Source organism: Myotis yumanensis, unplaced genomic scaffold (genome assembly GCF_028538775.1).
Source record: "Myotis yumanensis isolate MYYU_CA2020_CCGP unplaced genomic scaffold, mMyoYum1.0.hap1 SCAF_1, whole genome shotgun sequence".
Classification (NCBI taxonomy): domain Eukaryota; kingdom Metazoa; phylum Chordata; class Mammalia; order Chiroptera; family Vespertilionidae; genus Myotis; species Myotis yumanensis.
In genome coordinates this window covers 140,715,419-140,962,296 of record NW_027223752.1, presented here as the reverse complement: position 1 = coordinate 140,962,296, position 246,878 = coordinate 140,715,419, and the positions used below count along the sequence as shown (strand labels likewise).

General features: G+C 40.7%; 1 protein-coding gene and 1 pseudogene across 1 annotated transcript; one reads left to right on the top strand and one right to left on the bottom strand.

Annotated features, from left to right (window-relative positions):
- The first annotated feature begins 72,199 nt into the window (after positions 1 to 72,199).
- Positions 72,200 to 246,416, top strand: ST8SIA6 (ST8 alpha-N-acetyl-neuraminide alpha-2,8-sialyltransferase 6). The gene is made up of 9 exons (XM_070408060.1): positions 72,200 to 72,291; positions 72,841 to 72,942; positions 137,102 to 137,188; positions 185,300 to 185,386; positions 220,173 to 220,317; positions 224,288 to 224,400; positions 229,207 to 229,299; positions 232,215 to 232,727; positions 246,346 to 246,416. The coding sequence occupies exons 1-8, from the start codon at positions 72,200 to 72,202 to the stop codon at positions 232,681 to 232,683; spliced, it is 1,188 nt and encodes a 395-aa protein (XP_070264161.1). The 3' UTR covers positions 232,684 to 232,727; positions 246,346 to 246,416.
- Positions 150,593 to 151,217, bottom strand: LOC139005832 (adenylate kinase 4, mitochondrial pseudogene; annotated as a pseudogene).
- Positions 246,417 to 246,878: the final 462 nt, after the last annotated feature.

Here is a 246,878-nt window from a genome sequence, read left to right as displayed (position 1 = left end):
GTCCCATTGCCATCTCCCTTTGCAGAAGTGGAGTCTTTTTCTTCCCCCTTTGCATCTAGACTAGCCTATTAGCTTTAACCAAAAAATTTTAAAAATTGAAATGTGGCAGTGATGATAATGTATGAGTTCTGGATCTAGGTTTAAGAGGACCTGAAGTCTCAGCCTTCATTCTTTTGAACATTACCCTGAGACATGTAATGAAATCAATTTATTGTGCAGGAAGACGAAAAGCTATATGGAAGTCCTGTGGGACATAGGACTGCTCGGGGTTAGGCTGGACTCCCTGAATTGGAGGAATTCTAGCATTCCTGATCTCTGCTCACCAAGTGTCAGTAGTGTTCCCCAACTGCTGTAATAATTTAAGCTCTCCCTCTTTGATCTCCCCCACAAAGCTTAGAGTGAGTGCATTCACTGTGGAAAACCAGTGATTAGAAAATTATTTTCTTCATTGTTGAGCTCTTTGCCTTCAAACCTGTGATAAAAAATGACATCTAATTTCTCCACATAATAACTAAAAAAAAGTGATCTTTTTCTAGTACTAAACTGTTATAAACTTAAAACAAAATTTTATATAGGAGTTGAAGTTGATTGCAAAGTGCTTTTCAGCTCTGAAAGTTTAACAGCTATTTAACTTTTAATATACCACTATGCCATAAGTCACATTAGATGAAAAAAAGGGAATTATTTTTATAATTGAATGAAGGGATAGTCTAAATTATTTATGATGTTTTTACTTTAAAATTTTGTATTTAAGTGGTAATGTGTGCTCATTACAATTCAATTGTTACGGTTCAGACAAATAGGAAGATAAATTATATAAAATAACCCAGAAGCAAATCAACAAGAGAGAGTCTTAGTTAATTTTCTTACAGGTTTCTTTTCATGTCTAATTTGTTTAGTTGGGACTTTGAATTATACAATAAACTTTGTATTTGCCTTTTAAGCTAATGAGCATTTCCCCTATTATTTCAAACAACTGATAGTCTTAAATTTTTTAAAACAAGAGCTGGTTGTTCCTCAATATATTTCTAACCCAACCCTCAGTTCTCCATGATAATAGAACTCTAGATTTGTAGCTATACACATGACCATCTAGAACAGGAATTGGCAAACTATGGTCATTGGTCCAGATCTAGCCTGTGTATGTTTTTGTACTGCCTGCAAGCTCAGAATGGTTTTACATTTGTAAGTGTATATTATTCAGGGTTCTCCAGAGAAACAGAACCAATAGGATAATATATAGACATTTATTATAGGAACTGGCTCAAGCTATTATGAAGGCTGAGAAGTCCCACATCTGCCTTCTGCAAGCTGGAATCCCAGGGAAGCTGTTGGTATAGCTCAGTCTATATCTGAAGGCCTGAGCACAAGGAGCTCTGATGTCCAAGGCAGGGGAATTACATCAATACTTTGGTGTATTTCTTTTCTTCTTTTGTTTTGTTAATCCTCACCCAAGGATATTTTTCCATAGAATTTTAAGAGAAACATCCACATGAGAGAGACACACATCGATTGGTTGCCTCCTGCACGCACCCTGACTAGGGCCAGGGATTGAGCATGCAACTGAGGTACGTGCCCTTGACCAGAATGGAACCCAGGACCCTTCAGTCCATGGGCCCATGCTCTATCCATTGAGCCAAACTGGTTAGAGTTGGTGTATTTCCTTTTAATCTTTAGAAGTATTTTTATGTATCTAGTTGCAATTACACTGAACCTGAAATTATTTATCTTGCTTTCTCATTTAATATGAGCATAATTTCATGTTATTATTTTTCAATTACAATTGACATTCCATTTTTTTAAAAAATTTTGTTTTATTGCTTAAAGTATTACAAAGAGTATTATATATGTCTCCTCCCCTCCCCCCCTTTGACATTCCCTTGGCCTCCTCTACCCCCAGTGTCTTGTGTCCATGGTTATGCTTATATGCATGCATACAAGTCCTTCGGTTGATCTCTTACCCCTCCCCCCCAACCCTCCCTGGGCTTCCAGCTGTGGTTGACAGTCTGTTCAATGCTGCTCTGCCTCTGTATCTATTTTTGTTCATCAGTTTATAATGGTCTTTATTATTCATAAATGAGTGAGATCATGTGGTATTTTTCCTTCATTGACTGGCTTATTTCACTTAGCATAATGCTCTCCAGTTCATCCATGCTGTTGCAAATGGTAAGAATTCCTTCTTTTTTACAGCAGCATAGTATTCCATCGTGTAGATGTACCACAGTTTTCTAATCCATTCATCTGCTGATGGGCACTTAAGCTGTTTCCAAATCTTTGCTGCAGTAAATTGTGCTGCTATGAACATAGGGGTGCATATATCCTTTCTGATTGGTGTTTCTGGTTTCTTGGGATATATTCCTAGAAGTGGGATCACTGGGTCAAATGGGAGTTCCATTTTTAACTTTTTGAGGAAACTCCATACTGTCTTCCATAGTGGCTGCACCAGTCTGCATTTCCACCAGCAGTTCACGAGTGTTCCCTTTTCTCCGTTGATATTCAATTTTATATTAGTTTCAGGTGAATAGCATGTTGGTTAGAAATTTATACAACACAAAGTGATCCCCCAGGTAAATCTAGTAATCCCCAACACCATGCATAGTTATTGCAATATTATTGACTATATTTTCTATATTGTGCTTTACATCCCAATGACTATTTTGTAACTGCCACTTTACCTTTTTCACCTAGATATTATTAGTTTTTATACATATTTACTATGTAATATTTACTATGTAATATTCCATTATGTGATGTCCAATAATTCACAGAGTTATCTCATTGACAATTTAGCTAACTCAATTAACAAGCCACAATGAAACTGCTTGATAATTTTAAATGGATGTGAGTCAAGTATATAGAAATGACAATTGAATAAACTATTATGCTTTCATGGTACTTTTATTTCCTAAGAAACCTTAAAGTCCCTAATAATAATTGAGAAATTTAACCTCAGCTATTAACAATAACTTTATAACAGAGAAGACTCATACTTGGTCTTTATAAAATACTAGAGGCCCAATGCACTGGTGGGGTCCCTTGGCTTGGCCTGTGGGGATCGGGCCGAAACCAGCTCTCTGACATCCCCTGAGGGGTCCCAGATTGGAGAGGGCAGTTCTCAGGTGATGCACCCTGAAATCAGGCTCCCTCCTCTCTGGTTCCAGGTGCGTCACCCGAGAACTACTGCTGCCAAGTCACCGCAGCTTGGCAGTTCCTGCATTTGAGCGTCTGTCCCCTGGTAGTCAGTGCGAGTCATAGCTACTGGTTGGACAGTTGGACAGTCAGACGGTTGCTTAGGCATATATATATATTAGTTCCTTGAGCAGCTTAATCACCAAAGGCTGCACATAACTCCCATTTATAGTGAGAATGTATTTTACTATGGAAACCATTTTATCAAAATGCCTCCCAAGAGTATTGAGAGGGGACCTTAAATGCTAAAGTTTGAGACTTAAGAAAGGTCCAAAGGGTGAAAAAGCATTAGAAGCAGAATGAAGATCTCAGGTTAGATACAGCTATCTTATTCATAGGAAAAGCTAGTGAAAGAAATTTGACTTGATTTGATAGCATGTCAATAGTGTTCTAAAGATAGAGTGAAGAATAATGGGTAAAACCAGAAAGAAAGAGAGAGAGAGAGAGAGAGAGAGAGAGAGAGCTAAAACCATTCTATTCCAGGAAAATTATTTTGTTGTTCCTTTTTTTTTTTTAATCCTCACTGGAGAATATTTTTCCATTGATCTTTCAAGAGAGAGTGGAAGGGAGGGAGGAAGGAGAGAGAGATAGAGAAAGAGAAAGAGAGAGAGAGAGAGAGAGAGAGAGAGCGCGAGAGAGAGACATTGATATGAGATATATATCAACTGGCTGCCTCCCACATATGCCCCAACTAGGGCTGGGGATTGAACCTGTAACTGAGGTATGTGCCCTTGACCAGGAATGGTACTGAGACCCTTTGGTCCATGTGCTGACGCTCTAACCACTGAGCCAAACCGACCAGGGCTGGTTGGTGTTCCTTTTTAATATAAACTTCTGGGTTATTAAAATTTGAAAACAGCCTAGACAGAGATTATTACCTGTGCAATTAAAGATTATGGCTTCCTAAAAGATTTTCATGTTTAAGAAGCACAATAGCAAGTACTGGCAGCAGGAAAGAAAAATGCAACGTTAACAGAGCAGGAAGTTCATCCTCAGTTTTTCTGAATTGCAACCCATGGGGGCCACCTACAACTATGAGATGAGGTATTATCTTTGATTTATAAGTAAGCAACAAGAAATGAGAGCATTTATTAGAAAACTCTCTCTCTCTCTCTCTCTCTCTCTCTCTCTCCCTCTCTCTCTCTTATAGATACAAAGAAATGAGAACTACAGTGCTGGTAGAACAAGTGTTTTACAGAGAGGAGTTCGACTATGTATTCAATGTCAAGATAATATTTGTCTTTGATAGTCTTGTGTTAAATAATGTTATAACAGTAACATTGGACTTTAAACAGGACAGAAAGAAATAGGAAAAATACAAATGTGAAAGGAATAATATCCAGTTTAAGTTTTCTGGTATTGTTATAATCTTGAATTAGTATGCCTAGAGAATGTTTGATTTTGAAAAATTAATAACATACTGACATAATGGGAAAATATTTGCAAATCATATAGCTAATAATGGACTTGTGTCCAGAATATATGAAGTACTCTTACAACTCAACAGTGAAAAGATTAAAAACTCAATTTATAAAAAGATTTGAATAGATATTTCTCCAAGGAGGATAGACTAATGGCCCAGAGCTACATGCAGAGATGGTCAACATCATTATGATTAGAAAAATGAAAATCAAAACCACAATGAGATACCAGTTCATACTTACTAGGATATAAATGGACACTAACTAATGTTGATGAGGATGTCTAGAAATTGAATCCCACATGCATTGCTGGTGGGGTATATTACTCAGCAATTTCACTGCTAAGTAGAAATGAAACGAAAATTGTGTCTACACTAACACTGGTACACAAATGTTCATAACACCATTATGCTTAATAGCCATTACATGGAAACATCCCAAATGTCCACCAACTGATGAATGGATAAATGAAAAGAGTTGTATTTATACAATGGAATAGTATACACTTGGGATGAAAAATAGAATGAAATATTGATCCATGTTACAATATGTATGAACCTTGAAAACATTATGCTAAGTAATGCCACTCACAGAAGGCCACATATGGTATGTAAATGTTCAGAGCAGGAAAATTTATAGATGCAGAAAGTAGATTAGTTGTTGCCAGGGGCTGGGGCAGGGGGAATAGGGAGCAACTGCTAATGGGTGTGGGGATTCTTTTTGGGGTGATGAAAATGTTCTGAAATTTGATAGTGATGATGTTTGCACAACTTTGAGAATGTGCTGAAACCCACAAATTGTATACATTCAAAGTGTGAATTTTATCATATGTGAAATGTATCTCAAAAAGCTGTTATAAAAATTAAATTTATACTATAAAAACTGAATTTCTAAAGAATTGGAACAAAGTTAAGTTTCTAGATTCACTTAACACATTTTCTTTCTCTTTTAATATTATAAATAATTATACTACCTTTGTTTACTTGACTGAACCAAGAAAGTGAAATCAAAGTCATGAAAGTGAAGATAATTACTTTTCCATCTGACCAAGCTACTTTTGGTTTTGCTTTCATTCATTTATTTATTACCTATTTTATTACCAACTAGAGGCCCATTGCAGGAAGATTCCTGCAAGAATAGGGCTTCCTGAGGCTGGAGCAAAGCCTCGCTCTCTCCCATCTCCGCTGCTTTGCTCCCTCCCATCTCCGCCACCTCACTCCCTCCCTTCTCCACCGCCTCCCTCCCTCCCTTCTTCGCTACTTCGCTCCCTCCCATCTCTACTGCCTCGCTCCCTCCCATGTCCGCCGCCTCAGCTCCGTTCCCTTCTCTGCCACTTCGCTCCCTTCTATGCTGTCTTCAGTCTTTGCTCTGTGCCTGTGTATGCAAATTAACCTCCATCTTTGTTGGGTTAATTTGCATATCGCTCTGATTGGCTGGTGGGCATAGCAGAGGGACAGTCAATTTGCATGTTTCTCTTTTATTAGTGTAGATTAGAAAGGAAAATGAGACTTGTGGTTATTTGTTGAGATAAATGAAATATATATATATATATATATGTACATATATATAGTATTTTTCAATTTTAATTACTGTCTTTCTTTGTGTGTTCTGATAAATGTCAGATAAATCTCCCCCACCCCTGTATAATATACCATCAGAGAAAATGATTGGCTAGAGGTGAAGTGGCAGGCGAAGAAAATCATCCATAATCCTGTTATTTTTGCAGAACTTTCCCACATTTAACCCTGATTTTCTATTCCATGTGTACGTTTTTATATGCCACCGAATTTCAGTTATGTATTTTGCTTCAATTCACATTCTATTGGAAATGCTGTTTGCTCTGGCTGGGTAGCTCAGTTGGTTAGAGCATCATCCCTATATGCCAAGGTTGTAAGTTCCATTCCCAGTCAGGGTACACACAAGAATCAACCAATGAATGCATAAATAAATAAGTGGAACAACAAAAATAGATCTCTCTCTCTCTCAAAGCAATCAATTTTTAAAAAGCGCTTTTCCTTGTTTCGGCATCAATTTCCTGATCATTGCAGTAGGCAGAACCATCACCTCCCTCTTCTGCAAGGTGTCCATTTCCCCATCCCTGAAACTGTCAATGTGTTACTTTATGTAACGAAAGGGACTTTGTAGACGTTGTTAGTTAGGCATTTTGAGATGGGGAGGTTATCCTGCAATATCCTGGATCATCTGGGTGGGTCTGACATAATTACAACAGCCCTTAAGCGGGAAAGGAGGTGGGAGAATCTGAGAAGGAAATGTGCCCGTAGGGTCAGAGGTCAGAGTCAGACAGGGAGCAAGGACTGAGGGACATGGCTGGTCTCTGAGAGCTGGAAAGGCACGGAAACAAATTCTTTCCTAGAGCTTCTACCAATCCATGTTGGATGCCCGACTCTCAGAACTGAAGATGAGGAATAGATTTTATTTTAAGCCGCTCATTTTGTGGTAATTTGTTACAGTAGTGACAGGAAACTAATACAATCATTTAACATTATGACCTGTTTGTTGCCATAATGGACCATAGTTTCCCAAATCATTTCCTTGTTTTGAAATGGCAAACATTCTGAAACAGCAGTTGAGTGAGTGTTGCCAGATCTGAGCGTGGGCTCGGTCCATGGCTGCGGACTGTGACCAACTTCCGTGATGCTGACTGTCGGGGGCCTGGCGCTGTGCCCACTGCCACTGTCATTCCATTCTCCTCTCCCAGGGCGGCTTCGCACTGAGCGGTACTCCGCAGCCGGTAGCTCCACCACCACTGCCGTCTCGGGTCTGGTTTGGGCACACAGTCATGGGCCCTGAGGACAGAGGCCATATTTTCTGAACCCAAACTGGAGGGCAGCATATTTGAAATTTGGACGTTTGGAAATGGGGAACCCAAGGTTGCCATACAGATGGCTCAGTGAGTGATACTTTTTAATCCCCTTAGTCGGTGGGTAATAATCTAAGCATTGCAGCGGGCAGAGCTCCTTGTTTTTGCCTTTTTGATTAATTACCAGGAAACAATGCCAAACACTTTCTTGCTGAAAGACGGGAAGTTTTCATTTTGTCTTTCGAAGTCAGCCTGGGTCCCAGCAGACGGCGGCACAGCAGCAGTTCCGTGGCTGGCCATCCAGAGAGACAATAAGGGAGGCAGGGAGCGGTGATTAAGTTCCCAGCTGTGGACGGCCCAACGCTTCTGAGAATTCACTTTTTCTGGGGAAGAAAAAGAAAAATCATGGAACAAATGTTCCACTGAATTCTTTCGCCCAGTGGGCAGATAGGCTAGGTTAGGCTACATGAGGTATAAACGGTGGTGATAGGGTACACGTTGTCCAATTACACTTAGTTAATCTGACACATACGTGCTGGTGTAGACTATTGTCAATATGCTGCATGGTGATTAGGGAAAATGGCAATTAGTTCACATGAATGACTGTAATTAGTATTATTTGTACAAAAATCCATTTTTCAACACTTGTTTTCCTCTTTTCCTTTTGAGTTCTCCAGTACTTGGAATCAGAGTCTGAGTCACTGTTTACTCCCATTCCTTTATAATATGTACCATCTGCGGGGCAAAGGTCCGGAGTTCCCCCAACATTGGTCCTGCACTGTCTGTCACACAAGGTTCCTGACACTTTATCCTTGTGGTCCTCTTCTCCCCTCAGCATTCTTCCACTCCCTGCACCCGTGTCCTGGGCCGTGAAACTTGTGGTAAGGGGCTTTGACTTGCTCTCCACATGCCCAAGTGGTTGGGAATGTCAGGGGAAACTGAGACTAAAGGATGGGGGAGGGTCCTGTAAAATGTTCTCTGAAGTTCAGTAGCATGGCAAGGGCAGGGCAGTGGAGCAACCATCCCCAGGATCGGGCAGTAAGAGGATGCATGGTCTGTAGAGAAGCGGAAAACGAAAATAAAACAGATTTTAAAAGGTTTGGTTTTTTTATTTCACCATGGAAGAACAATCCTAAACAGTGCCATTGATTCATTGGTAAAATATTCCTTCCCCCAGCAATATTTTATTGGTCTAGGTTCTAAACAATTGCCGTGGTTTACTGTTGAGTTTTAATGCTATATTGGTATGCTTGAAATAATAAAAATTTTAACTTTATATTTTTAATATACATTGGATTCTTAGAATGCCCGGTTATATCATTGCCCCAGACACAGTTGGAATCAGCTATACATGCTTGTTTTGAGGGTGTCTCATTCTTCAGAAATGCTGGGTCTCATTTCAGATGTAGTTTGTGTGTCCAAACCCTGTGATATACTACATATTCTTGTGTTTAAACAGTAAATTAAAAATAAAGAATTATAGTACACTGATTGTCAGGAGAAAGGCACAGAAATTGAATTGCTTCAATCTGCCATTCTATTTGATCAGTTGGGAGATTTAATTTTGCTTAAAATTTCTTGTCTGCAGGCACATCTGAAAGCTGTTAGGTGTATCTAGGAGTTGAATTCCTGCATCATGGAGTAACTCTATGTTTAACTTTATTAGAAATTGCTAAACTGACTTTTCAAAGAGATCGTGCATTTTGAACTGTCATCAGCAATATAATTCCACCTCTCCCCACCCCAAATCTTCTGGGATCACATTGAATCTAAAGATTTAATTTTAGGAGAACTGATATCTTAATGATATTGAGGCTTTCATTCCATGAAAATTGTATATCTCTTAATTTATTAAGTCTCATTTAATTAATTTTGGCAATGATTTATAGTTTTCAGCTTTGAGGTCTTACGTAACTTTTATTAAATGTATTCGAAAGTACTTAATGTTATTTGATGCTTTTATAAATGTTAACTTTAAATTTTTAATTGTTTGCTGCTGGTATATAGCAATACAATTGATTTTTTTTGTGTTGACCTTGTATCCCACAATCATGTTAAACTCAATCAGTCCTAGCAATTTATTGATTTCTTTGAATTTCTATGTACAAAACCATGTTATCTGTAAATAACAGTTTTAATTCTCTTTACTCAATTGTTATACCTTTTATCTTTCCTTCTGTGCCTTATTGCACTGGCCAGAACCACTAGTGCAACACTGAATAGAAGTAGAAAAAGTGGACATCATTCTTGTATTCCCAACTTAGGAAGAGAAAATTTGATAGTCTACCACAAAAATTGTAGTAGCTGCAAGTTTTGTATAGACATTTTATCAAATTATTAGAATTTCCTTCTATTACTGGTTTGCTGGTGCTTTTTATATATGACTCAGTATTGACATTTATCAAGAGGTTTCTATTCATCTACTGAGTTAATCTCATATTTTTCTCTTTTATTCTGTGATTGTGGAGAATTGCACATTTATTTGCCTTTTGAAGTTAAAACAATTTTGCATTCCTAGAATAAACTTCACTTTTTAGTATTATCATGTTCACATATTGCTGAATTTGATTCCATTAACAATTTCTGTGTTCATGTTTATGAAGAATTTAGTGTGTCATTTTCTTTTCTGGTAAAGTCATTGATAGGATTTGGTAGTGTTATACTAGCCATATAAAATGCGCTGAAGAATATTTTTTCTTCCTTTATACATTGAAATAATTTGTGCATTATTGTAATTTCTTCCTAAAAGTTTAGTAGAATTTATCAATGATTTTTGTGCCTGGAATTTTCTTTGTGGGGAGGTTTTTAATTAGGCAATTCAATTTCTTTCAGAGATATTACTCTTGAGAGTTTTTATTTCTTTTTGCACCATGCTTACCCAGCTTTATTTTTTTTTAGGGAATTTGTCATTTCTAGGGAATTTCTCAAGTTTATTGAGGAAAGTTTTAATAGTGTCCTCTTAGTATTCCTTTCATGTCATAGGATACAATGATGTCCTTTTATTCATTCCCGATCTTGGTTATGTGCTCTCTCTCTCTCGTTTATAAATTTTACTGCTTTCAAAGGATAAAATTTGCTTTGTTGATTTTCTCTATTATTTGTCTTTCTTTATATTTCATGAGTTTCTTCTTTTACCTATTAGTTTCCTTCTATAGTTTCTTCTCTGATTCTAGTTCTAAAATTGAAAGTTTACATCATTAACTTTGAATATTTTATTTCTAATATATGCATTTAAAGCTATATAATTTTGCTCCTACACATTGAATATCATGGATTTCTATATAATATTTCTATCATTTGGTTCAAAACATTTTCTAATTTCTGATGTGATTTCATCTTTGATCCATGGCTTACTTAAAAATGTGTTGCATCATTTTCAAATATTTGGGAGATTTTCTAGTTACTTTATTATTATTGAGTTCTGGCTTATTTTGAGGGAATTATAAAATATACTCTCAGTGATTTCAATCTTTTAAATTTATCAAGAAATTACTCTTTGGGAAGCAAAAAGATGTATTCTCCAGTTGTTGAATATGGTGGTCTCTGAACATTGACTAGGTTGAATTAGTTAATAGTGTTGTTCAAATCTTCTATATTCCTACCTGTTTTTTCACCTTTTTTTTCCTATCAATTTCTAGGACAGATGTTTAAAATATCCAACTGCAGTTGACCTTTGAACAATAAGGTAATGGATTAGGACTCGCTTAGTCAAAAATCTGCATGTAACTTTTGACTCTGCAATCACTCCTTGGTATTCAAGGATTGAAGCAACCATGATCAAATTATTAACAATAACAACAACAATAATAATTGTTGTTACCATGTTAAAAAAAATCAGTATTTTTCAATTCATAGTTGGGAATGTGAAAATATATTGCTCTGCAGTTGGAAATCATCAGTTGGGAATATGAAAATACTGTTTCTATCCACATCTGGGAATCTGCCATCGGGAATGTGAATATACTATTTTTTCAATTACAGTTTACATTCAATATTATTTTGTATTAATTTCAGGTGTACAGCATAGTGGTTATACAATCATATATTTTACAAAATGTCCCCTCTGATATTTCCAGTACCCACCTGGCACCATACATAGTTATTACAATATTATTGACTATGTTCCCTATGCTGTACTTTCCATCCTTATGACTATTTTGCAACTACCATTCTGTACTTCTCAATCCCTTCACCCTTTTCACGAGTTTCCCAATCTCTCTCCACTCTGGCAACCATCAGCCTGTACTCTGTATCTATGAGCCTGTTTCTATTTTTTTGTTCATTTATATTGTTCCTTAGTTTCCACATATACTAGTAAGTAAAATCATATGGTATTTGTTTTTCTTTGACTAACTTATTTCACTTAGCATAATACTCTCTAGGTCCATATATGCTGTCGCAAATGGTAACATTTTGTTCTTTTATATGGTTGAGTAATATTTTTTCTGATATATCTCCTTTGGCAAGGGAAACAAAAGAAAAAATAAGCAAATGGGACTACATCAAAATGAAAAGTTTTTGCACAGCAAAAGAAACCATCAACAAAATGAAAAGACAACCTACTGAATGGGAGAACATATTTTCCAATCATACATCTGTTGAGGGGTTAATAGCCAAAATTTATAAAGAGCTCATACAACTCAGAAAAACACACAAATAATCCAATTAAAATATGGGTAAATGACATGAATAGACACTTGTCCAAATAGGTCATACAAATAGCCAACAGACATATGAAAAGATACTCAACATCACTAATTACCAGAGAAATGCAAATTAAAACCACAAGGAGTATTACTTCACACCTGTCAGAATGGCTATCATCAATAAATCAACAAACAAGAGTTGGTAAGGACATGGAGAAAAAGGAATTCTTGTGCACTGTTGGTGGGAATACAAATTAGTGTAGCCACTGTGAAAAGCAGTATGAAGGTTAAAAGAAAAGAACTGCTTTATGGCCCAGCAATTCCACTTTTGGGTATATATATCTGAAAAACCCCCAAACACTGAAAGAGTATATATACTCCTATGTTCATTGCAGCATTATTTACATTAGCCAAGCTATGAAAGCAACCCAAATGCCCATCAACAGACAAATGGATAAAAAAGCTGTGGCATATATATATACAATGAAAATACTGTTTTTGATTTGGTTAGTTGAATCTGTGAATGCAAAACTGGCTGATGTGAAACCCAAGAATAAGAAGGGCTAGCTGTATTTGTTGAAAAAAATAAGAGTATAAGTGAACTTGCACAGTTCAACCTGTGTTGTTGAAGGATTGATTGTATGTTCATAAATATTTCTAGTTATTCTTTTATTTCTATCATTTTTTTGCTGTTATGTACATATAGATTTATGATTGTTTTGTCTTCCTGATGAATCAACCCATTTGTTACAATGAAGTCTACTTCATCTGGTATTAAAACAGGCACGTTAGCTTTCTTATGATTGATGTATGCAAGGTATTTTTTCATCCTTTTACTATGAATCTCTATTATATTTAAATTTATCTTGTAATAAGCAATGACTGGGCCTTGTTATTTTATCCAGTTTGACTATTTCTTACTTTAATTGAAACATTTAGTTCATTTACACTTAATTTAACTACTGATGTAGTTTTATCATTCTCTTATATGTTTTCTGTTTGTCCCATTTCCCTTTACTTCCTTTGTTTTTCCCTGTTTTCTTTTAGATAAATCAAGTAGTTTCTAGTATTACATTTTATCTCCCTTTTTGGCTCTTTGAATTATCTTTAGTGTTTACACAGAAGTGATATAATGCAAACTTTGCAAATTTATTATATCAAAATCAATTGGAATACCATTTACTAGACAATGTAAGAATCTTTCAAGAACTATAATTTAACTTACTCCTTTTCCTGACATTTGTGGAATTATTGTCATGTATTTTATTTTTGCATGTTATAAATCCCACATACTTTATAGTTGTGCTTGCTTTAAAGAGACTTTAAAGAAAAATTTTGAAAGCTCTTCAGTTCTTTTAGGATTTTATTCAGCATAATTTCTCTTTAACCTGAAAGACTTTCTTTAGCATTTCTTACAGTGCAGGTGATAAATTCTCTCAGATTTTGTTTGCTTGAAAATATGCTTATTTTGCCTATAGTCTTAAAGGATATTTTCAATGTGTACAGAAATTTAACAATTTACTTTCCTTCAGTGTGTTAAAATTTTATTTCACTGTCACTTAGTTTTCATTGTTTCTGAGTAGAAGCTGTTTTCTTAAATGCAGTGTTTCTTTTCTCTGCTTTTAAGTTTTTCTCTTTAAGTTTGGTTTTATCTCTATCATGGTACTCAGCAGTCTGACTATAATATGCCTAGGTGTAATTTTCTTTCTTTATCCTCTTTGAACCACTTTTATTTAGGGTTCTCGGAGACTCTTAAATCTGTAGCTTGATGTCTTCCTTTTGAAAAATGTTCTGCCATGATTTCTTCATATCTTGCTTCTGCACCATAGTTTTCTCGCTTTTCTTTCTCCAATTATATATATGTTAGACTATTTGATGTTGTTTTTAAGTTAATATATTTATAAGATTTCTCTTAAAATCCTGTTTCCTAATTTCAAAATCTGGATCATTTGTGGGTTCTCTTTCAGTGATAGTATTTTCTATTGATTTAAAGTCACATTTTCAAGCTTCTTTTCACATCTGTAACTTTTGATTGAATGTCATTATGTGATAAAGAGCATTAGAGACTGAAGTCCATAATAATTTGTTCAGAAAATTCTTACCCTTAAAAGATAGATATTGCTCTCTTTTCTCAGAATTACGTGAGCAGAGTCAGGATTGCACTGTTGCTTTACCTGCTTCCAGTTTACTTATGGTTACCATTGTCTTGAGTAGGAGATCAAGACTTTAATGTGGGTATTAACATTGCTCTCTGCAACCAGCACCATGCCAATCTTCCCCTGAGGTGCTGTTGCTAAGCATTGATGTTAAGGCTGGCAGGGTCAGCTAGTTCTGTGTCTGGAGATCCTCTAAATTCTAATCCATACACTAACCCTTGTGGTAATCCTAGTGTTTCTTCACCTTTCAGCTACCCTTGTGTCTCCCCCCCAATTCTGAGGCTGAATGTTTCTTCATTTAAAAAAATAATATGGTGTTTACAAATTTATAAATTATGCTATTTGCATTTCATTTTTCTCTTTTGATTAATTTCCAGCTTGCATAAGAATACTTGCATAATGAGGGTGTTAAAAAAGTGCTCACACTGCTAAATGTGCTTTTAAACGCATAATTGTATTAACACAGAGCTTATCTGGCTACTTTCTGAATAATATTTTAAGCGATATTAAAATCATGTCTAACCTGGCCGGTGTGCTCAATAGTTGAGCATCAGCCTATAAACAAGGATGTCAAGGTTTGATTACCAGTAGGACACATGCCAGGGTTATGGGCTCGATCCCCAGGGGGGTGTGTGCAGGAGGCAAACCCATTAGTAATTCTCTCTCATAATTGATGTGTTTATTTCTCTCTCCCTCTCCCTTCCTCTCTGAAATCAATAAAAATATATTTAAAAAATTATAAAATTGTGTCTAACCATTATTTTTGGGTGTGTCTGTGATAGTGTTTTTGAATGAGATTAGCATTTGAATCAGTAAAGCAAAATGCCCTCACCAATGCAGGTGAGCACCATCCATCCACTGAGGGCCTGAGTAGAACAGAAGGCAGAGAAAGGTTGGACTCCCCATCTCTCTGACTGCTTAAGCTGAGACATGGGTCTTTTCCTGCCTCAGCCTGGGAATTACATCATCAACTCCCCTCATTCTCAGGCCTTTGGACTTTGTGGACGAAAGGGGCCACATGCTGACCTGACAAGCTCAGGGGAGGCCTGAATGGCAGTCTTGCAAACTCAAAGACTAAAGTAACCACAAAGGATGGTCTGAAGTTAAACTTTAACTAAAAGCAGTTATGGTGGGTAGTCACCTCCTAGGCTGGTATCTTCACTGACAAGGTCAATCTTTACCTTAACTGAGCCTATCTGTCTTTTTGCACCTATGATAACATATCCTTGAAGTGTCTGGGTAACTTATGACTTCCCTTTTTCTGGACTCCTTGGGGCACAACCTACTGTGCCTGGGCACCAGGACAGATACCACAAATTCCTTCATTGTTATCATGTTAATTATTCCTGCACCCACCTAAGTATGTGTCTATCATTTTACTTCTTATCCAATCCCAGAGGCTTCCCAGCTTTGCTTTTTCCCGCCTCTCTAATCTATCACCAATGGATTTCATGTAACTCACCTAAGTCCCCTCCTTTGATTACAATGTATAAAAATAGAGAAACGGCTATTCTCTGGAGCACTATCCCAATCCATTGAGGTTCTGCTTCCCAGCAATTGTTAACAGTTTGGCTCAAATAAACTCACAAAAATTCTTTATAGATTTGAATGTTTTTATGTTAATAACTTGGACTGAACTATATCACCAGCTTCCCTAGGTCTCCAGCTTGCAGACAGCAGATTGTGGGACTTGTCAGCTGTGGGAAACTGATATAGGGTTGATCCTCAGACTGACCTGCTGGCAAAGTCACAAACAAGTCCCAGCTTAGAGGGCTCAGTCCTCTTAGCATAATTAGGCTTGACCTTATAACACTCCCCAGATCTTACCTGGGAAGCTAATGTGCTGAAGGAAGTGCAGGGAGTGTAAACATGATCAAAACAGGTGAAACTCACAAGAACTGTAACTATGGTAACCACTGCATTGTTTACCTCAGACTATAAAAGGTCGGTGCAGACTGAGCACCGGTGGAAGTCCTTCCTCCTGAGTTGGACTTACTCGCCTGGCCCCCAATATTCCCAAATTATCTTGTGTCTTTTATTTTTCATTTGTGTGCAGCTCCTTTTCCAGATACTGAACCCTGAACCACGCAGGACGTGGAGGGAAACATTTACCAACAGTCAGCCTCCATAATCACGTGAGCTAATATCTCATCATAAATCTGTCCATCTATATACATACATATTTCTCTCTCTCTCTATGTCTATCTGTCTATCTGTCTGTCTGACTCCTTTTGGTTCTGTTTCTCTGGAAAACCCTGACTAATCCATGGGGTGTTCAATTATTGGTAACTAGAAGCCTGGTGCATGAAATTCATGAGCAGGTACAGTCCCTAGGCCTGGCCTGCGATAAGGGCCATCTTCCCCAGCTGCCTGCAGCTGGCCTGCCCCCCTCTGCCACCCACCCCCGGTTCCCCGTTTGCCCCCGTTCGCCATCGGGTGATTGGTGCCAGGGGAAGGGACCAAAAGGTTGGCTGTTCCTGCCTGCTTGCCGGCCTCACCCCCGCTGTGGGTGGCCATCAGGCGATAGGAGTCTGCTGGCAGAGGAAAGGGACCAGGAGGTGGTCAGTGAGCCTCATAGTGACTGGTCCAGCAGTCGTTCTGGTCGTTCTGCCATTAGGGTCAATTTGCATATTACCCTTTTGTTATATAGGATAGAGGCCTGGTGCATGGGTGGGGGCTGGTTGGCCTGCTCTGAAGGGGTCCCCAGATTGGGGTGTGGGGGGGGTCCCCACTGGGAGGCAGGGCCAGCTGGGGCAAGGGGCTGCAGGATTTTCAGGCCGGCCCCGCCCCTGATCAGGGTGGGGGTCTCTGCTGTGGGCAGTTTGCAGGCTGGCCATGCCCCCAATTGGGGTGGGGGGTTCCAGCTTCGTCAGGAAGCTACACCTGGAACGATGTCTAGAAGACGTCCTGTCTACCTGGTCTAATTAGCATATTACCCTTTTATTAGTATAGATGAGAAGGTCCTAGAATATGATAGTGGAAGAGACAAAGCCTATGTAAGATGCACGAAACGATCAATAGATTAGAAGTGTTCAAGCAAAATGAGAGGAGAAGGAATGGTCATCGTAGCAACGTGGAACAAAGAGGGTGCTTATTCCACCTTTAGGTCTAATGGTATGAAAACTCGAGGTTGAGTAAAACTGTCCACCACTTGAAAGGGTTGGAAAAGATGTGATGTCCTCAGGGTAAAGTCAAGTTTTGGGTTGTGAGCAAGAATGTGAATGAACTACAGCCAGTTGAGCTGTAAAGCTAATTTTGAAATCTGAATTTGTTTAAACACAATTGAGATATTAGGGAACATTGTGAGGATAAGGCTAGTTTTGCATTTACTTATATGTGATTTCATTTGTGAGAAATACTAAGTGCAACACAGAAGACTACACCAGGCTGATGGGAGCCCCTCATGCAGACACAAAATGCACAACGTCAAACATCTCCCCGCTGCCTCCGTTTACCGCATGAATTATGAGCCGCACCCACCTGCATCTGGTGCTACAATCTTCCCTCTGATTTCAGTTGACCCTTCTTCCACCCTTCACAATGATTCACAAGCTGCTACCCTTCCAACATCCTCTTCCATAGGCACACTTCAGTATAAAGCGCTATATTTATTGTAATATTTCTGTCTTTCTTAACCACTTAACATGTGTACGACGGTGCCACTGTTTTTATTAGGCTCTTTTTTTTTTCTATCACTGATGAAAATTTTGATTTTATGTCCCCACACAATTTTCTCCGTAAGCTCTGTGGTTTTTATAGGGTGATTTAAAAATAGCACAGGAATTTTTGTTGCATTATAGCAGAAATGACTATATTTGGAGATAGGCTGCAGTTTAGTGGATTTTGCTGATGAATGGGCCATAAGTTCCAAAGAGCACAGTGGAAGGGGTTTCAGGAGATAAGGAGGAGCAGGAGGGGCGGCAGCAAAAGAATATGCAGACCTATAGGATTATGAGAAGGCAGGGTATAAAGTGTGACCTGAGAATCTGGAGCTCCTTGTGGATTAAGTAAGAGACAAAGGGTAGAATGGGATTACTACTGCTGTCTTGAGGCTGACAGTGGCCTCCAGGCTGTGAGAGCTGTGGTCGGGAGGCATGAAGTCCAAAGGAAGCAAAGAAGTGAGAAAGGGAGGGTGTCAGGGCAGGTAAATTTTCTCTGAGCACAATGGGCTCTCCGAGAGAGTGTATACTTGAGTGTGAATAAATTACACATAACTATGAGATAATTCTCCTCATTATGTCTGTTTGAATAGGAGTAGGGGATTTAAAATAAGAAAAGGTGAGGCCTGAAAATATGGGGTTGGGTCAGAGAACTTATACTAGTGCAAGAGTAGAAAAGTAACTAAAAAGGGGAGTTCAAAATGCCCGGTCCGTGTGGTTCAGTGGTTGAACATCCACCCAGGAACCAAGAGGTCCTGGGTTCCATTCCAGATCAGGGAACATGCCCAGGTTGCAGGCTCAATCCCCGTTAGGGGGCGTGCAGGAAGCAGCCAATTGATGTCTCTCACCGATGTTTGAATCTGTCACTCTCACTGTCTTTCTCTAAAATAAATAAAAACTTTTTTTTTTAAAGGGAGAGGTCAAAGACGCATAAACAAAAACATTTTCATGGTCTCCCAGCTTTGCCTTGGCTTATTTTCAATGTCTGAGTGGGGATGGTGATGGAGACTTGGTATTATTTTTGTCGGAATTGTCAGGTACTTTATGAAATGGCTTGAGAAGTGATGATAACTTTTTGAATAGAGAGCATCCTTATTCTATTTTAAAAATAAAGTTAATGTTCTTTCACCAAAGTAAGTGCTGAAAAGTGAAGGGAGAAAAATAATCTTCTTGTCCACCAAGAGCCGGAACCACCTTTAATATCCCAGTGTTTTTTCCTTTGAATATTTTCAATGTTTCATTTTTAATGCGAGTGAACCAAAAACTAAAAACATATGCTAAGAACAATGTAGCACAGTCTCATCATTTTTAAAGCATTGTCTTCCAATTTCAAAAGCTTGCATCTCAACCAACATACAGGTCAGGAAGTATAGAAAAGTGCAAAAGAAAATTAAAAGTGCTAAGAACTCTATCACTGAGTTTTACGTGTTTTCTGGAAGGTTATTTTACTTACAGTTGAATATCACAATATTCTATGTACGATAGTTTTAAAGTATAGTTTTCACAGGTCTATGTACAGGTTCCACATCAGTGTTTCTCAAGCTGTGGTCAGGGGGCCACCTGCATCTGAAGCTCCAGTGAGCGGGCTGCAATGCTGGTTCTTAGGCCTCACCTCGGGACCATTGAGTTAGAATCTCCAGAGGGTGGATCCAGGAGTTAGCACTTTATAATCTCCTCAGCTGTTTCTTACAACAGAGTGGAAATATTATCTAGGTCAGTGGTTCTCAACCTTGGCTGCACATTAGTATCACCTGGGAATCTTTTTAAAATACTGATTTCTGGGCCCTGTCCTCCGGAAATTCTGTTTCTTTGTTACAAATGTTGTGGCCCCACCCCATAAAAAAGAAACAGAATTTCCAGAGGATGAGACCCTGAAATCAGGATTTTAAAAGGATTCCCAGGTGATTCTCATGTGCAGCCAAAGTTGAGAACCACTGATCTAGGTGGAAGACAATAGAAAGAGAAACTTACATACAGTTATCTGTTTGTTTGTTTTTTAGCTTTTTCCAATGAAAATAATTGAACCACTGAGGTTATATTCAAAAGTGAGAAAACAAAAACTTATTACGCTATGACGTGACAGCTATTTTAATATGCAGCCCAGATTTCCCCAGGACTCTGAGTAAAATGAAGTCATATTAAAGATCTTATTTCACTAATTTGTGTGCCTCACCGGCATAATGCAGCCTGGCCCCTCCAAACCTTCCCTGTTTCCCCGAGTTCGTGTCTTCTCTGTGCTCCCTGAACCACTGGAGGAGGACACTTCACTTGTTTTACTAATATTTTTCTTATTTACTATTTTTCTTGCCTTTCTAATTTCACTGGTACCTGCATGTATTAGCGTTCTCCAGAAAAACAGAACTTATAATATGTATAAAGAAAAGAGATTTATTATGAGGAACTGGCTCATGTGATATGGAGGCTGACAAACCCCAGTATCTGCAGGGCGAGCCAGCACACTGGCGACTCAGGAGAGCAGACAGTGTACTTCCAGCCCGAGCTGAAGCCTCAGAACCAGGAGAACTGACGGTGTACTGCTAGTCTGAAGGCCGGCAGACAGGAGACCCAGGGAAAGCCCTGTGTCAGTTTACTCTGAAGGCAGAAAAAGAGCTGATGTCCTAGTTCAAAAACTGTCAGGCTGGAGGAAGTTGCCCTTACTCAGGGGAACATCAGCCTTTTGTTCTAGTCAGGCCTTCAACTTCTTGCATGAGGCCCACTCACCTCAAGAAGGGCAATCTGATTTACTGTCTCCCAATGTAAATGTTAATCTCACCAAAAAAATCCTCACAGCCCAGCTGGAGTAGCTCAGTTGGTTGAGTGTCCATCTTCCTGTGCACCAGAAGGTTGCTGGTTCAATTCCCAGTCGGGGTGTGGGTTTGATCTCTGGTCAGAGCACATATAGAAGGCAATACATTGATGTTTCTCTCTCTCTCTCTCTCTCTCTCTCTCTCTCTCTCTATGTCCCCAGGTGAGGACTAAAAAAACATACAACACATCCTCACAGAAACAACCAGAATAATTATTGACCAAATATCTGTATCTGGGCATCCTATGGCCCAGTCACACTGACACATAAAATTAATCATCCCACTGCATCTCTTATTCAATTCAGGTGGCATGCATGGTATTATATGAATAAATGAAATTGTTTTTATGTTATAACCTAAGTATTAGGGATAACATCTTATTATGTATTAAAATGCGAATTCAATAACAATTTTATTATTCTTTTTGTGTATATTTAATCTACCACCTTGATATAAAGTATCTTACATGGGAAAGTTGCTATTTTAAACTTGTCGTGGGTTAGTGCATTTGTATGACTTTATACTGTCTTTGTTTATTCTTTTATCATTTGCCTGTTGTTTACATGGGTTTCCTGAAGATAGCATATTCATTCATTTTGTTAAATGGTTGCTGAGGGCTTCCGATATGTGGCCACTGCAAGCATTGGAAATGCTTCTATGACAGGCATGGAATTGCAAGCCAGTTGTGAAATAGATCTTAAACAAATCATGGCATAAGTAACTTCTGGTAACACTTGTGGTCTGAAAGAAAAATGTAGGATTGATGTATAACAGGGCCTCTGTACAAGAATTGAGGGTTTGTGGAAATTTCCTCAAGCTGAGGCAATAAAGGATGATTTAGAGTTAGCTTTATACTGGGTGCAAATAGAACTATTTCAGGCAGAGGAAACAAAATTCACAAAGCTTCTGAAGCCAGAAAGAGCTCAGAGCATTTGGGCGGAAAGAAGTCTTAGTGGCTAAAGCCAAGTGCAGGGGCCCATGCAGACCATGCAGCCTTTGTTAATGATTTGGGATGTTTTCCTGAACTAAATAGAAAGCTTCTAAAGGTTTTCAGGCAGAGTGATGCTCTGATTGGATGTGTCCCTGAGAAGCTCACTCTGGACACTGAAAATTAGAATAGGTTGGGGTGGTTGTGGCAGGAAGGGGATGGTTCAGAGGGGACTTTAGGAAGCAACAGAGGTTGTATATGGGGTGTGGTGTTGGTGATGGACAGCAGTGGATACCTTCAAGAAATATTAAAAGTGAGAGAGAGGGAAGAATCAAAACTCACTGCCAATTTTCTAGGATAACTAACTGGGTGAGTGGGAGAGTACCACTGGAGGGTTAGCCACCTCAAGGGGGGAAGTTCTGAGTTCACTTGAGTCAGGATATTGTAGGACCTTCAAATGCTATATTACCAACTAGAGGCCTGGTGTACAAAATTCATGCACTGAAGGGGGGGTCCCCTCAGGCCAGCCTGCACCCTCTCCAATCCAGGACCCCGCAGGGGATGCCTGACTGCCAATTTAGGCCTGATCTTGGGGATCAGGGCTAAACTGGCAGTCGGACATCCCTCTCACAATCCTGGAGCACTGGCTCCTAATTGCTCACCTGCCTGTCTGCCTGGTTGTCCCTAACTGCCCCCTGCTGCCAGCCAGGTCACCCCTAACTGCACTCCCTGCTGGTCTGGTCACTCCTAACTGTCCCACCTCTGGCCTGGTCACCCCCAACTGCCCCCTTCTGCTGGCCTGATCATCCCAAACTGTCCCCCACCAACTGGCCTGATTACCCCCAACTGACCCCCCCCACCAGCCTGGTTGCCCCTAACTGCCCCCCCACGCCTGCCTGGTGCCTCTTCCTGTCCCCCCCTGCTAGCCTGGTCACCCCCAACTGCCCCCCCTGCCAACCTGGTTGCCCCAACTGCCCTCCCCATTGGCCTGGTTGCCCCAACTGCCCCCCCTTACCGGCCTGGTCGCCCCACGCAGCCTGCTGTTCAGTCATTTGGTAATCCCTCACTAACCCCCCCTGCCAGCCTGGTCACCCCACTCAGCCTGCTGTTCAGTCGTTTGGTTGTCCCTCACTAACCCCCCTGCAGGACTGGTTGTAGACAGCCATCTTGTGAGGGTGTGAGGGTTAATTTGAATATCACTTCTTTATTATATAGGATTAGACAATTTGGAGTGAGGGGAGAGGGCTGGGCTATTGCTATATAGATGCTTTGGTTTTGACTCAACCTGAGCAGACTCATATTCTAGAATGAAAAGTACCCTTCTGGAACTGCACCTTCTTTTCTGCCCAGTGAGTTCATGGTAATTTCAGTCTTCAAGTGGATTTTGGAAGAGAGGAACTGATGACACTGGGGAAAGGGGTACAATGGAGGTGAGGAAAGACCAAAAGCATCTGAGTGTCTCAAATGTATATTCAGACAGGATAGTAACAGCTGCCCAATCTTTTGGATGGTTCAGGTCCTGTATATCAGATCAGAGGCAGAAATAGGCTTTCTGTATCCTATTCAGTAGGTCAGGTCATTTTGTTTGCAATTCCATTGGACTTATATTAAGTTGAAATGATCCCCAGTACTAAGCTTCATGGCAATATTGGTTTTTGTTTTCTTCTGTTGTTGCATAGCATATTTTAAGGGAAGTTCAGCAAGCTGAATCAGTGTTTTCCAGACAGCCGTCAAATCCAGTAGTCAAATTTCTTACTTTCTGGTTAAAAAAACAATTTTTAAATTTTGTTGATTCTGCATAAATAGATTATCACCACTATCTTGTTTAGTGCATTTGCTTTTAAATCTAATCAGAAATATATGAAGAATGATACTATATTTTAAATAATTCCTCCAAAATTTTAAAGACAAAAATTAAGAGCTCAACAATAAAAAGTAAAATTAAGAACTCAACAGCCCGGCCTGGGTAGATTCATTGGTTAGAGTGTTGTCCTCTTATGCCAAGGTTTTGGGTTCAATCCCCAGTCATATCACATACAAGAATCAACTAAAGAATGCATAAATAAGTGGAACAGCAAATCAACAAATCAATGTCTCTCTCTCTCTCTCTCTCTCTCTCTCTCTCTCTCCCCTGCCTCTCTCTAATATCAATCAATAAAAAAAAACAACAACACAAAGTAAGAACTCAACAGCTCTTTAGTCTTTAAAATTTATAATTTAATGGGTGGACATTTAACATAAACTGGACTTCTCTATTATCTCATTAGATAATTTAGAACCCAAAATAATAAATCTAATTGTTATATAACAGACCATTATTGTTCTTCAAATCAGGGAATTTGGTATTATATTTTATAAACAAGGGTTTTAGTATTTATACAGGTGTCCCCCAAAAATGTATACACACACTTTAAGAGCTGATAGCTGCCTTTATAATTATTTAAAGTATGTGTATATATTTTTTGGAGACACCCTATAAAGCAACAATAGAACTATATCTTTACACAAGGATTTAAAAATAATTATTACTTAGGCACTTTTTCTTTCTGCATATCAAGAGTACTCAATATAGCTTTCAGTCTAATTCATAATTAGTTAGTGTCTAATTCAGTTGGTTGGGAGATTGCAAAAGATAACCTAAGGCAACAATGAATTGAATCAGTTTCTTTAACAAAAACACAGCAGACCCTTGTACTTTATTCATTTCCCTTGTTTCCTCACAGTGCTTGTTTTATGAACTCTTGAAAAATAGGTTTCATTATAGTATGTAAAGTATTTTGAGGCATTAACAGAACATAAGCACTACTTTGACCAAATGTCAACTTAGTCTTTTGGTACAAAAACAAAGCCATCCTTTATGGTTTTCATTTGTGTTGGTAAAATCATCCCTTCCTCTTTCCTTCTTTCACGCTCCCCCTTCCCTTTTCCGTCTCCTCTCCCTCTTTCCTGCTCTCTCTCTCTCTTCTTTCTTATTTTCTTTCTTTCTACTAAGCACCAGGCTCAAAGCATTTTGTCAAAATGTAGATATCAGATACGCATGTACATAACACAAGAAGGTGAAGGAAGAGATGGAGGGAGCTGAATGTGCACTGAATATGGAAGAAGCCAGCCCCTATATTCCAAATTGAAAAACGGAATTTATGGCACGGTTTTGGCAGGACCGGGAGCAGGAGAAGTGGCCAGATGGACAGGGCCCTTTGAAATCACCTAAGTGGCTGGATCAAGTGATTTGCTAACAAAATTCCCAATTTGGTACTAAAAATGAGGAGTTTTATGATTGAAAAATTTTATGAGTAAAATTAGAAGCCGTTAAAAGCAACATTTAGATCCAAATGACTTCACTTAACCAGAGGCCAAATGCCTTTGTGGATCACAGTTGCTAATGTAAATTGCACTCAGAGGTGAGTCAGGAGCCAGAACAGACTGGGGCCCAGTTGTTTCCTGCATGCAGCCAACACCTCCAAGTGAACCAGCTGCTGTACTCGGAACTTCCTAACACTTTGAGCTGTTTTCAAGGGTAACTGCGAGTAGAGAGAATGTGTTCTTGTCATGGTTCACTCCATGGCATTATATATTCCAGGTGAAAACATGGTATGGTCAAATAAGCTTGGGAAACACTGAGTAGAACAAAGTTAGACAAGGCTTTTTACTGCAGGCCCTCTTTAAGGATTTAACCCCTTAATGTGAATTGTGAACTTACAAGAGTATTTTCCAAGTTTATTCATCCAGTGAACCTTTTTTTCCTAGAGAACATTCTAAATGTTGTGTATAACATGGACTTTAAGGACCATTTTATTAGACTAACCTCTAATCATAAACTATAGCTGGGGTTAACCATATAATTTATTATCCAAAGTGAGAGCCTTTGAGAATATTCAGAGAGTTATTAATAATTATGCTTCACAATAAATATACTGGGACTCTCTTGGGCAAACCAGGACCTATGATTCCTCTTAGTTATAGCTAATAAAGGATGTTACAACAGCAATTAGTATTCTCTGGATGTCATAAAAGCAACAGGACTTAAAGAGGTTGGGTCAGCTCACGTCCTCTGAGAAGTAGGTCCCAACATGAGCTTAGATATGACAGATATTTCAAAATTTTATTCTTATTTTTCTATTTTTTTATTATTTTTATTAAATTTATTGGGGTAACATCGGTTAATAACATTACATAAATTTAAGGTGTACAACTTTATAATACACATATTTATATTCCTTTTTGTGCTCACCACCCAATGCCTAATCTTCCCTCATCAATATATGACCCCCTTTTAACTTTTTGTCCTTCCTTTACCCTTCTTCCCCTCTGGTTACCACCATTCTGTTGTCTGTATCTAGGAGTTTGTTTTCATTTGTTTGTTTTGTTTGTTTATCCAGTGACCCTCCTATGAAGGATGAAGGGGGAGGAAGCAGGAGGAGGTGAGAATTTGGTCAGACTAAGAGGCAGATCTGATACTTAGGAAAAAAGAGAGGGAAGAGATGGGGGAGACTGGGGAAGAAGATCCCCAGCACAGTTCTGAGAAAAACTTCACCAGGCTGATGGGGTTCCCAAGCAAAGACTGCCTGCTGGAGGAGTCCCACATGGAGTAGGAATGGGCTAGCGCTGGCACTTTCACTGTGGGAACTACACATAAGAAGCTTGACTTCAGCATGAGCATCTTGCTGGATCCTAAGGGATTGTTTGGGTCTGGAAATTGGACCTTGGCTTGGGTCTCCACAGCCCAGTAGAAGAGGACATCCTATATAATAAAAGCCCAGTGACCAAATGGAGGAATGACCAGGATGACCAGTCAACTAGTTGCTATGATACTCACTGACCACCAGGGGGCAGACGCTCAAGGCAGGAGCTGCCCTCTGGTGGTCAGTGCACTCCCACAGTAGGAGAGCCGCTCGACTGACAAGAATGAGTAGCGCTCCCACAGCGGGCCAATTCCCACAGGCCATTCTCCCTACCAGTGAACGAATCCTGTGCACCGGGCCTCTAGTCCTATATAATAAAAGCCTACTATTCAAATTGACTGAACAGTGAAACAACTAGCTGCTATGACACACACTAACCACCAGGGGGCAGATGCTAATCACAGGAGCTGCCCCCAGCCTGAAGGCCCCAGGCCAGCCAAGGTGTGTGAGCAGGGGCCCCCAGATTGCCCTGCCGGTCACCCCACAGATTGGCCACACTTAGGGACCTTACCTGTGGATGAATTTTGTGCACTGGGCCTCTAGTTTTTTGTAATTGGGAAATCTCCTGGCTATTGAAAGACTCATACCCCAATTGGGTATCCAGTGGAAGACCTGTCAGATTACTCCCAAAAGATGCAGTTTATCAAGAGAAATATATTTATGAATAAGTGGCGAGGACTCCATCCTGGGATTATTTGCAATCTTTCTTCGGATTATATTATATTAGCACAGATGTGCTGTGTTGCAATGACAGCAGAATTGTCATAGCTCTATGATTTATGGTTACATGCATGATTCCTGTTCTTGGTAAATGCCAGCAGAGAGGGGAGAAGGCAGAATTTAAGCTGTTTTGAATTCAGGACTCAAAGCTTTACATGGTCCTGAGTTGGCTGTTGAAACATGGCTCTCAGATTTCAGTGCACTCTTTATGGCAATTCCGTATTATCAGAATTGACGACCTGCACAATAAATTTCTCTGTTTCACTCTGTGGTTAGTTCTAGGTAGAGATGGATTTTGCCCCAGAGGAGCAAAATGTAGCATTTGTCTGTGACTGTATTCTAAAGCTCAAGTGATCAATTGTGATTATGCCTCTGTGATGGCTAATTTTGTGTATCAATTTGACTAGGCCATGGCACCCAGATATTTGATCAAATACCAGTTGAGTTATTGCTGTTAAGGTATTTTTTTTAGATGTGATTAACATTAAATTCGAAGACTTTGAGTAATGCAGATTACCCTCTGTAATGTGGGTGGACCTCATCCAATCAGTTGAAGGATTCCTTGGGGAAAAGGGAATTCTGTCTCCAGACTATCTTTGGAACAAGCTGTAAAATCAGTTCTTCCCTGGGTCTCGAGTCTAGTATGTTGGCTTATATGCAGAACTTGGACTTGCCAGCCCCCCCCAATCATGTAACCCATTCCTTAAAATCAATATCTATCTATCTATCTATCTATCTACCTACCTATCTATCATCAAGAGTGAGAGTGACAATGAGAGAGAGAGAGAGAGAGAGACACCATTGGTTTTGCTTCTCAGGAGAACCCTAACTAATACAGCTGCTTATAAGAGAGGAATCATGACACTCATCATCATAAATGGTGACTAATTCAAGTAGTTGGTATTTAAAAAGCATTGTATGACCTCTTACCCTTGTGTCTCATCCTAATCTACCTACCAAATCTCTGTGAGTACCTGGAAAAACTGCCTTGGCTATTCTAATATTCTTGTCATATAATCTTTTTCTTGTCATTTTATACAAAGCACATATAGCAGGAAGAGCTGGCTACTTGGAAAATTAGCTTCCTTTCCCTAGAATTTTAATGGGTGAGAAATCTAAGAAACTTACAGTTGTACTTTAGATGCTGGGACTTGAAGAATCTTGTCCTTGGGAGACCTGTCAAGCATTTCTGTCTTGTTATTTCCCAGGGTGCCTCCCTGCCCCTTCTCCTCTGAGAGTACTCCTTGAATTAAAAACAAGCATGAGATCAGTCTTTTGGTGAAAAGTATTTCTTCCTTCTTTCCTAACCTTCTTTTCTAACCTCCTTTTCTGTTATTTTTTGGTTCTATTGAAAGATTTCCGCTAAAGCCAGAAGAATTTTTGACAGGGCTTTAGAGATTAATTAAAAAGACACATTTTCTGTATCTTTAGTATTGAGTAAAATGAAATTATTTACTGTTTGCCCTTTCCTTAGCAGGGAACTCATTACTCAGGTGACTGAAAGCTATGTTCGTTCACCTTATTTTACAGATACATTGAAACCTCTTTCTGCTTATCTAAGGAGAAGTTCAAGGAGCAAAGGAATTTGCATATATAATTTCCCATTTAAAAAACTGGGAATGTTCTCATTCTCATATTACTGTCATTTCATTCCACATGATTTGCTTAACGAGAGCAAACTAGTTTCATCCACCCAATGGGGCAGATGCTGGGAAAATTTCAGGGAGAGGCAAAATGCAATGTTCAGAGGGCACATAAGCTAGACCAGTGGTTCTCAACCTTAGCTGCACATGAGAATCACCTGGGAATCTTTTTAAAATCCTGATTTCTGGGCCTCATCCTCTGGAAATTCTGTTTCTTTGTTATGGGGTGAGGCCACAACATTAGTAACAAAGAAACAGAATTTCCGGAGGATGAGGCCCAGAAATCAGGATTTTAAAAAGATTCCCAGGTGATTCTAATGTGCAGCCAAGATTGAGAACCACTGGGCTAGACATTAGGCAAGCTACTTGGGGGTGTTTGGAAAAAAGACTAGCCTGGCTTGTGTGTGTGTGTTGAATTGTACAAGTTCTTTAAAAATTTTGGATATTAACTCCTTATCACAGGTATCATTGGTGAATATCATCTCTCATTCAGTGGATTGTCTTTTCACTTTGTCGATGATTTTCTTTGCTGTACAAAAAACATTTTAATTTTCTGTAGTCTCATTTGTTTACTTTTTCTTTCTTTTTTTAAAAATATATTTTATTGATTTTTTTACAGAGAGGATGGGAGAGGAATAGAGAGTTAGAAACATCCATGAGAGAGAAACATCGATCAACTGCCTCCTGCACACCCCCTACTGGGGATGTGCCCTCAACCCAGGTACATGCCCTTGACCGGAATCGAACCTGGGACCCTTCAGTCCGCAGGCCAACGCTCTATCCACTGAGCCAAACCGGTTTGTTTCCTTTGCCCCCAGGAAATAAATATATCAGAAAAAAATATTGCTACAAGAAATGTTTGAGATTTTACTGCCTGTGTTTTCTTCTAGGATTTTTATGGTTTTGAGTCTTATATTTAAATCTTTGGTACATTTTGAGTTTATTCTTGTATATGGTGTAAGAAGGTGGTCTAGTTTCATTTTTTTTGCACGCACCTGTCCAATTTTCCCAGCGCCATTTATTGAAGAGACTGTCTTTACCCCATTGTATGTTCTAGTCTCCTTTGTCAAATAAAAATTGATCATAAAAGCTTAGGTTTATTTTTGGGCTCTCTATTCTGTCCCATTGATCTAAACATTTGTTTTTATGCCATACCATGCTGTTGTGATTACTATGGCCTTATAGTATAGTTTGATATCAGGTAGCATGATTCCTCCAACTTTATTCTTCTTTCTCAAGATTTCTGTTGCTATTCAGGGTCTTTTGTGATTCCATTGATTTTTGAAATATTTGTTTTAGTTCTTTGAAATATGCCATTGGTATCTTGACAGGAATTGTGTTGAATCTATAGATTGTTTTGGGTATTATGGACATTTTAATGATGTTAATTCTTCTTATTCACGAACACGGTATATGCTTCCACTTATTTGTATCTTCTTCAGTGTCTTTTACTTTTCTGAGTACAGGTCTTTTACTTCCTTCATTAAATTTATGCCTGGGTATTTTATTTATTTATTTTTTGATGGAACTGTAAATGGGATTGTCTTCTTAGTTTCCCTTTCTGATAGTTCATTATTGGTGTATAAAAATGCAACCTATTTCTGGATATTTATTTTGTGTTCTTATTCATATCACCCATGAGATACGATCCCTATTACCCATGTAATAAATAAATAAACATATTTATTGTGATATGTTCTGAATTAATTTATCAGTTCTTATAGTTGTTTTTATTTTTTTGTAGAATATTTAGGGCTCTCTATGTATAGTATCATGGCAGACCAAGTTGACTTTCTTAAAATTAACCCAGATTGGGAAGTATGTTAGATCGGAAAGAAGGGCAACAAGAGTATTTTCTGTTTGGAAAGAGGGGAGGGAGAAAACTCTTGAAGGTGGGAGGGAAGGGCAGGGCTTATCCAGAGGTACATTGTACAGATTTGCTTGAGTACAGGGCACGTTGGAGGCAGTCAGGGAGACAAGGCTAGACAGGTAAGAGGGCAGTATCTTGTGAAAGCCTTGAACTTTATTTTCCAGATAGTGCCATCTACGTTGTCTGAGAAAAGTAATGCATTCTGCTCTGTGTTTAAGGAAGACAAGTACAAGATGGCAGATGGATTACAGTGTCGTGAGATTGGAGATAAATCAGTAGAGGATAATTATTAGTCATGATATTATTTTACATCAGATGTAAATTTCTAAAGAGACATTAATCTTTTGTTTTCACTATCTCCTCCTAAAAAGGACTGACTTTCTGAACTGCATTCTATAACTGAAATAATTATATATATGTCGACACCCTTACTTATTCTATAAAGATCTTTATATAGTTTTAAAGCAATATAAAATTAGAGCATAATAAAAAAAATCAAGGCCAGAGAACATATATTAGCAAGATAAGACAAGTTGAAAAATATTATTAAGCAATTCAAGGCAGTACTAAATTGGGCTATAAATTTGACTCTGAGCATCCAGGAAGCCAAAGCAAAAAGGAAAATACAAACCACTACAAAATTCATATCATCCATGATACGATCCCTATGACCCATGTCATTTCCTAAGGAGCAACAGGGCAACTATGAATTTGAACGCAGTCATCACACACAAGTCAAATTAAATGAGCCATTTTATTCTGGTTTTAGTAATAGAAGGAGCACATTTGTGTAGATTTTGATGAGCAGTTCTCCGTGGAGACAGCATGGTGCTTTAAACAGTGTGAGGACAATGAGACAAATGAAATACAAAGCCAGGGAGAAGGGAGACCAAGTCTGTCTGTCACGGCTGGTCCTTTTCAGGGTGTATTGAAAGGTCAGGGAGACAGGAGTGGTCTCATTCTCATTCTCTACCTCACAGAGAGACTATATATAATATGTGAATCACCAGTTTTTAAACATTTAGTACTTCATGTGAGTCTTTTGTTATGCACATATTTAACTTTATATGTTTAATTTATAATGTCTAAAAAATTTAAGGACATGCTGGTTTATCCATTGACTTGCAGCATTTAAACTACTGATGAATTTATAGTGAAAATAATTCCGAGGCCCATAGAAAGAGACAGGATTCCTATAAAACCAAATGTGGTGCCATGCTTGTTCTGTGACCCTTTACTGGCGAATCATCAGTATTCATTCCTTCTTGCTTTTGTCTTCACTTATGTTAAGGAAGACCTTATTTTGAAATACAGCATTTTAAGACAAATGGCCAGGGATCATTTTCAAGGGAACATGCTTCAAATAAGACCTTTGACACCTTTGTACTGAGTGGCGATGATTATGCTGCGTGCAGCACTCTGAGTCTCTTGATAGACGGATTCTCCCGTCATAAAAACAACCCAAGTCAGCAGCATGCAACCCAAACTTCATGTACTCCCTCCCTTTGTAGCAAAAACAATTTGAAGCCTAAATCTGTGCCTTGTATTAAAAGCTTACTAGTCTGAGATAATTCGAAGCATATGGTGTCATTTTGAATGTCTTTTTTTCAAAGGCTTCAAAGGAATGCATTCTCGGCCTCCCCCTAGCATCATCTTTTTGGTGCATAAAGTACTTTTGGTTTGAGGTAGGGGAATTCAAATCTATGTGCATTTCTTAGATTTCTACCTTCCTTGTTCAGGAAGCCAGGGTAAGTGCTACAGGTAGGTGAGATAACATATAGTCTAGGGAGGTAAAGATGGGCATGGGTTGTGGAAGGGGTCGGGGAGTTGCTCGAGTTCTAGGAACTCGAGTCGGGTGGGGAGAATCAAGAAACGTTTTGTAAAGGTGGTGAGAAGTTTGATGTATAGACACAGGAGCGAAAACGTCAGTCAAATTATCTTGTCACACTTGTCAATACATTCAAAACGGATAGCTAACATTTGAGGAAAATCTTCAGCTGTACTACAAATTTAACACCCACGCAAATTTTAGGTGAATAACAGGAGAAATCTTTTCTAAATACCATTATTGAAACCAGTAAGTTGAATATCCCTTTTGAGTTGCTCTCAGGAAGAAAATGTCCTGTTCCTCTTCCTGGATCAATGACAAACCTTGCCCGAAGAGATCCACGCTGGGGTGATTGTCCCTGTGTAGCGAAATGCCCAGCAGCTCATAAGAGGGACTGCCATGCAATAATCTTCAAATAGTAGAGAGGTCAGCTCAGAAAGTGTTTAAAAGTTGGGAAAGCTGTTACAATATGTCCCTCAGCGCACATCTTCCTGCTGTCTTCCACTCCCCGAAACATACAGTAATGATAGCTTTTTTGATTATTGGCAATTCAAGTAAAAAATAGGCTAGGAATGACCCTACTTCTACTGAATTTTCAAGGGAAGGTAAGATCACAGCCCAAGAGACTGTGAGTTTTGATTTGAAGTATGTCATCCTGCTGAGGCAATTTCTAGTGGAAGCTTTACTCATTTCTTGAGAAATAGCTTGTACAGAAAGCTTTCGCTCACAAATCCAAAGTAATGGAAGAATGACAGAGACACGGCTATGGTACACATAAAAATCATTAAAAACACTTGCTGGTCTTCATTCCAACAGGCCTTTGACTGACACGACATTCATAACCTTAACACTCCAAAGGAAAAAAAAAAAAAAGGCTTAGCATGAGAGGAATAGCTTCTGCGTAAGATCGATCTGTTGGAGCAATAGAAAAAACCCAAAAGAAAACCTGAAATTGTGAGCGCTAAGATAAACAAATCTGTACGAGTCCTCAGTCTTTGTTAAGATTCCTTATTTATTCAAAGGGATGCTAAAATAGTCAGCAGAGTGTTATTGTGTGATGGAAAAAGAAGGCTGAACAGGAAGCCAGACCAGGTTCTCTTATTTATTTCCTATGCTACCTCTTGAGTTCAAGTTTTCTCATTTGTAAACCAGAAGTAATATACTGTCATAAATCTCTCCTGGGACTTTTGTTGGAATGAAATCAGGTAAAGATGCAGAAGCTTCTTCAAGAAGGGCAAAGTGTAAGCTAATAATCGTCATTACCATTTATATACAGAATGCTTCAAGTATATTAGACACAGGCCTTCAATATATTATTTAAGCCCAGACAGTCTTGAGGGAAGTATACTCACTATTCTATAGACTTGGACACTGAGGTTTAGAGCCACAAAGAATTTGCATATGATCATGGTGAATAAATAGTTAAAGCCAAGATTCTCTGATTCAACTGCTACCCAATTACATAAGCACTTAAAACTGAAAGGACCTAATGGGTCACGCTGTTCAATCCCACCATTTAGCAGGTACCCCTTTCTATTTTCTTACCTTCTCCCTTCGTTCTATATCAGGCTTCTCCATTATATACCGGTTCCTTTGCTCAGCACCACTGAATTTGTCATCTTTGCTCAAACACTCCTGTCCTCCACTCTTCACTCTGATAACTCTTAAATATCTTTTCCATCTCAGTGAGAACAGCACAGTAGGGATAAGATATATTGCATTTACCACTGTGTTCCTTGCTTCAGCACAGAGCCAGTTATAAATACTCAATAAAAGACTGAATGAAGGAAACTGAGGTGCAGAGAGATGAACTGAGTGGACCACTGCCAAGTGGCATGGTGCATCACCAGACATCCAAATTTACTGTTCTTTCTACTAGCCCACTGGGTGTGAAGTTTATTTTCTGTTTAAAATAATGGAATTTGAAGCTTAATACTTGAATCATAATCCATTAATTAAAATCTCAGTAATTCCCTAAATTAGTCATGCACTGACAAAAATAGAATGATATGTGATTTGGGTGAAGAAAAAAAAAATCAGCCAACAGGAACATCGAGATAGCTAAAACAAGATTTGAGATCAATTAATGACATGAGAATGAGAAACTGGAAGCAATGGGCAGATATTAGATATTAGAGGAAAGGCTCAGGGCTACTTCATATTAACTTCTGCAACATATGGAATACTTTGTGTCAATTCAGTTTGAAGAATATAAAATTCTTCCCCCTACTTAACCATGCAAAGTTCAATTTTGTCTCATTCCTGTGAGGGCACAGCCATGTTAAAATAAACTGAAAGATGAAAAAAATGCAAGAATAAAAATTACTATGTAAATATAAGTTTTAATAAATTATGTTTAGGTGAACTTATAATGCAGAGGCAGAATTATAATTTTGAAATGAAAAACATATATATTTTCATCTATTAAGAAATAGGACAACTTCAGAAAGTGGTGTCACCATGCCATAGCTTTGATAGATGGCATTGCTCATTCCAGTGAGATAATTCATTTTCTCTGTTGCCTGTTTAGTATAAAGCAATCACTGTGCCACCTAGTGTTTATTAAAATTCATTGACAAATGATATACACCAACATCAAGGGAAATGTATCACACTTATAGTCTGATTTATTCTTTCAACCTAGAGCCCATTTTCTAAAGGCTTGGAAACCTGGTAAGTTAATCTGACATGCTTATTGTAGATGGACCGGTTAAGATAAAGTTGGAATAAAAAACAAAACAAAACAAACTAAGACCCTGTGTGTGTTAAACTCTTCATGGTGGAAAATTTCAAACATATACAAAAATATAGCAACTAAAACAAAAAACCCCAAGTTTCACCACTCAATTTGAACAATTGTCAACTGAAGGCCAAACCTGGCTTATTTCTACTTTCTCCCTTGCTAAGTTATTTTGAGGCAAGTTTATTTTTTATTGAAGCAAATCTTATGATATTCTTTGGTCCAAAAATATGTTGGGATGCATCCCCAAAACATAAGGGCCCTTTTAAAATACAAACAGAACATCATTATTAAACCTTAAAGCATCAACATTAATTTCTTAAGATTGTCATTTATTTAATTAGTGTTCAAATTTGTCTGATTCCTAATTTTTACAATAGCTGCAATACCCCAAGGCTCCATTTTTTATTGTACTGTGGTGTGGTTGGCTCTCCTGTCTGACAGAAACTGTCTTTGCTCCCCTCCCACCTTCATGGCCCTTCTCTTTCTTTGTCTCCCTGTCCCTGATTTGTTCCATTTACATCCTGTGCCAGGAGTTTCCCTTCAGTCTGCGGATTTCTCCTGAAGCCTCTGCTTTATGAAAGCGGTGTTGAGGATTTGAGTGCAGGAATATTAATACCTATCGTATCCTTATGTGAAATGGTAGGTTGCAGAATTGAAAGACTTCTTTATCTTTTTAAATGCATTGTGATCTGACCAATCTGGGAGTTTGCAGGGCCTCTGGAGCTGAGAGAGGACTCTTCCCTTTGGGAGTGGTTTCTTGTTGGCAGTTCAATTTTTGGGCTGTTTGTTGGAAGTCCCTTGTCTTTCCCTTCCTCCTGCAGTTGTCACCACGCGTCTTGTTGCTGCCAGTGCTTCGAGCTCTCCTGCTTATGGGAATGTCTTTTTATTTTATTTTATTGATTTTTTACAGAGAGGAAGGGAGAGAGATAGATAGTTAGAAACATCGATGGGAGAGAAACATCGATCAGCTGCCTCCTGCACATCTCCCACTGGGGATGTGCCCGCAACCCAGGTACATGCCCTTGACCGGAATCGAACCTGGGACCTTTCAGTCCGCAGGCCGACGCTCTATCCACTGAGCCAAACCGGTTTCGGCTGGGAATGTCTTATCACTGTTGTCAGAGATGCTGTCCATGGGTTCTTGCTTTGCCTTCTCATTTGTTCTGTCTTTTTTGTGGAGGGTGATTTGGGGAGATTCCATAACTGTGCTATGGCCACACTGCTGTCTTTCTCCCCATGGGGATGGGTAATTGGGGAGCAAATGTGCTGCTGTCACTATTTCTAAACATGTAAAATCCAAGGTGGTGTTTTATTTGTTTTTCTTTGTAATGGCTTTGTCCTCTCCCCTCCCAGCCCTTTAAATATATCAGATACTGTTTGAAAATACAATGAAAAACACTGAATAGGATTTGGAAAATATCAAGGATCTTGTGAGAGAATGCTGCTTTGTCTATGTTTATAATGTTTGGAATCAGTCATTCTAATCCCCTTTAAAATAAACACTAAGAATTATGACCTTTTTTTCCTATGACAAGCTTCTCAGAAATTCAAGCTTACAGAATGTATGAATAACAAGCCCAGAAACACAAAGTAGGTGAAATAAAAGGAACTTCCACATTTTAAGATCCGCCCATAGTTATTCTGTTACTATATAATGTATGGCTGCCTAAATCTTACATTACTTATTTTCTATTCAAAATGATTATAGACAACTTATAATTTCTTATCACATGGTATAACAATAAACTTATGTAATTGATTTCTGTTTTTTTTTTTTAATCTTTCTTTGTTGAAAAGGTATCATTCTTTTTTTGGGAGTAAGTTCAACAAGCAGCATACAAAATCATTTAAGTTAAGAACTTTTATTGTATATACAGCTAGTGCCACTGTAATTAATATGCCCAATCTCCAGAAAATGACTCCATCAATCACTCAGTTGCTCAAGCCAGAAAATGAGGTCTCATATTTCATTCCTTCTTCTATAGCACTACTCCTTTAAATGAGTCACTAAATGCTGGTTATTCCATCTCTAAATGTAATTTTTTTTATCTTCTTGCTAACACTTGACACTACCTTAGTGCTGGCTATCGTCTATCTTGCCTTGGCCATTGTAGTATACACATTCTTCTTCCTTTAGTATCATCTCTAAATTTTGATTTTTCAAAACGCAAATCTTGTTATGTCCTTTCTTATCTCAAAACCCGTATATGTCGTCTCATTGCTTTGTGGTGCAAGTCCAGAACCCTAATGTGACTTTCAAATGTGACTCTACCCTCTCCCTATCTTTATAGCTTTTGTCTAACTTTTTAAATTAAGATATAACTGACAATATAACATTATATTAGTCTCAGATGTACAACATAATGATTTATATATGTCTATATAGTGCAAAATTATCACCACAATAAGTCTAGTTAACATCCATCACCATACATAGTTATGATTTTTTTCTATGTGAGAGAGAAACATAGATAGGTTGCCTCCTATTATGCGCCCCAACCGAGTATCAAACCCACAACCTAGATATGTGCCCTGACTGGGAATCCAGCCCTCAACCTTTTTGGTGCATGGGTCGATGCTCCAACCAACTGAGCCCCCTGGCCGGGCTCTTGCCTAACACTTTTTATGCCTCTCATCTGTGACTTTCCTTCATTGCTTGTACAAAGACAAGCTTCCTTGGAACTAGGCTAGTGATTCCCAAAGTGGGCGCTACCGCCCCCTGGTGGGTGCTGCAGCGATCCAGGGGGGGCGGTGATGGCCACAGGTGGATTAGTTTTAACTTTTTTTGTATTACCTTTCTATTCTGAGTTCAATAAATAGTTTCATAATTTCAAACTTCAATGTTTCTAATTTACACCTTCCTTTACTATATTTTACGAAAAAGGTAGAAACATTAATACATATATCTTTCTGTTTAATTGCTATTAAAATTTAAAAAAAAATTAATTTCCAGGGGGCGCTGAGTAATATTTTTTCTGGAAAGGGGGCGGTAGGCCAAATAAGTTTGGGAACCACTGATCTAGGCCTTTCTTTATGCTGTTCTTTCTTCCCAGAACACTCACCTGCTCTCTGCCTCCTCGTTACTCTCCAGTGGTTCTCAACCTTCCTAATGCCTCGACCCTTTAATACAGTTCCTTATGTTGTGGTGACCCCCAACCATAAAATTATTTTTTGTTGCTACTTCATAACTGTAATTTTGCTACTGTTATGAATCGTAATGTAAATATCTGATATGCTATATGTGTTTTCCGATGGTCTTAGGTGACCCCTGTGAAAGGTCGTTTAGACCCCCAAAGGGGTCAGGACCCACAGGTTGAGAACCACTGCTCTAGACACTCCCATGTATCATTCAGGACTGAGGGGAAGTGTCCTTTCTGCAGAGAGGCCTTTCCTCCCCTTTGCCTTGGGGAGGGCCTCTTGCTGCGGGTTCCCAGTGTTTCTAATCCTTCCTCTATCATAATCATCATCTTGATTGATGTACTAGTATGTTTCTCTCACCAGACAGTAAACTTCATGAGGACGTGGGTTGTCTTGTTTGTTATTTAATACTAAATTAAACCCACTTAGTAGGTATTCAGTAAATATTTCCTGAAATTTTTGAGCTGCAATAAGATCCACATATGTGATAACGCAATTATCTGTGGTCCAAGCTGGGACTAGGGTGGTCCAGGGCCTCACTCACTCCCTATGCAAAATTTAAGGGGGTGCAAAAAGACCCTCAGTAATGAATGTAAATAATATTTGTGATGATTAATTGTATGTGTCAACCTGACTGGGCCATGGACTGCCCACATATCTGATTAAGTGCTATTTCTGGTGTGTTTATGAGGGTGTGTGTAGAAGAGATTCACATTTGAATTGGTAGATGGAGTACAGCAGATGGCTCTCGCATCATCCAATCCACCGAGTAGAACAAAAAGCTGGAGGAAGGTTGGATTGATTTTCTCTACCTGATGAGCTGGGACATCGATCTTCACCTGACCTCAAAGCTCTGGTTCTCAAACCTTTAGACTCAGACTGGAATCCACACCATCAGCTCTCCTGCTGTCAGGCCTCGAAACTAGAGCACAGGCTTTCCTGTGTCTGCAGCTTGCAGATGGCAGGTCATGGGGCATCTCAGCCTCCATAATCCTGTGAGCCAATACCTAACATAAAATCTTATTCTGTTATATATATAACACATATATATTATATATACCAGGGGTCCAGTGCACGCATTCGTGCACCTTGAAAGGAACTGTGGGCCGTGAGGCTGCAGTGGCCACAGGGGCCAGTCTCAGTCCATCCTCCATGCCCCGACCCGGCCCCTCCTGCCACGGCCCCTGATCTCCTCTCTGCCAAGAGTCCTGCTCCCACTGCCTCTGCTCCCATGTGCTGATGGTGCCAGCCCCGCTCGCACCCACTGAGGGCACGAGCCAGCACCAACAGCTGGTGCAAGTGGGGCCAGTGCCATCAGTAGGGGTGAGCGGCGGCTGCTGCCCTGATTGCCCCTCAGGAGCAGGGGGAGGTGGAGAAGCCCTCAGGGGCGATTGGGGCTGACAGCCGCCACTCACACCTGCAGATGGCGCTGGCAGCAGGTGCGAGCGGGGCCGGCGCTGGCAGTGGGTGCAAGTGCCAGGTGGGACCACGGTGTGTGGGAGCAAAGAATTTTCAGTAACACCAGAGGCTCGCCCCGATGACAGCAACTGGTGTCCCACCTTGGTCTGGCACCCCAGCTCACCTGTTCCACCATCCCGCTGTGGCCGATGCCCACCATGTTCTGCACTCTGCCCCCTGCTGCTGACACCCGCCATGTTCCATGTGCACCCCCTGGTGGTCAGCACATATCATAGCAACCAGCTGTTCAGTTGTTCTGCCATTCGGTCTATTTGCATATTAGGGTTTTATATATATAGATATATATATCCTATTGATATACATATTACACTCCCCTTTTATGTCCCTCAGCTCCCCGTGTGTGTGTGTGTGTATGTGTGCGTGTGTGTGTGTATGTGTATTCTTTTGTTTTGTTTCTCTGGAGACCCCTAATACAATACTTTAACACAATATTTAAAAAAAATCAAAATCAATGTAAAAACATCCATGAAGAACAAAATGTCAACATTTTGGATAAAGTCACAATCAGTAACAAAGCCATGCTGAGCCATATTGGAGCCTGAGGAAAAGGAAAAATCAGTCATAATGATCCTGTTTTTTATTTCAAATTTTGATATTTATTCACCATGGATTTTTTGCATTAATTTTGGTTGATTGAAATATTGCATGAAAATATTGTTTCTCTAGAGTTCTGAGTGTTGTGGCTACGGCTCACACTTTGAGGTGCGTCTCCATGGCCTCACCCTCATCCAGGCCTGCTGTGGTCACTTAGACCTCTCTTCCTTCTCAGCACATGTGCCTTCCCCACAGCAGGATCTGCAGAGCAGCGGGTTCTCTTCCTTTGCTGCCTTCCAGGATCACCTGGGGGCGTGGGGTGTGCTCCAACCTGCTCCCGAGTAGCCACTGAAGCTCACATTCTGCCTGTGATCGGCCGCAGCCACACCATCATGCAGAGCTGGATGATCCAAAGAAGCAGCACTTCCTTTCGCTACTGATACGTGAAGTACCCAGGGTGCCACGAACACAAGATAAATGCTGTAGCTGACTATCAAAGAAGAGTTAAAATAACAGAAGAGGATAGCACGGAGCACAGAAAAACTGAAACCTGAATAATAGATGTCATGGCCCAAAAGTGCCCTGGCCTCCCTGCCCCTGGGAATTTCCACTGGCTGCCTTTCTGGGCCAGGCCCTGCCTCTCTAGACACCCCTTTTCTGTCCCTTTAAAGCACCTTAATGAGTCTTTTGGGTTTAGAAATGAAGGAAATTTTGTGAAGATTTACAAAATCTTGGAGAATTTAAAACAAAAGTGGTCACTCGTTTTGTGTATAAGTGCCAGGAATGGAAACCTTGTGTTTTCTGGTGGGAACTTAGCAGACAGGAGTGCAGTGCCCTGAATAGGGAGCTGAGGGGCAGAAAAGGGAAGGGGGAAAAAAATCTAAATTAAATGAGGCAACGTAGTCCAAATCTCTAATGTTCAGATTTGGAAGTTAGAACTGAATTCAGATTTTTTTCACCACTTTATTAATTATATGCTGTCAAACAAAATACTACAATTCTTTGAGCCTTAAGATTTTCATCTATAAAATGGAGATAATGTATTGCACAGTTGGGAGAATAGGAAATGAATAAAATATCTGAAATGTGTCTAGTATAGTGCCTTGCAAACTAAACATTCTTTCCTAAAAGAAAAAAAAACTACTCATTTTTCATCTTTACATATGGATCTTATATTTACTAATGATTTGCAGCTTTTTTTCTTCCGTTTCTTCCTTCCTCTCCTACCTTATTACCTTCCTACCAAAAAATGTATACACATTTAACAGCTGATAGTTCAATTGATATTTCTTTCTTTTCAGATTGAACCCACTGGAATTAATAATTATTCAAAGTCTATGTACATTTTTTGGGACACTCTGTATTTATTCTAAGTCTGGCACATTCTAGGTGCTGGGAATACAACCAGTAATAGACCCTCATAAAGCTTACATTTGAGTAAGGATTGTGTGTAGAGACAGACAATAAACAAATAAGCAAATGTATATGTGTGTGTGTGCTTAGTATGTCAGATGATGATAAGTGCTGAACCTACTCCCAAAGAAAGGAAGGCAGCAGGATGTGGAGAACGGGAAATGCTGGGGCAGAAGATTGCATCTCTGTATAGCGTACACATAACTATATGTACTAGTAGCACAAGATCCACACAGTCACTATTTACAACAATTTTTAAAATATTTTTATTGATTTCAGAGAGGAAGGGAGAGGAGGAGAGAGATAGAGAAATCAATGATGAGAGGGGATCATTGATTGGCTGCCTCTTGCAGGTTGGACTGAGCCCCCAACCAGACATGTGCCCTTGACCAGAATTGAACCTGGGACCCTTCAGTCCACAGGCTGAAGCTCTTTTCACTGAGCCAAACTGGCTAAGACTATTTACAACAATTTAAAGTTCATTCCACCATCTTCTCTTCCAGATAAATCTAAAGTAAAAAATAATGTCATGTATATCATTCTTTTTACTGTAAGTTCTATGTGCTTTTAATGGATACATAGGAATGTTATGTTATCTTCTGTCAAGGGCTCCCAAATATCACCAACACAGCCTGTTGATAACACAAAGTTTACTGCTTACCCCACAGCAAGAGGGAACACCACCTCAATAGAGTTTTACACATCTTGAGGGCAAAGACAATCCAGATTGTATTGGAAATTTGAAGAGTGTTCTTTTTTTTTTTTTTTTTTTTGAAGTGTGTACTTTTTAGGTGGGGCTTTCAAAGCAGAGGCTTGATTAGGGTTGTGTAAGGATCCCATATAATAAAGAGCTAATATGCAAATGGTTGTCATGCCCTCACACCATCATGCCATAATGGCTCAGATACTCAATACTGGGGAGAGAGGAATGGGGACCAGCCAGGCACAAATGAGCTCACGAGAGAGGAATGGGGACCAGCTAGGTACAAATGAGCTCGTGAGAGTTGAACGGGGACCAGCCAGGCACAAATTAGTTTGCGAGAGAGAAATGGGGACCAGCCAGGCTGTGGCCCAGGAGAGGGACAAGCTGCCAGCCCTGCAGTCCCAGCTGCCAGCACCTGTGGCTTGGCCCAGAAGAGAGACAAGCTGCCCACCCCACGGTCCCAGGCACCTGCAGCTGCGACCCAGCCAAAACTGCCTGCCCACGGTCCCCTGCGACTGCGTCCAGCCCAGACTAAGCTGGCCTGGGTCCTGGGTGCCTTCAGCCAGCCAGAGGGAGGGAAGCCCGGGTCCCAGGTGCCTGCAACTGGACAGAGGAGGGAATCTGGGTCCCAGGTGTGGGGTGAGGCAGAGGCGGGTAGGGGTGATCAGGCCAGAAGGAGAGCAGTTAGGGGCAATGAGGCAGGCAGGCAGGGGTGGTTAGGAGCCAGCGGTCCCGGATTGGGAGAAGCAGTTACACATCCCCTGAGGGGTCCCAGATAGGAGAGGGTGCAGGCCAGGCTGAGGCCTCCCCCACCCCCCTGCATGAATTTTGTGCACTGGGCCTCTAGTCCTGATATAACAGATTAGGATTGGGGGAAAGAGTGAAGCAAGAAATTTGAGGTAAGACATTCAAAAAGTCTCAGGGAAGTATAAACCAACTGTGAATCCTTGATGGGTCTTTTGGGAATTTCCTAAAATGATCAATCAAGGCATTCCAAGCAAGAGTGTCTGGACTAGCAGAGTTATGCTAATAAAATTACAAATACAATGGGACAGTAAAGTCATGTTAATCTAGATACTCAGATTATATAAGTAAATTGAATACATAAAATTAGAGTTTAAAATCTTCAGGTGATTCCCACAAATCATGATATAGATAAATTTTTAAATTTTTGAATGGTTAGATTTGAAAACTATATGAAATATCATGATTAGACATGATTGTCAGTTTCAGTTTCAAATTTGTTTTCTCTATTTTCTGTTCTGAAATTTCAGAAGTGTTTTGACATCCATTCTTTTTCTTCATCTTGCCCCCAGTCTATAATAGGACAAGAATTTTTTTGACCCATCTTAAATTTGTACAGGCACATTATATGAAAATATATATTTCTATTTGCTATGGTTCAAATAAGGGGAATTCTTGGGCAAACTATTTTTCTTTCAACCTTGTAATTCAGCACTTGATCTCTAGGTCTTTACTTCTCACTTTCCTCCCCTTTTAAACCTCACCCCCAATTTTATACACTGCTCTATATGGATGTGGTCCTTTTACGATGGTGGCAGTGGTTAGAATGGGGGTGAGGAGGAGGGATAGAAAACTTGCTTGGCAAGTTCCCCAAAATACTTTTAAAACGCTCTGGCCAATTAGGAGAAGTGGATCATAATTCATGTGTGTAGACTGGGTCATTCATTCTCTTTGATGCACTTTAGCTACAGCACAGCTGTCAGGCCAAGGAAGTTATAAATCTCTCTCCATGTTAACATTCAGATTTAATTAATACTAATGGGCAAAGCTGTCTCTTGGGGCAGATGATGCTACAGGGAATGAAGTCTGAGAAGCAGATAATAAAGGTAGTGTGTGAATGTATTATTTCTGGATCAATCCAGTTTGATTGCCAACAGTATTATCCTCTCTTAATATTTTCCATATTTTGCTCTTTTAGAGTGGTTTGGATTTGGGACTTTCTAATGCTTTTTTAAAAAAGGCTAGACATCTGTACTTTTTCTTTAGAAAAGGTAGGAGCACAAACTCAGACCCATCAAATTTCTCATGTGAGATTTTAGAACTTCTACTCTCATTCTGACATTCATCAGTTTAGTAGTAGACCTGGCTGGTTTCTTTTGGGCATTGGGCTAAGAGAATACCCAAAAGCTGTGATTTCTAATTGGTCCCTGGGCTCAATCAAAGTCATGTTGACTCAGCAGCAATGAGCTATGCAGGCATAAATAGTCCTTTGACTATTTTACCCTGCACTTTCACACATTAAAAGCAGCCTAAATAATGACATTTCTAAAAATCCCTACAAAAGTCCCTATTTAGATAACATACAATCCATGCAGATTTCAGAAAACAAAAACAAAATCAGGGCTCACCTAGAGCAGTCTTATTTCATTTGTGTTTAATGTGCAATGTGCTTCTGAGATATACTGAAGAGTGATGGGAAAGAAAGCTTTATTTAACCTCTTTTCTTACTTGAGTCCTGTTTACCATCAGCACCAGTCAAGGAGATGCCTGATTAGGTAACTAGTCAGGGAATTCCAAAATGTTACTTTAGGTAATGACTTCCCTCATGGATGGTTTGAATAACCTGTAGCCTCTATAGGTGTGAATTGGGTAGGCCAGCCAGATCCTATTTGGCTTAATTTATCTTCCTTTCCAGGCTCTCGTGAAGGTATTTTCCCTTTCTTTTAGGTCTAAAAGTTTCACTTTTAATACACCAACATCTTCATAAGGCCATTAAAATTAGATTCCTGTATCTGATTTTGGCTTCCCATCAGGATGGAAATTAGGATAGGTTGCTAGCTTTCTCTCTTCAAATCAACCTTAGAGAAACTAGAAGTGAAAAGAAATCATGAACTTGAGAAACCAACAAAAATGGCATGAACCTCCTGAGGAGAGTGAATGGCGTAGTGAACTCCTGGGGTTCAGGGTAGAGGGTGGATTAGAGGGAAAAGGGGTCGCTTAAGGAAGACACTGCAGTGAGAGAACAGGTTGGAGAAAAGCTTATGTGTTTTGTTCTTGCTTTTCCTTACATGGCCTTGGGTCAAGAGTTGACAGATACTTCATCACAGAAATCAACTATTGTGGTCCAGGTTTTGGGGTAACATTAGGGCAGAGCAAAAGCTTTACAGGAGTGAAGAGTTTAAAAAAATAGATGAAGAGTGCCAGCATTGTCTTCACTTCTATCCCTCTAAACCCCCAGGCTGACAGATTGCCATGAGGGAGACTACCTTAACATAATAACCAGAACAGGTACCTCATAAAGTGTCAAGTATGATGCATATATAAAAAAGTAAATTAAAAGCAAACCCTTCACACCCAGATAATATAATAAAAATTAAGAACATCAAAGACAAAGAGAGAATTAGAAAAGTTTCTAGATATAAAAAGCAGATTACAAAGAAACAAAAATCAAGCTTTTCAACAGCAACACTAGATACAAGAAAACAATGGCTTAATATTTTTAAAACATTGGAGAGAAATAAACTTTAAGCCAAGACTTTTATATCCCACTATAGTGACATTTAAACATGAAGGTAAAATTTTAATTACTTCTCCCAAGTATATGGTGGTATAATAGTAGTTCAGGGCTGATAGGCAATTTAATATTTGGAGGGCCCAGGCTCCTTCTATCATGTTAGTGTGACATCCTTACCATGTTGACCTTATCTGTATGATCTATGGTGGCTACTCTAGTCTTCACCACTATTTCTAAATTTCAGCCATCAGAAATGAGAAAGGGGAAGCCATGTCCTTTTCTTTTTAAAAGTTACAACCAAAAGATGAACACATCACTTCTACTCATATCCAGAATTTAGTCATGAGGCCATATCTAGTGGCAAGTGAGGCTAGGAAAGATAGTGTTAATTTTGGATGGATGTGAGTCCAGCCCAAAATTTAGAGGTTCTATAAGAAAGTGGAAGAGAGAAAAAGTGAGTATTTTTGCCATTATTACATATCCCAAACCAAAAATATTCCCTTTAAGAAAGGGACTAGACAAGGTGGTCCATTAGTACTATTACTGCTTAACATAATTCTAGTGAATGCTATAAGAAAAACAAATGGTGTGTGTAATGCTTGGTCAAGAAAGAGATGGCACTGCCAATATTTTAGAAAGAAACAAGTTACTAGGAAGAAACAAGTTACTAGAACAATTAGGGTTTTAGGAAGGTTTCTGGATATGTTAATTTATAAAAATGTCAATGATTTTTTAAAAAATGTACTACCTATCTAGAAAATACAATAAAAAATAAGATGTGATGCATAAAACTGGATAAAGGATGCATAAGTGATTCTGAATAAATACATTTTCAAAGTCTCTGGAATGGATGTTAATATTTATGGAAATGTCAACTCTTCTCAATTAATCTATATATTCAATGGAAATCTCAGTCAAACTCCTGGTTGAAAATACTAAAAAGTTTATGTGAAATAATAAAGGTGGTTAAATCAGTCTTTAGGATAAAGAGAAAAGAGGAGGTTCTAGCCCTACCAGATATTAAGACATGCTACAAAGCCACAGTGTTTATTTATTTATTTATTTATTAATTATTTATTTATTTGTTAATCCTCACCCAAGGACATTTTTCCATTGATTTTCGTAGGGAGTGGAAGGGAGAGGGAGAAAGAGAGAGATAGAGAGAGAGAGAGAGAAACATCCATGTGGATTGGTTGCTTCCCGCATGCACCCAGACCAGGGCTGGGGATAGAGCCTGCAACCTCACCTGTAACCAAAGTATGTACTCTTGACCAGAACCAAACCTGCGACCCTTCAGTCCACAGGCCAATGCTCTATCCACTGAGTGAAACTCGCAGTCACAGTAATTTTTAAAAGGCGGTATTAGCATAAGAACAAGAAAATAGACCACTGAAGTAGAATAAACATTTCAGTGAATTTATCTATCCTATTTAATAAAGAGTGGATATGCTAATTGACCCTCACGCCATCACAAAGATGGCAGTGCCCACTGCCAATAAGGAGGAAATATGCTAATTGACTGTCCCGCCCTCAAAAATGGCAGCGCCCACAGCCACAAGATGGTGGTGCCCAGTCCCCTCAGCCCCCCAGGGCTGGCCCAAGGCACAGGCAAGCCTCGGATGGGGGCTGCCCAGCTGCCCACGGCCGCCCGAGGCTCAGGTAACCAGGGCCGGCTGAAGCTTGTGCTGCCAGCAGTGGCAGCAGCAGAGGTGTGATAGGGGTGTCGCCTTCCCCTGAGGGCTTTATTTGCCATTATTACATATCCCAAACCAAAAATATTTCCTTTGAGAAAGGGACTAGACAAGGTGGTTCATTAGTACTATTACTGCTTAACATAATTCTAGTGAATGCTATAAGAAAAACAAATGGTGTGTGTGATGCTTAGTCAGGAAAGAGATGGCACTGCCAATATTTTAGAAAGAAACAAGTTACTAGAAAGAAACAATTTACTAGAATAATTGGACTGTGAGAGGGGGCAGGCCGAGCTGAGGGACCGCCCCCCCCCCCCCCGCCTCCAGTGCATGAATTTTCATGCACCAAGCCTCTAGTCCTATATAACAAAAGGGTAATATGCAAACTGACCCTAACAGCAGAACGACTGGGAATGACTGGTCACTATGACACACACTAACCACCAGGGGCAGACGCTCAATGCAGGAGCTGCCCCCTGGTGGTCAGTGCACTCCCACAGGGGCAGCTCTGCTCAGCCACTAGCCAGGCTGATGGCTGCCAGTACAACAGTGGTGGTAGGAGCCTCTCCCGCCTCCTCAGCAGCACTAAGTATGTCCAACTGCAGCTTAGGCCTGCTCCCCACTGGCAAGTGGACATCCCCCGAGGGCTACCGGGCTGCCAGAGGGATGTCTGATTGCCAGCTTAGGCCCAATCCCCAGGGGAGCGGGCCTAAGCCAGCAGGTGGTCATCCCCTGAGGGTCCCAGACTGCGAGAGGGCACAGGCCAGGCTGAGGGACACCCCCCTCATCCCCCAAGTGCACAAATTTTTGTGCACTGGGCCTCTAGTATATATGTAAAAGCCTAAGTGACTGTCTGACCAGTAGTTATGATGTGCACTGACCACCAGGGGGCAGACACTCAATGCAGGAGCTGCTGAGCTGCAGTGGCCTGGCAGCTGTGGTTCTCGGGTGACACAGAGAGGAGGGAGCCTGATTCTAGGGTGCTCCACCCGAGAACTGCCCTCTCGCAATCCAGGACCCCTTGGGGGATGTCGGAGGGCTGGTTTTGGCCACATCCCCGCAGGCCAGGCTGAGGGACCCCACCAGTGCACAAATCCGTGCACCAGGACTCTAATATATGATAAAGATGGCACTACAATAGATGATGTTGGGAAAACTGACTTCCCATATATAGAAAAATAAAAGTGCTACCTACCCAATACCACCTGCAAATGTGAATTCCAGGTAGATTAAAGACCTGAATGTGAAAAGTGTGCATTAAAATGTAATAAAATTAATGTAGGAGAATATCTTCTTATATGGAGGTAGAAAAGACTTCTGACACCTTCACAAACCTATACCATTAATCAAAACTAAGGAATTTCATTCAATGGAAGATACCATGGACAAAGTTAGAAGTGACAAATATGGCGAAATTATTTGACAGTGCCTAAAACTGACAAGGGACTAAAACCTAATACACAACAAATGTGGAATGTCTGCAAATTAACCTGAAGAAGTAGGAACCCCAACTTAAAAAATGGGCTAAGAACATGAATAGCCAATTTACAGAAAATTAATAAACACCAAAGAGTTACTCAAATGAATTATTCATCAGGAATATAAGCTAAAATTACAGCGAACTATTACTTCACATGCATTATCCTGGCAGAATGGGAGAATGTGGAGTTATAGGGACCCTACGCATGACTGGTGTGAGTATAGATTGGTGCAGTCATCCTTGAGAGTATATGGCAGGAAATGGTCAAATTAAATATGTGTAGATCCTACGATCTAGGAATTCTCTTCCTTGCTATTTCCCAAAGGAATTCACACACAGGCCCACAATGGAATATATACATTGATGTTCATCATAGTTTGTGGGAGTTGGAGGCAACTATTGTCCATCACTGGGGTAGAAGATAAATACAATGTTTTGTATGGAATAACATATGGAATACAGCCAGAAACAATTCACTGACTGTACACACAGCAACCTGGGTGTCTTAAATACACGGTAGTAAGTACCTAAAATAAGAAAGATTGGCCCAGCCAGTGTGGCTCAGTGGTTGAGCATCAACCTATGAACCAGGAGGTCACAATTCGATTCCCAGTTGGGGCACATGCCTGGGTTGCGGGCTTGATCCCCAGTGTGGGCATGCTGGAGGTAGCCGGTCAATGATTGTCTCTCATAATTGAAGTTTCTAGCTCTTTCTCCTCCTCCCTTCCTCTCTGAAATCAATAAAAATATATTTAAAATAAGAAATATTGATATCCATAGCTCAATACCATTTATGTCTGGCTTTAAGAGATGCACACAAACCCAAAATAAACATTTTACGAAGATAAACACAGGTAAGATAATATTCATCAAAGATATTAGAAAGGTGGTGGGGTAGGGGCAGTTAGAGGGATGAGAGTGGGGATGGAAAACAAAGGGAATCAAAAGATGAAAGGAGAGAGGAGCCCAGTGCAGACTATTGCTGGAGTGTGTCTTTTGTTCCCCTCATGAAGCATTAGAATGGATTGGTCCATCCAGGGGTCCTGGCCCTGAATGAAATATTAGGATGGATTGGTCCATCAGGAGGTTCTTGCTCAGAGCATTTCATTGAGGATGGGCAGAAGATGGTGGGGGCCATGGATTTGAGACAGGTGGATGGGTGAAGGACCACCTGAAGGGAGATCTGCTACTGAAAGGGATCCCACAGGGAGAGACCTGGAGACCAGGGAGGCCACCATCTTCTTAGTTCTGCCTGCTTTTTCCCAGAGAAGCACATAATCTTTAGATTAAAAAAAAAATTCGAGGCCCCGTATAAGCCACATGAGGGCACTTTTTCCTCATTGAAATGAAACTCCATCATGTGAGGAGAAGCCTAAAGTGGAGTCCATGGTGGGGACATGCGATCTCACTTCACCAGGGAGTTCCTGACTCCATAATTAACTGGCTGCACCTGGACTAATTTCCTCCAGTCTAATTTGTCTCCATGAGAGGGCAACCTTTAAAACCCTGCAATGTATAAAATTTGGCAGAAAAAAGTGAAATTGAAGCGGGAAAAGTCATCCCAATTTTAAAATCATCTGTGAAATAATAGTAAATGGAACAATACTGGCATAATGCTTTATCTGCTTCTTCAGATTCTCCGGAAATGCTTTGTATTTCTACATCAAAACTATTTAAAATCTTTTCTCTTAAAAATCTTCCTAAAGCCTAAATTGTCATGTTTTTAGAAAGCTCCAATTTATTTCTTCCTAAAGCTGTGTTTTGTTTTGTGTTTTGCTATTGAAAATGATTTCAAATTCAAAACCACTTACAAAGAAATGAAATAAAATAACATAATAAAATATTTGCAGTGTAGCTGTAATAAGAAGGTCAGTTTAAGAACATAATGGCTCTATAGGATAGAATCTTTTATGAAGATTTAAAAATACTAAAGTCTATATTATTTCATTTGCTATGGATAAAGCTAGTTAGGGTAGATACATTATCTTGAACCCAGAAAAAGACACATCTTTTAAGTGACAGTTTCAAGGGAAGAGTTGGTATTTGAGTTAGATTTTGAAAAATGGGTAGGTTTTCAGTGGAGAAAAGGTCATGTAAGGCAAAGGGAACAATTTGAACAAAAGATCAGGAATGATTAAAAGGAAGACATCTTTGGGAAATGGTGAGTGGTCCCATTTGTAGGTTATAAGATCATCCATAACAAGAAACACCGATAATATACATAGTAAGTGCTTGGCTCAATGTATTAATGTACATTTAATCATTATACAACCTCAAGAGGAAACTCTTCAGGTGAAAGAAACCGAGGCGAGGCATGGAGAGATGAGGTCTGAGACTGCACAGATAGTGAGTGGCAAACCCAGGATATTGAACCCTGCTGTCTAGGTCCGGATAACAACAGGGAGTACAGTCTGGGTGTCAGTCATAGAATTTCATCTCAATTGAGAGGCAGTTGAGAAACATTGAAGATTAGATTCTGGAACGGCAGCATGGCCTGGCCTATATACGACAAGTTTAAGGAAAAATATTTTGTGGTATAGATAAGAATAGGAAATAAATGAAGTGATGAAATCAAGACACCAACTCTGATATTGGCGAGGCGAGAAGGGAGGAGGAGAAATTAGAGGTAAGTCTGGGAAATCTAGCTTGAGTGGCTTGACAATGGTTTGAGACTGTCCTTATAGGAACTATGGTTTGGGAGGAGGAATGGATAAAGCTGGTGGGAAATCAAGGTGGGGATATCTAGCAGGCTTCCAGAAAGATGAGTTTTCTATTCTCTAGAGAGAAAGGACAAAGCTAGAGGTCAAGTTTAAGAATCACCCAGTTAAGGAACAACAGAGCTCACCCATGCATGTGGGTATGTTCCCAGAGGATCATAGTCGAGGGGAAAGAACTGAGGATTAAACTGTAGTGAAAAAATGCCCACATTTTTTTTCCCCTCAATGGTTTTCTTTTACTCCCCAAACCTGAGACATAATATACTCATGGGACTAACAGAGCCTTTAATTGATTATAACACCACTCACTTGTGTTTTACGATAAGGTAGCATGGCCAGAGCTGTTGTGAAGGCCACTCTCAGATGTTGATAATGAAACCCTCCCGTTTCTGTATAAGGTGTGTGTGGGTGTGAATTCAGTGGTGGGTCCGCTTCTTATAGCTGTGGGTCTTTATCAAAGTGTTTATTTAATGCTTTCTGGCTTTCCAGTTCCTGAGAGAATGCTGCTGGTATTGGCACCACCACGTCCAAAACAGAACTTGTCTCTTTTCCCAAATAAAAATGACATTTTAATCTGGCTTGCCACTGGTCTCAGAAGAAAATATTTTGCTCTGTGTGTTTGCTGCTCTAGTGAATTACACAGATGTACCATTTTTAAATTCAAGAAGTTGCTTACATTTTTTTAGAAACTCAAGATGCTGTGTAATTTATACTCAAAACACATTATACTAATGCATATGTTGAAAGTGAACTCTTACCCCGTGTTTGCCGAGGCCATCCTGTGTCATTCAGTCACTTACTCTGCAAATGTTTGCTGAGTAAACATTTAGTAAACATTAGTAAACATTACTAAACATCACCTACTAAGTAGCCCAGGACTCAGTGTGGACAAGGCAAGCGGCACTCCTGTCCTCAGGGAGCTTGGACTTACAAATGGAAAAACTACGAGTTGTTTGTATTTCCCTAAAGAAAACAAACTCTTAAAGAGGAAATAAGAAAAATGGGAAGGTTTATGTTTCTTAAATACCTAAAAATTTAAAAACCAGATAAATAAGGTCAACTGATTATTCCTAAAGGAAAACACACACAACAAAAACGTACGAGAGAACCATCGGTTACTTATGTATGGGGTTCAGGATTGAGTCAGATTACGCGCATGTCTGTATTCAAACATTACCCATTCTGAACATGTGCTTTATTAAAAATTAGCTGATGAGAAAGGGGCATGAGGAGTTCTGCTTCTGTCAGGCGTCTATTGCATGGTGCTGTTTCACAGCGGAGGAATCTGTCTTACCTGGGAATGATATCCATCTGTTCAGCTCTGCTTAATCTCGGTGACTGACGCTATAAAAAGATGTGTTCCTAAAATGAATGTCCTTAGTCTGTAATGTTAGGTTTTACAATCTCCTGTATTACATTCTAATTCTCTAGCGGTCCTTGCTTTTGATGAACTACCTAAACTTTTTTGGGGGGGGCGGGGCAGGGGGAGACACTGGCCTGTTTCTATATCTCAATATTGTATCACTGGCAAATCCTATAATTTAAACCTACTTAAAAAAAATCCAAGTAAAAATTGTTTAATTTTTAAGGTATTTACTCTGACAATGTAGGCCCCAGTCACAGTACTACTGTAATTGTATGCATTTAAACTGTTTTCTGGAACAGACTTAAAATAGGACAAAACCAGTGGTTCCAAGGTGGAATGTGATCAGTGACTACAACAGCACGCAGCTGTTCTCAGGAAGGTGCAAGGAAAAATATCTTCTTTCAATTCGGTGGCACATGGGGTGCTATTTGATGGGCACCCACAGAGACAGGAGAGATTCCTGTGTCCACAGCTGCTAATAACTTGCTTTGGGATTAGGGAAAAAGTCATTTCACTTCCTACTGGCTGGGCCTTCATAGCTGGCAGAGAAAGGGTAATTAGGCTGTTATTTGGATAAGGCAGGAAAGACAGTTTTTGCTCTGCTGATTTTACTCTAATAATCCAGACGCAAAACATGATATTGGCTCAAACCATCTAAATCAATGATTAAAACATGACATTGGCTCAAATGATCCATCAAACTTTTATTTTATGTGCCTGTTGGAAATGTGACTTAACTGAAGCCAACAAAGTAGTATTCAAAGGAAAACTCTGAGAGACAAAAGTGCCCTCAGAAGAAAAACAGTGAAGATCATTGGCTGTGAGGGATCAGCGTTAGTAATTCAGTCTTCTCAGAGAAACCACAAAGAAAAGGCCAAGTCATCTTGGTGCTATAATTTAGTTATAATATAGATTTGATTAGGTTTATATTTTAATTATATATCCATCAGATGTTAGATGTCATTGAAAAGTCTTAATAGAGCTCATGAGGTGATAAAATAGGTTACAAAATGTCAGCTAGGTCAAACATGTAAGGTCCATTTCTCAAAGTACATAAAATATAAAGGCATCCTTTCTCTAACTTAGATAATCAATTCATTAGAGTTGAGTGCTTTTGAACACAGGTGGAAAATGGGACACATTCAAATGTGCAAAACATAATTAAAGGAACATTTTCCAGGGGAAAATTAATTAAGATGGGTAAACATATGGTTATCTCCTAACTTAAAAGTGAAATTATCATTGACACATCATGTAGACTCTAAGGGAGTAGGAATTCTATCTTATGATATCTGTGAGTTGGAGGGGTGCAGTGATTAATGTGTTTGGCATTGAGCTATGCTCAGTAATTTGATGAATGGAAGAGTATAAGAAAATATTCTCTTAAAGCAGTGGTTGGCAAACTGCGGCTCGTGAGCCACATGTGGCTCTTTGGCCCCTTGAGTGTGGCTCTTCCACAAAATACCACATTTGGGCATGCACGTACAGTGCGATTGAAACTTCGTGGCCCATGCACAGAAGTCAGTATTTTGTGGAAGAGCCACACTCAAGGGGCCAAAGAGTCGCATGTGGCTCGGGAGCCGCAGTTTGCCAACCACTGTTAAGGAATAGGGACTCAGAGGTGAAATACTAAACAAAAGTACTATTTCCTTATCAATAGCTCTGGGAGAATACTATTTACACATCTGTATATAATAGAATGGAAAAGACAATGACTAAAAAGATAAGAGGTCTGAAATGAAGTATTTTATTTATCAAGGACTTTCTTAATTATCAAAATGGTTTTGATTTCAATAGAAATTCCAGTGCTGTTCATTGACTCTAAATAAAAAATGCCTCCAAACTCTTAATCTTTCATCTCCTACTCTAATAGGATACAGAAAAATGGATATTTAATTTCTGTGGTATTTCCTAATCATACTAGTGCTATTTGTTAACCCCTGAATGACTACCTTAGATTTTCCATATGGACATCCATTTTTTTCATATTTAGCTTTGTTAACAATTAAGACTCTTATGTGGGTGTTTGATTTTACTGAATTGTACTTCTCTGAAATCTCAGGATTGCTTTTTTAAAGTGTTGCTACTGGTCTAAAAAAACACTAACCTATTTTACCTGTGGAAAGAAATGGTGAAATGTACTGGACTTTGAATAATTTAAAGTATCGTTTTAGAAAAAAAAGTAAATATCCTATATAATAAAAGGGTAATATGTAAATTGACCTATATAATAAAAGGGTAATATGCAAATTGACCCTAAAGGCAGAACCACTGGGAACCACTGGTCACTATGACACTCACTGACCACCAGGAGGCAGATGCTCAATGCAGGAGCTGCTCCCTGGTGGTCAGTATGCTCCCACAGGGGAACTCTGCTTAGCCACAAGCTGGGCTGTTGGCTGCCAGCCAGCGGCGGTGGCGGGAGCCTCTCCTGCCTCCTGTGCAGCGCTAAGGATGTCTGACTGTGGCTTAGGCCTGCTCCCCTAAGCTGGCAGGTGGACATCCCCAGAGGGCTCCTGGGCTGCCAGAGGGAATTGGACTGTTAGCTTCGGCCCAATCCTCCGAGTGCATGAATTTTTGTGCACCAGGCCTCTAGTGTAATATATTTTAAGGTAAATAAAACATGTATTTAGAAGAATAATATAAATCCTTGATAAGTTCCTGGGCTTCTATTACTTTGGAATACCTTTGTGCAGTATAAGTTATATATTTAGATGCATTGTATATTTCATGTGTTTGCTTCTAATGAATATCTAACCCCGAGTGTCTTGTAGGTCACAGTGGCTTCCATATTTTATGAGTTATTCTAGTTTAATAGATTTTTTTTCTTTCCAAAAGACCCTTGCTTTCCACCCCTTGTATAGTTTCCGCTTGGAAAAATGAACAGGTGAACAGACATTCGATTGATTTAGAGACTGGGTTGGTGAAACGGCTCATGGGAGCTAAGTGTGCATAATAAATGGCAGACTTTAAGCAGGTGATGGTTATTGAGTTAGAGAACCTGTCAAAGGCAGCTGCTTCCTAATGTGTAAAAAATAAGGGGTTATTCAAAATGTACTAGGAATTTCTTACCATTTTCAAAATGATTAGCTCAGGTTGGAACACCTGCACCTTGTATATCAGTGTTCAGAAATAAAAGGAGTCAAAGTCGCTTGTTCAATGTTTAATGTTTATTTTTTTGTATCCATTAAAAATTAAACTATTACAGACTGGAGTATAAACCTAAACACCTTCATATTCATAACTTTTTCTTAAGGATGTCTTAGTGGTACAGCAGTTTCAACTTGACAGGATACCGGTTCAAGTTATCTGATTCCTACTTATGGGCATGCAGGTTCACACGCACACATGCACGCACACATTCTCACATACATGGGCTCCCTCACATAGATGAATGGGTTTGTGCTAGATTTAGAAGGTCTCTAGCTTTCATATGTTGCTCCAGATGGGCAATTTCTTTCTGCTTGCAAAGGGCAAGGGAACCCCCTTTACTAGTGTTTATTGGAAACCTATTGTATAGTGTCGTTTTTTGCAACAACATTGTGAGGCAGATATTTTTATGCAATTAATTGAGAATAGTGAAAACATGTACCTAATATTTAATTTTAAAAAATAAAGGAACATACAGCGGAATGTCAGTCTCACTCCACAAAATCATTTTGACCACATGTTTGGAAGTGCATTGTATAGTCCCTTCCTCACTGTGCAGGAGAAGAATTTTAGAAAAAAGGCAAGAAGAAGATGATCTAAGGTTTATGCCTGAACCCAAAATATTTCTAAATACTTTTCTTCAATTTTGAATTGTAAGGTCATGTTCTAGAGATACATCTTGGAGAAAGATACCTTAAAGGATTCTGACTTGCCAATGGCAACAAAAACTGAATCCTTGTGCTAATAAAGATAGAAACATTCAACTAAGCCTAAAATCTACATGCCTTTAGGGATTAAATTGTCATATAAATGAGTAGTGAAGAATATCATTCAGGTTAATTGTTACTAATTGTAAAATCAGACTTATTTTATAATTTTCTCTTCTCTAGTTTCAGAGATAACGATACATTCAATCCCAATTTTGAGTGTTAAAATGTAAAAATAGAAAAATTGATTACTTGTATTATACTGGTTCCTAAACTATGGATGAAGGTGTTGAATATTTTTACATGGCTCCATTTGGGTTTAAAGTTTAAAAAATATTTTTAGCATGCTGAAGAATCAAACGGCATGTCAAGCACCTGTTCAGGACCATGGGTACACTTCACTCAATGAATATTTTTTGAGAGCTTGTTTCGTTCCTGACAGAAATTGTTTCAATGAAATAATTAATTATGCACGAGGTTGCTTTTTGATTTGAGATGACTATTTTTCCTATTATTTATTTAAAGATGGCTGTTAAATTCTGTTTTACAAGGATTTTTTTAAAATCTAGGAAATGTTGCTACATTTTATTAAATGCCTCTTTTCTTTTGCTCGGATGATCATGGCTTTCCTGCAATGATCAAGTAATATGATAAATAAAATTAGATTTCTCATGTTGTACCATCTTTGAATCACGAGAATAAATGCTAGTGGTCCTTTTTTTTAAGGCTTTATTTATTTTTTTAAAAAACTTAAATTTTAGAGTAGTTTTAGGTTCACCGAAAAATTGATCAGAAAGTACAGAAAGCTCCCATATACCCCTGCCACCAAAACATATATCGCTTTCCCCATTATCAATATCCCACACCAAAGTAGGACATTTGTTACAACTGATGAACCCACACTGACACATAATCATCCAAAGTCCATTGTATGCACTAGTGTTCCCTCTTAGTGTTGTATATCCTATGGGTTTGGATAAGTGTATAATGACATGTATTAATCATTATAGTATCATACAGAGTATTTTCACTGCTCTAAAAATCCTCTGTACTTTGCCTATTCACCCCTCCCCCCACAACCCCTGGCAACCACTGATTGTTTTTTATATCTCCATAGTTTTGCCTCTTCCAGAATGTCATATACTTGGAATCATACAGTATTAATGGATCTTTTAATGTAGTTTTTGAGATTTGTGGTATTTTTATTGCTGAATGAGTAAGTGGCAAAATATTTATCATTCTGCTGAAGGGAAATTAGGTAGTTTCTACTTTCTTTGTATAACATTCTAGATGAAAATAATTTTGCCTTTGAATTTTGAAGCTGTTGTTCCATTATCTTCTAGCTTCCATTGTTGTTCTAAAGCAGTGGTTCTCAACCTTCCTAATGCCGCGACCCTTTAATACAGTTCCTCATTTTGTGGTGACCCCCAATTTCATTGTTACAAATTGAACATAATTAAAGCATAGTGACTAATCACAAAAACAATATGTAATTATATATGTGTTTTCCGATGGTCTTAGGTGACCCCTGTGAAAGGGTCATTCGACCCCCAAAGGGGTCGCGACCCACAGGTTGAGAATTGCTGTTCTAGAGAATGTAATGAGACATATAATGTTTATCATGTTCCTGGCACTGTCTTAATCTCTTTCTATAAAATAGTTCATTTAATATTTATAAAAGCTTTATAAAGCCGATACTGTTATTATTATTCCTATTTTAAATATAAGGAATTTGGGACACAGAATGGCTAAGTATCTTATCCAAAATTCTATAGCAGGTAAATGGGAAGGCCTCCATATGAGCCCAGGTAGTCTGCCTTGAGAGTTCCTTCTAACCTATTAGATGATATTCCCTCTCATGACAACTTCATTCCTGACCCTTTGTATAAGACCTGTTTTTTTAATCTTGTTTCCACTGATGAGAGTTCCACATTAGTGCAGATGTAACCTTCGGTTGCCATGTATATCTCCTGCTTTCTTCCTGGGGCTTCTTGGATCTCATGGTGTGATGGTCCCATTCTTGGAGAAACCCACCTGGTCCTCAACCTTGTGCAACCTTTCTACATCCCTCAGTCCTGCTTCTGGGGAATACTTCTTAAGTGTCCTACTTGCAAGATTTTGCCTCCGGCTTTGGGGGTGGGCAGGTCAAAAGTTGGTATCAAAAGTGGTCCTGAAAAGCAGAGCTTCAGCACAGGGTTCTGGAACGGAATCACTTCTGTGTCCGACAGCAGCAAGGAACCCACTGCTGGTGGTGGGTGGAGTGGTGAGAACCCTTGACACCACAATTACTGAGCTCTCACTGCAATGGACTGGGGCGAAGGGTAGGTGAAGATGGAGTGTTCAGTTAAGAGGCCAATCCTTTGAATAGGATGGGGCAGTAGTAAGGAAAAAAGACCACAGATTTGCTGGTTTTAATTAATGCTTTAGGAGCTTTACATTAAGGAAATTGATAGGCTTAGTTCAGCTAACTATCAACTCAAAGCAGGCTTTGAAAGCTAGAGGCCCTCTATAGTAGTACTTAAGGAAATATCATTTGCGGCTGCAGACCGTTTTGGCCCAGGGTTGAATGTTATGGGTGGCAGAACGACAAAGAAGATGGAGTTTACAGCCTCGATAGGTCTCTTGTGCAAATGTCAAGATTGTGATAGAAAAGGAGTAGGACTTTGAGAACTGTCATGGGGACATTTGTTTAGATAAGCCTGAGAATCTTGATAAGCCCCAGGTTCCTCTACAATCTCTGGTCTGGCAGAAGCAGCCCCCACTCCCTTGATAATAGAGAGAATCTTTACCTTGCTTAGATTCAAGCAAACGCCTCAAAGGTGGCAGATGCCTCTCATTATGATGTTTTTCCTCACGATCTACCCCCTCTTCCTCATTGCTTCCAGACTAATAACAAGGGCCAAGTCACAGCATGGCTTAGGCAAGCAAATACAGTCTGTACTCCAGGAGGAAAGCATACACATCAAACAAATTGTAGTACCTATTGGCAGAAGCCAAGGAACACATCTGGGGGTGGACCACAGAGGTGCTGGAGCAGACAAGGCAGAATATACAACTGAAGAGGGAAGAATTTATTCATAAGGAGCACTGTCCTGTGAACTGAAGTCTGATGTGGGGTCGCTGTACCACCGCAGGACGCCTGCCACTCATTCTTGTGCAACCTGAAAACGCACTGATGGAGAAATGCCAGCCTTCCTTGAGGCAGACAATACCGAGCCACTCTCTGTGAGGTGCATCAGAGAGTCCCTGGCATGAGGAAGTCCAACATCCACCGGAGTGTCCAATTTAATGATGCAGTTTTGCACTGGCTTTCTGTCCTCTGCTTTGCTTTTTCTAGTTTATCACTCCTGCACTCCTGGATTTATTTTAAAACAAACTATCTGCACAAAAGCCTCTATCTCAGTTTTGCTTTTAGAGAGTAAGCAAGAGGACCTGTTATTTGGGTAATAGGGTGTTGAATTGATCTCCCAATTTTCTTACCTTTACAATGTCGTCGTTTGGTATAGTTCATTGTCTTAGGTTTACGCAGCTCTATTTTCCCAGGATCTCAAGGAGGATGTTTCATTCATTGATTTTTAATTTTTTATTTTTAATATCTGCTATTAAGGCTATAAAATTTCCTGCTTTCATGATAGCCCACAATTTGATATGTTGTCTTTTCATTATTGGTGTTGTTGAAATATTTTCTAAATTGGATGTAGATGATCTATTTGACCTATGAATTATTTACAAATGTGTTTAAGTATAGGAACAGTGTTATGAATCTTTTTGTTTCTAATTTTCCTGCTTTCTGACTAGAAAATATAATCTCTATAATTTCCACTTTGTAGGATTTGTGGGAGCTTGCTTTGTGGAGTAGAACATGATCAGTTTTAAGAGATATTCCAGATTAGCTTGAGAAAAATGTCTTTTTTTGAATTGTGTTGTTCAATCCATGTTTTTCTCATTTCTTTTTGGTCTCTGAGAGAAAGTAGTGTTGAATCTATCAAATTTGTTTTGTAGATTATGTTGTTGGCTGTTCCATATAGATCCAGGATTTCTTTTTAATCCTCACCCAAGTATATATTTCCCATTGATCTTTAGAGAGAGAGAGTAGAAGGGAGAGAGGGAGGGAAGGAAGGAGGGAGGAGGAAAGAGAAAGAGAGAAAGAGAGAGAGAGTGAGAGAGAGAGAGAAACATTGATGTGTCACATTGACTGGTTGCATCCTGCATGTCCCCCAACCTAGATCAGGGATCAAACCTGCAAGACTTCGGGCCATGGGCTGATGCTCTAACCACTAAGCAAAACCTTCCAGGACTAGATCCAGGATTTTTATCTCTACCTAGCAAGTTGTACTTTTTATTATTATGAATGACCTTCTTTATTTCTAATACTGGTTTCCACCTCCATGCCTGTTTTGTCTGATATTGTTTTAGCATTCTTTTGGTTAGTATTTCCTTTGTATATAATTGTACATTTTGTTATTTTCATCTTTTCTGTGCCATTTTGTTTATTTTTTATATTATTACTAGAGGCCCGGTGCACAAAAAATTGTGCACTCGGAAGGGGAAAAGGGGAGGGTCCCTCAGCCCTGCCTGTGCCCCCTCGCAGTCTGGGACCCCTCGGGAGATAACGACTTGCTGGCTTAGGCCTGCTCCTGGGTGGCAGAGGGCAGGCCCAATCCCTAGGTGCAGCCCCTGGTCGGGCTCAGAGCAGAGCTGATTGGGGAGTTGGGGCGCCGCCCCCTGTCATGCACAGAGCAGGGTGGATTGGGAGGTTGCGATGCCACCCTCAGTCACTCTCAGGGTAGGGCCAATTGGGGGGTTGGGGCACCGCCCCCTGTCACACTCAAGGCAGGGTCGATGGGGAGGTTGCGGCGCCACCCCCTGTCACGCACAGAGAAGGGCCGATCAGGGGGTTGGGCGCTGCCCCCTGTCATGCACAGAGCAGGGCCCATAAGGGGGTTGGGGAGCTCCCCCCTGTCACGCACAGAGCAGGGCTGATAGGGGAGTTAGGGCACCGCCCCTTGTCACACACAGAGCAGGGCGGATCAGGGGGTTGGGGCACCGCCCTCTATCACCCGCAGAGCAGGGCCGATCAGGGGGTTGGGGCGCCGCCACTGTCACACTCAGGGCAGGGCCAATGGGGAGGTTAATGCTCTACCCTGTCACACACAGAGCAGGACCTGTGGGGGGGGAGGGGTTAGGGTGCCACACCCTGTCACAGAGCAGGGCCGATCAGGGGTTTGGGACACCGTACCCTGTCACACACAGAGTCGCAGGGCGATCAGGGGGTTTGGGCGCTGCCCCCTGTCATGCTGATCCGGTGCCAGGAGGCCTCGAGGCTCCACTGATCCCGGTGCTGGGAGGCATATTACCCTTTTACTATATAGGATAGAGGCCTGGGGGCCTGCTGGTTTGCCCTGAAGGGTGTCCTGGATCAGGGTAGGGGTCCCCACTGGGATGCCTGGCCAGCCTGGATGAGGGGATGATGGCTGTTTGCAGCTGGTCACACACCCTTCAGGGTGGGGGTCCCCACTGGGGTGCCTGGCCAGTCTGGGTGAGGGGCTGAGGGCTGCTTTCAGGCTGGCGGTTGTTGACTGAAGCTCCCAACCACTCCTTTTTTTCTCTTTTTTTTATTTTATTCTGGGCCAGCTTTAACTCTGGCTCTAGCTCTGAGGCTTCCCCTGGTTTGTTTGCGTTCTATAATCGAAACAATGTATAACTCCAGCTCTGAGATCCCGGGGTTTTGTTTAGCTTCTATATTTGTTACAAAGTTTCAAACTGCCAGCTCAGAGGCCAGCAAGGCAGGCGGGGAACATTGGAGTCCTCCTTCACTGCAGCAAGCAAGCCTCATGTTCGCTTCCAGCTGCCTGGCTGCTGGCCGCCATCTTGGCTGATAGTTAATTTGCATATACTCACTGATTAGCCAATGGGAAGGGTAGCGGCCGTATGCTAATTACCATGTTTCTCTTTTATATGAGTAGATTATTATTTTAAATATATTTTTATTGATGTCAGAGAGGAAGGAAGAAGACTAGAGAGATAGAAACATCAATGATGATGACAGAGAATCATTGATCAGCTGCACGCCCCCTACTGGGGATTGAGCCTGCAACCCGGGCATGTCCCCTTTATGGAAATCAAACCTGGAACCTGCCAGTCCGCATTCCCACGCTTTATCCATTGACCCAAACCGGCTAGGGCCATTTTGTCTATTTTTAAATCTGACCTGTGAGTTTCTGTCTTTTAACTGGTAAGTTTATTTTATTTATATTCACTATGAAAACTACTGTATTTGAATTTATTTATACCATCTTATTTTATTCTTTATTTTTGACTTGTATTTACTTTTCCCTCTTCCACTTTTCCATCTTCTAGTGAATAGGTTGGTTTTTAAGTTCTATTTTCTCTTCCACTGGCTTAAAAGTTATCATGTTTTTACTTTATAGTGAATGTCTTTTTTCAGCTTCATTGAGGTTATAATTGACAAATAAAAGTCATGATATATTTAAAGTATACAATGTGATGATTTGATATACATATACAGTGTGAAAGGATTCCCACCATTGAGTAAATTAACAGGTCCATCACCCCACATACTGTAGTGGATGTCTTAACATTTAAAAGTGCATATTTGACTTCACAATGTATAAGGGTAAGTACTGGCATCCTGAATAAGACAAGGACCTTTCCTAAGCTTTCACTCTAACTAACAACTTGTAGTTTCTGCCCAGGGCTCTTACGATATTTTTAATGGGAATTGTGAACCTCTAAGTAAGAAGTCTGGCTACTCTGAAGTCACTATGCTGGAGATTGCATGTGTTGGTGTGTTAGTTAACTGTCTTAGTTAAACTCATCTTTCAATTATCCCCATCAAAGGGCAAAGACATGTGAGTAAATCCACATTGAACTCTCCAGATTTGACTCTAAGTGAAACATCAGTATTATCCATCTGAGTACTATCTAAATTCCTGACCTACAAAATCTTTAGGTATAATAAAATATTATTGTTTTAAACCACCTTTTTACAAGTCTTTTAGCCTCTTTCTCACACTTTCTTTGTCTTTATCTTTAATATATAATTTTCTCAGATTGGTTTTCCACATTATTGATTTTCTCTTTATCAATATCACTTACCCCATCCATTGCTTATTTTTACATCAATGGCTACTTTTTTTCTCATAGTTCTATTCGTTCTTCAGGACAAATCTGCTTCTTTTGTCATACTTATTTTCCCAGTGTGTTGATTTAACCAGTTAATAATTTTAAAATTATTTCCTGTTTTCTTCATTATTGGTTAATAGTCCTTCCATTAGTTGTACCTACTGAGACACATTCATGGTGAATTCCTTAAGTCTTCTATAATTGTTAAATTTTATGGTCGTTTTTATTGAGATTTCTTTTCTTTGAGATTTTTATGGAACCAAAATAGTTCTCACACTTTTTTGTCATGCACCTCAGGACATCATTAGCCAGGGACCAAGCTCTATGTTAATTTCAGGACTATTTAGGCAGGGTAACATTGGACCTCAAAGCCAAAGGAAGCAAATTTTAGAGTAAAATTTGAGCTCAGGCAGAGACAAGCAATTGTCACTGTGCAGGTGTGTGGATTTTTGTATTTTTAGTTCTTACATTTTGTTTTTAACAACAAAAAGAAGCTTTATACAGGAATTTTAATTCTAGTTCTGTCTCACTGGGAGTTCAGTCCTCCTCTTTCATTCTCTGTATTGATGCTGAAAGCAAACTTCTAGGTAACCAGGATGATAATGTATTCCAGGTGACTGCTGCATCAGAGCACACACTGCTTTTTTTTCCAGTTCTTTCCTGGACAATAATGGGGTTCCTGAGGCTTTTCCTTTCTTTATTGAGAGCTCATCTATGAATTCCTTTATTATTATTATATTTTTAAAAATATAATAATAAAGTGTTTGTAACAGATCCACATACTAGTATTTCTTGAATAGGTATTTCTGTTTTTAACTAAAAAGTTTGACTTTTTTTTCTTCCCTCTTGTTCTTTTAAATATACTTATATTTTTTGTTTTTATTTTTTGTAAAACAATTACTGCTTTTTTGACTAACAACCTGTTATGATTTAAATATATATATATATATATATATATATATATATATATATATATATATACTATATATATACTGAGTGGCCAGATTATTATGACCACCTGATGTTTGTAGGCAAATTAGCTATAATTCCGCGCTGAAGTTGCTAGAGGGCCAGACCATTATAAATAGGGAAGCAGGTTGTTTACCATGACAGTAGAAGTGATTTTTTTTCTGGAGATATGGGTAAACAATGCGATTTAACAGCCTTTGAACGTGGGATATATTTGAACGTGAATGGCCAGATTATTATGACTATCCCATCAGTACTTTTTTGGGCCACTTTTGCCTTCAATACTGTGGCGATTCTTCTTGGCATTGACTCCACGAGATGTTAAAAGGTGATGCGAGGAATCTGACACCATGCCTGATGAATAGCACTGTCCAGTTGTGTGAGATTTGATGGTTGTGGAACCAGCTGCCTGATGGCTCTTTTAACTTCGTCCCACAAATGCTCAATTGGATTGAGATCTGGTGATTATAGGGACCATCTAAGCAAGGTAAAGTCTCCCTCATGCTTGAAACCACTCCTGCACAATACGAGCACTGTGGCATGGTGCATTGTCTTGTTGGAAGAAGCCATCTCTATTGGGATATGCCATCAACATGATAGGATGAAGTTGATCAGCAACGATACTTAGGTATGTTGTGCTATTCAGACATTGTTCCACACCAATTAAAGGGCCCAAATCATGCCAGAAAAACATGCCCCAAACCATAACACTGCCTCCACTAGCTTGAAGGGTGGTACTCATGCATGTGGGGTGCATGCCTTCATGCTGTTTCCGCCAAATTCTCACTCTGCCATCTGCATGATGCAACTGGAAACGTGATTCATCAGACCACGTGACTTTTTTCCAGTGCTTGACTGTCCAATCCTTGTGTTCCTGTGCGAAATGGAGACATTTTATCTTGGTAACTGCAGGCAGCAAAGGTGTTCGAACAGGCCTTCGGCTTCCATATCCCATACGATGCAGTGTATGGCTGATTTGCCTACAAAGGTCAGGTGGTCATAATAATCTGGCCACTCACGTTCAAATATATCCCACGTTCAAAGGCTGTTAAACCGCATTGTTTACCCATATCTTCAGAAAAAAATCACTTCTACTGTCGTGGTAAACAACCTGCTTCCCTATTTATAATGGTCTGGCCCTTTAGCAACTTCAGCGTGGAATTATAGCTAATTTGCCTACAAACGTCAGGTGGTCATAATAATCTGGCCACTCAGTGTATATTCAAAGGCAGGAAAACAATGTACATTTATTGCATCCTTCATTCTTCTTCTTATTTCATATTTTCTACTATTTACCATGAACTAGAATTTTCCTTCCCAGATTTATTGCATCAACATATTATTTTATATTTATATAGCAATTTTAAAAGAAAATAACACATAGTGGAATTTTATTATTTAGACTCAATTCTGTTTTTAAAATGATTTATTTCTCATCTGACTTCTTGAGTCTGCAGGCAGACGCTCTACCCACTGCGCCAAACCAGTTAAGGCCTCATCTGACTTCTTTATGGTCAAGCCTTCTTCATTGTGAATTCTTTATTTTGATTCATGTTTTATGATTGGGTTATGGTTGAAGGTATTTTTTTTAGGACACATACAAAAACTCATATATTCTGAGTTATTGAATATTTGAAAGTTTTATATGCAAAATATTTGCTTTTATTAGCAAAATCTATCTTAGTTGGGTATATTTTGGGGTCACATCTTTTCTGCTTAAAACTCTGTAAATATATAGTTTTGTTTTTAGTTTAATGTTGCTAAGGTATTCAGAAGCAAGATTAATTTTTACCTGTTTCTTCTGTCTGGATGCTTTCAGGAGTCTTTGTTTTTGAATGATCTCTGCAAGAAAATTAATCATGAAGTTAGCTGTTGTCTATTAAATTTCTCTGGATAACCATGAGTTCACTTAATGAGTTCAAACAATGAGAACTCAAAAACCCACAGGTTCACATATTTCTTTATTTCAGGAAAGAATTTTCTATTATATCCTTAAATGTTTTAAATATTTCATCTTTGTGCTTTTAAAAAGAGCACCTAATACCTACATGATATATATCTAATATCTGTCTTTGGTACTAATTGTTTTTCTAATCAATGTAATTTTTTTGTCCCTTTCCTTTGTGGGTTTTTTTTTTTCAATTTTCATCAGCATAACCTTTATGACACTGATTTAAATGTTTGCTATGTAATTTCTGATCTCCAGGCTTATTAGGTAGTTCCAAATTCTGTAATGTTTTTTGTGTGTTTGTTTGCTTTGTCTTGTTTTTTACTGTTGTCAGCTCACTTCATCTTGTTGCTTTGCTACCTCTTACAGTTCTTATTTCTCCTTTGGGTTCTTCTATCATTCTTATGTTTATATTATATTTCAGTTCCTGGGGAGTAGGAAGTGATTCTTGCTTAAATTTTCTACTATTTCCTGGCGTAAGTCTTGTTCCAATATATAGTCTTCATTGCCTTTTTATTGGTTTATTTCTTTTCTTTTGTCTTATATTTTACAGAATTTTCCCCCTGCTTACTCATCTTTGAAATAAGGCATACTTGTTTTTTTCTGCTACTTGCCAGAAATGTTGTGAATGGAAAATCTTTGGCAGTCCTTCCTTTTTACTTGCCCACTTGTTGAAACTTAGTTTTGCATTAAGGGTTTGCTATTGGCTATTTTTTTTGTTTGGTTGGTTGTTTATCTGCTAATGATTTAGGGTGAATGAAATGAAGGGCTGGGGAAGAAAAGCCGAAGAAAGAAATATGGCAGGTTTGGGTACATTACCTCTGGACACACAATCCCCAACCTCCACTCTGTTGAAATAATTAGAGTTATGTCAGTTCTTACAAAACCTGGAATTAGGTAGGAGATACTGGGAGAAGCCAACTCAGTATAAAAACCAATGGCTTAAGGGCCTTTTAGTTATTAAATATGTAGACCAGCTGCTTATTTCTCTTTGGTAAATTGACCTTAATCAGTAGCTACAAAATTCTTTTGTAACATCTCTCTTCAAGATCAGTACTCTCTCTAAGTCATCCTCTGGCTAGAAAGCTGAATTCACTGAAAACAGAAATATTGGTCACTATCTCTCCTTCAACTCAATGGCCCCGGCCATACACACTGATTGTTACTCATTTTTGTGGTGACATACTTCCAATCTTTGCTCTTCCAAATTGAGTGTTATAAGGGTCTTCAAAAACTTTCATTTTTCCCTCTGTAAATCTAAGGTCACAAATAGGAGATGTGTCTTGAACCTGGCATTCTTCTCCCATCGGTTCACCTATAGCTGGCATTATTGCAGGTTGTGGAATGGGGTTGTGGCCATTCTATAGTTTCAGGATAAATTGTTTCCACTTCTGTTTTTGATCTTTTAAGTAGACAGGGAGAGGTGTTTTAAAAGTTTGAATGTTGGCCTAACCGGTTTGGCTCAGTGGATAGAGCGTCAGCCTACAGACTGAAAGGTCCCAGGTTCGATTCTGGTCAAGGGCATGTACCTTGGTTGCGGGCACATCCCCAGTAGGAGGTGTGCAGGAGGCAGCAGATCAATGTTTCTTTCTCATCGATGTTTCTAACTCTCTATCTCTCTCCCTTCCTCTCTGTGAAAAATCAATAAAATATATTTTTAAAAAAGTTTGAATGATTTATACATTAAAAATCAATTTTATTATGTGAATAATAATTCTTATTTTTTTGTTTTATAATTTTAGTTCTACTACAAATCTGATTTTTTATATGCATAAAGCCTACATATAATTTATATATCATCCTAGGTATTCTATTTTTAAATTTAAAACTACTTTATACACAAAATTGATTCCATTTTCGTATTCAGTTAGCAATGGGCAAAATCTAATTTGAATAAAACATATATGAAAACATACCTCCATAGAAGGTTATTGATTCCTTGAAGTTATTTCTACTTTTACTTATATCCTACATATTTTTATTGAAAATATGTAGTCTTGGTTATACTATCTTTATGAATTTTCTCCCCAAGGAAATAATTAATATTTATAAATGTGCTATGGCTCTGCAGTCTTCACAAATCTCTAATATTACTAAAACCAATCACCCAGGCCGAAGACATCAGAAACCATTCTTTCTAGACATGGAAGTTAACATGCCAACCAAATAAAGGAAAAGATTCTTTGGTGGATCAGTTTTCTTGGTTTCTCACAGCACTCCTTCCTTGCCTTATACTGAGAGTTGCCACTGCTGCAGAGTAGATATAATAGACACTTGATTTTTTTTTTCATGAATCCCCAAATCATACATATGGAAATGTCTAGAACCAAAAATAAGAAATCCAACTTTCTGGATGTTTTTTAATTACTTAGACATTTTGTATATATCAAAACCTCCAAATTATTTTTAAAAAATTTATTTTATGAAAGTGAGAGCATTCTTGGTGATGAATGAATAATAACATAGGAAAAATGAGAAGCAAATGTTGGGCAGAGTGGATGAGCAAGGTAGGTTCATGCACCAACTTGGGCTTCTGCACATCAGCCCGAATTTCTGGGTCTATCTATTCTAAGCCAGAGTAGAATCTCAATTTACCACATGGCATAGATCTTTTTGGTATTGGTCAAACCTGCAAATGTTAAGTTACCAAATGTACAGTTTTCCAGTATTGGTTCAATGGCTGATAACATTTAGGAACTGTGTTTTTGTCAAATTCTTTTATCTCTCAAGTATAAGCAAGATAATTCATATTTTACCAACCCAAGTCTTCAATTACAAAGCTTGTGGTAAAGTTTCCTACTGTCAAATTTTAGCACCCAGTTCAGAATTCTCATTGCAAATTTATACTTCTGTTTTCCAATTAAAATGGGCTTTTGCAAGTCCCCTGCTGATAGCCATTGGCTTGAAAAAAGTTACTTCATTTTCAGCGAGGGTGTTTAGGGAGCTCAGTGCAAGACTGGCTCTTCTGCTCTTGCCTTGAGCCCAGCTGTGCTGAAATATTAAACTTCAGTAAATTAGGTAAACTTGCAGCTTCCTGGCTGATATAGTAATGCCCTTTTCTTTTTCTGCAAACAATCTTCAGTGTGAGTTTTCTGCACAATTCTTTTTTCCTCTAAGATAAATAAAATTGAGATTATCTTCCAAAGCTAAACAGCTTTTTCATTTAGACTGTCTTCCAAATCCAGACTTTTCATTTTTAAGATAGTTGTGCTATGCCCTACTTAGCTAACAGAATACGTATTTTCAAACATGTATAATTGGATTACTTTATTATGTTAACACTGAAGACAGCATTACATTATTATACTATACTCAGTTAAGCAGTTGGACACCTAAAAATGTAAGTCTTACATAAAAGTGGCAATTTTTTCTTCATTGATTAGTATATATTTTAGTAGCAATGGTGAGCTATGGATGGGAATAATATTTCTAGTCACATTTATTTTCAGTTTTTTGCTCCTTTCTCTTTAAGAATAGGTATTTTTTTTTAGTTCTGAGGTGTTTTATTTATTGAACAAACATTTATTAATCAATTACTATGTACAAAGTTCTGGTATGTTTTCAACTAAATATTTTTAATTAGAACAAATGCAGAGTTAGCAAAAAGAAACTAGGCAGCCATTCTTTTGTCTTCTTGATGTTATTTTTTCAGTGATGAACTTGCTGGTGGCAACTTTATTGAACTGTCTGGCCTACTTGCTCCCCAAAAGATTCTCACATTGCTCTTCCAGGTTAAGACCTTATGCTCCTAAGAGACTCCAGTTGAAATATGAATATTTTTTGTTGCTTGGGAAAGTTACTCACGAAAGCCTTTCAAAGGACCTTTATCAAGGTACTCACAAGACGATAGAGTCCAAAGGTTGTTTCTAGAAAAATCTCAAATTTAGACAAAAGTAGACTGAATAGTCTAATGAGTCCCCATGTAAACATTATGGATTTTTGATGTTCCTCAAGGGTCCAGAGTCAGGGGCAAAACCTGGGGATGTGGCACAATGGAAGCTTGGGAAGTCTGGTGGCTACACATGTAGAAAGATGGTTTAGGAATGAAAGATGGAAAGGCCACTCCCAAATAAGTAATTGGGGAGCCAGGCTATATCACTGTTATCGGGTTACTCTCTTGCAATAAATAGACCATTAGTAGATGAGATGCTAACCAATAGAATCTAGATCGACAGGATTTAGATCAGGACTCTACCAACTTTTTCTGAGAAGGGACAGCTAGTAAACATTTTTTAGCTTTGTGGGCCTTATGATCTTTGTCACTACTACTCAACTTGGCACTTGCGTCATAAAAGCAGCCATAGATAATCAGACACAGCCCTTGATTATACAAAGGAATGGATAGGGAAGTGTTCCAATAAAACTACAAAAACAGGCAGGGACCGAATTCGGCCCAGGGGCAGTAGTTTGCAGACCCCTAAAGATTGCCTGGCCCTAGAAACAGATTCTCTGTGCCTTGGATTCTGCGTTTAAGCCAGGAGACGTTACTCCTTCTACTGGGCACCGGAACCTATCCAATGACTGCCAAGTTCCTGGCAGCCTTCATGCGTGGGACAATCCGGCAGAGCGACTACACAATTTCCAAAGTTTTCAAAGTGGGCCCTTTGTTCCGTCCTCCTCCGCCCCGCTAAGCCCTGGCTGTCGACCACAGGGCACCGACGGAGTTGCACTGCTCCTAGGTGGGCTGCGTAGGCTTCGGGGAGCAGCCCGCGGGCCCTCGGGAGCCGGTGAAGGCGCAGAAAAGTTGGAGCCCAATCTGCACTGAGCGGAGCTCCCGCGCCCCAACCTTCAGGTGACCCCGCGCGGCGTCGGCGGCGGCGGCGGCAGCAGAGGCGGCGGCGACCAGAGCCCGGGGCCCGCAGCAGCTCGGAGCGCCTCCGGCAGGAGAGGAAGCGAGTTCGGCGAAGCGTCACCGCCTGCCGAGCGCGAGCGGGCGGGCCAGGGCAGGGGGAGAAGTGGGAGAGCGGGACGCCGTGCAGCCGGGGCCGGGTGGCCCGCGAGCGCGGACCTCGCCGAGCGCTGTGGTCCCCCCTCCCGCCGCCTGTCAACGTTGGAGGTGTGCGTGGCTGCGGTGGCTGCGGCGGCCGCGGCCAGAGCCACGAGTCGGGGCCGCCGGGGCTGCGCGTCGCTGGGGCAGCGGCGGCGGCTGCCGCGCCTGTGGCTCAGGATGCGGCCGGGGAGCGCGCTGTTCGCCCTGCTCGGCAGCCTCCTGCTGCTGCGCCTGCTCTGGGGCTCGACCACCGCACCCGCTCGCCGCAGGTAACCCCCCCGCCGCGCCCCGGTGGCCGCGGGTTCCGGGCACCCCGCCGCGCACCCTGCTGTGCGCTCCCGGGGCCCCAGCCGCCGATCCGCTTGACTTGGGCGCGCAGACTTTTGGCGGCGGCGAAGACGAGCCGAAGGGCAGCGGCGGCCTGAGGGTGGGGTGTGTTGGGGAAGTCCGGGTCGCAGGGCTGGATGAGTCGGGGGTAGCCAAGGGGCGACAGTGGAATCCCGTGGGCAACGCGTGGGCAGAGAGGCACCGGTCTGCGCGGTGAGGGCCCAAGCGTGCATCGCTCGGGGCGAGGGAGCTGCAGGGCGGGACCTGCCGTCGGGCTCTGCCTGCGTGTCCTGGGCTCTCCGCCCCGGCGCGTGCTGTCCCGCCGTCCCGCCGCAGCCTCTTCAGACGCCGGGGTTTGGGGCACTACCTGGGAGCCAGGGCGCGCAGGGGCGTCCCGGCCAGGCAGCCAGTGCGGTGCCCAGCTTGCCAGCCAACTGCTCCCCGCGAGGTGTAACAACTTAGTTTCCCCCCCGCCCCTCTTGGCTTTGCAGGCTCTTGGTGGAGAAAAGCAGAGAGGCCACCCATGGTATCCCTGTAGCGCTGAGGACGCTCAGGAGCCCGGGGACCCCGCCGCCTCGCGCCACAACTAACAGGTATTCCTGGTGCCCGCGGGGATGGGGTGCGGCTGCACTTGCAGGACTTGCTTTGAGTTATCTGGCTAGGATGGCACGATTGAGTGTGTGTGTGTGTGTGTGTGTGTGTGTGAGAGAGAGAGAGAGAGAGAGAGAGAGAGAGAGAGAGAGAGTATGCACACACCAGAATGTAACTCCTCACTCCCTCAGTCTCCTCGGTAAAGCCTGTTTCTTGGTCTAGGGGTATCCGAAAACAGCTGCACTTGAAAAAAATGGGAGCTGAATTCCCCTTTTGATCATGGTGCTTTGCACCCCCTTGGGAGAAGCCGCTCAGCCTGTCCTGATTGAGGGATTTGGTTGGGTTGCTTTCTGTCTATGCTTTAATGTGCACCGGTGTAAGAGGCACATTTGGGAGGATGGAATTCTGTGCACGATGTTAAGAATGTTTTTGTCCTTAGTAAATGGAGACTTAAAATTGTTCTCTTTCACTCATATGAGTATTTTATCCATGAGCGATAATTGTTGTTTTTTTAAAAATCATTTTTCCGATTATAAAAGTAATACATGCTTGGTGCAAAAAGTTAGATGCTAGAAATATATAAAAATTATATTCACTCAGAGTCCCACCACCCGGAGATCATATTAAGGTTTTGGTCTGTATTCTTCCAGGAGTTTTTCCTACATAAACATATTTTAAAATATACTTAATATTGTACTTTGTATTTTGTGTTCTTTCTTTTTTCCGAAACAATCAGACATATTTATATTATTAAATTTTTCCCAAAGCATTGTTTTTCATTGTTGCTTATCATCATATGAATGTGCCATAACCCATTGACTTGTTTCCAGTTTTAGACATTTAGATCATTTCCTGGTTTGTGTTGCTTTGTTTGCTATGAATAATTGTATTAAGTACATTGATGTATGTAAATTTTAATATTAAAAATTAATTCTCCAGATAGACTGATAGAAGTTGGATTAGTAGGTCCAAGAATAAGTCTACTTTAGGTTCTAAATACTTAAGGCCAGTTGCTTCCTAGAAGAGTTGAATCAAATTACATTCTCACCAGCAGAATGTACTTTGTGCCTCAGCATTGTTTTATTATTGCAATTTTATATATGGCAATATATTTTCCTTTTCCTATATTTATCTCTTGTGAATTTCTTTTCCTCTATGTAGTTTTCTGTATATTCTTTTTTGGAAAGAAATATTTTTAAAAGAGAATAAAAATAAGGCTAAATAGCTTTGGTCACAGACCTGTTGGATAAGAATATTTAAAGGTAAACATATCTGAGGAAGCAAACATGATATATAATAATCATTAATATACATACTGATATGTTGATACAGGAAATAGTATTCCCTCTGACATTACTAGTAGCATCAGTTTCTTGTTTTATATTTTTCTTTTACTTCTAAGGATAATTTAAGTGTCTTTGTAATAAGGAACTCATTGATAGCATAGTCAAGTATAGTGAATGGGAGTTAGGTAGAATACACTCTCTGTCACCGCTGTTCTTTTTGCTATGTTTTGTGGTCATATTTAAGAACAGAGATCCGTGTCAGTTCTCTCAAGAGAAAAATTATGACATCATAGACTATATACACTACTCATGTCAAAACACAATTTTACTTGCATTTTATAGCTTGCTTTAGCATTCTTTTGGAAATGAATTCTCCCAGAAGACCTAATTGCCATCTTATTAATGAGTCTGTGTTTTTGTTACCATTTACTATTCTAGTAGTTCTTTTTAAAATTTGTCTTTATTTTTGAAAGTATTACAGGTGTCCCCTTTTTCCCCATTGACCCCCCTCCCCCTTTTCTTCCTTCCCTTTAGGCCTTCACACTATGGTCTGTGTCCATGGGTTATGCACATATGCATATGTTCTTTAATCTCTTCCTGCTCTGGGGTCATCTTAATCTTCTGATTGCCTGACTCAAGGCTCCTGTGTAGCTTCTGCGTGGTCATAAGAAGGGTCTGGGGGAGGCTGGAAGAAATCTTAAGTGCTGGAACCACACTGCCTCCCACAACCCTCCTTTTGGAATTTCACAGCAGCTTAGAGGCACTAAGAAATCCTGGAGTAACAAAGCTTTGAGAAAAATGTCTGCCTATACTTTGATTTTATACAGCGTTGTGTACTTTAGGCAGCCTTGCTTTCCAATGAACTGGGGGCATTCCATCTTTTTCCAAGTCCTGGTACTGTTTGTTATACTTTCTGAGGTTGCCCCTTGGGGAAAGTTTGAAAGAATGTACTAATTATATTATCTGGTTCTAGGCCTTTTTTCAGGTAATTCTTTCGTGAAATTTTCAACATCTTTTGGCATACTTCTTTTCTGCTTGGCATACTTCTTGAGCTAATATAGGTAATTCATATTTTGTCCTGAATGTGGTCTATTTTATTAAGATTTTTCAATTTATAGCATTCTGTTGTGTTTTTTAAAAGCTGTCTTTTAACTTATTTTATATCCCTCTTATCATATATTAGAAGCCCAGTGCACGAAAATCGTGCACTCCGGGGGGGTAGGGGGGGGGGGGGCTTGGTCACGCAGCCCAGCTTTCGAGAGAGCACAGGCCAGGCCAAGGGACCCCACCAGTGCACGATCAGGGCTGGGGAGGGATGCGGGAGGTTGGCCAGCCGGGGAGGGACTGCAGGAGGGCCATAGGGCATGTCTGGCTCGTCTCATTCAGTCCTGATCAGCTAACCTACTGGTCAGAGCATCTGTCCCCTATGATCAGTGCACATCACAGCAACTGGTCGGCTGGTCGACTGTCTACCCCCTGGTGGTCAGTGCACGTCATAGCAAGCAGTTGAGTGGCCTTAGCGTGTCATTAGCATATTATGCTGTGATTTGTTGAAAGGCCGACTGGACAACTGGACACTTAGCATATTAGACTTTTATTATATAGAATGGTATTGATTATTTGTGTAGCAGGGGCGCAAAATTCATACTGCTTGGCTGTGTAAAGAAATTATAATTTAATTTGTCCTTTTCCTCTGCCCTCTGGAATAGTTTCTCAAATTTGCCCTCTATATTATTGAATTATTTTTCTGTAGTGTCAACTCTCTGTTTTGCCGTATCTATAACAGTAAATCTATGACATATTTATTTTTATAGTTTTTTAAATTTTTTCCAGCCTGTACTTTATCACATCAATTTACATCTTAGAAAACACTTAATAATCTTTTAAGCCGAAACCAGTTTGGCTCAGTGGATAGAGCGTTAGCCTGCGGACTGAAAGGTTCCAGGTTCGATTCCGGTCAAGGGCATGTACCTGGGTTGCAGGCACATCCCCAGTGGGAGATGTGCAGGAGGCAGCTGATCGATGTTTCTCTCTCATCGATGTTTCTAACTCTCTATCTCTCTCCCTTCCTCTCTGTAAAAAATCAATAAAATATATTTAAAAAAATAATCTTTTAAACCTCACCTTCCATTTCTTACTTCATATTTTCTTGAGAATGTGAAGCAAATGCTTTCCAAGCGTTTCTTCTGTTTCTTATAGTATGTATTCTCCAAAAGTAGCATTTTCTCCATATCTTAACAATATTCTCCCCTTAACCTATAGAATGTTTTTATACATTTTATGATTTTTTGGAGCTGTGTTTTTTGTTGTTGTTGTTAACCCTCACCTGAGGATATTTTTTCTGTTGATTTTTAGAGGGAATGGAAGGGAGGGAGAGAGACACCTCCATGTGAGAGAGACACATGGATTGGCTGCCTCCCCGACGCGCCTTGACTGGGACCAGGGATAGAGCCTGCAACCAAGAACCCTCGACCCTTCAATTCTGAATGCCTACACTCTATCCACAGAGCCAAACTGGCTAGGGCGGGCTTGTTTTTAATTTAGATTTCCCCAAATGGCCTGTGCTCTCAGACAGGATTTAGAACTCCTGGTGGTCACTACTTAGAAGCAGTTGTCCTTCTTGGAGAGTAAACCACATGAGAGGCTGCGCCACAGAGCCCTTAAACAAATGTCTGTTGTTGTTGTTTTTAAAACTTGAATTAAAAACATTGTGATAAAATACACATAATATAAAACTTACTAATTTGAGGTTTTTATTTTATTTATTATTATTTTTTTAAATATATATTTTTATTGATTTCAGAGAGGAAGGGAGAGGGAGAGAGAGAAACATCAGTGATAAGAGAGAATCAATGATTGGCTGCCTCCTGCACACCCCACACCAGGGATCGAGCCTGCACCCTGGGCATGTGCCTCGACCGAGAGTTGAACCGTGACCTCCTGGTTCATAGGTCGATGCTCAACCACTGAGCCATGCCAGCTGGGCAAATAATTTGAGTGTTTTATTTTAAAATATATTTTTACTAATTTCAGAGAGGAAGGAAGAGGGAGGAAGAGATAGAAACATCAACGATGAGAGAGAATCACTGATTGGCCACCTCTTGTATGCTCCCCACTGGGGATCGAGTCTACAACTCAGGCATGTACCCTTGACTGGAATGGAACCTGGGAACCTTTAGTCCGCAGGTTGATGCTCTATCCACTGAGCCAAACCGGCTAGGGTAATAATTTGAGTTTTTTAAAAATTGTGGTAAATACAGGTAACATAAAATTTATTCATTTGAGTTTATTTATTTATTGAATTTATTGGGGTGACATTTGTTAATGAAATTGTATAGGTTTTAGGTGTACAATTCTATAATACATCATCTGTATATTGTATTGTGTGTTCACCACCCCAAGTCAAGTCTCCTTCCATCACCATTTATTCACCCCTTTGCACTCTTCTACTCTTCCCAACCTTCTTCCCCTCTGGTAATCACCTTCCTGTTGTCTATGTCTACGTCATTTGAGTTTTTAAATACTGGACCTCAAAGCTATCTTCTGCTTCCATGTCTTAACCCAATGGCTGTCATAAAGTGCATATATTCATGAGTGATCCTAATCAACCCGGACTCCTGCTGCTGCCAGGAATAATGCATGAACAATGCTACCTGAAACCTGCCACCCCGTCATGTCCAGAGGTGTGATGGCTGATTTCCCTTCCATTCCTTTGGTGTCGCTTTATAATGTATCAGAGGTATAATCTCAAGAGCTTGGAGACAGAGAGCAGTGAATGAGCCTGGGGCACCCAGTCAGCCTCAGGAAGTAGATCCTTCTGTGTGGGAGCAGCCACCTGATTCTCTGGCTGGGCAGTGGGAGGAAAATCAAAGCCTCTATTTTTTTCTCCCTGGTCCTGCTCTGTTTCAGAGGTAGAATCTGACATCACCTGCTGGCAATTGCTCCATGTGTTCCGTGTGCCCTCTTGTTAGCAGTATTTCTTCCCAAAACCTGACAGATTTCTGAAGCAGTTGTGTAAGGTTTTCATTCTGTGTAGACTTGTGTACTTTCCTAAGAATGTAGTATGGAAGAGAGAGAATCAGGCACTGTTGACTCTCTACTGTCTTATAGTGAAAGTTGTAATAATGTTTTATGCGACATTTTTCTGTTGTCTATGTTCACACTGGGATCATAACTATGAACTACAGAAAATTCAAATTAAGTGTGAACCAGGCTTGAGAAAAGGGCCATACAACTCAACAGAACCCTGGAATAGCTGGCGTTCACCCAGTATCCCTTTCTTCTACCCCCACCCTCCAAATTGCTGAAGGCTATTGAATTTTACTTTTGAGAATGCTGTCATTCACTTAATATATATATAATTGATTTCAGAGAGAAAGGGAGAGGGAGAGAAAGATAGAAACATCAATGTTGACAGAGAATCATTGATCAACTGCCTCCTGCACACCCCACACTGGGGATCGAGCCCACACCCTGGGCATAGGTCGACGCTCAACCACTGAGCTATGCCGGCTGGGCTGTTACTCCCTTTTGCATCTTTACTTCATTGCTTTTAGAAGTTATTGTACTATCCGTGTTCTGTTTTAAAAAATTCAGTACACTTTAAACTTGCCTTGAGTCTGGTTTCTGAAGTAACTTGAAATGAGGCGTTAACTCTTGCAGTCTTCCTAACCGGCGCCTAATTGCAGCCCTTCTCTTTCAAGGGGCCACTTCTGCTCTGGTGTCAGTTGCCTGTCTCCTATTCCCTGTTTGGAAATGGGTTTCTCTGGGGTTTCCCAGCTTGTCATTTCCACCTCTTTGTCCTTGGTTGCGTATGCACACCTTCAGCTGCTCTGCTGTGGTAAGAGCTGTGGGGCACAATGGCCTAGGCCCGTGGTCGGCAAACTGTGGCTCTCGAGCCACATGCGGCTCTTTGGCCCCTTGAGTGTGGCTCTTCCTAAGCCTTAGGAGTACCCTAATTAAGTTAATAACAATGTACCTACCTATACAGTTTAAGTTTAAAAAATTTGGCTCTCAAAAGAAATTTCAATCGTCGTACTGTTGATATTTGGCTCTGTTGACTAATGAGTTTGCCGACCACTGGTCTAGGCCAGCTGACCAGGGAGAGGGCTTCTGAATGCGGCTGCAGTCACTCTGGGCTTCTGTGGGCACCTTGCCACGGGGGCAGGAAAGCCAGGGTGAGCTTGCCAGGCAGGAGGACATGCTGTGCTCTTTCCTTTGCTTTGTGGGGTAGGTGGGTGAAGAGATGGGAGATCATGAAGAAATGGTGTCTGATTGGCCCCACTTACTCTGGAGGTTGTTGGAGGTGGAATTTTATTTTCTGTTATGCTCATGTGACTCCACTACTTCCTTGACAGGGCCTCTCCTCACAAAGAGGCTGGGTGTTGCTTTTTATAACTTGAAAGGAAACATTCAGCAGACAACACTGTTCGCACCCGTTTGCCAAAGTGAAGGTGGGCCCACTGAAACCTAAACCAGGGTTGCCTTAATGTTGTCTGGCCTTGTGCGTTAATTCACTGTGACCTTGGTAGACGTTTTCCTTGAGCCAACAGGCATTAGAATGAATTTGAAACAAACAAAGAAAAGCCCATCTGCCTGGTGGGAGGAATTATTTTTGGGGGGAGTTACAGAGAAGCACAAATATTTTGAGAGATTACGTGCTTACAGGAAGTAGTGAGAAAAGAGGCTTGGGCACAGTGGCAGGGATATGAAGAGAAGAAAAGGAAATAAATATACCTCCTCATCTGCCAGGAACAGTGATTCTTTTTAGAGCCACTAGGCTCCTAGCTGCTCTGTGGTTTAAGAGTTCAAATGTTCTACAACCTCTCATTTGATGGGAGAAAAAGAAACTCTTTAGAGAGCCGCCGAGGCCATGAGCAAACTGGAGGAAAATGTTCTTGTGTCCTGATGTCTTATATTATAGCTTCTTTTGCCATTAAGAAGATGGTTATTGCTGTAGTATCTTTATGTGTACACACTTAAGAAGTTAAATATATCTTGTCTATACTTTCATATTTCAAAAACTTAATTTTGTTTCATGGAGTACTAAGAAGACTTTGTACATGCTATAGGTAATCAGTCATTGGGAACATTCATTTCCATGGGCATAATGATTTCTAAAGGTAATTTCATAGGCATAACCTGTGCTTTTAAAATCATTGTAAAATAATTTCCATTATCTTGTTGGTTATTGTAAAAACACTAGAACTCCCTAATACACAATTTTTAAACCACAATATTCCACAAACCCTCTAGAAGAAAACAAATTTTAATGGCTTTGGATTAGGTAAAGAAACAACACTAAAAGTATAATCAATATAGGAATAAATGATAAGTTATATTTTATCAGACTTTAAAATTTTTATGCTTCTGCATACATCATTAAAAATATAAGAAGAAGCCTGGCCAGCATGGCTCAGTGGTTGAGCATCAACCTATGAATCAGGAGGTCCCAATTTGATTCCCGGTCAGGGCACAAGCCCAGGTTGCAGGCTCGATCCCCAATGTGGGCATGCAGGAGGCAGCCAATCATTGATTCTCTCTCATCATTGATGTTTATATATCTCCCTCCCTTTCTTTCTGAAATCAATAAAAATATTTTTAAAAAGAATATAAAAAGAAAAACTATAGACTGGGAGAAAATATTTGAAAATCATATAGCAGTAAAAGAGTTGTATACAGAATATATATAGAACTCTTGTAACTAACTCAATAACAAGAAGAATACAACCCAATTTAAAAATGGGCAGACATTTTAATAGACATTTTACCAAAGAATATATACAGATAGCTAATAAGCATTTGAAAAAAAATGTTTAACATCATTAGTCACTAGGGAAAGAACACATTGAGATAGTCACTTCCTACCGTCTATGGTAGCTTTTCTAGCAACTTCACCATGTCATGGGGCAGCTCCTCACAAGGTTAGTTTCTCCTACTGAAGGTCATGACAGTAGTGTTTTGGTATAACCAAAGAAAGGTTTGTTACTCATGCAAGCGAAGAATTCCTGAGGTGGGGATAAGGAGGATGGTTCTCCAGGAAAAGACCTGGAACAGACAGAGGGTATTGAGTATAAAGCAGTTTTACAGAACCTTTATGAGTCTGTGAGTAGCCCTAAGACCTCGAGACAGAGCTTTACATTTGAGAAATTACCACAAGAATGACTAAAAATCAGTATTCCTTTGGCTCCAGGAGTTGTTGAGTAAATTCTTATTTCCTATTATTATGAGAGGCATGGGCATTCCATCCTGAGTCTTGTAGCAAATCCTTATTCAAATCACCATAATAGAGTGGAGCTGGCATCCTATTTAAGAATGTTGGTGTTAGGAACTAATTCAAGATCTTCCATTCCTCGTTAAAAGATCCACACAGTTATAGGGAGTGTTGAGTCTGTGTTAAACAATTGAAAATACTAGACATGTGTCTGTTATACCAAAGACTTTGATGTAGTTTAAAAGAAGGCACCAAGGAACAGACACCTCCAGTTGGTCAGCCTTTAAAGCCATCATATTGAGGAAGGACAGTAGGCTTTGGCAGACAGATTTCTTTTGGCATATAGGATAGTTTTTTTGGGGGGGGGGGGGCGGGGGTGGAAGGGGAAGATTAGGGCCCTCATTTTCTGTGGGTCCCACTGTGTTATCCCTTTCAATCTGAGCTCCTAGTTTGAAAAGGGACAGCAGAATGGGAGTTTGTTATTCACCGGGAAGGGTAATTCTGTTTGGGTTTTATATGCATTTACTTAAGAAATGTGAGCAAGTTGGTTGGCTGTGGCATTAAATTGAGCTTCCTCCTTGGGACCTGTAGTAGGAGCTGAGACATGGGGGACTTTAATTTTAATACATGAGGTCTGAGCAGCGATATATTCCTAATGTGGAAGGTCCCATAGTGAAGAATCCTGAATGTGAAATCTATTTTGTGTTTGATCCATAGAGCAGATCAAAGAGTAGAGCCATTAGCCACCACTCAGGAGTCTGTAAAATATGGGCAATGAACATACATTTTTTGAGGGTACCCTCCAGTGTTGAAATGACTGATGTTTGGGTCCCATCCTTTATCAAGGATGTCCTGGTCATAGAATGGAAAGAAGCAGCTCTTCACTGGTTTCCAGCACATGTGATGGTGGTGCTGTCGTCTATAAAATAAATTTATTCCCTTTCTCCTAAACGTAGGGCACCCTACAAGTAGCCAATTGGGCCAAGCAAGGTATACGCTTACTTGGATCCATGGGCAAGAAGACTCCATAGAGCATGAGAACTAGTGGCTAAGGTTTCCATAGTAAAGGAATCACCAGATGGAATTAGTGGCATTTTTACCTGGACAGCTTTTTGGGTGGCCTCAAGGGATGACTTTGTTCCGATTGGACCGATTTTCTTGTGATTGTCTAAATAAGTTTTAATTAAATGTGTAGATGGGGAATATGTTACTTCCAGAAACTAAATAGGCAAGTAGATGTTGGGCTTTCTTGAGAGTGCTAGGAGTAGGGATATTGACTGGAGATGGTACGGAGCAGCCTTCCTGGGATCAAATGAAGCCTCCAAATCTAACTGAGGTGCTGGACCTCTTAGATGTGCAGTGACGCAGCTACAGTTAGTCAAAGTCTGGACCACGGTACGAATATCTTGTGAAATACCTTTATGTGTTTCTCCCCTCAGTAGAATACAGGGGTGGGCAAAAGTAGGTTTACAGTTGTGAGTATGCAAAACAACTTATTCTTGCCTTATTATTTATTAATTATTGGACTATTTCCCATAATCACAACTGTAAACCTACTTTTGCCAACCCCTGTATTTTCAGGGTACTTAAAAATAAAACAAGCCCATGAAGATCGTGTCTGCATAAATGGTAGGGATATAGATATACTCCACAGATAATTTAGTGAAGCTATATTGGGATACCTCATAGATGAATGCAAATTGTGGCTGTGATGCTGGATAAATGGGCCAGAATAAAACATATTGGCTAGTTCAATAGCTCTGAGGATCTACCTCAGGGAATTTATCATTCCTAAGATGATACAGATGGTCCCCAACCTTATGATGGTTTGACTGAACAATTTTTTTGACTTTTCAATGGAGTGAAAGCAATATACATTCAATAAAAACTGGATATAGGTTAAGCTACAATGTTCAGTATGTAAGGTGTGGTAAATGCATTTTGACTCAACAATATTTTTAATTACAATGGGTTTATTAGGACATAAAACCATCATAAATTGAAGAGCATCTGTGTTCATAGCCTTATTGTGTAAGGAGTCTCAATCTCAATTCTTTTTTAAAATATTTTATTTCAAAGACAATGCTTTTTTAAAAAAGATATTTTTATTGATTTCAGAGAGGAAGGGAGAGGGAGAGAGAAATAGAAACATCAATGATGAGAAAACATCATTGATCAGCTGCCTCCTGCACTCCCCTTACTGGGGATCAAGCTTGCAGTTTTGGCATATGCCCTGACTTGGAATCGAACCAGTGACCTCCTGGTCCATAGGCTGAAGCTCAACCTCTGAACCACGCCGCCCGGCTGTTGCTTTTTTAACCCCCACCCAAGGATATGTTTTTGTTGATTTGAGAAAGAGAAAGGGCGGGGAGAGAGAGAGAGGGAGGGAGAGAGAGAGAAAGAGAGAGAGAGAGAGAAAGAGAGAGAAAGAGAGAGAGAGAGAGAAACATCCATGTGAGAGTAACATTGATCAGTTGCCTCCTGTATGGCCCCAACTAGGGATTGAACCTGCAGCCTTTTGGTATATGGGATGATGCTTCAACCAACTGAGCCATCTGGACAGGACTTCTGTGGGTTTTTTTTGTTGTTGTATTTTTATTGATTTTAGAGAAAGAGAGAGAAACTGAGAGATAGAGAGGCAGAGACATCAATTTGTTGTTCCACATATCTGTGCTTTTGTTGGTTGATTCTTGTATGTGCCTTGATGGGGGATCAAACCCGCAACCTTGGGATATTGGGACAACACTCTAACCAACTGAGCTACCTACAGGGCCATTGTTGGGTTTATGTTATCACTCTTGGTTATTTGTTGAAATGTGGGAGCACTAAGGAGGGTACATAATCTTTGTCAATGACCTTTACATTAGCTCAAGAGTGCATTGGTTTCCTTGGTATACTTAGAAGGTACCATTTAGGGCTGGTTAACACTTTAGTTTTAGCTCCTGGGAATATTTGGATCATTGTAGTAGAGTCAAGGGCAGGAACAGCTGTAAAGATTTTTGGTGCTCTTAGTGTTCCTGTTAACCATTTGCTCTGGAGATGAGCCTCAGCAGGCCACATAGTGATAGTTCTGCTTCATTCAGAGCCCCCCTGCTGACACCGGGGGTTGCGGCTGATGCTGGAGTAAGTTTCTTTAGGATTGTGCAGGAGGCAACAGACACAGGTGGGAGGTGAGGCTTAGGGGTTGCTGGCACTAAATCAGTCATCGGTGGAAATCCAGGTGCAACTACTTTGGAAATGGTTTGATAATTTCTTGGAAAGTTAAACATAAATTTGTCATATGCTCCAGGATTTCTTCTCCTAGATATTTACCCAAGATAAGTAAAAACATGTCCACATAAATATAAACATAGTATATGAACATTTATAGCAACATTATTCATAATCATCAAACAATGGAAACAGTCCAGATGTCCATCAACTGGTGTATAGATAAACAAAATGCGGTATATCTATACATGAAGTATTATTCAGCAATAGAAAGGAATGAAATATGAATACACACTACAACGCAGACGAACCTCAAAAACACTAAGTGAAAGAAGCCAGACACAAAATATTGTATGAAACAGGCATGCAACGCAGATCAATGGTTGCCTGTGACTGTGGGTGAGGGTACGGTAGAAATCGGGTACAAGGGATCTTTTGGGGGTAATGGAAATCTAAAGCTGGATTATAGTAAAGGCTGTGGAAATCTATAAAGTTACTAAATGTCATTGAATTGTGTACTTGAGCTTTTTATATGTAGGAAATTATGAGAGCAAATACGGGTTGGCATTCTTGGTTTTGCTGTGTGTAATTTTATGCAGTGTGTGTGTTTCAAATATTGGAGGTTGATGAATATAAGTAATGTTGTGTTGCTGGGATATGCACAAGACTTAAGTAGTTTTGAAGAGCACCACATTAAAAAAGTCTTCTTAGGTAATCTACATAGTCATCATCAATATCCTGAAGTGAAAAATAGACAAAATGAGCAAAGTTTTCCATTAGCATTTAGATTTCACTTTTTTTCATTTTTTTCTAAGCTTCCAAGTCAAGTTTAACATGCTGTTTATTTAAGATTGAGAACATCACCCACATATGAGTACCTACAAGGTGCGGGGTGTTGTGTCAAGCTCAACAAAATAAACAAGGTTTAGCAATTATTGAGCTGTTGCCATGTCCAGGTTTAGCAGCTTAATATTGTACGACTCCATTTAATTCTCACAGCAACACAGTTTGGTAGGACTATTAATATTTCCATTTTATAGAAGGAGAAACTGAGACCCAGAGGGTTTATTCACTTGTCCAGGCCACATAGGTGGAAGGGTCAACTGACTGACTTCCCAGGCTGTGTTCCAAATGGAGAAACAGGGGTAAGTCATTTAGTCCCATGTCAAATACAAGTGATCTTTCCAGATATATATAGGGAACTGTTGGAGAGAATGGCAGGGAGTGGTCAAGAATGACTGAGACTTGCAGGGATGGAGGGCCTCAGGGACATGTGGAGGTGAGACCAGGGCCATACGCTATGGTGGGAGGCAGGGGCCATCCAGAGGAGATTGTTGAATTCCTTCAGACAAAGTCAGATGTACTGAAGGCAGATGTGCAGGAGCTACAGACGCAGCATAGACCAAACACTGAGAAGGGGGCTTCAGGGGCTGGCCAGAGGCCCACGCCCTGCTGTCCAGGCTGAGGTTTAGCTAGGATAGCCAGGCCAGTCATTCAAGTAGTGGCTGAACTTCAGCTTTTTCCTTCTCCCTAGGTCACCAGAGTTGGCTATCTGGTTGAGTAGGTGCCTGCACTGTGGGTACTTTGCCTGCAGAACATCTGTTTCTGTGTTTGGCATCTGTTGTAAATATCCCCCTGTGCAGATGATGGATTGAAAAGGGAAGGAAAGAAGAGACCGAATAGGAGTCTGTCACGGTCAGGCCTGAGTTAAAATACACATGATAGGAGTAGATGGAGATTTAAGGAGAAGCGTGAGGAATTTGAATCCCTGTCTTGGTAATTCAGTGGAATTTGGGGGTGAGAGGAACCTGGTCAAGGTCTTGGGTGCGTGCAGTTATGTACTGTGTTAGTCTGCTATGGCTGCTGTAGCCAAGTACCACAGACTGGGTGGCTTTACCAAATAAATTTATTTTCTCATTAATTTTGATTTAATTTAGTTCTGGAGGCTAGACATCTGACATTAGAGTGTCGGCAGAGTTGGTTCCTTCTGAGGGTTGTGAGGGAAGGAGCCGTTCCAGGCCTTTCTCCTCGGCTTGCAGATGATCATTCCTGTTTCTTCACATGGTCTCCCCTTCTATCTGTGTCCCCATATCCTCTTTTTATAACTTAAGTACCTCTTTGTAACTTAAGTACCCCTTTAAAGGGCCCGTCTCCAAATAAGGCAACATTCTGAGGTACTGGGGGTTAGGACTCCTACAGATGAATGTTGGCGGTAGGAGAACACAAGTCAGCCCATGATGCTGAAACATGAACAGATCTAACTTTGCTCATTCTGAGGAGTCGTATAATGGGGCTGGCCTGTACTTCCTATGAGCTGGGTTAGTGTGTGTTAGTTGTAAGGTGGGAGGGTGACTTTCATGGAAAGAATCCCATGACCTAAGTCGAGGTGGCAGATCTTCACATAGTTTTGGAAATTCAGGTTTTCTTAAGGTGAGTGTAACCTCTATGAGAAGCCCAGGTTTGGGGGAACCTTGAGACGTGGAGACAGCATGGCTTAAGTAGTTTTATTTCATCTTCACTTTTCATGCCTCTGTTGAGCCAAATATGCTTAGCCGAGGGTTTGGACATCCTAGAGATGTATGACTTCATGTGCCCACTTTGTTTTCTTGAGCAAAACAATGTCTTTATTTGTAATTCTTTTCTCTTTCACATGCTATTATAACACACTCTAAAGTGATTTTTTAAGTTGTATTTTTAAAATTATATTGTTTTCTGATTATAAAAGTATTATGAATTCATTGTAAAATTATTTTTAACGAAAATGAAAATTACCTATTATCTCACCATTGAAAGATAGTTTATTAATTTTATCATAGGGGTGTATTTTCTTCAAGAATATGTGTATGTATGCACTTAATATAGGTGAGATTACATATGACACATACACACATATTATATACATATAAACACAATTTTGTTTCTTCCTTTTTTCACCAAATATTGGAAATTTAAAAATCCTTTAAAAATGTGTTTTAAGTGACTATCCTTTTGTCTGAGACTTCATAACTGACTCATTCTCTTCTATTTGTTTTTTTTCATTATTATAATACACTCCGCTTCCGTAACACTAATCAACATAAGATATATTATATATTTATTGATTGAATGATTGATTGTCTATTTTACCCTACAAAATGTAAGCTCCAAAAGGGCAAGATTTGAAGTTTCATGTTCCCTAGCCCCACTCCAACTCTTCTGCACTCAGCACCCAAAACAGTACCTGGTACATGGTAGATATTCAATAAGTGTTTGTTGAATGAATAAGTGAATGAATGAATGAACATATTTGTGCCTGTACCTTTTTTACTTTACAGATACTTTTCTCTAGGGTTGATTTTAGAAGGATAATCCCTGATAACAGATATTAACAATTATAAAGCCTTGATATATGTTGCTATTTTGTCAATTTGGGAAAGATCATATCAGTTTAGAGCTCCAATAACTAGACCATGACAACTCCAGAAATAGCCTACATAACCCACTGACACTCAACTAGTCTCCCCCAGACATCAGCTTCTCCCCTGTAGAAGCCAAAGAAGGTTACAAATATGCTTTACTACCAGTATATATCCCCAACTTTCTTTTCTTTATCCTCCATCTCAAGGGGGAAATCTATCTGACCTTCAAAACAAGAACCACAAAGACCTCCTCTAATTTATATGTCATTCTGTTAAAGTCACATGTCTTCCCTGGAACAGACTCCGAAGCCACGGGCCTGATGGTGCCAAGAGCCTTGGGCTTCCTTAGAGGGAGGTGACGTGGTGAGATGGAACAGGTGGCCTTTCTGGTTTCCCACTCTGCTTCAGTCAGAGATGCCTCTTTTCATCAATTTGATATATTAAATATTTGTATTAAATCTTATTAGTAAAACAAGGATTTCATAATAAAGAGTTTGAGAATCATTTGTTTATTCATTTTATAGCTGAGGCCCAGAGATGCTACTCACTCGGCAAGTATCTCTAACCCCCAGCCCAGGCTTCCCTTCACTAGCTCCCGGTTTTATCGCCTTTAGCAAGGATTAAAACATGCACAATTACCAACTGAGGTGCTCATTAGAAATGAAAATTCCTTACCCTGACCGGTTTGGCTCAGTGGATAGAGCGTCGGCCTGCGGACTGAAGGTCCCACGTTCGATTCCGGTCAAGGGCATGTACTTTGGTTGTGGGCACATCCCCAGTAGGGGGTGTGCAGGAGGCAGCTGATTGATGTTTCTCTCTCATCAATGTTTCTAACTCTCTATCCCTCTCCCTTCCTCTCTGTAAAAAAATAAAATATATATATATATATATATATATATATATATATATATATATATTTTTTTTTTTTTTTTTTTTTAAAAAGAAATGAAAATTCCTGGATGGACCCCACTTCAGATCTATGGCTTCAGAATCTCTGGGCTGGGACCCATGAGTCTGCATTTCTAAATGAGCCATGTTGCAACTCATCCACCCTTTTATGCCCTGGCACTTTCTCTCAACATATACCTCTCCCATCACACTTACAGGAGGCTTCCTCGTTATCAGGGCCTCAGGACTCCCCCTGCTCTTCACTGGCCACTGTTGAACCTTCTTTTCCTTTGTTTTCCATCCCTACTGCCCACTTCTCCCCTTTCAGTAATCCTGTCTTACTGGGCAGGGGAGATACCCACTTTGTAGGTGTGACCTACGCATCTTTGTACTTTTTTATGAAGGCACGTTTCTGGGTCCTTCTGTGGTTTTCATCCAGGGGTCAGGAACATCCAGAAACCTGTCAACCAGATAGCAGGGTTGTCTGACCGTGGGTCTTAGCAGTAGCTGTGGGTGCACTAGAGGCCGCGGTGCAACAAGGGCTGTTTCATTTGTGTACACTTGGAGCTGCCAGTGATGGGTCATTCGAGAGTATCATGGCAGTGGGAGAGCTCTAAGGGTTCACGAGGGGCCTCACAGAGCACCGACCAACTGTCTGCTTTTCATGCTTCCAGGGGTGGATCAAGATGCATGTACTGACAAGGGTTTATGCTTCTGCTTAGCAAGGAGTCCAGACTGCTGGATGTCCAGATTGCTGCAGCCGCTCCCCAGTGTCACCAGCGCCCCTGGTTCCTTCATCCCTCATCTCCACCAGCCTCAGTATGTGGTCCTCGTCCTCACATCTGCAAATGGTGGCTGCCCCTAGACCAGTGGTTCTCAACCTTCCTAATGCTGTGATCCTTTAATACAGTTCCTCATGTTGTGGCGACCCCCAATTTCATTGTTACAAATTGAACATAATTAGAGCATAGTGAGTAATCACAAAAACAATATGTAATGATATATGTGTTTTCCGATGGTCTTAGGCGACCCCTGTGAAAGGGTCGTTTGACCCCCAAAGGGGTCGTGACCCACAGGTTGAGAACCGCTACCCTAGACACCTGCATTGCAGTTGGGAGGAAGAGGCCAAGGGCAAAGGGCTTTTTCCTAATAAGGTTTTGTCTTTATAGTTGGGAAGGAAATCTCTACCCCAAGATGTCTGCTCAAATCTTTTGGGCCATAATTGTCACATGTCCAGTCGGACTGCAAGAATGTCTAGAAAGATGAATGTTCTAATTTTCCTGCCTCTGTGCTAAAGGAAGGATGAGGAAAGGGCTTTCAGAAATGGCATTGGAGCTGTTGATCCACTGTCTGCCACAAGGGGAGCCCTTGGTCATGTGGAGAAAGTCTTCTGTATAACCCAATTATAAAGACTGTAGACACTCAGAAGAGGTGGGGTGCTGCAGGACAAAGTACAAGATGCTAGATGAAGCCCCACACTGTAAGATGTGAGGTCCAGATCGACATGGAACAAGTTCCCAGGAGTATGCGGGGGTGTCGGTAGTGGAGTTAGTGGTGTATTCTGAAAGACAACACTACAAATGTATAAGGGAGCATGAATTGCTTTAAGGGCTATAGAAGTACTCTAAAATATGAAATATGTAGATAGAGAGACATAACTGCAAATACTAGCTGTGAGCCAACAGCAGCACACCTCTGTGCTAACATGAGGTACCAGGGTGACCGTGACTCCCCAACCCAACAGAGGTGGTGGGGATGGCGGTGCAGCAGACTGACTTCTGTCCCAGCTGCTCCCTGACTCTCTTTTTGCTGAGATCATCAGCAACGTAGCGAACAAACAATCCCTGTATTACTTGCTTCCTCAGATCCAACCACCCTTTTCTTCTCCGCATGGTTTCCTCCTTGACTCCCATGGTGCCAGCGCTGTGGCTGCCTCACTTCTCTCATTCACGTTGCCTCCCTGCCCGGCATTGTTGCCTTCCCAGCTCCTTTTCTAGCTTTCAGAGGCGTCTTACTCTGCACCCTCACACTTGCTCTTCTTCCTGCTCCTTTCCACCTGGCTGATTCCTCAGCTCTTCCCGGAAGATCTAGCTCAGCTGCCCCTTCCCTTGGGAACCCTTGCCACTGCTTTTCCTCCCCCTTTCTAACTTTCCTTCTGTGTTTCTCTGGCATCGCTCATTATCACAGTCGAGTAAATTAAATTTTTATTTGCTCCTCTCCTGGGGAGACTGAGATCTATGTGCTGGCAGTGGCTGCCCATCATTTTTGTATCTCCAACATTTACTGACTGTCACATCACAAATAAAAACAAATATGCATTGAATGAATGAGTGAGTGAATGCCTGCATGAAAATAGACTAGGATTTATAATGCACTCCAGCTCTACTCAGAGAGAGCAACTATCATGGCAACTAATGATGGGGCCAGGGTGTGGGAGGGGAGGGGTAGGAATGAAGACAGCTCACATTCAGCCACAGTGAGACAGGCCCGGGCAGACACTTCACACATATTGTTGGCTTTATTATCATGTCAACCTGTGGAATATGTGTTAGAGTATCTGTGTTATAGCATTGAAAGAAATGGACATTCAGAGAGATTTAGTCACTGGACTAGTAACTAAGGAAAACGTGTAGGGATGATGCTAAAGTTAATAGAGCTGAAAATGAAGTCAAAACAATGCCTTGAAACACTTTGACAGTAAGCAAAATGAGCTTGTTTCTTTTCTTTGTGCAAGGAGAAGGATGTTTCACAGGCATAGAGAAAACCTTCCTGCGGGTCCCATGCCTTCTTGGTCTGCCTTCCGTCCAGACTGACCTCCTACAAGGTGTCTAGCTTTGTCTCCATGGGGCAGGCAGCAGGAAGAACCCCCTCCCCCCCCCCCCCATACAGCCTCACCTTTGATTTGTACTAAGATTGTGAAATACATCATCCAGAGCCTTCCTTCCTCACCACAAGCACCCTGTGCTCCTTGGGCCACCCACCACCTTGAGGTGTTACTGTTTCCCACCAGTTTTCCAGGTTCTGCATTGAAGCACCTCACCTACTCCGGACTTCTCACTGCTTCTCCTCGTATTTTGTGCCCTGTGTTCTCCACCATCAACATTTCCTTTTCCATATCATACCCATATGGATCTGTGCTGGGCCATCCATCTCTTGGCAAACAGTATCGTATGTCTATTTCCACCAAGGTGTTTCTGCAGGATTCTAGCTCAGTGTTGGGGTCCTTGCCAGCTGTATTTCAGCTCATTGGGAGTTTCTGCAAGATCCTGTCCCTCCCTGGGAAAGAATGAATCTGAAATCACAGAATTTCAAATGGGTTGGATGGATCTACTAGAAAACATAGGCTCTTGCAAGAGCCTCTTACACCCATCAGACTGTATTCTGAATACTCTTTTTTTTTTATTTTTTTTTATTTTTCGCTAAAAGTATTACAAAGTGTATTACATAAGTGTCCTTTTTTCCCCCCCGCCCTTGACAGACCCCTGCCCTCCCTTACCCCCCAGTGTCTTATGTCCATTAGTTATGGTTATATGGATGCATACCAGTCCTTCGGTTGATCTCTTAATCCCCTCCCTCCTCCCCCCCAACCCTCCCTGGCCTTCCCACTGCAGTTTGACAATCAGTTTGAGGCAGCTCTGCCTCTGTATCTATTATTGTTCAAAAGTTTGTAATGGTCTTTATTATCCATGAATGAGTGAGATCATGTGGTATTTTTCCTTCATTGACTGGCTTATTTCACTTAGCATAATGCTCTCCAGTTCCATCCATGCTGTTGCAAATGGTAAGAATTCCTTCTTTTTTACAGCAGCATAGTATTCCATCGTGTAGATGTACCACAGCTTTCTAATCCATTCATCTACTGATGGGCACTTAGGCTGTTTCCAGATCTTAGCTATGGTGAATTGTGCTGCTATGAACATCGGGGTGCATATATCCTTTCTGATTGGTGTTTCTGGTTTCTTGGGATATATTCCTAGAAGTGGGATCACAGGGTCAAATGGGAGTTCCATTTCCAATTTTTTGAGGAACCTCCATACTGCCTTCCATAGTGGCTGCACCAGTCTGCATTCCCACCAGCAGTGCACAAGTGTTCCTTTTTCTCCACATCCTCTCCAGCACTTGTCGTTTGTTGATTTGTTGATGATGGCCATTCTGACAGGTGTGAGATGGTACCTCATTGTTGTTTTGATTTGCATCTCTCGGATGATTAGTGACTTTGAGCATGTTTTCATATGTCTCTTGGCTTTCTGAATGTCCTCTTTTGAAAGGTGTCTATTTAGATCCTTGGCCCATTTTTTGATTGGATTGTTTATCTTCTTTTTGTTAAGTTGTATGAGTTCCCTATAAATTTTGGAGATTAAGCCCTTATCAGATATGACGTTGGCAAATATGTTTTCCCACGAGGTGGGTTTTCTTGTTGTTTTGTTGATGGTTTCTTTTGCTGTGCAGAAGCTTTTTATTTTGATGTAGTCCCATTTGTTCAGTTTCTCTTTAGTTTCAACTGCCCTAGGAGCTGTATCAGTGAAGAAATTGTTTTGGCATATGTCTGAGATTTTGCTGCCTTTGTATTCTTCTAGAATTTTTATGGTTTCCTGTCGTACATTTAAGTCCTTTATCCATTTTGAGTTTATTCTTGTGTATGGTGTAAGTTGGTGGTCTAGTTTCATTTTCTTGCATATATCTGTCCAATTTTCCCAACACCATTTATTGAAGAGACTATCTTGGCTCCATTGTATGTTCATGCCTCCTTTGTCAAAAATTAATTGAGCATATTGGTTCGGGCTAATTTCTGGACTCTCTATTCTATTCCACTGATCTATATGTCTGTTCTTGTGCCAGTACCAGGCAGTTTTGAGAACAGTGGCTTTGTAATACAGCTTGATATCTGGCATTGAGATCCCACCTACTTTGTTCTTTCTCAGGATCGCTGCAGCTATTCGGGGTCTTTTTTTATTCCAGATGAATTTTTGGAGAGTTCGTTCTAGATCCTTGAAGAAGGCCATTGGTATTTTAATGGGAAGTGCGTTGAATGTATAGATTGCTTTGGGTAATATGGACATTTTAATGATGTTGATTCTACCAATCCAAGAACATGGTATGTTCTTCCATCTGTTTATGTCTTCCTCTATCTCTTTTTTCAACGTCCTATAGTTTTCTGAGTAGAGGTCTTTTACCTCTTTAGTTAAGTTTATTCCTAGGTATCTTAATTTTTGGGGTGCGATGGTAAATGGGATTGTTTTTATAATCTCTCTTTCTGAAAGTTCACTATTGGTATATAGAAATGCCTCGGATTTCTTGGGGTTAATTTTGTATCCTGCTACATTGCCAAATTCATGTATTAAGTCTAGTAGTTTTTTGATGGAGTCTCTAGGGTTCTGTATGTATAATATCATGTCATCTGCAAATAAGAACAGTTTTACTTCCTCTTTTCCAATTTGGATGCCTTTTATTTCTTCTTCTTGTCTAATTGCAATGGCTAATACTTCCAGGACTATGTTGAACAGGAGTGGAGAGAGTGGACATCCCTGTCTTGTTCCTGTTCTTAGGGGAAATGGTGTTAGTTTTTGTCCATTGAGTATGATGTTGGCTGTGGGCCTGTCATATATGGCTTTTATTATGTTGAGGTATGATCCTTCTATTCCCACCTTGCTGAGAGTTTTTATCAAAAATGGGTGTTGGATTTTGTCAAATGCTTTTTCTGCATCAATTGATATGACCATGTGGTTTTTTTCTTTCAATTTGTTTATGTGATGTATCACGTTTATTGATTTACGGATGTTGTACCATCCTTGCATCCCTGGGATAAATCCTACTTGGTCATGGTGTATGATCCTTCTGATGTACTGCTGGATCCGATTTGCTAAGATTTTGTTGAGGATTTTGGCATCTATGTTCATGAGGGATATTGGCCTGTAATTCTCTTTCATTGTGTTGTCTTTACCTGGTTTTGGTATTAGGGTGATGCTAGCTTCATAAAATGTGTTTGGAAGTGTTCCATCCTCTTGGACTTTTTGTAGTAATCTGAGGAGAATAGGTTTCAGTTCTTCCTTAAAAGTTTGGTAAAACTCCCCTGAGAAGCCGTCTGGTCCTGGGCTTTTGTTTGCTGGAAGCTTTTTGATGACTGTTTCAATTTCTTCCATCGTTATTGGCCTATTGAGATTTTTAGATTCTTCCTGATTGAGTTTTGGAATGTTGTATTTTTCTAGGAATTTGTCCATTTCCTCCAGGTTGTCTAGTTTGTTGGAGTAGAGTTGTCCGTAGTATTGTTTAACAATCATTTGTATTTCTTTGGGGTCTGTTGTTATTTCGCCTCTATCATTTCTGATTTGGTTTATTTGGGACCTCTCTCTTTGCTTCTTGGTGAGCCTGGCTAGGGGTTTGTCAATCTTGTTTATCCTTTCAAAGAACCAGCTCTTGGTTTCATTGATTTTCTGTATTGTTTTTTTGGTCTCTATTTCATTGATTTCTGCTCTAATCTTTATTATCTCCTTCCTTCTGCTCACTCTGGGGTTTTCTTGTTGCTCTCTTTCTAATTCTTTGAGTTGTAGAGTTAGATGATTAACTACCATTTTTTCTTGTTTTTTGAGGTAGGCCTGTAGAGCTATAAACTTCCCTCTCAGGACTGCTTTCATTGTGTCCCAGAGGTTTTGGATTGTTGTGTTTTCATTGTCATTAGTGTCCAGGATGTTTTTAATTTCTTCTTTGATGTCATCGGTAACCCAATCAATATTTAATAACATGCTATTCAGCTTCCAAGTGTTTGAGTATTTTGGGTTGTTTTTATTGTGGTTTATTTCTAACATTATGCCATCGTGGTCTGAGAAGATGCTTTTTATGATTTCAATCTTCTTGAATTTGTGGAGACTTTGCTTGTGACCCAATATGTGGTCTATTTTTGAATATGTCCCATGAGCACCTGAGAGGAATGTATATTCCGCAGCTGTGGGGTGAAGTGTTCTGAAGATGTCAATTAAGTCCAACTGATCTAGTGAGTCATTTAGGATTGCTGTTTCTTTGCTGAGTTTTTGTCTAGCGGATTTATCCAGTGATGTTAGTGGTGTATTAAAGTCCCCTACTATGATTGTATTGTTGTCGATCTCTCCCCTGATACCTTCCAGGAGTTTTCTTATGTATGTGGGTGCTCCTGCATTGGGTGCATATATGTTTATCAGGGTTATATCCTCTTGTTGTATTGATCCCTTTAGTATTATGAAGTGGCCTTCCTTATCTCTGGTTATGGCCTTCACTTTGAGGTCTATTTTGTCGGATATAAGTATTGCTACCCCAGCTTTTTTTTCATTTCCATTTGCCTGAAAGATATTTTTCCATCCCTTCACTTTCAGTCTGTGTGAGTCCCTTCTAATGAGGTGGGTCTCTTGTAGACAGCAAATGTATGGGTCATGTTTTTTTATCCATTCAGCCACTCGATATCTTTTGATTGGACCATTTAGTCCATTTACATTTAAAGTTATTATTGAAAGGTACTTGTTTGTAGCCATTTCTATTTTTTTGTGGCTGCTTTCTTTCTGGGCTTTTTATTTCTTCTTTTTACACCAGTCCCTTTAGCATTTCTTGCATTGCTGGCTTGGTGGTGATGAACTCCCTTAGCCTTTTTTTGTCTGTGAAGCTTCTTATTTCCCCTTCAATTTTGAATGATAGCCTTGCTGGATAGAGTATTCTTGGATTCAGTCCTTTGCTTTGCATCACTTTGTAGATTTCCGTCCATTCTTTTCTGGCCTGATGTGTTTCTGTTGAGAAATCGTTTGATAATCTGATGGGGGACCCTTTGTAGGTAACTCTCTGTTTCTCTCTTGCAGCCTTTAAGATTCTCTCTTTGTCTTGTACATTTGCCATCGTTATTATGACGTGTCTTGGTGTCGGTCTTTTGGGGTTCATCTTGCCTGGGACTCTCTGTATTTGTGTAACTTTTTTCTTCCCCATATCTGGGAAGTTTTCTGTCATTATTTCTTCAAATAGATTTTCTAATCCTTGCTGCTCTTCTTGTCCTTCTTGCAGCCCTATTATGCGTATGTTACTTCGTTTCATGTTGTCCTGAAGCTCCCTTAGGCTCTCCTCCTGTTTTTTAATTCTTTTCTCCAGTTGCTGTTCAGATTGAGCTTGTTTCTCTGCCTTATCTTCTAACTCACTAATTCGGTCTTCTGCTTCTTCTAGTCTGCTGTTGAAACTTTCCATGGTGTTTTTGATTGTAGCTATATCATTTTTCATTTCTTCCTGATTCTTGCATAGGTTGTTGATTTTCTCATCCATCCGGTGAATGAATTGTACAACCATCATTCTGAATTCTTTTTCTGTCATGTTGCACGCTTCAGCTTCATTAATTTCCTTTCTTGGTGATTCTTCATTGTCTTTCCTCTGGGTATTGTGTCGTCTCTTCATTCTGATTATCTCCTGATGGTTCAAAGGTTGAGTTGCGTGGGCCTGGGCCGTGCGCAGTGGGAGGCTCCCACCACCCTAGTGTCACTGAAGAGCTCTGACACTAAGATGTGTGGTTGTTGTTGGTTGGTGGGAACCAGGCTCGCTCTGTGTCAGTGTTGCCAACACTCAATGTGGCCTCGCGCGTGCCCTTAGAATTAGGGACCCTGCCTGCACTGTGCTGAAATAGAGGCCCCCCTGACGCGTGTTTAGCACCAGAGCAGAGCCCCCTAGCTTGCGCCAGGAGTCAGAGTTCCCCAAGAGTTCAGTATCAGAGTCTCTGTTGCTTCGCGCAACCTCACCTTGAGAATCAGGGTCCCTGTGTGCCCTTGCACCAGGAATTGGATTCACTGGCTCTTAGTATGAATGCACAGGAAATCAGGATCTCAGGCGCAGGTGATAAGAAACACAGTCAAGTCACTGGTGCTTGGTGCTGCCTCCTGCCCTGAGAAACGGGGTTTCTGGGCCTGTGCTAGGCGGACAAACTCCCGTTCGCGCGATTGCTCCCAGCCCAGGGCTCTGATGCCAGCAGTGCGCGCAGGATTAGTTCCTGGTGCTGTGCGCGTTTTTGCTCCCAGCCCAGGGCTCTGATGCCAGCAGTGCGCACAGGATTAGTTCCTGGTGCTGTGCGCGTTTTTGCTCCCAGCCCAGGGCTCTGATGCCAGCAGTGCGCACAGGATTAGTTCCTGGTGCTGTGCGCATTTTTGCTCCCAGCCCAGGGCTCTGAAGCCCGAAGTGCGCATAGGATCAGTTCTAAGGTGCTCGCGCACTTTCAGGCCAAAGTTTCTGCAGCGCTGAGGCCCCGGCAAGGGGTAGGTCTATCAGTTAGTTACTCTGGCACTGCCCGCGATCCTGGGGGAAGGGGGGATGGGCTCTTCTACTCACGGATCTGCAGCAGGGATCTCCGAACTTTCCGTGTCTGCAGGTCTGTAGCTGTGGTCACAGGTCTCTGTCCCCAGTGGCTGCAGGGTCCTGGTATGCGTCTGAGATCAGACTGGGTGGTGCTGAGGCCAGGATCCTAGTCTCAAGCAGCTCTGTTTCCCAAGATGGCGTGGTCGCTGTGCCTCTGCTGGCCGCCCAGGAGTGTCCGCCCCTCCGTGGAGGGGCGCAGGCCTCCTCTGGGCTCCCGCAGTCGCGCCGCCCGCAAGTCGCCGCCTCCGGGTTAGTAGCCGCTGGGTTAGTAGCCGATCTCTGGATGCCGGTAGGTAACCGCTTCCCAAGATGGCGTGGTCTCGCCGCTGCGCTGGCGCCCAGGGGGAAGTTTCAGCCTCAATCTCTAACCATCCGCATTTTTCAGGAGTTCTCTGTCTTTCCTGGCTGCAGACTGTCTCTCAGCTGAACCTCCCCAGCTTGATCGGGCTGGTTGTTACCCGTTTCAGCTGCTCGCCCCTATCTGCTCCGGGACGAAGGACCAACACGTCCGTCTAAGCCTCCGCCATTTTTTTCTCCTCTGAATACTCTTTATAGAAGGCACATGGCCTATCACATAAGAGCCAAGCATAGCATTTGAAAAATGAAAGCTACATGAATGATGAGACTTGCTCTTTCGATACATGGTGTGGATGATAGAGCGTCTGAAGTCAAACTCCTTTGGAGACTGAATTCTGAGTTCCAGAGATTTGGGGGAGGAAAGACTTCCTTCTGTCTTGCAACAGTATGCTCTCTCATGCCTCAGGGAGACCAGTGCGATGGGCTTTCATAAGTCACTTCATGGGGAGACTTCAAGGTTTTCTTCTTTCTCAAGCAGTAATTGATCTGGTCATAGCTTCTTGAGCACTTAAATTCAGAGGCAGAAAGATAAAGTGCTAGTCAAGGTTGTCCTCTTTTCATGAGTAAGCGGATTTCTAGGAGACCAAGACACCAGGCTATTTCCAAAGGCAAAACAGACTCTTGTTGGACTAAAGGGATAAAGGAAGAAAGGCAAGGGCAAGGCATCCCCTTTTCAATAGGTAAGTGCCCATTTGTTGCCTAGAAAGAGTGACCTGACTCCAGTTCTCAGTATCATCTTTGGAAATCCGTGGTCACTCTGTCCATGGAGGAGCGGGCCAGGTACAGGAGGACCTTGGGTGAACACAGATTCAGCTGCCATCCTTACATGCTCTTACCTGGACCACCTCCATGACCTCTGCGCATCTCCCCTCCATGACCTTGATTTATATGAAGGAAATCTCATCCAATACTGCAAGACAATGCTGCTGGTTTTTCTTCTATGATTTAACCTCATGGGCTGATAGGCCATCCCACTGTGGAAGAGGCCTGCTCTGCCATCATTTGACTCTGTCATATCCTTTTCAGCACAGATCTCAATAGCTCCACGTTTGAAGACGTTGGTGGCAGAGCTTTGACCTGGAGCCAGGTGTGGTCCCTGGCCCAGGCATCAGCATCCCTAGGAAGTTTGTTAGAAATAGAGATTCTCAGGCCTCACCCGAGACTACTCAGTGAGAGACACTGAAGTTGAGACCCAAGCCCTCCACGTGATTCTGATACATGCTGACATCTGAGAACCACCAGCCTGGAGCACCTCATTCCTAAAGGCTAGAGGTTGGAGGAAGGCATGGTCACTCTATTTTATCAAACCATAGCATTCAACATTATTCGTGCCCTCTCTCAGATATCCACTTTTCAGGCCTAGAATTTTGACTGTACTCAAAGATGAAGTCTTTTGTATGAGGATTAGTGAGTATGTGGACAAAGTTGGGAACAGGATTTTGAGTAATGGGCCATGTCTTTCTGGGTAGCAGGGCCTCTGCGCACCTCCCCTCAGGCTTTACAACTGCAGTGCTTCAGGCCAGCTTCACCTGCAGGTCTCTCCTGATCTTTGCCTGGGGGCTGCTCTGGCTGGCTGAGTCACTTCGCCCACTCACAGCATGCCCGTGCCCAGTGTGTGGGAGAATGAACGGCCCTGGGGGAAGCCATCAACTCCTGACTGACAAGAGTTGGCTTTAAAGGTCTCAGCTGTTTCCACATGGGGAGGGGCTGTCTCCAAGGCTGGTTCTCCACTCTTCTGAGGGTATGAGCTCCAGTTATCCGGTAGCCAAGGTAGTAACTTGCTTGGTAATACACATTTTTATTAGCTGTATCTCCTTCTGTATATGTTTTTATTTTTAAATTTCAAAAGACAGTTGACATTCAATATTATTTTCTCTTAGCTTTAGGACTATAGCTTGGTGGTCACACATTTATATAATTTACAAAGTGACCCTTCCTCCGGTATTTCCAGTTCCTACCTGGCGCCATACATAGTTATTACGATATTATTGACTGTATTCCCTATGCTGTACTTTACATCCCCATGACTGTAATGGCCAATTTGTATGTCTTCATTCTTTCACATTTTTCACCGATGCCCTTGACCCCCTCCTATCTGGCAACCATGAGTCTGTTCTCTGTCTCTGTTTTAATTTTCTCTTCTTCGTCCTGTTGGTGAGGGAGGGATTCCTGCTCTGGGGTTATGGAGATGACCAGACACAACACCTGACACGGGAGAGGTGAGATGGACAACAGTTTATTCCATATACTCAGAGTCTAGGGGAGGAGGACACTGCATGTCACACAGGGCTGCGCAGAGGTTGCAGTTGGGAACATTATGAACAAGCAGGGGCGGTGGGAGGCAGGCTTTGTAGTGCCAAGCAGGTGGGGTGCCCAGAGGTTCTCAAGAGAGGATGTGATTAATTTGAATAATTCCGTGGGCTGGCAGGGAATGGAAGCCCCTACACAGGGATAGACAGGAAGTGTGCCTGGTCCTGTGACAAGGATTCTTTGGCTAGGAAACCTCATCTGTGGGAGCAGGATGAGGAGGGGAGCTTATGATTGGGCCATTCGAGGTTCCCCAGAGTTTTCCCTACATGTCAAGGTACATATAATATTGGGCCCTAGTTTAGACCTTATTCTTTCGGTCTCACTCCCCTCCCATCTTACCTGGGCTCATCTCCCAAACAATCTACTTACATTTCATTCCTTGTCTCATGGTCTGCTTCTGGGAGAACCTGAACTAAGACAACCATATGTAGATATCAGACATGTCCTGCTACCAGAGCACTTACATACTGATCAGTCATTTCATAATTTCTGAAAGTCATTTAACTTTATAAAATACTCCCTAAGTTATTATTTCAGTTTTAAGTCTCAAATAACTGGTGGCAAGATGAGGTAGTTCTTTAGATCACCACTTACTTATGATAACACTGGTGATATTATATGTTACTACTGTCCCAGTGCACAGATTCATGCACATTGAAAGGAAATTAATTAGAAAAAATATTTTAATATCACTATTCACCTCTTGCTAATCAAAAGAAAACAGAATTCTACCGAGTCTCCTATCTACCTACTCCAGGACTTCTGTGAGGATCAAATGAGATGAGGCACGGGAAAACACTTCACAAACATTTGGTTAAACTGTTAAATGTTTGCACCTGGCTATAAAGCAAGTCAGATTCCTGGGCTAAAGAAACTCCAAGGAGGCTAGTCACTAGGGAGATAAAGCTGGGCGTTGCTATGTGACGTCATTACCTGGTGCCCACAGAGACCATTTCCAGGCTGGGTTGGGCTGTAGGCTGCATTTTGTGCCATGGAGTCTTGGCTATATTGGCTGCAATTTGGTGAGGTGTTGCTCTGGGGTGGTGGCGGGGCCTGTATCCCACTTGAGGGAAGCTGAGTGTTGGTTTGTCAGTGCCAGGTCCATAGTGCTGTTTATTTTTAAATGGCCAGTGCTTGTCATGACAGCTCCTGCATTGAGCATCTGCCCTCCAGTGGTCACTGAATGTCATAGCTACCGGTCGGACAGGCACTTAGCCATATATATATATATATATATATATATATATATATTTCCTATCTAATACTAGACAAAGATGGTAATTGACTGTACCTTCGCTACGCCTCCCATTGGCTAATCAGCGTGATATGCAAATTAGCCGTCGTCAAAGATGACGGCTAATTTGCATACTGCAGGCAAGGTGGGACAGCGTGAGCTGCCATCCGGGCCCTGTGTGCAATCGCGCTGCCTAAGCCCCGCCCCCAGCCGGGACCTCTGTGTGCCGCCTAAGCCCCGCCCCTAGCTGGGACCCCCATGTGCCACCTAAGCCCCGTGCCGCCTAAGCCCCACTCCCAGCTGGGACCCCCATGTGCCGCCTAAGCCCTGCCCCCATTCGGGACCCCCGTGTGCTGCCTAAGCCCCATGTGCCTAAGCCCCACCCCCAGCCGGGACCCCATGGCGATTAGAGAGCAGGAGAGTGCTGCCCACAGGCAGCACCCAGCAGGGCCTGACCCCAGGTGCCCTGGCGATCCAGCAATCGGTGAGTAGGAAAGTGTGGCCTGTAGGCAGCACCCAGCAAGGCCTGCTCCTGGGTTGCGGTGGTGATCCCAGAGCAGGAAAGCACAGCCTGCAGGCAGCACCCCACCCTGGCCACAGCTCAAGGGAGAGTACAACATGCAGTGGAGACCAAGAGCCTGAGAGATCAACAGAGAGGGGCACCTGCTCCAAGCTTCCACAGTGTGGCTGGGGGCAGGCTCGCAACAGACACACACACACATACATAGCACCTACTCTGAGCCTACAATGTGGCGGGGGGAATACCCCCAGCGGGGACACACACACACACACACACACACACGGGACGCCTGCTCTGAGCCTCTGCTGCCAGACTGTGGCTGTCAGTAGGACATCCACTGAGGGCTCCCGGACTGAGGGCTCCCGGACTGAGGGGCAGGCTGGTCTGAGGGAACCCCATCCCCCAGTGCACGAATTTCATGCACCGGGCCTCTAGTATATATAAATATATATATATATATATACATATATATATATAATTTCTAAAATAAAAACAAAAATATTAATACTTGGTATATATAAGCTGCAAGTAAAAAATGGAGATATTGAAATAACTATGAATAAATAGAATAAAAAAACTCTCCTGTTAGACCTGTCAAAATGTCTGCATAATGAAAATCCATTTTTTCATCTTCTATAATTGACAATAGGGAAAAATCTTAAAATGAATACATTAATAAATGACAGACACACACACACCATTTGGGGATTATAGGACTAATTGGAATATAGTGTCTGTTACAATGACAATCAGGCAAAAGCAGAACTTAGAAATAATGCTAAAAAGTTGTTAAGGGTACTACTATATCAGTGTAAAGCAAGAGGTAGGGGTGATGGGGGCAATGTTGTTTCAAGGCATGAGGCTGGGAGGTATAAGAATGACTAGCTAGACAAAAGAATCCAATGAAAGTTTGTTATATCTCTTAATTTTGGATAATCTTGTCATTACTGGCACAGAGTAGGAGCTCAATCAATACCTTTGATTTCTGTACCACTTATCTCTAAAGGGCCTACTACAATACATATTGTGTCATTCTGAAGATAATTTCAGACAAAGATGTGAGATTCCTTTTAAGATGATTGCTCATGTATTTTGGGATCCATTACAGGGGCCCGAATGCTCTTGAACAAGTGGTCTATTTTGGTGTGCATAGTACAAAGGGATGGGAGGGTGTCCCTTTCCTGTGAATGTCACATTGTTCTAGCGCTGCTGTTATTCTATTCTCAGCAGAAGAAAAAGGAAGAGTATCTAGAGAGTAATACAGGTAATAACCAAAGAGAAACTAGAAAATGGAGAGAGAAACTTTGATGTGCCCAGAAGATTTTTCATTCATTTTAAAAGTGTATTTAGAGCACATGTATTGTATCACACATTGCACTAAGCATTTAGGGAGCCAGACAGTCCTGGGGTCTCTGTCCTCATGCACTTGACAGTCCACTTGGGGGAGGGAAATGTTACTCACAGGACCCCTGGAATGGGAAGTCATGTGAAGGAAAGTAAAATAGGGTGCTATGAAAACATATGACAAGGGGGAATCCACCCTGGAGGATTTGAGAAGGTTCCCCCGAGAAGATTATTGGGCTTTAGGAAACAGAAATGAGCACTTGTACTTACAGTCAATTTCACAGGCTTCTGCTTCTGTTTTATGGGGCTGGGATTTGTGGGACAGTGGCTGCTTCTGGTTTAGTTTCAATATTTCTGTCTAATTACTTGCTAATTTGGCCGCATAATATATCAGGCACATATTTTTGCTACCAAACAGCCTCTGCGTCTCGTTGTCTCTGGCACTGCCAAGTGAATGGCAACAGGGTTCCACTAAGAACTGCTCCCCTGTACATTTATTTTCTGTTGTGTTGAAAGGGATTTTTATCATTTTCAGTCGGCTCTGTTCAAAGTGAAATTACCACTGTCCATCATCCTGTCTAGTCCAAATTGTTAAACAATTTCTATATTTTCTATCATTCCCTTCTCTGTCTCTTAGCATGCTTGATAAAGCTTGTGGGGTGGGTTTGTTTTTTTGGGGTTTTTTTGAAAAATTTTAGCCAAATTTAGTGGACTTTGAATCCATCAAACCTGGACATTTTAGATAATTTTTAAGTACTATTGACTGTAAAGACACAGATACAGCACTGTCATTAAAGTAGGAGAAGATAAATTGTTTCCCCTGAGAGTCAACCAAATAGTTTTCTTACAGTCCATTTCACTAAGTGTTTAAATGTGTATTACCTGATTAATCAATGTGTCTCACAGCATACCGATATCAATGCATTTTCCTTGTTCAGTCCCAGGATGGGGGTAAGGGAGGAGCAGGATTACTGAAGGTTCTGTTTGCCATGGAGCAGCACATTATCCACTGTTAATGATGAAAGTAGCTCCTGGCTACCATATGGCACAGAGAAGATCAGTACTGTGGGAAGACAGATAGAGATACCTAAATTTTGTTTTTCTGATTCACAGTAATTGTCTCTGTAAAACAATTCTACTTGTGGGTAGTTGCTTTAGGGAGAACTTAGAGCATAAATTTAACATGTTGGAAATTAAAAATCATCCTATCTAGTAATAGACAAACATGGTAATTGACTGTACCTTCGCCATGCCTCCCATTGGCTAATCAGTGTGATATGCAAATTAACCACCAACAAAGATGGCAGATAATTTGCATACTGCAGGCAGGGTGGAGCAGCGTGAGTGCGAGCCGCCATCCAGGCCCCCGTGTGCGACCCCAGAAGCCACCTGCCTGCCGCCCGTGATGGATCTGATCCCAGGCCGCAGGCTGGCCCTAGAAGCCCCAGAAGCCGCCTGATATGGCAGTAACTCTATCAGTAAGCACTCTGAAAGTCAGTGGCATAAATGCACCAATTAAAAGACAGATTATGAGGGTGAATCAAAAACAAAACCCACTTGAAATATAAAGACACATATAGATTAAAAGTAAATGAATTAAGCTGCAGCCTGTTTTGCTCAGTGGATAGAGCATTAGCCTGTGGACTGAAGGGTCCCAGGTTCGATTCCAGTCAAGGGCATGTACCTCAGTTGCTGGCTTGATCCCAGTCCCTATCAGAGCATGTGCAGGAGGCAACCAATCAATGTGTCTCTCCCTTTCCCTTCACTCTCTCTAAAATTCAATGGAAAAATATCCTTGGGTGAAGATTAACAAAAACAAAGTAAGTGGATTAAGTAACATTAAAGAGATTATAAGAAAAATATATTCCAAATTTTTTTAGTTGTATAATGGTTATGTTTAAATTATTAACACCTAAGAAATTGGGTGAAGGGTACATATAATATGCTGTAGTATTTTATAATTTTTTTTACATGTATGAGATTATTTCAAATTAAAATATTAAAAAATTAAAAATTAATAAAATATTAATTGAAATGTATCTGCATTACATGAAAAATCTCCTAATTGCTTCTAGCGTAATTTATTAAATTGTGCTAAAATTTACAAGGGTTCAATTAAAAGATATCTTAATTCTAAATGATATAATAGAAAATATATAATAGTGCAGTTATAAGCACTTATCTGAAAATAAAAATTTAAAGAAGTGAATTTAAAGAAGGGGTTAGCCAAAGAAAATATATGCACAACCCATGTAATAATGTACCCCGTGAATCACAGAAGGACGCCTCAAGAAGTCGAATTAAAGAGTCACATTTATTGCAATCCGGGACTATGAGGGGCCATTCCCAAATCTCATAGTGCTAAGATGGTGGCAAAACCAGACTTATATAGGCAAAGATCACAAAGGTATTGATTACATCTCAAGGTTTGGAATGAGGAACCTGGTTTGCAAAAAAAGCAGTTTACAGAAGCAGAATTAAGCATGTTAATTATAGTTTTGGGTCTCGGGGTCATTGAATTGACAAACACCTTATCTAGAGCCCTCGGGTCTTGAGACCACTGAGTTGCCAGGAACTCATTATCTAGAGCCATCGAGGTAATTTAGAGTAATTGCGCTGTCCTGGTCTTGGGACCACTGAGTCAACTGGAACGCATTATCTGTGGCCACTAAAACAATTTAGGATAATTGTGCTGTCCTGTTTCCCAGGTACAGAAGAATGTGCTTTCTAAAACCAGTATGACCACAACCTATGGGATATTCACATTACAATCAATAAGGCATTTAATCAAATGGGATGATTCATATAATTCAGAAAATCAAAATAACCTGTCCATTGTTAAACAAAGCAAATAGGTACCATACTTCATTCCCCACTGGTTTTATGTACATGAGTCAAATCATGGACTCATCTTCATTAGTTAGGGGATTGTACTGCCCCCTAACTACAAGGAGTTTGACCGAATTAATTTTTCTAAACTGCCAGCTTGGCACATTTAATTTTCATTTACTCACCCCACTTCTTTTAGGGGCATTCTCTATTCTGTTCCTGCTCTCCTGTCCCCTAGCACATCTAGCTCCCCTTGGCCCTGGACTTTCTCACTGGCTAGAAAAAAATGTTCTTACAGATATCAAGGCCCCTAGTACCATGGTCCCCATCAGTACTGTCCTCACTGAAGTCTAGTTCCCCTCCTGTCGGCATCTCCTCCTGGCCTGCGTGGAGCCTCAGGCTAGGGATCTCATAGGTGAGGCCACTGGCTGCCTGGATCAAGGCCGTTTTCTGGTGCAGGAGCTGGGAGTGGTGTAGCCAGGTCTGGATGCCGTCAGCAGGGCAACAGTGTATAGTCCTTTCCAAGTTGGGGTGAGTCCTTGGGTCGTGAACTTCTTTACCCACATAGAGTCCCCAGGATGGAAAGGATGTACAGGGTCCGAGGTGACACTGGCAGGGCGTCTCAAACAAGGTTATGGGTTGCTCTCTGGGTATACTGCAGAGCCTGCAAGGACTTGAGCAAGAAATGGTTATGACTTTTAGCTTTTAATTACTCCCCTAACTTTGGGTAGGATAGGGGAAGGTCTACCAAACATGATTTCAAAAGGAGAGAACCCCTCCCGGTTGGGGGTACACCTGGCCTGTAAGTAGGCAAAGGGCAGGAGGTTGGTCCAGTTTTCACCGGTTTCTGGGATAAATTTAGTTAAAATCCTTTTAGAGTCCTGTTCATACCTGCCCTGAGTTTCCAGTTTATGACTTCGAGATACCTTGGCTACAAAGGCGGGGCTGTTATCTGACCCTATGACTGCCGATAGCCCGAATCTAGGTATAATCTCCTGGAGTAATTTCTTGATCATTATAGAGGCAGTTTCTGCCCTGATGGGGTAGGCTTCAACCCATCCCGAGAAGGAGTCTATAAAAACTAGCAGGTACGTATACCCTGATGCCAGTGGCTTAATCTCTGTGAAATCCACCTCCCAGTGCTCTCCTGGGGAATTTCACTGGGCCTGAATTCCCAGTGGAACCCTCTTACCTTGCTTAGCATTTACCTGTGACCTGCCTCACAAAAGTTCAGAAGTCTTGGTGACACCTATGTGGGTAGCCTGGTGTAACTGGGCAACTAAAGTCTGACCTAGAGCCTCTGGGACCAAGAGTCTGCCATCTGGTAGAGTCCACCAAGCATTTGGTCCTCTGGTAGCTTGCTTCTGTTCTGCCAATTCCTCCTCTTGTAAAAGCCCCAATGGTTTTTTGGGCGGCTTCCTTGGCAGCTTGGCACTGGGTGACCCTGGTGTTTGACATCCATCTCTCCAGAGCACCTTGAAGGAGGGCTTCCACAGCATGGGGTGTTGTCAGGGCTAGTTCCTGGCCCAAAATCAGCTTATCTGCCTCCTTTACCAGCAATGATGTGGTGGCCACTGCCCAGAGGCACGCTGGCCACCCTGCAGCCACGGGGTCTAGTCTCTTAGACAGATAGGCCACAGGTCTCTTCCAAGGACCCAGAGTCTGGGTGAGAACCCCTTTGGCAATGCCCCTTACCTCACTCAGGTAGAGGTGGAAGGGCTTCCTGACGTCTGGCTAGGCTAGGGCAGGTGCTGAGATGAGAGCCTTCTTTAGCTTCTCAAAGGCCCGTTGCTCCACTCCGGTCTAGTTTAACGGCTGCGCCTCCCCAGCACTTGAGCACAGAGGTTCAGCAATCTCCGTGAACCCCAGTATCCACAGGCGGCAGTATCCAACTGCTCCTAAGAATTCCCGAACCCGAGCTGGAGTGGCGGTGGCTTGCAATTGGACTACTACAGGAGCTTGATGACTTGCTAACCCTGGGGGGGTTGTTTTCTGCCCAAACCATGGGAAAGAGACGTAATTTCCCCAAGTAAGCAGAGTCACATTGGCCCTTTCCTGCAAGAGATATTCATCTGAGAGAGGACAGGTTAGAAGAATGTGCCCAGGGGAGGATGGGCCCAGGCCTGGGTTCCTTGGGAAATAAACTCTTGAATATTTAAGGACCTGATTTGACTCCAATAGGTGTTTATCAGTATCTGTTCCGGGGTGACCCTCAGAGAGAGTTTTGGGGATGATCACAGTGCTACAAGTGTCCACATGACTTTCACCATAATAGAAAAGCTCATAATCTCTTCTATAAAGCATTTCACAGTTTTCAGACTTTAAGATTGTAAATTTTTAAAAATTTAACTATATTTTAGTTATCATTTTAAAACCTCATTTTTATCTGCTTGGAAAATATCTGTGTCTATTTAAGCCTTGCCAGGAGAAATACTTTAAAAATAAAAATTCTGATCATATAAATGCAAATAAAAAAATTGGGAAGCATCTTTTACAGTAGCACGACGGGATGATCTCAGATTCAGAAAAGGTGCATGGAAAGGTAAAGTAAGGATGGATAACAAAGATATACGCAAGGGAGTGGCATGTAGATGTAAGAAGGTTATGTAAAAAGCTTAAAGAACACAATGAAATGCTGATGTTTTTCAATAGTCATGTTCTAAGCAAAAAAAGCAAGAAAGGGATCAGTGCATTGCTTGGGCAGATCAGATATTGCTCTCTGAAGATGGGGAAATCCGTATTGCTCCATTCCCCTTTTGCTTTCAACTTCCTTTCAAGAACAGTGTTCCTCAAACAGGAAACATCTTGCACAGTAGAGAGAGAATGGGAACCCACCGCAGGTAAAGAGCTAGTCAGAGATCACTTTGTCAAAGAAAATTCAGTCTCCAGATAGAGACAAATGATCTGCCAGGAGCTGAGTGTTCTTTACACGTGTGATTGGATACCCACTACTGCTACTCCCAGGAATGGCAGAGAAGAGGATAGGTGATAGCAAACTAAAAATGGAACACATTATTTTGGTATTTGGAGGGCAGATAAAGATATATTCTGGAGAACATAAACTAGTGAGTTTTACTGAAATTGCTGGGAGTAATTAGAAGGGAAAAGGATAACAGGAGGTCATGTCACTTATTAGAAACAAGACGCATACAATTAACCTCATATCTTGTTCTGGAGGGAAGCAGGTGGCGTAACAATATAAGACAAGGCCCTATAGGCAGAAGCCTGGGGTTTGACTCCTCACTTCGCCACTATTAAGTGAATGACTGTGGTTATGTCACACAATCTCTCAGCATACACACACACACACACACACACACACACACACACACACACACAATGTGTATACACACACACAACTGCTATATTCAACCCCAAGCTGATATTTAAGGAAGCACAATTCGATATGCAGGAAAAAAATTTACATCCTTATTTTCCTTTCTCTTAAAATGCATAAAAAAGAATCTAATTCAGAATCTTCAGCTATGCTGTTCATATCCCATTTACTCTTCTCAGTTTTTTCTCTCCCTTCCCCTCGAGAGACTCAAATTTGCCAAATGCTGAAAGAGCTCTCGCACTTCACCGAGAACAGATAGATTTCCCTTCCTTTCCCAGTGCTCCCTTCCCCCTTCCACGCACCTACAACTCCATTCTTTATCATTTTTTACTGACAACCGATTTCTCCAAGTGTTTTCCTTTCGGAGCTTTAGGTTTTATCTTCTCCTGTTAATACCCTGCCAATTCTCTGGCTGATGTATGAAGAGCCCTGGACCAGTCTGGCTGAGACAGCTCTCCTTAAGAGATACAGGGGGTGGGGACAAATGGAGAATTGGGAAGGCAATTATGGGCTTCTGTTCTCAGCCTGGAGAATGGAAGGAGTCTGTGATCAATTTCGTTCTTTCAGGGAGCCTTCATTGTCTGCCAGATATGTGTTTGGTCCTGGAGATACGGCAGGGAGCATGACGGCCAAAAGCTCTGCCTTCTCCGGCAGATAAGTGGTGATAAGTAAGTAGTGTGGAAGAAGTAGAAAGTCAGTGCTGGTGCTGGGTGTGGGTCAGCTTCAGTTAGATCGAGAGTAGGAAAAGTGTCACTTTGACACTTGAGTTAACACCTGGAGGATGAGAAAGAAGACAGAGGGAACAGTGATTATATATACCCTGAGCTTGGTATGTTTGAGAAACAGAAACAGAGATGGCATAAAAATAGACATATAGGTCAATGGAACAGAATAGAGAGCCCAGAAATAAACATACACCTTTATGACCAATTAATATTTGACAAAGGAGGCAAGGACATACAATGGCGTAAACACAGTCCCTTCAATAAATTGTGTTGGGAAAATTGGATCGATACATGCAAAAAATGAAAGTAGGCCATCTTCTTACACCATATACAAGAATAAGCTCAAAATGAGATAAAGACTTAAGTGGAAGATTTGAAACTATAAAAACCTTAGAAGAAAACATAGGCAGTAAAATCTTGAATATTCCTTGTAGCAATATTTTTCTGATTTATTGCCTTAGGGAAGGGAAACAAATGAAAAATAAATAAATGGGACTACATCAAACTACAAATTTTTGTACAGCAAAGGAAACCACCAACAAAATGAAAAGAAAACCCACTGAATGGGAGAACATATTCACCAATGATACACCTGGTAAGTTAATATCCAAAATTTATAAAAAGCTTATAAAACTCAAAAAAACAATCCTTAAAAATGGGAAAAATACCTCAATAGACACTTTTCCAAAGAGGGCATGCAGATGGCCAATAGACATATGAAAAGATGCTCAACATCACTAATTATTAGAGAAATGCAAATTAAAACCACAAAGAGTTATCACCTCACACCTGTCAGAATGACTGTAATCAACAAATCAACAAACAACAAGTGCTGGTGAGGATATGGAGAAAAGGGAACTCCCATGCACTGTTGGTAAGAATGCTGATTGGTGCAACCACTGTGGAAAACAGTATGGAGTTTCCTAAAAAAATTAAAAATGAAACTTCCATTTGACCCAGTGATCCCACTTAGTAATATATCCTAAGAAACTTGATATAGCAGTCAGAAGGAATATATGCACCCCTATGTTCATTGCAGCATTATTTACAATAGACAAGATTTGGAAGCATCCCAAGGGCCCATCAGTAAATGAATGGATAAAAACCTGTGGTACATTTACACCATGGAATACTACTCAGCCATAAAAAAGGGAAATCTTACCTTTTTCGACAGCATGGATGGACCTGGAGATTATTATGCTAAGTGAAATCAGCCAATCAGAGGAAGATAAATACCATATGATCTCACTTATATATGGAATCTAATGAACAAAATAAACTAATAAACAAAATAGAAAGAGACTCATAGATACAGAGAACAGACTGACAGGTGTCAGTGGGGAAGGGTGTTGGGGGACTGGGTGAAATGTGAAGGATTTAAGCAAAAGAAAACCCCAAAACCAACAACAAAACTCATAGACACAAACAGCAGTATGGTGATTACCAAAGAGAAGAGGATAATGGTGATGAAAGAACACTTGACTTGGAATGGAGAACACACAATACAATACACAGATGATATGTTATAGAATTGTGCACTTGAAACCTATATAATTTTATTAACCAACTAGTGACCCAGTGCACGGATTCGTGCACATTGAAAGGAAATTAATTAGAAGGTGGCTGGCAGGGTGGGACTGGGTTAGATGGGCTGGACATGCCGTGGAGCCAACCTCCCAAGGTTCCTCCCTGGCTGGCTGCACCTGGGGCAGTGCCATGGCTCAAAGAGCGTCTGCAGAGTGAGTGGGATCCCTCCAGTATGTGGGGTTCCTTGGTCTGGCCTGTGGGGATCCGGCCGAAACTGGATCTCTGACATCCCCCGAGGGGTCCCAGATTGCGAGAAAGTGGTTCTCGGTGACACACCCCAGAATCGGGCTCCCTCCTCTCTGGTTCTGTGATGTGTCACCCGAGAACTCTGCTGCCAAGTCACTGTAGCCTGGCATTCCCGCGTTGAGTGGCTGCCCCCTGGTGGTCAGTGTGCATCATAGCTACCAGTTGTATGGTCGCTTAGCCTTTTATATATATAGATGTCACCCTAATAAATTTACAAAAAAAAAGAATGGAGCAGATGCCCTAACTGGTTTGGCTCAGTGGATAGAGCTTCAGCCTGCGGACTCAAGGGTCCCAGGTTCGATTCCAGTCAAGGGCATGTACCTTGGTTGCGGGCACAACCCCAGTAGGGAGTGTGCAGGAGGCAGCTGATCGATGTTTCTAACTCTCTATCCCTCTCCCTTCCTCTCTGTAAAAAAATCAATAAAATATATTAAAAAAAAAAGAATGGAGCAGAGAAAGAAGAATGCTAAGAGAGATCTGGGAAGTCAGATAATGTTGTGGGACACAGGCCTTGGTAATGATTTTGAGTTTCTTTCTAATAATAAGTGAAACCACTGAAAGGTTTTGAGCAAAGGCATGCCAAAACATGAGTTAAATTTTTAAAAGATTCATCTGGTATCTGCATAGAGAGTGGATGGCTGTGGTGTGAGAATGGAAGCAGAACAACTCATTAGGAGGCCAGTCTAGGCAAGAGATGATGTGGCTTGGACTAGGCAGTGGTTCTCAACCTGTGGGTCGCGACCCCTTTGGAGGTCGAACGACCCTTTCACAGGGGTCACCTAAGACCATCCTGCATATCAGATATTTACATTACGATTCATAACAGTAGCAACATTACAGTTAAGAAGTAGCAACGAAAATAATTTTATGGTTGGGTCACAACATGAGGAACTGTATTTAAAGGGCCAGAAGGTTGAGAAGCACTGGACTAGAGGGATAAAAGTAGACACAAAGAGAAGTAAATGGATTTGAGGTAGAATTCTCCAAAGGCTGGATGTAGGAGAAAAAGGAAGTGGAGAAAATCAAGGATGATACATTTTTGGCTTGAGCAGGTCATTGTCATGTACTGAGATGGGAAGACTGGAAAAGGGAGAAGGAAGTCAGGGTTATATTTTGGATGTGCTTCATTTGACAAGTGGAACTGTCAGATATGCATTTGCACTGTATAAATGAGTCTGGAGCTCAAGGGAGAGGTCAGAGCTACACATCTAAATTTGGATGTCACCACCTGAGAGACAGTATTCAAAGTAAGGAAGTGCAATGAGATCATTTAGCATTAGCAGTAGCCAGAGAAGAGAAGATGACCCAGGGGCAAGTCCTAGGGCATTCCAATATTTACAGGCTTGAAAGAGGAGTCGAAGGCAGCAAAAGGAAACCAGGAGAGTGTGATATCATGGATCCAGTAAGAGGAGGGTTTTTAAGGAAGAGAGTGGTTAGTTGGGTCAAATGTTGCTGAAAATTTGAGTCAGATCAGAATAGAGAAGTGTCCATTGACTATGAAGCACAGAGGATGTGGAGGAGTTTGAGGCAAACAGTTTTAGCCAGACTTCTTTGGTCTGATGAGTGAATAAATTGTTGAGGAAGGGAAGGCAGTGATTTTAGAAACTTCTTTAGAGAATTGTTGTTTCGAGGGAGGTAGAAAAATGAGTTGGGAGGTGGAGAAGGATTGTGGAGTCAAGGGAGGGAGGAGCATGTTTGAACACTTGTAAGAATGATCAGAGAGAGACAGGGTATGCCAAAGAAAGAAGGGATGAGTAGGTCAGTGATGTTCTGAAGAGGGTCACAAGGGCTGGAGCATGTTGGGGTCTATTGTCTTTTGATGGGAGCAGGAACATTTCTTCTGTTGTAACAATTGGTAAGATGGACAAGGTGGGCACTGTTATGAACTGATATGTGTCTTCACCAAAATTCATATGCTGAAGCCCTAACCCCAAAGTGACTATTTGGAGACAGGTTCTTTCTGAAGGAAATTAAGGTTAAAGGAAGCCTTTTGATGGGGGCTAATCCAGTAGGATTTGTTTCAATATTAAAGGTCCTTATAAAAGAGGAAGAGGCACCAGAGAGCCCTCTCTCCAAATGTACACACACAGAAAAAAGGCCATGTGAGGGCACAGGACAAGAGACCTTATCAGAAACCAGTGCTCATGGCATTTTGATCCTGGACTTCAGCCTCCAGAAAAGAAATGTTTGTTGTTTAAGCCATCCTGTCTCTGGTATTTTGTTATGGCAGCCTGAGCAGACTGGAAGCCCCCAAACAGACAGGTTTTAGGTATAGTAGAAGGCATATAAAAGTGCTGCCTCTGTGGGCCTCTGTTTTCTCAGTAAAGTATGAGGTAAAGCCATCAGCTGAACATGAATGTGGAGGTGGCGAGGCTGGAAGGTTGGAGCAGAGAAGGGAAAAAATGCAGTAATGATATTGAGAGAGAAGAGAATGAAATTTACTAGGGAAGCATGATTTTCCATAATAAAACATCAGATTTCCAGGTATTATTTCATGCCCATTTGAGGTTTGTAGAGATGAACTAAAAGTGAACTCATTCAGCAGAGTAATGTGTTTTTTCTCCAGCAGGATTTGGCTGTTCAGGGATTAGGCCCAGATGGCAAAGAGTTGGATACATTTGGGGCTCCGAATTTGCCAGGCACGGGCAAGAGAGAGAGAAGCAAGAGAACTAAAAATCACTTTGAAGGCATGAATTGGGAAGGAAAGAAATGAAGATATAAGATGTGTATTGGAGGGAGTCTCAATGAGATTAAAGAATTATTGCAAAGAGTATACTAGAATAAGTGAGCTGGACAAATAAAATGAATTAAATTAACAGTAATTATATTTACTATATGAAAGTGGTGTTAAGAAGACTCACTTCACAGGATTATTCTAAGGATCAAATGAAAATACTTGGTAAACTATAAGGTGAATTATCAGCCAGGTAAACTGAAATAATGTAGTACATATATCTTGATTTCCTTAAAACATTCCTTCCACCATAGCTATCACTCATACACTGGATTTATGAATGACTGAATAATTGCATAAAAAAATGGTTGATTCTGCTTACTTTCAGCTTTGTGCCAAGTCACTTGGCACAATGGTCAGTACTTCTGTGTCAGACAATCTTAAAGTGAGAAGTTTCAGAGTGGACACTGGATAAGTAACTTTTGTTTTTGTTTTTCTGTATGACAGCAATGATTAGATGGAAAGGTATTAAAGAGCCATAATTCTTATTTCAGAAATCTTAAGTAAAAAGTTACAGGAACTTTGAAGAAATATATTCAGTCTGCAATTTTCATATCGGAATTGCTCAGGAAGAAAGAGAATGAGATAAGACTTGTAAATTCCACATTACATGCAATTGTATTTAATAAAGAGATTTAAAACGTTGAAAAATATACATTATTACTGGGAAAGAAATAGAATTGTTGAGAAAAAAAGATAATAAGTAGTTGAATTAGATGGAAGCATCCTTTGCCTAAGGAAAAAGCCACAGTTGTAACAAAAATAATCATTCTGAATATCATATTTCTTGAATTAAAAATGCATTCAATTTTTGATAGAATGGAAAAAAAGAGGTGTGTTACATAACAATATGCTTGCACTGTGTGTGCCTTTATCTCAGCTTCTCCTTGCTTCCCTTATATTAATATGCACTTAACATTGATGACAGATCCATTCCTATAAAGCTCTTGTAGACAAAGTGCCTGAAGGCCAGTATAGCAGGAAAATGCAGGTTCCAACTGATGGAGGACACCCTGATGCAGCCGTTTTCATGTAGCAGTGGCTGGATTTCTGTTGTCCTGACTCAGGGTTATCCCTGTGCTGGCATTGTTAGGTTACACCTTGTCTGACACAATGCAAGAATGATGGCTCCCATGGGGTGACTTGAGGAGCCCATCTCTGTCCAAAATGTGGAGCCTGCTTCAGAGTTGGAATCTCTACTTCAGGCCTTTGATTGGACTACTAATTTTTCTGAGCCAGTCAAGAGGGGCTGGCTTGGCTGATGATGGGTTGATGGGATGTCATGAATTGGGAAGGCCCAATTGGGAGGCCAGAGCTGGGGGTGAGGGGGAGCAGGTGTCATCATGGGCAGTAGGAGCCAAATATTGGTGGTGAGGGTGGTCACAGTGATTGCTAATTATGACTAAGAGAGATACCTAAGATGAAAACCAGGAAAGGCAAATCTATCCAGTGGGATAGGATGGGAACTTGAGAATTGAGTAGTCACAAGCATAGATTGGGGGGGGGGGGGGCCGTGAAGGGGCCAGAGGTTCAAAGTGATTACAGTTCTTGCACTAGTAGAGGGGGGTGCCTCTCTTTGGTTCTGCTTAAAGGCAACAGGATTGGGTGTGAGGGTGGAACAAATATTCTTTAAAAGCATCTTTAAAATACAAATAATGTTCATTGTGAATTATCATAAATTAAAAACTCATTACCACATGTGATCCTACTCACAAAGACTAGTTTTTCAGATGAATAGGAAATGAGCTAGGAATTAGTTAAAGAGCAAGAAGGGATATCCTCCAAGGGGAAAGGTGCTGTAGAGAAGCTGGGATGTCCTTGGAAAGAGGTTCTGTTGCAAATGGAGACAGAGCCGAGTATGAATGGAAGACAGCAAAGCAAAAAGAAAACATCCAACCCTTTGCCTCCACCTCCTTCCCCCCCACCCACAAATCTGTAACTGGACATAGTAGCTCTGATTTAATTACATTCAAATTATCTCAACATTTAAGTGAAATGATAGGACATTTTTTCACCTGGGAAATGGTAGATACTCAGATATGAGATTAGTACACTTTAATGTAATCAAGAGCTCAATTTTGTTGAGTAGGTTTATTGCTCCTGAGTTGCGTGAGATGAGATTTGACTCATTGACTACAATGTTCAGAACTCAACACCACATGGGAGTAACTGTATTTCTTCCCCTCCAAGAGTTTCCTTGTTGAATTTCATCTGTAATTATATTGTTCCATTTTGTGATGGATAGGCCTCTTAGGGCACTCTCATAACCCTTCCTAATTACAGTTTACTTATAAACAGAGTAAATTTGGTTACCCAGTTCTCTTTTCATTCAATATTAGTAAGAATATTTGGACAACAGCTTATTAAATATGGTAAAATCTCAATTAAATAGGATGAACGGAAACTGGTTCTTCTGGTTAATTGAATCTTATAATTAGCTGGGGATTGATCAAAAGATGGCCCTTTTGGTTCTAATTCTCCCTGTTGATTTTTTTTCTAGAAGTTTAGCGTTCTTTTCTATCTGATCAGCTCCAGAATCTATCTATATTTCCCTGGATGAGGTATAATCTTAAAGTAACTCAGGTTCATTCATTTATTCATTCATCCATTTAAAAATATTTTGTTAGGTGGCTACTAATAGATGAGAAAGATGCAATCGTGTCACAGACAGACATGGAAACAATGTGACAGTGACTTAAGGGCAAATTCTAGAAGTTGTTTTTGAACAAATGCTAGTTCACAGTTACAAAACATGGGTCATAGGGAAAAAATCTTGATTGAAAAGGTAGTCTTGTGTGCTGCCTGTTAACTGAATAGTAGTTTCTATCTTATTTCAGAATTAGGAAAATCATTATTACATGTGACAGGGTCTTTTACCCCTTTTCACATTTATAAAGTTGCCACAGTAAGATGAGATGGTCCACTTGTTATTTTTATTCTCTTATTACACATTTTCTTTTGTTTAATATCTAAGGTGTCTCCAACTGTTTGGACATGATTTCTTCAAGATGTTTACAGCGCTTTTCATTCTGATACCACTCACCTGAATTTCACAACTAAACCTAAATAGCCTTTGTAAGACATACAAACATCTACCAGTTTTGAATGTTAGGTCGGTAAATTAGAATTTTGCTCACTGCTCACCGGTGATGAGCTTCTGCAGTGCTTATGTTTTTGTAGCGTATAATTTCCCTGGAGCCTTATTGATTAAGTAGCTTCTCCATGTTGGTATCCAGTGTTGGACCAGTTCTCATTGCTTCATTTTTTCCTCGCTCTGATGATCAGAAACCACAGTACTACCCTATAATTTTGTTTGTTCATTTTTTAAAGAGAAGATTCCATAAAATTATCTATCTGAGGTCCTTAGTTTTGAACCTAATGCTTTCTTGAAACTGACTGTGAAATATGAATATGGAAAAATGAACTATTGACTTACAGGTTATAAGAGAGTTTTCACTCACTCTTTGATGACTAAACTTATTTTGTAACTATTGTTATGGTTCAAAATATTTAAGCATTTTAAAATTCTTAAATGTATCCAGTGATTATATGGCTATTTCAAACACTATCATAGAGTCAACATGGAATACAGATAAAGTTATTTTCTCATTAAAGTTCTTATCCCAGAATTCACTTCTCCAAGTTTTATTGGAGAAATATTGAGTTGACAGAGAAATTTATTCACTTTTTAGTTGGGATGGAGAACTCTTTTATTGGGATTGCATAGCTAGTAACTCACAACCATTGGCCTTTTCTTGGAAAAGGCTGGTATCCGTCAACTATTATCTGGTTTGCTTGAACAACGCCCTATCGAGGGTTGTGTTTGGTGGGCCAAGTGGAGGTATTAGCAATGGTGGAGGCTACCTGTGTGTTTTCTGTAGTGGAGCTCTGGGTAGGACAAGCCCTGCACCTGGCTCAGAAAAGCAATTATGTTCAATGTTCTCAGTACCATAAATCTCTTATATTATTTCCTTTGTTGAGCTTTTCATCTGAAAAGTTAAAAAAAACCCACAAAAATAACAAACACTTATTAGCAACATGGTAATTTAGCTGTGTTTACCCTTAGAGTTTTTCAAATAGTTTCCTTATTTTCCCCTCTAATGCTTCTGGCCATAAGACACTGCTCTTGAAAGTCTAGGTCAGCGGTTCTCAACCTGTGGGTCGCGACTACTTTGACAGTCGAACGACCCTTTCACAGGGGTCGCCTAAGACCATCTTGCATATGAGATATTTACGTTACGATTCATAACAGTAGCAACATTACAGTTATGAAGTAGCAACGAATATAATTTTATGATTGGGTCACAACATGAGGAACCGTATTTAAAGGGCCAGAAGGTTGAGAACCACTGGTCTAGATTGTTATGAAAAAATTATCAGGGCAGAAGGACTTGATCCATGAGGCTTTTAAGACTTTGTTACTCAAAATATGCTCCTCAGTCCAGCAGGATTGGCATCATCTAAGGGATTGTAAGAAATACAGAATATCAGGCCCCTCTCAGATCTCCTAAACCAGAGTCTGCATGTTAGTAAATTTCCCAGGTGCCTCATGGGTGCATTGCCGTTTGAGAAGCAGTGATTCAAGAGGCCTGCCATGACAATGAGGGCTCTCTCCAATCATGGTGCTGTGCCTTTTCATACATTATTTCTTATAAACTGCATCGCATCTATCACAGAGACGGTATTATATCCATTTTGAGAATGAAACTAAAAGCATAGAGGGGTTAAATAACTTCCTTGGAGCTAAGCATCTAGTGTGTAGCAGACCAGGGATCTGAACTCTGGTCAGGTTGCCACCCAAGTTTATCCTTTTGATCAGGGTAATGAGTTTATTCACCTGGGAAATGTTTTCAGCACTCTCATCCAGAGTGTTAAAAAATATAATTCTAATAAAATCACGTCTCTCATATAGATGTGAAAATGAACACTTTTTAAAGATTTTATTTAGCTCATCAGTGAGAAAAAGGGTAAGGTGTTACAAGCAGATCAAAGGCACAGACGCATTTATAGGTCAGGGATCTTGGGATGAATTTGCAAACGGAGGCAAACTCATTTTTCCACTGTGGGGGAGAGTTGTCTCTCCACTGGACATAACTTATTTGCATGCCTATAGACAAGAATTATTTCGCATTGCTGTCAGCTAGCTACAAGTTATAGAATTGCAAAATAGCTCTGTTAAAAAATTATTCATGATGCTTGTTAAAATGGTAAGACAGACTTTATTCAGTTCTACTGTGATAGGTATAAGGATCATTGCAGTGGAGCAGTGGGGGACAGAGATTGAGCTCTATTCTAAATTCAACAAGGAAATGTGGGAATGTATAGCAAAGGAGCAGGCCAGGGGTCAGTGGATAGTCTTAAACAAGATTCAACTGAGTAAATTTTACAGATTTTATTGGCTTTGAATTATTCAGTGGTTCATGAATTGGGAAGCATCCCATCTAGCAGACAGAGAAGCGTTTCAAAGAGCTATGGAAAAGGAAAGGCTTTTAAAGGCAGAAAGAGCGTGGGAAAAGGAAGTTTTTAAATTAAGAGAGCAAAAGGTAGATTGTTTTATGCTTAGGTTACGTTCCTGTGTGGGATGGAAGGGGTTTATAAGGCCAATTACCTCACTAGTGCTGACCAGGTAATTCCAGATTGACTGCTTAAAGGTTAGAGGCTAAGACTGCAATTAGGTTAAGTATTAAGTCTTGGTTTGCTGATGTGGGACTTAGCACAAGTGACTCCATTTTGGGCCTGCTACTTGTTTTTTGTTTGTTTGTTTTGTTTTGTTGTATTTTTGTTTTGTTTTGTTTTTGTTTTTGTTTTGTTTTTTTAACAATGGCAAATTACTAAGAGAAAACATCAAGGGTAAGAAGTGATTCAACTAATCTGGCCTGACAAGATTCTTGCTGATGGCAGGCCAGGGTGATTGGATATCACCTGAGGATGGTGAGAGATGAGGAATTCTGTCAGATATTGAAGGCGATCATATGTGGAGGATGAGGAATTATGGCTAAACTGACTTTGCAAGCTCTTGCTAAAATTGGGCTCTGAAAGCCATGCCCAAGGATTGGGCCTATTTGAAAAAGAGCCCAGAGGAGCCTGCCTACATCTTGGTCAAGGAGAGAAACTTTGTCAGCAAACATGGACTCAGAATCAGTTAACCTGAAGGGGAGGGGTGCTGTAGACAATGAATAGCTTTCCTTTGAAGGATGAATTTTTCCCTATAAGAGGAGGTAGAATAGCACAACGTTAAGACCAGAGAACCATGGTGTCTAGGTTCAAACCTCCACTCCAGTTCTAACTAGTAGAGTAGGGGTAGGTATGTTCTTTATTCTTATAGTGTCTTATTTTCCTCATCAGTAAAACACACAGTACCTACCTTGTCTATTCATTGAGAGGTATTAATGAGATGACAGCTGTGTAAGGTGTTTCAAACAGCACTAGCCATCTAAGGATCATCCAGTAGATGTTTGGATTGTTATCTTCATCCTTAACCAGGAGGTATATCATAATATTTGCATCAAGGTATATGGACATTGGTATTAAAAACATAGTTTATTCAAGGTTTTCAAATTCAATGGACCTTAAAGAGAGCTCAGAACAATCTTGGCTGTGTAGAGTAAGAAAGTATTGTTGGAGGTGGATTAGAAAAGACTTAAAAAGCTGCACTGTAGATGAATTCTACCCTGATTCTGCACTACACTGAGCTTTTCTCTAGCCCCCAAAGGTCTCGCACTTAAGGACCAGTGAAACGAGACACCAGTGCCCAATGATTGTCATTTGTTTTTTTCCCAATCAGTTCCTTTAAAATTTTTATCTCTAATTGCCAAAGGCTCATTTGCTATTTAGTATCCTACTCTTGCCCACCTGGTTTAGAAAATTTTTTTTTTATTTTTATTTTTTTTTATTTTTCGCTTAAAGTATTACAAAGGGTATTACATAAGTATCCTTTCCCCCCCCCCCCCTTGACAAACCCCTACCCTCCCTTACCCCCCAGTGTCTTATGTCCATTAGTTATGCTTATATGCATGCATACAAGTCCTTCGGTTGATCTCTTACTCCCCTCCCTCCTGCCCCCCAACTCTCTCTGGCCTTCCCACTGCAGTTTGACAATCAGTTTGAGGCAGCTCTGCCTCTGTATCTATTATTGTTCAAAAGTTTGTAATGGTCTTTATTATCCATGAATGAGTGAGATCATGTGGTATTTTTCCTTCATTGACTGGCTTGTTTCACTTAGCATAATGCTCTCCAGTTCCATCCATGATGTTGCAAATGGTAGGAGTTCCTTCTTTTTAACAGCAGCATAGTATTCCATCGTGTAGATGTACCACAGTTTTCTAATCCATTCATCTACTGATGGGCACTTAGGCTGTTTCCAGATCTTAGCTATGGTGAATTGTGCTGCTATGAACATCTGGGTGCATATATCCTTTCTGATTGGTGTTTCTGGTTTCTTGGGATATATTCCTAGGAGTGGGATCACAGGGTCAAATGGGAGTTCCATTTCCAATTTTTTGAGGAACCTCCATACTGCCTTCCATAGTGGCTGCACCAGTCTGCATTCCCACCAGCAGTGCACAAGTGTTCCTTTTTCTCCACATCCTCTCCAGCACTTGTCGTTTGTTGATTTGTTGATGATGGCCATTCTGCCAGGTGTGAGATGGTACCTCATTGTTGTTTTGATTTGCATCTCTCGGATGATTAGTGACTTTGAGCATGTTTTCATATGTCTCTTGGCTTTCTGAATGTCCTCTTTTGAAAGGTGTCTATTTAGATCCTTTGCCCATTTTTTGATTGGATTGTTTATCTTCTTTTTGTTAAGTTGTATGAGTTCCCTATAAATTTTGGAGATTAAGCCCTTATCAGATATGACGTTGGCAAATATGTTTTCCCACGAGGTGGGTTTTCTTGTTGTTTTGTTGATGGTTTCTTTTGCTGTGCAGAAGCTTTTTATTTTGATGTAGTCCCATTTGTTCAGTTTCTCTTTAGTTTCAACTGCCCTAGGAGCTGTATCAGTGAAGAAATTGTTTTGGCATATGTCTGAGATTTTGTTGCCTTTGTATTCTTCTAGAATTTTTATGGTTTCCTGTCGTACATTTAAGTCCTTTATCCATTTTGAGTTTATTCTTGTGTATGGTGTAAGTTGGTGGTCTAGTTTCATTTTCTTGCATATGTCTGTCCAATTTTCCCAACACCATTTATTGAAGAGACTATCTTGGCTCCATTGTATGTTCATGCCTCCTTTGTCAAAAATTAATTGAGCATATTGGTTCGGGCTAATTTCTGGACTCTCTATTCTATTCCACTGATCTATATGCCTGTTCTTGTGCCAGTACCAGGCAGTTTTGAGAACAGTGGCTTTGTAATACAGCTTGATATCTGGCATTGAGATCCCACCTACTTTGTTCTTTCTCAGGATCGTTGCAGCTATTCGGGGTCTTTTTTTATTCCAGATGAATTTTTGGAGAGTTCGTTCTAGATCTGTGAAGAAGGCCATTGGTATTTTAATGGGAAGTGCGTTGAATGTATAGATTGCTTTGGGTAGTATGGACATTTTAATGATGTTGATTCTACCAATCCAAGAACATGGTATGTTCTTCCATCTGTTTATGTCTTCCTCTATCTCTTTTTTCAACGTCCTGTAGTTTTCTGAGTAGAGGTCTTTAACCTCTTTAGTTAAGTTTATTCCTAGGTATCTTAATTTTTTTGGTGCGATGGTAAATGGGATTGTTTTTCTGATCTCCCTTTCTGAAAGTTCACTATTGGTGTATAGAAATGCCTCAGATTTCTTGGGGTTAATTTTGTATCCTGCTACATTGCCAAATTCATGTATTAAGTCTAGAAGCTTTTTGATGGAGTCTCTAGGGTTTTGTATGTATAATATCATGTCATCTGCAAATAAGGACAGTTTTACTTCCTCTTTTCCAATTTGGATGCCTTTTATTTCTTCTTCTTGCCTAATTGCAATGGCTAATACTTCCAGGACTATGTTGAACAGGAGTGGTGAGAGTGGGCATCCCTGTCTTGTTCCTGTTCTTAGGGGAAATGGTGTTAGTTTTTGTCCATTGAGTATGATGTTGGCTGTGGGCCTGTCATATATGGCTTTTATTATGTTGAGGTATGATCCTTCTATTCCCACCTTTCTGAGAGTTTTTATCAAAAATGGGTGTTGGATTTTGTCGAATGCTTTTTCTGCATCAATTGATATGACCATGTGGTTTTTTTCTTTCAATTTGTTTATGTGATGTATCACATTTATTGATTTACGGATGTTGTACCATCCTTGCATCTCTGGGATAAATCCTACTTGGTCATGGTGTATGATCCTTCTGATGTACTGCTGGATCCGATTTGCTAAGATTTTGTTGAGGATTTTGGCATCTATGTTCATGAGGGATATTGGCCTGTAATTCTCTTTCATTGTGATGTCTTTACCTGGTTTTGGTATTAGGGTGATGCTGGCTTCATAGAATGAGCTTGGAAGCGTTCCTTCCTCTTGAATTTTTTGTAGTAGTCTGAGGAGGGTGGGTTTTAGTTCTTCCTTGAATGTTTGGTAGAACTCCCCTGTGAAGCCGTCTGGCCCTGGGCTTTTGTTTGCTGGAAGCTTTCTGATGACTGCTTCAATTTCTTCCATAGTTATTGGCCTATTGAGGTTTTTAGATTCTTCCTGATTGAGTTTTGGAATGTTGTATTTTTCTAGGAATTTGTCCATTTCCTCCAGGTTGTCCAGTTTGTTGGAGTAGAGTTGCTCGTAGTATTGTTTAACAATCATTTGTATTTCTGTGGGGTCTGTTGTTATTTCGCCTCTATCATTTCTGATTTGGTTTATTTGGGACCTCTCTCTTTGCTTCTTGGTGAGCCTGGCTAGGGGTTTGTCAATCTTGTTTATCCTTTCAAAGAACCAGCTCTTGGTTTCATTGATTTTCTGTATTGTTTTTTTGGTCTCTATTTCATTGATTTCTGCTCTAATCTTTATTATCTCCTTCCTTCTGCTCACTCTGGGGTTTTCTTGTTGCTCTCTTTCTAATTCTTTGAGTTGTAGAGTTAGATGATTGACTACCATTTTTTCTTGTTTTTTGAGATAGGCCTGTAGAGCTATAAACTTTCCTCTCAGGACTGCTTTCATTGTGTCCCAGAGGTTTTGGATTGTTGTGTTTTCATTGTCATTAGTGTCCAGGATGTTTTTAATTTCTTCTTTGATGTCATCGGTAACCCAATCAATATTTAATAACATGCTATTCAGCTTCCAAGTGTTTGAGTATTTTGGGTTGTTTTTATTGTAGTTTATTTCTAACATTATGCCATCGTGGTCTGCGAAGAAGCTTTTTATGATTTCAATCTTCTTGAATTTGTGGAGACTTTGCTTGTGACCCAATATGTGGTCTATTTTTGAATATGTCCCATGAGCACCTGAGAGGAATGTATATTCCACAGCTGTGGGGTGAAGTGTTCTGAAGATGTCAATTAAGTCCATCTGATCTAGTGAGTCATTTAGGATTGCTGTTTCTTTGCTGAGTTTTTGTCTAGCGGATTTATCCAGTGATGTCAGTGGTGTATTAAAGTCCCCTACTATGATTGTATTGTTGTCGATCTCTCCCCTGATATCTTCCAGAAGTTTTCTTATGAATGTGGGTGCTCCTGCATTGGGTGCATATATGTTTACCAGGGTTATATCTTCTTGTTGTATTGATCCCTTTAGTATTATGAAGTGACCTTCCTTATCTCTGGTTATGGCCTTCACTTTGAGATGTATTTTGTCAGATATAAGTATTGCTACCCCAGCTTCTTTTCCTTTCCATTTGCGTGAAAGATATTTTTCCATCCCTTCACTTTCAGTCTGTGTGAGTCCCTTCTAATGAGGTGGGTCTCTTGTAGACAGCAGATGTATGGGTCATGTTTTTTTATCCATTCAGCCACTCGATGTCTTTTGGTTGGAGCATTTAGTCCATTTACATTTAAAGTTATTATTGAAAGGTATTTGTTTGTAGCCATTTCTTTTTTTGTGTGTGTGTATGTGGCTGTTTTCTTTCTGAGCTTGATATTTCTTCTGTTTAGACCAGTCCCTTTAGCATTTCTTGCATGGCTGGCTTGGTGGTGATAAACTCCCTTAGCCCTTTTTTGTCTGTGAAGCTTCTTATTTCCCCTTCAATTTTGAATGATAGCCTTGCTGGATAGAGTATTCTTGGATTCAGTCCTTTGCTTTGCATCACTTTGTAGATTTCCGTCCATTCTTTTCTGGCCTGATGTGTTTCTGTTGAGAAATCATTTGATAATCTAATGGGAGATCCCTTGTATGTTACTTTCCGTCTCTCTCTTGCAGCCTGTAAGATTCTCTCTTTATCCTGAACATTTGCCATGGTAATTATGATGTGTCTTGGTGTGGGTCTTTTCGGGTTCACCTTGTTTGGAACTCTCTGGGCTTGTGTGTCTTTTTTCTTCCCCACCTCAGGGAAGTTTTCTGATATTATTTCTTCGAATAGGTTTTCTAATCCATGTTCATCTTTCTGTTGTTCTGGCACCCCTATTATTCGTATGTTGTTTCGTTTCATGTTGTCCCAAAGCTCCCTTAGGCTCTCCTCCTGTCTTTTAATTTTTTTCTCCATTTGCCGTACAGTTTGAGTGTGTTTTGCTTCCTTGTCTTCTAATTCACTAATTCGGTCCTCCGCTTCTCCCAGTCTACTGTTGATACTTTCAATGGAGTTTTTTATTGAAGCTATGTCACTCTTCATTTCTTCTTGGGACTTACTTAAGTTGTTGATTTTTTCATCTGTTTCTTCTAGCTTCTTGCATAAGTAGTTGAGTTTTTCATCTGTTTCTTCTTGCTTCTTGAACATCTGGTGCATGTACTCTAGGAACCTTATTCTGAATTCTTTTTCCGTCATGTTGCATATCTCTGTCTCACTTAGCTGCTTTTCTGGGGAGTCCTCCTTTTCTTTCCTTTGGGGGTTTCTTTGCCTACCCATGTTTGATCTCGCTGACATATGTAGATGTTGAGATGTTCAGTGGCTGCTCCCTGGGTGGCAGGGGCTCCTTGGGTTGTGGTTGCTGCTCAGATGATTGCGGTAGCAGCTGCTTTCCAGTTGGCAGCAGCTCCTCTGGTGGGTGTTGTTCACAGCTGTGTTGGCTCTTCTGGCTGGTGGGGGGAGGCTTCACGTACAGTTGCTGTTCCACAGACAGAGGGTGTGGTGATCAGGAGGCTGTGGTGATCAGGAGGCTGCGGTGCTCAGGGGGCTGCTGTTGCTTGGATCTGCTGCGTTGATTTAAAGGCACGGTCTGGGAAACGCTCCTCTCTTATGGGCACTGCATGGTCTGATCAGTTCCTCAGGATGCCCCCTTTAGTCTCAGTTCTCCGCAGTCACAAAATCCAAATCTCAAATCTCCTGGCGCCAGCAAACCCGCGGAACTCCTTACCCTGGTCAGGGTCTGTGTCTGTCCCAAGAGACGCGGCTGTCTACCATGCGGTCTCCCTCCGACCCTCTGGGCTCAGGTCTGGCAAACTTTCCTGCCCAGATCCCTGGTTTTTAACCTTTCCAGGGGAGGTCTGCCCTTCCAGGCTGCAAGCCGTCTCACCAGCTGAGTAAATTTGCCAATTCGGGGTGGGTGTTATTAGTTTCAGCTGCTTACTCCGTTTGCTCCGGGACAAGACCTGGGACGCGTCTGCCTATATCGCCGCCATCTTTCGAGCAGAAAATTTAATAAATCTCTATATTGGAATTCAACCTCCTCAAGTAAATTAATGCTTCTGGGTTTGCTCTAAAAGACTCATGCGAAGCCAGGCCCACCTGTTCCTCTTGAGGCAAACAGTAGAGTGGAGGGGACTGAAATTCAGAGGAAGTGAGAGTCTATCAGGTTCATTGCTGTGGATTCTTCCTTTAACATTATAGTGATAGGCAGTGATTCTGTTAATGGGTTAGGGAGATTTTGTGCTTCAATGGATAACTGTATTCTTCAGATCACACCCCCCTGTGTTATCTAGGTCTAATCCTTTGGGAGCAATTTTACAACACTGTAAGTAAGTTGTAGTTAACTCAGAGCAATGCAAAATAATTCTTGTCTATACATATGCAAACTACATTCTATTTGGTGAAGGTCCAATTGACTTCTGTGCAGCCTCTCCCCCACATCAATTTTGCCGCCATTTGCACATTCACCTCAGAATTCCTGTTTTATAAATGTATCTGTGTGTCTGCATAGGCTTCTCCTGCTTTCCTCATTATGTACAAAGTAAACTCTGCAGTGTGTGTTCATTCTATATTTGTGGGGTATTGATGATTTTTTATTTTTGAAAACTATCAACAATGGTAGGGGGGCTGGAATACATTATGGCAACTAATTTAGTAGTAAAAAGCTAGCTAATTATCCTATGTCAAGGGCAACTAAAGGCAGGTAAAAGTTAAGAGAAAGCCAAATTAACAGAAATGGTTTGCAGAATTTTTTGCAAGTTCAGTTGGCTTCAGCGTTCCTGTACAACAGGTGAAGTGTATGTAGACATTTTAAAAGCAGCTTCTATATTTTGAATTAAATGACATCTACCAAAACACAGATTCATGGTTTCGTTGAGGTTAATATGCTTATGGAAAATAGCCAGCATTCATTCTGCAAACTCGGCCTGGTAGGCGTGTGTTTACCTGACTGTCCTCTTCATCAAACTCTTTGTTCCACGGCCAAAGGGACACTGTCTTGTTCACTGTCCTATTTCCAGCAGCCACCATTCTCAGTGGCTCCTAGTATGGGTTCCAATGACACCTGGTGAATGACTGAAGGACGACACAGGCCAGGGTCTGCCCATCTCTGTAGGCACCAAGACTTGGTTCTGTAGTTCCTGTGTACGGTTGGTATTTCAAAGGCAGATTTGTGTTAACCAAACTCATAGGCAGGCAATTTATAAACCAAAATACCAGTCAGTTAGAGAGAGTAATCAAACTATGCAGTGGGCTGGATGCATCCTGTTCTCTCTCAGGGAAACTACGTGGAGGGGGCACATTATACCAACAGTTTTCTTGATGAGCTCGAAGTCAGAACGCAAGTGGCCACTATCGCCTCTGTGCCTGAGGCAGGCCAGCCTGTTACACTTCTTTACAGGGGGGTTTCTGCTGGTGGTCAGCAAAGGGGAAGGAGCAGGAGAAGTATATGGAAGAACTCGAATTCTATGGGCTTTCCATTTTAGGCTGCATTTCCCATCTGTTAAGAATTCTTTCTTCAGAGAGAATAACCTTAATTTGGTTTTAAGCTTTTCATTGAGATTCACAATCTAGTTTTGCCCCCGTTATGGCTACTGTAGGTAGAGTTTGGATGTTCTTGAAACTTCTTGGTTGCCTACAGGCAGATTATTTTGAGGGATGTTTCACTGGTCCAGGAGCCTGGTTGCACTAATTACAAGTAATGCTCAGAATGTGAGGCAAAATCTATGTCAGAGGTCCTTGAGGGTACCCAGTAAGTATTAACGATATTGTTTTGTAGGGATCAAATCACTTGTTTACTTGTTTTTTGAGATATTCTTTGCATTATCAGAATCTTAATTTTTATTCTTTTTCCAGGAGTCTCTTAGCTTCTTGCTGTTCTGTGAAATCTTGCCAGGTGGCTTTGTAAACCGATCACTTTCAACTCAGGACTGACCTATAAAGAGAGAATTGCTAAAAAGCAGATCAACCACACAGATGAGGATAAAAGAAATGCTTGTTTCTGTGTATATCCCCCCCCCCCCAATCCTATTAAAGATTTTTCGAAGTGATGAAAATGTGCCCGAAGGCTTAGTTGCCTAAACAAATAAATTCTATAATTAAATAATGAAAGCAGTCAGAATCCATAACATGACTTGCAAGGAATGGAGAAAGAGGAATTTGTATCATTTAATGTTTAGCAAACTGTCAATAAAAGATGAGTCATGGTCAGGGGCTCTGTATGTCAAACTAAAGAGTGTGAAGCATGTCCTGAAGCTGATGGGGGTCATGGAAGGTCTTGGAGCAGGGACACGACATGATCAAATGCACACGAGGCCACTCATCTCAGGGACGGTGAGGATGGAGCAGAAGGGAAAAGAGGTTGGTTGAGATGATTAGAGAAACAAGCAGGTTGTGAAGACAAGAGGCCTGGAGAGAGGACTGGGAAATACTGTAACCGAATACCAACCATTTGCTTTAAAGAAACAGACAGAAAAAGGAGAACCTTGGAGACACCAACACTTATAGATTGGTCCAAGAAAGAACCTACAAAAGGACCCTGATCAGCAGTCAGAGGTAGAAAAACAAAGAGAAAGGATTGCCATGGGAACAGGTGCAGAGTGAGCGGCCAGTGGTTCCAGTCCTTCTGGGGGTGAAGGAAGAGGACTGCAATGCGCCTTGAATTTGGAGATGCTTTCCAAGATGGTTTAGTGGATTTGTAGGTAAAGAAAAGGGTCAGAAGTGGTTTGTAGTTTGAAGGAGGAGCAAGGCATTAGGTAGGAGAGAATAGTGGAATGAGTTGTTTGGCTTGTTTTTTACTTTGAGATGGTAGAGAACAAGTGTGAGAAGGAGACAGTGGACAGGAAAGACTAAAGATTCAGTAAAGAGAAAAATGAAAGGATGGGCCTGGATCTTGGAGAAGACAGGCAGCGATATGATGGCAGGTGGCTTGTCCTTCTGTAAGAGGAGAGACACTATTTTCTCTGAGATAAAAGATGAGGATGGCTTATGGCTAAACATTAATTCATACCAGGCAGCATCATTTTTTTTTTCTGAAATAGGATTAAATAGGAAGACACAGAATGGTGAAGACAGCAGAACAGTGAATGTGGAAAGTAGTTGTTGAAGGAAATGGAGGGAGGAGGTGGCTAGCAATACGTAATAGGATTGTTAAGGTGAACAAAAGTCCAAGCAAATTAGACACCATGAGTTTATCAAAGCCCCAACCCACCTACTCTGTGATTTCTCTCCCCAGCAGTCCTGGGGGCTTAACTATAGGAATGTGTTATTCCAAAAGTTCTACTACTCTCTTATCACAGATTTGCCAGGCGAGTGTGATAAAATATCAAGGGAACTGGAAATTGAGTGCTGGCAAGATGCTACACATGCTACCTGTGAGCAGACAAGCAATCTTACATAGTGACAAATGGGCAGAGATTGTGGGCTTATAATGGAGAGACTGGATAGGCATCAGCGGGAGCCTTCTCAGCATCTGGTCTGGGAGACTTCAAGCGCTAACTTGGTCCACCGAGTTCTAGGGGAGCTCCAAGAAGGTGGCCATTGTTCCTTCCGTGACTTGTGTTGGGATCACTCTCCACTGTCTAGTTTGGCAGATCACACGTGGACTGATTCTTTCTCTCTTCGCCAGCTAATTCTGGTAAGATGTTGTTACAAGGGATTTTCATCAGAAGATTGAAATTTAAAAAGTATCGGAGCTGACAGAAACATCATTGTCATTTTGAACCCACAGAAGTCTGGCCCCAGGGATTTTGGTTCTCACAGCTTGTCTGGCAGCCCTCCTGACTCCTATGTGTGTTCTCTCCCCAGACCCAAGTGCTCAGATTGCCAACTTCAGTTCATTTTAGGGGGTCCAGTTTACATCCTGGACTTCTTCCACCTGAGTGTGAGCTCCCGGCACAGGCTGTGGTGTGCTCCACAGTAAGCCCTCCTGGGTCATAAGTCAGCCCACACTTGTCTTGTATAGTCTCTTCTTCCACCAGGTCACCCCTGACTCCAGGTATTGGGCATTCCTACTTTCATCTCAGTCAAGTTCTCTCTGTCCTTTTTGACTTATCTGAGAGATGTTCCCAAATCAGAAGTGAAGGAGGATTCAGTCTAATGTTTTCATCCGCAGTGGGTGCCAACCGCACAGGTCATGTCCTCTCTTCACTCAGAACTGAGGAGATTTCTTCTTTTCCTTTTCCAAGAGCAAGTAACTCCCTCATGGTTCTCCTCATGAACTCAGATTCAAGAAACATCTGGTCCTCACTTATCCACACAACAGAGAGGAGTGACTCTCTAGGCTAATTGGGTGACCTAGCCCTCTCCCTGGGAGACCTCACGCCTCCCCCTTCTCCAGGGACTCCTGACATCTCTGCAGTGTCAGGTCCTCAAGCATTTTAAAACATGGCAGTTACACTATTGATATGTGTTTCAAACACTGTTGAAAACAACACGAACTGGGAGCTCTACCTAAGGGCAGTGAGAGGGGCTATCTTGGTCAGGTGCCTAATGCAGACAACGTTTGAAGTTTATGGATTAGCGTGTGAATGCTTGGACATTTCCTAGAACATTTCCATTTATTTTTTTAAAAATTTAAGAAAATTTATTGGGGTGACATTAGTCAACATGAACATAAAGGTTACATGTGTGGATTACTAATTTACAAAATCTGTATATAGGACCATGTGCCCACCACCCAAAGTCAAATCTTCTCCTGTCACCTCATATTAGGAACCCTTTCTTCCCCCACCTCCTCCCTCTGCAGCCACCACACTGCTGTTTGTGTACATAAGTTTCAGTTTTATATTCCACATATGAGTGAAATCAAACAGTTCTTAGATTTTTCTGTTTGACTTATTTCACTAAAACAACCAGGCAGCCAACCAGATGGGAGATGGTATTTGCAAACAGTAGTTCTGACAAAGGTTTGATTTCCAAAATATATAAAGAACTTGTAAAACTCAACACCAAACAAATAAACAATCCAATCAAAATGTGGGCAGAGGACCTGAAAATACACCTCTCCCAAGAAGACATACACACAGCCAATAGATACATGAAAAGATGTTCAACCTCACTGGCAATCAGGGAAATGCAAATTAAAACTACAATGAGATACCACCTCACACCTGTTAGAGTGGCCATTACCAACAAGACAAGCAACAACAAGAGTTGGAGAGGTTTTAGGGAAAAGGGAACCCTCATTCACTGCTGGTGGGAATGTAGACCGGTACAACCACTGTGGAAAGCAGTCTGGTGATTCTTCAAAGAAAATAAAAATAGAGCTACCATATGATCCTAGGAAGGTTTTAATGACAATAGATGAAAAGGAAGAAAACTGTGAAAACTCTTTGAATGAAAAGGGGCAGGAGAGAAAGAGACAGGAGAGAGGAACTCAGTGGGCTTCCTTTTCTCTTCCTTTCACTGGGAAGTGGCTTTCCATGGGTGGGAGCAGTTGCTGACCCCTGTGGGAATAATGACCCAGGTGGTTTGAGGAAATAACACACTGATGTGTTTAGGAGAATCAGAACACAGCATTTATTTAGTGACTTCTGTATGCCAGGTGTTTTTAAACACATCCAGTATAAACCCTAGTCTCAGTCCATTTGGGTCGCTATAACAGAAACAGAACACTATAGAAAGGGTGGTTTATAAACAGCAGACATTATTTCTCACACTTCTGGAGGCTGAGAAATTCAAGATCCTGACACCTGCAGATCTGGGATCTGGTGAGGTTCTGATTCCTCATTCATGGCCATCTTTTCGCTGTCACCTCACAGGCAGAAGGGGGCAAGGACTCTCTCAGGCCGATTTTATAAGGGCACTAATCCCATTCACGAGGGCTCTCCCTTCATGAGCTTTATCACCTCCCACAGCTCCACCTCTGAATACCATCATCTTGGGGAATTTCAACAAGTGAATTTAGGGAGACACAAACATTCCATCTATAGCACCCCTATAATTACTTTATTGAGTAAAGATTTTAAAAAGGAAACCCTTAGGTTCAAAGACCACCGTCAGTGAGGGGAGCCCAGGTTCAAAGGCTGGGCCTAGTAACCCTTAAGATGCTGTTTCTTTTCCTATGATTTTATTCTCTCATTGCCACTTTATCCCTGACACTTCACTTGCCTTCCATGCGTCATCTGTGATTTAGTTGGGCAAAACTGTTTGGGCTTTTTATTAACAAAGATACTCTCCAATTTAAGGAAAGTTATATGACATTAAATCCTATGGGTGCTTGCTTGTTACAGTTTTACAATTCAATATTGTAAAGCCATCATAATTCAAAGCACTGCTGGCTTGGTAATTCACTTCATTAACGGTGCTGCCCAAATAAAATACACAGCCAATTAGAAGTAAACAAATCCTTGGAAAGTATGATTACACATTCAGGAAGCACAGAAGGTGAGGCATGTAGACAGAAGGAGGGAGATGAAGGACGGCTGTGGGGGAGGGGAGAAAAATCATATCAGGATAAAGAGGGATTTTATGAGCCCATATGTACTCCGTGAACAGTGTTTTTGGAAGGCATTTCTGAGAAATATTGGAGAATTAATTATGGAACTTTCTTGTTTATATCTCTGCCTGTACACCTCCTGCTCCCTCACCTCCCACATCCAATTTATTTTGAAGTCCTGTCAGTCTTATCTCCAGAATAGATCTTATATCTGGTGGCTGCTCTCAGGCTGCTGGGCAGTGTGGTGCCAAGGCCACGTCCGTATCCCAGGCTCCTCTCTTTCTGGGCACTCAGGAAGGGCGCGTTTGTCTGACTCCCACATTGTGACCAGGCTGGGCATGTGACTAGCTCTGGCCGGGCTAGAGCATTCAGACCCAGGGTAAGGCTGCATCCGGCATCTTCTGCTGCAGCAGTTATGGAAGCTGGCTGTTGAAATGAAGGTGCACAGCTGCCCTGGAAAGCCGCCCAGCCATGCAGTGGGCATTTCATGAGCAAGTTAACAGAGTTTTTTCATGTAAAACAACTGTGAGTTGGGTGTTTTTTATGACATCATAGTCTCAGTGGCCATCATGTCTCCCCTAGGACCCTCTTAACTTGATCACATTTTCTGTATCCTACTTCCTCCCATTTCATTCTTCTGTGTAGTGAACCTCTTAGAACATACATTGGGTCACATCACTCTCCTGCCCCAAACCTTCTATTGCTCCTTATGCAGATAAATTCACAACATAGTTCACCAGGCCTGTGTGCTCCAGCCCCTACTTACTCCAAACACCCGTTAGCCTTTAGCTGTGAGACCCACCTGCCTTCTTCCAGTTCCTCAAACATTCTGGGTTACATTCTGGGGCCTTTGCACATGCTTTCCCCTCTGCCTGAAAGTCCCCCTCCCCGTCCCCAAACACACACTTCCCAAAGTTCATCTAGCTCATTTGGATTATCCTTGAGATCATCACCTAAAGCAGTGGTCGGCAAACTGCGGCTCGCAAGCCACATGCGGCTCTTTGGCCCCTTGAGTGTGGCTCTTCCACAAAATACCGACTTCTGCGCATGGACCACGAAGTTTCAATAGCACTGTACGTGCGCGCCCGCATGTGGTATTTTGTGGAAGAGCCACACTCAAGGGGCCAAAGAGCCACACGTGGCTCATGAGCCGTGGTTTATGGACCACGGAAAAGGATACCATCTCAGGGGCCCCTCAGTATGCAGGGGTCTCCCTATTACACTCCTCCAAGGCACCCACTGCTGTTTTAATGATCCTAATCACAGCTCATAATTCTATACTATATTCACTTGTGTGGTTTTTGGTTTGATGTATCTTTCTCCCTAATCAGACTGCAAGCTCCGCTAGGGAAAGGGACCATGCCTGCTTTATCCACCACCACATCTTAAGCATCCTGTGCCTGGCCCCCAGCCCATATTAAGTTGTCTTGGGCAAATACCTTCAGGATGGTCAAATAAATGGATTGATAGTAGTCGGAGTTGTATGCACAATTTGAAGGCTAAGGAAAATGATGTTACACGTTTTTGAGCATTTACTATATCAGGCATGGTGTCAAGTGCTTTACATCCATTTCCATGTCATTGTACATATCATGACAATAACACTATGAGGGAAGAACTGGAGATGTGGAAGCTGATGGCTGGAGTGGTTAAGTAGGATGCACATGTCCACGAGTCTCTGTAGGTAGCCTGACTCCATAACCCCTTGCTTTTTTTGCTGTAGTTAGTCCTTACAGGAGGATATTTTCCCATTGATTTTTAGATAGAGTGGAAGGGAGGGAGGGAGAGAAGCACTGATGTGAGAGAGATACATTGATTGCTTGATTGATTGATTAGCTGCCTCCCACACGTACCCAACTGGGGCCAGATTGAACCTGCAACCCTAGTACGTGCCTTTGACTGGGAATCGAACCTGAGACCCTCCCGTGCTCTGGCTGACGCTCTAGCTACTGAGAAACACTGACCAGGGCCTTACTTTTGTATTTGGTTTTGTTCCAGCTCCAGTTTTTCAAGTTCATAAAGCAATAGCTATTAGGGAGTTGCTATTGCAAAAGGCCCTATTTCGTGGCTACTATAATAATCAAAGGCCAGATTTACTTTGCATTCTTTTTGGAGAGAACTGTTGATCTCCTGTGCCTGCATGTCTCCTACCAGAGACAACATCTTTTAAAAATAAAGTCTGCTCACACACACAATGGTTAAACTATTCAATAGCGCGTTCATTGCACATAATAACTTCAAAATAGGAAAACATGATAATATAACATCTTCCAAAGGCGTTCTTTCCTTTTTGACATTATAGTGTGAGATTTCTTTTTTAGACCCATCAGAAGTGAAAATATCAATTTCCTTTTCCACCAAGAAATCTAATAATGGAATACAAACCATACTTCATTTGAGCACACTTTAGCAATTAAATCTGGTTTCTGTTAACAGCATCTTGTAAGCTCTCATTTTAAATCAACCTTTCTTTAAAATCTCTTCCATGAAACAGCACCTATCTGAATAAGTTGCTCCAGCCGACGGAGAGGTGCACGAATCTGCAAGATGGCTTCCAGACGCTCTCTAACAAGACGAAAAGGTAAGTTCTACACTTTTATATTCTAAATATTTTATAGCATGCTTGAAATCATCTGGAAACTAAGACTGTATTCAGGCCTGACCTTGAGCTTGGATGCTCCCCTGGGTGAGGAGGACGGGCCAGGAGCCGGGCAGTGCGGCCCAGGGTCAGACCCCGGCGGCAGGGACTCATCCTGCCCTGGGTCACATTCAGTAAGAACTGTGCAGTTCTGCAGGCTAAACTTCATAGGCCCGCAGTCTTTTTGAGAATCCTGTAAACATTCTGGACCTGATTTTAGAAAAATGCTCACTTATATTAAAGTGCTTGCAATCCCAAAGGACTAGCAGATTTACCCCAAATCTCGGCTGTGGCACACTTCCCCACACCTGCTTACAATCCTGTATTTCTAGAGAGTTCTTGACACATCTTCTCCAAACTGGGGAAAAGGAGATCTAAAAGCTACAGAGCTTCAGACATAGAAGCGCCGCGGTGGCCTGGGGTCAGAGGGCAGCGATCCTGCCTTGCTCCTGTCATGTGGGAAGGGACAGGGGCTGACGTTGCTGGCCCAGAAGGCGCCTTTGGGGTGGGGCCTGTGGTTACACCTGTGATCTCCCTTAAAAAACTCACCGCAGTTGCATTTGGCTGTGGGCTTGACCGACAAAGGTGGAAGGTTATTGAGCAGGTTTCCTGAGGCCGGTTCATGCAAGGGGCCCAGTGACCTTCCCTCCTCCATATTGTTACATATTTTCTCTTTTTCCCCCTGAAAATCTCAATCTCTCTCTCTCTCTCTCTTTCTCTCTCTCTCTTTTTCACACACACACACACACACACACACACACACACACACACACACTTCTTCCTCTTTTAAATATAAACATAGTTTTTGTGGGAGGAAGGAGTTAAAAAGGCTGCCTGAAATCCATTCCCTCCCTTCCCTGGGGGTGTGGGAGGTTGTGTGTAGGCAACCTGGTCTAATCTCTTTTTAACTGCACCTCTGGGTTAGGGGCTAATGATATCTGCTGGGAGAAAGTGTCCTTATTGGTTGAGAGCCCCTAACAGGCTGTTCCCTGGCTTAGGGATTATTTACAGTAAATGGGACCCAGGATTTATAAGGCAGGTCTCCCTGGAGAATGGCTCCTAAGCCAGTGGTTCTCAACCTGTGGGTCGTGACCCCTTTGGCGGTTGGAACGACCCTTTCACAGGGGTCCCCTAAGACCATCCTGCATATCAGATATTTACATTATGATTCATAACAGTAGCAACATTACAGTTATGAAGTAGCAACGAAAATAATTTTATGGTTGGGTCACAACATGAGGAACTGTATTCAAAGGGCCAGAAGGTTGAGAACCACTGTCCTAAGCCATCCAAGTTCCTGGGTAGAAGGGAACTGTGTCTTAGTTTAAATGTTCCTGCTGTGCCAGGGACCCCACGGACCCACTCTGAGACCTCGCCTACTGTTCGAAGCCAAGGTGCATGCCCAGTGCAGGAAGACAGGACCACGGAGCATCCTTGCTATCCCAGGTTCCTCTCTGCTTTGTCTGAAACTCTTGACTGACTGGATCCTTGACCTGAGTAGGAAAGCCTGATACTAGGCGAGATCTCTGATATGAATTAGTCTTGTTGGACAATCCAATCTGGTATGATAGCTCAGTTTATTACAAAAGGATAGCCCTCTTCAAATTTTTGTTTCCTTTTCCTTAAATTCCAGCTGATGGGCCCTAAGCTTCTCAGAGAAATGGCCTGTGCTGAGGACCTTCCACTTGCCACACCTGACCCACTTTTCTCTCTTCACTGTGGTTTTGTTTGGGTCATTCTTTGCTCTGGGAGGCCAACCTACAAGGACTTTAATCTATAGGCTCCTTTGTGACCTGGTTTTCCTTGGATTTGACCCAGAGAGGAGCACTAGAAATTGATCAGAAAAAGAAAATAAGGAAAGAAGCTTTCTTATTGTGGTGTTCCTCCAGGTCAGCTACATCCTTGACTGAAGGAAGCTGTTGCATCCTGAATGAAAGCCTTGACTTTTTTTAGAACCCCTCCCCTCCCCTTCCCTCCTCTCCTCTTCCTTGGATTCTTTAGCTTAGGTATAGGCTATAAATAGTCCCCTGATACTGTACATGGATTTTCCTACATTTGGCCCACACCTTTAGGGAATACCCCTTCTTTAAGCTTTTCTTAAATGACACAATTTGGGCCCTCATTCCTGCCAGGACCCTCACTTACCGCAGATGGCAAGAATGAACACTTGCCAATGCTTCTCTTCTCAAACAATAAATTCATTGGATTTGGGGTGGACGTAAGGTAGCTCATGCATTATATATGGGGCTACACATCTGTTTTGATCATGTTGGAGCCATTTGTTGTTGTTTCTTGAGCTCTTTCTGAAACTTCCCCTGAGGGACTCAAATTCGAAACCTCTTGCAGATAAATGGCATCACGCCTCATGAAGAGTAGAACTTGGAAAAACTGGTCCTTGCTCTACCATCGCCTGTGACAAGCCAGTTGTACTTCCTGCCCAACATGTGAATCAGTGTGTGAAAGTTGCCTTTGACTCTTCAACTCTCTTTCTGACATGAATTATTTTTACACCTCAAAGTGACAAAAGTCCTCAACGTAAGGCTGGTCCAAAGCTGTGCCTTGGAGCAAAGCACTTGGGTCAGCATGGGGGGAGAAGGGGGAGAGAATTCTTGCATCCTGGAAGGTGTTCTTTTCTAAGGCAGAGAATTTGACAACTTTTATGTGCATCCACAAAAATGGTTAACTGTAGGATGTTAATGAAAAGGCCTGTGCATACGCTCTCATGTTTGCTCTCTCGTTTTTTTTTTATGTTGTTTTGTGTTTGGTACTAAGACCTTTTCTGGGCTATTCTTTAGGGGACGGCTTTCCAGTACACAGATAGTTTTCACCTGCTCGTGTAATTAGCCTGCACTGGCATTCTGTTCGCCAAAGGTCCAGGGAGAGCAGGCACGGATTGTCCTTTGTGGTGAATGTTATTTTGCACACAGGAGACTAATTTTTTCAGTCGTATTGTCTATTATCAGGAATTGTGCGCTCTGCGACCACTGCTATTACAGACTTACAGGGAACAATCAGGAAAGCTATTCAGTGTGTGGCGATAAAAAGTAATTTCATTTTCTTAGAAATAATTATTTAGCTCTATTTTTGTCATGGTCTGTTGAAGTCTTAGAATTTTCTCTTTCTTCAGCCAATTTGTCCTCTTCAGATTGCTAACATAGAACTTAGGGAGACAGAGTTGTGGTGGAAGAGGAACATGCTCCTTTTCTCCACTGGCCTTGACTATATTTTTGAATCAGCAGTTGCCATTCTGAGGAATAGGATACTATGTATCACAATTTTTTATTTTCTGTTTAAGGAGACTATGAACTCCAAAGGGCTTATTCACAGTTATTCTCTCCTTGGTGTCAATCACAGACACAGCATATAGTTGTTGCTCAGTAAATATTTGTTGAATAAACTAATAGATGAATAAATATACTTCTTAAGCCTTCAACACATTTTTCTCTACCATCTCTAATTTCTAGCTCTAAAAAAGTATCCTGAAATCTATAAACTTCTATTCCTTTTTTGAAACTACTTTGTAACTTCTGTCTTTCTCATACTTTGAATCTTCAGGTTTGCATTGTTTTCCTACCTTATCCTTTCCCCTGGAATGTTTCTCTGGGTTTCTTCAGCCCAATCTTTTTCACCAGTTATCTCACAGATGAAATATGATACTGTGGCCCTAACAGTTTGGCTCAGTGGATAGAGCGTCAGCCTGCAGACTCAAGGGTCCCAGGTTTGATTACCCTCAAGGGCATGTACCTTGGTTGTGGGCACATCCCCAGTAGGGAGTGTGCAGGAGGCAGCTGATCGATGTTTCTCTCTCATCGATGTTTCTAACTCTCTATCCCTCTCCCTTCCTCTCTGTAAAAAAAATCAATAAAATAAAATATGATACTGTGTTAAAAATGCTATGTAAGCCACCTTAGCACTGCTTATTTTCAACATGGCAAAGATTATTTGTAATTTTTTTCTGACTATATATTTAGCAAAATGATAATTGTCTGGATAACCAAGCTATTTATCTTAGTCCACATTGCTTCAGACCAATGAACTGATTTTTCTTTTAAAAATATTGATTTCAGAAAAGAAGGGAGAGAGAGAGATAGAAACATTAATGATGAGAGAGAATCATCTGTCAGCTGCTTTCTGCATGCCCCCTATTGGGAATTGAGCCCCCAACCCAAGCATGTGCCCTGACCAGGAATTGAACCATGACTTCCTGGTTCATAGATAGATGCTCAACCACTGAGCCACACCAGTCAGGCCAATGAACTGCTTTTTCTAAGAGCAGATATTTTTAGGGGTTGACCCAGGAAATGAACTCATTTCTCCCCTCCTGGGTTTTTCTGCTCTGTGTCTGTGCCTTTTTCTTCTTTGTGCTGCTCTTCTGTTTTCCCAGATGATCTTAGATCCTGAGAATATTTACAATTATACTTGTTTGATGTCTGCCACTTGGTCAGGGTAGATGAACTGCTCTACCAAAATCTTCTAAAACACAATGTTATAACACAAAATTTTATTCTCTCTCATACAACATTCAATATAGATATTCCTTCTCGATTAGGCAACTCTCCTAATATTGACTTAGGGATTCTGGTTCCTTCCATCTTACATGGTAGCCATCTTCAGCAGATGATCCCAGGCTTGCAAGCGAATATGCAGATGCTATGGAGAAAGCACACACAGCTTGGAGGAGACACACATCACTTCCATTGTTTGGAACGGGCCCACCTAGATGTTTATGGTCATGTGACTGGTTTTGGCCAATAGATGTGAGTGGAGTTTGTGTGTGGTTGGCATCGGGAAACATAGTGCCTGGCTGGGAAGCTGCTTAAAGCAACAACTATCCTATCAAATAAAAGAGTAATATGCAAATTAACTGTCACTCCATCACAAAGATGGCGGTGCCCAGGCCCCTCAGCTTGCCAGAGTCCCCCAGTCCTGAGGCGGCGGCCACTGAGAGAGGGCAGCATGAGCAGCCAGGGCCAGACACTTGCTTCAAGGCAAGCATCCCACCCCAGCCCCAGAGGGCCTCTGGGCAGAGCACACACATGGCCTTCTACATGGAAGCTCAGCAAGCATGTCCTTCCCGGGCATCCCTTAGGCTTGCTGCTTAGGTTGTCTTTCCTCCTGTGTTTGGAGGGAGGCTGAGTATCTGCCATTGCTGGATGTTGCTGTCCCTGGGACCACAGGCTGCAGGGCGCTGGCACCCTCCGGAGCTGGGCACTGCTGTGGGGAGCAGTGCCCACTCTCTGGGATCCACCTGCACCTGGCATGTTCAGTGGAGACGGCTGGGAGCAGACAGATCCTGGACTCGGGGAGTACGGGGTGGGGTAGGGAGCAAGCGGGAGGAGAAGAGGTCAGGGTGATTCATTCCAATGGATCTCACTCCAAGGCTTCATTCAAATGCAGAAAGCTCTCCAGTGATGTCAGAGCCTTGGACCTTGCCTCGGGCTTCTCTGACTCCCCCACCCTTAGGCCGCAGCTCACCAACTTCAGGGAGGGAGGATGTTTGAGAAACCAGCCTGTCTGGTTGGAAAAGAGTGCGGCAGCATCCCTCTGTTCACTTCTGTCTGTTTTCTCTTTGTAAATCCCATTTCCGGTTTTCTACACTCTTTCTAAAGGTGACCTGGCTTTTGACAGCAAAAACAGACTCCTCTACAGTTTCACAGCAGACTTCATGGACTGATTCTGTTGCCTCGCCCTCAGAAAGCAGCAGGTGTATACGTTGTGTTCATGTAAAAGCATTCAAACCTGTAGAGAACTTTTACGAGTTTACTTGAGCCAAACTGTCCACACTTGCCGGGAAGCAGAATCTCAAGGGGTTGGGACAATGATCCGGAGAGTGGCTGTTTTTTCGCTTTGTTTTATTCATTCTTCTTCTTCTTTTTTAAAAATTTAATATATTTTCATTGATTTCCGAGAGGAAGGGAGTGGGAGAGAGAGACAGAAACATCATCGGTGAGAGCGAATCACTGGTCGGCTGCCTTCTGCATGTCCCCAACTGGGAATCAAGCCCACAATGAGGCAAGCATCCTGCCCTGGCCGAGGAGAGCCTCTGGGCCACAGAGAGCCTCTGGGCAGTGGGCACAGAGCGGCCAGGCCCCACAGAGAGCAGAGAACCATGGGGAGTGGGCCTATGCTGTCAGGGCTCCTGGATTGGAGAGGGCTCCCTTGAGGGCTCCCAGATTGGAGAGGGTGCAGGTCGGGCTGAGGGACCCATCCCAGTGCACAAATTTCTTACACTGGGCCTCTGGTATACTATCAAATGAAGCACCAATCAGCAGTGGTGAACCAGATTCATCTGCCACATATACAGGGTGTCCAAAAAAATGTAACACACTATAACAGCTGATAGCTCAATTTTTAAAATGAAATGTATTTTTGAAAAAATATGTTTATTGATTTGAGAGAGGAAGAGAGAGGGAGAGAGATAGAAACATCAATGACGAGAGAGAATCATTGATTGGCTGCCTCCTGCACGCCCCCTACCTGGGTACTGGGCTCGCAACCTAGGCATGTGCCCTTGACTGGAATTGAACCTGGGACCCTTCAGTCCACAGGCCGATGATGCTCTATCCACTGAGCCAAACTGGCTAAGGCTGACATGAATTTTAATAAACATTGCCTTTAAAATCATTCAGTGTGTTTAATAAACACTGCCTTTATAATTATTCATTTTGAGGACACCCTATATTAAATAACTCCACCATTCTCATCATTCTATTGACTATAGGCCACCAAAATGTTTCTTAAAGGTGGGAGAAAACATTTTTTTAAATAACAGCAATCTCACATCTTTTTAAAAAATATTTATTGTTGAAAGTATTACAGATGTCCCCCTTCGTTCCCACACCAGCATTGACTCATCATAAACACTGACTTCCGGGAAAGTGGAGCTGACATTTCACAGGACAGTCAACCAGAGACAACTTGTCATGACATTAGAGAACTGATTTGAGCTTGAGAGGGATTACAGTGAAATGCCAATGGAACTCAACAAATTCCCCCAGAGATCTATTCGTCTCAAAAGCAAGAGGAAATAAAAATCAGTAGTACAAATTCTCATAAAACTAGGAAAACCCTCTCGTTGTATGACACCTTGAACTTACATAAAGATTGAGTCTTAGTCCTAACCGGTTTGACTCAGTGGATAGAGTGTCAGCCTATGGACTGAAAGGTCCCAGGTTCGATTCCGGTCAAGGGCATGTACCTTGGTTGCGGGCACATCCCTAGTGGGGGGTGTGCAGGAGGCAGCTGATCGATGTTTCTCTCTCATCGATGTTTCTAACTCTCTATCCCTCTCCCTTCCTCTCTGTAAAAAAAATCAATAAAATATATTTAAAAAATAAAAAAGATTGAGTTTTAGTTTTTCTTCCCTTTATCTCTAAATTAAATACAGTTCAGTTTGTTTTTATTTAGTACATTTCTGACTTTATAGCCAAAGCTTTAAAATAAAGAGAAGAAACGTTTAATGAAATGGAGTTAGACACATGGAGAATCTTCTAGGTGCACTACTCCTTTTAAAAGTTTAAAACAGGAAATCTTCTATTTCAAAGATCCTGAACTTCTTGGGGTAGCGTAATTATCACTAAGGAAGGAAGGAATATCCAGCCATACAAAACCTTTCTCCCTTTTGGAAATGTTTTACCATCTCTGTCTCTTTCTCATTCTCTCTCTCTCATGCACACACTAATTAAATTGGGGAATTCCCAGGAGCATACAGATAATGTTATTTATGTTGACAAGAATTTGCAGTTTGTTAAAGGAAAGATAAGATATGGCATTTATAAACAATCATAATTATAATGCATCTCAACAGATGCAGGAAGCACATTTATCTTCATGGCTGAAATATGGCCTCATGAGTTCTCCATATCTGGGTCTTGCACACCAGAATGGGTTAGTTATATACGGAAAGGGATGATAACTCATGACCAGACCACGTTCTTCTTTTTTGACACCAAATGGGCAAGGGAGTTACTGAAAATGGAGGGGAAGAGAGAAGCAATTCACACTGTGAACATGAACTGCCTTGTGAATGGCCTCTCTGGCAAAATTAAATGAGTCCAGGAAAGATGCTGTCTGTTAAATGAAAGGTGATAAACAAAATTCATCAGGTAGATGTGGATGCCTCCCGAGATGCTGTAACGCAGCAGAGTACAGGTGAGACATACGCCCTCCGCATAAACAGTGTGCCACTACCACCAGGACCCACTGAGGGCCCATTCCCTGTCTCAGCAACAGAGCATAAAAAACAAAGATTCCAGGTGGGAGCAAATACATTGTTTATCTGTTAGTGAGAATGGGGAGCTCAAACTAAAGAAAGGTACCAAAAAGGCCCTTTTGAATTTACTGATTAATCCCTAAAGGTACATGAAAACACAAGCTCACGTAAACAGGATTCAAAATACAAGGAGGCAAGATAATTGAAGTAATATCTATTTTTAAGGGTAATTGTTAAGGATTTAATTAGATAATGCATGAATGCGTTTACCATGAAGTAGCAATAACCAGTAACTGCTAAGAATGCCTATACCAGTGATGGCGAACCTAGACACGTGTGTCAGAGGTGACACGCGAACTCATTTTTTTGGTTGATTTTTCTTTGTTAAATGGCATTTAAATATATAAAATAAATACCAAAAATATAAGTCTTTGTTTTACTATGGTTGCAAATATCAAAAAATTTCTATATGTGACACGGCACCAGAGTTAAGTTAGGGTTTTTCAAAAGGTTCGCCATCACTGGCCTATACCATAGCATTTGGAAATTTGTGGTCTTTATGATTTGAGAAAAGAACCCCCTCCTTCCCCCAGCAGGCTGGTAAATTGTTTAAACAAACAGCTAAAGTCAAATACTCAACTCAGATTCCAGTGAACTAAATTTTATAAAAGTCCTATTTATGGGTTTGCACAGGCATCTTTCTGTCAAACATTATCCTGTCTCAACAACATTTTAAGTGGCAAGAAAGGCCACAGCAGCGCCTTGCTCACCACTGCTATTCTTTCCTTTTCCCTTGTCTACCAGAGGGGGCACACCCTGGCTGAAGCTGGAGCTCATCTGAGCTTGGCTCCTGGAGGTGATGGGAGTGACCCTGGGGAAAGGGGGTAAGACAGGAAGCCAAGCTCCCCTGGTTCTGCCAGAACTGTGCACGATAAGCAGCACCGCCACATCAGACAGCAGGCCAAGGTGTGAATTTGGCATTCAGGACATGTTAATGTGTAAGGTAATACACGGAGATGGTATAAAGTCAGGGTTACCCTGTGTTAGGTGCACAATCACCATTGGCTCACCTGCCAGCACTTTCGGAAGGATCAGTTTATTATCAGGGCCTTGTTTGGGGTGGCAGTGGGGGAGTGATTTGTTCTGATCTCAGGAAAGAAAAGCAAGTCGTATCTGGAGAGCTCCCAGGAGCCCAGACCTTTGCGTGACCACCATGGCTAAGGGTGACCAAAGGGTAAAGGTCCCTTTAGGGGCACAAAACCCTGGACACAAAAGGTTGGTGAGGGTCATGAGTTCGCCTTCTCCATAGATTAGCCTGGACTCAAGCCGCCTACTTTGACAGCCTTTCGTTTTATTTAGAAGCTAGTGGCCCGGTGCACGAAATTTGTGCACATTAAAAGGAAATTAATTAGCAGAAATATTTTAATATTGCTATTTGCCCTTTCTCTATAATAGAAGTGTGAGAGATGAAAGGAAATTAGTAAAATGTATATGAAAATAATATATAGATCTATTAATAATAAACAGTAACAAAAGGATATAACAACAACAGAGGCATGATATAAAAACAAGAAAAACATGATATGAAAACGACAAAAACATGATATAAAAACAAAAAAAACATGATATAAAAACAACAGTGATGCAAACAATGACTGATAAAGTGGGTAAACTTATTCTAATATCTCCCTGTACACCACATTAAGAGTGAAAACACTTTCAGAGTGTTTGACTAATTTCCCTTGTGATGAAGTATTTAGAACTTTAATGTCACATGCTCTTCAAACTCGAGAGAAAGCAACATATAACTGACCATGTGCGAAAACGGGTTCAGGTAGGAATATGCCTACTCTGTCTAGAGTTTGTCCTTGTGATTTATTAATAGTCATCACAAATGTTGGCATCATGGGAAACTGTCATCGAATCAATTTAAATGGGAGGCCAGTGTCAGATGGGGACAAATCAGTTCTTGGAATCAGATCAACCTCTCCCTCTGAAGATCCTGTTAATACTTCAGCTTCGATAATGTTAGGTCGTAATCTCTTGATAATAAATCTGGTACCATTACAAAGATCCCATTTACTATTAAGATTTCTCAATAGCATGATGATTGCACCCACTTTAAATTTTAATTTATGACATGGCATTCCCGAAGGAGTAATACTATTAAGAAATTCAATGGGAAAATTTTCCTTTTCAGCATCATCTGTTGAATCAATGGAATCATCACTCAAATATGTGTGAAAATCTCCATCGAGTATATCCAAAATTTCTTCATTTAATTTTTGAACATGCTCATTTTTTGGACAAAGAATTGCATGTTTAGATATATTTTTAATATTACCTAAAGATATAGTATTTCCAAAGGCAGCTTCAATAATAGATCCGTTACAAATCATTTCATGGGGCATTTCAATAATATCCATTCCTAAATGAAAACTGTTATCAAGTTTGCCATCTCCAAGTTTTACTAACCATTCACTATAAGCAGAATCCTCTGATCTCATATTTGTTGTAAGAGACAACTTTCTGAAACATCCCCAAACATTACAGTACTTTAAACTCGTTTGTACTATGGCCTATCACATAGCATGCGGCACAATACTGAGACATTGTCGAAAATCCCCTCCGAGAAGGAGAACTTTCCCACCAAACACAACATTCAAATTCATAATTTCTCTTAGTAATCTGTCTGTGGCGTTTATAGCATGACTGGATGCCATGATGCATTCATCAATAATGAGAAGTTGGGCCTTTTTAATAGTTTTAGCATCTTCACTGTTTATATTGAGTCTAGAAATTAAAGTTTCATTTAATGGAATCGGTAATTTATATTGGGAATGAAAGGTGCTTCCACCGAGAAGTAAATTTGCAGCAATTCCTGTAGACGCTGTGGGTAAAACAGTACCACCACGACCTCTAATATAATGTATTAAAACTTTATACAGATATGCAGGTGAATAGGATTCCTAGCTGGCAGGCCCCTGACAGCAAGCAGGCCATCTGTCGATTCCGTGAGGAATGGGGCTCCCTCGTCCCTCCTGTCAGGGTCCGGGGTGCAGGTGAATGAGGTTCCTGGCTGGCAGGCCACTGACAGCAAGCTATCCAACAGCGGATTCTGTGAGGAATGGGGCTCCCTTCTCCCTACTGTCAGGGTCTGGTTTGAAGGCCGATTGCACCCTCTGTTGGGCCAGACCCAGAGTTCTACCACGCCGTGACCTTCGCCTCAGCAACCCAGGACTGACTGCCGCTGGGCGCTCTTGGGGCTCCGAGGGTGGGTTCTTCCCTCAGGCCTCACCGGGAAACAGCTCGGGGAGGGCACAGCCCTTGGCAAGGTGACCCAGGACTCAGTGCGTCCATGCTCCGAGGGCGGGTTCCTGCCTCAAACCTTGCCCTCGTGGGAAACAGCTCGGGGAGGGCGCAGCTGTTGCCAAGACAACCCCTGCAGGACTGACTTCCTTCCGGTTTGTCCAGCCTCGGACGTGATGCGTTACACCCAGGGTTTTTATATAAATAGATGAGTAGTTACGGAGGAGGATCAAGGCTCAGACTTTCTTCTAGCAGCTTTTCTTTGCTTAAGCAAAGGGAAGAATAAGAAGAGTGTCATATAAAGCTGAATGTCACCATAGGGAACACTGCTATTTTTTATGTGAGGCCACTCTTAAATACAAGCAAAACCAAGCAGGCTCGCTCCCTAGGTTGCTTGGGACAGGAAACAGGTAGTTTACATCCAGGAGCAAACCCAGGCTGCAGAGTCCGGAAAACCTGAGTGTGAATCCTGGCTACACTGCTTATTGGCAGCAGGAGCCTGGGCAATGCACTTCACATAGCTGACCTCACCTTCTTCTATAAATGTAGGATGCTTGAGAGATGAAATACAGGGTGGGGCAAAAGTAGGCTTACAGTTGTGAGTACATGAAATAGTTTATTCTGTATTATTATTTATTAATTATTGTATTATTTTCCATATGAACAACTGTAAGCCTACTTTTGTCCCATCCTGTATTTATAAAGGCTGTAAAACTACACATATCACTCAATAGGCCTTTGATAAATGGTACTTATTTTATGTTTGCATTAAGGCTAAAGGGTATTAAACAGCAAAGTTTATAAGTTCTAAACAAGTCTGGATAATGGAGAACAAAATGAATTCAGAGCTAGTTAGAATCACAGCATGTGAGTACAGGTAGGAATCTTAGAGACCATCCGAACTATTTATGCAGAGCAGTGAAGGAACTGTGTGTGTGGCAGCAGAATCAAAACCAAGAAAAGCTGTCCCTTGAATTTTACTTTTGTGAAAATGTTTTCAGACAATTAAAGTTTTACAATATAGTTGCAGGAGTTTATTGAAGAAAACCAGTAAGTTGAGAGGCCGTGATGTAATCAAGGATGATATAATGGGAAAATCTGTGTGGATTTCCCCTTGAATTGCATCCTCATTCTCTACTCTCAGAAACAGAAAATTATCAAGAAATACAGAGAAGCAGAGATTCAATCTCTAGAAAGAACTGGGAGCAGAATCACAAATTCCAACATTTTCTCTCCCTCTGCATCTCAGCTGTGTACCCGGCATAATACAATTCGGTTAGTAAAGGTATTGAAGTTTGTCTAAATGGACAAGCATTAGACCAGTAATAGCGAACCTTTTGAGCTTGGCGTGTCAGCATTTTGAAAAACCCTAACTTAACTCTGGTGCCGTGTCACATACAGAAATTTTTTGATATTTGCAACCATAGTAAAACAAAGACTTATATTTTTGATATTTATTTTATATATTTAAATGCCATTTAACAAAGAAAAATCAACCAAAAAAATGAGTTCGCGTGTCATAGGTTCGCCATCACTGGCCGTTATACACTGTTTGAAATCCAGCCTGTCCTCATTTTCTTGTGAAGGGCTTGACGCCTGTGCAGAGGCATCTTCAATATGTGCAGCTGCCCCTTTTTTCGAAAGGCAGAGAGGAGCCTCTTCATGAACTCCTTTGACTCATTAGTTTTCATATCAGTTCACCATTTAAACTAGACAAGACACTGTAAGCTGTCTCAGCTAGCTTCTAATTGGGACACGGCACCACACTACACATACAATTGGAAGAACAACCAACCATGTCTTCCTCATTCTTCCACTGGGCCAGCTCAGTATGCTTCTTTGGACTGAATAAGGGTGATCTTGTTTGAGAAAAGCATGTAAACCTAGGGCTTTGTTGTTAGGTTCCATTCAGAAAATTGGTGGACCACTCCTCCGTTCTTGTACAGTTCAAGAGGGCTTTGCACATCCTCGTACTGTCTTAGCCTGGGAGCAGCTGCTTCTAATTTATCATCCTCCTGTTGGACCAACAGTTCAATAGTGACATCATCCACCCCAGGTACCAGAGTTGGATTGAAGTCCGGGTTGTATACCCTTCAGCTAGGAGGGTGAATCCAACGTTGACTGAGATGTTCTTTGAGTGTTTCAAACGGAATGTTCAGAGTGATCACTAGTTCCAGGTCACAGATTCTGGCTAGGGCTTCAGCCTGAACTAATGTGCTAGGAAAACCATCCAGTAGGCAGTGCTGATCCTGCCTGTTCTCCAGGCGTGTGATCACATAACCTGGCTTTGATGTTCTCCCGCAAGTAGTGGCCGCTGGAGAGATGCTGGAGGCCAAAGTTTTGGGCGGTCCTCTGGCACATGGTGCCCCTGCCCAAACCCGGCGGCCCGAGGATGAACACATGAGGGAGTTTGGAAGCCATTGCCTCCCTGAGGAGAGGGGCAGGCACTCGGGCAAGCAGATAGCAACCTTGGAGAAAACCCAGGAACTTCGTTTCTGCTGCCCCTGTTCCAGACACCCTCTACTCACGTGGGGCCGCCCCTGTGCTCAGGCACTTATAGCCAAGTGATTCCAGGATTTCAGGGCCCGGCTGTTGACACTTACAACTCTCTCATATCTTTTAAATACGACGGTAGTTAAAATAGTGTCTCCAGTGATGAGAGATTTAGAGATCGTCTAAGAAACTGAGTGCAAGCTACAGTCCTATAGCTTCCTGTGCAATCATTAAGGCATGAAAGGTTCATTTGCATTCAGATTGCTTTTTGATAAGGTCCAAATTTTCATAATTTGGAACACTGCCCTTGCATAGGCTAGGTGTGGCTTGAGCCATACATTATGCAGTCAGTGTGTATGCTTGATGACCTATTTCATGTAGTACCATTTCAAATGACCTAGAACAATAGAATTTTCTAAAAGGCAACATCCTAATGGGGTACCATAAAGATGGTAGTTAGAAGGCACCCTTTTGCAGGGTGAAAGGCAAAGTGAATGGAAGACTGGCCCTACGTGCTCTTCACTATTTATTATCTTGGAGAGTACAACATGACCCGAATTACAGCTTGAAAAGAAAAGGTATAAATTATGGAAAAACTTCAGAAAACCCAAATGTGAGCGTGGCATTTGACAGCCTGCTGACAAAGCAGGTATTCCTAAGTTTTAGCTTGTCTGTCTGTCAGGAAAAACAATTTTTGGTTATATACAAGATTTTCCAGACATAGAATGATATATGACTTGTTTCTACTCAACTTTAAATCTATGTTATTTTTCATTGTTATGAAAGTATACTCAGACTTTGTCTTCTCACCTCTTACCCTTTAACTTACTTTTTTTTTTGGTCATCTTTTAAGAGTTTCAAATCTAGCATTTCTTCCTGTCCTTGGTATAGAGGTCAGAAAGAAGATGTTAGAGTTCTGAAATGGTGGTGGATTAAGTGGAAGCTACACTGACACTATCCTAAAACCAAACTGGAATTACAGCTAAAATACTGAAAACCATCCCAAATAATCAACTGAAGACTAGATGGAAAGAACCCTGATAACCAAATGGAGAGTGGAGACTGCATAGAGACTGGTAGAAAAGGTGGAGATACAAAAGGGCTGGCAGGGCTCCCAAAGGCAACAGCTAAAGTGCTGGAGGTATATCTCACCTGTGGGGGTTACCACTGAGAACTCTGGGATCTAAACCTCAAGCTGAGCTCCCCAGTCCAAGGCACTGGAACTGAGAAAGGTGCCCACATAGCATCTGGCTGTAAAAAATCAGCAGGGTTGCTGACTGCCAGGAAGAGATGACTGGAAATGCAGGCAACCTCTTAAAGGGGCAACACATGAAATTTCACGTGTAATCACCCACTTTGGGCTCCAGCAGAGGAAGGGCAGAGTGGACTAGAGCTGTGTGAGGAGAATCTAGAGTTGAGAGCTCTGGGTTTAGAACTCAGAAGGTAGACACTCTGGTTCCCTGTGCTGAGTCATTCCCTCACATTGCAGAGGACATCTTTCTCCAGCAGACTACCATCTAGGCAGGATTTGCCTGGCCGGGGCAGCAATTGCCCCACCCTATTGTAAAAACTCTCACCCCGCCCTGTGGAGTCTATACCTTGCTTTGGTTGATAGCCTGAGGGTTATTAAGGCTGAGAATAACAATAAGACTATAGGCAGGTCTAGATCTCTAGAGGTTCTAAGTCTTTACTTGATCTATTTCTGGATCAAGGGCTAGGAAAAACAGATCTTGATGCATTTCTTGGTCCTTTTCAAAGGCACCCAGCCCCAGCAGAGGGAGCCACAAGCTGTGGATTGCTGATAGCTCCAAACAGTACTCTGGGGCAGTCACAAACAGCACCTAACATCCTGCACTAGAGACTGGAGTCATTAGAACATCTAGCTAAAACATAGACACAAACCCAAACAGGCAGCCAAAATGGGAAATCAAAAAACAAGCCCTAAATAAAAGAACAGAGAATTCTCCAGAAGAAGAGCTAAATGATATAAGTAATGTATCAGATATTGAGTTCAGAATAATGATTATAAGGATGCTCAACAGTATGAGAAAAGATATAGAAACTATGAAAAATTACCAGTTGGAAATAAAGAATGACATAGCACTAATTGAGAACACATTTGAAGGAATGAACAGCAGATTAGGGGAAGCCAAGGATTGGATCAGTGAATTGGAAGACAAAGTAGAAAAAAAATTATTCAATCAGAGAAGCAAAAAGGAAAAACAGGAGGGCAGTGTAAGGGAGCTGTGGGACAACATGAAATGTAACAATATTTGCATCATAGGATAGCCAGAAAGTGCAGAAAGTGAGCAATGGATAGAGAATGTTTGAAGAAATAATAGCAGAAAACTTACCTGACTTAGTGAAGGTAAAAGCCCCACAAGTTCAGGAGGCACAGATATTCCCAAGCAAGAAGAACCCAAACAGGCCCACCTAGATACATCATAATTAAAATGCCAAAAATTAAAGAAAAAGAGAGAAACTTAAAGGCATCAAGAGAAAAGCAATATGTTATCTACAAAGAAGCTCCCATAAGGCTGTCAGTTGATTTTCCATCAGAAACTTTATAGGCCAGAAGGAAATGGCATGAAGAATTCAAGGTAATGAAAAGCAAGGATCTGAAATGAAGATTACTATATCCAGCAAAGATATCATTCAAAATGGATGGTGAAATAAAGAGCTTCCCAGACAAAAACAGGCAAAAGTAGTTTATCACCAGCAAACCAGCACTGCAAGAAATGCAAAAGGGACTGCTGTAATGAGAAGAAATAGAGAGTGAGAAACATAGGCATAAATAAGTATCTATCCCTTATAATAAAAGGCTAATATGCAAATTGACCAAACGGCAGAATGACCGGTTGCTATGATGTGCACTGACCACCAGGGGGCAGGCGCTCAATGCAGGAGCTTCCCCCTGGTGGTCAGCGTGCTCCCACAGGAGGAGCACTGCTCAACCAGAAGCTGGGCTCATAGCTGGCGAGCGCAGCAACAATGGCAGGAGCTTCTCTCGCCCCCACAGCAGTGCTAAGGACCCCTCTGGGGATGTCTGCCTGCAGGCTTAGGCCTGCTCCCTGGGGGAAGCAGGCCTAATCCAGCAGCCAGACATCTCCCAAGGGGTTCTGGACTGCAAGAGGACATAGACCAGACTGAGGTACACCTCCCTGCCCCAGTGCACAAATGTCGTGCACCAGGCCTCTAGTCCATAATAACCTTAAATGTAAATGGAATAAATGCTCTTATCAAAAGACATAGGGGCCGAAACTGGTTTGGCTCAGTGGATAGAGAGTCAGCCTGTGGACTGAAAGGTCCCTGGTTTGATTCCGGTCAAGGGCATGTACGTGGGTTGCGGGCACATACCCAGTAGGAGATGTGCAGGAGGCAGCTGATCGATGTTTCTCTCTCATCGATGTTTCTAACTCTCTATCTCTCTCCCTTCCTCTCTGTAAAAAATCAATAAAATATATTTTTAAAAAATCATTAAAAAAGACATAGGGTAGCTGAATGGAAATAAAAACACACCCCAATTATATGCTGTCTACAAGAGAGCCACCTTAGAACAAAAAACTTACACAGGATGAGAGTGAAGGAATGGAAAAAATTTTCCATGCAAATGGAAACAAAAGAAAGCTGGGGTAGTAACACTCATATCTGACAAAATAGACTTTAAAATGAAGGCCATCACAAGAGACAGTAAAGGCCACAGCATAATACTAAAGAGATTGATCCAACAAGAAGATATAAGCCTGGTAAACATATGTGCACCCAGTAGAGGAGAAGAGCACCTGAATATATAAAAACACTTCTGGAGGACTTTAATGGAGAGATAGAGAGCAATACAGTCATAGTTGGGGACTTTAACACTCCACAGCCTCCACTGGATAGATCTTACAGATCAAAAATCGACAAGGAAACAGTAACTCTAGATGACACAATGGATCAGATGGATTTAATTGGTATTTACAGAATATTTCACCCCAAAGCTGCAGAATACACATTCTTCTCAAATACACATGGTTCATTCTCAAAGATAGACCACATGTTAGAACACAAAACAAGTCTCTACAAGTTCAAGAAGATTGAAAACATATCAAGCATCTTCTGAGATCACAATGGAATGAAATTAGAAACAAACTACATTAAAAACACTCAAAACGTTCAAACACATGGAGGGTAAGTAGCATGTTATTAAACAATGAATGGGTTACCAATGCGATCAAGAAAGAAATTAAAATCTTCCTAGAAACAAATGAAAATGAGCACACAACAACCCAAAATCTATAGGACACAACAAGAGCAGTCCTGAAAGGGAAGTTCATAGCACTACATGCCTACCTCAAAAAACAAGAAAAATTAACAATTAACTATTTAACTCTACAACTAAAAGAATAAAAAAGAGAATGACAAGAAAAACCCAGAGTAAGTAGAAGGAAGGAAATAAAGATCAGAGCAGAAATAAATGACATAGAGACTAAAAAACAACAACAATAACATAAAACAAAAGATAATGAAATCTAGAGCTGGTTCTTTGAAAAGATAAACAAGATTGATGAACCTTTAGCAAGACTCATCAAGAAATAGAGAGAACCCAAATAAATAAAATCAGAAACAGAAGCATTGAAGTGACAACTGATACCACAGAATACAAAATATTGTAAAAAAAAATACTATGAACAGCTATATGCCAACAAGCTGGACAATGTGGATGAAATGGACAAATTTTCAGAAAAATATAATCTTCCAAAACTAAATCAGGAAGAATCAGGAAACCTGAATAGGCCAATAACAACTGATGACATTGAAGCAGTAATCAAGACTCCCAGCAAACAAAAACCGTGGATGGCTTCACAGGGGAGTTTTACCAAATATTCAAAGAAGAACTAATACCAGTACTCTTAAAACTATTCCAGGACATTGAAGAGGAATGAACACTTCCAACCTCTTTTTTATGAGGCCAGCATTACCCTTGTTCCAAAACCAGACAAAGACACAACAAAAAGAATTACAGGCCAATATCCCTGATGAACATAGATGCTAAAGTCCCCAACAAAATATTAGCAAATTGGATATAGCAATCTGTTCAAAAGATCATACACCATGACCAAATAGGATTTATCCCAGGGATGCAAGGCTGGTACAATATTCACAAGTCAATAAATGTGATACATTATATAAACAAATTAAAAGACAAAAATGTGATCATATTAATAAACACAGAAAAAGCATTTGACAAAATCCAACACCCATTTTTGGTAAAAACTTTCAGCAAAATGGGAATAGAAGGATCATACCTCAACATAATAAAGGCCATATATGACAAACTTACAGCCAATATCATACTCTTTGGGCAAAAACTAAAACCATTTCCCCTAAGAATAGGAACTTTCATCACTCTCATTCAACATAGTAGTGGAAGTCTTAGCCACAGTTATCAGACAAAAGGAAAATATAAAAGGCATCCAAATTGGAGGGAGAAAATAAAACTGTCATTATTCACAGATGACATGATATTGTACATAGAAAACCCTAAAGACACCATCAATAAGCTACTAGATTTAATAAATGAATTCAGCAATGTAGCAGGATACAAAATTAACTCTAGGAAATTGATGGCATTTTTATACACCAATAATGAACTCTCAGAAAGAGAAACTAAATGAATAATCCCTTTTGCCATTACAACAAAAATAAATTAAGATACTTAGGAATAAACTTAATAAAGAAAGTAAAAGATGTACTTGGAAAACTATAGGATGTTAGAAAAGGGATAGGGGAAGATATAAACCAATGGAAGAATATACAGTGGGGCCTTAACTTACGAGTTTAATTCTTTCCATGATGGAGCTTGTAACTCAAATTACTCGTATGTCAAATCAAAAAGTGAACGAGTGAGACACGTGATGCTGGGCTGATGTGGCGTTCACTGTGACGTTCGCTGCGCCAACTAGCGGTGGGGTATCTGAAGCTGGCTCATAACCTGAATTTTAGTTCGCAACTCAAAGCAAAAAATCGGCTGAGAGATGGCTCATATCTCGAAAAACTTGTTTGTCGGGACACTAGTAAGTCAAGGCTCCACTGTACCACATTCATGGATTTGCAGAATTAACATCATTAAGATTTCATACTACCGAAAGCAATCTATAGATTCAATGCAATCCCTATTAAAATGCCAACGGCATATTTCACAGATCTAGGACAAATACTCCAAAAATTTATATGGAACAAAAAACAAGCAAAAAACTTTGAATAGCTGCTGCAATCTTGGGAAGAACAAAGTTGGAGGGATTACAATACTAGATTTCAAGTAATACTACAAAGCCAATATAATAAAAACAGCCTGGTACTGGCACAAGAACAGGCATATAGATCAATGGAACAGAACAGAGATGTCAAAAAAATAGCTCAAGCCTTTATGCCCAATTAATATTTTACAAAGTAGGCAAGAGCATGCAATAAAGTCAAGATAGTCTTCAATAAATGGTATTGGTAAAATTGGACAGATACATTAAGAAATATGAAAGTAGACTACCAACTTATACCATATACAAAAATAAACTCAAAATGTATAAAAGACTTAAATGGAAATCATGAAACTCTAAAAACCCTAGAAAAGGGGTGGGCAACCCCTGGCACGCATGCCAAACATGGCATGCCAGTAACTTTTGCTGGCACGTGAAACCTTCTCTTATAATCTTCCATTTACAATTTTTGTGAATGACTTAAATGTTAAATTACAAGGAACTGGCAAGACACTTGATGTTATGTTTGGTTACATAAAGGCTTTTGAAAAAAAACTGGAAGTCTTTAAGAGAGATGTGAATGGTGAGAGATTTAGATATTTCCCAAACCTCAAGAGGCACATCAAAGACCTCCCGAAGGATGACAGAACAGACTGTCAAAGCCTTCAAAAGCTGTTTTTAAACATCATCGAGTCAACTATTGAGCAGTTCTCAAGATTTGCGAAATTCAGAGAACTGGAAGAGATAGCAAAATTCATGAGGTTTCCAGACAGCATGAAAGTGGAGGAACAAAACTTACAAATGTTTTCATGGATAGACATGGCTGACTTTGAAATGCAGTTGATTGAATTTCAGAGTAGCTCAATTTGGAAGCAGAAACTTATTGATCTTAGAGTTGACTTGGAATACATTGAAAAAAAAAAAAAAAAAAAACGATTAGAGACAGTACCAGAGAGAAGTGTCGAAAACGAACTATTGAGGACTTGGAATGCCATTCCAGAAATTTTTTTCTGTTTAAAAAACTTTGCAACAGCATTATTCTCCATGTTTTCATCCACATATGCTTATGAATCTTTGTTCTCAGTATTGAATTTTGTTAAGTCTCGTAATAGGAGTAGCCTAACAGATGAAAGTAGTAGCTCGTGCATATCTCTGAAGGTCATGAAATATAAACCTGATGTAAAATCTCTGTCATCAGTGATGCAGCAGCAAAAGTCCCACTGATAATATCAAACGGAGTCATAAAGTTTTCTGTTGGACTGTCAGTGTACATGTACACATTAAAAAATAAATGTATTTTTCATCATCATATACTGTGTTTTGTCGCTTGAATGAATTTTATTATTTCTTCAAGGTTCTTCACATACGTACACCTTAAGAGATATCAGGTAGGCATAACATGTTCTCAAAAAATTTGGGTTGGCACGCAGAAGAATTTTGAGTCAGAGATTTTGCTGGTTTTGGCATGCACTCACAAAAAGGTTGCCCACCCTTGCCCTAGAATAAACCATAGTCAGCAAAATCTCAGACATTTCTTGGTAGCAATATGTTCACCAATACATCTACCAGGGAAAGGGAAACAAAAGAAAAAATAAACAAATGGGACTACATCAAAATATAAACCTTCTGCACAGTAAACAAAACCAACAAAATGAAACAGGAGCCCACTGTATGGAAGAACATATTTGCCAATGATACGTCTGATAAAGAGTAATACCTAAAATATATAAAGAAATAATACAACTTTACTAAAGGAAGATAAAGAATCTAACTTAAAAATGAGCAAAGGCCCTAACCGGTTTGGCTCAGTGAATAGAGTGTCAGCCTGCGGACTCAAGGGTCCCAGATTTGATTCCGGTAAAGGGCATGTACCTTGATTGTGGGCACATCCCCAGTAGGGAGTGTGCAGGAGGCAGCTGATCAATGTTTCTCTCTCATCAATGTTTCTAATTCTCTATCCTTCTCCCTTCCTCTCTGTAAAAAATCAATAAAATATATTTTTTTAAAAAAATGAGTAAAGGACCTAAATAGACACTTCTTCAAAGAGGACGTACAGATAGATGTCAAAGAGACATGAAAAATGCTCAAAGTCACTAATCATCAGAGAGATGCAAATTAAAACAACAATGAGGCACCATCACACACCTGTCAGAATGGCTACCATCAACAAATCAACAAATGACAAGTGCTGGCAAGGATGTGGAAAAAAGGGAACCGTAGAGCATTGCTGGTGGGAATGCAGACTGGTGCAGCCATTATGGAAAACAGTAGATAGTTTCCTCAAAAAATTAAAAATAGAACTGCCGTTTGACCCAGTAGTCACACTTCTAGAAATATTTCCTAAGAATACCAAAACACCAACCAGAAATAATGAATTCACCCCTATGTTCATAGCAGTGGAATTTACAATAGCTAAGATCTAGAAACAGCCCAAGTGCCCATCTGTAGATGAGTGTATAAAAAAACTGGTACGTCACACCATGGAATACTATGCAGCAGTAAAAAAAAGGAAGGATTTCTTACCCTTTGAGACAGCATGGAGGGACCTGTAGAGTATTATGCGAAGCAAAATAATCCAGTCAGAGAATGACAAGTATCATATGATCTCACTCATATGTAGAATCTAATAAACAAAATAAACTGATGGACAAAAATAGATCCAAAGACATGGAAGCATGGAACAGACTGTGGAATCTCAGCGGGAAGGTGGGGGAGGGTGGGTTGGTGGTAGGAGATCAACCAACGAACTTATATGTATGTTAGAGGCCTGATGCACAAAATTAGTGCAAGGGGCTCGGCCCTCACAGCCCCAGCTTCATCCGAAGGTCGTCCAGAAGGACGTTCGGAAGGTCGTCCTGCTGTCTGGTCTAATTAGCATATTATGCTTTTATTACTATAGATATACATAACCCATGGACACAGACAATAAAGTGGTGAAGGCCTGGGGTGGGGGGCAGAGGCGGGCCAAAAGGGGTCAATGGGGCTGGGGGGAGAAGGGGACATATGTAATACTTTCAACAATAAATACCTTTTTTAAAAAAGAAAGAAGACTTTAACACAAAACAGCCATTCATGCCAACATGCTACATTCATACTGTCTCAGGAAATTTCCCTTGGTAACCAAAGCAGTGGCTGTGTTTGCTGATAATAAAATTTTAAGTTGGGAAAGATGAGCTATTATCAAGGCTATGATAGAAATCTCTGAAGCTTTTTTTTTACATTTTATGCTAAATAAAAATTATGCCAAATCTATTAAAAAGTGGTTTAACCATCACTCTGTACCTCAAAATACACAAGAATCAAACAACCATACAATTTAAGAACTTGAATGAATAGTCTCTTAAATTGTTCTAATGCATTTGTGTGTGTGTGGGGGGGGGGGGGGGGGGGGTTGCTGATGTGGGAAGATAATCAGCATAATCCTAATCTGAATTTCTTAATATTTGATTAGAGTTGCTTAATATTATTTTTTACCATGCTGCAAGATTGAGATTGTGTTTTATATTATTATAACTGTTTATCAGTGGAAATAAAACTTCATTTTCCCCTGGGAAAATTAATGCACTGACTTTCTAGTTATACTACAATGTCAATTAGGTATCCATCATAAGGCTTCCTCATGCTTGTTCAAATAACTAGTCATTTGAAAGAAACCTTTAACAGGAAGAGAATGACAATAAAAATAATCACACATTTAATATCATTAAGAAATTATTGGAATCATTTGCAATTTTAGAAGTGGTACAGAGAAAGAAAGCAAATTTTACTTTTGCTCCATATTTTCAAATAGTATAGCAGGTAATGTTAAAGGTATAGTTTATTTACTACCGTGGTAGCCAAACTTTAAAGATGGCACCCAGTGATCCTCTTCTCTTATTCACATGCTTTCCCCCTGCCTCACTGAAGGGCCGCACTGTGTAACCGATATGAAATAATGATGTGTGACGGTGAAGACCAGGTTATAAGAGAATTTGCCTTGCCGCCTCTTGGTTTGCTTGCTCTGAGAGAAGCAAGTTACCATGTCATGAGGACATGGAGAGGTCCACATGGCAAGGATCTAAGGTCTCTTGCCAACAGCTAGCACCAGCTTGTCAGCCATGTGAGCGAATCTCCTTGGAAGCAGATCCTTTGGCCCTGACCAACATCTCGGCTTTGCATCCTAATGAGAGCTGCTGGGCCAGAACCACTGCTAAGCTGCTTGTGAATTCCTGACCTACAGAAACTGTGCAATAATAAATGTTATTGTTGGTTTCAGCCACTAAATTTTGCAGTTGATTTATTACATAGCCATGGATAACTAACTTTTCAATTCATAATTCTTTACATTATTATAATAATTATTACCAAATTATCAATAGTGATAATAACAGTTACCATTTGTACGTGAGATAATTTAAATGCATCTATAGTCCTTATAATATTTCTTCAGAGTAGATTTCATTATTCTAATCCCACAAGTTACAAATGGCAGAGCCAGGATTTGGATGAAATTCTAAGAATTCTTTTTACTCGGTGGTATCACTCTTAACGAGCAGAATTGCAAGTCACAAATATAAGACAAGAAAGGCATTTGACTTTATGATGTGAAGCTACTCAAAAGTGACCCATCTCCAAAAATACTATACACTTTCCTCACTTTTTGTTACTTACCTGGTATTAAGCTTTTGTAATGCGAGTGTATTTAGGTAGCATTAGCTTGCACAGCAGTTACTCTAATTGAAACTTGGGGATCAGTGTGGCTTCTCTTGGTAAGATATTAGCTGATGGTTAATGATTGTCATAGTTCAAAAGTAATATCTGAAACCTTTGGGTGTTTTTATGTGCTAATCATATATTCAATTTCAATTTCAGAAACACACAGCCACTTCTATGTGCCCAAAACTGTGACCACCACAGGGACAGTTATTCTCAACCTGGAGGTGTGCGTCAGACTCACCGGGAGCTTTTTCAAAGTACACATGGTTGAGAAAGGAGATGAGAACTCCTGTGTAAGGGACACAATGATAAAGTATCTCTACTTTTTAGCTGCTCACAGTGTCCAAAAAGATTCAGTTGTTTAAAACACATTCACTTCTCATTCATCTCTGCAAATTCTGCCTCGTCACCCCTCACTTTTGACACCAGAGTGTCCCAGAACTCAGCCCTCAGGTCTCATTTAGTCTTCTCTCCATTCTCAAGACCTCATTTAGTCTTATGGATTTAAACACCACCTACATACTATGATTTCCAAATTTATATTTCCCGCCTGAACCACTTCCTAGATTTGTGTATACCTCTGCCCAGTCAACACCTGTAAGGAATCTCAAACTTAACACATCTCCCAGTATCTCCTGGACTTCCCCTTCCACTATGAGGTCCAGTAGTCTTCCCACTTCAGTTAATGGGGAGGCTGTTTTTCTAGTGCTCAGGCCCAAATGTTTGGAGTCATCTTTGACTCTTCTCTCTTTATCCATGCCATTAAATCCCACTGGTGCCCAGCTGGTGTGGCTCAGTTGGCTGAGCGTCATCCCATGTAGCAAAGGTTGCCAGTTCATGTGCCCTGACCAGGTTTCGGGATTGATCCCCAGTAGGGGTTGTGCAGGAAGCAGCCAGTCAATGTTTCTCTCTCATTGATGTTTCTATCTTTCTCTCACTCTTCCTTCCTCTTTCTCTAAAAAAAATCAATAAAAACATATTTTAAAATTTAAAAAAAATCTCATTGGCTACCTTCAAATTATATCCTGAAGTTGATCATTTCTTACTAACTCTACCACTTCCAGCCTGGTCTAAGCCATCTTTATTCCACTCCTGAATTGTGGCAAACATCTCTTAATTGATCTCCTGGCTTCTACCCTGCTCTCTTAGAGACTATTCTCAATAAAGTATACAAAGGGATCCTTGAAAAATAGATCAGGTCACTTCTCTGCTCCAATGTCTTCCCAATTCACTAAAAATACAAGACAAAATTCTTACAGTAGTTTGCAAGGCCCTTTTAGGCACTTCTCAAATATACATGTATATTTGCCAATAACAACATAAAGGAGATGGGTGGAAGCAAAGCTGTATTGGGCTAAGGAAATTACTACAAAGAGTAAAGTAATAATTATAACAATGTGTAGTTGGGTTTATAACATTAATGTAATGTTATGTAACAAAATTTCCACAAAAAAGGGAAAAATGAAATAGAGCTCTATAAGAGTAATATCTCTATGTATTAGTGCAATTAAACTAGTATAAATTGGAAGCTGATTTTAATAAGTTATATGTATATGGTAAATCCTAGAGCAAACCACTAAAAATGCAGTTAAAATTACTAAGGACATTAAAATGCTACATTAGGAAATATTCACTTAAGGCAAAAGAATGATGTAATGGAGGACTAGAGAAACAAAAAAAAATACATGCTATATGTAAAAACAAAAAGTAAAATGGCCGAGGTAGATAACTAACAACTAGAGGCCCGATGCTCGAAATTCATGCAAGAGTAGGCCTTCGCAGCTGCGATGTCTGCCTGGATTCCTCCATCGCAGCCATGGCAGCTGCCTGGATCAAGTGGCTGCAGCCCTGGCTTCCTCCCTGAAGGATGTCTGGAAGGACGTCTGGTCTAATTAGCATATTATGCTTTTATTATTATAGACTAGAGGCCTGGTGCACGAAATTCATGCCTGGGATGGGGGTCCCTCAGCCAGACCTGCAACCTCTCGAAATCAGGGACCCCTCAGGGGATGTCCAACTGCCAGGTTAGGCCCGATTCTGCAGGATTGGGCTTAAACCAGCAGTCGGACATCCCTCTCACAATTCGGGACCACTGGCTCCTAACTGCTTGCCTGCCTGCCTGCCTGATCACCCCTAACCACTCTGCCTGCCTGCCTGATCACCCCTAACCACTCACCTGCCTGCCTGATCACTTCTAACCACTCTGCCTGCCTGCCTGATGCCCCTAACTGCTTGCCTGCCTGATTGCCCCTAACTGCCTCTGCCTTGGACCCCGCACCCAGGACCCAGGCTTACCTCCTTCAGCCAGCTGCAGACACCCGGGACCCCGGGCACCTTCACCAAGGCTGACCACAGGCACCCGGCACCTGGGCGGCTTTGCCCGGGCCAGCACCTGGGACCCTGGGAGGCTCCACCCAGGCAGGCACCCAGGACCCCGGGCAGCGCTGCCTGGGCCCCAGCTTTGTCAGGAAGGATGTCCAGAAGGTCGTTCAGAAGTCCAGTCTATCTGGTCTAATTAGCATATTGCCCTTTTATTAGTATAGATAGCATTAAATGTGAATGGATTAAATCATACAATCAAAAGGCAGAGATTGTCAGACTGGATTTAAAAACATGATCCAACTATATATATTTATAGAAGACACACTTTGTATTCAAATAAACAGCTAGATGTAAAAATATGGGGAAAGATATAGCATGAAAACAGCAACCACTAGAATGCTGAAGTGGTTATATGGATATTAGACAAAAGAGACTTTTAAAACAAAAAACGTTGGTGCACTCTTCCTCTAAGGAGCACGCCTGCACCTTTCCCTTCCCCTTCTTATTCCCCCATAGGTGTGCCTCTCCTAAACTCTAAGGGCCCCGAGAGACTTACAGCAAGAGAACAATGGGCAGCACAGCTCATCCCGGGCTAACCCCCTGAACCTGTCTCCAAGGAAATGATTTTTCAGTGAGCCAAGCAGCCCCTCCCAGGCTCATTTTTTTCAATAACATTTCTAGAGAGCAAAGCCACCTTGCCTAGGCTCTTTCCCATTGCTTCTTTTTCCTAAGCCTTTCCTTGTTTTGATGTCCCCAGCTTTAATAAACATGCTCTAAAAATATAAATAAGTAAATAAAACAAAAAATGTTAATAGAAATAAAGAAATGCTATTATCATAAAAGTGTACACGCTTTCTTTTTGAGATGTTAAATATGTTCCAAAATTGACTGTAGTAGTGGTTGTACACACCTGTGAATACTCTAAAAATCACTGATGTGTACACTTTAAATGGGTGAATTGTATGGTATATGAATTGTACCTCAATAAAGATGTTAAAATTTAATGTTCCTACAGATTAATTGAGGATTTTATTTTAACACAGATTTTTGATTCTGTGGGTCTAGGACAGGGCCTGAGATGCTGCATTGCTAACAATCTTACCATATGATTCTAATACTGCTAGTCTGAGGTTCATACTTTAAATAGCAAGACTTATACCATCAGCTTTCTCATTACCTTTCTGACTTCATCTCCTGCCACCTTCATGAGTGGATTCATGAATGACTAGTGGATGACTTTGAGCCACCTTAACCATCTTGTTTTTCCTTGAACATACCATGCCTGACTATCTCAGACCTTTGTACTTGTCATTCCCTTTGCCGAGAATATTCTTCCCATTCCCGTGCCCTGATATGTGTAAAACTTACTTGACCACCTTGGTCAAGTCTTTGCTTAACTCTTAACTCCAAGTGGGGTCTTCCCTAACTACCCTACCTAAATGGCAACTCTATTTCACATGTTTGCTTTTATTTTTTCCTGCTTTTTCTTGGCAGTACTAATGACATTGCACGTCATTATGTACATTGGTGTATTAGTTTGCGAGGGTTGCATAACATATTACAACAGACCAGATGGCTTCAACAACAGAAATTATTTTTTCACAGTTCTGGAGGCTAAAATAACAAGATCAAGGTGTTAGCAGGTTTTGTTTATTCTAAGGTCTCTCTCCTTGGCTTGTATATGGCCACCTTCTCACTGGTCCTCACATGTACTCTTTACATGTGCCACACTCCTGGTGTCTCTCTGTGTATACACATTTCTTTTTCTTATAGTAACAACAGTCAGATTGACTTAGGGCCCTCTTAGTGGCCTCATTTTAACTTAATACCCTCTTCTAAGGCCCCATCTCCACATACAGCCACATTCTGAAGACACTCAGGTGTTTTCAGCATATGAATTTTAAAGAACACAATTCAACCCATACATTTTGTTATTGTGGATCATTCTCTAATACAATACAAATTTTATGAGAACATGGAGTGTTTTTAAAAATCTATTTTGTTTATTATTGTAAAATTGGTCACTAGCACAGTACCTCACACATAACAGAAGTATTGAGTATATACATGAAAACAAAAGGATAAGTACCGAAGAGATATATAGTAGATATAAGGTGGTGCAAAGGACACAGAAGGGGGACAGAACAACTCTGCTTATGTGAGTCAGAATAATTTAAAAGGAAAATAGTTAATAGCCACTAATATATGGCTTAGAAATCTTACCAGATATACTCTCTATGCACTCACTCTATAACATATTACTCTTCAAGAAATGGAGAAACCCTAAATTTATTGGTTCTTTAAGATTTCTTCCAATATATAAGATCCTGTTTCTAAAAATTGACAATATTAGAATACTAAATTGTTAGTATTTTCATCTCTGGATATCCTCTTATTTCTGAAGATTTCTGTCTATTAACTTGAAAAGTGGGTCATCACTTTTTCATCTTCAGAACTCTTAAGGTGATTATATTGGAAAGGAAATATGAAAATCTTAAATGGCAGCTTCATTCTTTGTTTATTCATTCTTCTCTCCTGGTGATTTATTTGCATGTTGTTGATACTTGCAAAGGAGATACTTAAAATCATATATTTTGCTCTGAAGTACTGCTTGATTTGGGCATTATATAAAACTAGTCCAGTGAAGTAAATTCAGTTACCCCAAATCATTCTGATAATATAAATCATGAATAGATTTCCATTTGTGGTATATATTACTTTTTAACCTTTCAGATCTACTCGCTACCCTTTTTGCACTAGCTGAGTGCTGTAGGAGGCTGACTTCCTTGGGCTACATTAGTTGGACTCTTCTAACCTTTAGCTTCTGGTTAGGGTCAGCCTATGTCAGTCATTGGCAGGAACATAGGAACTAGGAAGAGGAAAAGTTTAGGGTATTTATTCCCCTGGATTCCTCTCTGTGGACTTGCTTTGGGAATGACTGCATCCTCTATTAAAGGCCATCACTCCTATCCAGAGGCCTTGTTCTACACAGACAGCTACAGCTTTTTCTGGGTAGCCTATAGACTTAGGGTGGTAACAGCTTTCCTACTCCTTCCCTGTTGCTAGCCATAGAGTGCTTCACCAATCTGTATAACTTTTCCTTTACTCTATCTCACTCCTTTGTAAATACATTTCCCATTCCCTCTTGGTCTAAGGTTAGTCTCTGCTTACAGTATTTCATATTTTATTAAACATACCCTATATAATAAAAGCCTAATATGCTAAGTGTCTGGTTGTCCAGTTGGCCATTCAACCAATCAAAGCATAATATGCAAATGATATGCTAAGGCCACTCAATCACACGTTATGATGTGCACTGACCACCAGGGGGCAGATGTTCTGACTAGTAGGTTAGTTTGCTGCTGGGGTCCGGCTGATCAGGACTAAGTGAGACTGAGCGAGACTGAGCGAGATGAGCGAGATGGGCCAGATGGGCCGGACAAGCCCTGGAGTCCTCCTGCGTCCCTCCCTGGCCCCGATCATGCACTGGTGAGGTCCCTCAGAGCCTGGCCTACACCCTTTCACAATCCAGGCTGAGAGACCCCCCCCCCCCCCAGTGCAGAATTTCATGCACCGGGCCTCTAATAATTAATATAAAAATCCCAAAAGTTAATTGTGTAGAACAGAGAAAGTGTTCTTTTTTATAAAAAAGCATTATCTGATTTTTTAAAAAAAAATATGACAATTTAGAGATTTCATTGGGGCTCTGAAGAAAAACATTGGCATCTGTAGGAGTTAATTCCTGAAACACTTTTGGACTATTTACCTTGTCAAAGGGACACTATAAGGTATGGAATGAATAAAAGTTTGAGATTCCTTTCTCCTATGGCGATTGGCAATAACACAGCATTCTAATTAGAAGTTAACCATATCACGCAGAGTTGAAAACAATATGAATTGAATTATTCTACCTTTAGTAGATGAAATGTCAGTATGTCAACACTATTCATAGTTCAGTCAGTCTACCCAATGCATATTTCTCTTTGTTAGCCATTATACACTCATCAACCATTTAAGAGGTATTGCCCAGTGGAAATGATTGGCTATATTGATTGAAAATTTTATAGCACTATATTGATTTGAAGACTTTCTTTTCATGCAGACCTAAGCTCTTCAAGGGTTTTATAGAAACTAGCTACAAAAGACTGTTTGATCTACATAGAACACCACTTAGAAATCTACTTAATTAATATTATTAGGGTATCCCCACCCATTTCAGTAGACAAAAAAGGTTGGTTTTTACCATGAAGAGATGTTATGAAAACTAAATCAGTATGTCACATACTTAAAAGGGACTAATAAATTAATATCCTAAAGATAACTTCTAGGCATTAATAAGTACCCAATAAATATTTAATAATTAAATGAATTAACCATATATTATAGTTTTTTTTAAAAAACCCTATATACATCTTTTTTTTTCTTTTTTTCCCTTTAATTTCTTTATTGGTTAAGGTATTACAAATGTGTCTTAATTGATAGTCAGCGCTTGTGAGTCTTCATCTCCAAAGAGAAGTTTCTAGAAAAATATTTTAAATTTTAATATATTTACTTAGTATCATTTAGTATGTTATTTGTAATTTGTATCTCACTTTGAGTATTATTAATAATGATTTAAATATACATTATTTATTCTTTTGGAAATAACTTGCTGCATTATTTAGTCTGATTTATTGTATGTCTTGGGACCAAAAAATGTTTGTGATGGGATTAATTTTCTGTTTCATTATGAAAATAGATGAATTGCAGCATGATATATTGGCAAGAGGGCCGGACTATGAATCAAAAGACATGAATTTAATTCTCAGCTCATCCACTTATAATACAATATTGAGAATCTGTTTGTCTTCTCAGAACTTTTAGTTTTATCATCCATGAAAACAGGGCTATTCTCATAGGAATAGCTGTACCTCAATATTGTGGGGTGGGGGGCTATCTTTTGTAATAAAAAACTAGCTATAAATGTAAATTTTCAGAAAGTATGATGTGATTTTTAGAGCATTTTACTTAACAGGAAACTTCTATAGAGACGCATTTATCCCACAAATTAGTCCACACTTGCAGCACATCTATGATTTCTCCTCCTCAGATGATTTTCCACTCCAGCAATGCTCCCTTGTTACAAATCAAGATGGTACTGTAGCAATTTCAATTTTCCAAAATAACAGGTTGATGATATATATATATATATATTTTTTTTTTTTTTTTAGCAGAAAAGAGCAAGCATATAGGAAAAAAACCTCCCTTTGCTATTTCTTCTTCTTCAACCTTTCCTTTGAGCATTTGCTCAAAATCTCAGTGGAAATAAAGTCACCTTTACTTTCTTGAGATAGTTGCTCTTTGAAGCTAGTATGATAGTTTGGTAAACTAAGGCTTAGGGCCAAACTGGGTCAGTGTCACTTGATAAGTCTCACCTGACCTTCTCAGCAGGCCTCCATAAGGCTCAAACTGGGGGAAGAGTGAAAAATGTCGAGCCAGGCCAACAGGTTGCCCAATTGTAGTGAAATGAAAGAACAGCACCACCCTGGTTCAAGCTTAACAACTATCTTGGATAGGAGGGAGCCCTAATTTGTCACATTTGCTGATTCTTTTTAAAAAAAATCTTTATTGTTGAGATGATTACAGATGTCCCTCTTTTCCGCCCCCATAGCTTCCCACCACCTGGTCCCCACCCCACCCCAGGCCCTTGCCACCCTATTGACTATGTCCGTAGGTACTGCATACATGCATATAAGATCTTTGTCTAATCTCTTCCCACACCCCCCGACACCCCCTTTCCTCTGAGAATCGTCATTCTGTTCCATTTCCATGCCCCTGATTCTATTCCATTCACCAGTTTATTCTGTTCATCGGATTTTTTATTCATTTGATTTTTAGATTCATTTGTTGATAGATATATATTTGTTGTTCATAATTTTTTCTCTTTACCTTTTTATTCTTCTTCCTCTTCTTAAAGAATACCCTTCAGCATTTCATATACTACTGGTTTGTTGGTGATGAACTCCTTTAGCTTTTTCTTGTCTGTGAAGCTCTTTATCTGACCTTCAATTCTAAATGATAGCCTTTCTGGGTAGAGTATTCTTGGTTGTAGGTTCTTGCTATTCATCACTTTGAGTATTTCTTGCCACTCCTTTCTGGCCTACACAGTTTCTGTTGAGAAATCAGCTGATAGTCATATGGGTACTCCCTTGTAGGTAACTGTTTTTTTCTTGCTGCTTTGAAGATTCTTTCTTTGTCTTTTGCCCTTGGCATTTAAATTATGATATGTCTTGGTGTGGTCCTCTTTGGATTCCTCTTGTTTGGGGTTCTCTGTGCTTCCTGGACTTGTAAGTGTATTTCTTTCACCAGGTAGGGGAAGTTTTCCGTCATTATTTTTTCAATTAGGTTTTCAATATCTTGCTCTCTCTCTTCTTCTGGCACCCCCATAATTAGGATTTTGGTATGCTTGAAGTTGTCCCAGAGGCTCCTTACACTATCTTCATATTTTTGGGGTCTTTTTTCTTTTTGCTCTTCTGGTTGGGTGTTTTTTGTTTCCTCATATTTCACATCATTGACTTGATTTTTGGGATCCTCTAGTCTACTGTTGAATCCCTGTATATTATTCTTTCAGTCAGTGCATGCTTAATTTCTGACTGGTCCTTTTCCATTCTTTTTTTTTTTTTAATTTTTTTTAAAAAATATATTTTATTAATTTTTTACAGAGAGGAAGGGAGAGAGATAGAGAGTTAGAAACATCGATGAGAGAGAAACATCAATCAGCTGCCTCCTGCACACTCCCCACTGGGGATGTGCCCGCAACCAAGGTACATGCCCTTGACCGGAATCGAACCTGGGACCTTTCGGTCCTCAGGCCGATGCTCTATCCACTGAGCCAAACTGGTTTCGGCATCCTTTTCCATTCTTTGGCATTCTCACTAAGTTCCTCGGAGGTCTCACTAAGTTCCTCGGAGGTTTCTAGAAGATTCTTGAGTAACCTTATAACTGTGGTTTTGAACTCTATATCCAGTAGCTTGCTTCCTTCCATTTCTTTCATTTGTGACATGTTTCTTTGTGTCTGCATTTTGGCTGCTTCCCTGTGTTTGTTTCTATGTATTGGGTAGCTGCTAAGTTTCCTTGAGTTGATGGAGTGACCTTGTGTAGTAGTTGCCTTATAGGGCCCAGTGGCTTAGTCTCCCCAATTACCTGAGGTGGACACTCTTGGTGCTTCCCTTTGTGGGCTGTGTGCACAGTCTTGTTGTAGTTGAGCCTTGATTGCTGTTGGTATCACTGGAAGGAATTGACCTCCAGGCCAATTGGCTGTGGGAACCAGCTGCAACTACAGTGGGAGAGCTGCTATGCAAGAGACACCCTTATGGGGCAGGACTTGCTTCAGTGGGGCTTTGGTGCTCACTGAGTCTGCCCCCTGAGTGTGTCCCTTATGGATGTGAAGAGTTGTAATCTGGATGGTCCCACACTGACCACTGGGTACACTAGCTCTTGGATCTCCAAGGAGGAGCAAAGTCAGCCACTGCCTGGGCCACCCAGCAGGAGCTACAGAGAGATCTGCAGATTACTCCTCTTTGTATCAGGTTTGGAAGTGCCCAGACGAGGCCCAGCTGTGAAGCAAGGCAGGCTGGTGCTGGTGCCAGTCTTGGGCCTTTTATTGATAGCTTTGGGGCTCCCTGACCCAGCTGCAGATTGTTTGACAGGTTTTAGGCTGAGAAAGGACAGGACATTCATATGCAAGAGCAGTTGCTCACAGCATGGGTGGGGTTGTAAATTGGGTGGGGTGGTGGTCTCAGGGAATCTCCAGGGCAGAGAGAACAGAAATGTCTGCCAGTCAGCACTGCACAGGGGAAGTCCCAGAATGGGAACAAGGATCACTAAGAGCACCTTTGTCTGGAAGAAAGCCGCCCCCACATTCCTGCCCTGATACAGTCCAGTTTCTCCCTGTATCTGTCTGTGTCCCCCAGAGCCTCACCCAGCACTGGAGCGGCACTGGAGCTCAGAGCAAGCAGGAGCTTGTAAATTCAGTTCACAGTGCCAGCCTTTAAGGGGAGCAGCTGGGTCTCTAGCATCCTGTGTGTCACTCAGCCCCAATCCACACTTGTTTTACAGTCCACAGTTCTTACTATGTGTAGGAACTTCTTTCCCCAGCTCTGGAACCCTGGGCTGGGGGGCTGGTGTGGGGCTGGGACACCTTGCTCCTCTAGGTGGCCTCTGCAAAGGCAATCTCCCTCCTGATTAAAAAAGTGGTACACCCAGGTGCCGGACCAGCCCATTCCGCACCTCTGCACCTCCTACCAGTCTCATTGTGCTTTCTTCTTTACCTCTCTAGTTGTAATACTGCCACTCAGCCAGCTTTCCCACAGTTCTGGATGATAGTTGTTGTGTATTTTAGTTGTAATTTTGATGTGGTTGTGGGAGGCAGCAAGTACAGGCATTTACCTACGCCGCCATCTTGGTTCCTCTCCTGCTGATTCTTGTAGGACAAATACTTCTAACTTGGCCAGTTTCAAGCTACCAATGGTTTAACAACCTGTTCACAACACTCTTGAAAACTTACCAGTCAGTTCTCACAATCTATGAGCTAGCTTGAGCACAATAATGAGAAACAGAGTATGAAAGGAGGGAAGAGACGATCCCACACCCATCCTGTGCCAATCAAGAGGGTTGGGAAAAGAGATTACTCTCAAGGCCAAGAGTTGGCCAAAACAACATGGGGAATTACTGTGGTTTTTTTTAAGTTGAAGAGGTTATATCTCTACTACCTAGCAATATAACACCTTTCCTCCATTTCCTGTATGAAATCTCCAGCAAATTTGACATTGGTCACTACTGAGGGACCTGAAATAGGAAAATTCAACATTGATTACTATTGAGTGAGCACTCAACATATGGGTTACTCATTAAGAAAGGGTAAAGTTTAACAGGTTACACACAGATGTACACTCCTTTTATTTTATGCTAAGAAATTGGGAAAGTAGGAAGGATGAATTGGGTTAATGGACTGGCTGAAGTGACTGACTAGCCACTGAGCTTTAGTCTGAGCCTTTTCAATGGATACACTGAAGGAGGGAGGGCAAAGCTTTACTACAGCTGTGGATCGGAAGAGTGAATGAAAGTCAGCATTGGGGAAAGTTATTAAGTAGAATCCATAAGCCATGGAATAAGTAAATGTTGCTTTGAACTTGTTCAATGTAGATTTTTACCTCATTAAATTTCATATTTATATTTAAATGTGTTTTTCCTGTGTTAACAAGAACAATCAGCTGGGGATTGTATTAGGCTAGAAATTAGAAATGCTTAGTCTTTGAGGGTCCTGGAGGGAAATGCTTAGTCTAGAAGGGGAAGCCAACATGTAAATACAAAATGAAATTCAATATGAGAAAGGCTATTATAGAAGTACTAGAGGCCCAATGCACAAAAATTTGTGCAAGAGTAGGCCTTCCTTCCCCTGGCACCCAGGACCCGGGCTGCCTTCCCTCCAGCCCCAACTTCATCAGGAAGGCCATCCAGAAGATGTCTGGTCTAATTAGCATATTACCCTTTTAATATTATAGATCAGTCAAGGCACTGAAAGTACATAGGAAGTAGCAGCTTGTTAGCTTTCCAGGGAACTCTTTAAAAAGCATATTCATGAAAAAGGTGAAGGGATACAAATTGCCAGTTATTAAAATAGTCATGAGGATGTAAAATACAGCATAGGGAATAGAGTCAATAACATTGTAATAACTATGTAAAGTGTCAGATGGGGATTAGACTTATAGGGATGATCACTTTGCAAGGTATATAACTGTGTAATCACTATGTTGTACACCTGAAGTTAATATAATATTATATGTCAACTGTAATTGCAAAATAAATTTTTTTAAAAGCATATTTATTTAAATACACTGTAAGTCCATAGAATTTTGAATTTTCGATATTTGATCCCCTAACAATGGCTGATGTACATTGCTTATTATCTTAGTTACTAGCGGCCCAGTGCACAAAATTTGTGCATGGGGGTGGGTGTCCTTCAGCCCAGCCTGCACCCTCTCCAATCTCAGACCCCTCAGGGGATGTCTGACTGCCTGTTTAGGCTGCAGGTATTGGGCCTAAACTGCCAGTCAGACATCCCTCTTTCAATCCAGGACCGCTGGCTCTTAACTGCTCACCTGCCTGCCTGCCTGATCGCCCCTAGCTGCTTCTGTCTGCCAGCCTGATTGCCCCCTAACTGCTCCCCTGCTGGCCTGATTGACACCTAACTGCTCCCCTGCTAGCCTGATTGCCTCCAACTGCCCTCCCCTGCTGGCCTGATCGCCCCAAGGCTTTCATTAGTATAGATATGACCCTTCACAGAAAATTTCACTAACCCTGCTTTACAATAAGGGCTTGACAATTGAATTATTGGGGCCAGGCACCAAGATTTCCTTTCTTTGAATAGTGGAGGGAATAATTATCTTGTCTTTAAGTTGCCCTGAACATCAAATGAGATAATGACTTAGAAAAGTATAAAAACACCATATAAAGACAACTGTCTTTTTCATGTACTGAAAAGACAATAAAGTGGTAAAATGAAAAACACTATTTTTATTCTCCCCCTTCCTTCCTTTACAGCCTTTATTTAAACTTTGAAATTTAGAAAAATTTCACTCCTATTTTCATTTACTTACATTCAAAATTATTTTGTATTAGCTTCAGGTTTTATATTAGTTACAGAATAGTGGTTAGACAATCATATACTTTAAAAAGTGTTCCCCGATATTTCCAGTACCCACCTGGCATCATACCGTCATCACAACACTATTGACTATATTCCCTATTTAAGTGACAATAGGTTTACAGGTTCCTTCCAATCTTTCTTTTGTGTTGCTTGCCCTTCCTTTCCTCTCTCACTTCTTCCCTCATTTTCTTTATATAGTATCTCAATTGGCCCTCAAAACTCAGCGAAGGCACTGGGACATGCTTAATCCATTTTGCAGACCAGGAAACTGAGGCTGTGGAACTGGACTCAGCATGCAAGGAGCCCTCACAGCCATGCTCTCCACTCTTCTAAGGGACAGCCACGGGGCAAACAGAACAAACCACCCCGTCAGGCTTCTGAGTCTTATTGTCAAGCACGTCTTCATCGTGGACACTCTACATTCTTTCCTCTCCCTTGCTCCCTGCCCCCATTCATTACTGCCCCCCGCCCCTTTCTGGGGATCATGTGGTAGGCTTCGCACTCACCGTGCAGGCGCATGCCGCCATCGGGCACGGTGGGGCAGGAACTGGGGGCAGGGCAGGCGTGCACTTGCTTTTGGGGAGCAGGAGTCACCACCTCTCAAGTGCGCAGGCTGCTGGGGCGAGGCCCGGTTAGCGCTGGGAGCTTCGCGGAACCACTGCAGTGGGGGACCTGGCAGTGCAGCGTCCCTCCACTGAGGTGGCACCGCCCCTCAACCCCCATTCAGGGCTGCGGATCCATGCTTCTCCATCCGGGCATCCTTCAACACCAGCAGTCATCACCTCTTGTTTCCCGCTGGGCCGACCCGCATCTTGGGGCCACTGCAGAACCTCACTCTCCATGGGCTAGGCAGATCCCCGCCCACTGGCCCCCTGCCCCAGCCTGAGCCCCTTCCAGTGCACCCCACCTCAGCGCCACTCTGCGCCCTTTGGGCTGCCCACCTCCTGGCCAGCCACTTCTCTGAAGCCACGGTGCTTTCCCAGGGGCCACCCCTCAGGCAGGCCAAGAAGGACAAAGCCCAGAGGGAGTGAGTCTTGAACCCTCACATCCCATTCTCTGGATTTCCTTCTGCACCTCCTCTCTGTTTCACGTCTTGAACGGGCACCGGGTTCGGGCACCCTGTGGCCCAGCCATATGGCCTCCAGGCAGCCTGGTAGAGTCGGTCTCTGCGAACCTGTGTATCTGTGGCCAGAGGCCTGGCCTGGGTCTCAGCAGCCTCATGCCTGCTGGAGAGGGCTGTTGGAGGAGGACCCGAGCCCGTCCATCATTAGCTCCCCAACTCCAGAAGAGGCACCACAGGCTCACATCCCCCGGCTGCTGCAGCCTGCCCACCTGAGCCTGCTGTGCTCGCAGCCTGGTAACTGGTCATTATGTTACAGAGTAAGGGGCAATTAGCATATTCCTCTATTATTATATATGATATCACCATGGAAAATATAATTTTAACCCAATAATGAATATTTGAAAGATTTTTGAGGTTTAAATGATGAACAGCAAACTGTAACTTAAATGTACAGTGTATGCACCAACACTCCAATCTAATTTGAACATATCTACTATCCAAAAGATGCTCTTTTCATCTATTCTCCCTACCACTGCATGCCAGCCTTCTGTCACTGTACTAGTACTGATGACTTTTCGGTTTTCCATTTGTTTTTCGTTCAGCTGATGTGGCACCCATTTTCCTTCCTTTAAAACAGTGGTTCTCAACCTTCCTAATGCTGTGACCCTTTAATACAGTTCCTCATGTTGTGGTGACCCCCAAACATAAAATTATTTTCGTTGCTTCTTCATAACTGAAATTTTGCTACTGTTATGAATCGTAATGTAAATATCTGATATGCAGGATGTATTTTCATTGTTACAAATTGAACATAATTAAAGCATAGTGATTAATCACAAAAACAATATGTAATTATATATGTGTTTTCTAATGGTCTTAGGTGACCCCTGTGAAAGGGTCGTTCGACCCCAAAGGGGTCGCGACCCACAGGTTGAGAACCACTGCTTTAAAAATCTTTCCCATTGCTTATAAACAATCGGAAATTGTTTGCTGAGCAACATTTAACCTTGCTGCAATTTGTTTTTGAGTTTGACACGCATCTTCATTCAATAATGCTTGTAAGTGTTGGTCTTCAAACTTTTTCAGTTAACCTGGACGTTCTTTGTCTTTCACATCAAAATCATCACTTTTAAAGCGTTTAAACCAGCGTTCACAAGTATCTTGAGATGGAGAATGTTCACCATAAGCTTCCCAAAGTACACGATAACTTTCAGCAGCACTTTTCTTCAAAATAAAGTAATGAATTAAAACTTCCAGCAAATGCTCTTTTTTTTGGCATGAAATTCGACATTTTTAAGCGTAAAAATATCTATGATGTTAACACCTTCATAAAATTTGACATATGAAGGTTTGAAGCTTGTTGTCAATACAACAAAATAGCATACATATCAAATCGCATATATATCAACATATGTGTAACTCCATCTATTGAAAAGAATCCACATTATTAACCGGTACACCTAGTACATTTCCCTAGTAACTAGTATTGTTGAGCATCTTTTCATGTGTTGATTTGCCATCCATCTATCATCTTTGATGGAGAATATTCAAATCTTTTGCCCAATTTTTAATTGGGTTGTTTGTCTTATCATTGAGTTTTAAGAGTTCTTTGTATATTCTGGATTCAAGTTCTTTATCAGCTATGTGTTGTGCAAATATTTTTTCTAATCCGCGACTTGCATTTTCATTTTCTTTACAGTGTTTTTTGAAAAGTAACCTTTAATTTTAATGACGTTTAATTTATAGATATCTTTCATAGTTTGTACATTTTGTGTAAAGATGTACAAAACCCACGATCATTAAGATTTTTTAAATGTTTTCTTCTAGAAGTTTTCCAATTTAGTTCTTACATTTAGGTTAATGGTACAGTTTGGGTTCATATTGTAGATGAAGTGAGGTAAGAGTTGAGAATTTTAAAAATAGTTATCTAGCCAATCATTTTAGCAGAATTTGTTGAAAAGATTATTCCTTTTCCATTGAATTACCTTGTTGAAAAGCTTTCTTTCTGTTTTTTTTTTCTAATTTTTCATTAATTTCTTTATGTGTCTTGACATACAATAAATAAGGCACTGCTCTGATTATTGTAACACTGTAGTAAGTTCTGAAATCAGATAGTATGACTCTTCCAAATTTATTGTCCATTTTTAAATTCTGTTGGCTGTTCCAGGTCTTTAAATTCCATGTGAATTTTAGGTCAGTTTTTCAGTTTTTACAAAAAGTACTGCTAGAATTTTTTTTTATTAAAATTGCACCAAACATATAAATCAACGGGGGGAAAATTAAAATCTTAATATATCCTAAGTCTTTTTTAACCTATGGAGATGGCATATTGCTATATATATTTAGGTCTTCTTTAATTGCTCTTAGCAATTTTTGTTCATTTAAGTGTATGGGTCCTGCACATCTTTGGTCAAATTTATTCTTAGGTATTTTATATTTTTTATGTTACTATAAATTGAATTGTTTAAAATTTTATTTAGGTTGTTTGTTGCTAGTGTATTAAAATATAATTGATTCAATATGTTAATCTGTGTATCCTGAAAAATTTGCTAAAGTATTAGTTCTAATAGCTTTTTTTGTGGATTTCTCAGATGATCATGTTCTCTCTGAATAAAAACAATTTAGTTCTTTCTTTTTAATCCGGATGGTGTTCTTTCTTTTTCTTGCCTTATTGTATTGGCTAGATGTCCACTGCAGTGTGTTACAGAGATGGTGAGAATGGACATTCTTGACTTGATCCTGATCTTAGGGGGAAAGCATTCAGTATTTCACAATTATGTATGATCCTAGCTGAAGTGTTTTTTTGTGGGTGTCCTTTATCAAGTTGTATAAATTCACTTCTATACTGAGTTTTCTGAGAGTGTTTGTCATGGCTGAATGTTGAATTGGGTTAAATGCTTTTTTTCCTTTCTTGTATTGAGAGTATTATTTTTTCTTAACATGTTTTTATTGATTTTTAGAGAGAGGAAGGGAGAGGGATAGAGAGATAGAAACATTGATGAGAGAGAAACATCATCTTTCAGCTGTCTCCTGCATGCCCCATATTGGAGATTGAGCCTGCAACCTAGGCATGTGTCTTGACCTGGAATTGAACCAGTGACCTCTTGGTTCATGGGTTGATTGAAGCTCAATCAATGAACAACACTGGTCAGACAAGATTATTATTATTTTTTAAAATTTATTATGGTGAATTGTATCAATGGATTTTCAAATAAATCAACCTTTCATTCCTGAGATATAACCCACTTGGTCAGAATGCCTTATCCTCTGTATATATATTGTGGGACTCAATTTGCTGATATTTTGTTGAAGAGTTTTGCATCTATGTTTATGGAGGATATTAGTCTATATTTTCTTTCTTTCTTTTTAATGTCTTTTTCTGTTTGGGTCTCGGGGTAACACTATTTTTATAAATTAAAGTTGGGAAGTAATCCCCTGCTTCAATTTTATAGATAAGAGGATTTGTGTAGAATTTGTATTAATATTTCTCAAATGTTTGATAATATTCTCCATTGAAGCTATCTGGACATGGCATTTTTTTCTGTAGGATGGATTTTAATAGCAAATTCAATTTTATTAATAGCTATAGGACTATTCAAGTTATCATTTTCTTCATGAGTGAGCTCTGGTAGTTTTTATCCTTCAAGTGGTATTCTTTGGCATAAAGTTGTTATTATGCTTTTAATGTCTGTAGAACTTTTAGTGCTGCAACCTCTCTCACTGGTCACATATTGGTCATTTGTTTATTCTCTCTTTTTACCTGATCAATGTGGCAAGAACTTTATCAATTTTATTGATTTTTCAGTGAATCAGCATTCAATTTTATTGATCTTTCCCCTATTTTTTCAATTTATGCTCTTACTCTATTTTTATGGTAATATTCCTTGCTCAGAAATCTACTTTGTCTGATATGAATGTAGCCACTCCAGCTTCATTTTAATTAGTTCTACTGTGGTATATCTTTTCCTATCATTTTACTTTAAAAAAATGTTGTTTTTTAATATATTTATATTGAATTCAGAGAGGAAGGGAGAGGGAAAGAGATAAAAACATCAATGATGAGAGAGAATCATTGATTGGTTGTCTCCTGTTCTCCCCACACTAGGGAACAAGCCCGCAACCTGGGTATGTGCCCTTAGCCGGAATCGAACCTGGGACCCCTCAGTCTGCAGGCCGATGCTGTATCCACCAAGCCAAACCGGCTAGGGCTAAAAAAATTATTTTATTGATTTGAGAGAGAGAGGGAGGGAGAAAGAGCTACAAAACATCAATGAGAAAGAATCATCAACATCGATTGGTGTCTCCTGCATGCCCCCCATTGGGGGTTGAGCCTGCAACCCAGGCATGTACCCCAACAGGTGACCTCTTGATGCATGGGTTCACACTCAACCACTGAGCCATACTGGCCAGGCCTATCATTTTACTTTTAATTCTATTTATATGAAATAGATTTCTTATATATAATATATGAGTGGCTCCTGTTTTTTAAAAAATCCAATCTGACATACTCTGTTTTGTAATTGGTGTGCTTAGATTATTTGCATTACTGTTATTATTCATATGGTTGGGTTTAAATCTACCATCTTTGTTTTTATTTGCCTACTCTTTGTTCCCTTTCCTTCTTTTTCTGCTTTCTTTTAGATTAAATACTTTTATAATTATACTGGTGGCCTGGTGCATGGATTAGTGCACATTGAAAGGAAAATAATTAGAAGAAATATATTAATATTGCTATTTGCCCTTTCTCTGTAATGGAAATGTCAGAGCCATCGCTGGTCACTGTCTGCGGAGCAATAGGCAGAGTGATCAGACCCTGCCTGGCTCCCTCAGCACCTGGGAGCCAGGCGGCAGCCTTGCCCCCGCCCCCCCCACCGCCCCGCCACCACTGGACTACTGGTCATCCTCTGAAGGGCAATCGGGTTCCCACTCGCACCCACTTTGGCCTGGCACCTCACTCTTATCTGCTCCACCATCCTGCCACGGTCCCACTCTGGTTGGGGCCCATCGGGGCCAGCAGTGCCTTTACTATCACCTGCTGCCAGCGCTACATCACCGACACCCACCATGTTCCGCTCTGTTCCCTGGTGGTCAGTGCACATCATAGTGAGTGGTTGAACTCCCAGTCTCCCAGTCAAAATCCTGGTTTCCTGGTTGAACTCCCAGTCGACTGCCTGCCCAAGGGGACAATTTGCATATTAGGCTTTTATTATATAAGATTTTAACACATTTTATGGTTTGTTTTGTTTTACTGGTTGCTTTAGGTCAGTGATGGCGAGCCTTTTGAGCTCAGCGTGTCAGCATTTTGAAAAACCCTAATTAACTCTGGTGCCGTGTCACATATAGAAATTTTTTGATATTTGCAACCATAGTGAAACAAAGATTTATATTTTTGATATTTATTTTATATATTTAAATGCCATTTAACAAAGAAAAATCAACCAAAAAAATGAGTTCGCGTGTCACCTCTGACACGCGTGTCATAGGTTCACCATCACTGCTTTAGGTGAACACTATACAATTTTTTTCTTATCATCATCCACTTTCAAGTGATTTATACCACTTCTATCCTCCTACCCATCCCCCAACCCCCTTTCTGGTCTCTATTCTATAGTTGTCATGCATCTATTGCTAATATATATTATAAAATTCCTAATGTATTGTTATATTTACCTTAAACAGTCAATTACCTATTAAAGAGACCTAAAAAAATAAATCTTTTGAATATACTTATACTAGGGGCCCAGTGCACGAATTCATGTACCTTGAAAAGAACTGTGGGCTGCGAGGCTGTGTTGGGCACAGGGGCAGGTCCCGGCACATCCTCCATGCCCCTGCCAGGCCTCTTCCACTGTGGCCCCTGGTCCCCTGCCTGCCAGCAGCCCCGCTCCCACCACGCTGCACCCACGCGTTGAGGATATTGGCCCTGTTCGCATCCGTTGATAGCATGGAGTGATTGGGGACAGCACCAGCATCGGGTGTGAGCGGGGCCAGTGACGTCAGCAGATGCAAGTGGCGGCTGCTGCCCTGATCACCCCTCAGGAACAGGGGGAGGTGCAGAAGCCTTCAAGGGCGATCGGGGCCGGCACTGAGCACCAGCAGCAGGTGCGAGTGGGGCTGGTGCTAGCAGTAGGTTCGAACACCTAGCAGGACCATGGCCCATGGAAGCAAAGAATTTTCGGTAACCACCAGAGGCTTGCCCCAATGACAGCAACCGGCACCCCGCCTTGGTCTAGCTCCCCCACTCATCTGCTCCACCATTCCGCCGTGGCTGAGGCCCACCATGTTTCGTGCTCTACCACCTGCTGCCAACACCCGCCATGTTCCGCATGCGCCCCCTGGTGGTCAGCACATGTCATAGTGACTGGTTGTTTGGTTGTTCTGCCTTTCGGTCTATTTGCATATTAAGGTTTTATGTATATAGATATTCTCAATGCTCTTCATTATTTTGTGTCAAGCCAGTTTTCAATCTGGCTTCATTTTTCTTCTGCCTGAAGGACCTCCTTTAGTATTCTTTGCACTGCAGGTTTGCTGGTATAAATTCATTTAGGCCTCATATATCTGAAAAAGTTTGTATTTTACCTTCATTTATTGTAAGGTTTGCTAAGTATAGAATTCTTGGTTGACAGTTTCCCCAAATCCTGTTTTGTATTTTAATGGCATTGTTTCTCTGCCTTCTGACTTATATTGTTTCTCATAAGAAGTCTGCTGTAATTTTTCTCTTTGTTTCTATGTGTATAATGTGTCTTTTTTCTCTAACTACTTTTAAGATCTTCTCTTTAGCACAGGTTTAAATAAATTTTATTATGTGTCTTGGTGTATTTTTTCACCTGTGTTTTTGTGCTTTAGGTTTGTTGAGCTTTTTACATCTGTGGGTTTATAGATTTTGTTAGATTTGGAAATTTGTCCACCATAAATTTTTCAGAAGTTTTTTTTTTGTCTCTTCTTTCCTGCTAAGACTATAGTTTCACATGTATTTGGCCACCTGAGATTGTCTCGCAACTGAATGACTAAATTTTTCATTCAGTCTGTCTTGCACAGGGTTTCTGGGTGTCTACCACCAGGTGGAGATAAGCAGTCTGTGTTTTTAAATTTTTCTTGAGGATATCACGGATGTCCCGTCTTTATCCCCCCATTGCTCTCCTCCACCCAGTTCCCTCCCCACCCCAGGCCTTCACCACCCTATTGTCTGTGTTCATAGGTAATGCATATATGCATCTAAAATCTTTGGTAAATCTCTTCCCCTCCTCCCTTCCGTCTGAGATTCATCAGTCTGTTCCATGTTTCCATACCTCTGATTTTATATTATTCACCAGTTTATTTTGTTCATTAGATTCCCTATTCACTTATTTTGATTTTTAGATTCAATTGTTAATAGATATGTTTTATTGCTATTTTATTGTTCATATATTTTTTATCTTTTTCTTCTTCTGCTTCTTCCTCTTTTTAAAGAATACCCTTCAACATTTCATGTAATACTGGTTCATGGTGAATAACGCCTTTAGCTTTTTCTTATCTGTAAAGCTCTTTATCTGACTTCAATTCTAATTGATAGTTTTGCTGGGTAGAGTAATCTTGCTTGTAGGTCCTTGCTGCTCATTGCTTTGAATATTTATTGCCACTCTCTTCTGGCCTGCAAAGTTTCTGTTGAGAAATCAGCTGACCAGGAATCAAACTAACAACCTTTTGGTGCATGGGATGACACTCCAATCAACTGAACCACCCAGCCAGGGCACAAATACAACTATTTTTAATCTTTCATGTGGTATTTCTGTGCTCTGTTTCTTCTTTTGTATTTAGCTAAAATTTTTTTGAGATTTCTCTTAGCTATTCTTAGCTGGGCCAATGGAAACCAAGGGAAAATATTTTTTATTAACCTTGTCAGCAATATGAAAAGAGAGAGAAACCCAAAAAGGAGGTAATTTCAGGGGCAAAGGAGTGCTTCGTTGACTATCTTCCCCACCTATAATAAATACCTCTTTTCTGAGATAACTTTGGAGAATCTGCATTTTTCTGTATGGGGGTGAGGGGAGTGATTTTCCTGACAAGATTCTTTACTGTCCTCTTCCTTCTCCACCCCCTCACCAACATATACTCTTTCTTCCTGTTGTAGACCTTTGCTCTCAAATTGTTGGCAACTAATGACTAAGGTATTAATTAAAATAAAATTTAAAGGTTTTTTTTTTATCCAAAAGGATAGTTGCATTTTAAATGATAACCCTTAAAGAATAAAGAATATGCTGTAATTAAAGGAATTGATACTTGATGATGGAAATTCAGGTAGAAGGAAATCTATGGAGGACCGGGATCCTACCAAACTGTCCCACTGTGCCTACAAATTGAGCTCAATCTATTTTTTAAATATTTTTATTGATTTCAGAGAGGAAGGGAGAGGAAGAGATTGATAGAAACATCAATGATGAGAGGGAATCATTGATTGGTTGCCTCCTGCATGCCCCCTACTGGGGATCGAGCCCGCAACCTGAGCATATGCCCTTGACCAGAATCGAACCCGGGACCCTTGAGTCTGCAGACAGACGCTCCATCCACTGAGCCAAACCAGCTAGGGCTCAATCTATTTTTTTAATATACTGTTCAGATTTAAAATTTAGGATGATTCTTTTGAAGAAATTTTATCTATATATCCCAAGGTAAATCTACCAACTTAAACTCTGAAAAAAAATGATAAACTATATATTTATGATAAACACCTATAAAAATATATTTGTCAATGAGTTGAAGCTAAGATGAAATGGCCATAAGATAGGAATGTGGGTTGGTGTGCTGTCATTGTTTGTAATACTAGATATGACTTATGTACAAATTACACATTCTTAAATCAGTATATTAATTCTTTGTGAATTGTATGTTCCTAGAAGTTTTTAAATGGGTATACATTTACTTATTTCTCCTTTATTTTAGAAAAGACTTAAAGGATTAAAATTAGTATATTTTAAAAGTGTCCTTTAGAACATGCATATATTTGCTTAGCAGTATGTGAGATCTTTATTTTCTAACTTCGTTAATATTTGATTCTTAGGTATTCAGAGGATGACTATCTTCAGATTATCACAAATATACAGAGCTGTCCATGGAAACGACAAGTAGAAGAATATAAGGATTTTAGGTAAAAGTTTTCTTCATATATAATATGAGATTTGCTTTGTAGGGAAATAAGCAACATGTTGTTAAAAAGAAAAGTAGAAGGAGCCAAGTGATATTCAGGATGATTTCATTCTAAGACCCTCTCATGAGTCACATGGCACTCTATCCCCACCATTTATATAGACATTTGTAATTTTGCTACTGGAATTAATTATAAAATTCCCAAGTTTAAAGTGAAAGATTTTTAATGCTTTTTTTTTTTTTTTTTTTTTAGAGCATATTGCTTCTTTTTTTGTACCAGTTGTATTTGATGTTTATTTATTTATTTTGGAAATAAAATGTAATAAGCATTAGGATTGTTTGGAAAACAGGAGGGAAAAATCATTCATAATTTCATCATTTTAGAACAAAAACTGTGTTATTTTCTGCATATTCTCTTACAATTTTTATTGTCTCCCTAATACTAGCAATATTCAGGAGTATGATTTGCTCAAGGTAATAACCTGTGGAGGAGTCATCAACCTGACAATACCAGGTTGTCAGTTGATGATTATAGAGCTATCCTGTGCTTGGATAACTTGGAGCCCGCCCAGACAGAGATAAATTATGTTAAATACTATGCTGTGGCGTGTGCATGAATGCTTATCTGGCACCCATTCCCCCCAATACCTGCAGCTAGGCCATAGTCTCTGTGCTTGCTTGGCCTCCATTGCTCTGCTTCGCTTTGGCCACATTCTGATTTTTTGTTTGTATCAACACAGGTTTTGTCTTGTGACAAGTTATTTTGCTATATTATAATCCAGAACTATGTTTTTGTTTTCAGTGGGTCATATTTTCAAAGTTTACTTTAAGTATCATGTCTTTTAAAAATCTCATTAAGGACACTTCGCTTTCCGCTAAGATTCTCTGGGAAGTATCTGCTGCTCAGCTTCCTTTACTGTGGGAAGGCAGCTCATCCTGTTTGCATGGTGCTGTGGCTCTGCCTGCCCCTCCTGCAGTCAGCATACACTGGAGCCGTCAGACCGGCTGCCTTTGATTCTGCTGCCATTTTGAGAGGGGTTCTGGTCAGCTCCCATGGGTGTAAAAGTAACTTCCTGATTGGATCAAAACTAAAAATGAATATATTCTTTCCACTGGGTAGACCTGTAGATGTTGTGACTTCCTGTAGGATACCATTAAGCATCTTTCACTTCAGGATGAGGGGTAAGAAAGGGGGTTCCTGTTTAACTATTTAATTTCCAGAATGTTTTATGCAGGGTGGGAAAAAAAATATGTTTACAGCCCTAGCCGGTCTGGCTCAGTGTATAGAGCATCAACCTGCGGACCAAAGGGTCCCGGTTCGATTCCTGTCAAGGGCATGTACCTTGGTTGCAGGCTCCTCCCTGGCCCTGGCCCTGGTCAGGGCTCCTGCAGGAGGCAACCAATCGATGTGTTTCTCTTACATCGATGTTTCTTTCTGTCTTTCCCTCTCCCATTCTTTCCAAAAATCAATGGCAAAATATCCTCGGGTGAGGATTAACAAAAATAAAGAAAAAAAATAAAGATGATTAAATGTTTAAAAAATAGGTTTACAGTTGTTTTTATGGAAAATAATACATTAATTAATAAATAATAATATAAGCATAAACACTGTTTTTGCATACTGACAACTGTAAACCTACTTTTGCCCCATCCTATATTCTGAATATGTCCCCTCAAAAGTAGTAAGTTGAAAACCTAATCCTCAATGTGATAGTGTTTGGAGGTGGTGCCTTTAGGAGGTGATGAAGTTATTAGAGCTCTCATAAGTGGGATTGATGATTTTATAAAAAGACTCCAAACTGCTCTCTCAAGCCTTCCACCATGTGAGGACACAGTAAGAAGACAGATATCTGTGAACCAGGAAGTAGGTTCTCACTAGATACTGAATCTGCCAGCTCCTTGATTTTAGACTTCCCAGCCTCCAGAACTGTAAAAATTAATTTCTGTTATTGCCCTGGCTGAGTAGCTCATTTGGTTAGAGTGTCATTCTGATATGTCAAGATTGCACAAAGGTTGTGGGTCCAAGCCCTAGTCCAGGCACATACTAGAAACAACCAATGAATGCATAAATAAGAGAACAAATTGCTCTCTCTCTCTCTCTCTCTCTCTCTCTCTCTCTCTGTCTCCCTCTCTCAAATCAGTAAATTAATATTTAAATTTCTGTTGTTTAAAAGCACCCAGCCATACTGTTCTGTTATAGTGAGTCAAACAGACTAAGACATGGTCTTACTCAGCATTAGATTTGAGAGATCTTAGTGACAAGGAAACCAGAAAGAAATGACTCCAAGTAGCTACAGCAATCTTGAAAAAGAAGAACAAAGTTAGAGGAATTACAATACCAGATATCAAGCTATACTACAAAGTTATTGTACTCAAAATAGCCTGGTACTGGCTCAAGAACAGGCTTATAGATCAATGGAACAGAACACAGACTCAAGAAATTGATCCACACCATTATGCTCAGTTAATATTTGACAAAGGAGTCAAGAGCATACAATGGAGTGAAGACAGTCTATTCAGTAAATGGTGTTGGGAAAATTGGACAGATACATACAAAAAAACTGAAACTAGACCACCAACTTACATCATCCACAAAAATAAGCTCAAAATGGATAAAAGACTTAAATGTAAGTCATGAAACCACTGCAACAAAAAATTAAGATACTTAGGAATAAACATAACCAAGGAGGTACAAGACCTGTCCTCAGAAAACTACAGGACATTGAGAAAAGAGATAGAGGAAGATATAAACAAGTGGAAGAATGTATGATGTTCATAGATTGGTAGAATTATCATCATTAAAATGTCCATACTACTCAAAGCAATCTATAGATTCAATGCAATCCCTATTAAAAAACCACAGTGTATTTCACAGATCTAGAAGAAACCATAGGCAACAAAATCTCAGACATCTCTTGTAGCAATATGTATACTAATACATCTCCTAGAGCAAAGGAAGCTAAGGAGAAAATAAATGGGACTACATCAAAATAAAAAGCTTTTGCACAGCAAAAGAAGCCATCAACAAAACAAAAAGGGAGCCCACTGCATGGGAGAACATATTTGCCAATGATACACCCAATAAGTGGTTAATTTCCAAAATATATAAGGAACTATTTGAACTCAACAAAAGGAAGACAAACAATCCAATTAAAAAATGGGCCAAGGACCTAAATAGACACTTCTCCAAAGTGGACATACAGAAGGCCAAGAGACATATGAAAAAATGCTCCGTCACTGATCATCAGAGAGGTGCAAATTAACATGACAATGAGGTATCACCTCACACCTGTCAGAGTGGCTATAAGCAACAAATCAACAAACAACAAGTGTTGGCAAGGATGTGGAGAAAAGGGAACCCTAGTACACTGCTGGTGGGAATGCAGACTGGTGCAGCCTCTGTGGAAAACAGTATGGAGTTTCCTCAAAAATTAAAAATGGAACTCCCATTGACCCAGTGGTCCTACTTCTAGGAATATATCCTAAGAAATCAGAAAAACTAATCAGAAAGAATGTATGCACCGCTATGATCATAGCAGCACAATTTACAATAGCTAAGATCTGGAAACAGCCCAAGTGCCTGTCAATAGATGAGTGGATATAAAAGCTGTGGTACTTTACACAATGGAATACTTCACAGCTGTAGAAAAGAAAGTTCTCTTACTATTTGCAACAGCATGGATGGATCTGGAGAGTATTATGCTAAGCAAAATAAGCCAGTCAGAGAAAGTCAAGTGTCACATGATCTCACTCATATGTGGAATCTAATGAACAAAATAAACTGATGAACAAAATAGATCCAGAGACATAGAAGCATGGAACAGACTGATGAATTTCAGAGGGAAGGTGGAAGTGGAGAGGTGGGAGGGGAGTGATTAACCAGGGAACTTGTTTGCATATATGTGTAAACCATGGACACAGACAATAGAGTGGTGAAGGCCTGGAAAGGGTGGGTATGGGGTGGAGGGGGTAAATGGGGAAAAAAACAACACACCAACAAACAAAGGGGTGATCTATAATACTTGCAACAATAAGTTAATTTTTAAAAATAAGAAAAAAGATAAAAACAAACAAACAAAAAAGTGTGTTTATAAATGTAAATTAACAAGCCTCATCATCACGTCTATACACAGAGATGGTTCATTTAAGTAACACAGAAATTCACCTAAATGGCCTACTCAGGGTCACCTGAGCAGTCCTTTGTATAATCTGGAAATGGATATTCAAATTGTAAAAATACCGTGCAGTCTCATTACAGATCCAAATGTATTGTATCCTTAGCAAGTACCACTGGAAGGACAAATCATCTTTAATCTACACAGCAAGGGTCCTACCAGTTGGTCTTTCCTCAGCCTCACCAAGTGCCCGCATACCTGGAAATCTAGACTTCAGCCCTCCTCTTTCCTGTCTTATCTGCTCCAAAAGTTGAGTGAGGGCAGAACATGACTGTTTTTAAAGATGTTTTATTACTCTATTTGATTAAATAAATAGCTGACCATATTTTCTTTTACTAATCCAGTGAACAAATATTTATTAAACACTTCTTTTGTTGCCACTCACTGCGCTAGACACTGGGAACACCACAGTCATGCTCTTCCCTTCATGGGAAGACAGAGAGTAAACAAGATTCAACTACACTGCCCTGGCTGGTGTGGCTCAGTTGGTTGTAGCATCATCCCATGCACTGAAAGGTCACAGGTCCATTTCCTGGTCAAGGCACCTGGGCAGGTTGCAGGCTTGATCCAGGTTGGGGTGCATACGGAATCTAACTACTAGATGTTTTTCTCACGTCTATGCTTCTCTATCTCTCTCTTCCTCTCCCTTCCTCTCTCTCTCCAAAATAAAAATCAATAAAAACATATCCTTGGGTGAGAATTTTTTTTAAAGAATCATTTACAATGTGTTCAGTGCTGTGAAAATAACAAACATGCTGCATTGGGTGAGGTAGGTAGGAATGGATGGATCAGGGAAGCCCTCTCTAAGCAGGTTTGAACTGAGACCTGGAGCAGTAGAGTCAGCCTTTTCTTTTTTTGCATCTTACAGATTTTAATTTCTAATACATTTAATATTAATCTTTAATATCCCACATAAATAAAAGGCTCTTTGGGGGTCCTTTTATTTTTTTTCCAGAGCAAAGGGGTCATGAGGTCAAAAAGTGAGAAAACCACTGTGGTTTATCCCCAGCCATGATTGGTCCGTTTCTTGCTCTGACCTCATAAGGTGCCATTTTGATGGAATTGCAAACCACTCCTCTAGAAGGTCCTGGCTGGGCTGAGGTTTTAGCCCATTGGAGCCCAGGAAGCTGATTGGTAGTGATCTGTTGGATGTGAACTAGTTGGTTTATCTTCTTATTAGTTTTTTTCTCCTCCTCCTCCTCCTCCTCCTCCTCCTCCTCCTCCTCCTCCTCCTTCTCCTTTGCTTTTTTCTTTTTCTATTTTCATCACTGATTCACTTCAGTGGGAGTGGATATCAGATAACATTTTTTATTTTTTTAAGTTACCATATGTGATGACTTTGCAGCCATCTCTGCCAACAAGGAGTGCCATATTGGCAACTGCCTCATCCTCAACACTATTGGCAAGAGATCTTTTGTAGAGGTTAGGCTGGCCTGGCACATTGTCGCCAGCACAGAGGTGGCAGTGAAAGTTGTGAACTGGGATGGATCCTGTGATGTTCTCCAAGTGATTCATTCTCTTAAGAAACAAAATCATCCTAACATCACAAAGTTGTTTGAGGTCTTACCACCCAGGACCAGGTGTATCTCTTCATGGAGCATACGAGTTAAGGAACCTTATTTGACTACTACAGGCCCGAAAATTTGTGCACTTGGGTTGGGGGGGGGGGGGCGTCCCTCAGCCTGGCCTGCGCCCTCTAGCAGTTCAGGACCCCTCAGGAGATGTCCACCTGCCAGCTTAGGCCCACTCCCCAGGGGAACGGGCCTAAGCTGGCAGTCAGACATCCCTCTGGCAGCCTGGGAGCCCTTGGGGGATATCTGACTAACGGCCTGCGAGGAGGGGTCCTAAGCCATTAGTGGACATCCTTAGCGCTGCTGCAGAGCTCCCACCTTCACCGCTGGCTGGCCAGCCATGGGCTGGCTTCTGGCTGAGCAGCACTCCTCCTGTGGAAGCACACTGACCACCAGGGCACAGCTCATCTGTGTGTGTCATAGCAACTGGTCGTTCCCAGTCATTTCGCCATTAGGGTCAATTTGCATATTACCCTTTTATTATATAGGATTTAGAGAACTATGGCCCCATGAAGGAGAAGGAAGCCCAAGGGCCATTCTGAAAACTGCTATCAGTGACACATTACTGTCACCAGAGACACATTGTACATCTGGACCTAAAGCCAGAGAACATAGTTCTAGATAGTGAGATGAAGGTCAAATTAGAAGACTTTGGTTTCAGTAGAGAATTTACAGAAGAGAAACTTGCCACCTTCTGTGTCACTGCCCCTTAAATGGCCCCAGAGATGTTCCAATTCAAACCCTATGAGGGCCCAAAGGTGGACCATCTGGAGCATGGGGGTAATGCTCTACAGGATGGTGACAGGGGAACTACCATTTGTGAGGAAGAATTTTGAAGAACTTAGCACAACTTGAATGGTTGCTTCTTTATACCATACTTCTGTCTACAAAGTCAAAAACTTTTACAAAAATTAATAACTCTTCACCCCTGCCAAAGACCAACCCTGGAAGTTATAATGAAAGACTACCAGGTCAACATTGTCCAGTCAGGGGAACTGAGGCCATGCATCAGGCCATCCTGGGGTGACTTAGACCCCCAGGAAGCCCAAATAATGAAGAACATGGGATATGAGCATCATGAGATACAGGAGTCACTCACAAGAAGAACATATAACAACATCATGGGCACTTATCTCATCTTCGATAGCATGAAAACCAAGATTTGTGGCCACAAGATCAGGGTAACACCATACCCTTCCCCTGACCCCAGCATCAGTCTTTTTCCAATCCAGAGGCTTTAGGCATCATGGCAGAAGGGCAGAGACCCTGGGACTCCACCACCCAGCCTAGAGTCAAATATGACCACTCCCCTGGGTAGCCTGGGAGCAAGCACCACCACTCCCCCGGGCAGCCTGGGAGTGAGCACCACCACTCCCCTGGGCAGCCTGGGAGCGAGCACCATCACTCCCCCAGGCAGCCTGCAAGTGAGGACAATCATTCCCCAGCAAGTGTGCAAGCAAGGATGACCATTTCCCCAGCCAGCATGGAAGCGAGGAATTCTATTCCCTCAGCCAGTGTGGAAGCAAGGACTACAACTCCCCGAGGCAGCCTAGAATTAAGGCCTGCCACCCCTAGCCCAGGCCTCCAGCGTGACCCTGGGGGCTCCTCACCACCCACAGCAGCAGCACCAGCAGTGGTGGTGGAATCCCAGAGCGAACCACCAATGAAAACTGCCCTCAAGCTGGACAGCAAGATGGTGGGACCCCAGCCTCTTCCTCCGGCCACAGCCAGGGCCAGCAGGGGTTGGCTAGGAGGGTGTTCAGGTTTTTCTTAAGATTCCTATGCTGTAGGCTGTCCGCTGAAAGGCAACATCTGGAAAGGACAAGAGTGAAGCCAATATACTTTTTTACAATAGTGGACAGCCAAAGCAGGACCATAGTCCGTGATGCTGGAGAAATCAAGCAGCACTCTGCATTTTAAATGTTGAAGTTCAAAGACGCCGAGCTCCAGGGAGGCCAGCCATGTGGTGCGGGAGAGGAGACAGTGGCTGAACACAATCTGCTGTGGGTGAGAGCAGGGCCAGAAGTACATGCTGTGTGTGCAAGGTGAGAGGACTTGGTCCAGAGGACCACGAAGGTGGACAAACTGCCGCGGTGTTGTCTGCATAGGATTCACACCAGGATGGCATCTGGCATCTCCATGGACTTCAGAAGCATCTTAGCCACAATACCCTCTGACCTTGGAAGATTGCCTGGAGCCCTCTGGGGTCAAGAGGAAAGCTGCTCTCCCTGTGAGTCCACCCCGTAGCCCCCACTTGAATGAAACTTCAGAGACTGGTCTGTTTTTCCTGGGACCCTTCTCCCTTCCCTGTGCTCCTATGCTCCCATGTTTGTGGGGGTTCTTATTAAATTATTTGGTTCTCTCAAATTTTATAACAAACCTGATGCTCCAGAAAATAAAAAAGAAAGAAACTGTATAGGTGATGGATGGCATGCAAACAGAAGGGCCATTTTCTGTTTAATATCATCTTGGTATAAAAAGTGCATCAGTAACCATGATGATCTCTCAACAGCCTATCTATGTCTTCAGGCTCTATTAAAGTAAACATCTAAGACTGTGCACTTATTGCTTATTTTTATTCAAGAGAACAGTCATGGTGATATTTATTTACTTGAATATTTATTTATTGTAATGTTCTTTTTATGGGCATATTAGTAAACTAAATTATATAACCCCTCAACAGAAGTCTGTGCAAGTAAATCATAATAAACTGCTCAATTTCCTAAATTTTTACCAATACGGCAGGCCAAATCTGGGGAGTTTCTGGCTTATTTATAAATCTGAATTATAGAAATGCCTCTTATTATGATAGATGTGAAGTAGCTAAATCATTTTCTATTTTATTTTTATTCGGCATTTTATATCAGATTGGAGAAAAGTGAAATACGAGCCTTAAAAAGGAGGTAATATTCTTTTAGTAGGAATTACAAAACATTGAATTCTGAATAGTAGAAGCAAGTGAATAATTTCTAAATCCATCTGCAATCTGATTACTGAAGCTCTCAACATCTGATATCTAGGGGCTATTTGAAAATGGTGGGATTTCTGTGGTCACATGATATAAAAATAAGAGAACTTTTATGAATTATTTTTTAATCATTATTGTTGAGAGTATTACAAATGTCCCCGTTGGGTTCCCTCCATTACCCACCTCCACCCAGTTCCCATCCCTCCTGATTGAAAACACGCCACACGTGGGTGTCGGACCAGTCAATTCTAGGCCTCCACCCCTCCTACCAGTCTCGATGCACTTTCTTCTTTACTCTCTAATTGTAGGACTTCCATTCAGCCAGATTATAGGCAGTGCTGAGTGATGGTGGTTCTGTATTTTAGTTGTAATTGTGACGTGGTTGTGGGAGGCGGTGAGTACTGGTGTTTACCTATGTTGCCATCTTGGTTCCTCCTATTAGCATCTTATAAATCTCCTTCTTCTTGTGATGTTGTGATATGAATTCTTTTTCTTAAATAAATATGCTTTTTGCTAGCAAAAGAGTTAAATTTGATTTATCAACAAATATTTATTTAGGGTTTACCATGTCAAAGCACTGTACTGTTCAGCCTGGTACAGTGCCAGGGTGCAGTGTAAGATACCAGTGAATGTATATTAAATGAATGGCTGCATGAAAGTAAATAAGAAAAATGCACACTTTTCTTATTGACCTCAAAGAAATTGTAGTTAGTTTGAAAAGATAAGAAATAAAACTACGAACATGTATGATTTAGTGTCAAAATGAGTGATTTATACAAATACCATAATATAGCAATGCCCAATCACCATGGGATATGATTTCTTGGGATGTTTTGTGGAAAGGGGCAGGACTTGTGCTGTCATTCTGAGGGTGGATAGGAAGGAAGGGAGAGAGCAATGCGGATGAAGGAAGCCAGGAATAAACATGAGTAAGTTTCAGGACCAGCTTCACCAAAGCAGTGAACTTACTCTATCTAGATCAGCGGTTCTCAACCTGTGGGTCGCGACCCCTTTGGGGGTCGAACGACCCTTTCACAGGGGTCACCTAAGACCATCAGAAAACACATATATAATTACATATTGTTTTTGTGATTAATCACTATGCTTTAATTATGTTCAATTTGTAACAATGAAAATACATCCTGCATATCAGATATTTACATTACGATTCATAACAGTAGCAAAATTACAGTTATGAAGTAACAATGAAAATAATTTTATGTTTGGGGGTCACCACAACATGAGGAACTGTATTAGAGGGTCGCGGCATTAGGAAGGTTGAGAACCACTGCTCTAGAGAGTGCTTGGGATAACGGGATAGCCGTAGGTCAGTAGGTGCTCCTGATATACACAGTGTCTCTGATGAGCAGAGTAAAGTCCACAGGCTTTCTGTAGATACCAAGAACCCAGTAGAGATATTTCTAGCATCAGAATTATGTGATGAATTTATTATTTTAGAGAATGCTTCAGTCAGCCAATTATTTATATTATAGTCTTAGAAGGAAATGAATAGACTGAAGAAAGATGGAGCAGTCAGGGGCAGCTTGTAGAAAGATGACCTTAGGATGTTGAAGATCTAAAACATCAATCATAGCCGTAAAAATATCAAGGGAGGGACTCTTGACTGTGAGCTCCTCAGCATTACGGTGTGTTTTCTTTATCTTTGTATCTCCTGTGCCCATCACACAAGTGGTACCAATAAATAGCTGTAGTATACATACCTAAAGAATTGGCAGGACTTAATTGATCATTAATTCCTAGTTTTCTAATTGAAGGAGAAGGAAAATGAAGAGTTGGCTGTAGCCAGTTTGGCTCAATGCATAGAGCATCGGACTGTGGACTAAAGGATCATGTGTTTGATTCCGGTCAAGGGCATATAACTCAGTTGCAGGCTTGATCCCTGGCCCTGGTCAGGGTGCATACGGGAGGCAATCTATCTATGTGTCACTCTCAAGTTGATGGTTCTCTTTCTCTGTCTCTCCCCCTCCTTTCCACACTCTCTAAAAATCAATCAAAAAATATCCTCAGGTGAGGATTAACAAATAAAAAAGAAAAATAATGAGTTGAAGACAAATGGAACTGTTGGGTCTGGTTGGTTGCGATAATAAGGGTGCTACTGACAAGTAGACAGATTTCAAAGGGAAATTGCTTTTGAGAAGATGAGCCCATGTGGACAGGCTGCATTTGAGCTGCCATTGGGACAATCTGATGCAGAAGACATGTTCTTTCTTTGGGGTAAATGCATGTTAAGAGAAAATGGACTTTTCTGAAAAAGAAAGGTGGGTGCTGTTTAAAGTTACTTTAGGTAAGAAATATGGACCTTTAGAAGCCTTCTACTCAGCAATCTTTTTCCCCCTGCTTAACAGCATTTGTCCTCTTTTTATAGATTATTAAGCTTTTACTCATTCAGCACTTAATTGTGCGTCTGAGAACTTGTAGCTTGGGTTTGTGTCCCTAACTTCTCACAGCCTTTCGCTGGAAACAGCTGAGGTTCAGATCATTGGTTCCATAAGCTTTTGCAATTGTATGTGAAATAGTATATTTTTTGGAAAAAGAACCTTAACTTTCATTAGATTCTCACGGAGCCTAGGATCCCCAAATGGACTAAAATATTTCTAAGAACTCTTCCAAACCTGAGGCCCTGTTTACCTTGGGATTTTATTGCTTGTCTCACTTTCCCAGTAAGCATGGCTATCATAAGCTTAGGGTGACCCTCCCTCCAGTTGATCCTTCCCTAAAATCTGGACATTTTAAGTTTCAGTAATGAATTGGTATTTCTGTGAAACCTTAGTTGAACTTAGTTAAAGAGGGGTTTAAGTAAGAGTTGATGTTCTTCCCCCTTGGTTTTTCTTTGTCATTTAATTTTATCTTATACTAGAGGCCTGGTGCATGAAATTCGTGCACAAGGGGGATGTGTGTGTCCCTCAGCCCAGCCTGCACCCTCTCCAATCTGGGACTCCTCAAGGGATGTCTGACTGCCCGTTTAGGCCCGATCCCACAGGGCAGTCGGACATCCCTCTCACAATCCAGGACTGCTGGCTCCCAACTGCTCACCTGCCTGCCTGCCTGATTGCCCCTAACCACTCCCAAGCCAGCCTGAACGATGCCTAACTGCTACCCCGCCGGCCCGATTGCCCCTAACTGCCCTTCCCTGCCAGCCTGGTCCCCCCCAACTGCCCTCCCCTGCTGGCCTGGTCCCCCCAACTGCCCTCCCCTATCAGCCTGGTCCCCCCCAACTGCCCTCCCCTGCTGGCCTGGTCCCCCCCAACTGCCCTCCCCTGCTGGCCTGGTCCCCCCCAACTGCCCTCCCCTGCTGGCCTGGTCCCCCCAACTGCCCTCCCCTGCCAGCCTGGTCCCCCCAACTGCACTCCCCTGCTGGCCTGGTCCCCCCTAACTGCCCTCCCCTGCTGGCCTGGTCCCCCCAACTGCCCTCCCTGAAGGCCTGGTCCCCCCAACTGTCCTCCCTTGCAGGTCTGGTCCCCCCAACTGCCCTCCCCTGCTGGCCATCTTGTGTCCACATGGGGGCGGCCATCTTGTGTGTTAGAGTGATGGTCAATTTGGATATTACCTCTTTTATTAGATAGGATAATAAAAGCCCAGGGACCATAATGACATAACAACCAGAATGACTGCTCTACCAGTCGCTATGAGGTGCATTGACCACCTCTCAGTCCCTCCCCCTCACCCCTAGCCCTCAGGCTCTGATCTCCGGATGGCGAATGGTGCACCAGTGTGGCTGGCAGCGGTGGGGCGGGACTGTGGGGCGGCAAGGGGAACCGGGTGGCTGGTGGCAGCAGGGAGGGACTGGGGACTGGCAAGCGGGTGGAAGATGGCCCTGATCGCAGGCTTGGCCTATGGACCCTTCCTACCCATGTTTTCATGCACTGGCCCTCTAGTTTACATGTATTTGTATAAAGTTAAGAATGCTGACATGCCCAACTTCAGCTTTTAAAATTCTACTTCAGTTTTTTTCCTTAAACACAGTTGACATACATATAATACTTCGTGAAAAATCTACCTGGATTTCAGTTTGAGCGATTTTTGAGAGGGTGGTTGTATACTTAACTATAAGAAACTGCCAAATTATTTTCCAGAGTAAGTGTAACATTTTACACTCCAAGAAACAAGGTATAAGAATTCCTGTTGTTCTACATCCTCACCACCACTTGGTGTTGTCAGACCTTTGAATTTTAGCCTGACTGCTATTTCATGGTATTTTCAATTTATACATCCCTGATAACTAATGACATTTAGCATTTAACATGCATTTATTGGCCATTCACATTTCTTATTTTATTTTTTACCTCTTGACCTCCTTCAGTTAAAGAAATTATTACTCTTCCCATTCTCTTCCTCTCACATTTAGAAACTGATGGATAATCATTTGCTTGCACTCAGATATTTGAGAATTACATAGAGATACTTAAATTAAAATTAAATATGATATGTAACATCCCTGATTCTTTTTTCTCACATCTATTGCATCTTGAAAGCCCCTTGTGAAGCCTGGAAACTTCTGGTAAGCTGATTTTATCCAAGCAGAAGATGTTAGGGCTTCAGTAATTAGTCGTAGACTCCCTAGGTAACTTGCACGGTAATTACTGCATTAGCTTTTGTGAATTGTTTTCTAACTTAAAGGAAATGTGTTTGTGTAATCAATTACTGAAAACTAATAGGTACACAAGCAACAGGGCCTAATTTTCATTTTACTTTCATCTTTCCCACAATTACTCATACCACTCATTTATTTTCTTTTGGACCCCCTGACATCTTTGATTTCTTTAGATATTCCCATGTTTCATACATGTGAGTTTGAATCCAAAATGACTGAACATTATCAGTCACATATTTATTGAAAAGTTAGTGGCTGGAAACCATGCTAGTATGTAACTGCACACATGTATTTAAAGGCTCATGCATGAAATGCCTTTCAGATTATTTGTAAGACAGGTATTTTGTGCCCGATTACTTTGCTACAGATAAATATCCCATGGCAGCAGTTTTATTAAATCTTGAATTATCTCCTCAGGTTTGATTAGATTACAATTTCTTGAAAGTTATTCCTTTGAATTTTCATGTTGGATATATAGGAAAAGATTCCAAAACTGTATTAGTAGATGCATGGATATTAAAAAAATAGCAGCCAAGGTGTTATTTTCATTTTTAGTTGAGCTCCTTGGAAAAAATACAATGCAAACAAAATATACTTACATACTGTATCACACTACAGTGACATTTAATGACTTGGCTGTGTGAAAGGATGTAAATTCTGCAAGTAAATAGATTTTGAAAAATCATAGAACTGAGCAACCAAACTTGGTTCAACCAACAATATTTGAAGCTATTTCCTTATTTTTAATATATTTTTATTCATTTCAGAGAGGAAGGGAAAGGGAGAGAGAGTTAGAAACATCAATGATGAGAGAGAATCATTGACCGCCTGCCTCTTGCATACCCCAACTGGGGAATGAGTCCGCAATGCAGGCTTGTGCCCTTGACTGGAATCAAACCTGGGACCCTTCAGTCTGCAGGCCGACACTCTATCCACTGAGCCAAACTGGCTAAGGTGCTATTTTCTGATATATTTCTCCAAAAGCAATAGTTATAGTTTGATTTGAGTTAGTGTTTTGTGAGATTACACTTTTTTTTTTTACTTATTTAGTCAACACTTACTGAGCACTGTTATGTCTCAGGCATTTTATTTTATAGCACAAATTTCTTGGAGAGAAGCAAAAATCATCAGTATTAGGGGGTTCTTGTGATTTTTACAAGACCATGTTTATTTTTCTGAGCAGAGTTCCTATCCTCCTCAGACCCTTTAAATGTTTGCTGTTTATGATTCATGCAGGGTGACTACAATGATGGTTTAAAGAAATACTTCTTTTTTTAAGATTAAGAAGATGTGTGCACTTTATGATAAATGTTCTGGGTCAGTTGTCAGATTGAAAAAGCTTCTTTTTCTCGTTTCCTCTGCATCCAGACCATTTTTCACCATTAATATCCTGTCATATCATCTATTTGTCATGCCATACAGCATGCATGTGCATTTAGAAAAGCAACAAAAACCACACCCTGTCATTGTGCCTGCCATATTTAATCATAGAAACTGGGTCTTGTACATTTAGGGACTGGTCTTCAGAGTATAATCTCTGCCATAAAAATGCATCAAACCCACATGGGATTCATTGATATTCTAAATGTTATTTCAAAACTTATCTCCCATGTTGTAGGCAATATTAACTATATTACCTTATGCTCCCATGTCAGATAAGCCTCCTTCTAGAATGCCCTGCCTCTCAAACCCTCTGTTCCTTATTGTGCTGCTTGCTGTGTCTTCATTGGTACCTTACATGGTTTAAACCCTGGTACAAAGGCTCAGCATACAGAGCTTTCTTCAGTGATTCAACATTTTACATCTCAATTGCCTTCCTGCCCTTTGCTTTGACAGTCATTTTCTTTTATATTTTATTTTAGCTTGGTTTAGTCTTTACATTTTACTCAAATACATGAGCTGACCTTGTATAAACTTAAAAATATCATATCAGTGCACACATTAGCCAACCAGGGAAAAACTCAGTCATTTGAGATGCTGACTGAATTTGGTCTTTATTCATTCTCTTCTTTAGCCTGAAACTTGGTGCTGATTCCATATTGAAGAGTGAATTATATATTCTCCTGGACATTTCTATGGCTGCAAGATTATGAAGGACTTTGAGTGGGTTGAGATATAGCTAGGACGAACCTGCAGCAAATTTGCAAAGTATGTGAATGTTCATTCATTTATTTTATATTTCACATATATTTCAAGATGCAGGTGCTTTCCTTTTTGATTTTGTGTAAATTGTCCCAGCTTCTTAGCCTCTCTCTTTCTTCTCAATGCCTCCAGGGCCAAGAACACCACACGATGTTGTTTCCATGTTCCCAAAGGTTTTCTCCATCATCCTTCCTCAAAACTCCAGTTTCTTTGTGCCAGATTTCCACTGACATGTGATGCGCTAATTCACATTAAGATGTGAATGATCAATGGCTTTTCTGAATGTCATGTCTCCCATTCAAACTGCAGTCATTAAGGATAATCACCAAATCTGACTTCCAAATTCTGAATGTATAGGCCATCCCACCTTCCTCATTTTGGGAGAGAACCAGGAAGCTGAAGGTAAAACTTCCCTGTGTGATTAGTGTCATAAATTAACCTGTACCAGTGATAACTATCAATGCCCCATATTTCACTATGATGACAACCCAATAGTCACACACACTAATAACAGATTCCCCCTGGGTTGCTGGAATTTTCCCCAATTGGATGGCTGTATTTTCTTGTAGGCACAGGCATGTTGCTAAAAAGAAGTAGGGTCTATTTGAAGCACTTAATTCTTCTGGTCTGCTGGGGTGGAAACAGTGTTTTCATGCCTTTGGAATCCCTGTCAAGCACTGAAAGTCCTTGATCATTGTATTCTTAATAAAAACAAAAACAAAAACAAAAACTACTCCTTTAGTTTGAAACATGCAGTCATTGTAAGCCAATTAATTCTAAAATCTCAGTATTTTAGCTTTCCACCTGATTTTATTTTTCATTTCACTTCTTACATGACTCCTTCTCTTCCACTACATAGCCAAACCCTAGAAAGAGTTGTCTGTACTTGTTCTGTCTTCCATCCACATCTTTAATTACACCACTTCACCTATGGTCAGCAGTGACCCACATTGCTAAATCCAAGACATTTCCCATTCCCATTTTGCTTGACCCCTCACCTCTTATCTATATTTTGAATTTATAGACCATTACTCATTGCTTGAGAGGTTCTCATACTTGGTTTCAGAGTCACTCTGTCTGACCTTTCAGCTCCTTCTTCCTCATGCCCATCTCAATCCGTCCTCAAGTCCTGTTTGTATTTTAAAAGTCTCTCTCTCTCTAAAACACGAGAATCTCGGCTGGCACGTAGGTGGCCTCCATGACTGACTATGGTTGATGGAACTTGCTTCTTCATTACCTCTCCTTTGGACTGTTGTGGTCACCTGCACCCTGGTCATCACACACCATCTTCATCCATTCTCCACACAACAGCCTAGTGGATTTTTTTTTTTTAATGGAAATTTGACTACAGTCTGTGGTTACAGCTCACTTCTACCACTGCACCCTCCACCCCAACCAATTTGGAATCATTTATTTTTTTAATTGCATTTAACACCAAAACTAAGGCCCTCTGTTGCCTGTCCACTACCTAATTCTCTGAACACACCAAGCTCCTGGATCTTTTTGCTTCACTCAGGTTTGTCTCATACTTCGTCAAATGTATTACACGGGCTTCAGCCACAGAGCGTTGACATTGCTGTCCCTTCTGCCTCCCCATCTCTCCTAGTAAATGTGTACTAATCTCTCAGTTCCCAAGTCAGTCATCCCTTCCCTGAACAACCTGGTCAAGTCATTGCTGCTGTCCTATAATGAGATTCTTCTTCGTAACACTGATCACAGTGTGAATTTCCATTTTGTGTGTGTGATGAATTTAGAGGCCTGGATAATCTGTGATCCATGCATTTTAAAGAGTGCAAAATAATGAAGCAAAATATCAGGAGGAGCCCAGAATCTTTCTAGATGGTTCTAAAATTTGGTCAAGGCTCAGTATAGAAAAAAGTGTTGGAATGCATAGTTAAGTTTCTGGGTTCAGGAACATAAGCTCAGCTTCAGGTGGGTTCCATGCATTTTATTATTAACCTTCCTTTTTGTTTCCATAGTCTTTGATTTTATTTTAAATTCGGTAGCCCCCATGAGTGGCTGAGTTCCTACTAGAACTTCTTAAAGCATCATTTTACCTTTGAGAAGGAGCATTTAGGCAGTTAGTTATTTGTTGCATCATCATTATAATTATTAGGCAAAGCCACTTCACCTGCTCAGTCTCTTTATTAGTAAAATGAAGATGATACTGATAACCAGAACAGTGAGTCGAGGGTTTTCCCCTGGGTCCTGTCTTGTGAAGCCGAAGAATGAGCTCCACAGACTAGAAGATTTAAGCAAAAGTGGAAAATTTATTACAAGCAGATTCAGACTCCCCACATGGGGCCCAATAATGGGCTGCCCATGAAGCCTTGTAGTCCAGGGGTATATATTTGCTACAAGCCTGCTCTATGTCTACCTATGTCGCTACCTGATTGATTGATTCTCTCATTGTTCTTGCCCAGCAATGGACCTGAACTTTCTCTGTTACTATGTGTTCGTACAACTTGTTGAAGCAAGCCCTCCCTTGTTTTTCCATGCCTCCCGCTCTGTGTCCAAAACATTCTGTTGTTTCAGCATGGTTGGTTCCTGTGATCAGGCTGGCTCAAACTGCCGTGCCTGCCCTGCCTATCTTCCACAAGCCTTTGTTTCTTGCTGGACCCCTGACCTGTCTGCCTGAGTGTCAAGCTAACTTCTCTCAATATTTCCTCCATGAGTTTTTAATGAATATTCAAAATGTATATGTTCAGTGCAGAATCTGTTATATGTTAAAGTCTCAATAAACTATTGCTATTAGTATGCTAAGTGTCATATCATTTTCCTAAGTTACAATTAATATTTTACTAAAACTAATTTAAACTTTTGGCATCTGTAATAAACATAGCAAGTTCCAGAGTAGCAATAAAACTATAATCAGTCCGGGTCCACTCCTCTGCCCGGGGAGGCATGTGCACATCTCTGAGCCCCCGGATGGCGCTGGTGCTGCATTTTATGTGGATTGCCCCAGGCGTTTGATAAGGACCAGTTCTTTCTTTGATCTTTTCTGGGTGGAAAATAGGTTGGCAGAGAACAGAAAATATTAACCTTCAACTTCCTAGGTTACAATCTTCCTGTATATCATTTGCAGTACAAAAGGATTTGCCTTTATCTGAACAATCTGTGGCTGATCAAATCGGGTTTGGAAACATGCTCTGAGGTCCAAGGATTATAGACAAAGCAGTTTCATATCCCACCTTTTCTTCCTTTCTTCAGATTATTTGGTGTTGTCTCCCTCACATCCCTCCACCCTGGGTTGTGACTAAGGGCTGGCAGCTCAGGGTGGGACTGGATCATTCTTATCTGTTGGGCCAAGCCTGAGGCCAGAGATGAAAAGTCAGGACGTGGAGGGAAGCCAGAGGCCAAAGGCAGGAAACCGACAGTACAGTTCCTAGAGTCCAGGCAGAAACAGAAGCTGAGTTTGGGGTTGAAGCCAAAAAGCAGAAGAAGATGAATTCCACAGCGAGCCTTGAGAGCTGTCCTGGAAAAGTGCCCGGGATGGAGCTGGCCCGGAGAGGCTTTCTAGGAGCACTTGGGGCCCATGTGAGCGCGTAAACCAGGCTCATTAAATTAACGTGAGCAGAGCTGGCCTCCTATCTGTCTTTCCATCTGTGCAGGACACAGACCCATCCTTAGCACAGAAGGCGCCCTTTGTACACATATGCATTGCTTTTTTACTGAAAAATACAAATAAGTTTTGGTTTGGTAAGTTAAGGATCGTAAATTATGAGACCTTTCATAAAAGAAAGGGGTATAAACACAAAATGCACTGGAATAGTTTTCCTTAGGAAATGCTTCACCTCCATGCTTCATAATTGGCACGTTGGTGCAATTATGCATAAGATTGATTCAGCATTGCAATGATCAAACTCTGTTTTCGTAGGGTTCAGAGGGATAATTCAGGATCTTAAATATGTTGCCAGATGATGTCTGGAAAAAAAAATAGTTTCTTACTCCTCTCTTTTCCTCCCCTTTAGAATATCTAACTGAATAGAAATATAAACTCTGTCAGCAAAGTTTGGTATAAATGACTTCTTTACATTCTCTTCACACATTGAACAATAATGGCAGTGACCTGGATTTTCTTTTTTAATCTGCAAAGCAAAATATATTCAGAAATCTTAGCATTCACCTTAACGTTTGATTTTTTATTTTTAGACTTGTGTTTTCCACACTTATATAATACACAATTGACTTAACGATTTAAAAAAAAGCAGGGCCCAATCATGCAGCTAGAACACCAGGAGGGACCTTGAGAGGTCAGTCGGATCATAGCTCTGTGCTCATTCAGAATGGCATCTAAAGCCAGCCAGGTGGTTGAATAGCTTTCCTATTTTCAGAGACTTCACAACCCTGCTTTTCACAGTCTAGCTTCTAGATTAGTTCTACTGCCGAAATGTGATCCCCTTTTCCCTTTATGAGTTTTAGTATGAATTGAAACTATAACAGGTCCCCACTTCATTTTCCTCCTTATGTCAGGGAAGGCACCACCTTCTCCCAGGGGCCTGAGTCAGAAATCTGTATATTACCCTTAATGTCTTTTCTTTCAATGCACAATTCCAGTCAATCACCAACCTTTAGCAATTTCACATCCTAAACATCTTTCAAATCTATCTACTTTTCTCTTTCCCACCACAACTTCAGTCTAAGTGCCTGTGATGGTTAATTTTATATGTCTACTTGACTAGGCTGGAGTATTCAGCTATTTAATCAAGTGCTAATCTAAGGTGTTGTTGTGAAGGCATAAGGTTGTAGATGTGGTTAACAGTAGACTTGGAGTAAAAGAGATTACCTTTGATAATGTGGGTGAACCTCATTCAGTCAGCTGACAGTTATCCTTATGAGCAAAAACTGAGGTTTCCCAAAAGAGAAGAAATTCTACTTAAAGACTGCAGCATCAACTCTGCCTGAGTTAACAGCCTGTCTGCCTTACAGATTTTAGACTTGCCAGCCCCCACAGTTATGTGGGCCAATTCCTTAAAATAAGTATTTTTAGATTAGATAGATAGGTAGGTAGACAGACAGATAGATGATAGATAGATAGATAGATAGATAGATAGATAGATAGATAGATAGATAGAAAGAAGTAGGTAGACTATTGGTTCTTTTTCTCTGGAGAGCCCTACCTGATATAGCTGCACTCATTATATATTAACTCTTATCTAAATAGTTCTTAACTGGTGTCCTGGTTATCTATTGCTGTATAATAAAGTGTCCCAAAACTTGGTGGCTTAAAGCACTGATTTATTATTCTTTCACAGTTTTGTGGGCTGACGGTGCTTAGCTGGGGAGCTCTTAATTGGGGACTTTCATACAGTTGCAGCCCAGAAGTAATGAGCTGGAATCATCTAAAAGCTTGCCTGGCCTGGACATCCAAGATGGCTCACTCAGGTAGCTGCCAGGTGACATTGACTTTTGTAGGGCTACCATAGAGCACCTTCCAAAAAGCCTCTGCATGTGACTTGAGCTTCACACGATATGAAGGTTGGATTCTCTGAGGCAGTGTCCAAAGAGTGAATAATTGAAGTGACCCAGGCAGAAGCCACAAGACTCGGTATGACCTAGTTTTTGGAAGCCCAATGCTGTTCCATTCTCTTAGTAGTCACGAGGCTCAGCCTTGATTCAAGGGGAAGAGTTTAAATTGTACTTCTTGATGTGAGGAGTAACATTTGTTTTTTTGGTTTTGAAAAAAAACTTTATTTTTCAATTACAGTTAATATATAATATTACACTATTTTCAGGTGTACAGAACAGTGATTAGACATTTATATAACTCACACAGTGATCATCCTGATAAGTCTAGTACTCATCTCACACCACACATGGTTATTACAATATTATTGACTATATTCTCAATGCTGTACTTTACATCCCTATGACTGTTTGGTAACTGCCAATTTGTACTTCTTCATCTTTCTCCCTTTTCATCCATCCTCCCAACCCCATGTCACCTGTCAATCATCAGTTTATTCTCTGTACCTATGAGTTTGTTTCTGTTTTGATGAGGAGGAACATGTATGAGTAGGGAGAGAAGGAATTGAGGGTGGCCATCTTTCAAAACTATCTACAATACTGGGTCACTGCCATATTCTCATAATTGACCACATCACCTTTATTCAGACCACCCTCTCCCCACCACTGTAATCTGTGCTCCTCATCTGTGGGGGTACACATCCTAAAATACATACTAGTATCTCATTGTGTCACTACCATAACTAAGACTTTCTTTTTATTGATTAAGGCATTAAATATGTGTCCTTATCCCTCTTTTGCCCCCCTTTGCCCTCACCCCCCTGGTGTCTCTGTCCACTGGTTAGGCTTATATGCATGCATACAAGTCCTTTGGTTGATCTCTCCCTCTTCCCCCGACCCTCCCCTACCTTCCTTCTGAGGTTTGATGGTCTGATTGATGCTTCTCTGTCTCTGGATCTGCATAACTAAGACTTTCAATTACTTTCCCTCTCCCATAGAAGTGTAATCATTTACCCTGTCTTGCTTATAAGACTTTCCACCTAGCACTCTACCTCTTGACACAGACAGCATTCTTTCACCATTCCTTTCTCTCCCTCTCCCTCTCCCTCTCCCCACTCCTGGCTTTTATTCTCCCTGTTCACTTCTTCTCAAACAGCCTTTACCCCTTCATCTCTTTCTCTTGCTTTTTCTGGCTAAATTCTACTCATCTTTTGGTTTTCAGCTTAAGCTTTATTTCTTCTGGGGAGCTGAGCCCTGACACCCTAAGTTTGGATTGGATACCTTCCCAGGTGCTCTGCCCACAGCGCTGGCCCAGGTCCTGTCCTTGGGTTTGCATGAATGTGGAATTGGACTCCATTAAGCTTGCTTTCACTTTGCTTTATTCCTGAACCTTGTATACAAAAATACAAGATAAAGGATCAAGCAAATGGATTGTTGAACTCAGAGCAGCACCTAGTTTTATAGTTTATACAGCCCTTGGGGAGTGAGTAAGGAGCCCAGACTCTAAACTGTGGGCTCCCTTCCTTCTATTGGTAGACATGTCAGTTTCAAATGTCTATTCTCTTATCATAAAAGGTGGTTCCCATTGGGCTACAGTGTCACCTTTGCAGTTTTGTTTTTTCTTATGCATCAGTGGATACAGCAAGCCCGGCACAGCCTAGCCCACATACTCTCTTTCTGGTCCCCCTTTGCAGTGTAGGACTGATGGCATGATGTTTCTTTCCTACTTGATGACAAGCTTTTCATAAGCATTCACTCTGTTTTGTTGTTGTTGTTATATCTCTAGTATTGAGAAAAGTAGTAAGAGCTTGATTTGCTGAATAAATGTACAAATGAATAAATGAATGAATGAAATCTTCAATTTACCCTGCTCTATGTCACTAAGCTTGATTTCTGACTCTACCCTCTTGGTCCTTGCTGTTCATATCTGTTCTCCTTAGTGTCTGACTCTATCTGTTTTCTTAAGAACTATCTTGGTTGGACACTGTTTCTTTTATGCATATAGTTGTGAAAATTCAGCACAGTTTGAAAATATTTCATCACAATTTATGTCTCAGATGTAGATATTTTCCCATGAAGGTGAGGGAGTTTATCTACATATTTTGTGACAGTGGCTGTGGGGGCTATGTTAGTAGCTTTATTCTCTCTGTGTATCTCTGTTATATGGTTTACTTATATATAATAAGGCAACATTTACAGGGAGGCTAGGCAGTGGTTAAGAACACACATACATTAAGACTTGGGTTCAAGTCATGTCATTTACTAGCTGTGTGACCTTAGGCAAGTACTTTAGCCTTTCTGTTTCTCCGCTTCCATGTCTGCAAAATGAGGAAAAAAAATAATGATAATAATAGTGTTTTCCTCATAGGGCTGTGATGAAGGCTATGTAAGTTACTATGTAAAGTGATTAGCAGAGTACTTGGGACATAGTAAGAGCCACCCATGTGTTTGCTAATATGTATGCATTAATATGCTTGAACTCAGGCTCATGTTTTGCTTTTTATTTTCTGATCTGAGCCTCTGTTTCATGGCTCTCTTTCTGGCCACTTTCTATTGAATGTTCTGTCTCTAAACGTGTGTTTCTATGTGATCATGTGAGTATTAGCATGTCTCTCTGGATAGTTCATGGGTCTCTACATCCTGATACTTTGTGTGACTGACTACCTTTTACCTTCTATCTCCATCTCCTTTGCTTTTCTCAGAGTTTTCTTTCGGGTTTCACTTTTATGTGTCTTTTCTTTTTCTTTTTTGTTTCATGCCATGTTTGTTTATTTTTTCCCCCTGGGGTTTTGTTTTTTTTTTTTACAGTTATTTTGCTCCTTCTCTTTCATCTCTCCACTTCTTATCTGCAGTTCCCCATAATATAAGAACTAGCACGTAAAAAATATTTTCTGAATTCGTTAAAGAGTTTCTGTTCTTTTCAAAATTTTAGAAGCTTATGTACACAGTATATTCTATCGTTCTTTGCTTACACAATCTTGTATTGATTTTCTGCCCTTGCAGTTCAGTGACCCTTTATGCCAGAAAGATTCCATGTTGCTGACCGTTCTTTCTCAAACACAGTTAACAAACCTTTAACCACCTTTATTGCTTTGCTCTGAAGCATTTTTCCATTTTCTACTTCTTTAAATTGCGCTGCCCAGGGTGCAAAATGAGATCGGGGACAAAGTCTCTTACTCCTGGACATAGTCCCAGGGTCCAGCACAGAATGCTCTTGGTAGATATTGATAAAATTAAGGAATTACACTAGGGGATGCTGAGGGTTAAGGGGAGACCGAGAGGAACACCATGTCTTGGAGCCATTGTCTTACCTCCTGGCAGCTTTTGTTTATCTCTTATTCTTGTTATTTCACCTCCTAATGTTGGTAAGATCCCGTAGGGCAGGTCCCATCTACATGTTATTCATATTTGTATTTAATAATTTATAAGTTGAAATCCTCATGACCTTAAACCAAGCCATTACTCAATGGGTGCTCAGTAAATATGTGCTGAATTGTTCTGGGAATTGGTCCGAGAACTGTATCTTGAAATTACACAAGTTAAATCTAATTCCTCCTAAGTCTGTACAGTATTAAAGATAGCTGTTGAATCTCCTTCAGTCTGTTCTTCACTGGTCTGGGCATTATCAGTCTTCATCTGTCATGGATTTCAATTCCTCTACCAATGCAGATGTTCCCTCCTGACGGGCCCTGGTTCCTTCATATACTTTTGAAAGCAAAGTTTTCATAACAAACCCAAGTTCACTGAATGTAGTTTGAGCAACACAGAGTAGGATATCTCTCTCCACACTTCTTCCGGCCACTATTGGTTTAATTGTATCATTGCAGATCACATTTGAATTTTAGTAAGCCAGTGCACACTGCTGAGTTATATCAAGTCAATTTGAAGCCTGCATATCTTGTTCACTTCTTAAATGGCCTCTGACCAGGGATGACGTATTCTCCATGTCCAAAACCAAGTGATTTTTCTCTCCCCCTTCCCCAGGTCCTCTCTGCAGAGCTGCACACACAGGCCCACATGCAAGCACACACACTCACCCAGAGTCTGGCCCTCACTGGGGCATGATGACTGTGCACCGAGGCTGTCTGCGGATCTTCTACGTGGTGGGAAAGCAACATCTACATGACATAAAAGGCACTCTGCGCCCACAACACTCTTACTTTTATTTTTAAATGTGCTTCCAATTATGAACTATAGGATTCTAGAAAAATCTGTTGGGCAAGAAGATATGGTAGTTCAAACAATAGCATTTTACTCACTTAATCTCCCCTCCCAATTCCTTTGTATGGAACAGTGCCCACCATGGTACTTCGTAGGGCATCGACAGAGAATGGGCTTTAGAGCAAGGGTTTGAATCCTAGGTTCGAATTTAGGTTTACCACTTATTATCTTGCCGGGGTCCAGCCCCAACAGTCTAGGGGTTCCGAAAGGTGTGGACCAAGTCCTCGAAGAATGTTTTACACGGAGACAGCGTTCAGAACTCTCTAGCTCTCTTTAGTCTCTAATCTCCGTGAATCTTCCTGTGCCTGGCTGAGGCCACAGAGAAAGATTCTGAGGCAAGCTGAGCCTTTATTTTTATAGTCAGAGGTAAACAAGGTAGTGGTTACCAAAGTTACACTGTTCTTGTGAGTTTCACTTGTTTACACTGTTCTTGTGAGTTTCACTTGTTTTTGTTCTTGTTGCACGTCCCTCAGCCCATTAACTTCCCAGGTAAGATCTAGGGAGCATCATAAGGTCAAGCCTAATTATGCTAAGAGGACTGTGCCCTCTAAACTGGGACTTGTTTGTGACTTTGCCAACAGGTCAGTCCGAGGCTTAACCCTATATCGGCTCCCCACATTATCTTATAATTTATAGGGGAGGAAAAGTAATTTTGCCTCTAAAATTCTGAGTTCTTAATTGTGATCCCTTTAATAAAATATAGATTAACAAGTAAAAAACGGAATTCATTGATACATAGATCTCATGTCTACATGGGAGGCACCCAGGGAAAGATGAGGAAACGCACCCCACCCCCAGGTGGCTTAGAATTCAGATGTAAATAACATCCTAATAAGGAAAGGGGAGAGGGGAATGTAGGTATTTTACTGGAGAGTAAAGGATTTTTAGGAAAGATTAAGGTCCTAGAAGAATAGATGGGAGGTGTACTATTTGTGACAAAGTCTGTCTTGGTGTGGTGTCGACTTCTCATCTCCTTTCTTGTGATCAGAGCCCATCTTCCCTGGTTGAGGAAACTGTTCAGCAGGGGATTTGTGACAACTGAGCTGCTTAAGGCAGATAGGGCGAGTTCAGAGAAAACCTCTTTCTGCATTTGCTGCCTTCTTAGTGCCTAGCGCTCAAAATAATGACTATACCAAAGTGGCATATTTGGGGGTGGGCGGCATATTCTGCTAACCTTAAAATTCATCCTTATAAACCTTTCTTTTTTCTTCCTTATTAGATCATAAACACCATAAAGGCAGAGACTGAGGATTTTATTCCCCAATGTATAGACAACACATCTCACAGTGCTTAACATCTTTTTAGGTGCTAAATAAATATGAATTAATGAATAATGTGATATGTGAGCTACTTACCTTTTATAGGCCTGAGTTGTTCTCAACTGTAAAATGAGCATCAACTCTATCTATTTTGTAGGGTTATTGTGGTGCTTAGATGAGATAATATATGTGTCCTTAGCACGTAAGGACAATGCACTAAATAATTATTTGATACTGTTATTATCGGTCAATCAATGAATTATATAATATATGGTAGGGACAGAATAAAGCAAAAAGGTGGGGGGGAAGCAACAAGAAAGAGGTAGCTGGTGTATTGCTTGGCCTAAGCATTGTGGTTTTAGTGAAGAAAAAGAAATTTGACTGTTTTAGAATGATTAGAGTGATAAATAAGCTCCATGAATTACTTACAGGGTTTATATTTTAAAACTCCTTTTCCTAGGAACCTTATTATAATCCTAGAGAAGGTCCCCCCAAAAGGTAGCTCTTTAATACTTGGAAAGTACCTGTAACCTCTGCCTCACAGCTCATTAGAGAGTCTTAGAGAGTTTAATAAACAGGAGCGATGTCTGTGCGCTCTGGGCTGGGGCAGTTAGGTTGTTAATATTCAGAGTGTCCTATAGTGTGTTGCACACTATAAGCCTTACGCAGCATTAATATTTCATGGAAATCCAGGAAGCATCCCATTTAGAACTAAGGAAGAATTTTGACCTGAGACTTTAAATGAATTGGGAAAACAAAACAAAAGATAAAAGAAAATAGCACCTATGCTGTAAGAGAAAGGGGAATTTTCACAGTTTTAACAAAATTCTCTTTCTCCAAAGTAGATTTATTACACCAACTGTGATGCAAAGATGATTTTTCACATTTGATTACATCTTTATAAATCAAGGTTAGATATATTAAGCCTGATTCTCCCAGGACCAACCTACTTCTTGAGAGTTAAGCACTTTTGAAAGTATGTGAACTGCTTTCAATTTTGGAACACAATGCAATGCAGAGGGTCCCTTTTCTTTCTTGGGGTAGAGAGGAGCATACAGTATTTACTTTTTGAAAGTGGATTGTATGGAGAAAGTATGACACAGGGAGGATTAGATCCTCATCAATCCAGAGGATCCTTTTCCATTTAATACTGGGGCACATTGGCCAGACTACTTGACATCTTTGATCTGTATCTCCTCCATGTAGAATGAGAGCTTTGAGTGTTTCCGTTATAAGTAGGGTTTGAAGCATTTACATGTCATATATATTTGCAACCTTTGAATTGTGTCTGGGCGAGTTGTCAGCAAGGTGCTACCCGCATTATTTTTGGAACCACTGTGTTGTTGTGGTGCCATTATGGAAAGCATCCTAAAGGAAAAAGCTCAAATGAGGGTGTTATGCCCTCACCCCCACCCCAACTACAACATATTCTAGTGTAAACTACAGTGAATTGAATGTCAAAAGACATAGACTCCAGTCATTTACAGCCTATGTGCCTTGGTCATGTCACTTCACCTTTCTCAACATCAGTTTTCTCATCTCTAAAATGGGAATAATAATATTTTCCACCTCCCTGGATGTTGTGAGAATCAGATGAAGTAACGGGTGTGAAAATGCTCTGGGAAGTGCACAGTGCTTGAAGTATAAGGTTTGTGCATACTGATCTGGTTGGATATTTACTATTGTGGAAAGTGAAACCACACGTTATAGACAATGTAGGTGTCATGGTCCCAGTATGTCTTCTATGTCTTTTAGCTGCTGCCACAAAGTACCATAGACTGGGTGGCTAATAAACAACAGAAATTTATTTCTCACAGTTCTGTAGGCTGGACATGTGAGATCAGGGTTGGTTGGGTTTTGGTGAGAGCCCTCTTCAGGTTATTGATGGCAGCCTTCTCAATGGCAGAGAGCAGAAAAAGGAAGCAAGCTCTCTTGTAGCCATTATAAGGGCACTAATCCCATTCATGAGAACTCCGACTCATGACCTCATCTAATTCTAATCATCTCCCAGAGGCCCTGTCTCCTAAAACCATCACATAGGAACTAGGTTGTCAACATGTGAATTTGGGGAGGACACAAATGTCTAGTCCAGGGGTCCTCAAACTCTTTAAACAGGGGGCCAGTTCACTGTCCCTCAGGCCGTTGGAGGGCCGAACTATAGTTTTAAAAAAAACTGTGAACAAATTCCTATGCACACTGCACATATCTTATTTTGAAGTAAAAAAACAAAACGGGAACAAATACAATATTTGTATTTGCATGTGGCCCGCGGGCCATAGTTTGAGGACCCCTGGCTAGTCCATGACATTCTGCTCCACCCCCCAAATCATTTCCTTCTCACACACAAAAATGTATTCATTTCATTTCAACAGCCCCATAAGTGTGTGTGTGTGTGTGTGTGTGTGTGTGTGTGTAGTGTTTTTACTGATCTTTAGAGAGAGAGGAAAGGAGAGGGATAGAGATAGAAACATTGATGAGAAAGAAACATCATCAATAGACTGTCTCCTGCATGCCCAGGCCCCAGAAGTCTTAAATATGTTCCAGCTTCAATTCCAAAGTCTAAAATCCAAAGTCTCATCTACTAGTAAATGCCATCTAATTCAGGTGTGGATGAGACTTCAGGCACCATTCATCCTGAGGCAAAGTCCTCTCCAGCTGTCAACCTGTGAAAGCAAACAATTTTTGTGCTTCCAAAATACAATGATTGGGCAGACATAGGATAGACATCCCTATACCTAAAAGGAGAAACAGGAAAGAAGGAAGGGTGACAGGTCCCAAGCAAGTCCAAAACGTAGTACAGCAAACTCCATGAGATCTCTATGCTCAAGATAATCTTCTTTGTTTCCATGCTCTGCCCTCTGGACCCACTGTGGTGATGGTCCTGCCCCTGCAGCTCTGCTGGGCATCCCCATCCCCGTGTTTTTCGGTGGCCCTTCCTTCACGGCTTTGGGCAGAGGCCACCTGGCCTGTTGAAAACAGGTCTTCCCTTTTGTAACTGAGGAGGCAGCCCTGTTGATTTCTGAATGCCCTTTATGGTCATTCTTCCCTTGTCTTGTGCTTATAACCAAATAGCTCTATGATCCCATCCTTATAAAAAATAAGAAGCCCAACACTTTTCCTTCATTCCTTCCCATCTCATTCCTCTACAATTCAAATTGTTGGGTTTTATTTCCTACAGGTGTGGCTCCATGGTTCACACCCACCTTAAATCCATGGTTCACGCCCACCTTAATCTCTTTGCCAAATGTAAACTTGGCCCCACCTTTAGTATTCTCTCCTGAGCATACTTTCTCATTTTTGCCATGTGGACAGGCTGAGAACTTACAAATTTTTAAATTCTGCTTCCCCTTTAATTGATAGGTCTGTCTTCAAGTCACTTCTCTCTTCTTGCATTTTAAGCAATCGGGAAGAAGCAAGTCACTTCTTCAACATTTTGCTTAGGAAACTCCCCAATCCAGTATCCACTTTCATTGCTCACAACTTCCACCTTCCACAAAACACTAGAAATGTAATACAATTCAGCCAAGTTCTTTGCCACTTTATAACAAGGACTGAATTTTCTCTATTGTTCAATAACGTGTTCCTCATTTTCCTGTGAGACATCATCAGACTGGCCTCCGCCACCCATATATCTACCAGTGTTTTTTCTGCTCAGGACCACTTAGGTTTTCCCCAAGAAGATAGAGGCCTCTTTTCTTTCTGAGCGCTCATCAGAATTGCCTTTACAGTTCTTTTCATGACAATCTAGACCTTTCCTAGCATGCACATAAAACTTCCAATCTCTACTCACTACCCAGATGCAAAGCCACTTCCGCGTTTTTAGGTATTTGTTACAGCAACACCCCCACTTCTCTGTACCAATATCTCTTACTTAGGATTTTATGGGAAAATAGAACCACTTGGATATGTATAGGTATACAGAAAGAAATTTATTATAAGGGGTTGGCTCATGTAATTGTGGAGGCTAAGTCCTATTATCTACCATCTGCAAGCTGGAGACCCAGGAAAGCTGATGCTATAAAGTCCAGCCTGAGTTTGAAGGCCCAATAACTGGAGGGCCAATGGCCCTGGTCTGAGTCTGAAGATCTGAGAATAAGGAGCACAGTGACCAAGGACAGGAGAACATGGATGTCCTAACTCAAGTAGGGAGACTTTTATTCTATTGAGGCCTTCAGTGGATTGGATGATGCCCATTGCATTGGTGAGGGCAATCTTCTTTACTCAGTTTACTGATTTATATGCTAATCTCTTCCAGAAATACTCTCACAGATGCACCCAGCTATCTGGGCATAGACTTGGCCCTGTCAAGTTGACATAAAATCAACCATCACATCTAGTTACTATCATGTCCTTCATTTCTTAATGTCTCCTGCTCTTTTCACACAAGAGAGGGGAAATTGCCATGCCCATTGTTGTGAACATATTTAATCACCTGTGATCAAAATCCACTGTTTTGGGGAGTGATGGTAAATGGTATAACAGACATAAAATTCTATTTTGTTTTGTTTGTTATGAGCAGCTCAGCTTTATACTAACACTGTTTCTTACAAGGATCTCTATCACATGGTGAGCTGGGAAGTGACAAAGAGCATACATTTATAATTCTGCTACTGAATATAAAGGCTCAAAAAGTCCCATTGGTTAGTGAAACAAAACTGGCTTCATAAATAAGATTTTGGATAATTATTCTACTATTTTTTTTCTGGGAGGTTATATGAGTGATCAGGTGTTTAACTTTGATTTTTGATAGTGATTTCTTTAGAAGTGAAAGGTAGATGGTTAACCCAAACTCTTGACACATACATGCAATGGAATACTACTTCAGCAATAAAATGGACTACTTATACATGCAGCAATATGCACAAATTGCAAAAAGTTTATGCTGAGAGAAAAAGTCTTTTTCAAAAGCATGCATATTATATGATTCTGTTTATATAGATTCTAAGACAGACAAAACTAATCTTTGGTTTAAAAAAATCACAAATGTGATTGCTTTGAGATAGGGGAGGACTGAATATAGACTGGGAAGGGGTATGAGGGAATTATCTGGGGGTTAGTAGTATTCTATATCTTGATAAAGGTCATTGAGTAGCAGGGGTATATGCATCTCTCAAAATTCATTGAATACACTTATGATATTATTGTATGTAACTTTTACCCCCAAATATAAACAAAATAACAGTATACATGCTGAAGTGGTTAGGGGTAAAGTGTACTGATACCTGCAATTTACTTTAAATTATAATACCTACAACAATGGATAAATACACAATAAGACAAATAGAGTAAAAAGTTAACTGTAGAGAGTAGCTGGTGATTATTCAAGTGCTCATTGTCCAATTCTTTCAACTTTCCTGCAGTTTTAAAAATATAACTTCAGAATAAAACCTATTAATATTTAAAAACAACAAAGAGTATTCTGGTTGTGGTTTTTTTGTGTGTGTGATATAATATTCTTTTAAGCACTATCATTAGAGAAATTAAATTACTTGTCAAAGCTAAATGAGAATTTATTCCATTACCTTTTCTCAAAATGAAGCCTAAAAGAGACATTTAAAATTATAAACATATAAGAATTTATTTTTTTCAATTATAGTTTATACTCAATATTATTCTGTATTTGTTTCAGGTGTATAGCATAGTGGGAAGACAATCATCCTATATAATAAAGAGATAATATGCAAATTAACCCTCATGCCCTTATAAGATGGCTACCTATGATCAGGCCAGCAGGGGGGTTAGTGAGGGATGACCAAACAACTGAGCAGCAGGCTGTGTGGGGCAACAAGGCCGGCAGGGGGGTTTGTGAGGGATGACCAAACAACTGAACAAGCCGGCTGCATGGGTCAATCAGGCTGGCGGGGGGCCATGAGGGGCAACCAGGCCAGTGGGGGGGGGGCATTGGGGGCAACCAGGCCGGCAGGGGGGGCAGATAGGGGTGATCAGGCAAGCAGGCAGATGAGCAATTCGGAGCCAGTGGTCCAGGATTGTGAGAGGGATATCCGACTGCCGGTTTAGGCCCAATTCCTGGAATCGAGCCTAAACTGGTAGTCAGACATCCCCCAAGGGCTCCCAGATTGGAGAGGGTGCAGGCTGGGCTTAGGGGACCCCCACCCCCAGTGCACGAATTTCGTGCACCGGGCCTCTAGTATACTTTATAAAGTGATCTCCCCAATGTCTGAAGTACTCACCTGGCCCCATATATATAGTTATTACAGTATTAGTGACTATATTTCCTATGTTATACTTTTCATTCCCGTGACTATTGGTGACTCCCAATTTGTACTTCTTAATCCTTTCAACTTTTTCATCATCTCTCTTGGCAACCATCAGTCTGTTCTCTGCATCTATGAGTCTTTCAGTTGTGTTTACTCATTTGTTTTGTTCTTTAGATTGCATTTACAATAGAAGTGAAACACATAAGGATTTCCGAGTTGCAATATGGCACACAAATGCTTATGAAATTAAATTTATAATTAAAAACTACTTAGTATTATGTTTTGACTATACATCATTTCATTTTAAGTTTTTCTTTTGCTGATCTCTAGGTTCTGAAATACAAAGAAGGATGATAAGCAGGTGATAGGATTCAGTTAAGAAGCATGTACTATTTTAAAAGAACTCATAAGAAGTATTTTTGAAAATCTTCATTTCTGGGTACAAATAATATCACAGGAACTGACTTTTTATTCCATGAGAATTGTTAGAATGTAGGAAGCCTGGATTATAATTCAAAATACCCATGGCAGATTAGAATGTTGTATTTTTTCAAAGGGACAAAATTCAGTAGGGACATGTACAAAAGTATACCTTTCAAGACAAAAAAAAAAAAAAAAACAGAAAAAGGGGAATGAATCTAGGGTGTCAGCATTACCCATAGTCAGCTCTGCTCACTGATTAGTCACTGTCCCCTGTGCTATGATTGGATCCAGTTTTCATATTTAGATAATATGGAAAAATAAGCAAAGGCTTAAAGAGGAGCAAGATGGCTAACATTAAAACGACTCCTCCAAGGAAAATCTGAGAGAAGAGGAAATTCTATCAGACTCTTTAAGATTGAAAAGGCCCAAGTTTTGCTTGCTTACCATTTCAATTACATGAAGTGTTTTCCTGAGGAGATTCTCTGAAAAACTAACAAGGGAAATGGAGTTAAGTACAGGTTCGGTTGTTCAACTGGAATAATCTCTTGACTTCAAGGTTGATTAAAGTCTGGGATAATTATCAAGAGATGGTATGGGTTCTATGTCCCTGGAGAATTATGTAAATAAGCATAACATCAAGCCCGAGGGTGGGGGCACACTCCGATGAGCCCTGCAAAGACCTTCCTGGGCCTTCATTCTAATGATGTTTCACTCCACAGTAAGAGTTTTGAAAGATAGCTTGGTACTGAGTTACAATTTTTCTGGGTTTTCTATAAGGAATGGCAACTTTAATTTTGCTTCATTTAAAAATTCACTGTATTGCCCTAGCTGGTTTGGTCCAGTGGATAGCGTGTCAGCCTTCGGACTGAAGGGTCCAAGGTTCGATTCTGGTCAAGGGCAAGTGCCAGGGTTGTGGGCTCGATCCCCAGTATGGGGAGTGCAGGAGGCAGCTGATCAATGATTCTTTCTCATCATTGATGTTTCTATCTCTCTCTTCCTCTCTGATATCAATAAAAATTAAAAATATATATATTAACAAACATTCACTGTATTAGTGTATAGCATTGTTAACTATAATTAGCAATACTGCATTGTATACTTGAAATTTGCTAATGGGTATATCTTAAGTGTTCACACACAAAAAAAGAAAAAATAATAACTATATGAGGTGATGGATATATTAATTTGCTTGATTGTGGTGATTATTTCACAATGTATATGCATATCAAAATATAAAGTTGTACACTCTAAATACAATTTGTATTTATAAGTTATGCCTCTAGAGCTTGGAAAAAAATCACTGTAATGATTCTTTTCATTGGATTTGTCTCATAATAAATGATTGCATATTGCTTTGGTGACTATTTGTAACTGCGCTTAATGTTCTTAACTTAGTTTCTGCACTTTATAATTATTACAAAATAATTATAATGTATTCTGTTATTTTTCTCTTTAATGTTAAAACATTATCATTAGGAGGAAATTTTTATGTTTAAATCATTGTATTAATGAGTACTTGACCTTCTTTGCTATTTTATCCCACCAACTCACCATTTCACCATCCAGGGCCAGTTAGCATGAAGTGAAATAAAAATGTCATCTTTGTGAATGATTTCTGTTCGTTTGGAAAGTCAAAATGGAAAAAAATCCTCGTTTGCGTTTCCCATGGTAGTCTCTGTTTTTGGTTTCTCCATCTTATTCCATGGCTCCCTTTTATTGTTATATTTTTCAGGGCAAAACTTGCTTCCTGTTGTGACGCTGTGCAAAACTTCATTGTTTCTCAAAATAACACTCCAGTCGGGACTAACATGAGTTACGAGGTGGAAAGAAAAAATGCAATCCTAATTAGAAAGAGCATTTTTAATATGTTTCCAGTGGTGAGTAAAGATTTGTTATGGTTTTTTTGTGTCATCGTTCCAGGTGAATTTTCTCTCACTTCAAGTTATAATTTATGATAATGGAGGAGTTAATGAATTAAAATGCCGTACTCTGTTGTATAAGATGTGCATAGTAGTCCACTTTAAAAGGCAATTTTGAATGCATGCTGGTTCTGCAGGGGATGGAATTTATATCTTAAAAGATAAGCATTTCCACTTCTTGAGTCTTGATGACTCATCCTCGAATGAGATGAGGTACTTGGGCTCTCTGCATGGTAATCGCTGGGGCTTGGAAAGATGACCATTTCTCACCTGGAACAAGTTTCTTCCAGTTGTCAGTTTGGGTGACTGAGTCAATTCCTTTACAAACAACTGTAGGTTTATGCGGTTAATCTTTGGGAAGTAAATACGTAAGAATTATTGGTCAGTAGACATAACCCCCATAGGTGGATTTTTGCCTTGTGTGTTTACTGCTGGATCCCAAGCTCCTAGAACACTCCCTAGTACATATGCACTCATCACGTATTTGTTAAATTAACTGGTGAGTAATGATACAGTATCATTACAAAAAGAAATCAGTCCCTTAATATAAACCCAAAGTTGGGGGAAATTTTTGTCAGGAAGGGCAGCCCATTGCTTAGAAACATACACTCTCCGAATCTTATTTTTTTTTTTTATTGAATTTTAGAGAAGGGAGAGGGAGAGAGAGATAGAAACATCAGTGATGAGAGAGAATCATTGATTGGCTGCCTCCTGCACATCCCCTACTGGGGATCAAGCCTGCAACCCAGGCATGTGCCCTTGACTGGAATCGAACCTGGGACTCTTCAGTCTACAAGCCAAGGCTCTATCCCAGTGGTTCTCAACCTTCTGGCCCTTTAAATACAGTTCCTCATGTTGTGACCCAACCATAAAATTATTTTCGTTGCTACTTCATAACTGTAATATTGCTACTGTTATCAATCGTAATGTAAATATCTGATATGCAGGATGGTCTTAGGCGACCCCTGTGAGAGGGTCATTCGACCGCCAAAGGGGTCGTGACCCACAGGTTGAGAACCGCTGCTCTATCCCTGAGCCAAACCAGCTAGGGCTCTTCGAATCTTTTGTAATTGATTTTGTTAAAAGCAATTAGGGCAAGTCAATATGATCTAAATGGGGTCACTTAATATAGGTAATTTACCAACTATAGACTATTAGATCCTTACAATTATTTTTTTGAACCTTTGACTTCTTACAGCTAATTTATTGTTTGTCATATAAATTGCTCCAATTTTTTTAAATTATTACAATTCAAAAAATAATAATTTTCTGGGAATAAATGAAAATAAACAGAAAACAGTAGGAAAAACTATTACACATTTTCTGGAAGAAAAGGAGGGCAAAAAATAATGCGTAAAACATTCTACAACACCCTCCGGAAGCACTGAAACACCAGTAATTGAAAAGATAATAACTAAAGTATATTTATATTCCCTATCTTGGAAGGCTGGGGAGAGTTCTCCAAGGAGCAATCCTTTCACCCATGCAATTTTTGCTAGTGTGTTTTGGGGTTTTTTTGTTTTTTTGGTTTTTGGTTTTTTTTGCTTGAGACTGACCAGAACAGAGGAACGGGGGATATATCTTACTTCTAATTGGCACCTTCAAAAAACTAACTTTACAGAGGCTGGATAATTCAGTATGCAATTAGCAACATTCACTTTTCAAATATATAACTGATTTTTTAAAATTGGGAGGAGAAATTTCTGAAGTCAATTCAGTAACAATTGCAGGTGTGTTGTTGTTGTTTAAACATCCGGGTTCCATGGCTATGGCTCCTGGGGGAGCTGACCTCTCTCCCACCTTGCTTCCTGCCTGTCTTCCCTGCTCAGTTCTGCTCGGCTGCACTCAGCTCAGAACTGCCAGGCAACACAGAGATCTCAGTAGTTGCTTTTGAGTAAATGTGGTGAAGTTACTTTCTCCAGAAACTTTGCTAACTTGCAAAGGAAAACAATAAAGTTGCTTTTCAACCAGAGTGAGCAATGTGCAGACACTGGAGTTGGGCAGATTTGCATTTTCTTGGGAGGTGTAAGTTAGGGCATGTTGATGTTTGTAATTTATTTAAACTCTTCCTGAACACAGAGGTCCCAAAGCATATGGATGTTTTCCCCCCGTTGACCAAACAGCCAGAGAAAAACATACGTTATTTTGACTGCTTAATTGGAGATATGCTTTCCTCAGCAGTCTCTCCTATTGTGGCATAAAGAGCATATTTGCGTTCTATTCTGTCTATAAAATTCAGAATTTATTGTGATACCGGTTAGTAAACACCGTCTTAAGATATTTTGAGCTAGAAGTTTAGTGACTTAAAATACCCTGAGATATTTGGGAGCTATTCATTTAAAAGTCAGGCAATCTGCTAGGCATTGGGGATATAAAGAGAAAAAAGGCATGCATGTAAGTGTTTTAGGCATTGAATGTGAGGAGCTGTGTAATGTGTATGGGTTAAGAGCAGGGACTCTGACACAGGTTGCCTGGGTTTGAATCACAGCTCTGCCACTTTCTAGCTTTAACGCATGCCACCTGCTTCCCATCTGTAAAATGCTTGTACTGTTGTTGTGTGGACTAAATGCCTTAACAAGTGAGGCACTTGGGTGCCTTGCCTAATAAGCACCTTCTGATGTTTAATTTTTAAAGACAAACCTAGAAGTGCTGAAATAGAGTGCTCTTTGCTTGTGAGGCATCTCCCAGGTGCACCGGCGGGAACAGATGGCCGTCACAGTGATTCAGGGTCTGCTGTGCTGCCCAGACCACATTGGCCCCTGGCGTGTTGCTAGTAGTGCTGGTAAACTGGCTTTGGGGAGTGGGTGCCCTGACTTGTAGCACTTGCCGATGTAACTAGTAGAGATGTAAACACCCCCACCATGGCCGATTTTAACTTACCAGTGGCTTAACAACCCACTCACACAATTCCTGAATATTTACCCGTTGGTGCTCACAAGTGAGCTTCAGCTCAATGCGGGGGAGGGGAGGGGAGGATTTGGGGGAGGGGGCTGCACCAGGTGGGACACTGGGCCAGCAAGCTCTTATTTAAAAAGTCACTGCACACATTGCACTGTGCTAGGCCTGCAGTGAAAGCTGAGGAACAATGACATGTAATAAACACACTCTCTGCCTTGAGGACTCACACTCAAATTCTAAAGAAAAAAAGTAAGTGAATCAAGACCCTGTCACTGTAGAATATGGACTGGCACCCTTGCTGCTGGTCAGGGTCACACCATTCCTTCAGGGAAAGTGACCAGCAAAGCGTAGTGTTGAACTGAAAGGTTATGCTTCAGACTGGGGAGGATTTGGTGACAGTGGGAGTCTTTCGGGGCACGCAAGTTGGGTCCTTGGAAAAATTTTAAAAGATTCAGGCCTGGGAAATTAATTTGAAATATGTGAGTACAGAGTGAGCAGGCCTTCCTGAAATGCCGTGGCTGGTCACTTGCGGAGATGGCAGGCTTAAATCTCCCATCGTCGCTGAGCCTGAAGGCCTAACTATTTAAGAAGCACAGGAAATGCTGCTAAATTAGCTGTTAATTTTATTTCCCAGAATCGAGGATTTTACACTACTTTCCAACTGCTTTTTTCTCTTTTTTTTGCTGAAAATGTTCCTGCTGGTAAGGCACAATGTGAGATTTTGCTATTCTCATTTTGTTGAATTATGTGATGTAAACTGCATTATATTTTTGTATACAAATACGTTGTGTATTATTACATTACATTGTATGTGATACGCTGTGTATTTCTCTCCCGAAAAAGAACAGGTTTAGGAGATATTTTTATTGTAAGTCTTAAGTTGATCAACATGTTATGGTAGTACTACTTCTCTTTTTCTTGTTCTTCTTTACATAGTATGCATAAAAATTAAGCTACTTGAATTAAGCTGATAATGTTTATGGCTCTAGAGGTAAAACTGTTTCATGGTAGTTTTCACTTCTTTTGCTAGTCGCAGCCTTTCGTGGAGCGCCCTTACAATCAGTGTGCAGTGGTTGGAAACGGGGGCATTCTGAATAAGTCTCTCTGCGGAGCTGAAATAGATAAATCTGACTTTGTTTTTAGGTAAGACCTGTTCAGCTGAGTTTTTTGAACCAAAGATCAGTTGGATATTTTACAGGATTTGTGTAAAGATAATCTGTAAATTTTGAGCTGTGTTGTTTAAGTCTACAAATTATTATTATTAATTAGTATTATTTCTTTTGAGAAGTTTTTTCTTTAAAAATGTTTGTTTTGTTAACCCTCCCCTGAGGATATTTTTTTTCCCCATTGATTTTTAGAGAGGGTGGAAGGGAAGGAGAGAGGAAGGGAGAGAGAGAGAGAGAGAGAGAGAGAGAGCGAGACATTGATGTGAGAGACACACGTCGATTGGTTGCTTCCCACACACACCCCGACCTGGGCCAGGGATCAAACCTGCAACCCAGGTACATGCCCTTGACCAGGAAGCAAATCTGTGATCCTTTGGTCTGGGGGTAGACACTAACCACTGAGATAACCAGTCAGGGCTCAGACTACAAATTATTTTGATAGGCTTTCCTGCAGTGTTAAATGGATCATTAGTTCTTCTGAACGTGGATACTAGAAGGATACAAATGTTCTGTGATAATTCAATTTCAGAAGCTCTGGGTGAAATCATGGTGAAAGAGGGTCTGCCCTGGAGGACTTGTCAGAGCCTTCAGTGTACTAAGGTTTTCATGGCTCCTTGAGAGGACGCTATGGAGCAGCATTTCCCAGGTTCACCTGACCTTGAAAACCTTTTTGTGTATTTTTTTTAAAGAGCATTTCAAGGAAGTTTTGTTCCCAGATAATACTTGAGAAAATGCTGAACTGGGCACCGTTCATACAGCCATGCAACATTATTGTTTATTTAGTTTCCTGACTTGAAATTTAAAAAATTTGTGCAGCTTCTAAATTATGCTCTTTTAAGATCTTTATATCTTAGTACCAGCTAGCTTGCAAAAATAGAAACTAAAGTGGTTTCCATGTGTGCCTGTATTCATAAACCATGTTACAGGATAGCTCTCCTTCCAGAATATGAAAGAAAGGTGATTCATTCCTTTCTGATGAAATGCACCTTTTTTCAGTTGAAATGCACCTTTTAAAAATACACACATATTTTTATTGATTTTTAGAAAGAAAGGAAGGGAGAATGGAAGAGAGAAAGAGAAAGACCGATGTGAGAGCGAAACATCAATTGGTTGCCTCCTGCACACCCCATACTGGGGATCGAGCCCACAACCCAGGCATGTGCCCTGACCAGGAATCGAACCAGCGACCTTTTGGTGCATGGGAAGACACCCTGGCCATGGATAATAGTTTGGTGAAGGCCAAGGGAGGGAGAGGTGGGGGTGGGCAGAGGTGGGCAAAGGATGGGGAAAAGGGTGATACCTGCAATTATGGAAACATTAAATTTTTTTAATAAAATAAATAAATAGAAATAAAATCATTGCATTATACACTTAAAAAACAGTAAATTGGAATCTGTTTTCCTCTTTCAGGAACACTAATTTTATACCTCAGAGGAGATCCTTTGATCCTTATCAATTCAATGCTGCCCCTTTTTAACAAATAAAAATAAAAGTGATCTGTAGTTCCTCCCTCACTTTAATCTCATTTAAAACAGACCCAGCAGTTCAACAGTTAATGGGTGTGTTCCTCATAATGAATGTTCAAATAGCCAATATCTGAATGACTTAGCCATTTGGTTAAAGTACTCATTACTAAAAAAGCCATCATGAAGATAAATAATTCTTGTAAAAGACTTTTTATAAACTTAAAATTCCCAAAAGATCTGTGGTATCATGCCTAAACATCCATTTGACTTTATGCAAATATAGGATAAATATATACTAGTCTAGTTTTTAAGTTTTTAAAATCTCAGCAGTTACTTAATTTATAACTTTAAAATAAATGCATGTATTTCTAGAGCCCATATTTGCTGATGCCAGGCATCTTTCTGCATATAGAGTTCTCTTTGAAGTTTGCCTTTCCAAGCAAAAGGCAAAAATAAGAGCTAGACTTGATTGGTGTCATTAAAATTTATTTTATTTTTAAGCCTGCTCTTATTTTGGATGTACATTTTATAAAACAATCTGGAAAGTGCTTATTATTACTTTGTTTTCATTTTAAAAGATTGGGAGTTACAAGTTAAGAATGTAAGGAGCAAAGATAGGGGATGAGTGGCTTTCCAACACTGATATATATACACTAGAGGCCTGGTGCACAAAAATTTGTGCACTGGGGGCGGGGGGGTTGTCCCTCAGCCCAGCCTGTGCCCTCTCGCAGTCTGGGACACCTCGGGGGATGACCATCTGCTGGCTGAGGCCTGCTCCCCAGGGGATTGGGCCTAAGATCGCAATCAGACATCTCTCTGGCAGCCCGGCAGCCATCGGGGGATGTCCGCTTGCCAGCGGGGAGCAGACCTAAGCTACAGTCAGACATCCTTAGCGCTGCTGAGGAGGCAGGGGAGGCTCCCACCACCACCGCTATACTGGCAGCCATAAGCCTGACTTGTGGCTGAGCAGAGCTCCTCCATGTGGGAGTGCCCTGACCACCAGAGGGCAGCTCCTGCATTGAGCGTCTGCCCCCTGGTGGTCAGTGTGTGTCATAGTGACCAGTCATTCCCAGTCTTTCTGCTGTTAGGGTCAGTTTGCATATTACCCTTTTACTATATAGGATAGAGGTCTGGTGCACGGGTGGGGGCTGGCTGGTTTGCCCTGAAGGGTGTCCTGGATCAGAGTGGGGGTCCCACTTGGGTGCCTAGCCAGCCTGGATGAGGGGCTGAGGGCTGTTTTCAGGCTGCTCACACCCCCTTCAGGGTGGGGGTCCCTACTGGGGTGCCTGGCCAGCCTGGATGAGGGGCTGAGGGCTGTTTCAGGCTGCCACACCCCCTTCAGGGTGGGGGTCACCACTGGGGTGCCTGGCCAGCCTGGATGAGGGGCTGAGGGCTGTTTTCAGACTGCCCGCATCCCCTTCATGGTGGGGGTCCCCACTGGGGTGCCTGGCCAGTCTGGATGAGGGGCTGAGGGCTGTTTTCAGGAGTGCCAAGCCTGCAACTGAAGCTCCCAGTCTCTCCTTTTTTTCTTTTTTTTATTCTGGGATTTATTTACCTTCTGTAATTGAAACTTTGTTGCGGCTCCAGCTCCGAGGCCAGCTGGCTGAAAGCAGGTATCTGGGGTTTGTTTAGCTTCTATTATTGCAACATTGTTGCTTAGACTGGAGCTCAGAGCCCGGCTGCGGCAGACCGGGAACCTTGGCTTCCTCCATCACTGGAGCAAGCAAGCCTCATGTTTGCTTCAGTTGCCTGGCTGCCGGCCGCCATCTTGGTTGGCAGTTAATTTGCATATCACCCTGATTAGCCATTGGTAAGCGTAATGGAGGTATGGTTAATTACCATGTTTGTCTATTATTAGATAGGATATATCATACCCAGTATTTCCTCTAGAACTCTCCTTGGATACTATTGTATGTGAAAATAACCTTTTATTCTTCAACAGAATATGAGACTGTCCTAGGAAGTAGATTTGTTACAGGAAGTCCCACTAATGAGGTCATTGCTAATGTTTTATCTATGATTAGTATTATTCCAAAGTGCTATATTTAATTTTTTTCAGATAAATCTTTTTATCAAGGTGGGAAGTGCACATTTCATTTGTTTGTGTGTTTAATAGAGCATGTAATAGGATTTTCAACTTCATTCCTCAAAACACATAAACTTTCAGTAGCCTTCCTTAAGGAAATACCTAGAGATGCTCCCTTTGTATGTATAGTTTCAAAAAATTGGTCTACTTAAAATTCTGTAAATGATACTTAGGGAGTCATAACTAACTTTCCCTTTTTTTTTTGTGACAGGAATAGATTTACTCAGAATTACAATTTTTTTTTCAATTTTAAAAAAATTAGTACTCAGAAGAGTACTAAACATCATTATAAGAACATTAGGATTTTATTTATTAACAGCATAATTTGGTGGGAAAACTATCCATATGGGAACCAGGGGATTTTAATTTTTTATTTTATTTTATTTTTTAATATATTTTATTGATTTTTTTACAGAGAGAAAGGGAGAGGGAGAGGGATAGAGAATTAGAAACACTGATGAGAGAGAAACATCGATCAGCTGCCTCCTGCACACTCTCCACTGGGGATATGCCTGCAACCAAGGTATATGCCCTTGACTGGAATCGAACCTGGGACCCCTCAGTCCGCAGGCCAACGCTCTATCCACTGAGCCAAACCAGTCAGGGCTTAATTTTTTTAATGTAATCTTTGTTCTGGCAGACTCTATAACCTTCACCACAATGCCTCAATGTTTTAATATCTGTAAATTGGTGATTATACCACTGTGGGAATATAATCAATATAAATAATTTTAATCGGAAGAGTGTGAACTCTTCAAAAGCTAGGCAAGATTTAATTGTCATTTCTAATATTGTTATTTATAAAGGCCTTAATCAATGTTGAAGTCACTTATCAAATTTGTATATTATATGCAATGTTGAATCAATTAAGAGTTCAGCACCTATTAAATAGTTTTAAATGCAAGTTGGATGAAATCTGAGGAATCTTAACGTCAATGATTTTCTAAAAAAAAAAGGTGATAATGGGCAGGAGAGGTGGAGGATAGTGTAGGACAGATAAATGGTGATAGATGGAGACTTGACTTGGGGTAATGAACACACAAAACCATGTACAGATGATGTGTTGTGGAATTGCACACCTGAAACCTGTGTAATTTTATGAACCAGTGTTACCCCAATAAATTCAATAAATTCGAAAAATGACAATAATCACATATGTATGAATGTATTTGTGTGTATGTATTTTATTTTTTCAAGTTGTATTTTGAAAATAATTTCTTCAAAATTTCAGGTGTAACCTTCCCCCAACAACAGGAAATGTTAGTAAAGATGTTGGCAGTAAAACTAACCTTGTGACCATAAACCCCAGTATCATAAGACTAAAGTAAGTATCTCCAACTTACATAACAGTTCAAGAACATTTGTTCATTGGTTAGCATGTTTCTTAATCTGAGCACCAATCTTATTGCCGAGACTGACTTGAAATACAGTGGGCATGGCTTTTGGGGGAAATATACATTTGTAATTTTTTTAAAAAAATATATTTTATTGATTTTTTACAGAGAGGAAGGGAGAGAGATAGATAGTTAGAAACATCGATGGGAGAGAAACATCGACCAGCTGCCTCCTGCACATCTCCCACGGGGGATGTGCCCACAACGCAGGTACATGCCCTTGACCGGAATCGAACCCGGGACCTTTCAGTCCGCAGGCCGACGCTCTATCCACTGAGCCAAACCGGTTTTGGCTACATTTGTAATTTTTGAATTTCTATCAAGGTTGTGGCTCATAAGAAGTTGTGACCAGTTGTACTTCTAATGTCATAAGCTGAATGTTGCTCATCAAATGAAAACTTACTGTTTCTTTATTTTTTTTTTATAGTAGTGAAGTTACTTTTTTCAGTTTTCTTTCAGAATTTTAATGTTACTCTTTTATCTTGGTAGTACTTCCTTGATAAAACCTAATCTATTTGGAAACTTGAGATAGCAAGCCTTAGGAGACCTGGCTCAATTTGATTTTCACTTTGAATAGTATAATACTAAATAATTATTCCCATGTGTCATTCTCCACATGTAATTACCATGAAATGTTGGTTGGTTAATAAAAATTCTATATAGTAGCTTTGCTGTTTTATTTTAATAAAAAGTGACTAGTAGTAATTATTAATAGAATACACCCCTCAAATAGTTCTGGTTTCTGTTAAGAGAATATAAAATACTAAAGGCTCAGTGCACAAAATTCATGCACTAGGAATGGGGAGTCCCTCAGCCCAGTCTGCTCCCTCTCGCAGTCTGGAATTCCTCGCTCCTTACTGCCCGCCTGCTCACTGCTCCTTACTGATTGCACTCTCTGCTCCTTAGTGCTGCCGCAGAGGCAGGAGGGGCTCCTGCCACTGCTGCTGCGCTCACTAGCCATGAGCATGGCTTCTGGCTGAGTAGGCTCCCCCTGTGGGAGGACACTGACCACAAGGGGGCCAACTCCTACATTGAGCATCTGCCCCCGGGGGTTAGTGTGCATCATAGCGACTGGTCATTCCAGTTGTTCCACCATAATGGTCATTAGGCTTTTATTATATAGACTAGAGGCCCGATTCATGAAATTCATGCACAGGGAAGGGGGGTGTCCCTCAGCCCCGGCCTCCACCCTCTCCAACCCAGGACCCCTCGGGCCTAAACCGACAGTCGGACATCCCTCTTGCAATCCAGGACCACTGGCTCCTAACCACTCACCTGCCTGCCTGCCTAATGCCCCCAACTTCCCTCCCTGCTGGCCTGGTCGCCCCAATTGCCCTCCCCTGCAGACCAGTTTGCCCCCAACTGCCCTCCCCTGTGACCTGGTCGCTCCAACTGCCCTCCCCTGCAGGCCTTTTTATATAGAGATGTTGTATCTGAAAGAGTTAAAGAGAATGAAATGGGGCAGAGGAAACTTATTGTGCTTAGCAGATATCTTGCAGAAAGCTTGCAGCCTTGAACACTGCATAGCCCAGATAACCATTAAACATCTGGCAATGGGAGGAATGAAGGACCAGACCCTACTTCAGCAGAACTGTTTGCAGCCAGCAGAAGTTAATAAAAACTTGCCTCTCCCTTCAGTCTCTGCTGATTCCTTTTTTGGACTCAGCCCACCTATACCCAGGTGCCTGAAATAAAAGTTCTTTTGGTACATTATGGCCTCATATCATAGTTGAACAACCCCAGTCCACTCTGAACCTTTCAGTATCTTTCTCCCAAAAGCTTACTTTCAAAATACACAAAATTGTGTAATTATTTAAATTAAACATGTAAAGCTATCGCAGTTACAGTGGAGGAAATTTTAAAAATGTGTGTATGTATATTGTTTTTAGGTTTTCTAAAGGAAACTTTTCTTTTATAATCATACTAGAGGCCCGGTGCACAAAAACTTGTGCACTGGGCGGGGGGGGGGGGGGGGGGGGGGGGGTCCTCAGCCCAGCCTGTGCCCTCTTGCAGTCTGGGATTTCTCGGGGGATGTCCACCTGCTGGTTTAGGCCTGCTCCCCAGGGGATCGGGCCTAAGCTGGCAGTCAGACATCCCTCTGGCAGCCCGGGAGCCCTCGGGGGATGTCCACTTGCTAGCGGGGAGCAGGTCTAAGCTACAGTCTGACATCCTTAGTGCTGCTGAGGAGGCGGGAGAGGCTCTCCCATCACCGCTGTGCTGGCAGCCATCAGCCTGGCTTGTGGTTGAGCAGAGCTGCCCCTGTAGGAGCGCACTGACCACCAGGGGGCAGCTCCTGCATTGAGCATCTGCCTGGTGGTCAGTGTGTGTCATAGTGACCAGTCATTCCCAGTCATTCTGCTGTTAGGGTCAATTTGCATATTACCCTTTTATTATATAGGATGTTCAAAAGATATACAAATCACAAGAATACAGCTTGATGAATTTTTAAAAATGTATAGATATTTTAAGAATGTCTTATGTTTGAGAAAACATTTCATCATTGTAGACTTGGAAAGTGTTTCAGCATCAAAAAGCAACCTTAGATTACTGAGATTGAAGGTCAAAGAATACAAGAAATATGTGTCCAGTAAGGGGATGGCCCAGGAAGAAAGTAGAAATTAAATCCTAGAAATACCAAGAAAAAGAAATTAAGGCCTAGCTCTTTCTATTTACAATATACTTACTATGATTTTTTTCTGAGTCTATGGTGTGTCTTTTTATGTACAGTGATATGCATGGTTCCATTTATTTGGCTAGAGGTAAACTTAGCCTGTGTTACCAAAACCACTACTTTGATGATGATGATTAATATTACTATTATTACTATCATTATTACATTTGGCAGATATGGGAACCTAAACGAAAAGAAAGCAGTATTTCTAGAGGACATCGAAGCCTATGGAGATGCATTTCTTCTGCTGCCGGCGTTCTCCTTCAGGGCCAACACCTTTGCCTCTTTTAAAGTGTACAGCACGCTGGAAGAGTCTAAGGCAAGACAAAAGGTTATATATTTCCATCCCAAGTACCTGAGGAATCTCGCCCTCTTCTGGAGAACTAAAGGAGTGACAGAGTACCGCCTGTCCTCTGGCTTGATGATCGCGAGTGTGGCCATTGAGCTGTGTGAGAACGTGAAACTGTATGGATTTTGGCCCTTCTCCAAAACTGTGCAGGACACACCTGTCAGCCATCACTACTATGACAACAGTTTGCCTAAACGTGGTTTCCATGAGATGCCCAAGGAATACAGCCAAATTCTTCAACTTCACATGAAAGGAATCCTCAAATTACAATTTAGTAAATGTGAAATAGCCTAACCAAAGTGACTTAAAGTGGGAATCGTTGTAATGTAATGCTATAGGTGAGTAACAATGTTTCCGAACACAGAAACTGGTGGTTGTAGGGTATAATAGGAGGAGCCCCATACTTAGTTTGATCAAAGCTCCCCACAAAATGTGCAACCTCAGCAACTCATTCAGTTCTGATCTTCAATTTCCCTGACTGTACAATGGGGACCAGGATATCTAACTCCTATTAGGAAAATATGAAAATCTTTGAAAACTCTTGGCAAACTATTTGCCTGAGGTAAGTACCCCAAGTCTGTTTCCTTTTGATAGTTATAACATTTCCACCCTCACCAGACTGATAATAAAAGGTGTGCTGTTTGAAACCCTTTCTGGAGAGAATACCTGAACTACCAGTACTCACTGAGGATGTTTCTCTGGTTGACCTCTCTCTTATCAAAAATATCCTTCTCATCTTCCCTCCTGTCTTAAAGAGTGCATTTAAGAAAATTATATACTAAAACAAGAAACCCTTGACTATTCAGGAATGAAATCCTTCTCTTTGTATGCTAATGTGCCTGCTTCTGATTACATTCACTTGTGTCATTCCCTGTGATGACTGGTATTGGTTGGATTTTAGGCCAATTCTTTTTCTCCTTTACCTACATTTTAAAGTCACTTTTTATTTTGACTTCTTCCTCACTCTTAAGTATTTCCTCTCTCACTGACAGGATCCACTTCAAGGATATGAATGGTTACAATGTCCAATTTTTCTTACCGGTTGACTTATCCGTGCCCTCACTTATTTAATTAATTTTTAAAAAAATCATTGAATAGCCACTTCATGCCAACCCTGTAACAAGCTCTGTGAGAGAGATGCAAGGTCCTGCAGGAGGAAGCGGACACGCATGTCATCACTATGATCTGGTGTGATACATGTTACTACAATAGCTATGAATAAAGAATTGTGAGGAACAGGCAGGAATAACTAAATCTACTTCGTAGAATCTATTTCAGAGAAGAGGTGATTTCTGAATTAAACCTAGATGAGTAAGGTTTTAGCAAATGAAGATAATTCTGGGTAGAGGGAATAGGATAAGGGAGAAAGCTGTCCCCTTGCTTCTGATTCATCAAAACTAGCACAGCTGAAGGAAGGTCATGTTCTTTGCTAAAAAAAAACTGCCCCAGGAGGGTAGGATACAGACTGTGGTGGTACTGGCTTGGGCCCACATCTGTGAAATGGGAATGATACCAGCCTGGCAGATTTTACAGGAAAGCTGCCATGATTAAAACACGAAAACTTCATTCTCATAAGGAAAGGTGTGTGTTCACATGAGAAATAAAACTAATTACTTCAACATCAGTCTAAAATGAAGCTTGCGTAGATATGGAATATTAGCATTTTCACACCATTCCCTTACATTATGATGATACCTGGAGGTTGCAGCACTAGGTGAAAAAGGTGAAAGGATTAAGAAGAAAAAAAAAAAATATATATATATATATATATATATATATATATCCCTGTATCTACTGAACAAGTTATTTGACTTAAATAATTATGTTACAGAATAGTGAGATGCTAAGAAAATTCTAGGGCAGAAGGAATAGGGAAACTCAGATAAGAAAATTAAATAAGACCAAGCAATTTAGAAAGCTTTCAGCCAAGTTGTAGCAAAACCTTATCTTGAGAACAAATGGCTAATACCTCTCCTCTTTAACCAAAGAATTCCGTAAAGATGGGGGAGTTTTAATGCCTCTTTTCCTTAACCAGGGAATACGTAGTGTAAATCACCCTGGAACTGCTAAGGCAGGAGGAGGGAATGGGGAGAAAGAAGGGAGAAATTTATCTCACCCAATAAACAAAGAAGTCAGCCTTTTGGAGAAGGAGAAAAAAGGAGGGAGTTTTCATCTCACTGTTTAAACAGAGAAGCCAACAGTCTTGGGGCTTGTTAGAGATAAAATCACCAGATGCTTCTCATAAATTCTGGAAAGCCATAGCAAAGTAAAAGGGAGATGTTAAGAGTTAACCTGGCCCTGGCCGGTTTGGCTCTCTGGATAGAGCGTCGGCCTGGGGACTGACGTGTTCCTGGTTCGATTCCGATCAAGGGCATGTACATTGGTTGCAGGCACATCCCCAGCAGGGGGTGTGCAGGAGGCAGCTGATTGATGCTTCTCTCTCATCGATGCTTCTAACTCTCGATCCCTCTCCCTTCCTCTCTATAAAAAATCAATAAAATATATTTTTTAAAAAAGAGTTAATCTGTACCAAGATATCCAGCAGAGGAATTTTAAAACCTGTAAACCAGTGGTTCTCAACCTTCTGGTCCTTTAAATACAGTTCCTCATGTTGTGACCCAACCATAAAATTATTTTCTTTGCTACTTCATAACTGTAATGTTGCTACTGTTATGAATCGTAATGCAAATATCTGATATGCAGGATGGTCTTAGGTGACCCCTGTGAAAAGGTCGTTTGATGCCAAAGGGGTCGTGACCCACAGGTTGAGAACCGCTGCTGTAGACAGAAAAATATAAAAAAGCCAAACTTCTGCCAGGCTCGCTTCTCAGACTAGCTGGGAAGTCCATCTGTTTCTTCATAAGCCAAGTATATAGATTTGCTTGCCTTGCTTCTTTAATAAATTTACTTCCTTTACTTCTTTAATAAATTGGCTTTACTACAACGGAATGGTCCGGGGTCATGCATTTGAATTCCTTCTTCCAAAACTGACATAAACGGAGGGGACAGCCCTCTCCCTTCAACTCATGCAGCTGTCCAACAACACCTTTGCTGGTGCCTATGACAGTTATGTGCATACTTTCCTGCTTGGCTTTGTACCATCTCCAGGTGAGCAGAAATAGGAGTGGAATAGACTGGGCAGCATGTTGAATTAATTACAATTCTAATACTAAATTTTTACCTTAGCCAGATTATGGTTTTACTAAATGTTGGCTTATAAGACACTCTGCTGTAAATTGCTCATTTTGATAAAGTACACCTTTAATTTTATTGTGATGCTAGTCTCAGTTCACATTGTCATTTGTTCTTCTTAGCAAATGATACCCATTATGTCCGTAAATTAATTAAAAGTTCATATGTAAATATTTTCCAAAAGAAACATCCTTTTAGTTACATAAAGTCTAATTCATTTATCTTTCTTTTTATGATGATGAATAAGTGGCTGATTTTTACTGCTTCTAATGCACTTAATTAGCTTTTAAAAATCTGCTAGCAATATTGGTAATGACTCTATCATGTTACTAGCAATGGATTGTTAAAAATAGATCAGAGCATTCTGATACTTTAAAGTTAGTAAAATGTTTTCTGATGAGTAAGGACTTAAACTTTTCTCTTTGATGGTATTGGAAATAGATAATTGATGAGTAAAAGTAATCTACACTAATAAAAGAGAAACATGCAAATTAACCATCACTCTGCCACTCCGCTACATGCACAAGCCACACCCACCAGCCAATCATGAGCAATTATGCAAATTAACCCAACTAAGAAGGCGGCGGCCACAGAACTGGAGCAAGCATGAGGCTTGGGTTACCCTTGGCGATGGAGGAAGCCAAGCTTCCCGCCTGCCCTGGCCGGCCCTGGGCTTCACTCAAGGCTAAAAAGATTCAATTATAGAAGATAAATAAATCCCAGATACCTGCTTCCAGCTGGCCGTGGCCTCTGCTCAAGGAGAGGCTGGGAGCTTGGGTCACCGGGGGGTGTGGCCAGCCTGAAAACAGCCCTCAGCCCTCACCCAGGCTGGCCAGGCACCCAAGCAGGACCCCCACCCTGATCCGGGACACCCTTCAGGGCAAACCAGCTGGCCCCCACCCATGCACCAGGCCTCTATCCTATATAATAAAAGGGTAATATGCAAATTGACCCTAACAGCAGAATGACTGGGAATGACTGGTCACTATGACACACACTGACCATCAGGAGGCAGACGCTCAATGCAGGAGCTGCCCCCTGGTGGTCATTGCGCTCCTACAGGGGGAGCTCTGCTCAGCCATAAGCCAGGCTGACGGCTGCAAGCACAGCGGTGGTGGTAGTGACAGCCTCTCCCGCCTCCTCAGCAGCACTAAGGATGTCTGACTGCAGCTTAGGCCTGCTCCCTGCTGGCAAGTGGGCATCCCCTAAGGGCTCCTGGGCTGCCAGAGGGATGTCTGACTGCCAGCTTAGGCCCGATCCCCCAGGGAGGGGGCCTAAGCCAGCAGGTGGACATTCCCCGAGGGATCCCAGGCTGTGAGAGGCCACAGGCTGGGCTGAGGGGACCCCCCCTCCCCGAGTGCACAAATTTTTGTGCACCGGGCCTCTAGTAGAATATACTGAAATAAATCATTAAATATACAATAGGGAAACTTTATTAGTTATTTTAATACAAATTACATTTGATTAGGACATTTAGAGCTTGCTTAAATTTTTCCCATATAACTTCCTATTTTAACTTTGGAAATTTCCTGTAGAATATTAAAACAATATATTTATTGACACTGATCAGGATTTCAGAAATATTGAAAATGGTATGAGTCTAAAGAGCAATGTCCTCATGAAACCCATGTCCGAGTAAAAGTTCAGCAGAAAACAAATATTTAAGCTGTAGAGAAAATTGTAGACCTACCCACATGAGCACAACTGAAGTTGATTTCTTGTTTAATATTGATCTTAACATTTGTATCATCATCCTAACTGCATGTTGAAATTACAGGACAATCCCAGCTAGATTCACATTAGCCAGAAAACTTTGGTTGAAAAAAAAAGTGTTACCTTTCATCTCTGTTTTCCAAGTGGGTCTGTAGCTGTTGTGAAATATCAACACCTTGTAGTTATCCGCCAGGAGTTGAAAATCTCCTTCACTTTGCTGTAGTTAGTGGGTTGTGGAGAAATAAGCAGAGTGGGTGGCCTCATTCACATCATAACATTTCCTCCCCAGCAGAGGAGGACCTTCCGCGTGTTCACTGTGATGTGCCAATAATGTCTTTCTTTTCCTAAACAGAATTTTAAAATCTTTTCTAAAATAAAATAGAACATGAATTTTTATAATGTAACATATCAGCTTATGAGAATGGTAAATCATAAGTCACAGTTCTTTTTGTTCTGGAATGGTGAATTATTACAAGTTTTTTTCACCAAGATCAAAACAAGAAGAACAGCCCTAACCGGTTTGGCTCAGTGGATAGAGCGTCGGCCTGCGGACTGAAAGATCCCAGGTTCGATTCTGGTCAAGGGCTTGTACCTTGGTTGCAGGCACATCCCCAGTAGGGGGTGTGCAGGAGGCAGCTGATTGATGTTTCTCTCTCATCAATGTTTCTAACTCTCTATTCCTCTCCCTTCCTCTCTGTAAAAAAAAAATCAATAAAATATATTTAAAAAGACAAAAAAACAAGAAGAAAAGCTATGCACTCCATCTTGTAGATTTACAGATGAACCACTACCAGGTCAGACTGTGGCACTCTCAAGAAATCTCCAGGGGTAACGAGTATTGCTTAAATGTTGTTAGCAGGGTTGGATTTGATTGTCTGCTCTTAAACTTCAAATGCATCCCTGGACATTGAAGAGAGAAAGGCTGAGCACTGCTGCTAGAGACTACTAAACCTTTAGTTCAGACTCGGGCTCCTAAACCCCGATGCCACCAGTTTCTAAGGGAAATACTGGCTTGCTTGATTCTATTTTCTGCTTGTCGTGCAGCATCACTGGGCAATGTAACTGAATAATGAGAGTCAAAACAGATTTCCATCCAAATCCAAAAGTAAGGCAGAAATAGTCATTGAAGCGTGTAGTCCATAGTGCTGTCTGGTCTTTGGAAAGGACTCTAGAGATTTAAGTTTCACCTAATAGACTAGCCCTTGAAGTCTCTGGTATTTTTCCCTCCTAACAAAAGGGAAAGGCAAATAGGTTGTGACTTTCATGAAAGAAGGTTTCTTTCTGCATGTAAATTCCAACCCAGTAAATGTGTGGGCTCTCAGCCAGGTAATCAGCCAAGGACAGTTTTTGGAGGACTTTCTATCTCTAGCATACTGAATTAAGCCATAAATCAGACCCGTTTGGGGCTAGATTTTTTTTCCCTTGCCGACAAAAAATTTACCAGTCAAATACTCTATCATGTCAGGTACCTTAAATCATTCCATGAATCTCAGGAATCTTTGGGAAATTGGAAAATTTTATGGATAACGGCTCTGTTCGTATCCTAAATAGCTACTGCAGAAGGATAGTTACAACAAAACATTTTATTTACGTAACATGACACGAAAACACATTGTTATGCTACTGAACACTAAAAGAATTACAGAAATTCACATAAAATATCTGAAGCCTTTGACCTAATAAGATGATTTATTTCTTTATTCTTAATTTTTAAAAAAGTCGTTTCGAGCTGCTTGGTTTCCTAATTTGCATGTGGCTTCAGTAGGCTGACTCCGTGGTGAAGTTGCCATTCCCCTTTTGAAGATGTATGGGCAGGACCATTTTTCTTGTCCATTGTATCTTATCTGGGTCATTTCTTCCAAAACTATTCTGCTTTTAATCAAAAAATGTGAGCGATATATGATAAAGATGCATTGCTCACATAATGGAGAAACGATAAACTCTTTAGCAGATGGTCTTGGAACATTAGCTCATGATATGGAGAAGAATTCTTACATTGCATGTTAGAAAAAGTTGGGCTCCAGATAGATTAAAGATGGATTCAAAGGTAAACCATAAAGCTACCAGAACTAACAGTGAGGGGCTGTACTTCTTAACTATAACCCAAAATAATTTTTTAAAAATTCAGTTGGGAAGTAATGTCTATGGCTATCTTAAAATGGCCAATTTCTAGTCAATGAGCAGCACCTTAAAAAAGTGAATAGGCTAGTGACAGACTGGAATAGCTTTTATCAATGTGTTAAATTAATGACATTACTATAGAAACATTCCTAGGACTTGTTGCAAATCAAGAAGTAAAAGACAGGAATCTCAATATAAGAATGTGGTCTACAAAGGGAAATGTTAAGTAGCTAATAAAAGAGTGATGCTCAAGCTTACTAGTATCTGAGAAATAAAAATTAAAAGGAGATATTATATTATTGGCAAGAATTAGTAAGGTCATTCATTCCTAATGCTAGTGGAAGTTTAAATCGATTCAACCATCTTGGAAAGTAGTCTGGAAGTACTGAGTTTGTCAAATTAATTATTTGTCCTATGGCCCAGCAATCCCACCTGTTGGGTACATACCCCAGAGAACTTCTTGTAAATGTCCACAAGGAGAATAATACTAGGATATTTATTTCATTATTGTTTGTGGTAGCAGGAATTTGATGCACAGGTGGCCATGTCTAAGGAAATTAATGAGTTAACTTTGACAAATACATAGTATGGAATACAGGGCAGCAAGTAGAAGCAACTTCTATATAGAGAGCAGCTAGAATAGATCCTTAAAATACAGTGTAAAGGGGAAAATAAGAGCTGTAGCACAATGCCACTTAGATACATGAAAGCCTATACATACATAATACATATACATATTCAAGGACATGTACTAAACACTAGATGAGTGCCCATTTAGGAGAGAGCAGTAGGATTTGTTTTAGGGATAAAGCAGAGGAAGGAATGAATAACACAAGGAAAGGACCTGGCAGATTATGCCATGAACAAAGAGCCTAATGATTAACTCAACTCTCAATTTGAGGCAAAAATAAAATAAGGTCAAAAGGAAGAACATATGTTAGTTTGAAAAGAGTTCAAGTTGTAAAAACAACATCAAAATAAATTTTCTGTCTTCCAAGAGGAGAGGACAGACATCCTTTGGCAAAAAAAATAGTAGTGTTAATGAGGTATTGTTATAGAAGGGGGAGATACAGTACAAATAAGCAGAAGAAAATATATGCTACATGGAAATGAACAGTTATATTATGCCAGTACTATGTGGGTTACTTTGTATCTGTCAACATATTTAATAGAGCAAGTCTTGGACACATATATTCTTATCCATACAAAAAATAGTATTACTTCTACATAACTATAGGAACTGAGACTCAAGTGGGTCACTTCCGTAAGGTTATATTATATAAGAGTAGAGCTGGCATTCAAACTCACATCTGTCTGACTCTAAAGCCATGTGTACACCCATGAAACCATCTGCACAATAAACAATGTACATGTCCATTACCCCAACATGTTTTCTAGTGCTGTTCTCCGTCAACTTAAGATTCATTCATGTTGTTTGTATATCAATAATTTATTCATTTCCTGAGTAGAATTCTATCATATGGATGCAACACAATTTGTTTATCCACTCATCTGTTGATGTACATTTTAGTTGAATCCAGGTTTGGGCTGTTACAAATACAGCTATCATGAGCTTTCATGTACAAGTGTTTGTGTGGACATATATTTTCATTTCTTTGGTGCAAATATCTAGGATTAGAATAGCTGGGGAACAGGATCAATGTATACCTAACATTTTTTTAAAACTACTAACTGTGGTTGTAACATTTTATGTTTCTATCCACAGCATATACCAGTTGCAGCTCCTTCACATCTTTTATAAAATTTGATATGGTCCTGTTTTTTTTATTAAAAATGTTTTTAATTTTCTTTTTAGAACATCTTTATTGTTGAAAGTATTACAGAAGTCCCCCCACCTTTAAATCCCCCTTTTCCCACCCTCTCCCTGGTTCCAGCCTCCCCGCAGACCTCCACCTCTATAGTCTGTGTCCATGGGCTCTGTATATATGCATATAAGTTATTTGGTTAATCTGGTCCTGCTCCCTTCCCCCGCATTCCCACTCCCCTTCCCTCTAAGATTTCTCAGTCTGTTTCCATGCCTCTGGTTCTATTTTATTCATCGGTTTATTTTGTTCATTAGATTCCACATATAAGTGAGATCATGTGACATTTGCCTTGGTTAACATTCAGTATTGCAGTATATTATTTTCAGGTGTACAGTATAGTGGTGAGACATTTATATAACTTATGAAGTGAGGATCCCCATGATAAGTCTAGGAACCACCTAACACCATTCACAGTTACTACAGTATTATTGACTGTATTCCCTATGCTGTATGTTATATCCAGTGACTATTTTGTAACTGCCAATGGTATGGTCAGTCTTTCAAATGTTAGACATTCTGTTGGGTGTATAATGTGTCTCATGATTTAAATTTGAATTTCCCTTATGATTGTATTTCATATGTTTATTTACTTTTTGCATTTTTGCGAAGTAACTGTTCAAATATTTCGATCACTTTTAATTGGATTGTCTTTTCATAATAGAATTATCAGAGATCTTTATATATTGTAGATACAAGTTTTTTGTCAGATATAGGTTTTACAACTATGTTCTCTTAGTCTGTGGTTTGCCTTTTCATTTTCTTAATAGTGTTTTTTGAATAGCAAAAATTTTAAATTTTACTATAGTCTAGTTTATTTATTTTTAAATTTTTTTGTGTCAACTTTAGGAAATTTTTTTTTTTAAATTAAATCTTTATTGTTCAGATTATTACATTTGTTCCTCTTTTTTCCCCCCATAACTCCCCTCCTTCCAGCTCCCACCCCACCCTCCACCCTCACTCCCCACCCACTGTGTTCATCCATAGGTGCATGATTTTTGTCCAGTCACTTCCCGCATCTCCCACACCCCTTTTTCCCCCAAGAATAGTCAGTCTATTCCCTTTCTATGTCCCTGATTCTATTATAATCACCAGTTCATTCTGTACATCAGGTTATTTATTCACTTGATTCTTAGATTCATTTGTTGATAGATGCATGTTTGTTGTTCATAATTTGTATCTTTACCTTTTTCTTCTTCTTCCTCTTCTTAAAGGATACCTTTCAGCATTTCATATAATACTGGTTTGGCGGTGATGAACTCCTTTAGCTTTTCCTTATCTGTGAAGCTCTTTATCTGACCTTCAATTCTGAATGATAGCTTTGCTGGATAAAGTAATCTTGGTTGTAGGTTCTTGGTATTCAGCACTTTGAATATTTCTTGCCATTCCCTTCTGGCCTGCAAAGTTTCTGTTGAGAAATCAGCTGACAGTCGTATGGGTATTCCCTTGTAGGTAATTAAGCCTCTTTCTCTTGCTGCTTTTAAGATTTTCTCTTTGTCTTTTGCTCTTGGCATTTTAATGATGATGTGTCTTGGTGTGGTCCTCTTTGGATTCCTTTTGTTTGGGGTTCTCTGTGCTTCTTGGACCTGTAAGTCCATTTCTTTCTCCAGGTGGGGGAAGTTTTCTGCCATTATTTCTTGAAATAGGTTTTCAATATCTTGCTGTCTCTCATCTTCTGGCACTCCAATGACTCTGATATTAGACCGCTTAAAGCTGTCCCAGAGGCTCCTTACACTATCTTCACACTTTCGGATTCTTTTTTCATTTTGCTTTTCCAATTGGGTGTTTTTTGTCGAATCTTTGGTTTGATTATTGTACTCCTCTGGTCTGCTATTGGGTATAATATTCTTTATTTCAGTCCGTGTATGCTTACTTTCTAATTTCTTTATCGTAGCATCGAGGGTCTCATTAGTTTTCGTGAGGCTCTGCACAAATTTATGGCAAGCCCTCAAAATTGCGATTCTTAGCTCCATATCCTCCATTTCTGTCATGTTTCTTTGTCTCCGCATCTTTTATGCTTTCTTGGTGCACCCCCTTGTGGTCTCTGTGCGCAGTCTTGTTCTAGCCAAGCCTTAATTGTTGTAGTTAACACTAGAGGGATTTGACCCCCAGGCCGGCTGGCTGTAGGAATCAGCTGTATGGAAAACGTCTGCCTTCTGGGGAGGCGCTAATCCAGCCTTTGCCTGAGGCGATCGGCAAATGGCTGTGCGCAGGCTTTGGGCGGGGCGGGATCAACAGGGCGGGCGGAGGGAGCAGTTATGGCCACGCTCAGTCCTGTTCCCAGAGGCTCTGCTTCTCAGAACCCCGGCAGCCACTGCAAACCTCGGAGAGAAAGCTGCCCTCAGGTTCCAACTGATGCCGGATAATCCCGCTTCTCCCGTTTGAGTCTGGGTCCCTAGAGACTCGCCCGGATCTGGAGCCCAGAGTCTGAGACTCACTCCCGACAGAAAACGACAACCGCGCCCTCAGCCACCAGCCCGCTTTGCGCGCGCACCTCGGTACCTTTGTATTTTCCACACTGCGCCGCCTCTGAGCCTTGATTTGCTGTTCTCTTTCCTTCTAGTTGTAGAGTCTCTCTTCAGCCAGCCTTCCTGTGGTTCTGGGTGATGTCCGTTCAGTCTTTTAGTTGTATTTTTGAAATGGTTGTTTGCGGCAGCGGTCTCCGGTGTTTACCTACGCCGCCATCTTGGTCTCCCCCTTCCAATACTATACTATCTTGATTAATATAATTTTATAAGGCTTGAAATAAGACAATTTTATTCTTTTACAATGTGTTCTTTTTTTGGGGGCGGGGGGGAGAAGCGATTCTGGAAGAGTTTCTGTAAAAACTATTACTTATTTCTTACATGTTTGATAAAATTCAGCAGTGAAGCTACCTGGCTCTACAATTTCCCTTGAGGGAACATTTTTAATTATGAACAATTTTTTAATAGACATGGGGCCATTCAGGCTATCTATTTATTTTTTATGTTTGGTAGTCTATGTCTTTCAGAGAATTTACACCCTTCATCGAAGCTGTGGCTTTTATTGTCATAAAGTTGTTCATAATATTCTCTTATCTTTTTAATATAGTAGAGACTACAGTGATGCCCCCTATCTCATTTCTCATATTAGTTATTTGCTTTCTCTCTTTTATCCCTTATATATATGGTTAGAGATTTATCAATTTTATTCATCATCTAAAAGAAACAGCTTTTGGGTTTCTTTCATTTCTGCTCTGATTTTTATTATTTCCTTACTTCTCCTTGGTTGGGGTTTCATTTACTTTTCTTTTTATAGTTGTTTAAGGTAATTGATGTGACCTCTTTTGGTTTTTAACATGGGTTTTAGTGCTATAGATTTTCCTCTGAAAACTTTAGCTGCTTCCTACAAATTTTGATATGTCATGTGTTCACTTTCATTCAGTCCAAATTACTTTCTGACTTAATGCCAGACATTTTACGTCTACATATATTATAAATCCCACAATACCTTATTATATTTTTTACTTTAAAGTGTCAGTTATCTTTTGTTGTTGTTGTTAATCCTCTTCCAAGGATATTTTTTTCATTTACTTTTAGAGAGAGTGGGAGGAAGGGAGGAGGAGAAGGAGGAGGAGGGAGAGGAGGAGGAGGAGGAGGAGGAGGAGGAGGAGGAGGAGGAGGAGGGAGAGGAGGAGGAGGAGGAGGAGGAGGAGAAGGAGGAGGAGGGAGAGGAGGAGGAGGAGGAGGAGGAGGGAGAGGAGGAGGAGGAGAAGGAGGAGGAGGAGGAGTTGGAGGAGGAGGAGGAGGAGAGAAACATCAATGTGAGACACATTGACTGGTTGCCTCCCGCATGCACCCTGACCAGCCAGGGGTCAAACCTGCAACCCAGGTATGTGCTCTTGACCAGAAATCAACCCTTCGGTAGATGGGCTGATGCTCTAACCACTGGGAAAAACCAGCCAAGGCATCAGTTATCTTTTTAAAAATTAAAAAGGAGTTATAGTTACCCATCTATTTACCAGTTTCAGTGCTCTTCATATTTTGTGTAGATTTCCATTTTCATTGGGACTCTCTTCTGAATTGCCTTGTTTTAAAACAGGAGTCTCTTGTTCTTTATTTTTAAAAATCTTTATTGTTGAAAGTATTACATATGTCCCCGTTTTTCCCCAGAAGTCTGTTGTTCTTATCTTTGTTTCCATGAACTGTATCTTTTTCCCCCCTTTGGTTCTTTTTAAATTTTTCTTCTATCACTAATGAGCACTTTTTAAATTATTATTATGTGTGTTGATGTACTTGTTTAAATGTTGTTGTTGTTGTTGTTTTTATACTTGAGGTTCTTTAGCTTCTTGCATTGTGGACTTATAGCTTTCATTAGATTTGGAAAGATTTTGACCATTATTTTCAAATGTTTTTTTCTGTCTCTCCTCTTCCCTCCACCCCCTTTTTTAGGAACTCCAGTTATACATATATTAAGCCAATTTGTTCTGCAGCTCACTGATTCTCTGTTCATTATTTTCTTTCTTTTACTAGTCTGTCCTTCATTTCGGATAGTTCCTATTCCTATATATTTAAGTTCACTAATATTTTTTGTAGTGTCTAATGTGCTGTTAATCCCATCCAGTATGTTTTCCATTTAAAACATTATAGAAGTTTGATTTGGGTCTTGTTATATCTTACATGTCTAAATTTAGCACATATGATCATGCCTCTGCCTTTTGGAACATATGGAATATATTTATAACCCCTTTAATGTCATTTTCTTCTAATTCTTTCATTGATATAATTCCAGAATCTATTTCTATTGATAGATTTTTCTCTTCAATATGAATTGTCTTTCCCCGCTCCTTTGAATTCCAGATATTGTGAATTTTACTTTAGTGGGAATTGAATATTTCAGTGTTTCAATCCATATGTTAATATTTGTTCTGAGAAGAAATTAAGATACTTGTAAACAGTTTGTTCCTTTCAGAGGCTTACTTTTACTCTCTCAGTTGGAACCAGAGCAGCATTTATTCTAGGGTAATTTGTTTTTCCACACAGAGGGAATATATTTATAATACCCTACTCGATATCCCATGTTGCTTAGTTGTCTCTTTTGTCTGGTGGAAACATGACTTATTCCTTGTTTTTTCTTTTTTTTTAAGTATCAGGAGTTGTTCCTTCTGCTCCTTTGGGTGATTGTTTCTTCAGATTCCAGCAGCGTCCTCACTCACATATGCTCGTCAGTATTCAGCTAAAGACCAGAAGAATTCTCTGTGGACATTTTTCTCTGTGAAATTCTCTCCACTGTGGGTCTACCTTGGCCTCCACAGACTCCTAGATCTATAATCTTATACTCACAGAGACCACTGACTCCCCGCCCGCCCCCCCCCCCCCCCACCCCCGCAATTTCTCTTCTTGTGCTAAGATCTGGAGATCCTCCAGGCAGTGAGTTTGGACAATTGTTGGGCTCACCTCATTTATTTCCCTTTTGTCAGGTATCACTGTCCTGAGTTGTCCAATGTTCACTGTCTGAAAACCATTGTTGCTTATATTTTACCTAAATGTTGTTGTTTCAGACAGGAGGTTAAATCCAATCCTGTTACCCTCTCCCAGAAGGAGAAATTACCATATAAAAATTTCATTTTCATAGTGTTTTCCATCTGTTTTTTTTGTTGTTGGGGTTGCTGAAAATATC

Bases quoted from the DNA above. Each gene is read 5' to 3' on its own strand.
- ST8SIA6 (XM_070408060.1), top strand. From the start codon at position 72,200: ATGCGGCCGGGGAGCGCGCTGTTCGCCCTGCTCGGCAGCCTCCTGCTG. The intron at 72,292-72,840 runs GTAACCCCCCCG...TTGGCTTTGCAG, and splicing joins ACCGCACCCGCTCGCCGCAG to GCTCTTGGTGGAGAAAAGCA. The intron at 72,943-137,101 runs GTATTCCTGGTG...TCCATGAAACAG, and splicing joins CCTCGCGCCACAACTAACAG to CACCTATCTGAATAAGTTGC.